The sequence below is a fragment of the Pan paniscus genome, chromosome 8 (genome assembly GCF_029289425.2).
Source record: "Pan paniscus chromosome 8, NHGRI_mPanPan1-v2.0_pri, whole genome shotgun sequence".
NCBI classification, from domain to species: domain Eukaryota; kingdom Metazoa; phylum Chordata; class Mammalia; order Primates; family Hominidae; genus Pan; species Pan paniscus.
In genome coordinates, this window is record NC_073257.2 from 81,364,694 (window position 1) to 81,598,821 (window position 234,128).

Genomic DNA, 234,128 nt, shown 5'->3' on the forward strand with positions numbered 1-234,128 from the left:
GGCAATGGGTAGAGAGCACTGAATTCCAGCTACTCAGGAGGCTGAGGCAGGAGAATTGCTTTAACCCAGGAGGTGGAGGTTGCAGTGAGTTGAGATTGAGCCACTGTACTCCAGCCTGGGCAACAGAGCGAGACTGTCTCAAAAAAAAGAAAAAGAAAAACAAATTCTTAACAACCCAACAGAATGCTGCTACTAATAGTTATCAATTGCGTATCTATTGAGTATCTATTGCGTGGAGAAAGCAGGGCTGGAGAGCCAATGTCATGTATTATAGCTGGGCCCTGGAATCAAACTTCCAGGATTGACCCCTTGCTGTCCTGTTTACGGCTTTGTGATCACGTAACCTTTCTGGGCCTCAATTTTTTCATCTATAAAATAAGAGTGGGCCGGGAGCAGTGGCTCATGCCTGTAATTCCAACACTTTGGGAGGCTGAGGTGGGTAAATCGCTTGAGCCCAGGAATTCAAGACCAGCCAGGGCAACATGGCAAAACCCCATCTCTACAAAAATACAAAAATTAGCTGGGCATGGTGCCACGTGCCTGTAGCCCCAGCTACCCTGGGGATTGAGATGGGAGGATCACCTGAGCCCAGAAGGCTGATGTTGCAGCGAGTCATGATTCCACGACTGCATTCCAGCCTGGGGGATGAATGAAACCCTGTCTAAAAAATAATAATAACAAGAGTAATAAAAACAAAATGGGATTGGTAAATGCTCCATCCATGTTAGCCGCTGTTGTTAACGCTGTTGTTATTGGTTTCATTAGCCAGCCAATGACTGTGGGAAGAGTGCAAGGTTGATTGTACCCGCGTATTGGGTGCTTTCTGGGTCCTTCTCATGTCAAGTATGATGAGTGAGAAGTGAGTGAATAAAACATCTCAGTGGCCTGAGACATTTCTCTTTTTTTTCTTTTTTTGAGATGGAGTTTTGCTCTTGTCACCCAGGCTGGAGTGCAATGGCGCGATCTCGGCTCACTGCAACCTCTGCCTCCCAGGTTCAAGTGATTCTCCTGCCTCAGCCTCCCAAGTAGCTGGGATTACAGGCACCTGCCACCACTCCTGGCTAAGTTTTTTGTATTTTTAGTAGAGATGGGGTTTCACCATGTTGGCCAGGCTGGTCTCGAACTCCTGACCTCGTGATCTGCCTGCCTCGGCCTCCCCAAGTGCTGCGATTGTTACAGGCGTGAGTCACTGCACCCGGCTGGACTGAGACATTTCTTATCTGTGACTTCCTTCTCTCCAGCAGTGATTCCCAGTGAGCACTGGTGACTTCAGTTCACTCTTTCTCAGGAATATTTTTTCCTGGGTCACTACCTGTGAACTAAGGATTTTCTGGCTTAACACTGTGAATAGGTAAACATTTATTGATCATTTTCTGTTAACCATGGGCTATTAGTTAAGAGATCTGATCTGTCACAAATGGAAGAATCTGCCCCAACATTCTTGAAATCCCGTTGACCAGGACAATGTTTAGTTTTAGTTAGTTCAGTGCTTCTGAGGAGCAGGGGGTCACAGAGTTATGCCACCGGCATAAAAAACTAAAGAGAAAAGCCTGGGACTGGAAATTTGCAGAGCAGCTCCACCAGTTGAAAGTTGGCTTTGTTTAGTGCCCAAATTCGCAGAAGATTTTCCTCGGCTGAGTGGGCTTGGTGGAGCCCCGGCTTGAGAGGGTTGCTTAGCAATGAGATTTGGTGGCACCCAATTCTCAAGTAGTCAAGCAACCCATCAATTCCCTGCTTCCCCCTCCACTAAACCTCAGCTACCATCCAGAGCCTCCTATTAGACAATCAAGTGTGTGCCAGAGGGAGGGACCAAAGGGGTGGGGTGGGGGGGAGTTTAATCATTGAACCAAGCAGGCTGGAGGTATTTAGTCCGCAGCACCTCGCTCCCCAGGAGGTCTGCCAGCCTGGACTGGAAGCGTGCAACACTCCAGAGTCGTGGGAGTGAACACTGCACAGGAATCTCTGCCCATCTCAGGAGAAACCAAACTTGGGGAAAATGTTTGCGGTCCACTTGATGGCATTTTACTTCAGCAAGCTGAAGGAGGATCAGATCAAGAAGGTAAGGAGGACCCACGAAGCTGAGAGATGCCCAGCTCCTTCTTCACGGACAAAACTGATTCCCTTAAAAAAAAAATCAGAAGGGAATGAAGAGAGCTTATTAGAAAAGATACTGGGAGCATATGACCAGTAAAAGACTCACTGAGGGAAGAGGGAGTAATTCTCCCACACTCCTGGGCATTGCATTACCGTCCTGAACCTTACATTTCACTCGGAACTTCCTGGCAGGTATTGGATGCGGAAGCGGGTGAGGAGGGTCTTTGGAAAGCTTGAAGAGGATTGTGTTTGCTGTAAGGGATGTTTGCTCGGAAAGGCCACAAAGGCGAGGAGAATCATTTTCAAAGAAGTTTTAAGAACTGTTGGAGCAGAAGGCTGGGCGCAGTGGCTAACGCCTGTAATCCTAGCACTTTAGGAGGCTGAGGCGGGTGGATTACCTGAGGTCAGGAGTTCGAGACCAGCCTGGCCAACATGGTGAAACCCCGTCTCAACTAAAAATACAAAAATTAGCCGGGCGTGGTGGCGGGCACCTGTAATCCCATCTACTCGGGAGGCTGAGGCAGGAGAATCGCTTGAACCCGGGTGGTGGAGGTTGCAGTGAGCCGAGATCGCGCCATTGCACTCCAGCCTAGGGAACAAGAGTGAGACTTCATCTAACAAAAAAGAACTGTTGGGGCAGATCTGTTTATTCATGTATTTGAAAGCATATAAATGTGGGCAGCAAGAGGGTGTGAGTTGTAATAGACAGTAATTGAAATATCTATTATTGGCACCTGCTATTTGCCAATGGTACACTATTCATGGTGTGCATTATTTTGTCACTTTGCTCAGGGAACTTGTCTACAAAATTCATTCCAAAGTGGGCTGGTTAAAGGTTGCCAAGGGTCAACAGGAGGGAACCAGGGTTCTTTCCAGGCAGCTAAAATGAGCCCAGTCTGCTACTCTGGCCACACCGGCTGGCTGTCACGGCCCTGGGCAAAAAGCATCTCTCAAAGTGCAGATGACAGAAGTCCTCCTAGCAGGAGGACTTAGCCAAGGTCACCAAGTATTTAGGATGGAATGAGGATTAAACCCAAGTTGGCTGACTCTTCCTGCTGTGCCATGTGCTCTTTCTGCTGTGCCATGACTCCCTCCTGCTTTTCAAAATGAACAAGGAGGCCAGGCACTGTGGCTCACGGCTGTAATCTCCATACACTGGGAGGCTGAGGTGAGCAGATCTCATCTCAAACTTGAGGCCAGGAGTTTGAGACCAGCCTGGGCAACATGGAGCAACCCCATCTCTACAAAACATGTAAAAATTAGCCGGTCATGGTGGTGTGTGCCTACAGTCCCAACTACTCGGGAGGCTGCGGTGGCAGGATGGCTTGAGCCCGGGAGACTGCGCTACTGCACTCCAGCCTGGGTGACAGAGTGAGACTCTGTCTGAAAAAAAAAGGAAAGAAAAGAAAAAAAAAAGGCCAAGCATGGTGGCTCATAGCTATAATCTCAGCACTTTGGGAGGCCGAGGTGGGTGGATCACCTGAGGTCAGGAGGTCGAGACCACCCTGGCCAACATGGTGAAACCCCATCTCTACTAAAAATTTAAAAATTAGCTGGGCGTGGTAGAGTGCGCCTGTAATCCCAGCTACTCAGAAGGCTGAGGCAGGAGAATCGCTTGAACCCGGGAGGCAGAGGTTGCAGTGAGCTGAGATCATGCCATTGCACTCCAGCCTGGGCAACAGAATGAGACTCCGTCTCAAAACAAAACAAAGAAAGAGAGAGAGGAAGTGTGGCCCCTTATAGCCCTCAGGTACTTGGTGGGATAAACTCCCACTAAATTCTATTCATTAGAGAGTTGAGTTAGAGGTTGTAGCAAATTAAAAAACATTATAAAACAATCACTTGTTGATTAGATTCACAGAGCCCTCTACTGGCTACTTAAGGAGGCGCTGCCTAGGAATCCACTTTCTTTTGTTATCTGCTTAGTAAAGGCACAACTTGCACCATGTCTCTCCCACCCCCAAGGGGGAGCCTTTGGAACCCTGAAACCTTTGATTCTGCAAACTTATTTCATTTCCTTGGGCCCCTTTGTGTTGGTTAACCTTTTGTACCCTAGGATCAGGCGGGACATGTTTGTCCAACAGCCCAGGTGCAGGCTCAGGAGCACCCTGTGATGGGAAATGCAGCCTCTGCTGATGGGCTCCAGGTCCTTCTGGAAGGACAGTCAGCCTTTTTCAATGCCTGGAGCTGACCTCCCTCTCCCTGTGGGAGGTGAGAAAGTTGGAAGCACTTTTATAGCCACCTTAAGCAAGTGCCCCAGGAAGTCTCTGGGGTAGTGTGGGAGGCTGGTTTATGGCTGCTGGGCTGAGTCATGGTTCTGAGAACACTCGTCTCAACACGTGGTGGAAACACACCTGGTCAAAAGGCACAGCTCTTTTCTCTGCGGTCAGGCAGTGAGTCCCCTTCTTTGTCTCTGTGCTTCCTGCCTCTAGAATTGTCCAGATCCTGGGCCAGCGGTGCCTGCAAGGGTTACTACTGAGACCCTGGAACAATTTCTAAAAATCTTCCCATACCAGCATGGAAACAAAAATAAAACAAAATGAAAAAAACGAAAATAGAAACCACTCTGACAGATTCTTTTCCAATTCAATATATTGACATTATTTGACCTATTGATAGCAACAGGCCAGACCTGGTCACTGACCTGCAGATTGTTCATCCATAGGAGAACTGGGAGGTTTTCAGTGTGTATTTTTCACGGCTCTGTATGTCAACATTACAAAAAAGTGGAAATGTTACTTGTAATTCCACCTTTAATTTACTTTTAATCTCAAACACTTTCATATTTGCTGGGTGGAAGCCTTCCTAGTTTTTCTTCATCCTGTATGTTTTTAGTTATGTTTATAAGGTACATACAGTTCTGAACTGCTTCCCTCACTTACTGTTACAGTGTAACCACTTATATAGATTTCTTCATTATCATCATAATTATCATTACAATGTCTTCTTAATATCCAATCAAGTGGATATGCCATAATGTAGTTAACCTTTTCCTCTTGTTGGACATTTGGATACTTTTGAATATCCAGAGTTGTGTAACCATTACCACAATCTAATTTTTCTTTTTTTTTTTTGAGACGAAGTCTTGCTCTGTCTCCCAGGCTGGAGTGCAGTGGCGCGATCTCGGCTCACTGCAACCTCCGCCTCCAGGGCTCAAGCGATTCTCCTGCCTCAGCCTCCTGAGTAGCTGGGATCACAGGCCGCACCACCACGCCCAGCTAATTTTTGTATTTTTAGTAGAGACAGGGTTTCGCTGTGTTGGTCAGGCTGGTCTCGAACTCCTGACCTCGGGATCCACCCACCTCGGCCTCCCAAAGTGCTGGGATTACAGGCATGAGCCACCGTGCCTGGCCTCATTTGGATACTTTCAAAAACATTTTTAATAATTAAAATATTAGGCTGGATGAAGTGGCTCATGCCTGTAATCCCAGCACTTTGGGAGGCTGAGGCGGGATGATCACTTGCCTCCAGGAGCTCGAGACCAGCCTGGATAACATAGAGAGATCTGTCTCTACAAAAAATGCAAAAATTAGCCTGGCATGGTGGCACATGCCTGTAGTCCCAGGTACTTGGGAGGCTGAGGTGGCAGGATCACTTGAGCCCGGGAGGTTGAGGTTGCAGTGAGCTGTGATTGCACCATTGCACTCCAGCCTGGGCAATAGAGCAAGACCCTGTCTCAAAAATAAAATAAATAAAATAAAAGTATTGTTATGTTAAACCTTGGTAGAGTTATAGTTTTATTTTTATTTATTTATTTTTTATTATTATTTTTAAGATGGAATCTCGCTCTGTCACCCAGGCTGGAGTGCAGTGGCGCGATCTCGGCTCACTGCCAGCTCTGCCTCCTGGGTTCATGCCATTCTCCTGCCTCAGCCTCCGAAGTAGCTGGGACTACAGGCGCCTGCCACCACGCCCGGCTAATTTTTGTATTTTTAGTAGAGACATGGTTTCACCAGCTTGGCCAGGCTGGTCTCGAACTCTGACCTCAGGTGATCCACCTGCCTCGGCCTCCCAAAGTGCTGGGATTACAGGCGTGAGCCACTGCGCCTGGCCTTGGTAGAGATTTATGGTTCTCCATAGTCAGGATTATTTCCTGAGAATAGGTTCTGGAAATGAAAGCCCTGGGTCAAAGAGCGGAATTTTTTATGACTCTCATTCCTAATGTGAGACCTTTGGACTAGACGAACTCTAAGGCCCCTCCAGCTCCCACCTTCTGCAATTCAGTCTTGAGTCTTGAATGTTGGATTTGCTCTTTCTAAGTGAAACGGGCTGCTGGTTGGCTTTCTTGCTTAGACGATATCTCCCATGATGGTTTGTGTGTCTCTCCAAAAGTGGGCTTGGTTTTCTGCAGCACCAGTACTCTCCCTTAGTGCCTGGGACGTGTGTCCCTGGTTACACACACCCCACATGACTTGTTTGGATTGAAAATAGGTGCTTTTTGTCCCAACATATGTCTCACTTTTCCCTTCTAACAGCTGTTTCTGGTGCTGTGGCAGATACAGAAGATCAAAAGGAAACTGTTGCTGAGTTGACATTCTTTCGTCATAACCTCAACTTATTGAAAGAGCAGCAGCAAACCAAGTGCTCAATGACCCCATTAAACCCCAGTCGCAAATGACCCCAACTGGGTCTCAAAAAACAGGACTTACATGGCAGGGATAACATTGTGTGGATGCCTGGAGTTTTTTATACTCTCAGGCTAAGCAAAAATGATCAGTAGGTTCAGGGGCACTGTCTGAGGGCCCTTTGGGTAGGAAAGAATCAAGTTTGGTTCCCACATACAGCATCCCACCCTTCCCCAACCCCAATTACTTGGGTCACGTCCTTTGCATCCAGTTTTCTCGGTTTGTGTGTGGCTGTGCCAACCAATTAGTCATAAACAGCCTTGGGGGAACAGGAAGCCCTTAATGAAGCCTGACCTGGTTCCATCCTGTTTCTCAAATATGCTGAAAGCTCAATTGTCCTTTTTTGCTAATGGCTCTCTGATGATTTTCTGGTCTTTCTCTGGCCCCCGAGTCCCCGGAGCCATGGTACCATTTCAGTGTCTTGGGTCTGTTCGTTGTCACGGGACTGAGCTGGGTCCTGGCCTCTGAGGCCTGGCTGATGACCAGGCCCCTGTCCTAGCGCAAAGGTAATGTGAGCCCTGTGCATTTGGTATAATTTGTCTGTTGGGCTTATGCATCCCCGACAGAGCTGTGAGCCAAAGCCAGGCCATGGGGGTGAGCGATCTAGAGCCTATGTTACAGTCCCACGTAGCCGCAGCTCTGCAGCCCTCTCACCTCACCTCTCACTTGGGGACAAGAACTTTGGCCTTACGTGGCTGCCTCAAAGGGATGCTGTGGCGATGAGAAGAGGTGACGTACATGGACGCACTCTGTAGACAGTAGCACGTGTTCTTCACCCTGGATAAAATGCCCTTTCACCGGGAATGTGCCTGGGATGGAGCCTCCTCTCACCTGGAGGGTGGAGAGTGCTCAGTATAAAAACAGGGCTGGAAAAGACAGGGTGCATATGCCCCTGTCTCTCCTCCTGCCCCCATCAATAATCCATCCCAGTGAGCCCGGGCTCCAGACTGCCAGCACCAATTGATTAGTGTTAATTAGTGTGAGGGAGGAAGCTTTGCTGCCATCCCTGATGTGACATATTACCAACAAGAGGACTGATTTTAGCCATAGTGATTTGTATAACTTCCCTCCTTTGGGTATGGTCCTCTGTCCCCATTTCCTGGTTACATGAGTGACATCCACTCATTTTCAATAGCAATCTGAGCTGACTTTAAAAATTCAGCTTTGTCTTAACTAGAACAACTCGGTTAAACCAAAATGGACATTTATGGCTGGGTGAGGTGGCTCACGCCTGTAATCCCAGCACTTTGGGAGGCCGAGGCGTGTGGATCACTTGAGGTCTGGAGTTCAAGAACAGCCTGGCCAACATGGCGAAACCCCATCTCTACTAAAAATACAAAAAAAAAAAAAAAAAAAAATTAGTCAGGCATGGTGGCACCTGCCTGTAATACTAGCTACTCAGAAGGCTGAGGCAGGAGGATGGCTTGAACCTGGGAGGTGGAGGCTGCAGTGAGCCGAGATCTCACCACTGCACTCCAGCCTGGGCGACAGAGTGAGACTCTGTCTCAAAAAAAAAAAGGAGGGGAATTTAAAGGGCTAGATTTAGGCATTGCTTTTGGAAATGAAATTTAGCTCTGAGCTTCCTAGCAGCCAGTAAACAAAGAGAAACCTGTCTAGCTATATCTGTGGTCATCATTGGATGAAAGAAAGCTTCCATGTTTAGAAATCTACGATTCAAGCTCTAGCTGGCCTTTTTTGGTGGAGAGGAATGGGACACTGGTGAGGGCCCTGAACTGGGAATCGGAAACCCTGAATCCTTCTTAGTTTCTGCCTCTCCCTTGTCTCATCAGAATAATGGGAGAATCATTTTCTCCTCAGAGTCTGCCCTTCAGAGAAGTAACTCCACACCTTCTCAGCCCTCCATTCCATTCTGCTTTCCTAACTCGCTTCCCTGTCCTCTGCCTGAGGAGGGGTCAAATAGGGAGGCTTTGGGAATCTACATCTCAATGCTGTCCCCAGAGTCAGGAATGCAGCTTGCTGAGGGATGTCGGGGGTTACAGCCTCGACTGGAGGGTGAGGGCCCCTAGCAGCACCCCTTGGTGGCCGGTGTCTGTTCCAGGTGGACAGGTTCCTGTATCACATGCGGCTCTCCGATGACACCCTTTTGGACATCACGAGGCGGTTCCGGGCTGAGATGGAGAAGGGCCTGGCAAAGGACACCAACCCCACGGCTGCAGTGAAGATGCTGCCCACCTTCGTCAGGGCCATTCCCGATGGTTCCGGTGAGTGCAGTTGTCCGCTGCCAGGGTCCCTGGCTCCTCTTGGCTGATGGGTGTCTAAAGTACCTAAGGTTTGCCCCTGTACCTTGGCTTCTCTCTCTAGCCCTCTCTCTGCCCTCCCACCCTCCCTGCCCCTCTCTGCTTCAGTCCTGCTGAATCCCTCTTGCAGTTCTGCAGTTCTGCAGCCCCAGGCACCTTGGCTTCTCTGCCCATCGTGGCCTCACACATTTGCTCCCTCTCCTCCTGGAGCATCTCCATGTTCTTCCCTGGTGAGCATCAACGTGGCTTTTCCGTCTCAGCGTAGTGGTCCCTGCCTCCATCTAGGAAGTATCCCTGTGCTGGGCTGGGTGCTTGTCAGGGCACTTGTCACTTTGCTGTGTCCCCACTCTGAGTCTCCACCAAATTAACCACTCACTCCGTGGGTCCAAGGTCTTACCACAGTGTTCCCAGCACCTAGTGTAGCACTGGGAATGAGTAATGGGAGCAAGAATGATGTAGTGGAAATCATATTCAATGATAATTCAACAAACCTGGGTCTGAGGCCCCGCTCTGTCACTCTCAGTGACCTGAGGCAAGTGTTTAGCCTCAGTTTGCCCATCTGTAGAATGAGAAATGGCCTATGTATCTGTTTCCTATGGCTGCTGTGATGTATTACCACAATCACAGTGGCTGAAAACAATCGAATATATTCTCTGACAGTTCTGGTGGACGGAAGTTTGCAGTGGGTCTCACTGGGCTAAAATTCAGGTGTCGGCAGGGCTGCGTTCCTTCTGGAAGCTTGAGGGGAGAATCTGTTTCCTTGACTTTTCCAGTTTCGAGAGGCCACCTGCATCCTTGAGGCATGCCCCTTTCTGTTCTCAAAGCCAGCAGTGTAGCCTGTTCAGGTCCCTCTCTGACCTGACCTTCTGCCTCCCTTCAACATTTAAAGATCCTGTGATCACGTTAGTCATGCTTAGATAATCCAGGATAATGTCCCAACTTCAAGGTCAGCTGATGAGCAATTTTGATCCCATCTGCAACCTTAATTCCCCTTTGCCTTGCACCCTCAGATATTCACAGGATCTGGGGATTAGGATGTGAGCATCTTTGTTGGGGGTGGGGGACATTATTTTGCCTACAATGGCCTAGAAATCTCTAGATAGGATCTATGAGGTCCCATCCAACTCTTCCATTCTCAGCCTCTGAATGAAGCTGTAAGAGGGAAAAGGGCTGCTACTGGCCTGGAGTGGTGGCTCACGCCTGTAATCCCAGAACTTTGGGAGGCCGAGGGGGGCAGATCACTTGAGGTCAGATGCTCGAGGCCAGCCTGGCCAACATGGTGAAACTCCACCTCTACTAAAAATACAACAATTAGCCAGGTGTGATGGCATGCACCTGTAATCCCAGCTACTCGGGAGGCTGAGGCAGGAGAATCACTTGAACCTGGAAGGCAGAGGTTGCAGTGAGCCGAGATTGCACCACTGCACTCCAGCCTGGGTGACAGAGCGAGACGCCATCAAAAAAGAAAGAAAGAAAGGAAGAAGAAAGAAAGAAAGAAAGAGAGAGAAAGAAGAAAGAAAGGAAAGAAGAAAGAGAAAGAAAGAAAGAGAAAGAAGAAAGAAAGAAAGCAAAGAAAGAAGAAATAAAGAAAAAGAAAGAAAGAAAGAGAGAAAGCTGCCATTTACTGAGCAACCACTGTGGTCATGGGGTGCTGGGGACTCGCTGAGCCACATATTTCCTGTGACAACCCTGTGGTGTGGCTGTTCAGACAGAACCACCAAGGACCAAGGGGTTTCTCCCGTGTCAGGGTCCCAGTGCCCAAACCGAGCTCGTGAAAGAGCACTGGGGCTCTCGCAGGAGCAGGGTCTGAGGTTTGGGAGCTCTCAGGGGGCTTTGATGGGATTAGTCGTGTTCTGGACCTCTCTGGAGCAATGCCTGGATCAAGGTAGCTTGGCTCTGCTGGTTGAGAGGCCCTGGGACACTGCACTGGGAAAGGCCCTGTGCCCTCACTTGTGGGTAGGTGCTTGGGATGGACAGTGCCCTGTCCTGGAAGGACGTTGAGCTTCGGAGAGAGACAGCCCTACTTTGAAATCTTGGCTCTGTCCTTGCCACAGCTTGATGAGAGTACTGGGACGTGTCCTTGACAGGGCATCTGGGGCCCCTGGGAGGAAGCAGCTGAGTCATGTGGGGAGCACCAGGGCTAAGTCCGCCTGGCTTCCTGGACTGCAGCCTCTCCTCCTGATACAGACAAGGTGTGTCCCCAGAAGCAAGGGAAGGTGGCCTTTGATGGTCTGGAGGCTCTGGGACAGGCAGTGTCCTCCTGGTCCTGGCTGCTTCTGAAGGTTCAGAAGTGAAACTAACTAAGTCATAGAAACTCTCTCCTCCTTAGCCGAGAAGACACCCAGCTCCCCATCCCCGTCTCCGCAGAGCCTCTCACCACACAAAGCATCTCACCAGTGATTCTGTTGTGCTGAGGTCCCTGGGCCCAGAGTCCCTAATAAGCCAGGTGTTCTTGGTAAATCCCGGCACCATACATGATTGTCAGGATTTAATGAGATCATGTGGATGGCATGCTTTAACATCTCTAAAATCTTGTCCCAAGTCCTCCTAGCTCTTGTGAGCTGGTGGTATAATTTCATGATTACCGACAAAAAACAAACAAAACTCTCCTAATTCCTTATGGTGTCCGTTTCAGAAATGTATGCAGCTTCCAGAGAAGTCCTGAGTTTGCCTACTCCCATCAGGACCTATCTGCGAGGGAGTCACCTGTTTGAGCCTTAGTTACCACCCAGCCTTTTGGTCAGGGGGCTGCAGTGGTCTGTTCTGACAGGATCAAGTGCCTTAAAAGTGCTGTGTTAATACTGGAGCCTTCTCTGCCAGTCATGGAAGGGGCATGGGAAGCATGAGGGTGGCTGTGATTCTTTGGCTTGACCCCTGCTGGCTCTGTTCCAGGCCTTAGCCTCCAGTCAGCCTCCAAGGCCAAATAGGCCTTGGGGGTGAGCCCGGGAGCCCTGAGGTCGTCAGCCTGGAGCCTCGAGTGTTTCCTAATACACACTTTCCCAGCCCCTCCCCCTGGGGACTCTGAATCTCCAGGAATCTCCGCATTCAGCCACTGTGCACCTTTGGGAGACTCTGCACTGGGTAGAAGGAGGGAGTGAAGGCACCAGCACCAGCAGTGACTTACGAGAAGGGAACCATTGGGTCCAAGGCAGTTCATGGAGGGTCCTCTGGAGCAGGCAGATTGGCCAAAGCAATTTACCCCGCTTAGGACACTGTTTTCTTTTTTCTTTCTTTTTAGAAACAAGGTCTCCCTCTGTTGCCCAACCTGCAGTGCAATGGAGCCATCATAGATCACTGCAGCCTTGACCTTCTAGGCTCAAGTGATCCTCCTGCTTCAGCCTCCCAAGTAGCTGGGACTACAGGTGCATGCCACTACACCCAACTGACTTTTTTGTCTTTTGTTTTGTAGAGACAGGGTTTTACCATATTGACCAGGCTGGTGTTGAACTCTTGGCCTCAAGGGATTAATTCTCCTGCCTGGGCCTCCCAAAGTGCTGGCACCACAGGTGTGAGCCACCGTGCCTGGCTGGGGCTGTTTTCTTGATGTCTGTGAAGACTCTGAGGCCCCACAGACCGCTGTTGCCTGGGCAAGTCCTCCCTCTCCCAGGGTCCACCGGTTCCTTTTTTCTGCGGTCAGAGACAGAAGGGATCACACCATGTGGCATCCATGAAATGGCACCTCGAGCCACTGGTGGAGTGAGGTGTTTGATAGTGATTGCGATGCGGGCCAGGAGTGGGATGCCTCCACACCGACACTGGCCAGGTCTCAGCACATCCCCTCCCGTCCGATGGCAGTGCAGCAGCCTCTTCTTTTGTTAAACCCTCAGTCTATTCTGGTTGGTGTCAGAGGCATTTGTCCCCAAAATCTCAGATCTTGGCACTCCCTAGCTTAAAATCTTTCTGCAGCTCCCTCTCACCTTCCAGATAAAGCCCAAGCTCCTTGGGGTGGATAGCTTTTCCAAATCCTTCCAAATTTAACCTGAGAGCCATCTTCCAACCTCATTTCTGTGACAGCTGCCCTCCTTTGGCAAAAGCACACTCACTCCTATCGGATGCTTTCTCATTCCTTTGCCCGTGGTTCCTCTCCCTGGGACCCCCGCTCCTGGCAGCCTGGCAGCCTGACTCCTGCTCACCCTTCAACACTCAGCTCTGTGTCCCCTCCCTGCAAAGCCAGCTGCCTTTGTCTCCCAGCTTTGACCTGGATATCTCTCCCTGTGCCTCTCACAATCTGAGCACTGGTCCTACTATATGGAAATAGCTGATTTATGCGCCTGTATTTCGGATCAATTTCCCAGGGAGCACACCGTCTTTCATCTGTGCATCCCTAGCACCTAACACATGTTACTCAGCACAGAGTAGATGCTCAGTAAATGTGTGGACATAGATTGTGGGATCTACCCTACCTCCTACACAGCAAGACAGCATCTGGGAGAACCCTCTTACTTGGTGCATAATATATACTAATAAAAGTTGCATAGGATTAACTCCCTGAATTCCCTCACCAAATAATAAATGACTCCATCAGCTCCTTTGCGGCTGATCTGTGAAGGTAAGAATTTCTGGATGTCTACACAAAAACAAAAAATCGAGCTGGCTGCACCTTTGCTACTCTAACTATGGTCTACAGACCAGCAACAGCAGCAACATCACCAAGTTGACCAGGCTGTTCTTGAACTGCTGACCTCAGGTGATCTGCCCGCCTCGGCCTCCCAAAATGCTGGGATTACAGGCATGAGCCACTGTGCCCAGCCCCCACCTTTCAATTAATGGCATCTGTCTTGGGCTGGGCTGGGTTGTGTTCCAATGTCTCCTTTTGGAGTGGCTCTGGCCTAAAAAAATCAGCATCCTTGGCACCTCAAGGGCCATTGTTTGGTCCCTGTCTCCTCTCCCCTCCAGGAGTGTTTTCCCTCTGCCCATAGGATCATCGGCTGCAGGAGGCTGGCTGCTCCTCGCCGCACACCCTGTCTTCCCCCTCATATCTTTATCCGAGTTTCCCCAGGCTGGGAGTACCAGCTCTCTCTTCCCGGTGATGGCATCCCAGGATGGGCTCCACCGTCGAGGCCACCTCTCATACCACCGCAAGGGCTGTGCTCACATTTGCCTTCTCCAGTTGACATGCACATTCCTACAGCATGAGCCAGTGGGTTGGGCTCAGGCTGCAGAGTCAGGCCGACTTAGTTCACATCTCAGCTCTGCGCCTTACCTCGAGGGCTCTGAGAAATGGCCAGAGTCCTCAGCCTTGGCAAATGGGCATAATGATACCTAGTGGCTGTGATGTGAAGACGTTGATTATATGTCCAACCTCTAATGCAGAGCTTGCCATATCTGTAGTAGACCCTCAATAAATGGAAACTGAATTTGTTTCTTAATAGAAAATGGGGAGTTCCTTTCCCTGGATCTCGGAGGGTCCAAGTTCCGAGTGCTGAAGGTGCAAGTCGCTGAAGAGGGGAAGCGACACGTGCAGATGGAGAGTCAGTTCTACCCAACGCCCAATGAAATCATCCGCGGGAACGGCACAGAGGTACCTGGCAGGTGGCTCCTGTGACCGCAGGGAAGGCGGTGGCATCCGTGTGTGGGGAAACCACACCTTAGCCCATGTACTTTGCTTTCTCTTCTCTGCAGCTGTTTGAATATGTAGCTGACTGTCTGGCAGATTTCATGAAGACCAAAGATTTAAAGCATAAGAAATTGCCCCTTGGCCTAACTTTTTCTTTCCCCTGTCGACAGACTAAACTGGAAGAGGTAAGGCGCGGAGGGAAGCAGCTGTGCAGGAATTGGGGCCTGGGGAATGTGGGCACGGGTGGGAGTCAGGCTGCACGCAGGAGAGAACAGCAGGAGCTTTCTTGTTTGTCTTTTTCTTTTCTTTTTGTTCATGATGAGGTGGCAGTGTGAGGCAGAGAACTTGTTAACGCAACGGCCTTGATTTTATGGTTAACGTGGGCACAGCTCGGGGGAGTAGAATGCTTTTCAGTAGCTCTCAAACCTTGGTGTGAGGAATTCCTTGGAGGGCTTGTTTTAAGCACAGATTGCTGGGCCTACTGGAATCAGTGGTTCTGCAAGGAGGCCCTAAATTCGCCTCCCTGACAGGTTCCCGGCAGATGTGATGCTGCCTGAGGCCTGCACTTAGGACCACTGACATAGCCAACTAGAAGAAGCATGGGAAGGCTGGGGAGTCTCTCCCTGTAGTGAGCCCTCAGGAGGAGGATTAGAATGGTGGCACTGGAGGGCCAGGCGTGGTGGCTCACGCCTGTAATCCCAGCACTTTGGGAGGCCGAGGCGGGCGGATCATGAGGTCAGGAGATCGAGACCATCCTGGCTAACATGGTGAAACCCCGTCTCTACTAAAAATGCAAAAAATTAGCTGGGTGTGGTGCCGGGCGCCTGTAGTCCCAGCCACTTGGGAGGCTGAGGCAGGAGAATGGCGTGAACCCGGGAGGCGGAGCTTGCAGTGAGCCGAGATTGCGCCACTGCACTCCAGCCTGGGTGACAGAGCAAGACTCCGTCTCAAAAAAAAAAAAAAAAAAAAAAGAATGGGGGCACTGGAGGAGTGAGAATGTCCTGGAGCAGACACAGAGCCTGGGATACACAGTCTCAACTGTGTCACCAGCTAGGCCGGGGTTCCTGGTAACTCATCTCTGTGTGTCTCAGTTTTCAATCTGTAAGCAGGAGGAAGCTAACCCGATCTTATGTGAATAAAGACAGCAAATAAGGGGACGTTCTGGGGCCAGGTTGGGGGAGTTACTGTCAAGAGTCTAGTCTCCCCGGGCCACTCCTGTCTGGGTTGGGGACCCTGATCAATCTCCTCCTCCTGGCCCTCCTGGTTATGATGCCCAGTTGACAGTCACATGGACCTCCTTGGGATGTGCTTGATATTGTTGGCTTGAGTCACTTATTGGTGTGGAATAGTGAAAAGGAATGAGCTTTCATGTTCCACACACATGGCTTTGAATCATGGTTCAGGACAAATTGTGTCCCCTTGGACCAGTTCCTTAATTTCATGAGCCTCTTGTTTTCTCTTTGAGAAAATTTTATTTATTTTTATTTTTTTCTTTGTAGAGATGAGGTCTCACTATATTGCCCAAGCTGGTCTCAAACTCCTGGGTTTAAGTAATCTGCCTGCCTCCGCCTCCCAAAGCGTTGGGATTACAGGCATGGGCCATTGTGTCCCACCTTGTTTTCTCATTTGTAAAGCAGGGATAATAACATCTGCTTGTTGGGCTGAGGTGAAGCTTAGGCAAAGCATTTGTAAAGCATCCAACACTGTGGTTGGGCCTTACACAGTAGCTGCTAGGCTGTGGTGACTGTCCCTGGATTACTTGTCTCTTTGTGCTTTTGTATCTTATCCCTAAATTCAACAGAGGTTTTTGGAGGGCAAGCAGTGCCCGCCAAGGGCACAGACCTTCCCTGCCAAGGTCTCTGACAATGTGTTGTATTTAAGAGGTGCTTGATAACTATCTCACAGTTGAAAGGTGTCAATCATTTATTTGATTCCATCGTGGGAATTTGCCATCATCTATACAGGGGACAGGCTGAGTTTTACTTTTTCATTCTTTTATAAAGAAAGGACTGAGAAAAATAATATAAAGAAGGTTCCAGGGGCCCGGCGTGGTGGCTTATGCCTATAATCCCAGCACCCTGGGAGGCTGAGGCGGGAGGATTGCTTGAGCCCGGGAGTCCAGGCTGCAGTGGGCTGTGATCACACCACTGCACTCCAGCAGCGCAGGCCACAAAGCGAGACTCCATCTCTAAAACAAGCAGCCAGATGCGGTGGTTCATGCCTGTAATCCCAGCACTTTGGGAGGCCGAGGGGGGCAGATCACCTGACATCAGGAGTTCAAGACCAGCCTGGCCAACATGGTGAAACCCCATCTCTATTAAAAATACAAAAATTAGCTGGGCCTGGTGGCGGGCACCTGTAATCCCAGCTACTCGGGAGGCTGAGGCAGGAGAATCACTTGAACCCAGAAGGTGGAGGTTGTGGTGAGCTGAGATCATGCCACTGCATTCCAGCCTGGGTGACAGCGCGAGACTCTGTCAGAAACAAACAAACAAACAAACAGCAAACAAAAAACAAACAAAAAAGTTTCCAGGGAATGTTTGGGTGAGACCAAGTGGAGCTGGCTGGCAGAGAAAGGTCCCAGGAGTGAGTAGATGTGTGTGTCAGGGGGTTGGGAATCAGGGCCCTGGCTGGATCCTGTAGTGCAGGTGGTGGAGTGAGAGTGTGCCAGCTGCTCTTATTAGAGAGCTCTGGAACAGAGACTCCAGGAAGAAGGAAGAAAATTCTCAAGCTCTGTGAGAATTCATTCAACTTTAAGAATTAAATGCACATGCTTTCTTGATAGCTTGGCAGCGGAGGGTGTGAACGGATGGTTTATCCATCCAGGATTTTGTCATTTATCTATGTTGAATACCCACCAACATCTTTCTCAATAATAATGATAAAAGCACGTGCCTCTGGTTTTGACACTGTACCTCGCACTGTGCCAAATGCTTTATGCGCATTATCTTGTTAAATCCCCCAAACAATTCTAAGAGGTAGATATGATTATCTTCATTCTATATTTGAGAAACACTGCAGCTCAGCGAGGTTAAGAGACTTGCACAAAGCCACACAACCAAGAGTAGCCCACCCCAAGTTCATAAGCTCCCCAACTACAGTGCCTTTCCAGAAAGACACCACTTTAGAACTTCATTTAAAATGGCAGCGGGTGCCTGAAAGCATTTTGATTTTTTTTTTTTTTTTTGAGCTCTGTCGCCCAGGCTGGAGTGCAGTGGTGTGATCTCGGCTCACCACAATCTCCGTCTCCCAGGTTCAGGCAATTCTCCTGTCTCAGCCTCCCGAATGGTGGTATTACAGGTGCCCGCCACCACACCCAACTAATTTTTGTATTTTCAGTAGAGACGGAGTTTCACCATGTTGGCCAGGCTGGTCTTGAATGCCTAACTTCAGGTGATCCTCCCGCCTCAGCCTCCCAAAGTGCTGGGATTGCAGGCATGGTGAGCCACTGTGCCCGGCCCATTTTGACCCATTTAGTGTCATATCACAATAAAGATTTTTCAGGTAAAATTTAAACTAAGGAAGGGCATTTAATTATATCAAGGAGAGGCCGGGCACAGTGGCTCATGCCTGTAATCCCAGCACTTTGGGAGGCCGAGGAGGGTGGATCACCTTAGGTCGGGAGTTCAAGACCAGCCTGACCAACATGGAGAAACCCCATCTCTACTAAAAATACAAAATTAGTCGGGCGTGGTGGCACATGCCTGTAATCCCAGCTACTGGGGAGGCTGAGGCAGGAGAATTGCTTGAACCTGGGAGGTGGAGGTTGCAGTGAGCTGAGATGGCGCCACTGCACTCCAGCCTGGGCAACAAGAGTGAAACTTTGTTTCAAAAAAAAAAAATTGTATCAAGGAAGGGAAAAATGCTTTTTTTCTCATCACAGTCTAGTCAAATATACTTATATTTTATAAAATTTCCTCGCAAACTGCCTTTCAATAAAATCTAAAGTTAAGTAGTAAAGTTCCAACCACAAGAAAACTCATTCCTGATAATATTTGAATGTGGCCTCATCTGGCAAAGCTATTTAAGCAGGGCTCTGCTGCAGGAGTGGGTTCGGTAACACTAGAATAAAGCCTCCTGGGGAAGATGGGCTCTGTTCAGCTCCATGACTGCAGAGGGATGGAAAGGGGAAGGCTGTGTGAGGAGGTATGATTAGGGGGCTTCTTTGAGAAACTGAAAATGATTAAAGAAGGTAGGAGCGTGAGAATTCTTATTATGTTTAACCCATAGCCAACATCATGAGCATAAGAATTAAAGGAAGTCACTTGTTTTTTTATTCTTGTTTTTGAGGGAACAGAAAGTCTTAACCAAAGAGAAATTTCTTTGTGTGTGTGTGTGTGTGTGTGTTTTCTGATAATAAAATAAATGGTAATACTTTTTTCAAGGTTTAAAAAAAAAAGAGAGAAGGAATGGAAAAGTTTAAAGAAGAAAATAGAAATCACCACTCATCTCAATATCCAAATATTCCCACCACTAGAACTGTGGGTTTTTCTTTTACTCATACCTATATTAAATACAAGTGTTATCCTGTATCTACAATTTAGCAAATCTATGGTTGATTCTAGTCACCAAATATTTGAGACAAAAAGAAAATGTACAGTTGTATGTAATTGCCTTTTTAATTTAACATTCTATCACAAGCATTTATCCCTCACTTCCCCCATCCACCTTCCCTGCAACAGGGATTTTTGAAGAAAGCCAACCTGTGCATCTCTCCCCGCTCCCCGCTCTGTCCCTGGAGACAGGGATGTTGTCATAGCCTATGAGAGCAGAAGTTAGGGAGAGCTGCCACACGGCGGCGCTGTGGTGCAGGAAAAAAGCCCGAGGGCTGGTCCAGAGTCAGAGACCCGCATTCGGCTTGGGCTCTATCCTTCACTCGCGGTGAAATTCAGAGCAATTTCCTCCCTCTCTCAATCCCAGCGTTTTTAAATCCATAAATTGAGGGAAATGGAGGAGGTGCGGTCAGGAAGTTTGTGAGCCTGGGTCAGCTGCTCTTGACTGAGACGACTTGGGCGATTCTCTTTTAACTTCCAAGTTCTCTTCCAGTCTGAAACATTCTATGATTATTTGCGATTTCAGACACGAAACTCAGGAAACACCATTTGTAAGCAATGATTGATAATGCAAATTGAGAACCATTTTTCTTTCTTTCTGTTTTTATTAAGAGACGAGGTCTCGCTATGTTGCCCAGGCAGGCCTGGAAGTCCTGGCCTCAAGTGATCCACCTGCCTCAGGCTCCCAAGTAGCTGGGACTACAGGTGCGGGCCACTCTGCCTGGTTGAGAATCATTTTTCTAAGTTGAAATGAAGTTCCTGAGACAATCCTGCAAGGTTACACCATGTTAGTTCTGTTTTGTGGACCTGGCAAACCATGCATTCTGCATGTATAATACACCAGGTATTTTCATTAGAGCATTCCTTTGAGAGAGGTAGGGAGGTGACATTTCCATTTTGCAGAGGAGTAGACTGAGGCTCAGAGAGGTTAAACGACTTGTCTAATGTCTCATGAATCCAAGAGCTCTAACTTTTCAATAATTACTCCTTCTGCTACCATATATTTCAAACCACTCAGATGAGAAGTAATAGTCCTTTAAATGATTAGAAAAGCCTGCAGAAGCAATGTTTTAAAAAAATTGGGGTGATTCAGCTTAGAGAAGAGAAGGCCGTGGGGGATGCACGTAGGCATGAAGTTTCTGCAGCTCAGTTGCACATCTCAGCACGTCTTTCATTCAAACTGGACCTGAAATCTTCTCCCAGGGTGTCCTACTTTCATGGACAAAAAAGTTTAAGGCACGAGGAGTTCAGGACACGGATGTGGTGAGCCGTCTGACCAAAGCCATGAGAAGACACAAGGTGAGGAATTCACCTCGGTGTGGGAGGCTCTCCCAGCCCTAGCTCCTTTCTCTTGGGTTGGTGGGGCTGGGGGTGAGGTGAGGGGGTCACATATGGTGCCTGCATGGAGGGAGAATCAGAGAAGGAATTGATCTTAGAAAAGGTCCCACTGTAGTACAGATGTGGCCAACTTGGATGAACCCACAGAGCCTTGGTAGGCGGGGCTTGCACCAATCCCTATTGAAAGGTGGCCAGCTCATCCCTGGGCCTCCCCAGCAGCCACAGCCCTCTCCGGAGGTCTTGGTTAGATCTGATGCTGTGTGTAGGCCCCACACGCCCTCCTCTCTGAGGCCGAAAAGATCATATACTTTCCGGGCTGTTTCCATATTCTTTCTGGGCTGGTTCTCTATTTCACTGTCCACTCCCTGTCCATTAAATATCCCTATTTGTTGAACGTATTTTATAATAATTTAAACTACTGCGAAAGCAAGACTCGCTCCTTGCTGAGCTGGAAAGTACACAAACCCAAATTGCTTGTTGCCCTGACAGCAAGAGGCATGTTTGCTGCATAGCCTTCCAGCCTTTTTTCTTTAAAGCTGGGATCTTATTGTTTTATAGCCTGCATTTTCCCTTATTGTTTTCATTTTACTTTTTTTTTTTTTTTTTTTTTAGAGATGAGGTCCTGCTGTGTTGCCCAGGCTGGCAGTGCCTGGCACTCCATCCTCGAATTCCTAGGCTCAAATGATCCTCCCACCTCAGCCTCCTGCATAGCTGGGACTATAGACATAAGCCACATGCCTGGCTCTCATTTTACTTTAAAATGTTCTTCCAAACTTTGGGGGATGTTGGTGCAATAACCTAAGCTGACTTGGCAGAACAGGAAATCCAGACAGGAAGTCACCATGCCATACATGGGGAAGACTTGGCAGAGTCTGTGCCTGCTGGCTGAGTTGTCCCCGTGGGTGAGGACTTTGGTGTTTTCTCCTGGAAATGTCACTGGATAAACATGCTTTCCTCGATATCTTCCCAGGATCTCACAAACAAAGGCTGAAACCTGGGTGTGATGTGTGCCTGTAGTCTCAGCTACTCGGGAGGCTGAGGCAGGAGGATCACGTGAGCCCAGGAGTTTGAGGCTGTGGTGTGCTATGTTTGTACCTGTGAACAGCCATCACACTCTAGCCTGGGCAACATAGTGAGACCCTATCTGTAGATTAAAACATAAAATTTTTTTAATTAAAAAAAACATCAACAACAAAAAGCAAGGGCTGGAGTCCTGGTGGCCTGTCCCTCATATTTCCATTGCAGAGGCCTTCACCCACAAAGCAAGAGGATGGGCTCCCCTCTTCAGCTCCTGTCGGCTCTTTCTCTCCCCTAGACCCTGAACCTTGATGAGGCCTTGCTCCTTCAGACAGGCCCAGCAGGCAGGATCTAGGGATGTCTCAGCAGCCACCTTCACTACCTGCTGCCTCTGTGGGGAAGGAGGGAGGGAAACACCTCCTTCCCACCCGCTGATTCCCTCTGGCCTTGTGTTCGGCAGGACATGGACGTGGACATCCTGGCCCTGGTCAATGACACCGTGGGGACCATGATGACCTGTGCCTATGACGACCCCTACTGCGAAGTTGGTGTCATCATCGGTAACTCAATTGGACTGGTTTTTTGAGGGTAGGGGAGAAGGGACTGTTTGGGAGTTTCATTTCAGCGAGCTCTGAGTGAATTCGGCGGGAAGGGCACTGACACTATTTAGGAGAAGCAACATAGGGACATGAAAAATTCATTCATTCATCCATTCGACAAGTGTTTACTGAGCACCCATTGTGTGCCGGGCCCTGGGCTTGGCACTGGGTTCGGAGTGGGGAGTTCCTGTGCTCCTGGAACTTTCAGTGGGGAGGTGGGTGAGAGGCCCAGAAGGCCTAGGCTATTAAGATAATTTCAGGTGGTGGTTAGCGTGATAAAAAACAAACAAACAAACAAAGAGAGTGATGTGACTGTGAGTGGGATGAGGCGTCAGGGAAGCCTCTCTGAGGGGTGGCATTTGAGCCGGGACCTCAGTGATGCAAACCAGGGAGCAAGGTGGAGGCCCGAGGGTAGGGAGTCCCTGCCAAAGGAAAGAGGGCACCTACAGGCATGGAGATGGGAAGGGGTCCAGGGAGGGGGCACTGGGGGAACCCTATAGCCGAGTGGTGTCCGGATGAGGTGAGTGAAGGCTGAGAGTCGGAGGCCATTCAAGTGAGAGGGAGAGGACAGACTGGGCAGATTGCACAGGATGTGCACACAGTCACTGTAAGGTCACCGGCTTATCCCCTGAGGGAGACTGGAAGGCACTGGGGGACTCTGGGTGGGCGACGGATAAATGGATGCGCATTTTATTTTATTTTTTTATTTGAGACGGAGTCTTGCTCTGTCGTCCAGGCTGGAGTGCGGTGGCACAATCTTGGCTTACTGCAACCTCTGCCTCCCGGGCTCAAGCAATTCTCCTGCCTCAGCCTCCTGAGTAGCTGGGATTACAGGTGCCCACCACCACGGCTGGCTAATTTTTTGTATTTTTAGTACAGATGGGGTTTCACAGTGTTTGCCAGGCTGCTCTCAAGCTCCTGACCTCAAGTGATTCACCCGCCTTGGTCTCCCAAAGTGCTGGGATTACAGCCATGAGCCACCACGCCCAGCCGGATGTGCATTTTTTAAAAGCCCATTTTGGCTGCTGTGTGGATAATAGATTACTGGGGACAAGAGTGGAAGCAGGGTGACCATCCAAGAGACCACTGGACTGTCAGGCAAGGTGCACTGCAGCTGTGGACCAGAGAGGTCGTGGTGCAATGGGGGTTTCCAGTGGGTGGTCTCCACACCAGAGCTAGGGGGTCAGCTGGAGGAATGTGTGGGAAGGCAGTTTGGGGTACAGTAAAGCTGAATGGCTCTGACTTATAGGTTGTTCTTGAATATCCCCTTCTCCTTTTCCCATTCCTTTACCACTCCTGGGGAAAGTTCTTCTGAATTGCTTTTTCTTAATGTCCCTCAAGACCCTCCTCAGCCTGGCTTTCCCAAAGGGCAGGTTTTTAAAGCTGAGGGGCTCCCTCCACCCTTCTGTTTCCAGGAGCCTCAGAATGGTTCAGGCCCTTGCCAGTCATGGCACCCGCCTGTCACTGTGGCTGCGTCTGGTAACCACAGATTGGGGGGCCACGCCTAAACAGTGTCCGTTCATTTCTGAGAAAAGCTTTTTCCAAATATTACATTCTGCTTTTCTACATTTCTCATTTTCCATGTTGGCATTTAAAATACTCACACCAGAGTATCAGCCAAGGGAAGATACTGAAAAAAAAAAACCCCGAAAATTCAAACAGCTTTATTGAGGCATAAAAGTCCTCCGATTTTAGGTGTACGATTCAATGATTTGTAGTAAACGTATAGTTTTGTAACCATCACCACAATCCGATTTTAGAACATTTCTGTCCTCCCAAAAGAGTCCAAAAAGATGGTGCCCACTTGCAGTCATTCCCCAGTGCTCAAGTGTTTGAGGCATTTCCTTGGAGCGATTTTGTGTTTGCATAACAGAATGTTGCTTTCTTAGGTGGTAGCTAATCACAGTCTAAGATAAGGATGCAGCTTATGCTAGAAGCAATTTGTGGCAGGCCATAAGTAAAGAATATTTTTAGTATCAAATAGAGAGGAAGCTAAGTAGCTTAAGGAAAGAATTTTCAAAATTACCCTGGGTTGGTGATTTTTTGAAAAAAATATTTACAAGATTATCTTCATTTATCATCCTCTTGTGAGAGCGCTTCGTCAGCTTTCATCCATATTCATCAGCGGACTTCTTCACAATTGACTCCATTCAGAACAGCAAACCCTGAGCACCCTGAGAAGTGCAGACTTGACATGTCAGCTGTTTTCCCCATGTGCTTGGGGCTTGCCCAAGCTGCTTCCCTCAGCGAGAGCCAGCCCCCAGGGAATGAAAAGCACTTTGTGGTACATTGAGGAGGACTCCCCAGCAGTCAAGAGATCTCTGTCTGTGCCCAGCTGGGAGCCCTCTCTCTGCATATTCTCTCTGATCCCTGGTTCAGGAACTGGCACCAATGCGTGTTACATGGAGGACATGAGCAACATTGACCTGGTGGAGGGCGACGAGGGCAGGATGTGCATCAACACAGAGTGGGGGGCCTTCGGGGACGACGGGGCCCTGGAGGACATTCGCACTGAGTTCGACAGGGAGCTGGACCTCGGCTCTCTCAACCCAGGAAAGCAACTGTGAGTTCCCTTCTGGTGTTATCTGGGCATCGGCACCAGGCAGTGCCTAATCACTCAGGTCCCCTGGCTACCTGGGAGGCTTTCCAGTTGTGACTAGCTATCCATCACAACTTTCTTTCTTTTTTTCTTTTTCTTTTTCTTTTTCTTTTTTTTTTTTTTTTGAGATGGAGTCTCACTCTCTAGCCCAGGCTGAAGTGCGGTGGCACGATCTTGGCTCGCTGCAACCTCCACCTTCCAGGCTCAAGCAATCCTCCCACCTCAGTCTCCAGAGGAGTTGGGACTACAGGCATGGGCCACCATGCCTGGCTAATTTTTGTATTTTTTGTAGTCAGGGTTTTGCCATGTTGGCTAGGCTGGTTTTGCACTCCCGAGCTCAGGCAATCCTCCCGCCTCAGCCTCCCAAAGTGCTGGGATTACAGGCATGAGCCACCATGCATGGCCCCATTACAACAAATTTCTAAGGCACTGCTTGTATTTCAGTTTCATCTGACAAATGAGGAAATAGAAGCCAAGGACATTGAAAGATTTCCCTAAGTCATAACCCTAATAACCCTAATTCTAATTCAGTCAGTATTTGTGGGTTACGTATGTGCATGATAGGCACCGAAGATAAGAGCACTCGGACGCTTGGCCGCAAAACACACCTGGGCAGTGAGGAGAAGGCAGGCGCAGCCGAACTCGTCGTGTTCGCATGTCCCCCAGCCGCCTTGCTTTCTCGGAGGCCTAATCACTCAGCAAGTGGTGACTCTGGCAGGACCTTCCCTCTGTGTTTGCTGTCCACAATTTTTATTTTGATGCTCAAATTGTTTCAGATTTGGCCAAAGGAAGCCTCTGAAGCTGCCTCCTGTGTCCTTTTGACATGTTCCATCACTCTTTAAGTACTTCCTTATTTCCTGGCACCATAAGACGTTCCCGGCTCATGTCACACTTTCCTAGCCCCAGCCCTGGAATCAGCCATTTTGTCAAGACATGCTGGTGAATTTCAAGCACCTTCTAGGAGCGATTCAAACACTAGAACTGTGCACCCGGGAAGCACATTCCACTTTGGTGGCACCTACTCCAGGCACATGCCTGTGCTCCAGTGACCCATTGCAGTCATGTCCCAAGGACGTGGTGTCCATTTTTTGAATTTTATCATCTTCACCCATTTCCATTTTACTTAAAATAAATTCTGTTCCTTCCAGGCCTGGTGGCTCATGCGTGTAATCCCAGCACTTTGGGAGGCTGAGGTGGGAGGACTGCTTTAGTCCTGGAATTTGAGACCAGCTTGGGCAACATAGTGAGACCAGTCTCTATAAAAATAAAAATTAAAAAAAAATTAGTCAGGTGTGATGGCAGATGCCTGTAGTTCCAACCACTCAGGAGACTGAGGTGGGAGGATCACTTGAGCCAGGGAGGTCCAGGGTGCAGTAAGCTGTGGTCATACCATTGCACTCCAGCCTGGGCAACAGAGCAAGACCCTGTCTCAAAAAATATATATATATATATTATATTCCCTGACATCCACCCTAAATTTCCTTTGATTGTCTTCTGTTTCTTCAATGCTCAAAGACTTTTTTTTTTGAGATGGAGTCTCACTCTGTCGCCAAGGCTGGAGTGCAGTGGTGCAATCTTGGCTCACTGAAACCTCTGCCTTCTGGGTTCAAGCAATTCCCCTGCCTCAGCCTCCTGAGTAGCTGGGATTACAGGCATGCGCCACCATGCCCGGCTAATTTTTTTGTATTTTTAGTAGAGACAGGGTTTCACCATATTGGGCAGGCTGGTCTCAAACTCTTGATCTTGTGATCCACCCGCCTTGGCCTCCCAAAGTGCTGGGATTACAGGCGTGAGTCACTGTACCTGGCCTGTTCTAAGACTTTTTATAGTGAACTATATAAAGTAGATTGTGACATAGATTGTTCTTGATTTTGTGTCTTATTGTGTTTGGAAAATAAGCATTATATTTAGGCCTGATGCGGTGGCTCTTATCTGTAATTCCAGTGCTTCGGGAGGCCAGGGCAGGAGAAATACTGGAGGCCAGGAGTTTATGATAAGCCTAGGCAACATAATTAGATCCTGTCTCTACAAAAATAAAAAAATTATCCAGGTGTGATGATGCACACCTATGGGAGGCTGAGGCAGGAGGATCACTTGAGGCCAGGAGTTCGAGGCTGCAGTGAGCTATGATTGCACCACTGCACTTTAGCCTGGGTGACAGAACGAGATCCTGTCTCCAATAATAATAATAATAATAATAATAATGTTCAATAGTCTGCCTGGGAAACAATTAGGAATTGTTGGTGTGCAGACTTGGAGTAAAGCTGTAGGTAGCCATGGCGATGTTAAATCCACATTGTTGTAGAGCCTGTCTGGGGCTGTCCAAGCCCATCTCACAAGCACAGCATCTTTCTGTCTTGGACAGAAGCTTGATGTAGGAGTGGGAAGCATCTGAGTGTGAAATTTGACTTGTCGCATCATGTTTGAGTGATTTTGGGAAAATACCCAAAGTCTGTGAAATTGAGAGTCCCTATGCGCGATGTGAGAATGGTACCCATGGCCAGGGTGATTTGAGACAAAAGTTCTTGCCATCCAGCACTTTGTGAGAAGGAGGGAATCTTAGCTCAGCCCTCTCCCATGTGCTCCTTCCTGTGGGCAGTGGCTCCTGGTCTTCGGGAAATGATGCAGCTTAATCAAAGGGGCTGCGTCCACGGATCTGTTCACCAACCTGCAGGTTCGAGAAGATGATCAGTGGCCTGTACCTGGGGGAGCTTGTCAGGCTTATCTTGCTGAAGATGGCCAAGGCTGGCCTCCTGTTCGGTGGTGAGAAATCTTCTGCTCTCCACACTAAGGGCAAGATTGAAACACGGCACGTGGCTGCCATGGAGAAGTAAGCAAGTCCCTCTGCCTTGGCTCTGTGGAGGGCTGGGATGGGAGGCCCAGGTGTGGGGTGCTCCATGTGGTAGGACAGCAGGAGGGACTAGATCCTCCTCCTTCACCAGGAAGATTTCAGACCTGGGCATGGCTTCAGATGGGTTAGCAATTTCTGCCATGACTCAGATGAGAGGTTCTTGTTGGTTTCATCAGTGAGGGACTCTGCTGTCAGAGGGCCACCCTCTTCCCATGTTCTGTTGCCTTCTTGTTAAAGTGGTAACTTGTAGCATTTTTAGGATCACAGATCCTTTTGAGAACTTTATTCAGGTTCTAGACCCTCAGCCCCGAAAATGTACATTCACACACAAGTTTGCTTACAATATCAGGGCATCCTTGGACACTAAGCTCATGTGTGGAATCCAAGTCCAGAACTCCTGTGATAGCAGAGCGTTCTCCACCTGCTCCCATCAGGAACTGGCTTTGAATGTGGTGATGTGAGGCCTTACACACAGGTCCCTCGCATGGAGCTGGCTGGTGAAGGCCGCAGGTGAAGGCGGCTGGCCCCGGCGTGACTGCATTGCCGTCCAGCACATCTGAGGGTCCTGCTCCTCAGGCTTAGAAACCCTGGCATTGCCTTGACTTTGTGATTAGTTTAGATTTTGAGCTCAGCCGCATGGTGCTGACCTGCAGCATCTATGTCTATGCAAAACTTGGCAGAGACAGAATTTCCATGAAAGTCAGCATAGCACAGGGTGATTAAAAATATGGGTGCTAGAATCTAACTGCTGAGTTCAAATCTCAGCTCTAGCCCTTACTAGCTGTGCAGCCATGGAAAAGTTTCTCACCCTTTCTGCACTCACATCTCTCATCTGTACAATAGGGTAATGACGGTGCCTCCTGCAGGATTTTTGTGGGCGTTGAAGGAGTTAATATGTGTAAAATCCTTAGACAAGTACCTGGCTCATGGTGACTGCTCAGTTAGTGGCAGCTGCTACTATCAATGTTGATATTGTTATTTTTATTCTATACCATGGGCCTGCCTATTAATTTTCACAATCCTGAGAGGTGGGGAAGCTTGTTCCCCCAGGAGGATACCAATGGGATGGAGAAGTGTGGTTCACTCATTCCTGTCCCCTGGCCAGGTATAAAGAAGGCCTTGCTAATACAAGAGAGATCCTGGTGGACCTGGGTCTGGAACCGTCTGAGGCTGACTGCATTGCCGTCCAGCATGTCTGTACCATCGTCTCCTTCCGCTCGGCCAATCTCTGTGCAGCAGCCCTGGCGGCCATCCTGACACGCCTCCGAGAGAACAAGAAGGTGGAACGGCTCCGGACCACGGTGGGCATGGATGGCACCCTCTACAAGATACACCCTCAGTGAGTGCTGCCTGCCAGCCACGCCCCCACAAACGAGTTTCCCTGGAGCAGGGCCCCAGTGTCTTCTGGACTATCCTGCCTATCTGGGGTCTGGAACCATCAGCCCCTCTTGTTGGTTCTGAGATTATAAGGGAAAGGGTGAATCCAGGGCCCGCATTCATCTAGCTGGCTGGGTTGCTTTTGGGGATTACTCTTAAAGAAATATTCTGCTAAAGCCAATTGCCTAATTAGGAATGCTGTCCATCCATGTATCTATGTCCACCCATCCATCACCCACCCATTCATCTCTCCATTCATTCTTCCATCTAGCCATTATTTACTGAACACCTACTATGTGGTTAAGACTGGGAAGTAAGATACACCTAGTCATAGATGGGGAAAAATAGACATGGCACAGGTTGCCAAGATTATGGGAAGGGTCCTGGTAGGAAAACACAGGGAAATGGGAATTTTCCAGAAGGAAGGAGAGTGAAAGCCCCTTTGGCTACCGGGGTGGACTTGGAAGTCAAGTGGTTACATCCTGGAAAGAGCTGAGAAAGAAAATCCTTCTCTTTGGACAGAAATGATGTTCAGCCAATACATTATGCACAGACTGGTTGAAATGTTCGTTGACAGAATAAGCACTTCCCCGAGCCTCCCAAGTGCCTTCCACTGCCCCAGCTTCTTAGTCCCTCCCTCCTCTCATCCCGTCCCCTCCCTACCATCAGCAAATAAAGGGCTGAGCCCCGCCCCACAGGGCCCTCCGGGACTGGGTTCACTGCTGCCCCTGGGTCTGTGCCTGAGCCTGGCCTTTACGATTGCTAAATATTTTGCCATCACCCCTGCTTCAGGTACCCAAAACGCCTGCACAAGGTGGTGAGGAAACTGGTCCCAAGCTGTGATGTCCGCTTCCTCCTGTCAGAGAGTGGCAGCACCAAGGGGGCCGCCATGGTGACCGCGGTGGCCTCCCGCGTGCAGGCCCAGCGGAAGCAGATCGACAGGGTGCTGGCTTTGTTCCAGCTGACCCGAGAGCAGCTCGTGGACGTGCAGGCCAAGATGCGGGCTGAGCTGGAGTATGGGCTGAAGAAGAAGAGCCACGGGCTGGCCACGGTCAGGATGCTGCCCACCTACGTCTGCGGGCTGCCGGACGGCACAGGTGGGCCAGCACAGCCTCCCTCTCTGAACAGCCATCCAGGGCTCCCGTCAAAACTCCTTAAAGCCAGTGAGGTTCTTGGTTTTTAGAAACTTGGGTTCACATCTCTAATGGAGGGCAGGAGTAAGAAGAAGGCTAGTATTCTTGCTAAATCTGTTGGCCTTTGTTAACCCAAGGCATTTGCAGTAAAAACAAAACAAACAAACAAACAAACAAAAACACAAAAAACCTACATTAGGTTATGTGTGTGCACTTGTGTGTGTGTAGATGAGAACATGAGTGTACCCCCCCGACCCCCAGATCCTGACCCCAGGAACTTTGTTTTAGATGCCTGAGATTGCCTGGGCTTGTCTTCCTGCTGCTTCTCTCGCTCTGTTCTCTTCTGCAGCTTGGCTCACTTCCCTTTCCCTCTCATTGCTTCTGCCCCCAACTTCTCCAACCCTTGATCCTTCTGGTCCTCGGTGCTCAGCCAAAAGAAGCCACTAAGTAGTGAAATCAGTTCTTCAGACAAATTATTTTACCTCTTTGAATCTCACGAGACTCTTCCGGAAATAATGACCTCAGTAAAATGCTTTACATCTTATAATTTGCTTTTGAACCTTTCATTTCATTTCATCCTCACAACCACTTGGAACGTTACCAAAGAGGAAATGGTTCCCATTTTATGGATGCCATACCTGAGACTTACAGAGGCTAGATGACCTACTCAAGGTCCAACAGCTGTACTTGGGATCTCTTAACTCAGAGCAGTAAAAGACACTGTTTATTTTATTTTTATTTTTATTTTTTTTGAGACGGAGTCTCGCTCTGTCACCCAGGCTGGAGTGCAGTAGCGTGATCTCCGCTCACTGCAAGCTCCGCCTCCCAGGTTCACACCATTCTCCTGCCTCAGCCTCCCGAGTAGCTGGGACTACAGGCGCCCAGCACCACACCCGGATAATTAATTTTTTGTATTTTTAGTAGAGATGGGGTTTCACTGTGTTAGCCAGGATGGTGTCGATCTCCTGACTTCGTGATCCACCCGCCTCGGCCTCCCAAAGTGCTGGGATTACAGGCGTGAGCCACCGCGCCAGACCGGAGGTCCCTTGAGTATAAGAATCATGCATTTCCTTGACTGGATGCCCTGTACCGTTCCTTGGGGCTCCCGAGAAGGCTGTCAGTCAGTGAAGCTGAAAGAGCCTTCAGGGGTTCAGTCTCCTGATTTTGCAGATGTGGAAGGATGGGACCTTGCCTCTCTTGCTCAAGATAAAAAGCCATTTCTCAGAAGCCCCAGGTCCCTTGACTCCAGGCCAGGGCTCTTTTCACGGCACCTCACTGGCGATAGTGTAGGTGGTGCCTGGGACTTTACCACAGAAGTGGAGGCCAAGGAAAGCAGCCTGGCCTCACGCAGGCTCAAGATGCCTGCCCGGGGCCCGGGCACTGTGCAGGGTGGCCCCCACGACCCTCTGGTCTGTGAGGCCCAGGAGTGCAGGCCCTGGGTCCGCTCTGCTCCGACGTATCCTCTTCCTCCCAATGCCCCGACACAAGTCCCTGTCATGGAATGCAGCCGCCGCTTTCTCCATCACAGAGAAAGGAAAGTTTCTCGCCCTGGATCTTGGGGGAACCAACTTCCGGGTCCTCCTGGTGAAGATCAGAAGTGGACGGAGGTCAGTGCGAATGTACAACAAGATCTTCGCCATCCCCCTGGAGATCATGCAGGGCACTGGTGAGGAGGTAAGTGCCAGGCAAGGCCTTTGGGCTCCGAGGTGCCAGCCTGCCACCCTGCATCGATGTCCGCCTGGTGTGAATGCCGCTCTCTCTCTCTCTCTGCAGCTCTTTGATCACATTGTGCAGTGCATCGCCGACTTCCTGGACTACATGGGCCTCAAGGGAGCCTCCCTACCTTTGGGCTTCACATTCTCATTTCCCTGCAGGCAGATGAGCATTGACAAGGTAAGATAGCCCCACCAGGCTCACGGCCAGCCCAGTGGGCTTCCTTCCTCTTCTGGGACCATCTCCCGGTAACTCCCAGCCTGCCTTCATTTTTACAGGGATCTTGGGTTCAGGGCAGCTGGGAACACATGATAGAGAATTTCAACAATTTAATTTTTAATCAATTTATCACGATTTTTTAGACTGACCATTCACAAGAGAATTTAGAGTAGTATGCAATAAAGGGACACGTGCATAATATTCCTACTAAAAGAGAGGTCGAATCATATTATGGAGAGAGGGAGAAAGAGGTAATGTCCAGTGAAGGCCAGTTATAACAACTGGGCAGTAATACGATCTGTGTCTTTCTGGACAGCCATGTAAACAGGGAATTACAATGGGTTTTTATCGTCTGATGAAAGAAATCTTGCCAGCACATCACAAGAAATACATTTCTTTTCTTTTTTTTTTTTTTTTGAGACAGAGTTTTGCTCTTGTCACCCAGGCTGGAGTGCAATGGCGTGATCTCGGCTCACTGCAACCTCTGCCTCCTGGGTTCAAGCAATTCTCCTGCCTCAGCCTCCCAAGTAGCTGGGATTACAGGCACCTACCTCCACGCCTGGCTAATTTTTTGTATTTTTAGTAGAGATGGGGTTTCACCATGTTGGCAAGGCTGGTCATGAACTCCTGACCTCAGGTGATCCACCTGTCTCGGCCTCCCAAAGTGCTAGGATTACAGGTGTGAGCCACCACACCCGGCCTGCTTTATAAGTTTTGAAATCAGGAAATGTGAGTTCTCTTTCTTCTTATTCAAGATTGTTTTGGCTATTCGGCACCCCTTCCATTTTCATATGAATTTTAGAAGCAGCTTGTCAATTTCTGCAAAGAAGCCAGCTGAGATTTTCATAGGAATTGAGTTGAACCTATATATTAATTTGGGGAGTTTGCCACCTTAAAAATAGCGAGTTCCAATCCATGAACATGGGGTATCTTTCCATTAATTTAGATCTTCTTTATTTTCTTTCAACAGTCCTTTGTAGTTTTCAGAGTAAAAGTCTATACTTCTCTTGTTTATTCCTAAGTAATTTGTGCTTTTTGATGCTATTATAAATGGAATTGTTTTCTTTTCTTTTTTTTTTTTTTTTGAGACAGAGTCTCACTCTGTTACTCAGGCTGGAGTACACTGATGTGATCTCAGCTCACTGCAACCTCTGCCTCCTGGGTTCAAGTAATTCCCCTGCCTCAGTCTCCCGAGTAGCTTGGATTACAGGTGTGTGCCACCACAACTGGCTAATTTTTGTATTTTTAGTAGAGATGGGGTTTCACCATGTTGGCCAGGCTGGTCTTGAACTTCTGACCTCAGGTAATTCACCTACCTCAGCCTCTCATAGTGCTGGGATTACAGGTGTGAGACACTGTGCCTGGCAAGAAATGCATTTCTTTTCTAATATTAGTATCTCAGAAGCAATTGATCACATGGCCACTTTAGCTGACATTGAAGAACATCATAGTTTATCATTTAATAGATAATTCATAAATATGGAGACATTTATTACAAAATCTTTCTTGTAATTCTAGGGTAAAAACACCCAGGGTTGTCCAGGTGTGGTGGCTCATCTCTGTAATCCTAGCACTTTGGGAGGCCGACATGGAAGGATTGCTTGAGGCCAGGAGTTCAAGACCAGCCTGGGCAACATAGTGAGACCCTGTGTCTTAAAAAACAAACAGGCCGGGAGCGGTGGCTCATGCCTATAATCCTAGCACTTTGGGAGGCCAAGACGGGTGGATCACGAGGTCAGGAGATGGAGATCATCCTGGCTAACATGGTGAAACCCCGTCTCTACTAAAAATACAAAAAAATTAGCCCAGCATGGTGGCAGGTGCCTGTAGTCCCAGCACTTGGGAGGCTGAGGCAGGAGAATGGCGTGAACCCAGGAGGCGGAGCTTGCAGTGAGCTGAGATCGTGCCACTGCACTCCAGCCTGGGTGACAGAGCGAGACTCTGTCTCAAAAAAAAAACAAAAAAAACTGTAGCCAGGCATGGTGGCACATGCTTGTGGTCCCAGCTACTGGAGAGTATGAGGTGGGAGGATCACTTGAACCCAGGAGATTGAGGTTCCAGGGAGCTATGATCACACCACTGCACTCCAGTTTGGGCAACAGAGACTCCATCTCTATTAAAAACAAAAACAAAAACACACACAACAAGCAAGCCAAGTACAGTGACTCATGTCTGTAATCCTAGCACCGTGGGAGGCCAAGATGGGAGGATCACTTGAGTCCAGGAGTTTGAGACTAGCCTGGACAATATAGCAAGACCCCATCTCTAAACGTGTGTGTGTGTGTCTGTGTGTGTGTTTTTCTGTGTGTAAAAACAAAAAATCACCCAGGCTTAACTTTATGTGTAATGAATAAAGATTTTTAATTGGGAAGCTAAGACACAGGAAGGTCAGTATTGTGTGTTTTTTGCATGGTTTTTTTGGTAAACTAGCTTGACCAAGAGGTAGAGCTTAGAAGTGGGGACTAGACACTGGGCTAAGCTCTTAGACTCCCCAGAGCTCCAGTGGGTCATGGGGCCTCGGCCTGGAGCTGACAGTGGGTGAGTGAGGCTGGGCCTTTGCATGAGGCTGGGGCAGAGCTGTCTGTTCTGCAGATGGAGGGAGACAGTTTGCAGCCTCTGCCAGTGCCCACACAGAAAGCCTCCGGGCAGGGACATGTCCTTCTGCAGGGGCTTGGGAGCAGGCCCAGATGTGGCCACACAGAGAGGCCCAGTGTCCTTCCTAAGGTCAGAAAACAGTGTTCAAGAGCACAGGCTCTGGGGTTATGGGCTCCTGTTTTGCAAACCTGTCTCTACTGTTTCCCATATGAATAACCTTGAGCAGATTATTTAACTTCTCTGAGGCATGGTTTCCCCATTGGTGAAAATGGAGGAACATGGTGAGGACTAAATGAGCTCGTGTGTGTAAAATGCATAGCGTGGGTCCAGCACCTGGCAGGCACTCAAATCCTAGTATCATCCTTCACTTTCGAGGCAGCATAGGATTGAAATTCAGCCTGGAAAAGGCCAAGAGGAATCCAGTGCTGGTAATGGTGGTGAGGAAGGGGTGCACTGTCGCCAGGGCCTGACATCATAGCGGTGAATTCTCTGCAATCCCTGGCCTCAGCTTCACAGACAGACTCACCAGCTTGTGGAGAGGAGCTCTGTCTTTCTGACAGACTCTCATCAGCCAAGCTTCCAAGACTGGCATAAAGCAGAATACAGCTTCCTAAATTTATGGTAGAACTCTGGTCAGCTCAGCAGGTCAACCAGAGAGCTCAGGACAATAATAAGGGTAGCACCAAAGATGCACTAAGATTTTGTCCAGGGCCAGGAGCAGTGGCTCACTCCTGTCATCCCAGAACTTTGGGAGGCTGAGGCAGGCAGATCACTTGAGGTCAGGAGTTTGAGACCAGCCTGGCCAACATGGCGAAACCCCATCTCTACTAAAAATACAAAAATTAGCTGGGTATGGTGGCAGGTGCCTGTAATCTCAGCTATTTGGATGGCTGAGGCAGGAGAATCACTAGAACTCAGGAGGCGGAGGTTGCAGTGAGCTGAGATTACACCACTGCACTCCAGCCTGAGCGACAGAGAAGACTCAGTCTCAAAAAGAGAAAAAAAATTTTTTTTTTTTTACCATTTTCTTATTGTGGTAAAATACACATAACATAAATTTCCCACTGTAACTATTTTTTAAATGCACACTTCTATGACATGAAATACACCCACATTTTTATGCAGCCATCACCACCATCCATCTCTTAAACTTTTTCTTTTCCATCTGAATTTCTGTACTCATTGAGCGCTGATTCCCTAGTCCCCCTTCCCCCAGACCCTTGGCTTCTCTACTTATTGGCTGTGTGACCTTGGGCAAGTCATTTAATCTCCCTGTTCCTTGGTTTCCTCATCTGAAAATGATTACAAAAATAGAATTCATTTTATAGGTGTGTTTTGTGGTTTTATTTTCGTGCAATTATATTCAAGGAATATTTTGCTCAGTGAAGGAATGTGGCACATCCATATAAATGGCCTGGAAGGGTCTGGAAGATACATTATTGAATTAGAAAAAAAAATTGCAATAGTTCACACACAGCGTGAATTTACTTACTTAAAAATATGTGTAATTTCACCCCTGAAAGAAGAAATGGTGGGAAAAAGAAAAAAATACTAATAAGTGGAGAGGAAAAGGTCTGGAAGGATTAATATCAGACTAATGGCAGAGGTTACCTCTCAGATTGGGAGGATGGGAGTTGAAGGGAACTCTATCCTTATCAGTAACATTTTAATTTTTTACACTACTAATGCATTCCTGCATTGCTGCTGCCATTAAAAATTAATACACCATCCGGGAGGGTGCCGTGTGCAGCTGTCTGCGGTCCTGACGGGGCACCAGGACACAGCTACTGCTCCTGACTCAGGACACTGGGCCTTTGGGCCTCTCTCCCAGCAGCTCTGAAGGTGTCGTGAAGACACAGTGAAGAAGGAGGGGAGACCCGTGGGCAGCTAAAAGTAAAGATACCCATGGTTGGGGAGAAAAAAGAGAGACATCAAAAAATAGATTAGTTTTGTGTAATTGCAATCAGTAAGAGAGGTTTCCCAGTTGGGAGTGTCTCTCTAATGTTCTACACATACCAACCAGGAAAGGAGCCAGTCAGGGGTCCAGTTTCCCAAGAACTATGGAGGGAAGGAGGGAGACTGGGGCTTGTGGGCTAACGGCCTCAGGGTGAGGTGGCATCCAGCCACGGGGCTGACCACACTGCCATCAGATTTTCTCACTGCCTTTCCTGTCCCAGAGCTTCTCCTGGCCTAGACACCCTAGCTCTGCCTGCCTTCACCCCCCTGGCTTTCTAGATGATGGAGTGCGAGGCTAGACTAACTCCTGCCTCAGGCTAACAATGTAACTTTGGGCTTCCTTTTGAGAATTAAAAATACTGCTTTTGGGCTGGGCGCATCGGCTCACCCCTGTAATCTCAGCAATTTGGGAGGCCGAGGAGGGTGGATCACTTGAGGTCAGGAGTTCGAGACCAGCCTGGCCAACATGATGAAACCTCGTCTCTACTAAAAATACAAAAATTAGCTGGGCGTGGTGGTGTGTGCTTGTAGTCCCAGCTACTCAGGAGGCTGAGGCACGAGAATCACTTCAACCTGGGAGGCAGAGGTTGCGGTGAGTTGAGATCACGCCATTACACTCCAGCCTAGGCAACAGAGTAAGAATCTGTGTCAAAAAAAAAAAAAAAAAAAACCTACTTTCTCAGTATTATAAAAATCATATATGTTAATTTTAATTTCAGAAAAATTAGAAAATATAGACAAACAAAAAGGAGAGAGGAAAAGTGATGCATAATTTTGCACCCAGAGAGAGCCACTGTTAACCCTTTTGGTGTATATATTATTCCAGTCCTTTCTCCAAGTGCGAGTGTATATGTGTGTATGAGTGTAATTTTAAAAATAAAAATAGAATAATTCACTATCTGTATTTGTTTGACGTGCTTTCACTTAACAGTGTGTGGAAAACATCTTTCTCTCACATCAAATGTTCTCTTACAGTGTAATTCTTTATGGGTGTATATCATGTCCCATATCGAGGTACAGGATGATAAATCCATACTGTTGGAGTTTTAGGATACCTCTAGTTTTTCACTGTGAAACATGCTTTGATAAACATTTGGTAGCTTTGCCTTTGATCACATCATAATCTGTCCTTGACTAAGTTAGAAGTAGGATCATGGCCAGATGCGGTGACTCATGCCTGTAATTCCAGCACTTTTGGAGGCCAAGTCAGGCGGATCACCTGAGGCCAGAGGTTTGAGACCAGCCTGGCCAACTTGGTGAAACCCCATCTCTACTAAAAAATACAAAAGTTAGCTGGGCGTGGTGGCACACGCCTGTAATCCCAGCTACTCGGGAGGCTGAGGCAGGAGAATTGCTTGAACCCGGGAGGTGGAGGTTGTAGTGAGCCGAAATCACGCCACTGCACTCCAGGCTGGGAGACAAGAGTGAAACTCTATCTCAAAAAAAAAAAGAAAGAAAGAAAGAAAAAGAAGTAGGATCACTATGATCCTAGGCCTTTATTCCGCGTAATCATGGCCAGGGAACATGATTTGACCCTTGAGGAGTATGATTTGCTGCAATGATTCCACTCAGTGGTAGACCTTGTCTGAGTGTTGTGCTCTGTGATGCTGCTGTGCCCAGGGTTAGGGTTGTGGAGGTGGAGGCATAGTCAAAAGCACACGTACTTGACAAGCAGCCAGCTATAGTGCCTTGCATCTGTTGGATGTTGAGGTTGTGCAGTGGCCCTAGCAAACTATTGCTCAAATGAATTTCCCCTCCTTTCTTTCAGGGAACACTCATAGGGTGGACCAAAGGTTTCAAGGCCACTGACTGTGAAGGGGAGGACGTGGTGGACATGCTCAGGGAAGCCATCAAGAGGAGAAATGTAGGATGTGGTGTTGAGGCTCATGCCTGCTCTTGCTGCCTTCCCCAGGCCCCTCTGCTCTGTCATCCTCTGCCCAGTTCCTATGACTCTGGCCTCTGCCTGCCTTGGGATAGCATGCCCCTCCTAAACCTGTTTGGCTTGCACATTCAACTCATAGTAAAGCTGGGGTTTTTTTGTTTTTGTTTTTGTTTTTAGGAGTTTGACCTGGACATTGTTGCAGTCGTGAATGATACAGTGGGGACCATGATGACCTGTGGCTATGAAGATCCTAATTGTGAGATTGGCCTGATTGCAGGTAAGTGGTCAGGCATGGCCCATTGGCCTAATCCCACTGTATCCATTGATGGTTTCCTTTTAACATAGTGAGAGGGCGGGCATTGTTCCATTATACAGAGGCTCTGCCCAAGGCAGAGATGAAGTTACAATTGGGATTCCAGGTCACCAAGTTCTTTCTGCATTAAGAGTCCTAAGCCAAGGTCATCCTTTCTATTGAGGAAGGATAATGACACAGGAAGAAGAGATTTTTAAATTAGGACCTTGGGGCCAATTGTCATGGTGGGGGGAGGGGGAAGGAGACTACAGTTGGATCATCTTGGCCTGGGGCTGAGGGAGCTATTATAAATTTTCACTCTGGCTCCAATGTGTGCCTCTTCTGTTCTCTGAATTCTTCTGGTTCTCAGGGTGCACAGGAAGGAGAGGAGCTGGAAAGAAACTTAGAAGAGGGGAAATGAGTGGCCTGATACAGGCATTTTAGGGGTCTTTGGGAGAAGTCTGTCAGTGATTAAGGCCAAGGGTAGATTCTAGGGGGATGTTCTCTCTAAGAGGGGTAGAATGGGTAGGACTGGAACAGGTGGAGATGGGGACAAAAGGCATTCCAGGTGATAGGCACAGGCTAAGTAATGATAGAACCTAGAAAAGTTGTTCCATTTGATCATCTGGGCTTTCTGGATATAAGCAGCAGGTGGAACAAGGAGATGGGGATGTACTGAGTTACTTCCCATGCCAGGTAAGAGGTTTCCTCTCACTCTAACTCTTACCCACTTTGTGAGCTTGGGCAGGTGGCTTATTCTGTCTGACTTGAGTTTCTTAATCTGTGGGAGGGATTAGGCTAGATCTAGGAGGGCAGAGAGGTAAGACCTGTTGATTGACTAAAATACTTGCCCGGACTGCTGGGCTGAGAATAGTTCTGAGGCCAAGTCATGGGCAAGGAAGAAGAGGGTGGCTCACAGATGCCAAGCATTTGCTTGTCCAAGACTAGATGATTCCTCATGGTCCCTTCCAGCTCTGACTGCTAATTTTACGACTGCTTGGAAGCTTTGTGTGCCTATGGCTTAACAATGATAATGATGATGATGATGATGAAGTCGGCAGGTACCGTTTATTGAATGCTTACCATGTGAAGGAAACTTAAAGATATCACTTCATAACAAACCCATAGGCAGGTATTATTTCCTCCTCAGAAATGAAGAAACTGAGCCTCTGAAAGATGAGATGCTTGCCCAAGGTTAGCCAGCTATGACTGTAAAGCTGGAATCGCATCCAGTCGTATCTGACTCCAAGCTTAAATTCTTATTTGCTGCACTCTGCTGCCTTTCTAAAACCTGGTGATGTCTTTGAAGACTAAAGTTCCTTCACAATTCCTTCTAGGAACAGGCAGCAACATGTGCTACATGGAGGACATGAGGAACATCGAGATGGTGGAGGGGGGTGAAGGGAAGATGTGCATCAATACAGAGTGGGGAGGATTTGGAGACAATGGCTGCATAGATGACATCCGGACCCGATACGACACGGAGGTGGATGAGGGGTCCTTGAATCCTGGCAAGCAGAGGTGAAGAGGGTGGATGTGTGCATTTATGTGGGTTGTGTAGTGAGCAACACTACCAGACCTAAGGGGGTATCATAGACAGCATAGCTTTGTGTGCTTATTACAGCTGTCGAATGTCAGTGAAATATCCTATTGGAACAAAAGAAAAATATTATGACAAGTTTGCAACAGGTAAAAGGGAAAAGTCCCTTTTTCTAATTACCATAAGGCCCTATAAGGTCTAGTGGTGGTTCTGGAAGTGAGGCAGAGGCTGCCAGCATGTTCATTCGCCAAGGGCATGGTGACTCAGTGAGCCTTCTTGAGATGGGCTTTTAATAAGCCTCTTTCAGAGGCCAACATCTTCAGGCCTTCAAGAGCTGGCTACTATGTTGGTGACCTTTTCTGGGAGTGGGGAAGTGGCCACCTGTGATGGATGAGAGTGCTGGTTCTTGACCATGATGTCATGTCCCACCACGGGTCACAATCACTTGTGAGGTGTATTCCAATGACTAACCACATGAAAAATACTGAAAATAATGAATGGCCTAAAAAATAAATTAGAGTAGATTTCACTTGCATTATGATATTACGAGAGAAAGGGGTAGCAGAGCTAGAGCTGGCATGTGATATTAGTCCATTCTCCCGTTGCTGTAAAGAACTACCTGAGACTGGGTAATTTATGAAGAAAAGAGGTTTAATTGGCTCACAGTTCCACAGGCTGTGCAGGAAGCATGGCTGGGAGGCCTCAGGAAACTTACCATAATGGCAGAAGGTGAAGGGGAAGCAGGCACGTCTTACATGGCTGGAGAAGGAGGAGGAAAGAGTGAAGGGGAGGCGTTACACACTATTAAAATAACCAGATCTTGTGAGAACCCACTCACTATCACCAGAACAACAGGGGGAAATCCACCCCCATGATCCAGTCACCTCCCAGCAGGCCCCTCCTCCAATACTGGGGATTGTAATTCAACATGAGATTTTGGTGGGGGCATAAATCCAAATCATATCACATGCTAAAATTTGATTATTAACCCAGGCCCATCCACTAGAAGAGGAGTTGGCACACGTATTCTGTAAAAGAACAGATAGTAAATGTTTTAGGTTTTGCAGGCCATATGGTCTTTATCAAAACTAAGCTCAGTGTCTTAATATAGAAAATAATGGGAAACATAGATTTATTGTTATGGGTGCTATCCAAGTTGAGAGCTTGAGCAGATGGGAAATGTGAGGGGATGCTTAGGCCATGGACACCTTGGGAGCTGTTGAACTGAGAATGTTGTCTAGGAAGAGGCTCAGACAAGACCAAGACTGGCCCTGGTGGTTTCTTTCCTCTTTGGCACCAATCTTGTAACTGGAAGGCAGGTGAGTTGTAGTAAGCCCAGCTGAAGCAGGGATTGCTCCAAAAAGAAGGGACCTTCCCTTTGAATCCCAAGTTGGGGCACCTGAGTGTCATGCCTCTTCCCAAGGGGCAGTTCATTCTAGTTAGCTTTGTGTCTGTAGCCACTGAAGGCTCACATTTTTGGATTGAGGTTTTAAGGGGGCAGCACCTTTGAACTTGCCTTGAAATCACCATTTTTTGTTCTGGTGTTAATTCCCTTAGGCTGATGAGGTCTTGAGTAGTTAAGAGAACCCAAGCCCAGCACATAAATGCTTCCCATTTGACTCTGCAAGCAGTGGCAGTCTGGCTCTGTGTCACTGTTGTTAATGATGATGTGTGTCACCATTACACACCCTGTGCAGAGTGCCTGGTCAGTACAAGGCCCCTTTTCTCTCTTGCTCTCTTGACCCTCATGGAGCTCGCGGTCTGGTAGAAAGGAGGAAGGGAATTAATGCTTTTGAGCACCCCTGGTGCATGCAGACAGTTTCAGTGTGTTAACTCACAGAGCAGAATTTGCAGAGTGGAACAGATTTGTAACACAAAGCCAAGGAGAATTGGCTTTGGGGCCAAGACCAGGGACTAAATTTTGCTTAGTGCCCACTGTACCCAGATGCTTGCCTCCTAACAGTCTTGTAGGGGCGCTGCTCTTCTCCCTGTTTTGTAGATGATAGCTTGCAGTGCTTGCTCACATCAAGCAGCTAGTATGTGGCAGAGCTAGGATCTGGATCTTGCTCCACGCGTAGCTCCAAAGCCTGGCCTTCTCACATCATGTGGTCTTCCGCATTGCATGTCTGCCCCAACCTTATCCTTCTTCTCCAAACAGATACGAGAAAATGACCAGTGGGATGTACTTGGGGGAGATTGTGCGGCAGATCCTGATCGACCTGACCAAGCAGGGTCTCCTCTTCCGAGGGCAGATTTCAGAGCGTCTCCGGACCAGGGGCATCTTTGAAACCAAGTTCCTGTCCCAGATCGAAAGGTGACCTGTGATCAAGTTCATTGTGAGGCTCTGACTGTCATATGCTGCCACCACGCTGGGGTTGGGCCAATTTGAGGTTTAAAAATAAAAACGGAAAGGCCCTGGCTGGGTAAGGGATTGCCTCCTGGGGCTGCTCTTCTCTTTCCAACTGATTCAGGATCACTTTCAACAATAATAAACTCATGGCCAAACTGGGCTCATCTATAAAGTCCTGCTGTCCCCATCCTCAGGCTGGGCTAATTTGAAACAAACCCCACATCTTACATCAGTTCATCTATAAATATTTCATAATGTATTTCTGAAATATAAGGGTTCTTAATAAAATATAACTACAGTACCATTATCACACTTAAAAAGCTAATGATAAACCTCAATCTCACAAAATATCCTGTTAGTGTTCTTATTTCCTGAATTGCCAAAAATTAATGGTTTTTACAGTTCTTTTGTTTGCATCAGTATCCAGACAAAGTTTATAAACTGCATTTGGTTGATATGCTTAAAGAATCTCTTTTAATCTATGGGTTTCCTCTCCCTCTCTTACTTTCCCTTGCAATGTATTTGTTGAAGAAACTGTTGTCTTATCTATGAGTTTCCTGTATTCTAGATTTTGTGGATTGCAGCATTTAGCATTTTCCTCTGTCTTCTTGTATTTCCCAAAAACTCATAGTTAGACCCAGATGCTTAATTAGATTCAGTAGTGAATTCTGGACAAGAATATTTTCTAGGTGGCATTGAGTTGTCTGTCTGTCTCTCTTTCTTTTAGGATGTTATCAGTCATTGATGCATATTGCCTGGATCTATTATTTCACTAGACATCGTAAATGGTGATGATTCCTGCAGTTATTAGCTGGAATACTTCTAGAAAGAGGAACTTTCCCCTATCAACTCTTTGGTGTAATTATCATTTTGAATGGCTGCATATTATACTATGTTACTGTACTATAATTTACTAAACTTTCCCTTTAATATAGGATGTCTAGTTTGTAATTTATAAATTCCTGTTATTCTGAGTAACACCATAGTTTTTCTTTTAGTACACATAGTCATTTGAATACAGTAAATCATTTCCTTAGTAGTAGAAACATTTGGTTAAAAGAGTATTTCACCATGGGCGCAGTGTTTTTTTTTTTAAAGTAGTTTCAATTTCCATCACCATCAGTTATGTACAAATGTGTCAGTTTCACTGCTTTTTGTGCTAGCACTGGATGTTATCTGATGCTTTGTGTTTGGATTTTCTCTCCATTTGTGTTCATTCATTTAATTCTCTTGGTCTTTATGGTCAGATGCCCACAAGTGAAAAATCACTTTTCAGCGGGGAAAAAAGAAACACATTATACATGAAAGTGGTTTACTTAATGAGGCAAATCAGATGGGCTGTTTAAGGGGAGTTCTTATTGTTTAAGGAGAGGATGGTGGAATCAGTAACAGCAGCAGCGATTATGTATTTTTGGGGTGTAAATTAGCAAGTGTTCAGCATCCTTCTCCTGTCTAGTCTTCAACCCATCCAATCTGAACAGATGGGTTAAAAATCATCACGCTTGGTGACCAAAGGGATCCTGTTTTGCTGTGTAAAACAGCTTCTCCCTCATAAGCAATAGACCGACAAGTTTACTTATCCTTGCCTTGCTTTTTTTTTCCCCGTAATAAAAGAATAGTTGTTCCTAGACAAGCACAAGGTGGTAACACTCTTATGCCCCCAGAAAGATTTGCTTCTGCTGCACAAGAGGTGTCTGTTTTGGATGTTTTGATTTCTACAGGTTTCTGTTGTTGTTTTGTTTTTGTTTTCTGAGACAGGGTCTCACTCTGTTGCCTGGGCTGGAGTGCTGTGGTGCAATCACAGCTCAGTGCATCCTCAACCTCCCGGGTTCAAGTGATCCTCCCACCTCAGCTGCCACCACTGCTCCTCTCCCCTGCTCCCATTCCCTGTCAAGTAGCTGGGACTACAGGCACACACCACCACACCTAGCTAATTTTTGTATTTTTTATAGAGATGGAGTTTCACCATGTTGCCCAGGTTGATCTTGAATTCCTGGGCTCAAGCCATCCATCTGCCTAGAACTCCCAAAGTGGTAGGATTACAGGCATGAGCCACCGCACCCGGCCAGGTTTTGTTTTTTAAAAGCTTCATGGAATAAAAAAAAATCATATCCACCTAGTGCCAGTGGGAATTGGTAGGTGCTGTGCTGACTGCAGCCCATTTCAAAGCAGTTTGTCAAATGGATGGGACAGTGTTCTTAGGGGGAAGTGCCCTGAATCTACAGTCTTAGAGCTTGAGTTTTAAGATTTATCTCCACTACTTAACCAGTTTATGCTGCGTGACCTGGGGCAGGTTGTTTCACCTCTTTGAACCTCAGTTTCCTGCTTCATAACAGAAATAATTGCCCTGTTGCTTAACCCCCAGGATTGCTCTGAGGATCAGGAAGGGAATGTACTTGAACTGGGTGAGCTGTGAAAGGCTGGGCCCAGGAAGGAATTGCAGGCTTTCTCTTTAGACACACCAGTTTAAAAACCTCTTTTTCTTACTATACAAATGTTATTCATTCATTTTAGAGAATCTGAAAAATACAAATAAACAAAGGAAGAAAAATAAGAATTAAACTACGTGTGGTGGCTCATGCCTGTAATCCCAGGACTTTGGGAGGCCAAGGCAGGCAGATCACCTGAGGTCAGGTAGCCAACATGGTGAAACTCTGTCTCTACTAAAAATACAAATATTAACTGGGCATGGTGGTGGGCCTATAATCCCAGCTACTTGGGAGGCTGAGGCAGGAGAATCGCTTGAACCCAGGAAGCGGGTGAGCCGACATCATTGCACTCCAACCTGGGCAACAAGTGTGAAACTCCGCCTCAAAAAGAAGAGAATTACCTGTAATCCTCGCAATGTCTGAATAGATTTCCTTCTGTGTGTGTGTGTGTGTGTGTGTGTGTGTGTGTGTGTGTCTTTTTTTAATCTGGGCAAGGGCAAACATTAAAACAAAAAGCCAGCAGCATAGAGTGCATAGTATTTTATAATCTATTTTTTCACTATGTCATGAAGATTTTCCATGGCATGAAATATTCTCACGCAAACTCATCTTTTTTTTTTTAAGACAAGATCTTACACTATTACCCAGGCTGGAGTACAGTGGTATGATCATGGCTCACTGCAACCTCAAACTCCTGAGCTCAAGCAATCCTCATGCCTCAGCCTCCAAATAGGGACTATAGGCATACACAATCATGTCTGGCAAATTTAAAATCTTTTAGAGATGGGGTCTTGTTATGTAGCCCAGGCTGGTCTCAAATTCCTGGCTTAAAGTGATTCTCCTGCCTCAGCCTCTTAAAGTGCTGGGATTACAGGTGTAAGCCACTGTGCTGGCCACAAACTCATCTTTAAGATCTACGAAGAATTCTATTGTTTGGCTGCACCACCATTTACCTGCTGAATCCTCTGTATGGTCATATAGGTTGTTTCTCAATTGTCTTTCTTGATAACACTCTTCTTCTCTAAGTATTACCTGAGACAGTCAAGGATACAACTTCACATTGCTTGGTGTGGGAGTCAGGGCTCCGTTTAAGTACCATTAGTTCACTGTGAGATGACCAGGGTCTAGACTTGAAGCCAGCCTGCCCCTATGATGGGTGTTTCTCTGCATGTGTTTACAGTCCTACCAGGTTCCCCTTCTCTAAGGTTCTGATTGTATTTTGTATATTCATTTATTCACTTGCTCATTGAATATACCCTGCTGGCTACTACTGAAGATACAGTGTTACCGTCAAAGAGCAGAGAAATGAGAAAAAGGGAAGAAAGTGCAGAGAATCAGAAAAAGTTAAATAGACGGAAAGTTGGCCTCCAATTGAAGGGGGCCAGAGTGTGGGAGCTGGCACGATTTGTGGGAAAGTGCGAGAGGTGGTGTGAAAAGGCTTGAATTTGAGCCCCTGCTCTCTAACGAGAGGGCACAGCTCTAGCAGGCTGAGCCACAGCCTCCTCTTCTGAAAAATGGGTACCTGGTGTGTTGGTTGCTGCAGCTCATATGGCTTCTAGTGAGATCACAGATATGAACATGCTGAACACCAGAGGTATTCACACTTTATTTTTTAAAGTTGATGGAACTTCCAGGGGTGGTGGACCTTCTTGAGTCTCGGCTTCTAAGGGTTTCTGCTCCAGCCGAGCCATTGCCTGGGCCAATTTCTCCTCCCTCCTGTAAGGGCATCTAAGAATGGGGAGGCTGTGGGTCACACGGGGCACATCCTGGGGTCCTGGGAAGCAGGTCCTGACTCCCTGCTCTATTGCCTGCAGCGATCGGTTGGCCCTTCTCCAGGTCAGGAGGATTCTGCAGCAGCTGGGCCTGGACAGTACATGTGAGGACAGCATTGTGGTGAAGGAGGTGTGCGGAGCTGTGTCCCGGCGGGCGGCCCAGCTCTGCGGTGCTGGCCTGGCTGCTATAGTGGAAAAAAGGAGAGAAGACCAGGGGCTAGAGCACCTGAGGATCACTGTGGGTGTGGACGGCACCCTGTACAAGCTGCACCCTCAGTGAGTGCCCATGAGAGGCGTGGCGGGTGGGGCTGGGGAGGTGCTGGCGGCCAAGTGTGGACTTGGCATAGCTTCCTCAACTGCGGCATGGGAAGATGCATCCCCGTCCTTTTATGGGAAAGGAGTGCTGTGTGGTCAAGTCACCTATTCAATCTGACAGACAAGGTGTGAGCCCTGGTGCCTCTGCTACCTGGTAATACGATGTGGGAATGTTAGCCGGCCTCTCTAAACCCCAGGTTCCTCATCCACAAAAGGCCAGCACTAATAATCCCTACCACATAGGGCTAAATGTGTGAGGTTGAAATGAGTTAGCACATGTAAAGTGCTTCACACAGGGCTCAAGAAATGTAAGTTGGCTGAGTGCAGTGGCTCATGCCTGTAATGGCAGAGACGGGAGGATCACTTGAGCCCAGGAGTTTGAGACCAGCCTGGGCAACACAGGGAGGCTCCATTTCCACAAACATAAATAAATAAAATACAAAATGAACAAAAATTACAAATATTAGCTGGGCGTGATAGTGCATACCTGTGGTCCCAGCTACATGGGAGGCTGAGCTGGGGGGCTTGAGCCTGGGAACTCGAGGCTGCAGTGGGCTGTGATTGCACAACTGCAGTCTACACCCTGGGCAACAGAGTGAGACCATGTCTAAAAAAAAAAAAAATTAGAAGAAGAAGCTGTTTAGAGCCTTGAAAAGCAAACCAAAGGGAAGAAGCTAAAGCAATTAGATTATGATCATTTATAAATGTTCTGATTCTACATGGAAGGGCTGATGATGTTTCTTTCTCTTTTTCATAGCTTTTCTAGAATATTGCAGGAAACTGTGAAGAAACTAGCCCCTCGATGTGATGTGACATTCATGCTGTCAGAAGATGGCAGTGGAAAAGGGGCAGCACTGATCACTGCTGTGGCCAAGAGGTTACAGCAGGCACAGAAGGAGAACTAGGAACCCCTGGGATTGGACCTGATGCATCTTGGATACTGAACAGCTTTTCCTCTGGCAGATCAGTTGGTCAGAGACCAATGGGCACCCTCCTGGCTGACCTCACCTTCTGGATGGCCGAAAGAGAACCCCAGGTTCTCGGGTACTCTTAGTATCTTGTACTGGATTTGCAGTGACATTACATGACATCTCTATTTGGTATATTTGGGCCAAAATGGGCCAACTTATGAAATCAAAGTGTCTGTCCTGAGAGATCCCCTTTCAACACATTGTTCAGTTGAGGCTTGAGCTGTCAATTCTCTATGGCTTTCAGTCCTGTGGCTGCTGGACTTGGAAATATATAGAATCTGCCCATGTGGCTGGCAGGCTGTTTCCCCATTGGGATGCTTAAGCCATCTCTTATAGGGGATTGGACCCTGTACTTGTGGATGAACATTGGAGAGCAAGAGGAACTCACGTTATGAACTAGGGGGATCTCATCTAACTTGTCCTTAACTTGCCATGTTGACTTCAAACCTGATAAGAGAACAAAGACTTTGAAGTATCCAGCCCCAGGGTGCAGAGAGGTTGATTGCCAGGGAGCACTGCAGGAATCATTGCATGCTTAAAGCGAGTTATGTCAGCACCCTGTAGGATTTTGTTCCTTATTAAGTGTGTGCCATGTGGTGGGGTGCTGTCTGGGGCATCTGTTTTTCATTTTGCATGTGGTTTGTGTTGCAGCTGTTGATAGTTGTTTTAAGGATTGTTAGGTATAGGAAATCCAGTAAATTAATTAAAAAATTTTGATTTTCCAATAAACTTTGCATGAGGTGCTGATATTTCTTCTGGGAGGCTCACTTGGTAATACCATGCTTTGTTGATGGAATAAGGGATGCAGAGTCAGAAGGAGCTTGAGCATTTTTCTCGAGTCCAAACTTCCTACCAACAGGGGTAATATATGGAATATCTTCTGCAATATCCTTAACAGATTATCCAGATGTCTTCAGAATACTTCCAGTAACTGAGCATTTCCCACATGATCTTACAGCTCTTGCTTTTGAACGGCTGGAGTTGACTGGAAGTCCTGACTTCTGAGCTCGGTTCCTCCCATACACCCCACTGATCTCCATTCTACCCTGCAGAACTATGTGTAATTGGCCTGTCCCTGACCATTTCTCCAGTGGACTTCCTCTCTCTCTCCTCTCTTCCCCACTTTACCTGAACTGCCTGTGCCTTTCTGTTTTGCCACATAGTTATCTGTATGAGTTTCACATCTGGCCAGATAGATTGTAAACTCTTTGTCAAACACATTCTTGTATTGCTCTAGTGAACCTAGCACTGTGCCATTCCTATCAAATACTTACTTGTGGGAGGCATGATTGAAAAAATAGAACTTTTCAAGAAATTTTCTTCAGATAAAGTATAGACTGGGTATGGTGGCTCACACCTATAATCTCAGCACTTTGGGAGGCCAAGTCAGGAAGATTGCTTGAGGCCAGGAGTTCAAGATCAGCTTGGGCAACATATCAAGACCCCCATGTGTACAAAACATTTTTTTAAATTAGTTGAATGTGGTGGTGCACACCTGCAGTCCCAGCCACTCAGGAGGCTGAGGTGGGGGGTATCTCTCGAGTCTAGGTTTGAGGTTACAATGAGCTATGACTGCACCACTGCACTGCAGCCTGGGCAACGGAATGAGACCCTGCTTCTTAAAAAAAAAACAGAGAGAAAGAGAAAGAAATGAAAGAAAGAAAGAAAGAAAAAAGAAAGAAAAAGAAAGAGAAAGAAAGAAAGAAGGAAGGAAGGAAGGAAGGAAGGAAGGAAGGAGTCAGCTATTGTCATGGGAAACAAACTGAAAAGAATAATCCACAGTGATTTTATTTTTATTTATGTGCTTAATTACATACTTAAGTATGACAACTCCACAGAGTGCTCTTGCTGTCTCTTCAAAAGATTATGGCTTTGGCCAGGCGTGGTGGCTCATGCCTGTAATCCTAGCACTTTGGGTGGCTGAAGCAGGCAGATCACTTGAGTTCAGGAGTTTGAGACCAGCCTGGCCAGCATGGTGAAACCCCGTCTCTACTAAAAAAAAAAAAAAAAAAAAAAAAAAAAGCCAGGTGTGGTGGAGTATCCTTGTGATCCCAGATACTTGGGAGGCTGAGTCAGGAGAATCACTTGAACCTGGGAGGTGGAGGTTGCAGTGAGCCGAGATTGAGCTACTGCACTCCAGTCTGGGTGACAGAGCGAGACTCTGTCTCAAAAAAAAAAGTTTTTGGATTCCAGCTCTAAGTGTCACCATTTGCTGAAGCGGGATGTCCAGATGGAGTGAAGGGGGCTGAGTCTAAAGACCGAGAGAGAGAGAGGCCAGCTAGGGCTGGGGATAATGAGGGAGCTGAGGGTTCCCCAGGACATATTTTTTACACTTTCTTTTCTGTTGTTTTTTGAGACAAGGTCTCATTCTGTCACTCAGGTTGGAGCATGGTGGCGCAATCACGAATCACTGCAACCTTGACCTCCCGGGCTCAAGGCATTCTCCCATCTCAGCCTCCCGAGCAGCTGGGACTGCAGGCGCGTGCCACCATGCCAGCTGATTTTTAAATTTTTTGTAGAGACAGGGGTCTCACTATGTTGCCCTGACTTGTCTCAAACTCCTGGCCTCAAGTGATCCTCCCGCCTTGGCCTTCCAAAGTGCTGAGATTTATAGTCGTGAGCCACTGTGCCTGGTCCATACTTTCAATACAAATGTATGGTGATACTACTGTGAACAGGTCCTAGATTTACCAAAATTATCTTTGTGTGTGTGTGTGTATTTTAAGGTTATATCTCTTCAGAGAAATGTCGTATGAATTTATTAAATGTATCTTTTTATATTTTGAAGTTATGCCTCTTTGGAGAGAGGTTTCACCTTATCAGGTTTCATCTTAATCAGTTGAAAGCCTTGCTGTCCTTATTCTCTTTCCCCAGGTCTCCTATTTCATGGTAAGACATCCTCAGCTTCCAGTCCCTCTTTCCCCTGGTTCTGCTAGGGGTCTTTCTCTTTGCTGTCTTTCCTAGACAAATGATCTGACCCATAGATTCAGGTTGTTGTGCCACTAAGTTCTCCCATGACCTGGTCTCTCAGCACATGTTTGGCAGGTTAGGGAGGTCACCCAGTCCCTTCTCACCCAGCTGTGGTCTCTTACAAGAAAAAGGAGACACAAGGTATCTAGGCAAGCTTGCACATTCTGACTAATTGATCGCATCATAGAATCTTTGAACAAGAACCAGAACTCCAGAGAGGGAAGACATCTATCTTGCTGTGTTTGGACAGGCCAGCCCCTGAAACATCTTGGGCAATGGAGGGTTAACTTCTCAAAGTTTAATAGGCAAGACCAGCAACCACGCAACAAGGTAAATTGTCCTCACGAGAACTCCAAAGACTATTTTTCTCTCTCTTTTTTTGAGGCAGGGTCTCGCTATGTTACCCAGGCTGTTCTCGAACTCTTGGGCTCAAGCAATCCCCCCATCTTAACCTCCCCAGCAGCTGGGACTACAGGCATGCGCCACTGCACCCAGCTGACTTTTCCTTCTAAGCATCTTTGGCTGGGTGTGGTGGCTCATGCCTGTAATCCCTGCACTTTGGGAGGCCAAGGTGGGTAGATCACTGGAGGTCAGGAGTTCTAGACCAGCCTGGCCAACATGGTGAAACCTCATCTCTACTAAAAATACAAAAAAATTACCTGGGCATGGTGGCAGGTGCCTGTAATCCTAGCTACTCGGGAGGCTGAAGCAGGAGAATTGCTTGAACCCAGGAGGTAGAGGTTGCAGTGACCCAAGATTGTGCCACTGCACTCCAGCCTGGGTGCACAGCGAGTCTGTCTAAAAAAGAAAAAAAAAAAAAAGGAAGAGAGAGCATCTTTATCTTCATTTTCTAGCCTTAAGTGTTACTTTCTCCCAGTAACATTTTTCCCAGAAAGAGGTGATGAATATAGATTTAAGAATAAGATTTTCCCCATGTTGCTGCCTTTCCAGAACAAGTGAGTTCATTCTCATTTGTCTTTCTTCAGAAATCTTTTATCTGTCTTTCTCCCATTAGCTGGAATGGGTGCTCCATGAGAATAAAGACTTGGGTTTCATTCTTCCTATTGTCCCCAGAGCCTACCATACTGGCTGGCATTGAGTAGCAATTGAACAGTTTTCTGAATGAATGAATGAATGCTCAAATAAGCACATGAATTAATTATCACTTTCCTTTGAATCTCTCCATTCTTCTTCCTCACCCAATGGGGCTCGATCCTTATACACAGAAGATATTCTATAAATGATGATTCAATGAATGCCAAGCCCTGTTCTAGGCACTGAAGACCAAAAGAAATAAAAGACATCATTCCTGCTCTGTAAGAATTCATAGGCTAATAAGGAAAGAAAGATATATAAATATCTGTAATACAACATGGTAAACAGGAACAAGGTGACGACTGTTCCTGACCATTTCCTGTATCCTTTAGATCAGGAACTCTCAACCTTTGTGCACGTGTATGTGTGTGTGCATGTACCATGTACCCCTTGGACAATCAAGAATACAAGAAAGCTTGTATTCTCAGAATAATGTTTTTATTTTGTTTCTTTCTCTTTTTTTTTTTGAGAGAGAGACATGGAGGGAGAGAGACAGACAGACAGACAGACAGAGAAGCAGGCAGAGAAAGAGAGTAAGACAGAAGACCGACACAGTGAGAGAGAAAGGCAGAGAGAGAGAGAGAGAGAGAGACAGAGAGAAAGAAAGAGAGAGAAAGAGAAAGAGACAGACAGAAATGGACAGAGAGAGAAACAGACAGACAGGGAGGGAGGGACGGAGACAGGCAGAGAGAGAGACAGGCAGACAGCCAGAGAAAGAGAGTAAGACAGAAGATAGGCACAGACAGAGAGACAGGGAGACAGAGAAAAAGAAAGAGAGAGACAGACAGACAGAGAAAGAGACAGACAGAGAAAGACAGAGACAGACAGAGAGAGAAAGAGAGAAACAGACAGAGAGAGAGAGAGAGAGAAACAGAAAGAGAGGGAGAGACAGACAGACGGACAGGCAGAGAAGGAGAGTAAGACAGAAGACACACACAGTGAGAGAGACAGACAGAGAGAGAGAGAGAGAGGCAGAGACAGAGACAGAGAGAAAGAGAGAGACAGACAGAGAAAGACAGAGATGGACAGAGAGACAGAGAGAAACAGACAGAAAGAGAGAGAGACAGAGAGAGAGAGAGAGACAGACAGGCAGGCAGAGAAACAGAGTAAGACAGAAGATAGGCACAGAGAGAGAGACAGAGAGACGCAGAAAAAGAAAGAGAGAGGCAGACAGACAGAGAAAGACGGAGACAGACAGAGAAAGACGGAGACAGACAGAAAGAGAGAGAGAGAAAGAGACAGGAAGGGAGAGAGAGAGACAGACAGACAGACAGAGAAAGAGAATAAGACAGAAGACAGACAGTGAGACAGGCAGAGAGAGAGAGACAGAGAGAGACAGAGACAGACAGAAAGAGACAGACAGAGAAAGACAGAGACAGACAGAGAGAGAAAGAGAGAAACAGGCAGAGAGAGAGAGAGAGAGAAACAGAAAGGGAGGGAGAGACAGAGAGACAGACAGACAGACGGACAGGCAGAGAAGGAGAGTAAGACAGAAGACAGACACAGTGAGAGAGACAAGCAGAGAGAGAGAGAGACAGAGACAGACAGAAAGAAAGAGAGAGAGAGAAGACAGAAAAAGACAGAGACAGACAGAGAGAGACAGAGAGAAAGAGAGAAAGACAGAGAGAGCGAGAGAGGGAGAGAGAGAGGGAGAGAGAGAGAGAAACAGAAAGGCAGGGAGAGAGACAGAGAGAGACAGACAGACAGACAGACAGGCAGGCAGAGAAAGAGAGTAAGACAGAAGATAGGCACAGAGAGAGAGACAGAGAGACACAGAAAGAGAAAGAGAGAGGCAGACAGACAAAGACAGAGAGAATAATGTTTTTAAATGCATAAAATACACAGGATTATAAGGGAAATTAATGGTGTGAATTACAGTTATTAAAATGTTAAAGTGGCACCATGGTAATACATGCATGTATTTATTAATGCATTATGCAGCAAGATCCAGCAGGAACCTAATAACAATGACAATTTTGAAGTCTTTTTTTTTTTTTTTGAGATGGAGTCTCGCTCTGTTGCCCAGGCTGAAGTGCAGTGGCGCAATCTCGGCTCACCACAAGCTCTGCCTCCTGGGTTCATGCCATTCTCCTGCCTCCCACCACACCCGGCTAATTTTTTGCATTTTTAGTAGAGATGGGGTTTCACCATGTTAGCCAGGATAGTCTCGATCTCCTGACCTCGTGATCCACCCGCCTCAGCCTCCCAAAATGCTGGGATTACAGGCATGAGCCACTGCACCCGGCCTGACAATTTTGAAGTCCTGATGGGTGTAAACACTACTTTGAGACATTTGCAACAACAGCATAGATATGAATATATCTGTGATTTCTCTTTTTTTTTCTTTTTTTTGAGATGGAGTCTTGCTCTGTTGCCCAGGCTGGAGTGTAGTGGCACAATCTCAGCTCACTGAAACCTCCACCCCCTGGGTTCAATCAATTCTCCTGCCTCAGCCTCCCGAGTAGCTGGGATTACAGGCACCTGCCACCATGCCCAGCTAATTTTTGTATTTTTGGTAGAGACGGGGTTTTGCCATGTTGGCCAAGCTGGTCTCAAACTCCTGGCCTCAGGTGATCCGCCTGCCTTGGCCTCCAAAAGTGCTGGGATTATAGGCGTGAACCACTGCGCCTGACCCAATATATTTGTGATTTCCACTGGAGACAAAGTCACAGATGCTGCTAGCACTAGTGGGTTTGTTGTCCACATTCAGAATTAAAGGAAATGCTAAATTTCAGTTACAGACTATCAGAAATTAATTTGTATTTTTTTCCCACAGAAGCTTACAGATATCAACTTCTACCTGAAGGGTCTCTGGTGCCCAGGTTATTAATCTCTGATCAGACTGTTCTAATGGAGCTGGCACTTATTTAGAGACAGATCTTAGATGGCAGATCTAAGCAATTTTAGCATTCCTTGTAGTACAGCACTGATGGTAGTAAATTCACGCAACTTTTGTTTGTCTGAAAATGTCTTTTTACCCTTTGTTTTTTAAGAATACACAATACACAGTTCTAGTTTGGTAGTTTTTTCCTCCAGTATTTTAAGAATGTCATTTCATTTTCTTCTGGCTTCCATAATTTATTTTGGGAAGTCAGTTATAATTCTTATTACTGTTTTTCTGCAAGTTTTTTTTCCCCCTATCTAGCTGTTTGTAAGGGTTTCTCTTTCTCTTTAGTTTCCAACAGTCATTTAACTATAATGTGCTTGGATGTGTTTTTGTTTTAGTGCATGTGTTCTTTTTTTCTCTTTTTTTAAATTTATCTTGCTTGGGCTTTGCTAAGATCTTCTTGAATCTGTGGGTTAATATCTTTCATTTTTTTTTGAAAATTCTTGTTTTATGACTCATTATTTCTCCTCTTTACTTCTGAAATTCCAATATGCAAACATTAGAGCATTTCATCCTGTCTTACATCTCTTTCAAGTTCTGTTCCAGTTTTTTTGCCATTTTTTTTCTCTGTGCTTCCGTTTGCATAATTCCTTTTCTTTCTTTTTTACCTTTTTTTTTTTTTTGAGATGGAGTCTCACTCTGTCAGCCAGGCTGGAGTGCAGTAGTGCAATCTCAGCTCACTGAAATTTCTGCCTCTTGGGTTCAAGCAATTCTCCTACCTCAGCCTCCCAAGCAGCTGGGTTACAGGTGCCCGCCACCATGCCCAGCTAACTTTTGTATTTTTATTTATTTATTCATTTATTTATTTGAGATGGAGTCTCACTCTGTAACACAGGCAGGAGTGCAGTGGTGTGATCTTGGCTCACTGCAAGCTCCACCTCCGGAATTCACGCCATTCTCCTGCCTCAGACTCCCAAGTAGCTGGGACTACAGGCGCCCGTCACCACACCCAGCTAATTTTTTTGTATTTTTAGTAGAGATGGAGTTTCACCGTGTCAGCCAGGATGGTCTCCATCTCCTGACCTCATGATCCGCCCACCTCGGCCTCCCAAAGTGCTGGGATTACAGGCATGAGCCACCGCTCCCAGCCTAACTTTTGTATTTTTAGTAGAGATGGGGTTTCACCATGTTGGCCAGGCTGGTGTCGAACTCCTGACCTCAGGTGATCCCCCTGCCTTGGCCTCCCAAAGTGCTGGGATTACAGGCATGAGTCACTGCGCCCAGCCAGTTTGCATAATCTCCAATAACTAGTCTTCAAGTTCAGTGACAGATTTTTTTTCTGCTGTGGCCAACCTGCTCTTAAGCCTAGCCAATGAATTCTTAATTTAAAACATTATATTTTTCAATTGTAGAATATCCATGTTCTTTTTTAGAGATTTAATTTCTCTATTGACATTATTTATCTTTTCATCCATTTTGTCTAACTTTTCTTTTATTTTTCTTTAACATAATTACAAAAATCATCTTAAAGTCCTTGTCTGCTAATTCCAACATCTGGGTTACCTGTAGGACTGTTTCTGTTGTCTATTTTTTCTCTTGCTTACAGGCCACATTTTTCTACTTCTTTGCATTTTTTTTAATATTATGCATAAATAGCCATAGAGTCTGATGTAGATATTATTTTTCACCAGAGAGAGAACACTCTTTCTTCTCTCAGGCAGCTAAGGTGATGGACTGATCACTTTGATCCAGTCTGATATTGAGCTGGATCAGTTCACTTTTCGTTTCAAATATCAGCTGAGCATAGTGGCTCATACCTGTCATTCTAGCACTTTGGTAGGCTGAGGCAGGATGATCACTTGAGCTCAGGAGTTCAAGACCAGCCTGGGCAACATAGATCTCATCTGTATTTTTTTAATTTTTCAAATTTTAATTTAAAAAATACTTTTGCCCAGGCGCAGTGGCTCACATTTCTAATCCCAGCACTTTGGGAGGGCAAAGCAGGTAGATCACCTGAGGTCAGGAGTTTGAGACCAGCCTGGCCAACATGGTGAAACCTTGTCTCTACCAAAAATACAAAAAGTAGCTGGGCATGGTGTCACACACATGTAATCCCAGCTACTTGGGAGGCTGAGACAGGAGAATTGCTTGAACTCAGGAGGCAGAGGTTGCTGTGAGCAGAGATGGCACCACTGCACTCCAGCCTGGGTGACAGAGCAAAACTCTGTCTCAAAAAAAAAAAAACAGTTTCAAATATCTTAGAGTCATGCCTGTCTTGTGTTTATTACAGGCCCTTTTTTCAAGCAGCCTTCTCTTTCTCAAATACAACAATATTATAGGGTATCTTTCTCTGAATTTCAATCTAGCCTTCTTTACTCCCCAGAACTTAGCAAAAATCCTATGGGGAGAACTGGCAGGTGGGGAAAACCAGCTATGCATTTGAAGCTTCTCCAGATTCTACTCTGTCTAGCCAGCTCACATGACCATAAAAGCTGGCTGGTTTCTCATTCTCTCTGAGTAGTCTTGCCTCTATTCTGGCAAGTCTAATCTCCCCCAACCCATGCCGAGACTCAACAAATGCCCTCATAGAGGAAAGCAGTCATGAATCTCCACTCACTTTGGGAGGGTCCCTTCTGCTCTGGAATTTAATTCCATTAGATTTCCAGCCTCCAGTGTCTCTAAAAAGAAATATATATGATTTTTAGTTTATCCATATATATTATTTCTAATTGCTATAGTGGACACAATGGTCTACTGCTCCCCTCTTACATCCTATATCCTAACCTCCAATTCTAAATATTTTAAATTCCCATTACAATGTCTTATTTTACTCATGAGTTATTAAAAACAAAAAACAAAAAACAAAAAAACCTTTTAAGGCCGGGCGCGGTGGCTCATGCCTGTAATCTCAGTACTTTGGGAGGCCAAGGCGGGAGGATAGCTTGAGGCCAGGAATTTGAGACCAGCCTGAGCAACATGGCGAGACCCCGTCTCTACTACATTAAAAAATACATAAAAAATAAAATTTTTAAAAAGAAAAAAAGCTTGAATTTGTACATTTGTAATTTCCAAGTATATTGTTTTAAATTTGATCATTTTGTTAATTTTAACTTAATTATGTGTTGATTTATGGCCTATATCAGGGATTGACTAATTACTTCTGTAAAGGGCCAGGCAGTCACAATTGTAGGCTCTGTGGGCCATATGATCTGTGCTGTTGTAACAAAAAAGGAGCCATAGACAACATGTAAATGAACGGGTATGGCTTGGTTCTAATAAAACTTTATTTACAAAAATAAGTGACAGGTTGGATTTGTCCTGCAATTCAGTTTGTCAATCCCTGGTCTAAATTATCTTAATTATTTACAAATTTATTAAGACTTGCTTTATAAATATGTTTGCTTTGAAATTTCAGTGCTTTTCATGTGCACTTAAAATATATTCTGTATTAGCTGGGCACAGTGGCTCATGCCTGTAATCCCAGCACTTTGGGAGGCCGAGGCAGGTGGATCGCCTGAGGTCAGGAGTTGAGACCAGCCTGGCCAACATAGTGAAATCCTGCCTCTACTAAAAATACAAAAAATTAGCTGGGTGTGGTGCCAGGTGCCTGTAATCCCAGCTACTCGGGAGGTTGAGGAAGGAGAATCGCTTGAATCCAGGAGGCAGAGGTTGCAGTGAGCCAAGATTGCGTCATTGCACTCCAGCCTGGGCAGCAAGAGCAAAACTCCTTTTCAAAAAAAAAAAAAAAAATATATATATATATATATATATATATACATATATATATATACACATATATATATTCTATATTAAATAAGTAATTCTATATATTTATTAGATTAAACTTGTTTTGTTGTTCAAATCTTTTATAACTTTGTTGATTTTGTTTGCTTGCTTGATCTAATGGCAGAGAAAAATACATTTAAATTTATTCTTGTAATGTGGATTTGTCAGAATATTTCTGTAGGTCTAACAATTCTTGCTTTAATATTTAGAGGTTAATTTATTAGAATATTAACATCTGGCCAGGCACAGTGGTTCATGCCTGTAATCCCAGCACTTTGGGAGGCCGAGGCGGGTGGATCACCTGAGGTTGTGAGTTTGAGACCAGCCTGGTTAACGTGGTGAAATCCTGTCTCTACTAAAAATACAAAAATTAGCCGGGTGTGGTAGTGCACTCCTGTAAGCCCAGCTACTCGGGAGGCTGAGCCATGAGAATTGCTCCAACCCGGGAGGCGGAGGTTGCAGTGAGCTGAGGTCGTGCCACTGCCCTCCAGCCTGGGTGACATAGTAAGACTCTGTCTTAAAAAAAAATTAATATCTTAATTTTAAGATATTAATTTTAAATGATTAAAATTATTTAATTATTAACATAATAATTAAACATCAAATCATTCAATCATTTAATTAATAATAATTATAACTATAACTATTATGTTTATATATAATTACATATAATAGGATATTTTATATATCTGTATATATCCTACATATACGTAGGATGGAAGCGAAGGATCGATAAATGTATCTTCTCCCAAAGAAGACAAGTATTTCAGCATGCTTTTATGTATTTTGGTCTCTCTTACCCCTATAGCCCATCATACTGAAATGGTCTAGAATTTTAGTTATGTGTTATTATTCATAAACCTTCACTTATTTGGCTTCCTCTAAGTGTTTTGACGGAGAGATATTATGTGGCAAGCTGAGGGTTTAAATCACTGAGAATATTTTTATTATGCCATCATATTTGAATGCTAATTTCGCTGGATATAAAATTCTAGATTCAAAGATCCCTTTCTTCTGTTCTTTAAATCTATTACCTTATTCTTTTCTTGCATCATTGGTTGCAAGTCTAATGCCAATCTGGTTCTTGTTCCTTTTTGAGTAATCTGTTTTGTGTCTCTGAAAGCATTTAAAATTTTCTTTTTGGCTGGGTGCAGTGGCTCATGCCTATAATCCTGGCACTTTGGGAGGCTGAGGCACGAGGATTGCTTGAGGCCAGGAGCTCGAGACCAGCCTGGGCAAAATGTTGAAACCCCGCCTCTATTAAAAAATACAAAAATTAGCCAGGCATGGTGGTGTCCCACCTGTTGTCCCAGCTACTCAGAGGCTGAGGCAGGAGGATCACCTGAGCCTTGGGAGGTTGAGGCTGCAGTGAGCTATGATCATGCCACTGCACTCCAGCCTGGGCGACAGAGTAAGACCCCATGTCTAAATAAAGAAAGAAATAAATAGGATTCTACTTTAGAAATTTTATCTAGCTTTTTTCATTTATTATTATATATTACAAAAAGGCTTTCCCACTCTCCATCTTTTGTATTTTTGTAGCTCCTTATAAGCCTAAATAAAATACTATTTACCACACAACTGAGTGCTGATAAAAGTGGTTTGTTTTAGGCCAGGCACAGGGCTCACGCCTGTAATCCCAGCACTTTGGGAGGCCGACACAGGCAGATCACCTGAGGTCAGGAGTTCGAGACCAGCCTGGCCAACATGACGAAACCCCGTCTCTACTAAAAATACAAAACTTAGCTGGGCGTGGTGGCGGGTGCCTGTAATCCCAGCTACTCAGGAGGCTGAGGAAGGAGAATTGCTTGAACCTGGGAGGCGAAGGTTGCAGTGAGCCGAGATTGTGCCATTGCACTCCAGCTTGGGCAACAACAGCGAGACTCCGTCTCAAAAAAAAAAAAAGGTTTGTTTTATAGTGAACTGTGGAGGGATAAGGGACAAAGCTGGGCACAAAAATAGATCTGATGGTAGGGTTAGGACTGAGGGGGCAGAGGAAATGAGACTGACATTTCCTAGGGAAACTGACAGGTTAGCCAATGTTCCTATTCCAATCCATCTTCTTGGAACCTCCCTGCCATTTCCTCTGACATCTGAAGCACTTGCTGTAAAGCACTCACTGCTTACACTATGGCTGCCTGGCTGGCTTTCCTTGAGAATATGTATGTTTAATCTGTATTTTGTCTATGAAGCTTTTTGAGGGCTCTGTAGTTCTACTCCACACACTGCCCACTCACCCATCCCATTTTCCTCTGGTAGCTGCTACATGGAAAGTACTATGGATCAAATTGGAAATCCATCTCTCCTCTCAAAGGCAGCTAAAGCTATGTGGTCAGGCTCTGGGCCCCAGATTCTGGTCCTGATTTCTGAGTCTGCTTTCCAGGTCAGGGAATGCACTGGGGCTGACGACAAGGCTGGAACGTCCCGGGATTGAAGCTTGGATCCGAACTGTTGGACAGCGTCTGGAGTTTTGCACAAAAGAGAATTGAATTGTAGATCAGCTGGGAAGTTACTGTGGTAGTCCTGGTGCCCTGCGGCCTCCAGCGACTGGAACCCTGTGGGAGCACATAGCTGGCATTTTTTGCTAGAGATTAGGAAGTCTTTTGCTTCCTCTGTGAAAAGGCTTGAATTCAATGGACTGTGTGGTAAGATGAAGTTGTTTTTTTTTTCCCTTATTGATAAAAATAAAACAGAGATTTGGCTTGGGTTATTACGCAGTGGTGGGCACATGAGCTTGCTCTCCAGTGTTTGGCGGGAAGCCAGTTGAAGAGCATGTGGTTACATTTTTGTCCGGCATCATCAAGAGTGTAGAGAAGCTGTGATTCTAGCCTCAGAGGAGCGAGTTTTTATTGTGGTGTGACTCTTCAAAGACCATCTTTATGCAAGAAATGTCAGAGGCCCATTTCATAGTAAGTTTCTTTGGAAGTTTTGTTTTGGTCGATGCTATATTATCACTCATGGGCTGATGTCGTCTCCTTATGATGGTGTCCCTAAGAGCCTTCACAGGCCTAGGGAGCACTGGTTGGTGGTGGGAGGCCCAGGCTGAGAGGCAGGCCTCTGTGTTGTATTTCTTCCTGGGCTTTAGTCTGTCTCTTTCTAAAATGGGCTAATCCTCTCTCTGCCCTCTTCCTCATGTGGTGAAGGGCGTTGGGACAACATGCAAATATGGTTCAAAGGAGAAGTGAAGCTGCTCTTTTGTACTCTGTCACATTTGCTTGCTCTGAATTGGGTCTTTTGTTAGCACATTCTTTGAAGTAGAACTTGTCCATGGTTGACTTTGGTGTCTTGATTTGGAGAAGAAATTGAGTAGTGCCCAATTGCAGGTAGACTGAGGAGGCTGAACTGGGTTTGCATGGGGTTTGCAGGATGTGCAGAATGGTTAAATGAATGTATGAATGAACATATGTAGATCGAATGTTTGATGGGGAACCTCAGAATGACCCAAGAAACATGTTTCTCCAGAAACTAAGTAGATCTTGGGCTGTGAAGTATTTAGTACCCATAACAAGCAATGATAGTTTAAATATGTAGTCCAAAAATTTCTTCCTCATCAGTCAAGTCATAAATGCAGGACTTAAAGGAAACCACATGTGAGAGGTGTCTGTGACCTAGGATATTGGAGGCCTGGGTCACAGTTAGGAATCAGGACCTCGCAAAATTTACTTAACATTCTCCAGAATGTGGCCCAATCTACAAAGCCACCCTCATGTCAGCTGCTCAGCTGGAGAGCACATGTGCTTGAAGTTTCTTTCACCTTCACTCTTGCTTTAATAAAAGCATGTATAAGTCCAGGAGCTTATTTTATACTTTGGTTGATCAGCGATTGTGTCTTCACTAAGAACCACCCATATTGTCATCCTTGGGCAGACACGAGGAAGGATGAAAGGATTGACCTGCAAGAATCTAGAGAACTAAGGCCAAGGGAAGCAGGTCAGATGGAGGTAGATTGCATCTCAGATTTAACTGGCCAGTGATGAAAAAAGGTTTTGTTTTTTTTTTTAGACAGAGTCTCGCACTGTCGCCCAGGCTGGAGAGATCTCGGCTCACTGTAAGCTCCGCCTCCTGGGCTCACGCCATTCTCCTGCCTCAGCCTCCCAAGTAGCTGGGACTACAGGTGCCTGCTACCATGCCCAGCTAATTTTTTTGTTTTGTATTTTTAGTAGAGACAGGGTTTCACTGTGTTAGCCAGGATGGTCTCGACCTCCTGACCTTGTGATTTGCCCACCTCGGCCTCCCAAAGTGCTGGGATTACAGGCGTGAGCCACCACACCCAACCTGGAAAAGGTTTTTTAAAGAGTGAGGTAGCACCTACCTGGATCTTGTCTTGGGTGGGTGCTATGGTCTGCATGTTTATGGCCCCCCAAATTCATAATTGAAACCTAATCTCCGATATGATAATATTAGAAGGTGGGGTCTTTGGAGGTTATTAAGTCATGAGGGTGGAGCCCTCACGAATGTGATTCATCCCCTTATAAAGGAGACCCTAGAGAGCTTGTCTGCCCCTTCTACCAGTAAGGACGGAGTAAGAAGGCTGTCTTTGAGAAATGAGCCTTCACCAGGCAGGCACCAAATCTGCTGGTGACTTAATCTTGGATTTCCCAGCCTCCAGAACTGTGAAACATACATTTCCATCATTTGTAAGTTACCTAGCCAATGGTAATTTGTTGTAGCAGCCTGAATGGACCAAGACAGTGAGGGTGGGAGTGGAATATGATGTGCTAGGTTCTTTCCAGTTTTCAAATAATATGCTTTTACCTTCTGGAGTTTCATCTCCTGTGCCACTAATCTCTGAATTGCTAAAATCTTTGCATTTTTGTCTCCTACTCTCCACTTTATCAAACAACCTGTCCTATGTCTCTGTATAGCTGCAGACTCTTATCAGACCTCTCAAAATATCGTTTATGACTTCCTCTTCCATGTGGAGGACATGAGAGAGTGAGAGAGAACTGGGATCTTCTGTACTTTTAATGAGTGAATCCACATGATTGTAGGCATCTAGAATAGGGCTCTCAAACTTTAGCAGGTCACAGAATCACCAGGAGGGCTTGTTAAAACACAGATTCATGGTTCCACCCCAATGTTTTCCATTCAGTAGGTCTGTGGAAGGGCCCAAGAATGTGCATTTCTAACAAGTTCCCACCTAATGCTGTTGTTACTGGTGCAGGGACCACACTTTGAGAACCGCCACCCTAGAGGACGGGGACCAAGCCAGCCCACTCTCAGTAAAATCCCAAATGCAGAGGGGGCAGATTAATAAGTACCAGGGTGTGCTGTCCTCTTCCTCCTCTTTCTCTTCCTCATCCTCCTCCCTTATCGAGGCTTACCTGATCCCTGCCTCAGGGGCCTCCAAAGAAAACTCTGACTTAGACCAATGTGTCCCAGATTCAATGTCACTTTCTACAGGAAGCCGTTCATGAACCCCAGGATTAGATGTTGTGGCTTCCTATACTTTTTCTTGATAGCTATCATGATTCACAATTTGCAACTGTGATTTGTGTGATTTCTTAATCTCTGTTTCCTCCAGAGACTGTAAGCTCCATGAAGACAGGATATACGAATAGTAGGAAAAAAGGAAGGGTTTGGGTGGGGAATGGTGGTGAGTCACCCTTAGGATTGTGCACAATAAAAGAGAGTGAAACAACAGATTTTGTCCCCAAAGAATAAAGGAAGGGGAGGGAGGAGGAAGGAAAAAGGTGGCCTGGAATATCCATTAGAACTTTGGCTGCCAAGTCTAGCCCTGCTCTCTCTGGTGCCAACCAGAGGTTTGCCTGCTCTATTTTGGCCACAGAGTGGGCATTTCATCTCTCCACGCATTTTAAAACCCAAGTTGTTTTTTTTTTTTTTTAGCTCTGAGCTACTTACCCACTCTAAGCCTCATCTAGAGCACCCATAAAACAAAGAATTAAGGCTCCAGGGCTGAAGAGACCTAAGTACAACACCCAGCTCTGCTACTGTTGCATTTCCATGAGTGCCTGAATTAACTCCCGTAAGCGTCGGCTTCCCTCCTGAAAAGGGTTTCTACTCCTAATCTTGTTGGGACACTTCCAGGAATCAGGGCACATGAAGTCCTTAGCACAATCCCTGGCTCAATGCACACGAGTGGCCACTGTCATCACCATCTTCAATATCACTGTCCTCCTCACCATTGTCACCATTTCTGTCCCCACACCCAAGGTTTCTGAGGTCTCAATGGGATAAAAGAACTTCATAACCATGAAGCACTGTCTGAATGTCAAGGGCATCCAAGTGCCCCATCCCCTGCCTACAAGTCCTGGAGTAACATCCAAGGATGCCTTCCTTCCCAAGGACGCTGGCGCAGGCTCTACCCCTTGCAAGCCTTTGGTGATTTTACAACAAATACATCTTTTGTCTCTTCTGTTTTCAGGACTTCAACTAACCAACTAAAGAACTGTTCCCCGGAGCATTGTTCCTGAGAAGGAAAAGAGTCCAAACACCCACCCACACCTGCTTTGTGCCAAGAATCCACAGTTGGATTGCAAGGACAGTGTATGTTGTCCTTTTGGAAGAATGAGAGTGAGACCAAATGAAGAACAAGCAAAGGTGTCTCAAGTCATCCCAAGGCAAGTGGGAGGTAGCCTGGGCTGTGACGGCCTCACTCCTGCATGAGACTCTCTCTCTGGCTTTTCGCATTAAGTAGCTTCCTGTCCTTCTCTGTAAAACAAAATGAATGAGCTGGGTGCGGTGGCTCATGCCTATAATCCCAGCACTTTGGGAGGCCGAGGTGGGTGGATCACCTGAGGTCAGGAGTTTGAGACCAGCCTGGCCAACATGGTAAAACCCCATCTCTACTAAAAATACAAAAAAAAAAAAAAAAAATTAGCTGGGTATGGTGGCAGGCGCCTGTAATCCCAGCTACTTCGGAGGCTGAGGCAGGAGAATCTCTTGAACCCAGGAGGCAGTTTGCGGTGAGCCAAGATTGCGCCATTGCACTCCAGCCTGGGTGACAAGAGCGAAACTCAGTTTCAAAAAAAATAAAAAATGAATGAAGGGATAATCTGGCAGGGTGCGGTGGCTCACACGTGTAATCCCAGCACTTTGAGAGGCCAAGGCGGGAGGATCACTTGAGACCAGGAGTTCGAGACCAGCCTGGGCAAAATAGAGAGATCCCATCTCTACCAAAATTAAAAAAAAAAAAATTAGCCTGATGTGGTGGTGCATGCCTGTGGTCCCAGCTACTCTGGAGGCTGAAGTGGAAGGATCACTTGGGCGCAGGAGGTCAAGGCTGTAGTGAGCCCATGATCGCACCACTGCACTCCAGCCTGGGTGACCGAGTGAGACCCTGTCTCAATAATAATAATAATAATAATAATATAAATAAAAATAAAGAGCTGGCTGGGTGTGGTGGCTCATGCCTGTAATCCTAGCATTTTGGAAGGCCAAGGTGGGCAGATTACTTGAGGTCAGGAGTTCGAGACCAGCCTGGCCAACATGGTGAAACCCCATCTCTACTAAAAATACAAAAATTAGCCAGGCATGGTGGCAGGTAACTGTAGTCCCAGCTACTCAGGAGACTGAGGGATGAGAATCGCTTGAACACAGGAGGCAGAGGCTGCAACAAGAGGTTGCAATGAGCCAAGTTCACACCACTGCACTGCATTCCACCCTGGGTAACAGTGAGACTCTGTCTCAAAAAAAAAACAAAAAAAAAAAAAAAAAAAAGAAAAGGAAAAAAGAAAAAGAAAATAAAGAGCTATCCAAGTCTCAGGATCTTAAAAGGTAGATCCTGGGGTTTAAGCCCACTTATTTTACAGATGAGGCCCAGAGAGAGGCAAACACTTTCCCAAGGATACACAGTAATTTGTAACTGGGCCAAAGCTCACTATAGTTAAGTCTTTTTGTTTGAGGTGACTGAGATAATGCCATCTATGATTTTTTTTTTTTTAAGGCAAATGCTGTGCTGATATTCCTCACAGTTTGAAACTTGTAAAATGCCTCTCTTCCCTGAGTACCCATCTGTCTTCTACTACCCTCAGGGTTTGGGACTGATGCTCTGCAGTTGAGGGACAGTGTGCGAGATTGGTTAAGAATGGAGGAGCCTGATTTCAAATCTCAGCTTGGTTAACTTACAGCCATATGACCTTGGGAAGCTACTTGACTGCTGTGAGCCTCAGTTTCCTCATGTGTAAAACTAGGAAAATAGAATTTATGAGGAGTTCTTGTGAACTAATGCCTGTGAGGTATTATATTTATAGCAGTGCCTCGCAGACAGGAAGTATTCAATAAATGCTAATTTATTGAATTTAATGACCTCCAAGAGAGTTGCTTAAGGGCAAAGTGGAAGTCAATTGAATAGTGGGTACATCCTCTCTGAAAGCAAGGCTAAAACTATGTAAAAAAAAGCATTACTGGAAAGGAAGAAGGAATTCAGCTGCTAAGCCAAGTGGAGTGGCTCACTCGTGTAATCCCAGCACTTCGGGAAGCTGAGGGAGGAGGATCACTGGAGCCCAGCAGTTTGAGACCAGCCTGGGCAACATAGTGAGATCCCATTTCCCTTTTTCTGAGACAGAATCTTGCCCTGTCGCCCAGGCTGGAGTGCAGTGGCACAACCTCGGCTTACTGCAACCTCCGCCTCCAGGGTTCAAGTGATTCTCCTGCCTCAGCCTCCAGAGTAGCTGGGATTACAGGCACTCACCACTACACTCAGTAATTTTTTTAGTTTTTCTTTTTTCTTTTTTTTAAGACGGAGTCTCTCTTTCTCACCCAGGCTGGAGTGCAGTGACATGATCTCGGCTCACTGCAAGCTCTGCCTCCCGGGTTCACGCCATTCTCTTGCCTCAGCCTCCTGAATAGCTGGGACTACAGGTGCCAGCCACCACGCCCGGCTAATTTTTTTGTATTTTTAGTAGAGACAGGGTTTCACCATGTTGGCCATGCTGGTCTCGAACTCCTGACCTCAGGTGTTCTGCCCACCTTGGCCTCCCCAAATGCTGGGATTACAGGCATGAGCCACCGCACCCAGCCTTGAGATTCTATTCCTTAAAAAACAAACAGGCCGGGCGCGGTGGCTCATGCCTGTAATCCCAACACTTTGGGAGGCCGAGGCGGGTGGATGGCAAGGTCAGGAGATCGAGACCATCCTGGCTAACACGGTCTCTACTAAAAATACAAAAAATTAGCCGGGCGAGGTGGCGGGCGCCTGTAGTCCCAGCTACTCAGGAGGCTGAGGCAGGAGAATGGCGTGAACTCGGGAGGTGGAGCTTGCAGTGAGCCGAGATTGCGCCACTGCACTCCAGCCTGGGCGACAGAGAGAGATTCCATCTCAAAACAACAACAAAAAACAAACAAACAAACAAAAAACAGAAAGGAATCCAGCTATTAGCAAAATTCAAATGAATTGTGGATTTTTCTGTTATTAAAATGTAGAGATATCAGGATCCCTAAACTCAAGTAAATGACACAATAAACGAAGCATCAAATTTGAAGCTGTGTTATGATGGTGCCTGTGCCAGATTTGGGGGAAGGGCAATACTTGGCTTACACAGATGCTCTAGATCTTGAAGAGGGAGAGAGGGGCACAGTTCTGCGGCGACATGTGCGAGTACCAGAGAGAGGGCCAGTTACTTCGGGGTGGAGAGTATATGGAGAATGGAATGACTAGCTATAAACCAGCTTGCATGGTGGGCTGGTGGAAACGCCAGTTTCTACATGACCTCTAGACCAAACACTCTCTAGACAAAAAGCAACTCTGCTTTGAATGACCTTCAAAGCGAATGCCCTGGGCCAGTCCCAAGGGTTCCTTCCCCTCCTCCTACTCCGTCTCCTGGGTAACAACATTGTAAGCCTGAGAAGAAAGGGGGTGATAGCATAATCTTCTCTGTCATGTTACAGACCCAGGGAGCTTTTAAGAAATAAATACCAATGGGAAAGAGGTAACATGCATTCTCTGCAAGTACTTTGGTAACTCATAGCAGTGTTTTAACTAGACTCGGGAAGTTGCCTGGGGATCAGAAAGGAAGGCAAAAATGTGTGTGGAAGTTGTCAAAATTTGTTAAGCCCATATAGCATAATAAGGAGAACATCTTTTTATAAAAACAAAGTTAAATCATAAATTATAGCTGAGTACAGTGGCTGACACCTGTAATCCCAGCACTTTGGGAGGCTGAGGGAGGAGAATCGCTTGAGCCCAGGGGTTTAAGACCAGCCTGGGCAACATAGTGAGATCCCGTCTCTACAAAAAATTAAAAAATTAGCCAGCTGTGGTAGTTTGAGCCTGTAGTCCCAGCTGCAGAGGCTGAGGTGGGAGGATCACTTGAGCTCTGAAGATGGAGGCTGCAGTTAGTGTGATTGCACTACTGCACTCCAGCCCAGGTGACAGAGCAGGACGCTGTCTCAAAAACAAGCAAACAAATAATTGCAAGGCATATATTTTATTTTTAGATCATGCTTTACTTTTTTTTTTTTTTGAGATGGAGTTTCGCTCTTGTTGTCCTGGCTGGAGTGCAATGGTGCAATCTCGGCTCACTGCAACCTCCGCCTCCCAGGTTCAAGGGATTCTCCTGGCTCAGCCTCCCAAGTAGCTGGGATTACAGGCATGTGCTACCATGCCCGGCTAATTTTTTGTATTTAGTAGAGAGGGGGTTTCACCTCGTTGGTCAGGCTGGTCTCGAACTCCTGACCTCAGGTGATCCACCCACCTCGGCCTCCCAACGTGCTGGGATTACAGGCATGGGCCACCTCATGAGGCGCCTGGCCTCATGCTTTGCTTTGAACTAGGGGAACCATCAGTGCCTCTGTCGAGGAAGCTCATAGAGAAACCAGGGACAAATCCTAGAAGGCTTTACGCTTTCAGCCAGGGCTCTCCAGATCATTTTGGTTATGCACTCCATCAGTAAAATATTTTTGTAGACACATTGTATTAGTCTGTTTTCGCACTGCTATAAAGAAATGGCCCTCAATTATGTCATAATAACATCACACAAGTATTTCAGTTGAAAAAAAAGAAAAGAAAGAAAAAGAAATGCCTGAGACTGGGTAATTTAAAAAGGAAAGAGGTTTAATTGACTTACAGTTCAGCATGGCTAGAGAGGCCTCAGGAAACTTGTAATCATGGCGGGAAGGCAAAGGGGAAGCAAGGCACCTTCTTCATACGGCTGCAGGAAGGAGAGGTGCAGGGTGAAGGGGGAAGAGCCTCTTATAAAACCATCAGATCTCATGAGAACCCACTCACTATCACAAGAACAGCAGGGGGGGAACCGCCCCCATGATCCAACTACTTCCACCTGGTCTCTCCCTTGACATGTGGGGATTATGGGGACTATGGGGATTATAATTCAAAATGAGATTTGGGTTGGGACACAAAGCCTAACCATATCGCACATTCCTCAGTACATATATTTTAATTATTTTGAGATTATATATCTTTATGAGTCCACTTATGCGAAATGGCCAGAAGGCAAATTCACAGACACAGAAAGTAGATTAGTGGTTGCCAGGGGCTGGGGGAAGGATCGAATGAGAATGGCTGGTAATGGGTATGGGTTTCCTTATAGGGTGATGAAAATTTTCTGGAATTAGTGATGATGGTTGCACAACCTTATGAATATACAGAAAACCACTGAATTATACACTTTAAAGGGTGAGTCTTTTGGTATGTGAGTTATAGCTCATTTTTTTAAAAATCACATATACATAATGTGTACATTATAAAGAATAGCCTTAAAAAGTTATAGGGTGAGATTTTTAAAAGTCGTAAGTAGACTGAATGCAGTGGCTTACACCTGTAATCCCAGCACTTTGGGAGGCTGAGGCAGGGTAATCACTTGAGACCAGGGGTTCAAGACCAGCTTGGGCAACATACCAAGACACTGTGTCTACAAAAAAAAAAAAAAAAAAAAAAAAATTAAAAATTAGGCTGGCATGGTGGCCCATGCCTGTGGTTGCAGCTACTCAGCAGGCTGAGGCAGGAGGATTGCTTGTGTCCAAGAGTTCAAGTTTGAGGCTGCAGTGTGCTACGATGGCACCACTGCACTCCAACCTGGTCAACGGACTGAGACTCTGACTTGGCCTTTTGGAGATGTCTTTGCTAATTTCCACTTCTATTGGATTTCCTCTCCAAAGCATGACTCTTTCTTTGGACATAGTCATAAGCAGAGAAGGTTGTAGTTGGTGATGAGGTACCACTTCCAGACCAGGCTCCAGGGAATTTCTTCTAGAATGACAGGCTGCCAGAAACCTTGACTGGGTGCAGTAGCTCAGGCCTGTAACCCAGCACTTTAGGAGGCTGAAGTGGGAGGTTTGCTTGAGCCCAGGAGTTTGAAACCAGCCTGAGCAACAGAAGCTGCAGTGAGCTATGATGGCGCCACTGCATTCTAGTCTGGGCAACAGAGCAATACTCTGCCTCAAACAAACAAAAGGAGAAACTTTATGACATTTTACCTGGGTTTATGAATACTCTAGAAATGTGTCTGCACTACGTCTTGGTTCTCAGTATTAGGGTGTTTAGCTTCCTAATTGGTGAGGACAAAAATGAGACCGACAATCCTCTGACCCTGCCTTCTTTGAACTTGGCCTTTCTCTAGGCGTTCAAGACCCAGCTGTTGAGAGTAGAAAAGCAGAAGAAAGGACCCGAGGTCAGCAAGTGCCCTCCCCACAATGGGGCAGGTCTGCCAGGGAGAATCGGTAAGCTCTGGTGTTTCTTTCTTTCTTTCTTTTTTTGAGACGTTTTTGTTCCATCGCCCAGGCTGGAGTGTAGTGGCGCGATCTCGGCTCACTATAACCTCTGCCTCCCGGGTTCAAGTGATTCTCCTGCCTCAGCCTCCCAAGTAGCTGGGATTACAGGCATGGGCCACCACACCTGGCTAATTTTGTATTTTTTTGTAGAGATGGGGTTTCTCCATGTTGGTCAGGCTGGTCTCAAACTCCTGACCTCAGGTGATCCGCCCACCTCGGCCTCCCAAAGTGCTGGGATTACAAGCCGCTCTGGTGTTTCTTTAGCTTCTCAGAGGGGTCACATGTACCATAGCCTGCTCAACCTGCTCTCCCTGGCAGAGGGGTGTGTTGGGGTCCATCTTAGAGGAGGGAAAACTCTGACCAAGAGCACAGCAGGAAAGCGTCATGAGGCAAGGCAGGAGCCCCCTCAGACCCAGCCTCTAAGTCTTGGTGCAGCAGGGGCCACTTGTGTTCTGACCAAGGGAAGCCCAGAGGATCGTTCTGTATCCCCCTGGTTAATTGCTTTTTAGACAGTTATGCTGCGAAGTCATCAGTGTGTGCTGGAAATAGGAGTTTGGCTTTTTCTTCTCTAAGAGAAGCCCCCTCTGGCTGAATTTTATATTGCCATGTAAAAATGGGCTTCTGCCCATTAAAAAAAAAATTTTTTTTTTTTTTTTTTTTTTTTTTTTTTTTTTTTTTTTGAGATAGAGTCTCATTCTGTTGCCCAGGCTGGAGTGCAATGGCATGATCTCGGCTCACTGTAACCTCTGCCTCCTGGGTTAAAGTGATTCTTGTGCCTCAGCCTCCCTAGTAGCTGAAATTACAGGCGTGCGCCACCATGCCTGGCTAATTTTGCATTTTTTTGTAGAGATGGGGTTTTGTCATGTTGCCCAGGCTGGTCTCGAAACTCTGGCTTCATATGATCCGCCCACCTCAGCCTCCCGAAGTGCTGGGATTATAGACGTGAGCTACTGCACCCGGCCAATTTTTTTTTTTTTTTTTTTTTTTTTTAATTTTAACAGAGACAAGGTCTTACTATGCTTCCCAGGCTGGTGTTGAACTCCTGGCTTCAAGTGATCCTCCCACCTCATCCTCCCAAAGTGTTGGGATTACAGTGTGAGCCACTGTGCCCAGCCCAGAAGCCCATTCTTACATCTTAAAGAGCTTTGATTCTCCCCCTGGATGTTGAAATAAACCCTGGAAAATGTTTATAGGATAAATTATGTTCTGAGTAGCGGGCTCATTTCAAATTAATCTATGCTGTAGATGGGTCCCTCTGAAGCAAGGACTACAGCTGTTCCACCCCGCCCCCCACCAACAGAACAATCTGGGAAATTGAGACACAGTGGGCTTGATCTCAAAGACAAACACAGTGCTCATACTAACTGAGTGCCCTGAGCCCAGAACACTCTCAGAGCCCCATTTAAATCACTGCAGTGGCCTGGCCTGTTTGCTTTATGAAGACTTTCCCCTGGTCAGCCCTTGGGTGGCAAATTAATTCCTGATTAGTATCTGAAAGTGGACAATACAAGCTCAAGGAGTTGCTTCCACCTCGAGGCAAGAGGTGAGGGTCTTGGGAACGCCTGGGGTGGTTATCTTTCCCTCAGTCCTACAAGAGTAGCTTACAATGCCCTCTTCAGCTTCTTTGAGAAGGGCTTTGCAAAGTCCAGCTCAGGTGCATCCCTCCTGCCTCCCAGGGTTTTTCGTTTGTTTGTTTGTTGTTGTTGTTTTTGAAACAGAGTTTCACTCTTGTTGCCCAGGCTGGAATGCAATGGTGCAATCTTGGCTCACTACAACCTCTGCCTCCCAGGTTCAAGCAGTTTTCCTGCCTCAGCCTCCCCAGTAGCCGGGATTACAGGCTCCCGCCACCACGCCTGGCTAATTTTTTGTATTTTTAGTAGAGACGGGGTTTCACCAAGTTGGCCAGGCTGGTCTCGAACTCCTGACCTCAGGTGATACACCCGCCTCAGCCTCTCAAAGTGCTGTGATTACAGGCGTGAACCTCCGTGCTCAGCCCCTCTCAGGCTTTTGAGAGGATTGAATTCTGTCCTGTTCCTAATGCCCAACTGGAAGCTCTCAGCCTCATTCTCCTTTGTGGAATCCAAGGCTCCTGCGTGGTTGTCAGTGGGGAGTGGAGGCCACTAAATACAGAAAATCAAAATTCCTCTTAGCCGTTGGGTCTCTTAGGCCTCTTCCATTTCTCCTCCTTCACCCCCCAACCAGAGTGAGAAAAGTTTTGCCTGCTCTGGGAAAGAAGGAGCCCTTCTAAACCTGGAAGCTTGTTTGGGATGTCATTGCCACCTCTCATGGCCCCCTTCTTGTGCCCCTGCCTGGCTTTGCCAGTCCCAGGCAGAATGCCACCAGGAATTTAAAGCAGGCCAGGCCAGCCTTGGAGAGGTGGCACAAAGCAGCCAGTGTCACAGGCGCCATGTGGCAGTCAGCAGGTTTGGACTCCTGCACCCAGAGTTCAGTGTCAATCTGACGACAGGCCCTCTTTGGTGCTTGGAGGTCCAGGGAGAGGAGCACAGGCTCTGGGACCTCAGACACAGATGGAAATCCAGCAGCTGGACGTTGATTTGGTCCCATCAATTAGCCCAGAGCAGTTGTAGTTCTTATTGCCTGGAGCCTCTGTCAATCCATGATCTTTATTGTAGCTGCTGCCATTTACCAAGCAAGTCCTCTATGCCCACCACTCCCAAAGGCCCAGTGAAGAAGGTGTCATTCCCACTTTACAGATGGGGAAACTGAGGCTTAGAGAGGTTAAATTCCTTTCCCAAGCTTGTACAGCTGGTCCTGGCAGATCCAGGACATAAACTCAGGTCTCTCTCACTCCAGGACTGTGCTCTTTCTACCCACCATCAAGCTCAAGGCTGAAAGTGAGGTGTGTGACTCCAACCCTATCTTCCTAAGGATAGATATATTTTGAGTTGTTCCAAGCTTAGAAACTCATGCTTGGGATATTGAAATTTCCACTGTTAGTCTAAGGAAGGGCCAAAAATTGCATGGTCCATTTGGTTTCTTTCTCATAGGTTTCCTGACAATTCCAAGCCCCAGAGAGTATTTTTCACTGTTGCCTTACTATTAATTCTCATGTAGGCTTGGAAGTATCTGCAAGGCTTCATTAGAGCCATTTCAGCAGGGAGTTGGCTATCATGGGGGTGTCAGTGTAAGGCCTAGGCAGTTTTGGCTTTGGGCATGTGGAAAACTTGCCTGGATTGTTCTGGAAGCTCAGACTGTCTATGGGATGCTATTTTTTGCTTCCGTAGTTTTCCTAGGACCATAATTTTTTTTAATTTTATTTTTTATAGATGGGATATTGCCCTGTCACCCAGGTTGGAGTACAGTGGCACAATCATGGATCACTGCAGCCTTGAACTCCTGAGCTCAACTGATCCTCTTGCCTCAGCCTCCCAAGTAGCTGGGACCAGAGGCGTGTGCCCCCACAACCAGCCAGTTTTTAATTTTTTTTGTAGAGACGGGGTCTTGCTATGTTGCCCAGGCTGTTCTTAAATCCCTGGCATCAAGTGATCCTCCTGCCTCAGCCTCCTAAAGTGCTGGGATTACAGGTATGAGCCACTGCACCCAGCCTAGGACCTTGATTATGTGAGGTAGGACAAGAAGTGCTGAAAAGATCATCCCTGCCCTCCAGGGGAGATACATACATGGATTACCCCTGATTCTTACAGGGACTACCTGCATGTCCATGTCCAAGCTGCTATGCAAGCTTCCAGGAACTTCAGTCTCCTTCCTTATAGAGTGGGATTGCCCCTTGTGCTCTGTCACTCTGGGTTCCATCCCTTCTCACCCACTAATAGTGGGGAGGAACAAGAAGAACTAATATTTATGCTGTGCTTTCTGGGTCTGGGCACTAAGATAGGAGGCACTTTACAGGTTGTTATTACAGATAAAGGGCTGAGGAGGGCCTCAGTATTCGTATTTGTATTTTTTCCCCCAGTTTTCCCCCAACCTCTAATGCTGCAGAGATACCTGCAGGGGTGAGTGGAGATTGACAATCAGAATCCTATGAGATCTCCAAGTTGAGAGCAGAGTCCTTTGAAGTCCCTAGGCATCACCAATATACTTGAGTTTGGGCTACATCTGTTCTGACTTGGGGCTCCCCAGAAAGTTTGTCTCTAGCAGCCCTGAGATTGGTTGGGACCAGGACCCACCCTATCCCCTGCTAGTGGTAGGTGGAAAGGTGGGGCGAGGCTCTAATCCATCTGATTCATCTCCCCTTTCACTGGACAAGACTGATTTGGCCTCCACTGGCTCCAGAGCAGGCATGCTGGCTACACTCCCGACACTCATTTCTGGAGGTGTGACTTGAGCCCATTACCAAGCATTTTTACTCATCCCCCCGCTCCCTATCTGGCGTCTTCTGTATGTGGGGACGTTTATCAACTCTGTGCTCCTTGGGTAGCCTTCTTCTGTGCCCAGTGACACAGGACAGCTCAGTTCCCAGCCTCAGCCAGATGCCCTGGGCATGTTAGGCAGGTGGGCTGGTACTCACATGTGCCTGAGGTTCCCAGCCTCAGTTCACCTCCAATAGGCCTAGGTTTCCTTTTCCATGAAGTATTCCAGCAACCAGAAAGTCAAGCATCTAAACAGGCCAGCTTGCACATGATTTTTGGAGATACTGGAGGAGGAAGGAAGATATCTCCAAGATATGTATGCACTGTCATTTCTGCCTCCAACCTTGAAACCCTTCTCTGTATCAGCCAGCTTTTGCTATGTGTGTGGTGTAATAAATCACCTTAATACTTAGTGGCTTAAAACAATAATCTCTTATTTACCGGCAATCCTGTGAGTTGGTAATTTGGACTGAGCTCACCTGGAACGGCTCTTCTCTGTCCCATTTACTGTCAGACTGGCTCCCTCAGAGGTCTGCAGGCAGCTTGAGGTCTGTGGCTTCTCTTCCACATCTGAAAGTTGACTGGCTATAGGCAAGGGTGGTAACTGGGCCTTGTGCCACACATGTTCAGCAGACTAACTGGGGCTCATTCACATAGTGGTGGTTGCAAGGGTTCCAAGAGCAGCATGAGAAGTCAAGCCCCGAAGCACAAGCATATTTCTTTTTCTTTTTTTTTTTTTTTTTTTTGAGACAGAGTCTCGCACTTTGGCTCAGGCTGGAGTGCAGTGGCGTGATCTCGGCTCACTGCAAGCTCCGCCTCCCGGGTTCACACCATTCTCCTGCCTCAGCCTCCCGAGTAGCTGGGACTACAGGCGCCCACCACCACGCCTGGCTAATTTTGTGTATTTTTAGTAGAGACAGGGTTTCACCATGTTAGCCAGGATGGTCTCGATCTCCTGACCTTGTGATCCACCCGCCTTGGCCTCCCAAAGTGCTGGGATTACAGGCGTGAGCCACTGCGCCCGGCCCTGCACAAGCATATTTCAAGTGTCTGTTTGCATGGCATTGCTATTGTCCTATGAGCCCAAGCAAGTCACATGGCCAGTTCTGGAGTTGCTGTGAGTGGAGACTATGTAAAAGCATGGGTACAGGGAGGAGAATTAGTGTGGCTGTTTTTTGAAAACAATTTACTACACCCTCCCTATCCATTCAGCTATCATCATGAAAAAATTCATATGAGCTTTTCTCTTGATTGGCAGCGGCTTCCAAAATTTGTGAGGCAAAAGAAGTTATAAAAAAGCAGAATCTGCCAGGGGCAGTGGCTCACATCTGTGATCCCAGCACTTTGGGAAGTTGAGGCAGGTGGATCACTTGAGCCCAGGAGTTTGAGACCAGCCTGGTCAACACAGAGGGACTCCATCTGTACAAAAACTAAAAAATGTGGCCAGGCACGGTGCCTCACACTTGTAATCCCAGCACTTGGGAAGCTGAGGCAGGCAGATCACTCAAGGTCAGGAGTTCAAGACCAGCTGGGCCAACATAGAGAAATCCCATCTCTACTAAAAATACAAAAAAATAATTAGCCGGGTGTGGTGGCAGATGCCTGTAATCCCAACTACTCAGAAGGCTGAGGCAAGAGAATCGCTTGAACCTGGGAGGCAGAGGTTGCAGTGAGCAGAGATCATGCCACTGCACTCCAGCCTGGGCGACAGAGCGAGACTCCATCTCAATAAATAAATAAATAAATAAGCCAGGTGTGGTGTTGCACACCTGTAGTCCCAACTACTTGGGAGGGTGAGGTGGGAGGATTGCTTGAGCCCAGGAGGTCGAGGCTGCAATGAGCCTTAATCATGCCACTGCACTCCAAGCCTGGGCAACAGAGAGAGAGAGAGAGAGAAAGAGACCCTGTCTCAAAAAAAAAAAAAAAAAAAATAGCGAGGGGAGGGCAGAATGCTAACTCATCTTTCGCAGACCCTGCCAAGAGCTGGTCACTGCTTGATGGCCATGCTGCCTCCTTGCTCATCAGGGAAGCATTGCATCTTCAGGGTGGGAGACACAGCGGGGCCTGCGGTTCAGTAGGGATTAGATGCCTGTGCTCCCACAGCTCCTCTCCAGGCCTCTGCCGCAGCTCCGGTGCTGCTGCGCTTCCATTACTGACCGGCACATCTGTCTTTCTTAGTGGATTGTGGGCTCCTTGAGGGCCGAACCACGGTTGTCTTTCATCTTGGACTCTCCAGCTTCCAACACAGTGCCTGGTATATTTGTAAGAACCTAGTGTTTGTGTGAATAAATTCATGAATTGCACATGACTAAGCTCTGCTGCATTTCATCCAGAGAATTGGTAATCATGATAGAATTTGCTTAGACATTCCAAGGTTACTTGTAATTACTTTTGTTTTCTGAGCGTGATTGATTAGTTATAAGCATCAATATGTTGTGAATGCAAGTTGCTAAAATGCATTTGTAACACTTTACTTGTCCTGTCTTTCTCTAAGGCTACAGCAGCTGAAAAACCAAAACTTCATCTACTTACTGAAAGTGAGGTAAGAAAGCTATTTTTTTTTTCATTTCCTTCTGTAACATTTTCTGTAAAAGATAGTGCATGGCAATCCCCTTTGGGATAATGATTTTCAGCCAGCCAAGCAGCTGTGCAGTGGCTTCTCCAGGGTGTGGAGCAGTATTGACCTCCAACTTGCTCCCTGCTGGACTCAGTACACCTGAACAGGGAAGGTGCTTTCCAAGGGTGCCTAGTAACAGAGGCCCCCTTCTTAGCCCTTTCTTGGAAGCAGAATGCTAATTGTCAGAGCCAAACACAAGGCCTTCCTGCCTTGGGGATGCGTGGTGTCCTGATTGTGAGAGACCCTGGGAGGGGAAATGGAAGGGTCTCTCCCCTCCTGTCTTTTCCATTTTACAGTCAGGCATGCCAGAAACTTGGCACCCATCTGCTCTGCACTTCAATATGGACAAGTTTCAGATCTTTCCTGTTGACATATCCCATTTAGCCCCAAATCAAAGAGTTTCCTGCGCTGTTTGTGCTGACCTGCCCTCTTCCCTCCCATTCCCCAAGCACACAGCTTACTATCTCTTTAAAGTGGCAACAGAGTGGATCTGAGATGGGTTGCTTCATGCGAAGGTGGTGAGGTGTACACTTTATGAATCAGCTTGGGAGAAAAGCACAGAAACTCTCGATTTCCCCTGTGTCCGGGGCCATTACCTAGTCCCAGGTGAGGGCCAAAGCTGGGTGTGGATTCAACCTGGAGCCCCAGAGCTCTGCCCTGCTCCTCATTCCACTGATTGCGTAGCTATATTCTTGTTCTTTTGAAAATAAATAAGACTCGGTCTCCAGCCTCAAAAGACTTAATGACTGAGAAGTGAAGCTCAATATTTTTTCAAAAGAGAAAGTTACAACATAGGTGAAACGTGCTTTAAGAGCCAGGTGAGGGAGTGGTCAACCCTGTCTTGGGTCCAGATAACAAAGGCTGGATAGAGGTGATGAGATTTGCAGAGAGTCTTGAAGAAGAGGAAAGCATGTGTCAGGCGAGGAAGGGCATTTCAAGCAGAGAGAGCAGCATGTGCCAAAACAGAGCCTGCAAAAATGGGAAAAAGCTGGGGAGACTGAGGAGGTTGGATGGGACTGGGATTGGTTGTCCAGTTGAGAAACTCTGACAGCACGGCCCGAAGGATCCTCTAGGCTGAGGAGTCCTGTGATTACATTGTTTTCTGTCTGGCAGTAGCAAGGAGCTTGAGCTGGAGGAAGCCTTGGGCATCCAGGAAACCAGAGAGGGGGTAGGGGGCATAAATGTAGCGAGACCTCCAGGATGTGTGCTGTGCAAGATGATCTACTTCCCAGTGGGAAGAAAGTACAGTTGACCCTGAAGCAATGAGCGGGTTATGGACACTGACCACCCCCACATCATGCAGTAGAAAATCCATATATAACTTTCTACTCCCCCAAAACCAAACTGCTAAAACTACTGTTGACCAAAAGCCTTACCGATAACATAAAGTCAATTAACAAATATTTTGTATGTTTTATATACTATATTCTGTATTCTTACAATAAAGTAAGCTAGAGAAAAGAAAATGTTATTAAGAAAATCATAAGGAAGAGAAATAGATTTACTATTCTTTAAGTGGGAGTGTATCACCATGAAGGTCTTCATCCTTGTAGTCTTCACTTTGTGTAGGCTGAGGAGGAGGTAGAAGAGGGCTTAGTCTTGCTGTCTCAGGGGTGGCAGAGGCAGAAGAAGATCCAGGTGTAAGCAAACTCCTGCAGTGCAAACCGGTGTTGTTCGAGGGTCAACTGTACTACAATTCCATTGTCACCAACTTTTTAAAGACAAATCAACGTTGGTGGCCTTGCAGGTACCCAGGACTCTCACAATGAGGAGGGGTCGATAGTGGCCCCGTCCTTTATTTCCTAGACCATCTTTAGCATATTCTGAAGCATAGCAGCTTTAGAATTGCTTGGTTGAGGCCGGGTGTGGTGGTTTACTCCTGTAATCCCAGCACTTTGGAAGGCCGGGGTGGGCGTATCACCTGAGGTCGGGTGTTTAAGACCAGCCTGGCCAACACGGTAAAACCCCATCTCTACTAAAAATACAAAAATTTAGCCAGGCGTGGTGGTGTGCACCTGTAATCCCAACTACTTGGGAGGCTGAGGCACGAAAATCGCTTGAACCTGGGAGGCGGAGGTTGCAGTGAGCTGAGATCCTGCCACTGCACTCCAGCTTGGGCCACAGAGTGAAACTCTGTCTCAAAAAAAAAAGAAAAAAAAGTGCTTGGTCGGGCCAGGTGCGGTGGCTCACGCCTGTAATCCCAGCACTTTGGGAGGCCGAGGCAGATGTATCACCTGAGGTCAGGAGTTCCAGACCAGCCTGGCCAACATGGTGAAACCCCGTCTCTACTAAAAATACAAAAATTAGCCAGGCGTGGTGGCAGGCACCTGTAATCCCAGCTACTCGGGAGGCTGAGGCAGGAGAAATGCTTGAACCCAGGAGGCGGAGGTTACAGTGAGCTGAGATCATGCCATTGCACTCCAGCCTGGGCAAGAAGACAGAAACTCCATCTCAAGGAAAAAAAGAAAAAAAAAGAATTGCTTGGTTGAAGTAGTCTTATGTATCATGCTATTTGGGTTTAATTAGACTGATCCTCACAAAATAGGCAAGTGGTTTTAAAAGATTTCTGCATAAAAAATGTGGGTTGAGACAGGTGTAGTGACTCATACCTGTAATACCAGTGCTTTAAAAGACCAAGGAGAGGATCACTTGAGGCCAGGGTCTTGAGAACATCCTGGGCAACATAGCAAGACCTCATCTCTAAAAAAAATTGTAAAAATTAGCTGAGCATGGTGACGTGTACCTACAGTCCCAGCTACTTGAGAGGCTGAGGCAGGAGAATTGCTTGAGTCCAAGAGTTTGAGGCTGCAGTGAGCTATGATTTGTGCCCCTGCACCCCAGCGTGGGTGACAGTGAGACCCTGTCTCTTAAAAGGAAAAAAAAAAGTAGAAGAAACTGGGTTGAAGCTAACACAAATGAACAATGAGAAAATAAGACGGCTGATAATTTTCCTACACCTGGTACAGACTATTCAGCTACATCATGGGGTTGAAAGAAGATAAAGATCTTATTAGATATAATGCCAAGTCAGTCAAAAAATTAAAAATTAGCAGGCTATTTAAATTCTGGCTTTACATATGATATTGTTAATGATGAACTAATCACTATGTGTACAGAGTGCCTTGAGAGAATTAGCTAATGACACTACTAGGCCACCACATTTTAAAATAGTTCATCTTTATCTCTTTATTTATTTATTATTATTTTTTGGAAACAGAATCTCGCTCTGTTGCCCAGGCTAGAGTGCAGTGGCATGATCTCAGCTCACTGCAACCTCTCCCTCCTGGGTTCAAGTGATTCTTCTGCCTCAGCCTCCCAAGTACCTGGGATTACAGGCGTGCGCCACCACACCCAACCTATATTTTTATTTTTTTTAAATGAAAGTATAATTTACTACCAGTCAAATACACAAATTCTGTAAGCTTAATAAGTGTGTTGTTGTTGAAACAGGGTCTCGCTCTGTCACGCAGGCTGGAGTGCAGTGGTGCGATCTTGGCTCACTGCAGCCTCCACCCCGTGGGCTCAAGTGACCCTCCCACCTGGTCTCCCAAGTAGCTGGGACTACAGCCATGTACCAGCCTGCCCATTTTTTTGTTTGTTTGTTTGTGGTTTTTTTTTTTTGTTTGTTTGTTTTTTTGAGACGGAGTCTCTCTCTGTTGCCCAGGCTGGAGTGCAATGGCGTGATCTCGGCTCCTGCAACCTTCGCCTCCTGGGTTCAAGCGATTCTCCTGTCTCAGCCTCCTGAGTAGTTGGGATTACAGGTGTGCGCCACCAGGCCCAGATAATTTTTGTATTTTTAGTAGAGATGGGGTTTCACCATGTTGGTTAGGCTGGTCTCGAACTCCTGACCTCGTGATTGCCCAGCTCGGCCTCCCAAAGTGCTGAGATTACAGGCGTGAGCCACCGCGTCCAGCTTTGTTTGTGTTTTTTTGAGATGGAGTCTCACTCTGTTGCCTGGGCTGGAGTGCAGTGGCGCGATCTCAGCTCACTGCAACCTCTGGCTCCTGGGTTCAAGCAATTCTCCTGCCTCAGCCTCCCAAGTAGCTGGGATTACAGGTGCCTGCCACTACACCCAGTAATTTTTTGTATTTTTGGTAGAGATGGGGTTTTACCATGTTGGCCAGGCTGGTCTCGAACTCCTGACCTCATGATTCGCCTGCCTTGGCCTCCCAAAGTGCTGGGATTACAGGCCTCAGCCACCGTACCCGGCCTATTTTTAATTTTTTTTTTTAGTAGAAACAGGGTCTTGCCATGTTGCCCCAGCTGGTCTTGAACTCCTGAGCTCAAGCAATCCACCTGCCTCAGCCTCCCAAAGTGCTTGGATTACAGATGTGAGCTACCATGCCCGGCTGTTTAAGAAGTTTTAACATACGTATACACCTATGTAACCGTTGCCCAGTTCAAGATATAGAACATTTTCATCACCCCCCAAAATCCCTTCACGCTCTTTTCCAGTCAATACTTCCCATTTCCTCTCCTGACAGTATCACTATTCTGACTTCTATCACCAGAGCTTTTCCATTCTTGAACCTCATATAAATGTAATCATACATATGTACTCTCTTGTGCCTGGTTTTAATATTTTAATGTTGCTGCATATATCAAAAGGTTATTCTTATGTAATTTTGTTTTTTGCTTTTTTTTCATGAGGCATTTTATTTGTAAATATGTATAACATCTCTAGAAAAAGAATCCCAGGATTTTCCTTCCTGTGTGTTTTCATCTTGCTTCTTCATGGCCCATGATGCCAGCTGAGACCGTCAGTACAATGAAACCAAACTGGCCAGATGGAAGCAGATTGTTCTGCATTTCTCTAGATCTTTGAGTTGCACATCAAATCTGGGGCTGATCATGCCACACTTGTTTAGACTGCCTGTGAGGTTCACAACAATTTGCCTAGCTCTGTGATCATCAGTGATTTCAAATTCGCCAATATAACCATGCTTCATCATCACAGTGAGAAACCAGACGATGACTTTGGAGCATGGCCTAAGAACCTGGTGTTTGTCTCTCTTTTCAGCATTGTTGATGCTCTTGAGAGCATCAGCCAGGACATTCATGTGCACCACTGTGGTGGCGTGGAAAGATGGCAAAAAGAGCCCTACGTGATTTTGTATGTAGAAAATCCTAGAATACCCACAAAAACCTATTAGAACTAATAAACAAGTTCAGCAAGGTTATAGGATACAAGATTAATATACAAAAATCAATTGTAGCCAGGCACGGTGGCTCACGCCTGTAATCCCAGCACTTTGGGAGGCTGAGGCAGGTGGATCACAAGGTCAGGAGTTCAAGACCAGCCTTGGTTTCAGACTGGTGAAACCCAGTCTCTACTAAAAATACAAAAATTAGCCGGGTGTAGTGTTGGGTGCCTGTAATCCCAGCTACTCGGGAGGCTGAGGCAGATAATTGCTTGAACCTGGGAGATGGAGGTTGCAGTGAGCCGAGATCACGCCACTGCACTCCAGCCTGGGTGACAGAGCTAGACTCCAACTCAAAAAAAAAAAAAAAATTAAATTGTACTTCTTCTATAAAATTGCAATGAACAATATAAAAATGAAATTAAGAAAACAATTCCTGGCTGGGTGTGGTGGCTCATGCCTGTAATCCCAGAACTTTGGGAGGCCAAGGCGAGTGGGTCACCTGAGGTCAGAAGTTTGCAACCAGCCTGGCCAACATGGTGAAACCCCATCTCTACTAAAAATACAAAAATTAGCTGGTTGTGGTGGCACACACCTGTAATCCCAGCTACTCGGGAGGCTGAGGCAGGAGAATTGCTTGAACCTGGGAGGCGGAGGTTGCAGTGAGCTGAGATCACACCAGTGTACTCTAGCCTGGGTAACAGAGTGAGACTGTCTCAAAAAAAAAAAAAAAAAAAAAAAGAAAACAATTCCATTTATAATAGCATCAAAAAGAACAAATTACTTAGGAATAAACAAGAGAAGTATAGACTTTTACTCTGAAAACTACAAAGGACTGTTGAAAGAAAATAAAGAAGATCTAAATTAATGGAAAGACATCCCATGTTCATGGATTGGAAGACACTATTGTTAAGGTGGCAAACTCCCCAAATTAATATATAGATTCAGCTCAATTCCTATGAAAATCTCAGCTGGCTTCTTTGCAGAAATTGACAAGCTGCTTCTAAAATTCATATGAAAATGGAAGGGGTACCGAATAGCCAAAACAATCTTGAATAAGAAGAAAGAGAACTCACATTTCCTGATTTCAAAACTTATAAAGCAGGCCGGGTGTGGTGGCTCACACCTGTAATCCTAACACTTTGGGAGGCTGAAACAGGTGGATCACCTGAGGTCAGGAGTTCGTGACCAGCCTTGCCAACATGGTGAAACCCCATCTCTACCAAAAATACAAAAAATTAGCCAGGCGTGGAGGTAGGTGCCTGTAATCCCAGCTACTCGGGAGGCTGAGTCAGGAGAATCACTTGAACCTGGGAGGCAGAAGTTGCGGTGAGCTGAGATCACACCATTGCACTCCAGCCTAGGCAACAAGAGCGAAACTCCATCTCAAAAAAAAAAAAAAAAAACTTATAAAGCTACAGTAATCAAGACAATGTGATACTAACATTAGGATAATTATATAGCTGCATGAACTGAAATTGAGAGTTCAGAAATAAACCCTTACATTTATGGTATAATGATTTTTTTTTTTTGAGACGGAGTCTCGCTCTGTCGCCCAGGCTGGAGTGCAGTGGTGAGATCTCAGCTCACTGCAATCTCTGCCTCTCGGGTTCACGCCATTCTCCTGCCTCAGCCTCCTGGGTATAATAATTTTTGACAAAGATGTGAAAACAATTCAATGGGGAAATAAAAGCCTTTCAACAGATGGTGCTAAGACTCTGTCTCTACAAAAAGTAATTTTAAAATTTCCTGAGAGTGGTGCGGTGCATCTGTAGTCCCAGCTACTTGGGAGGCTGAGGTGGGAGGATCACTTGGGCCCTGGAAGGTCAAGGCTGCAGTGAGCTGTGACTGATCCACTGCACTCCAGCCTGGGCAAAAGAATGGGACCCTGTCTCAAAAAAAAAAAAAAAAAAAGTTTGTAGGTTTGATTTGTTTGCTTTGTTTGTTTGTTCTGAGATACATTTACAGGTAGAATTCTTAGGGTTTGGTAACAGGTTACATGTGGAGCCCATGGGAGTGGAAGGAGGTCAAGGATGATGGCAGATTTTCAGCAGAGGTGATGAGGGGCAAGTTCTGCCTGGAACACTCTTTTCCTAGACACTGGCATAGTGTCCCTCATCTTATTCTGGTTTCTGCTCAAATGCCACATCTTCAGAGGGCCTTCCCTGTCCATCCTGTCTAAAATGAAATCCCTACCCTTTATTTGTTCAATCTATGTATCAGTTAGGATTAGATTTGGCTGGCAGTAACAGAAAACTCCAAAATAGCATTTGGATAAACACATTGGAATTTTGTTTTTCTCTCAAATTTTAGAAATATGGAGGTAATGTGGTGGGGGGAGGGGGGAGGGCTGATATGGGGCAGCTTGATGACAAGGATGCAGGTTCTGTTCTATTTTGTTGCTTTGTTTTGTATGGGCATCATTCCCAGAGTTATCTCTTTTTTTTTTAAATTAGAATAACACACATGTATTATCTACGATTTTTGTAACCACCCAGCGGGTTCACTTTGCCCACTGCCTAGACAGAGCTGATTTATCAAGATAGAGAATTGCAATAGAGAAAGAGTAACTCATGCAGAGCTGGCTGTGTGGGAGACCAGAGTTTTATCATTACTCAAATCAGTTTCCCCAGGACTATTTCTCTATTGCAATTAAATCCATGCACCATGGGTCAGCAGTGCCCGGCCTGTAGAGACAGTAGCAGAGTCAACCCCCAGTCCAAGAGAAGTAGGCGGCCACTTGGACTGGCCTCTGGATCCATCACCAGAGGGAGGCTACCGAACCAGGATTACCCTTATGGCAGGTAGTCGTAAGGGCAATCCTGGACAAGCTCCCAAACTTGTAACCGTCCAACAGGTTCACCTTGCCCACTGCCTAGACAGAGCTGATTCATCAACAGGGGAATTGCAATAAAGAAGGAGTAATTCACTCAGAGTCACCTTTGCGGGAGACTGGGGTTTTACTATTACTCAAATCAGTCTCCTTGAGCATTTGGGGATTGGAGTTTTAAGGATAATTTGGTGGGTGGGAAGCAGCCAGTGAGTTAGGAGTGCTGATTGGTTGGGTCACAGATGAAATCATAGGGAGTTGAAGCTGTCTTGCACTGAGTCAGTTTCTGGCTGGGGGCCACAAGATCAGGTGATCCAGTTTATCAATCTGGGGGGTGCCAACTGATCCATCAAGTGCAGGGTCTGCAAAATATCTCAAGCACTATCTTAGGCTTTACAATAGTGATGTAATCCCCAGGAGCAATTTGGGAGGGTCAGAATCTTGTAGCCTCCAGCTGCATGACTCCTAAACCATACTTTCTAATCTTTTTGCTAATTTGTTAGTCCATCAAAGGCAGTCTGATCTCCAGACAAGAAGAGGGTTTGTTTTGGAAAAGGGCTGTTATCATCTTGTTTTATTTTTATTTTTATTATTTATTTATTTATTTGTTTTTTGGGGACAGAGTCTCGCTCTGTCGCCCAGAATGGAGAGCAGTGGCCCAATCTTGGCTCACTGCAACCTCTGCCTCCTGGATTCAAGCGATTCTCCTGCCTCAGCCTCCCAAGTAGCTGGGATTACTGGCGCCCGCCACCACACCCAGCTAATTTTTGTATTTTTCATAGAAACAGCGTTTCACCATGTTGGCCAAGCTGGTGTCGAACTCCTGATCTCAAGTGATCCGCTCGCCTTGGCCTCCCAAAGCGCTAGGATTACAGGCGTGAGCCACTGCGCTCAGCCTCATCTTTGTTTTAAACTATAAACTAAGTTCCTCCCGAAGTTAGTTCAGCCTATGCCCGGGAATGAACAAAGACAGCTTGGAGGTTAAAAGCAAGATGGAGTTGGATAGGTCAGATCTTTCACTGTCTCAGTAATATTTTGCCATGGGGGTTTCATGTTTGTGGGGCAGGAGTTGGGATGAGCTGAGCTAGGTGTCCTGCCTTCCGTCATGCTTTCCTGCTCATGTTGTTGTTTGCGGCGTTCAGTTCCTTGTAGCTGTAGGATTCACATCTTGCTCCTTCTAAGAGGCCCGGAGGCTAGAAGTCCAAATTCAAGGTGTTGGCAGGCTCATGCTCCCTCTGAATCTTGGAGAAGAAGACCCTCCCTTGCCTCTTCCAGCTTCCAGTGGCCCCAAGCGTTCCTTGGCTTGTGGCAGCATCACTCCCATCCCTGCCTACATCTTCGTATGGTCATCTTCTTTCTGTGTGTGTCCCTTCACATGGCGTTCTCCCTGTGTGTCCCAATCTCATAATCCAAGATGATTGCAGGATCTCCAGCCACTCTGCCTGTCCTCCAGTCAGCAGGAAGGAGGAATGGCAAAGAAGCAGGAAAGCCACAGAATAGCTGTGTCTCTTAAGGGAGGCTCCAGAAGCTACTGAGACACTCTCACTTTCATCTCTGGCCAGAGCTTGGTCACATGCCTGCATCCGACTATAGGGGAGGCTGGAAATGGAATCTTTATTCTGGGGGGCCTGAGTTCACCTAAAAATTGGAGCATTGATTAGTTTATTAGGACAAAGGGGAAATGGATATTGTGGGATACAGCTGTGTCAGCTGCGCCTGCCTTTTCTCCTAGTGCCTGGCCTAATGTATATTTAATTAGCCATTTGCTTACCATCTGTCTCTCCCGACCAGAATGTGGGCTGTGTAAAACCAAAGAAGAAAACTGAGGTACAAGTTTAAAAAAAAGAAAAAGAAGAAGGCTGGGTGCGGTGGTTCACACCTGTAATCCCAACACTTTGGGAGGCCAAGGTGGGCAGATCATCCGCCTTGACATCAGGAGTTCGAGACCAGCCTGGCCAACATGGTGAAACCCTGTCTCTATTTAAAATACAAAAAATTAGCCAGGTGTGGTGGCACGCACTGTAATCCCAGCTACTCGGGAGGCTGAGGGAGGAGAATTGTTTGAACCCGGGAGGCAGAGTTTGCAGTGAGCCGAGATGATGCCACTGCACTCCAGCCTGGGCGACAGAGTGAGACTCTGTCTCAAAAAAAAAAAGAAAAAAAAAAAAAAGAAAAAGAAAAAAAGAAGAAGAAAATGACTGAGGTGAGTCTCAATCAATTTAGAGTTAATTTTGCCAAGGATGAGAATATGCCCAGAAAAAAGAGACATAAGCCACAGTAGGATCTGTGACCCACACTTTTTCCAAAGAGGGTTTGAGGACTTCAATATTTAAAGAGGAAAGGGTGGGGCTGGGCGCGGTGGCTCATGCCTGTAATCCCAGCACTTTGGGAGGCCAAGGTGGGCGGATCATGAGGTCAGGAGATTGAGACCATCCTGGCTAACAGTGAAACCCCGTCTCTACTAAAAATACAAAAAAAATTAGCCACGCATGGTGGCGGGCACCTGTAGTCCCAGCTACTCAGGAGGCTGAGGCAGGAGAATGACGTGAACCCGGGAGGCGGAGCTTGCAGTGAGCTGAGATCGCACCAGTGCACTGCAGCCCGGGCGACAGAGCGAAACTCTGTCTCAAAAAAAAAATAAATAAATAAAATAAAAAAATAAATAAAATAAAAAATAAAGAGGAAAGGGTGAGCAGTGTAGGAAAGAGGAAAGGGAAAAAAGGGAAGGGTAGATAAAAGAGGCAAGGGGTTGCATTCTTTTGAGACTTTGATTAGCTTAGTGTTCCCTGAACCCACAGTTCACATGTGAAATGAGGAGGGTGGAGGAACAGTCAGCTATGCATTCATACTCAGTGAATGTGCATTTTTACATAAGTAAAGTAAGCATAGAATAAAGGAAGCAGTCAAATATGCGTTTGGCGCAGGTGAGGGAAGGGATAACTTCTAGTCCAGTCCTTGTCCTGTACCTGTGATGGTAAGCTGTCAGTGTACATTGTTTGGGTGAAATTCAACAGAATTCTGTTTTAGGGTAAAGGAATTTCCTCGTGAGCAAATTGTGAGGGAAGCCCCCTGGGAAGATATGTGGCCTACCTTTGCAGCTACCTATGTAGGGACAAAATGGGAAGTGTTTTGGGTGACACAATTCCCAAGCTAAACACTTCCCTTTGGCATAGGGAGTTTGTTGGATTTTTGGGTTGTTCACCACATTTCCAGTGACTAGGAAAGTGCAAAGCAGATTAGGTGTTTCACAAATATGTGTTGGGTGAATAAATGACAAGGAGGGGAATTGAGAAGAGTAAGTTTAAGGAGAAAAACATGACTGCGTTGGAAGATACTGAGTTTCGGGTGCCCGTGGGACATATAAGACTTGATTCTCATAGGCAGCTGGAAATATAATCACGAACTTGGGAGGGAGATGTGGCTGAAGCCCTTGACAACAGTGATTCTTTGGGAAGGGCACAGCGAGACAGATCTACAGAAAACAGCGAGAGAGGAGACATACTCAGCCCACTCAGTGGAATCAACCCAAGCCAGAAGTCTCCACCCCCACCCCCCAGGGGAGGGCAACTTCTTCCATAACCCACTTACAGCCCCTCTGGCCTTGCAGATCTGCCTCTCTGTTTGGTTTGAGGATTCCCCTTATAAAGGAACTCTGCAGGGCCCAGATCCACTTGCCACGCTTTAGGAATCTAACCAAGCCATGACTCAGTCTCCTCGGTGCAGGTTCTTGGACCCCTTCACTGGACCTGAGTGAAATAAGAGAAATAAGGACAATATAGTAAAATAAATATTGCATTTTGTCGGAATGACAAGGTGGGCTGGAGACACACTGCCTTGGCTTGGATCCCAGCTTTTCCATTCAGTTGCTGTGTGACCTTGAGAAAGTCACTTAATCGCCCCGTGATTCAGTTTCCTCCTCTATAAAATGGGGATATTACAAGTATCCACCTCGTTGTGTTGTTTTAAGGATCAATCAGTCAATAAATAAGTAAATAATTTAGAACAATGGTGTATAGTAAGTTCTACCTAAGTGCTAGCTATTAATATAAAGCCAAATGTATTTAGCTTACAAAGCAACCATTATTTTTACTTCTCTGTTTTAAAATATATTTTCTTTTCTTTTTTTTTGAGATGGAGTCTCACTCTGTCAGCCAGGCTGGAGTGTGGTGGCACGATCTCGGCTCATGGCAACCTCTGCCTCCCCGGTTCAAGCGATTCTCCTGCCCCAGCCTCTGGAGTAGCAGGGATTATAGGTGCACACCACACGCCCAGCTAATTTTTTGTATTTTTAATAGAGACGGGGTTTCATCATGATTGCCAAGCTGGTTTTGAACTCCTGACCTCAAGTGATCGACCCACCTCAGCCTCCCAAAGTGCTAGGATTACAGGTGTGAGCCACCATGCCCAGCCTAAAATATATTTTCTTTTAGGAAAGCGGTCCCCAACCTTTATGGCACTAGGCACTGGTTTCGGGCAAGACAATTTTTCCACAGACCCGTGTGTGTGTGGGGATGGTTTCAGGGTGAAACTGTTCCACCTCAGATCATTATGCAGCAGGACAAGCCACAGACAAAACTCCTCAGACACCGAGTTAAAGAAGGAAGCGGTTTATTCGGCCAGGAGCATCGGCAAGACTCCTGTCTCAAGAGCCGAGCTCCCCGAGTGAACAATTCCTGTCCTTTTTAAGGGCTCACAACTCTAAGGGGGTCCTTGGGAGAGGGTCGTGATTGATTGAGCAAGCAGGGGTATGTGACTGGGGGCTGCATGCACTGGTAATCAGAACGAAACAGAACAGGACAGGGATTTTTATAATGCCTTTCCATACAATGCCTGGAATCTATAGATAACATAACCGGTTAGGTCAGGGGTCGATCTTTAACTACCAGGCTTAGGTCAGGCAGGGCCAGGCCTGGTTTCGGGTCTGGTTCCTTGGTTTCAGGTCTGGTTCCTGGGCGCCGGGCTACCTGCCTTTAGTTTTGCTTCTCTTTCTTTTTCTGAGTATAAAACAATATGAGAGGGTCTGTCTCTCTTCTCTCAATTAGGCACTAGATTCTCATAAAAAGTGCACAATCCAGATCCTTTGGATGCGCAGTTCACAATAGGGTTTGTACTCCTACAAGAATCTAATTGCACTGCTGATCTGACAGGAGACAGAGCTGAGGCGGTAATGCTCGCTCACCTGCTGCTCACCTCCTGCTGTGAAGCTCAGTCCCTAACAGGCCACAGACCAGTTGGGGACCCTACTTTAGGAAATTATGATTATAGGATATGAAAATCATACACCTAAAAAAGATCCTGGTCTGGCATGGTGGCTCATGACTGCTAATTCCAGCACTTTGGAAGGCCAAGTCAGGAGGATTGCTTGAGCCCAGGAGTTCGAGATTGCAGTGAGCTATGATCATACCACTGCACTTTAGCCTAGGTGACAGCAAGACTTTGTCTCTTTTCTTTCTTTCTTTTTTTTTTTTTTGAGACAGAGTCTCGCTCTGTCACCCAGGCTGAAGTGCAATGGCATGATCTCGGCTCACTGCAAGCTCCGCCTCCTGGGTTCACGCCATTCTCCTGCCTCAGCCTCCCCAGTAGCTGGAACTACAGGCACCCGCCACCACACCTGGCTAATTTTTTGTATTTTTAGTGGAGATGGGGTTTCACCGTGCTAGCCAGGATGGTCTCGATCTCCTGACCTTGTGATCCACCTGCCTCGGCCTCCCAAAGTGCTGGGATTACAGGTGTGAGCCACCGCGCCTGGCAAGACTTTGTCTCATTAAAAAAAAAAAAAAAAAAAAGCCGGGCACGGTGGCTCACGCCTGTAATCCCAGCGCTTTGGGAGGCTGAGGTGGGCAGATCATGAGGTCAGGAGATCGAGACCATCCTGGCTAGCACGGTGAAACCCCATCTCTACTAAAAATACAAAAAATTAGCCGGGCGTGGTGGTGTGCACCTGTAGTCCCAGCTCCTCGGGAGGCTGAGGCAGGAGAATCACCTGAACCCGGGAGGCGGAAGTTGCAGTGAGTTCAGATTGCACCACTCGGCCAGGCGAGGTGGCTCACTCCTGTAATCCTAGCACTTTGGGAGGCCGAGGCAGGCAGATCACCTGAGGTCAGGAGTTCGAGACCAGCCTGACCAACATGGTGAAACCCTGTCTCTACTAAAAATACAAAAAAAATTAGCCGGGTGTTGTGGCGCATGCCTGTAATCCCAGCTACTTGGGAGGCTGAGGCAGGAGAATTGCTTGAACCCGGGAGGCGGAGGTTGCAGTGAGCCGGGATCACGCCACTGCACTCCAGCCTAGGCAACAAGAGCGAAACTCCATCTCAAAAAAAAAAAAAAAAAAAAAAAAAAAAGAGCTTGTACCACTGAACTCCAGCCTGGGTGACAGAGTGAAACTCCATCTAAAAAAAAAAAAAAAAAAAATCTGGCCAGGCATGGTGGCTCATGCCTGTAATCCCAGTACTTTGGGAGGCCAAGGCAGGCAGATCACTTGAGGTCAGGAATTCGAGACCAGGCTGGCCAACATGGCAAAACTCCCTCTCTATTAAAAACACAAAAATTAGCCGGGTGTGGTGGTGGATGCCTCTAATCCCAGCTGCTTGGGAGACTGAGGCATGAGAATCGCCTGAACCCATCAGGCAGAGGTTACAGTGAGCCGAGATCGTGCCACTGAACTGCAAGCCGGGTGACAGAGCCAGACTTTGTGTCAAAAAAAAAAAAAAAAAAAAATCCTTTCTAAGCCATATAAAAACTCAGAATCTAATTTTTGTTTATATGTTTAACTTGCTGACCCATGTCATCTTAGAGCCTAGGAACCCTGCCTAGGTGTTGACATGGACTCTGTGTGAGCATTTTCCAGTATATCTTGGTGCTGTTGATAAAGAGTCAGTCTGTAAAATATTTGAAGAGATTATTCTGAGCCAAATATGAGCAGCCAGTAGCCCATGACACAGCCCTCAGGAGATCCTGAGAACATGTACTCCAAGCAGTCAAACTACAAGTTTATACATTTCAGGAAGACAATAAAATATCAGTCAATACATGTAAGAGGTACATTGGTTGGCTGGGCCTGGTGGCTCATGCCTGTAATCTCAGCACTTTGGGAGGCTGTGGCAGGCGGATCACCTGAGGTCAGGAGTTCGAGACCAGCCTGGTCAAAATGGTGAAACCCTGTCTCTACTAAAAATACAAAATTTAGCCGGGCATAGTGGCAGGCACCTGTAATCCCAGCTACTCAGGGGGCTGAGGCAGGAGAATCACTTGAACCTGGGAGGCGGAGGTTGCAGTGAGCTGAGACTGCACCACTGCACTTCAGCCTGGGCAACAGAGTGAGACTCCGTCTCAAAAAAAAAAAAAAAAGTGATAAGGGGTTGTGGAGACCAAGGTTTTATACAGATGAAGCCTCCAGATAGCAGGCTTCAGAGAAAAGATTGTAAATGTTTCTTATTAGACTTAGAGAGTCTGTTCTATTCTATCCGTCTGTTGATGTTAATGCTGGTCGGATGGGACTGAATTCCAAAAGGGATGAAGGTATAATGAAGTATGTCTGACACCCCCATTCCATCATGACCTGAGCTAGTTTTTCAGGTTAACTTTTGAATGCCCTGGCTGAGAGGAGAGGTTGAGTCAGATGATGAGGAGGATGGTGGGTTAGAATTTTATTTGTGGTTTACAATGCTAACTCGAAGGAAAGGATTGAGGACTTTTTCCTGGCCTTGTGAAGGTGGTTGTGTGTGGGTGCTGGGAGAACTATCCCAGGAAACTCAGGGTAACTGGCAAGGTGATTTGAGATTGCTCTGGTCCAAAAGATAACGATTTCATTTGGGGAAACCATTTCCTTTGGAGAGCTGGCTGAGATAAGGAGCTAGTCTGAAGCCTGGGAAGGCCGCAACAATCTGGTCAACCCTTCCTCCTCCAGGATACAATTCTTTTTTTTTTTTTGAGATGGAGTCTTCCTCTATTGCCCAGGCTGGAGTGTAGTGGCACAGTCTTGGCTCACTGCAACCTCCACCTCCCCGGTTCAAGCAGTTTTCCTGCCTCAGCCTCCCGAGTAGCTGGGACTATAGGTGCATGCCACCACGTGCAGCTAATTTTTGTGTTTTTAGTAGAGATGGGGTTTCATCATATTGGCCAGGCTGGTCTAGAACTCCTGACCTCATGATCCGCCTGCCTCGGCCTCCCAAAGTGCTGGGATTATAGGCGTGAGCCACCGCGCTCGGCCCAGGCTACAGTTCTTTACGCCTGTGACTTTTGTCAGGCTCAGAGGCAATTTAATGAGGATGGGATGTCTAGAAAGGGACAGGGTGGGACTCGGATTTCCTTGGCTCTTCTGAGGAACTTTTACCTTCAAAGGGGAGTAGAAGCCACTGCAGGGTGGAAGGAAAACTTCCGCTTCCCCCTCTGTGAATTTGCTGAAAAGTCAACAGACAAAAGACGATTAAGAGAAAAGGTATACACATTTTCTAATATGCCTACAAGAAAATACAGTGATTACCCTAACCCTTCAAAGGAGTACAGAAGCTTATATAGCCTTTTATTTCTGAGACAGAGGCTCACTCTGTCACCCAGGCTGGAGGGCAGTGGCATGAGCTTGGCTCACTGAAATCTCTGCCTCCCAGGTTCAAGTGATTCTCCTGTCTAAGCCTCCTGAGTAGCTGGGATTACAGGCTTGCGCCACCATGCCCAGCTAATGTTCGTATTTTTAGGAGAGAGACGGAGTTTCACCATGTTGGCCAGCCTGGTCTGGAACTCCTGACCTCAATTGATCCACCCGCCTCGGCCTCCCAAAGTGCTGGGATTACAGGCGTGAGCCACCATGCCTGGCCATATAGCCTTTTTTTTTTTCTGAAGCTGGTAAGGAGATGGGGAATATGCTAATTCTGTAATTCTGCATGATTTCTCAGGAGAAAGAAGGGATCAGAGAATTGAGATTAACTTGTAAATGGCTCTCTTTGGAAACTGAATAAGCCCGAGAGACAGACAGGCATTTTATCCCTCTAGGGGTGGTGACATTCTTCAGTCTTCTTTTCTGCAATAGAGAATCAGATAACGGGAAGGGGAAGGGAAAAAATTGTTCCCCCAGGGGCATCCTTCTGGTCTTTTGGTCTTTCCCCTTTGGAGGTGGGGCAGTCTTTTCCAGTGTCTGTTGATCTTTTAGGGCCTTTCATTCAAAATACTCTTTACACAAGGGAGCCGTATTTTGGGGTGAATTATGTTGGTTTCCTTCACCTCCTTGGGACAGAAGGTGGGAAATGTGTCCCTGAAAGGTCAGGGCCTCTCTGAGTGGAGATGAACAGGTCAGGGTTGAGTAAGGAGGAGGCTGGCAGGGGCCTTTATGATACTTGAGAGGACTGGGGCTTGGATGGAGCAAGAGAGGCACCGATGGAGCAAGATTCAGGTACAAGACTTAAGTCTTGCATCCTAGGCACGGCTCTTGCCTCATCCTCATCCCAGCCCTAATAATGGGAGGCTTTTTGCCGGTAAATTCCAATTATTAGGAGCTGAAAATGTCAATGCCTTACAGGCGCCAGTCAGCAGTGTCAAGCAGTGGGCTGGGTGGGGCCTGGGCTGGCTGGAGCTCCCCTACCCTGTCTAAAGGGGGCAGTGGCTGCTCAGCTCCAGCATATGCGGGGAAGGCGCTGGCTAAGATAAGGAGCTAGTGCCATGATGATCACGTTGCCACAGGATCAAGTGGGTCCTGTGTGGTGTCACCTTTAGGTGCCTGAAATCTAGATTTTATTTTATTTATTTTATTACTATACATATTTTTTGAGACGGAATTTCGCTTTTGTTGCCCAGACTGGAGGGCAATGGCGCAATCTCGGCTCACCACAACCTCTGCCTCCCGGGTTCAAGCGATTCTCCTGCCTCAGCCTCCCAAGTAGCTGGGATTACAGGCGTACACCACCATGCTGAGTAGCTGGGATTACAGGCATATGCCACCATGCCTGGCTAATTGTGTATTTTTAGTAGAGACGGGGTTTCTCCATGTTGGTCAGTCTGGTCTCGAACTCCCGACCAGATAATCCGTCTGCCTCAGCCTCCCAAAGTGCTGGAATTACAGGCGTGAGGCACTGGCCTGAAATCTAGATTTTAAAGTGAAATTTCTTAATTTTTTTTTAAGGGCAGGCACAAATTTATAAAACATCAGGTGGGCCAAATAAGATGTTACAGGCCACAGTTTTAGCTTGGCGGTTGCTGGTTTACTGACCCTGTTATAATATTGGAGGTCAGGACTTTGGGCAAATGAAGGAGAAAAGGAGGCAGACTGAGAATGTGATTTTACAACTCCAGCCTCTCCAGGGGCTGGGTGGCCAGTGTCTCCTCAGCAGCCTTCTCCCGCAGGAAGCAGAACTGTCTGCAACGCTGATGGAGTCACAGTTACCTTCACCCCACTGAGCTCAGGATCTGCAGAGCCACTGAGACCCTGGAGCAACTGCCTTCAGCATCCAAGAGAAGCTGCTGAAAGGATTATGGGTCAATTCATTTTAGACATTTCTTCCAGATGTTCCCATGGAAAGTTAGGGTCTAAATCAGTGGTCCTCATTCCTGGCAGCACCTGAGTTTCACCTGGGGAACTTTTAGAAAGTGAAACTTGGACGGCATTCACGTTAGTTCAGTCTCTGGGTGGGGCTTGGACATCAACATTTGTAGAAGCTCCCTAGGTAGCTTTGGTGCAGCCAGGTTGGAAACCACTGATCCAACTAATAGAAATGCTAGGTTGGGATCTCTTCCGAGGCATCTCTTTAGGACAGGCTGTGCATGACAGTCCCATAGTGTCAGGGTTCTAAGATGCTCCAATGGTTTAGGCACTGGTTTTAATTTTCGTTTTTTCGCTCTCTTTGAGACCTTAACAAACTCTATAGGGCTGGGCACAATGGCTCACGTCTATAATCCCAGCATTTTTTTCTTTTCTTTCCTTTTCTTTTCTCTTCTCTTCTCTTCTCTCTTTTCTTTTCTTTCTTTTTTTCTGAGACTGTCTCACTCTGTTGCCCAGGCTGGAGTGCAGTGGCACAATCTTGGCTCACCACAACCTCCACCTCCCAGGTTCAAGCGATTCTCTTGCCTAAGCCTCCCAAGTAGCTGGGACTACAGGCTCTTGCCACTATGCCCAGCTAATTTTTGTATTTTTAGTAGAGACAGGGTTTCGCTATGTTGGCCAGGCTGGTCTCGAACTCCTGACTGCATGATCCTCCCACCTCGCCCTCCCAAAGTGTTGGGATTACAGGCGTGAGCCACTGTGCCTGGCCAATTCCAGCAGTTTTAGAGGTCAAGGCAAGAGGATCCCTTGAGTCCAGGAGTTCGAGACCAGCCTGGGCAACATGGCAAGACCTCATTTCAATTTAAGAAAAAAACCAAAACACCCAAGCTCTATAACCTTCATATCCTCATTGACTGATTAAGTGCAGATAATGATATTTGCCCTTCTAACCTCACCAGGCTGTTATCAGGAGAAATGAAGCAATAAATGAGAAATTGCTCTGCAAACTGTCAACGTTATGTAAACATTGTTATTCAGAGTGTGCTCCCAGGTGCGGGAGGTACAGCTGTTATCTGTTGGAGATCACTCCTGAAGTAACATTCCTAGTGCCATGGGTCAGATGGGAATTGGTACAGACATTCCAACTTAGAAGGCAGCCTTTATTGTCTTATAGGCAGGTGCGTTTCCTGGGGTGGCAGCCTGGCACTGGTCCCTCCAACCCCAACTTGTGTAGGAGGTACCACAGTAAATGAGTTGAGAGAGTTCACGGGACTTGAAGGGAAGTGGAGGGCCATCTGGAGGGGGAGGGAACTAAGGACTCCCTGTGGGTTGGGGTCTTCCTGAGGATCCAGGGAGTAACTGTCAAGGAGCCTTAGCAGGGATCTAAGAGCTATGCAAGAGCAAAAAGAGGCAAATTATTAAGGAAATTAGTGAAGTCAGTGCTGGAACAACAGAGAGGGGACACAGCAGTGCCGCATGGGCCCTGGCCTCAGGAAGCTGTCTGATTGGGGCAGATAGGACCAGCCCCCTAGAAGACAGTCACCCATATCAGTTAGGCAGTCATGACTCAGTGTTACTTATCTGAGGCCCAGGTTGCATGAGGGGTTGGGGGTGGGATGGACAGAGCACTGGCTGGGCATCAGGACTAGGCTGGAGTCCTGGCTCAAAACTCTACCACAACCTGACACTGGGCAAGATGGCCCACCTGTGGCATCCCAGGTTCCTGCCCTGTAAAGAGGAGTCTGGGTGTATATCCAGATGGACTGTGAGCACAGCCTGAGTTTGCCCTGTCGAGGTGCTGAGGCCTGGGAGATTGGGGTGAGTAGCTGTGGTCCAGGGAAGGTTGGCAAGCTGGGCCTTAGATGAGAGGGGATGCTTGGTCAGGCAGAGGTGAGTGGAGAAGGCAGGGCAAGGAAGGGAATATGAGCGGCGAACAAATGGAGTGGACGTGGTGGGGGCAGAGGACGGTGGGAAGTGGCCTTGGTGCGGCCAGAGTAGAGGAAGAGAAAAGTGGGAAAGAGTGGAGTCGATTACAGAAGGCCTCGGAAACCAGGCAGAGATGTTTAAATTGGCTCTCTCAGGAAGGAGGGGGCCATGAAGGGATTTAGGGAAGGGTCATGACATGATTATGCTGCATTTTAGCAGGATTAATGTGACCTGGTGCTCAGAATGACTTGGATGGCATGAGGCCAGGAGCTGAGGAGGACAGTTAGAAGACTCTTGTAATATTTCTGGCACAGGGAGATGGACTGGGAGTTGGGAGGTGGCAGTAGGTCAGGCCTAGAGACATTTCTCAGGAAATATTGACAGGCCTTGGGGCCTGGTTGCATTCATGGAGTGGGGAGGAATGAGTCACCTTGAGAAGCAGTTTCCCTCTCAAAGGCCAGGGAAGACAAAGCAGAGGCAGCTTTCCTGCCTGCAAACAGGACATTTCAGGGTAACCTGGCTCTTCCAAGCATCAGCTTCTCCCTGGATCCAGCTCAGATAGGAGTTGTAACAACGGGTTGGGCATGGGTGATGGCACCGGCTGGTGGCTGGGTTAAGGGCCATGTTTTTGATTATGCATTAGGCTTATTCAGCCTGCCAAGTGCCAGGCCCTGGGCTTGCGTGGGAGACAGAGCAATTAGCAAAACATAGTCCTCCATCCTCAAGGAGTTTCCAGCCCGGTGAGCTTGGCAGATCTGCAGAACTCAAATGAAATGGCAGTTGAGAACAACCATCTTGTTCTCATTCACTCCATTTTGCTTAATGGCCATGGAGGTAGTTCCAAATGTTTGATGTGTACCAGAAAATCTCTCTCTTCCTGGTTTATAATTATGATCCAGGGCAAATCCAGGTTTTGTTGGGCTTGAAAATTAAATAAATTGGCACTCTCTATGGAAAATAATTCAAATATAAATATACAAATATCACACTGCTAGGCCCTCCCAGGGCCTAGAAGGGTAGGAATGAAAGTGAGAGTCCCTGAAGCTTTAACCGCATTAACTTCTCAGTCAGTTCTATGATACCTGCCATTCCTTAAGTGTGTATTATGTGCACGTATTTTGCGTACAGTGTTACACAACAATCAAGGGGAGGTGAGGTGGGCATTAGTGTCTTCATCTTATGGATGAAGACACAGTCTCAGAGGTGATTCGAGATGCCCCTCTGCATAGGCCCTAAGGCAGGGGGTGGGGACTGTGACCTGGACAGGAAGCTGGGGCCTCAGGACTGCATCTAAGCTCCTCCTTTTCTGTGGGTGATGGTGGCTGTCAGGCCCCTGAACCTACGTCATCCCTCCCTCTGATTTGACTGTACTTTTGCTAGGCCTGGTCAAGGGCTAGGGACTCCTAAAGTCAAGAGCTAGGGTAGAGGTTGGGGGTTGGATCTCAGGGCACCATATGGTGCAGACTTGGTTGCAGGAAAGTGACCTATTCAGGCAGAGGGGCTCTATACAACTGGGACCACAGCAAACCCTAGAGGTGAGCACCTGCTTCAAAGACTCACAGATCCAAGCTGTAATCCTAGATCTACAACTTCCTGGCTGTATAAAGTCCAGCAAGACTGAGGCCTCACTGAGCTTCAATTTCCTTACCTGTCCAACCAGAATAGCAACAACTTGTTTGTATATTTGAGCTCATTACATGTCATTTTGTAAGGCACTAAAGCTCCTGGAGGCTTCCGGAACACAGAAATAATTAATCTAAGAATCCTAAAGTTGCTGTCCTGGTAGCACCTCTAGGGATTCCTCCCATCCTACCTAACTTCCTCTGGGAAAGTAGAAAACACGGCACCTGGGAAGGGGCGCTGAACCGTGCCCCAAGTCCCAGTGGGCCTGGATGCCCAAGAGCAAGAGGAGGCCCAGAGGATGGGGACAGGCCACGACCTGTGGCCCAAGTCCCGCCCAGAGGGAGTGCGCCCTGAGGGAGAGCCACCGGAGCTGGTGACTCGGGGGCGGGTGCTCTGGGGTGTCGCTTTGGGTTCAGCAATACAAATCTGCCAGCTGGAGATTAGGCGGGGCAGGCCGGGGAGGGGTGATGCACTGCCGCTGAAGACCCAGGTAGGCCGGTGCGTTCGGCCTGGGCGAGGAAGGCGCGGGACCCGGGTGCGAGGACTGCGTAGCGTCCCGGGCTCCCGCTTCCGCCCGCTTTCCACGCCCACTTCTGCAAGTCCCCTCCGGCACCTCGGCGTCCACCGGACTCCTAGGGGCGAGCCCTCATTTCCGAGGAATGGGACCGCCTTCGTGCCCCCGGGGCTGCCAGTCCCTAGACTAGCCCTAGGGGCTTCTCGTCCCGGCGGAGCCGGGCGGTGCCTCCTGCCTGCGCCTCGCACCTCCCCGCCTGGCACGGCCCACCCGGGCACGGCGCCGCCACGCGTGAAGGCCCGCATCGGCTCCCTACGTGGGGGACGTGCAGGATGATGCGGGGTCGGGGGGGATTTCGCTGCGTCGCCCGCCCCCTTTCCGGCGCGGGAGGGAGCGGCCGCCGCGTCCCCGCTCCCCGGCCGGGACGCCACCGCCGGGCGTTGCAGAGGCGCGCCGCAACCAATGGGCGTGGAGGAGGTGGGCCGGCTGGCGGCTGTCACCCTCCAGGGGACGGGAGCGCGGAGACCGGGAGCGCGCGAGCTGTCGCCGCGCCCCGGGCCGAGGGGGAGGAGCCGGGGGAGGAGGAGGAGGAGGAGCCGCCGAGCAGCCGCCGGAGGACCACAGCTCGCCAGGGCTGCGGAGGACCGACCGTCCCCACGCCTGCCGCCCCGCGACCCCGACCGCCAGCATGATCGCCGCGCAGCTCCTGGCCTATTACTTCACGGAGCTGAAGGATGACCAGGTCAAAAAGGTGAGCCCCCGCCCGCGCCGCCGCTGGTCCTGGCCGCAGCCTTGCGTTCCGGCATCCGCTCGCCGCCTCCGCTGCCTCCATCCTCCGGCGCCCGGCCTTCTCCGGGCCAGCATCGAGTTGGACTGCAGGGCGCAAGGAAAGCCTTCGCCTTCGATTCTACCGGCATTGTCAGTGTCTCTGTGTGTGTGCGTTTTTGGGAGGGGGGCAATCGGGCGGAAGACCCCCGAGACCAGGCTGCCTGCTGCAGTGTCCTTGAAACGGGCCCTGGATGTCAGATAGGCCCCCGGGCTGTGCGGGGAGGTGGCCGGTGGGCCCTTCCGCAGGGCCTGTTCGGGAGGGTCCGAGCGCCGTGGGAGGAGGTGTGATCATGGAGATGCTGGGGAGGTGATCGAGCAGCAGGCGGGGGTGCTGGCTGGAGGCCAGGCCTCCCATATTTGGGGTTCCTGGCGGAGGGTGTCGGGTGCCCCGGAGAAGCTGTCGCCAGACTCTCCCAGTTGTTTGAGCTGCTCGTTAATCTGAGGACGAGGTGACCCGCCCGGCTTCCCGGAACGGGGAGGGGCGGCGAGGCCACCGGAAACTTTGCTCATAGGCCTCGTGTCTGGAGCGGCACGTCTGAATGGAATTTTTTATTCCTCTTAAGCTGTAATTTCTAGCCAGCACAGGAGCTCAAATAAGCGACTGGTCATTTGAGTTGGGTGGACGCCTGTGGCATGCTTGTTCTAGCACTTGGACGCATGCATCCTCCTGTCCTGAGGTGTTGTTGCCTTTGACATCTTAGTGTAAAATACTGTCCGCTGGCAGGTCTTAAAGGTGTATTTGTCTCTTCTGCCAGCTGTGCTACCATATTTTAAAGAAACAGCCTAAGCTGTAGGGAAAGACGCCCGTTTTATCAGTGCCAGGTCTGGTCCAGCCTCCAGGCCCACCTACCCTGAACGTGGTGACGTTATTGCTGGGGTTAGCTGGGATGGACTGGCAAAGTCATCTTGACTTTGGCGTTCAGACAGGTGGAGTTCTACAGGTGAAAGGCAGGAGTGACAGGCCTTGATTTTCTGCCTGGCAAGCCATAGGGTGTTCCATCCTCTTCCTGTGCATCTAAGACGACTCCCTCATCTGGCACCATAGGAAACAGGCCTACTGAGGGCAGCGACCTTATCAAGGTCACCCAGTGAGTTAGAGGCAGAGCCAGTCAGGGGGATCCAGGTCTCCCAGTGCCTCCACCCAGGAACTTCACCAGGGTCCTCCTGGAGGTCAGCTTCCAGGAGGGAGTGGGTACTGAGAGACAAAGCCGCTGGGGACCCTGCCGTGATCTTGGATCCCATGGTGGGTGGGGACCGGGAGTGAGGTAGGTAGGAGATAGGCTTGGGAATGCCATCTGCCATTGCTCTTTATGGCTTTAAGCACTCTGGGGTTGTCAAACCGTGGCACTTGAAACACTTGCTCCTATGGAGCACCCTGGAGCTTCCCTCTGGCCACTGACCTGGGAGCTGTGCGTGCGGGTGTGTGCATTTCATGAGTTTTCTCTAGTGGTGTTGTGCATCACTGATGTTCTTCCCATTGGACCAGGGAGACAGTTCTCCCGGCATGGCAAGAAGTGCCCAGAACAGGCCTCCTGAAGCCAAGAGTTCACTGTCCTCCTGCACGTGGTGTCCTTTATAGCTCAAGACAGTGGGCTGCTGGGCTGAGGGGTGCCTGGGTGACCTTGTAAACCTCCAGTGTCCACACCCACCACCACCCACAACAGACTGCTGGCTGTTGGCTGCCGGTGGCCTCCAGCAGCTGAGCTGGGCTGAGGTTTGGACTCCATTCAGTGGGACATGTTTTCTCAGACATACAGTGTCTAGGGTGGGCCCAGAGCTCTCCACTCCTGTGGGTGGCTCAATTCACATCTATGGATGCACAGTCTATCTCCTAGGCCCCTGTAGGTACCTGAGTGTGTGATTCAGTTGACCCTTCCATCCCTCCTCACTCCGAGTTTGGGATTCTGATGTTCTTCCCTTCTCTTCCCCGAGAACCTTGCTGGAGGAAGGTCTTAAGGCCAAGGTTTCCACCAGATATTATTTGTCAAGGAGATTCTTAAAAACAAGATGTTTGCTTGCATTTCACCACGGACTTCCTATGCTGCTTTCTATAGGGGAGTACGTGGATTCCTGCCAGGGGGTCCACTCATTTTGCATAGTGGACTGTGTGGCACAGCCATCTGTGGGTGTGGTCCTGGTTATGATTGCGCCACCGCACTCCAGCCTGGGCCTTCTAAGGACAGTGACATAGTGGGTACTTGCTCCAGTGACCTACTCAGTTTTGCCCAAGTGTGCAGATGCTGGGGACCACATCTGCTCTTCTGGGGCCCAGGACTTCTTAGAGACCAGCTCTTTCCACGTACCACTCACCATAGGAAAGGCTAGGTGAAGGTGCGGGACCCCCTGTTCTTCCTGTGGGGCTGGACTCTGCCTGCCTCCCAGCGGGGACCTGCTGAGGATGGTTCCCCCCCAACGTGGGCAGCCATGATGATTCAGCCCTCCAGCTGTAGGCAGCCTCCGGGGCTCTGGAGACAGACCTGGCATCCCTCAGTAACTCTCATCTATCTTCTTGCCCTCAGAGCCAGAGGTAGGAGAAGGGAAGCTGGGGACCATGCTGGGGAAGTTTTTGGGATTGCTTAGAATCCAAACATGATCATGAAAATGGTGTCATTTCTTTCTTCATTGCCTATGAAGCACATCAATAATTCAACTCCATAAAAATATATCCTGGGTTGAAACAGTTCAGGTGTCTGACTTCCCAGCTTGGAACCCCATTATCCAGACGGCATCTGCATAAATTGGTTAATGGGTGCTGTTGAAGAGGGTGTACTGGCATTAGGCTGAGCTAAGCACAAAACACATATATTCCTTTCACTCTTCTAGTGCCTGTAGGAGGAAAGGGAGGCATATGTGTGCTTGAAGGATTCCATTCATCAGAATCCCAGACATCTGCCAGTTCTGCAGCTAGAGGCTGGGTTCTTTGACCTCTAAGTAACTTTAAACACGCATCTCATCTTGCCAGCTTCTTCCACTCGGTTTAGCCATTAGGAGCTTGGAGCAGGGTGAAGGATTGCATAGTGCTCTGTTTGTTTAGAAAGGGAAGATGGGTCCAGGAAGGTCAGAACTTGGCTTCTAAAGAAAGATTAGAGTTCCTTTCCTCCAGGCTTGTCAGAATGGTGAGCAAATGCCAGTGGATTTTCTCTGGGTGAGATCCCCATAACGCTAAGTGATTTCCACTAGTAGGTGATCATGAAAAGGGTGTCATTTCTTTCTTCATTGCCTATGAGGCACATCAATAATTCAACTCCATAAAAATATATCCTGGGTTGAAACAGTTCAGGTGTCTGACTTCCCAGTTTGGAACCCCATTATCCAGACGGCATCTGCATAAATTGGTTAATGGGTGCTGTTGAAGAGAGTGTGATTTGTCCAATGGCCGAACTCAGGAGTCCTTGAGTACTTGACCCAGGAAGACAGGGGAGAGTAGGCTTAGCAATTAAAGGGCTGCCCAAGGTACATTCCTTAGAGCCCATGTGTTCCAGCTGCAAAAGCAAGCATTAAAAATAAATAAATAAATAAAAGGCCGATGCAGTGGCTCACACCTGTAAATCTCAGCACTTTGGGAGGCTGAGGCGGGTGGATCACCTGAGGTCGGGAGTTCGAGACCAGCCTGACCAACATGGAGAAACCCCGTCTCTACTAAAAATACAAAATTAGCTGGATGTGGTGGCGCATGCCTGTAATCCCAGCTACTTGGGAGGCTGAGGCCAGAGAATCACTTGAACCTGGAAGGCAGAGGTTGCGGTGAGCCGAGATCACGCCATTGCACTCCAGCCTAGGCAACGAGAGCGAAACTCCGTCTCAAAAAAAAAAAAAAATGCCCATTCATTATTGCTCAGGGGTGAGAGAGGTGATAGTTAGAAAATTGTGAAAAACCTGGCCGGGCACAGTGGCTCATGCCTGTAATCCCAGCACTTTGGGAGGCTGAGGCAGGTGAATCACGAAGTCAGGAGTTCAAGACCAGCCTGACCAATATGGTGAAATCCCGTCTCTACTAAAAATACAAAAATTAGCTGGATGTGGTAGCATGCACCTGAAGTTCCAGCTACTCGGGAGGCTGAGGCAGGAGAATTGCTTGAACCGGGGAGGCGGAGGTTGCATGAGCCAGGATCATGCCACTGCACTCCAGCCTGGGCAATAGAGCGAAACTCTGTCTCAAAAAAAAAAAAAAAAGAAAATTATGAAAAATCTGTGGGTTCTTGCAGTGGCAAAGAAAAAAAAGAAAAAATTATGAAAAGTCAGCCTGGGCAACAAAATTAAACCTCATCTTAAAAAAAAATTTTTTTTAGCCTGCTTTGGTGGCATGCACACACCTGTAGTCACAGCTACTCAGGAGGCTGATTGAGCCCAAAAGATTGATCCCAAAACAGTGAGCTGTGATGCTATGATTGTGTTACCGTACTCCAGGCTGGATGATAGAGCGAGACTCTGCCTCAAAAAAAAAAAAAGAAGAAGAAGAAGAAAGAAAATTATGAGAAGTGTCTCGTAACCTCTCAATTCTGATGTTGTACAAATATTCAGTGAGAGCTTCTTGGTGAATCTTGACTTTATAATCCCTGCCTCTCCTACCTTAGATACTCCTAGGGTTTCTCCCAAGAGAAGCCCCATCACTTTATCTGGTTGGATAGTTTGGGAATGTCATGAAGGAATAAACTGGCAGGCAGGGTGTCTGTGAGGTGCTTTCACATCTGGCCAAGCTGTGCCATGCTCCCACGCTCCTACTGTTCTCCGGAGAAGACATAGGCAGCTTTCCCCTTACAAGACTGATGTGGCATGACTGGGACTGTCTGTGTGTGTCTGCAGTCAGGGATTCCTGGCAGACAGATTTAGCCACTGGAATCAGCTCTGAGCATGCCTGAGAAAGTCCAGGGAAGACATGGATAAAGACAGGGAGCTGTATACCTCTGCATCCAGGACTCAGTTGTGGTCAGACTGCTGGCACCTGCGTATTGATTTGTTTTTATTTTTTTATAGAGACAGGGTCTCACCATATTGCCCAGGCTGGTCTTGAACTCCTGGGCTCAGGCAGTCCTCCCGCCTTGGCCTCCCTAAGTATGCTTATTGATTTGAAAACCCTGAAGATCAAATCTGATCACAGGAGCTCAATCATTTCTTTAAAAAATGTTTGATTTTTTTATTATGTGCAGAGGACTGTGCTAGGCTGGGGTGACAACTATAAACAAGGCAGAAATGGTCCCAGTTCTCATGGAGCATAAAATATTTGCTGGCCGGGCGTGGTGGCTCATGCCTATAATCCCAGCACTTTGGGAGGCCAAGGCAGGCTGATCATTTGAGGTCAGGAGGTCGAGACCAGCCTGACCAACATGGTGAAACCCCATCTCTACTAAAAATACAAAAAAGGTGCCAGATGTGGTGGCTCATGCCTGTAGTCCCAGCTTCTCGGGAGGCTGAGGCAGAAGAATCACTTGAACCTGGGAGGCGGAGGTTGCAGTGAGCTGACACTCCAGTCTGGGTGACAGAATGAGACTCCATCTAAACAAAAATAATAATTAAAAAAAAATAAAGTATTTGCTGTGTTATATGTGCAAAGCATATGGGCTATGAGGGCCCACAGCGTGGTGTGGTCATACCTTGGGTGGGAAATCCCTAGGCTAGGAACTGCTTACAGCTAGGCTGCAGATGTTAGCTCCTTAAGTGCTTCAGGAAGCTGCTCCCATCCCCAGTTCTGGGGATGTGTTAGTCTGTTTGGAGTAGCAGGACAGGTGCCCACTGCCTTCTGGCCTAATAAACCTTAACAACGGGATCTTTTGCAACCACTTAATATACACTGGGTTGTGTTCATTGTATTTGATCTTAAAGAAAAATAGGTAAAAATTTTACAGTTTGATAGGTCTTGATTTCTGGAAATAACATTGACTTCTGGTAAACAGTACACATCAGGGATATTATACTTAGAAACTTTGTAAGGTGGAGTCAAAATTAATTGTCACAAAAATGTGTATTTTCTTTTCTTTTTTTTTTTTTGAGATGGAGTCTTCGCTCTGTCGCCCAGGCTGGAGTGCAGTGGCACGATCTCAGCTCACTGCAAGCTCCGCCTCCTGGGTTCTCGCCATTCTCCTGCTTCAGCCTCCTGAGTAGCTGGGACTACAGGCGCCTGCCACCACTCCCGGCTAATTTTTTGTATTTTTAGGAGAGACGGGGTTTCACCGTATTAGCCAGGATGGTCTCGATCTCCTGATCTTGTGATCTGCCCGCCTCGACCTCCCAAAGTGCTGGGATTACAGGTGTGAGCCACCACGCCCGGCCATGTATTTTCTTATTCTTTTTTTTTGAGGTGGAGTTCTGCTCTGTTGCCCAGGCTGGAATGCAGTGATGTGATCTCGGCTCATTGCAACCTCTGTCTCCTGGGTTCAAGCGATTCTCCTGCCTCAGCCTCCTGAGTAGCTGGGATTACAGGCACCAGCCAATGCCCCTGGCCTGCATTTTTTTTTTTTTTTTTTTTTGAGATGGGGTCTCACTCTGTAGCCTGGGTTGGAGTGCAGTGGTGTGATCTCAGCTCACTGAAACCTCCATCTCGCGGGTTCAAGTGATACTTCTGCCTCAGTGCCCCCCCTGCCCCCCAGTAGCTGGGATTACAGTCGCCTGCCACCATGCCCGGCTAATTTTTGTATTTTTAATAGAGACTGGGTTTCACCATGTTGGCCAGGCTGGTTTCAAACTCCTGACCGCAAGTGATCTGCCCGCCTTGGCTTCCCGAAATGCTGGGATTACAGGTGCCAGCTACTGCCTCTGGACTGCTTTTTTTTTTTTTTTTTTGAGACGGAGTCTTACTCTGTCGCCTGGGTTGTAGTACAGTGGCATGATCTCACCTCCCTGCAACCTCTGCCTGCCAGGTTCAAGCGATTCTTCTGCCTCAGCCTCCCTAGTAGCTGGGATTACAGGTGCCTGCCACTACACCCAGCTAATTTTTTGTATTTTTTGTAGAGACGGGGTTTCACCGTGTTGGCCAGGCTGGTCTTGAATTCCTGACCTCGTGATTCACCCGCCTCGGCCTCCCAAAGTGTTGGGATTACAGACGTGAGCCACCGCGCCTGGCCACTTTTTTTTTTTTAATGGCTTGTCGTCTCTGGGCATCCTGGAACACTTCGTGAGTGTCATGTCGGGTATGAATTATATATATATGTAATTGAGATTACACTATAAATGTTTCTGCACACAACTATACTAACATATGTGTAGGTGTGTGTATGCTTTCATATGCTCTTTCAAAAGCCTCAGCGAGGTTGTCAGTACAGGAAGTATTATTCCCGGGCTTCCCAGCACGGCTCCCTCCCCAGGGCATCCTGCTGCCTGCCTTGTGTGTTGCAGACAGAAGGCAAGCAATTTATTCCCCATTTAGAAACAGAGACTGAAGGCCCATCCAGAGGAGATAAAACATTTTTCTAAGGTCGAAAGAAAATCAGGAATAGGATTCAGAGGGCTCTTCTTGCTTCCTCTGTTTCCTTCTTTTAGGAGAAAAACCTGTCCTTGTTGATTTTAATGTTTTACCTTGGAACCTGTATTTTAATACTGTCCCCTCACAAATCAATACATTTGAGTTAATTTTTTATTATGAAATATTTGAGGCACATAAAAGAAGATTGAGGTTCACATAAACACCTCTGAGTCTGCTACTCAGCTTGAGAAGTTATAGACACAATTACAATTACATTACAGACACAGTTGAAGCCCTTTCTATGCCATCTCTGAGACAGTTTGCTGCTTCTCCCTTCGGAGGTGACCTCTGTCCTGAATTTGGTGTTTATCTTTTCATGCATGTTTTTACGCTTTTATTACATATGCATGTGTCTATAAACAGTATATGGTATTGCTTTATAGATATATGGTTTTGACCTTTTGTAAATGGTGCTATACTGACTATGTGTTTAAGCAGTATATGGTATTACTTTGTGTGGTTTTAAACTTTTTTTTTTTTTTTTTTTTGAGATGGAATCTCATTTTGTTGCCCAGGCTGGAGTGCAGTGGCGCGGTCTCAGCTCACAGCAACCTCTGCCTCCTGGGTTCAAGCAATCCTCCTGCCTCAGCCGCCTGAGTAGCTGAGATCATACCTGGCTAATTTTTTTGTATTTTTAGTAGAGACGGGGTTTCACCATGTTGGTCAGGCTGGTCTCAAACTCCTGACCTCAAGTGATCCACCTGCCTAGGCCTCTTTCCAAAGTTCTGGGATTATAGGCCTGAGCCCCCACACCCAGCCAGTTTTAAACTCTTATAAATGGTGCTATACTGTATGTATCCTTCCGCCATTTACTTTCTTTTAGCTCAACATTGTATTTTTGAGATTTTAAAAATGTTGATCTACGTAACTGTTTCATTAAACTGCTCTGGTTTCTTACAGAGTATAAAATCTCCCTAGTTAATTCATCTATTCTGCTTTTGATGGGCATTTGTGTTTCTAATGTTTCAAGTGACAAACAATGCCTTGGTGAACTTTCTCTAGAACAACTCATTCAGCGCATGCACAAGTTTCTCTAGGCTCTAAGCTGTGTACCTAGGGCTGAGATCACCAGGCGGAGAGATGTGTGCGTTTTCCCATATACGAGATTCTGCCAAGTTGCCATCCGTGGTCATGCCAGTTCACACTCCCATCGGAAGTATGTGCAGGTTGCCTTTGTTCCACACCAACCCTTGTTATGGTCAAACCTTTGCAAATTTGTAATAGATGAGTTTTAGTCTGTTTCCTTCCTCAGTTGTTTCCATTCACATCACAGTATTCGAGCTGTGTTTAAAATTAGCCCATTTCCTGAGTTACCTTATCAGAGTCCTTGCTTCAGAGTCCCACGGACTGAAGTTGACAGCTCCATGGACTGCTGCTGCTGAGATATCTGCACTGGGGAGGGATAGTTGATGCAGGGAAAGGCTTAGGATGGCTCTCCATGGCCCCTGGTGCTGTGGGGTGACTCCGTTAAGCTTTTCTGGGAGTTGAAACACATTTGTGAGCTCTCACTTGCACACACTTTCTCTCTTCCTGGGTGGATCCGACCCGGGTAGGGCAGGCTTATCTGTTGCGTAAATGTGCCCAGCTCTGCTCAGAGAAAACTCAAGCCAGCAGCCTCTCAGACCGTCTTCCGTAAAAGGAGAGGGTGGCTGTACCCACGTGGCAGGGAAAACTGAACCGTGAAGTCGGCGGCTCAGCCCTTTGCACACAGAAGCTGAGCTGTCCCTGTGCGAGGCAGAAAATGTCGGCTCATGTTCATCTTGAGTCTATGTCTGATTACAGGCTCCAGACTCGGAGACCTCGAGGGTGCCTTACAGGGAAGGGGGCATTCAGTGCCTACTAGGCGCCCGGCTTTTCTTTTTCTTAGCAGGGGTCTTATTTAATCATTTCTAGTACTCATATGAACCAAAGCCAACATTCATTGTTGTATTCATTGCCATGTACTGTGCTAAAGGCATCGTGAGCCTTTGCTTAGTTCATCCCCACAACGCCCTTGTGAGGTGGGTGTGATTTCAGACGGTGAGGCCCAGATAGTGAACGATAGAGCCAGCATTCAGCCTCATCAAGGCTGATGGCAGAGCTCCTGCTTTTATTATTTTCTCAACTGAGTTATAATTCACCTACCATGAAACGCATCATTGTACAGTGTACAATTCAGTGGTTTCTAATAGATTTACAAGGTTGTCCGAGCACCACCACCATCTAATTCCAGAATATTTTCATCACCCTCCGAAAAAAACTACCCGTTATCAGTCACTTCCCATTTCTTCCTCCACCTAGCTTCTGGCAACCACTATCTACTTTTTTTTTCTTTTTTTTAAATGGATTTGCCTCTTATGGACATTTCATATAAATGGAATAATATAAAATGAGGCCTTTTGTGTCTAGCCTCTTTTACTTAGCATAATGTCTTCAAGGTTCATCCATGTAGTAGCATGTGTTAGCACTTCATTCCTTTTTATTGCTGAATGCTATTCCATTGTATTTATATACTACATTTTGTTTGTCCATTTGTCAGTTGACGGGCATTTGGACTGCTTCCACTCTTTTCGGCTGTTATGAATGATGCTGCTCTGAACATTTGTGTGTGAATTTTTTTGTATAGACATTCTTTCTTTCTTCTTCTTCTTCTTCTTCTTTTTTTTTTTTTTCAGATGGAGTCTTGCTCTGTCACCAGGCTGGAGTGCAGTGGTGCAATCTTGGCTCACTGCAACCTCTGCCTCCCGGGTTCAAGTGATTCTCCTGCCTCAGCCTCCCAAGTAGCTGGGACTATAGGCGCATGCCACCATGCCCAGCTAATTTTTGTATTTTCAGTAGAGACGGAGTTTCAACATGTTGGCCAGGATGTTCTTGATTTCTTGACCTTGTGATCCACCCACCTTACCCTCCCAAAGTGCTGGGATTACAGGCGTGAGCCACCGCGCCCGGCCAGACATGCTTTCATGTCTCTTGGGTGTATATGTAGGAATGGAATTTCTTGGAAAACCCCTGCTTTTAATCGATTTAAGGAGGAAGGCATCAACTCCATTCAGAAATGAGCAAACGAAGGCCCCCCAGGTGGTGAATTGACTTTCTGATGACCACACAACTCATGAATGACAGGGATAGGAACACTACTGCTGGTCCCCTGATTCAGAAATCCATGTTCTTTCCACCATTACACCCAACTCTCATTGTGCAGTTTAGGGAAACAGATGCAAGGAGGGAAAGACTGGGGTGGGAGAGGGGTGGAATTGGCTTGGGATCCTCCAGGTTCCCTGCCCCCCATCTCCTGCCCCTCCCCAGCACCAGCACGGTGTCTCCTGCCTGTGCCTGCTGCCCCACCCCCAGCCCCATTTGCTTAGTGTTGATGAGCCCCTTCCACTTGGGAAGGAAATGGATCCGATAAGGTCATTAACAGTGAAATGTTAGGGATTTGCCCTGTTTTTCAAATCTCCCTTTTCATTTGTCTCCCTCTCCCACTCTTGTCTGCATTTAAAAGAGGACCCCCAGGAGGGCAATGCTTAACCTGCATGAAAACCCCCTCAATGCTCCTTGCGATGCCCACTCCTGGCCTCTGCCTGGGGGTACTGTAAGCAGCTGTCGATTCCATCAATTGATTGACACATGGGGCTTGTCTTCAGCCATGCTATTCACCCAGACCTCATGTCCCTGATGTCTCCTGGTGCCTTCTAGGACCCTGTCTGGGTGGGTGTGGTGAGTGAAGTAGGAGACCCAGGCTACTGCTGTGATAAAGACACTGCCTCACCTTTACAAAGAAATACTTGATTTAATCAGATGCTTACTTTAGTTGGATCTTTCCATCAAGCTTGGATGTAGGAATTTCTTCCTGCATCTTACATATGGGGCAGGTGAGTCCCAGGAAGTGGAATTCATGTGATCTCGGTGGCCAGAAAGCAGAAGAGCTAGGATGGGTACACAGACCTCCCTAACGCCAGTGGGCAATTCTTGCAGTACCTGCAGAACCAGAACAGTGGTCCAGGGCTCCAGACTCCAAAGCCATTGATGGGGTTCAGGACATACTATCCCCAAATAGTAATATGGCATTTGAGAAAACAGCAGAAGCAGGAAGGTCTCTCACCTTTCCCCTCCCTTCTTCCCTGATGCAGACTCTCATTCAAGAAGGTGTCTACCTTATACCCAGAAGAAAGGGACATCCTTATCTCTGGAGATACAGGGACACAGAGAAGAACAAACAGGGCCTGCTAAGTTCTCTTCAGTTTATCACTATTAGATCATATCCCCTTTCTCCAGTCACACTTCTTCACGATCATCCACTTCTTCATCAAACCTGACATAGAGAAATATGCAGACTTACCTGTTTCTTTTCTTTTTTTCTTTTTTTTTTTTTGAGACAGTTCTCGCTGTGTCGCCCAGGCTGGAGTGCAGTGGTGCAGTCTCGGCTCACTGCAGCCTCCACCTTCCTGGTTCAAGCAATTCTCCCACCTCGGTCTCCTGAGTAGCTGGGATTACAGGCATGCGCCCCCATACCTGGCTAATTTTTGTATTTTTGGTAGAGATGGGGTTTCACCATGTTGACTAGACTGGTCTCGAACTCCTGGCCTCAAGTGATCTGCCCGCCTCGGCCTCCCAAAGTGCTGGGATCACAGGCATGAGCCGCCACGCCGGGCCAGAGTTACCTGTTTCTTTGGACCTTCATTTCCTTATGAAGGCTTCTGCGTCACCTAAAAACTTAGATTAATTTGTATGCATTGTTCTTGTTACTCTGTCTTTTGTTATAGGGGCCTCAGCCATAAACCTAAGATGGGAAGGAAGGATATTTCTTTTCGGCTACTGTGTGTTCTACATTGCAGTGGCCTTCTTCATAGAAACTGTCACCCAGGGATCTGATAATGGAGATATGTCAGAAATGCTGGGGCTGTGTGTCCAGAATAGTAGGCGCCAGCCATAGGTGGCTGTTGAGCTCTTAAAATGTAGCAAGTCTGATTTGAGATGTGCTGTGGCATATAAACTCCACACAGGTTTTCAAAAATTTCATGTGACACAAAGAATATGAAATAGCCCGTTAATAGTTTTCTAATATTGGCTGGGCATGGTGGCTCACACCTGTAATCCTGGCACTTTAGAAGGCCGAGGCCAGAGGATCACTTGAGCCCAGGAGCTTGAGATCAGCCTGGGCAATATAGCGAGACCTCATCTCTGCAAATAATTAAAAACGTTAGCTGGGCATGGTGGCACACATCTATGGTCCCAGCCACTTGGGAGTCTGAGGTGAGAGGATTGCTTGAGCCCAGGAGGTCAAGGCTGCAGTGAGCCATGATTGACCCACTGCACTCCAGCCTAGGTGATGGAGCAAGATCCTGTCTCAAAAAAAAAAACAGTTTTTTTTCTGATATTGATTAGACGTAGAAACAACATTTTGGATATACTGGGTTAAATAAAATACATTATTTCATTTGGGAGTCTGAGGCAGAAGGATTGCTTTGATTGTCTGAGGCTGCAGTGAGCCTTGATTGCACCACTGCACTCCATTCTGGGTGACAGAGTGAGATTATCTAAAAAACAAAATTAATTTCATCTGTTCTTTTTAAATGTGGCTAGTAGAAGACTTAAAATTGCATATGTGGCTCATATTATCTTCCTGTTGGACAGTGCTCTGCTAGATGGTAAATTCCATGGCTCAGGAGTTTGCACTCTGCATTTAAAGCAGTGGGTTTCTGGGCATCCTTGGGCCTCAGTTTCCTCATATGTAAGCCGCAGTTTCCTCATCTGGAATCCATTATCTCGAAAGGACCCATCCAGCTTGAGCAGTATTGTGAGGTGACCATCAAGTTCCCTAGGCCTCATTTTCTTTCTTTCTTTCTTTCTTTCTTTCTTGTTTTCTTTTTTTGAGACAGTCTTGCTCTGTCATCCAGGCTGGAGTGCACTGGTGCAATCTTGACTCACCGCAATCTCTGCCTCCCTGGTTCAAGCGGTTCTCATGCCTCAGCCTCTCTAGTAGCTGGGATTACAGGAGCGCCGCACCACACCCAGCTAACTTTTTTTTATAGTTTTAGTAGAGACGGGTTTTGCCATGTTGGCCAGGCTGGTCTTGAACTGGCCAAGTGATCCACCCACCTCAGCCTCCCAAAGTGCTGGGATTACAGGTGTCAGCCATTGTACCTGGCCTGGCCTCTGTTTCATCTGTCAGATAAGGTAAATGATTCCTGCCTTGTTCTCTGCCCCCACTTTTCAAATGAGAGAATGGACGAGGAAATACTTGGAAAGTGTACAGAACTGTACAAATGCCAGGTGTTATCATTGTCAGTCACCCAGCTCACACCTGTAGACACCTTGAGTAGCCAGGTGGAGGACGGCAGCTTCCTGGCTAACAGAGTAGGCAGACAACAGGGCCCTGAGCCTGGGCAGGGGTCCTGAGTGCCATTCTGCCTTTGCCTTGGATTGTGTGAGAGCTCCTGGACCATCTGCATGTCTGTGTGCCCTGGCCAAATGGACAGATGAAAATGACACCATGGGCTGCTGAAATGCCATGTTCTGAGGACTCTAAAGTGTCATGGAGCTCCTGTGTATGGTATGTGAGGCCAGAAGGCAGATTTCATGATTGCTGTTTTACTGATGGAAATACACAAGAGATCGAAGTGACTTGCTCAAGGTCATAGAGGGAGGCAGCCCATGGCCGAGGCCTGAGGTCTTTCGATTTCTAGCTCAGTCCAGTCCCACCACTGCAGTATCTCCAAGCCACGGCATTGGGGTTTGGTTGTCTCACAGTGAAAGTAAACCTGTCTGCACTCAGATCCTTTTCTCCCTGTTGTCAGGAGGTGCTGGGACAGTGGGAACTGTGAGACTGGAGGTCCAGAGGCTGGCTGTTTGCTAAGCCATCCACCAGGAGGCTGAGAAGTAAGCCTGTTGTGCCTGCCCTGCCACATTCCAGGGCTGTTCTGTTCTCCCCGAGGGAATGGGGGCCTGCTTTATTTTTAGCTAGTTCAGTGTGACAGCCTTGTTCTCTTTCTGGGCAAGGACTTGGCCACTTTTACCAGTCAGGAAGCTCCTTTTAGAACCTCCAGGCCCTAATCAGGTTCTCCTAGGAAGAGGGGGCCAAGGGAAGGGGAGCTGAAGTTGGAGTGCCGCTCTGCTTGCTGGGGGCCTGGGGCATTTGGCTTAACTGCACAGCCCTAGGTTCCACCTACCTCATGTGGGGTTCATAACAGCTACCTTACACATTGTGCAGATTTGGATGGAGGAGCTTACAGCACCCAGCGTGGGCCCTGTCCACATTCACGTTGCTAGAACCTCAGTTTCTTCATCAAGAATGGGGATCCTGGCTGGGCGCAGTGGCTCACGCCTGTAATCCCAGCACTTTGGGAGGCCGAGGTGGGCAGATCACAAGGTCAAGAGATCAAGACCATCCTGGCCAACATGGTGAAACCCTGTCTCTACTAAAAATACAAAAATTAGCTGGACGTGGTGGTGCGCGCCTGTAGTCCCAGCTACTCAGGAGGTTGAGGCAGGAGAATCGCTTGAATCCGGGAGGTGGAGGTTGCAGTGAGCTGAGATTGCGCCACTGTACTCCAGCCTGGTGACAGAGCGAGACTCTGTCTCAAAAAAGAAAAAAATGGGGATCCCATTTTCCTCATGATTTGTTGTGCGTAAACAGAGTTCATTGAAACAGAACCAACAGTTTACACATGCTGAGAGACACGTATGAACCTGGAAGAAGAGACCGGGCAAGGCTGTGTCCCCAGGACGGGGTTTTTGAGTGCCTGAGGGATGGTTTTGGCTTTGGTGATGATCTCACACAGACCTGTCACTGAGGAGCCCTGCGGTGGAATTGATTATCCCAGACACAGTTCCTCTGGTAGCTTGCAGGTGACTCAGCTTGAATAAGGGAGTGGGAATCCCGATTATCTTTAGGCCCCTCTGTCCCTCTGGGCCTCAGCCATGCAGTGGTGAAGTGGTGAGGGGAAGGCAGGGGTTAGAAGTGCCTGGAACTCTGTACCTTAAAGTGAGAGGCCGCTGCCGGGGGAGAAGGGTTGGGCCATTCAGGGAAGTCTCCGGGCCTTATCTGAGCCAGCAAACCCTCTGAGACCTCCCTAGGCTAGTCATTACTGGAGGCCTCCCGCCCAGCACAGGAGCCACCCAGCCTGGCCCAGGAGCCACCACGTGGTGCCTCCTAGGGCTCCTGGGCACACAAAGGGCCCAGAGGGCATGGCTCCTGTACCCCTGGCACTCACGGTCTAGCTGGCGGTGTGGACCATGCATGTGTCCCTGCAACGCCCAGGAAAGACACACACCACGAAGTGTCTCCCAGGCAGATCGACTCCTACATAGTGAACACCTAAGGCCGAGGGGATGCTGAGGAGAGGAGTGGACGGTGTGGGGTGGGGCGGATCATGGCATGTGCTCCTGAGAAGGTGAGTTGGGAGGTGAGCTTTGGGAGGAAGAAGGAACTGGGGACGGAGAGGCCCAGGAGGCAGACTGGACGGGGCTTGCGAGGAAGGACCTTTGAGGTGATGAGCCACCATCAGGGTGCTGGGGGTTAGTGGTTGCTTTAGGGACCCCACTAGATCAGGGCTGCCTCCCCTCGTGGCCATTTCCCTCCCTGCTCAGAGACCGGCTGCCGAGAGCAGGACAGAAACTAGGTTCCCGGCTGCCACCCACGCTACTGAGGTGGGGCTGGGCAGCCGCAGAAGCCATGTGCAGTCAGGAAGAGGAGTCCGGGGCTGCTGGGCGGGCACAGACCACGGTGCGGGCCCAGGCTCTCAGCTTGCTATGGCTGTTGAACTTCCTTCCCAGACTGTGTGAAAGGGGAAGGAGCAGATTGGACAGCTTGTTGTGGCTCTGATCCCAGCTGGAGGGGAGAAGAGGCCTCCTGGAGGTCACACTGGAGTGGCGTGCTTTTGGCAAGGCCAGGCAGCCATGCTGTTCTGGGGTGGCTGGAGCTGTGGCGGTGATAGCCCCTGTAGTACTGCATCTCCCTCTCCAGGAAGCCCCTGGCCCTGGCTCTCCCTGGACTGAGAGGATAGAGCACAGGACCAGGAATCAGGGAGCTTGCTGTCCACCCCAGTCTCTGCAAGTATGTCGCCCTGGCCAGTTGAGGAACCTCCTGGCCCCTCATTCTTGCCCAGGGTGTTGGAAGTGATGGTACCTGCTCTGCTTCTGCAGACAGGATGCTGTAAGGACCAACAGGTAAACGCGCTGTGCCAATTAGAGAGGCCTTTATAGGTCAAAGTCATAGGAACGCACCCACGTGACAGATGGGAAGACTGAGGTGCCCACAGGATGGCAGAGCCAGAAGTCAAATGCAGGTGTCTACATGGCCCCGACTGTGCCCTGTCATCAGACCGGGAGGGGTCCTGAGGAAGTCTTTAGTACGGCTTTGCTAGTTTGAGTCTTAGAGAGTGTCTGCAGGAAATAGGAAGCGGGAAGTAGGTTTTTAAAGAAAAAAGTGTTTATGATATAATTCCATTTTTGTGAAACAAAAAGAACCATCCATCTCTGTATGTATGAGTGTTTGTTTAGGGAGGAAGATAGTCCTAGTACATAGAGCTCTAAAGTCCTTGTACATAAAGCAGGGATATCTCTGGGGAGAGTGGGGGAAGAATTAATAATTTTTACTTTTATGCATTTTTATGATGTTGGAATATATTTTACAATAAGTATATATTACTGTTATTGCTTCTTTTTTGTTGTTTTTTTGAGATGGAGTTTCGCTCTTGTTGCCCAGGCTGGAGTGCAATGGCGTGATCTCGGCTCACTGCAACCTCCGCCTCCTGGGTTCAAGTGATTCTTCTGCCTCACCCTCCCAAGTAGCTGGGATTACAGGCATGTGCCACCATGCCCGGCTCATTTTGTATTTTTGGTAGAGACGGGGTTTCTCCATGTTGGTCAGGCTGGTCTTGAACTCCCGATCTCAGGTGATCCACCAGCCTCGGCCTCCCAAAGTGCTGGGATTATAGGCACGAGCCACCATGCCTGGCCTATTATTGCTTCTTTAAAAAAAAAAAAATGAAACAGTGTAAATGTTTCGAGTAGTTTTGTTAGAATCTTTCATTTGCCATTTTTTCAGGCATATTGCCTCCCAGCTTTAGTTTTCTACCAATGGGTCAATAGCATTTTGGTAGATGCCTTTTTTTTTTTTTTTTTTTTTTTTGAGATGGAGTCTCGCCTTGTTGCCCAGGCTGGAGTGCAGTGGTGCAATCTCAGCTCACCGCAACCTCTGCCTCCTGGGTTCAAGTGATTCTCCTGCCTCAGCTTCCCAAGTAGCTGGGATTACAGGCATCTGCCACCACACCTGGCTAATTTTTTTTGTATTTTTAGTAGAGTTGGGGTTTCACCATGTTGGCCAGGCTGGTCTTGAACTCCTGACCTCTCAAGTGATTCACCCGCCTCGGCCTCCCAAAGTGCTGGGATTACAAGCGTGAGCCACCGCGCCTGGCCGGTAGATGCATTTTTCAGGCATTGAGATGAAAGGAGTTAGGGGTACATGATTATGTCACTTAGGGATGGGAGGGAGGGAAATGACACTTGATGCTTACTTTGTTTCCGCACATTAAAATCCTCCCCATAACCCTCTGAAGTGGAGGATTTATTATCTCCATCTTAAAAGTGAGACTCAGAGAGATTAAGTAACTTGTCCAAAGTCACACAGCTAATAAATAGGATTTGAACCCAGCTCATTGTCCACAGCCCTGTGTACTTTCCACCATGTGAGGAAAATGGAAATGCTTAAGGTGAAGCCCCAAATGGGAGGTTACGAGCCCTGGAATCTAGACCCAGCTGCCATTTCTAAACTCCTCAACTTAGCTTGAATCATGGGTCTGTTTCCTCTCCTAGATAATGGAGATAATGATGTCTTTCCTGCCTACTTCACTGGGCTGCAGTGACAGGAGAAAGGGAACTAGCATTAAAGCACCTGCTTCCTGCGTGGCACTTGGCATCCATAAGCTCATTTCACTTCTTTCTACACAGTTCAAATGGGATAATGTATGTGAAGGTTCTGTGTCTGAAGGGCCAGTGCACATGTGAGCCATTGCTAATTGTGATGTTAATAAGCACCCAGAACCCGTTCTCTCTGAGTCAGTGTCCTTAGCAAAGGGAAGTGAATTCTGATGTTGAAATCTCTGTCCTCCCCTAAGCTAACATCTTTCTTAACCCTTCAGAGTGCACGCCACAATTTCCTTTTGTAAGTGGAGCGCCTCACTTGGAAAGTTCATTTTAAAGGCCTGCGTCAGCAGCTTCAGTCACGCCTGCTGTTCTGCAGCATTCTCGATCCTCACGGGAGGGTGGATGAGAGAGGGAGTGAAATTTTCCATGGCTGTGCCCCCTTCCACGGGGTGGGGTGAAAATGGCTGGGATGGTTACCAGTGGTTACTGGTGCCTCCTGCTGCGACCGGCCTGTTCACTTGGGCATGTCCAATCTTGCGTTTGTTTTTTGTGCATGTTCTGTTGGGAGCAGGAGGTGGGGCTGGGGTCGGGCACAGAAATGTTTGTGAGTTGATTGCAGTGCTAGGCCATTGAGTTCTTTCCTTGGCTGGAGGGCTCTAAGCCAGGGAAGCTTGGCGAGGCTGTGTGTTCTCTGCTGATGACATGTCCTCCTGCTCTGCGGGGGTCCAACTTTGGGAGCCGCTGAGAGCTTCAAGGCCCCCTTGGTCCACAAGAAGGAGAATCCAGGACAAGTGTCTGGAAAGTGTTTGAGCAAGAGCGCCCGCCCTGTGCAGCCAGTCTGGCTACCCTCATAGGAAGGGCTCTTCACTCTGGGCAGCGGTGGACAGAGGCCCTGGAGGCTGGATGCGGGTTCTCAGGCAAGAGTCTGAGGGACCCAGCTCGGTGTCTGATGTCTGGTGTCTGGGACCAGGCGCTTTCCCATTTCCATCCCAGCCTGACCAGAGTCCCACATATTCGTCTCAGACACTGGTTTGAGAGTGAGCATTTGAGGGCCTGGGTTTCTGTCATGACTCCTGGGAACCTCTGTCTTCTGATAGATGGTCCACAGACCAAGGCTTGCAGTGGAAGCAGCTGGAAGAGGTGCTGTGCGGTGTCCTCCCCAACTCCCAAATGGAGTGTGGGGAGGGATTCTTCGGGCACCGATGTTTGGCTGGAGCAGTAAAGCAGCAGTGATGTGGAGGCAGCACCTAAGAGAAGGGGACAGGATTATGGAGATGTGAGTGTGTGTGTGTGTGTAAGTACTTGTGTATGTGTGTGAGTGTGTGAGAGTGTGTGTGTGAGAGAGTGTGTATGTGAGAGTGTGTGTGTGTAGAGAGAGAGGGAAGAGGGGAAAAGGAAGGAGGAGAGTAAAGATCTGGAGATGCTGTGGAGAGGAGGACAGAAATAGAAAAGTTGAAAGGCCACAGATTTTGGCCAAATCCCCAAAGACCAAGAGTCAGCCTTTCTTCCTGGGTTTCTGGCAGAGATCTGGAGCAACTGGGCAGGAGAGATTTCTCCAATGCCCTTTCTTCCTCCCTCTCTCCTTCAACCCACTGCCCATTCCCAGCCTCTTTCCCAGGGAGACAGGCGTGGTCCAGTGGAGTGCCAGGAGGGGCTGGTCTGAACGAGGAAGATGCGTTTTGCTCAGTGAGGTGCTGGGTTCTCTGGGCCCCTGGAAGTTTTCTGCAGGTGTCTCTCGCCATGTGCTTTTCTCCAGTGCCTCCGGGCCACTTAAAGGCCCACAGTCCAGAGGGGCATGTCTGCTGAGTCCTGCACCAGGTGCGTGCCTGGCTGGGCAGTGTGGCAGGTACCAGGGAGCTGACTTCTCCCCTGGCAGCCCAGCCCCAGGCCTAGGGTCTTTGCTGGTTCAGTGGCCCCTTCTGATCTCCCGAGGACCAGTGGAAAGAAAGGGCCTCCCTTCATTGTCCTCATTCATGTAAAATCCAGGAGGCCCCAGTTTCAGTTCCGGCCTTGCCTCAATTGAGCCCCCCTTTTGGCCCCAGTATTCATGTCTCTTCTGAGAGGGGTTGTACCTCATGACGACTCATGAACCTGAACAAAAGGAGGAAAACCCTCCCTCCATAGCAGCTTGAGGACCAGGCCGTTCTCTGTGTCTGCAGCCTGCTTTTTGATTTGAGCTTCTAAGCTTTATTTGGGTTTAGCTTGGTTGTCCTGAAACGTTGGGGTTTTTGGATCAATGTCTGTGTGCTGAGCTGCACCTTGACTTAGAAGGCAGGATAGCTGTGGAGTTATGGAGAGCTGCCTTTTCTAGAAGCTTCTCCTGTCCAGCGGGAAAACCCCAACAGCTCTACTTGGATCTGCCTTCTGCAGAGCAGGGGACCAGTCTTTGTTAAGGGGCAGGGATGATTGTATGGAGGAGCCTTAGACTTGCAGGTATAAAACCTCACTCCCCCAGCTGTGTGCTTTGAACTAATCACTTAGCTTCTTGGACCATCAGTTTCTGTGTCTGTAAAATGGGGATTAAGAACATCTCCCAGACAGTTTTGAAGGTTAAATGACATACTGGATCTTGATATACTGATATACTGTAAACCACAAGAGAATTATATAGTATTGTTCCAGGATCCAGCATTGTTTGAATTCCTCCTTTGTGTCAAGCAACTGGGTGAGTTTCAAAGGTCTATTCAATATGTTTTCTTTCCCTGGGGAACTCACGCAGTATCATAGGAGATGGACAGCTCGGTAAAAGGATAATCATGATGTGTGAGGAGTGTGGTCGTTGGGGCGTGTCCAAAATGCTGGAGTAGCAATGTGCCTTTTTTAAAATTAAAATTAAAAAAATTTTTTTGAGATGGAGTCTTGCTGCATTGCCCAGGCTGGAGTGCGATGTCGCGATCTTGGCTCACTGCAATCTTCTCTACCTCCTGGGTTCACGCGATTCTCGTATCTCAGTCTCCTGAGTGGCTGGGATTACAGGCATGCACCACCATGCCCAGCTAATTTTTGTATTTTTAGTAGAGACCGGGTTTTACCATGTTGGCCAGGCTGGTCTTGAACTCCTGACCTCAGGTAATCCACTCGCCTCGGCCTCTCAAAGTTCTGGGGTTACAGGCATGAGCCATTGCTCCCGGCCTTAAAATTAAAATTAAAAAATATTTTAGAGGTGCGATATCACTATGTTGCTCAGGCTGGTCTTGAACTTTTGGGCCTAAGCAATCCTCCTGCCTTGGCCTCCCAAAGTGCCAGGATTACAGGCATGAGCCACTGTGCCAGCTAGCAATGTAGCTTTTATTGTATGATCTTGCGCTTGCTCCTCCATTCTCCATGCAGCAGACACACAGCTCTCATCATGGTTGTAATCAGTAAAGCCGTCCCAAGGCTCGCTGTGCTGTGGGATCCCGCTTGTATTTGTTTATGTGGCTCATCAGGCCCTGTGTGGTTGAGCTCTGGACAGTCTTTCCAGGCACACCGTCTGCTTGTTCATCACAAAAACCACCCTCCCTCCCCTTCGGACTTCACACATACCCTTGCTTGTGCCTGGGCATGCTCTCCAACTTCGCCTCTCCAGGAAGCCTTCTCTCCCACGCTTGCAACGTGGCTTTCTCTCCCCGCAGACCCAGGGCACTATGATGGCAAGGGCTGCTGATGAATGCCACCAGCCAGAATAGGGCATGGCTTGTCTCTCCTCCCAGGGCCATGTTTTTGGCAATTTTATTTCCTTTAAAAAATATATATACATATTTCTTTCTTTTTTTTTTTTTTTTTTTGAGACTGGATCTAACTCTGTCACCCAGGCTGGGGTGCAGTGGCAGTTTCATAGCACCCTGCAACCTCTGCTTCCCCAGCTCAGGCAATCCTCCCGCCTCAGTCTCCCGAGTAGCTGGGACTACAGGGGCGTATCACCACGCCTGGCTAATTTTTGTATGTTTTTAGAGACGAGGTTTTGCCAAGTTTCCCAGGCTGCTCTCGAACTCCTGGCCCCAAGCAATCTGCCTGCCTTAGCCTCCCAAAGTGTTGGGACTACAGGTGTGGGCCACTGCTCCTGGCCAATTGTTAATTTTCTTTTTTTTTTAGAGACAGTCTCACTCTGTCACTTAGGCTGGAGTACAGTGGTTCAATCATGGCTCAATGCAGCCTCAACCTCTTGGGCCCAAGTGATCCTCTTGCCTCAGCCTCCCGAGTAGCTGAGACTACAGGTGTGCATCACCATGCTGGGCTAATTTTTATTTTTTGTAGAGACAGGGTTGTTGCCCAGGCTAATCTCGAACTCCTGGGCTCAAATGATCCTGCTGCCTTGGCCTTGCAAAGTTCTAGAATTACAGGTGTCAGCCACCATGCCTGGCCTCTTCTGGCAATTTCTATTCTGGCTCTTGGTGGTTCCTGATTGCCCTTCTTTGAGCTGCTTTATTGTAAAGGGAAAAAGGTGGTAGGGCTAGTGGTTAGGAGTGGGGGCAAGGATCATCCTTGGGCGCAGAGAGTGTTGGCAGACATTTTGGGAGGCCTAGGTGGGTGGATCACTTGAGGTCAGGAGTTTGAGACCAGCCTGGCCAACATGGTGAAACCCTGTCTCTACTAAAAATACAAAAATTAGCAGGGCGTGGTGGCGCACGCCTGTAATCCCAGCCACTCAGGAGGCTGAGGCAGGAGAATTGCTTGAACCTGGGAGGTGGAGGTTGCAGTGAGCCAAGATTGTGCCACTGCATTCCAGCCTGGGTGACAGAGACAGACTATGAAAAAAAACCAACCCCAAAAACAAACAAACAAGCAAACAAAGGAAAAAACACCAGTGTTAAGGTCTTTTCAGCCTTGTGGGGCTGTAAATCTGTCTGTCTATCCAGTGGGAGCCTTCTGTGTGCAAGGCTCCATGTGAGGCACTGGGGAGGTCAGGGTGACACGCATGGAAAGCTGGGATCCAGACCAGACCCTGCCTAGGGGTCAGTGCTGAAGGAGTGGTGATATCCAGCCTGAAGGACTTGGACATCTTCAGGAGGAAGTGACAGTTGATTTGAACCTTGAAGGTTAGGTGAGCTGGGAAGAAAAGAAAGGGCATTTCAGGTAGAGGTGACAGCAGAAGGAGGAGAGCCTGGAGCACCTACTAGGAATGGTAGAGGTGGTTTGGCCGGAGTTCAGAGAGCACAGAGCCACACCTGCAGAGGGTAGGTGCCTTGCCAGTGGGGAGGCATTGCAAGGCTTTGGGCAGAGGCATGACTTGATTAGGGTTGCACTTTAAGAGGCTGATGCTGCAGTGGTGTAGAAGATGGGTTGGAAGGAAGAGATTGAAGATAAACTGTTACAGTGGATCATCAGCAATCCAGGCACACAGAGCAGCAGAAAGAGTGGATGGTGAAACAAAAGAACCTTCCTCGGTGGACTCTACAGGGATAGTGCCATCAGGACAGGTGTCTAGCTCAATTCTAGGCACCTAGCTGGTGCCCAGTGAATCCTTTTTTGGGAGAATAAATGCGAAGATGCCATGAAGGACAAACAATTAGTGATAGCCAGTGACAACCCAGGGTGCCTAAGGTTAGGAGCCTGGGCAGCTTGAGGAGAACGGGGAACTCAGGAAGAGGAGCAGGTTGGGTCAGGCCTGGTGAAGGGTGGGAGTAGTTTGACTCGGAGGTACAGGGCCCATGGCCTGGCACACAGGCCCGGCACATGGGTATGGGAGCCCAGGGGCTGTCTCCATTCATTGAGGCTGGGTTTAAGGTTTCTGTGCTCTGGGCCTGCCACCCTGTGTTCTCAGAAGGGTCCTAGCCCTTTGGCCGCCATTTCTGTCTTTCTAGAAGTCTTGCCCATGGACACCTGCCAGTACTACTGTCTCATGTTAATAATAATAGCTGATGTTTATTGAGCAGTTACTGTGTTCTAAGTGCTTGTGTCTCATTTGAACTTGTCCTATATGTTAGGTCCTATCTATCATCTCAGTTTTTCAGTTGAGGAAACTGAAATTCACACAGCTGTTAAGCTCTGGGGCTAGGATTGAACCCAGTTGGCTGGCTCCAGAGCCCTTGTTCATAGCCTCTCTGTCATTCCCATCCCAGTGAGAGTGAGCCAGCCAATTCTCAGAGAGAGAAGGAGGCTTGAGGTGTTCCTGATACTGGAGGAAACCTGCCTCCATCAAGTACTTGGGGGTTGAAGAGCAGCTTCCATGTCATATTTGAGGGTTGGAAAGGATCTTAGAGATATCGGGTTCATTTTACAGGCCAGGAACTAGGGCTCAGAGCATTTGCAAGCCTCTTCTGGGTGACATGGTTGACAGCAGTTGAATGACCTTCCGCCATGCAATGTGCCAGCGTGCGTGTTCCTGTGCCTGTGGGAGCTGGCTATCTTGGCGGGTGGGTGCCTCACCTTGCCCTGTCCTCCCCCTCGACCTCACTCTCCTTCCTTCTCATCCCCCTCCAGATTGACAAGTATCTCTATGCCATGCGGCTCTCCGATGAAACTCTCATAGATATCATGACTCGCTTCAGGAAGGAGATGAAGAATGGCCTCTCCCGGGATTTTAATCCAACAGCCACAGTCAAGATGTTGCCAACATTCGTAAGGTCCATTCCTGATGGCTCTGGTAAGTCTGTCACCCAGAGATTGAACCCTGAGGGCTAAATGTTCTGTGAAATCTTCCTTCTAACTTCATTTGTTCATACATTTGCTCATTCATTCATTCACCATTCCATCAATCTGCTCTCCCATCCATCCATCCATCCATCCATCCGCTGATCCATCTGCTGATCCATCCATCCATCCATCCGCTGATCCATCCATCCAATATGTGTCTACTGAGACCTTATGCCAGTCACTAGGGATACCATGGTTGGGCAAGGCTGACCTGCTGTCATTGACTTTACTGTCTAGTGGCTTGTGATACTTTAGAAAGTGTAGTGTTTATGGGTCTCGCAGATACTGTGTGGGTTGCTCTTATGTCTTCAGAACATGAAGAACTCCAGAACAAATGAGGGGTTCATTTTAGGGAAATCTCTCCATCAGGGAATCAAAGGTTCCCTCTCTTCTTATCCCAGATAATAGCAATCCTAATGGACAGGTGGGTCTCAGACTTAGAGGCAGAGATTCCAGACCCCCTTTGGACAGATTTCAGACGCAGAATTGAGGCAGCCCCCAAAACAAAGAAATACAGAGGGGAGGTAGAATTGAAAGAAAAATTGTATCCTTTCACTCTGCATCCTGTGACTCATACCCTGCAGTGGGGCGTTGGGGGAGGGCCCCCTGAGGATTGTCTGTTTCTCCTCCCCAGAGGAGTGGCATCAGCCCCTGCACCTGGCTGAGCGGAGACTGAGAGGTCGCAGTCTGGCCTGCTCAGTGGAAGCTGTTCTTCCCAGCAGACCCGCAGTTACTAGTTTGTGGAGGTGAATGCTGTGCTTGCTCCAGCGTGGCGCCCTCACAGGAATCCCCTGTTAGCTGTGTTCTGTGCTCTAGGGTGGGGCTCACCTGCTGTAGGCAGCAGAGGGAGGGAGAGCAGGAGGAAGTCAGGTTTCCCTTGGGGTTGTGAGTACACGACCAGTGAGTACAGCTTTCACACACCCCTGCGATTTCTTCCCTGCTCTCGAGGCTCTTATTTAAAGGAGTGATTTGGGGCATCTTGTATGCAGCCTGCAAAATGGACGCCAGGAAACTGCAGCTGTTGCAACTGATGTTCTTGAAAGATGGGCAAGTGGGAGTAGACTGGTTGCAGCAGGAAAAGACCTCTGCTCTCTGCCTGCAGTCATCCTGAATGAGATTTGGATGCTGATAAAGAGGCCGTGTGCTGTTCACTGTGGCCATGGGTGGGGTCTACTTCATGCTCACATATTAGCATGTATATCTCTGATGTAAGCCTACTCCACCTCCACCCTTTTGTTTAGGTGTTGATTACTAGCACCTACTTCTAGCTTTTTAAGAACTACTGAAGAGATTCTGGCCATCAGAGTGAATAGACTGTGGTCTACCCTGGGTGTGTTCTCTTGTCTCTGCCTGGAGAAGAAAGAACTTTATATATAGTTCACTCTTGCTTTTTCCCAGCCATGGATGTCACCTACAGCCAGGAGCACTGGAACGTTTCCAGGATGAGGAGAGCTATGTAGCAGAGGCATGGCTCTGACTGCTTCCAGCTGAGAGAAGAGGAAGGAGGGGGGAGGGGAGGGGGTATGGGCAGCGCCCAGGAGAGCACCTGCTTTGGCTTTGCTTGGGAGAGCTCAGAAGGCTACCTGATCCCTGCGAGGCACCTGGCCCTGTGTGACTGGCTCAGGGCAGACACAGGGGAGGAGACACTTTGCCTCCTACCCACTGGGTCCTGCTCTCAAGCCAGCTGTGTCCCAGGGACCTATGTCAGCAGGGGTGCTCTCCCTCTCCTTCACAAACCGTTTCCAGGATTGAGAGTCTCAAGGTGTGATCCAAGTGCAGTAGAAATCCAGCCATTTGCCATATTGGCTACTCCTCCAAACAAGGCTTAGAACTCATACTCATTTGTGAAATGTATTCTTCACCCCCTTTTAGAGATTCATAGAAACGGCACCCCCCCATTCCAAATATTTATGGGTGGGTTCAGTTCATGTGCCCCAGAGCCCACACTTCGCTTGGAATGGTCCCTACAGCCCCGCAAAGACATTGCTGTTGATGCTAAGGACTTGGATACCCAACCCCCAGTCCGCTTCCTGCCCCTTCGTGTTGTGCCGGGCTTCTGTCTTCACCTCCCCCTGCCTCTTGGCTCCTTTATCATCCAAGAATCAGGAGATCCCTGCAGTAATCAGAATCTGGGTCTCTTAATAGTAAATCCATAGTGCTGTTCCCTTTTTGAAATGTTAATCACTGCTTCAACTGTAGTAATTAGTGACAGAATTAGTGGTAATCCCAAACCACGGAGGGATAAATTGGCGCTCACCATGGTGGAGAAATGCCTAAGTGGTGATGTGATTTCCAAGGCAAAGGAAGGAAACAAGCCTTTCCTTTCTTGCTGACCTTGACCCTGGTCGACTAGACACAGAGTTTTGGAACTCAACTGACTTTCCAGAAGCATTTCTGAAAACATATCTGATACATACATTCTGATACCTATCAGCCCATTTTTAATTAGTTTCTTTCTTTTTTGGTCTTTTTTTTTTTAATGGGCAGTGAGGTTTTTGTTTTTGATATTTTGTAGAGATAGGGTTTTGCCATGTTGCCCAGACTGGTCTCGAACTCCTAGGCTCAGGCGATCCTCCCACCTCCCAAAGTGCTGGGATTACAGGCGTGAGCCACCACACCTGGCCTGTTTTTATTTTTATTTTTTAGTTGTTCTTCAGTAATCTGTATATCATTAAAAAAACCCCAAAAACCTAAAGTGGCTTTTCGCTGCTGCATATCATTTTTGAGGTAGTGGATGAATGAATAATAAAGAAGGAAAATATTGAAGCCTTTTAACACTGGTGATTTGGCTAAATAGAATTCCCTCTTCAAAGCTACTGTAGGGAGCAAGGGAAAACATCCCCTTTGCCCTCTGAATGTTGGCTGAAAAATCAGCTCACAAAAGGCAGATTAATAGGAGAAAGTGCATACACATTTATTAACATGCATGTGGGAGAATCACAGACTGATTACTCAAGTATCCCGGTGGGGCCCAGATACTTACATTTCCTCTTTTCTTTTCCTTTTTTTTTTTGAGATGGAGTCTTGCTCTGTTGCCCAGGCTGGAGTGCAGTGGCACGATGGTTCAAGCGATCCTCCTGCCTCAGCACCCCCTACGTAGCTGGGATTATAGGCACCTGCCACCATGCCCAGCTAATTTTTGTATTTTTAGTAGAGACGGGGTTTTGCCATGTTGGCCAAGCTGGTCTCGAGCTCCTGATCTCAGGTGATCCACCCGCCTCAGCCTCCCAAAGTGCTGGGATTACAAGTGTGAGCTACTGCACCCGGCCACACATTTCCTCTTTTCAGAGGGGAGGCAGGAGACAGGGAACAGTAAATGATTACTAGGGAGAATGAAGATATCAGGGAACAGAGATTAACCAGTACCGGTTCTCTTTGGAAATTGAATAGGAGACAGATTTTTTTTTTTTTTTTTAAGACAGAGTCTCGCTCTCTCACCCAGGTTGCAGTGCAGTGGCATGATCTCGGCTCACTGCAACCTCCGCCTCCCGGGTTCAAGCAATTCTCCGGCTTCAACTTCCTGAGTAGCTGGGATTACAAGTGCGCACCACCACGCTGGGCTAATTTTTGTATTTTTAGTAGAGACGAGGTTTCACCATGTTGGCCAGACTGGTCTCGAACTCCTGACCTTGTGATCTGCCCGCCTTGGCCCCTCAAAGTGCTGGGATTACAGGTGTGAGCCACCACGCCCGGTTTAGGAACAGACATCTTTAAAAAGGTCCATTCAGGTGTGGTCAGATTCTTCAGTCTTCTTTTCTGCAATAGATAATGAGATAACAGGGAGGGTAAGGATAAAGTTCTCCTTGGAGGGTCTGCGTGGTTTTTATGTAGATAGGAGAAAAGCATTTTCCAGCATCTGTTGATCTTTAAGGGCCTTTAGTTCAAAATACTCATTATACCAGGGAGCCATATTTTGGGGTGAAATATTTTGGGTTTCCCTCACTACCCAGTCTCTTGGGAATTGCTGTCCCTCTGTGCCCAGCCTCCCGCATTCACGAAGTGTCCCTTTTTTCTCCTTTTCTCATTTATCCCTAAGGATATTGTAAGCACTAATTAGAGTATAAGCTTTTGGAGGCTAAATAGGAATCGATATTTCTTGGTTTCCCATTTGCGAAGTGTCCCTTTTTTCTCCTTTTCTCATTTATCCCTAAGGTTATTGTAAGCACTAATTAGAGTGTAAGTTTTGGAGGCTAAATAGGAATCGATACTTCTTGGTTTAGGCTTCATTGTTCCCACACAGTCTTTACCCAAAAGAGAAGTTTTTACCCAAAGGAGAAGTAAAAAAAAAAAATTTGCTAGAAGCTTGGATGTGCCATTATCTTTTTTCATGCAAAGCAGAGCCATTTACAGCGTAGTCACGGTTATTTTGGGGCCCTAAATATTCATACTACTGTTTTCCAGTCAACGGAAGGAAAATATTTACCTTCTCTTCTTGCAGCATTTGGGTGGTCTCAGTTTTCTTATATGGAAAGATAGTTGGGTTATCTCAAGTATTCTCTCTATCTGTGAAACCTCCTGAGTTGAAGGCGTGGAGTTCCCATCATGCAGCTGGATTGTAGATGGGCAGGAATGCCTGTGTATCTCATGTACAGAATTAATTCATTGAGGCTGGGCACGGTGGCTCATGCCTGTAATCCCAGCACTTTGGGAGGCCGAGGCAGGCGGATCACCTGAGGTCAGGAGTTGGAGACCGGCCTAGCCAATGTGGCGAAACCCCGTCTCTACTAAAAATAAAAAAATTAGCTGGGCATGGTAGCCGGTGCCTGTAATCCCAGCTACCTGGGAGGCTGAGGCACGAGAATCACTTGAACCTGGGAGGCAGAGTTGCAGTGAGCTGAGATCACGCCACTGCACTCCAGCCTGGGCAACAGAAACTCTGTCTCAAAAAAAAAAAAAAAAAAAGAAGAATCAATTCATTGAGCTGGACTCAGGCAGGCATTTCCTGCAGGCAGAGTTTTTGCTTGCCCTGTATTCCAGCACAGGCTGGTACTCGAGACACATCTGTCCTGTGTTTGTTTTCCATTATTTGCTGGTAATAATGGCTGTCATTAGAAAGTGGAGAATTGCCAGTAGCCCTTCGGATGTGTTGTTTAATGAGCTTTCTCTTGAGCGGTTCTCCCAGCTTCAGTGGAAATGAGAAATGTGAGGAAAGGTCACAAGCAGGAGGCCCCAGTAGCAGGAAGCAAGGTTTGAGACCAAAGATTGAAAGAGGAAGTTGGGAGGAAACCTATTACTGCAGAAAGAGGCTGAGCTTGTAGCCAAAGAGAAAAGGAAATAAAAATCTAGAACACTGAATCGGTCTCTGGGTTTGCCACTCCCAACCTGTGTGACCTTGGGGAAGCCACTTAACTTCTGAGCCTCCATTTCCTCATGGGTAAAATGGCCATGGTAATCCCTGCCCCACCTGCCTCACCAGGCTATCATCAGGATCAAATGAGAGTCTTTGGAAACTGCAAACCACCGTGAGTTATGGTGCGTCATCGTCATCCTCATCAGTCTTATGATATAATAACTGGCTTTGGAAGAATTCCTTGGGAAAGTCTTTCCTAACCAATGGAGCCAGTCCAAGGACCGCACCCAGCAGGCCTGAATGTGTAAGCCGAGCCCCTGCAGGAAGGATGCAGAGTTTTTCAGGATTCGCTGGCATCTCTGTGATGTTACAGGGGAAGGAGGCAGAGAAAAGGGGCAAGCCAAGGCAGGCTGTCTCACCCCCAACCCCTGAGCTAGCCACACAAAATGTGGGTGAGACCGCAGGCTACAGCTCCAGTACCTCTGCAAGGGGGTGACTGGACACGACAGCTCTGAATCAGGGAGCCAACCCGAGGTAAAAGGGACTGATAGGTCCCTTTTGTTATGGAGGGCAAGTGGGTATTTGGGGGATTCATTTCCTGACAAAGAATATTGAACTTGGAAACCTTCTGGTTGTAGCTGAAATAAATCTGACTCAAATTTGTTTAAGAAAAAAAGAGAATTCTAGTTTCCTATAACTGGGAAGTCTCGCTGTGAGTTGACTTCTGTATCTAGGGATTCATCTGTCTCTTACTAGTTCAGTCAGCTCCTTTCCTGTGTGTTGGCTTCATTCATAGGCCATCTCTCCTCTTACAGTGGCGGGGACGGCCCCTGCAGCCCTAGGCTGACCCCTCCCCTTATAGCCAGCGATCTCTGTGCAAAGAGCAGGCCTTGCTCCCCATGGACCTGTGATGGTCTTGGAGAGGGCTGTGATTGGCTTACTTGGGTCATGTGCCCATCCTGAACCAATCACGATGGACAAGATGGGTGACTTGGGACGCCCGTGGATCCCATGCCTGGATTACGCATTGGTACCCCTGTAGCTGGAGTGGGGATTCAGCCCCACTTCCAACCTCATAGGTGAAAAATGGGAGGGTAGTTATCTAAAGAGATGCTGGACATCCAGGAAAGTTTATCAGTTATCTTGTTGTCCTTAACAGACATCATTCCTCAGTGTCTTTTGCTCAGCAGAGTATAGGACCAGCACTTTGGGAGGCCGAGGTGGGCGGATCACAAGGTCAAGAGATCGAGACCATCCTGGCCAAAATGGTGAAACTCCGTCTCTACTAAAAAATACAAAAATTAGTTGGGTGTGGTGGTGCACGCCTGTAGACCCAGCTACTTGGGAGGCTGAGGCAGGAGAATCGCTTGAACCCGGGAGTTGGAGGTTGCAATGAACCAAGATTGCGCCATTGCACTCCAGCCCAGGCAACAGTGTGAGACTCCATCTCAAAAAAAAAACAAACAAAAAACATGAAATAAATAAATGTTTAGGTGAACATTAAAACAGCAAATTAATTAAGTAAAATATTAAAATAAAAAGTACCGATCATTTCATTTCAGTGTAGTATTTGCTTTTGTGCCCCCTTTCCCCCTATGCACAAGTGGTTTATAGTTGTTTATCAGACTGAGCTTTCACTGTCTTCATTAGAGAATGAAGCAAAATAAAACCAAAGCTGGCCGGGCGCAGTGGCTCACACCTGTAATCCCAGCACTTTGGGAGGCCGAGGCAGGCGGATCACGAGGTCAGGAGATCGAGACCATCCTGGCTAACACAGTGAAACCCCGTCTCTACTAAAAAAAAAAAAAAAAAAAAAAAAAAAAAAAAAAAAAAAAAAATTAGCTGGGCGTGGTGGCGGGCGCCTGTAGTCCCAGCTACTTGGGAGGCTGAGGCAGGAGAATGATGTGAACCTGGGAGGTGGAGCTTGCAGTGAGCCAAGATCACGCCACTGCACTACAGCCTGGGCGACAGTGCGAGACTCCGTCTCAAAATTAAATAAATAAATAAATAAATAAATAAAACCAAAGCTAGGCCAGGCACGGTGGCTCACGCCTGTAATCCCAGCACTTTGGGAGGCCAGGACAGTCGGATCATCTGAGGTCAGGAGTTTGAGACCAGCCTGGCCAAGGTGGTGAAACCTCGTCTCTACTAAAAATACAAAAAATGAGCTGGGCGTGGTGGTGGGCGGCTGTAATCCCAGCTACTGGGGAGGCTGAGGCAAGAGAATCGCTTGAACCCTGGAGGCGGAGGTTGCAGTGAGCCGAGATCGCGCCATTGCCGTCCAGCCTGGGCAACAAGAGTGAGACTCCGTCTCAAAAACAAAAACAAAAAAACAAAACAAAACAAAAAAACCCAAAGCTATAAGGAATCATGGAAGTTAAAGAGCCCCAGAAAAGAAGTGTAGCCATTCCTGATGTGCTGAAGTCTGTCTCTGGCCCCCACTTTCCTTGGGGATCCTTGTCCCTGAGTTCTGTCCAGGAGGCAGTTTTCATGGTTATACATTATGGCTTCGGATTCAAATGCTGACTCTGCCACTTACTGGTTGTGCGTTTGGGCAAGTTATCTAACCTCTCTTTACCTTTACTTGCTCATCTGTAGAATGGGCATCATGACAGTACTGACTTCATAGGGTTGTGAAGATTGAAAATAAAATGATACGTATAAGCACTTAGTGATTGGTACAGAAAGACACAGTGAATGTTAGCTGATGGATGGTCAAATAAAATGTTTCTGATATTCTAGTGACTCACCTGCGAGGAGCCACTTCATACTGAATTCAATTTTTTCAGTTATTTCAATTTTTTTTTTTTTTGAGACAGAGTCTTGCTCTGTTGCCCAGGCTGGAGTGCAGTGGCATGATCTCGGCTCACTACAACCTCCGCCTCCTGGGTTCAAGCGATTCTCCTGCCTCAGCCTCATGAGTAGCTGGGATTACAGGTGCCTACCACTACACCCAGCTAATTTTTGTATTTTTAGTAGAGACAGGGTTTCTCCATGTTGGCCAGGCTGGTCTCGAACTCCTGACCTCAAGTGATCCACCCGCCTCAGCCTCCCAAAGTTCTGGGATTACAAGCATGAGCCACTGCGCCCGGCTGAATTCAATTTTTTAACCTAGTGGTGGTGTAAAGTACTGTTGGAGTTAGGACTCTAATGGGAGCCCAAAGAAAATTCTGTATTGATTTGAACAATGCCACAAAGTCGGGGTCAGAATTTCCACCAAATCTATGACACCTGCTTCCCAGCATTCTCCCTTGTTCTCTCTCTTTCCTTTGGACCACAAATAATTTAAAACCAGTGGCTTCATGCGATATATACATATAATGGAATATAATCGGTTCATAAAAAGGAATGAGGTACTGATCCAGGCTACAGCATGGATGAGCCTTGAAAACCTTATGCCGGGTGAAAGAAGCCAGACACAAAGGACCTAATATTATATGATTCCACTTATATGAAATGTCTGGAATAGGGGCATCTGTAGAGCAGAAAGTACATTAGTGGTTGCTGGGAGATAGGGAGGTTGGGAGGAAATGGTGAATGGTTGTTAATGGGTATGGAATTTCTTTTGGGGTGATGAAAATTTTCTAAAATTAGGTAGTGGTGATGGTTGCACAACTCTGTAAATATGCTGAAAACCACTGAATTTTTCACTTTAAAATGGGTAAAAATTGTATGCTATATTATTATATCTCAATAAAACTGTTATTAAAAAAACAACCAACCAATATTTGAAATAATAAGAAATATACATGTTGGTCTCTGCCCCTAGTCTCTAGCATTTAGCTTCTAAAACCCTTGTAATTTCTTGAGCAATACAGGTGCTAGGAGAATCTTTGATCCTGGTCCTGACGCAGAGCTCCTAAATCCCTTGGAATTTCTTGGGTGATAGGAGAGTCTCTTTTGTTCCTTGGTGGGACCCTGGATAGCCTCAGGATGGGGGGCTGGTTGCCAGGGGGAACCAACCATGTGATCAGAGGGTTGCTGTCAGCCCCAACCCCCATGCCGCCTCCAGGGAGGGAGAGAGCCTGAAAATAGAGCGAATAAACCAATGGTCGATGATTTAATCAATCGCAACTGTGTAATGGTGCTTCCACAAAAACCTAAAACAGGCCAGGTATGATGGCTCACGCCTGTAATCCCAGCATTTTGGGAGGCCCAGGTGGGTGGATCGCTTGAGCCTAAGAGTTTGAGACTAGCTTGGGCAACATGGTAAAACCCTGTCACTACACAAAATACAAAAAAAAGTTAGCCAGATGTGGTGGCACATGCCGGTAGTTCCAGCTACTCGAGAGGTTGAGGTGGGAGGATCGCTTGGGCTCTGGAGGTTGAGGCTGCAGTTGAAAAGAGCCGGGCACATTCCTCAGCGCCGGGCTCAAAACAAACAAGCCCAGTACAAACACCACCAGGAAAGTCTCCGATAAGGGGACAGATGAGGGGACAGCCGTTCAAAGTTTTACTGAAAGAGCGGGAACCAAAAGAATTCCTTTGTTCCCCTGTAACTTTCAGGCTAGCAAACACTCGCATTGTTCGGGGCCCTCTTGTATGCGGTGGAATGGAGGGACCAGGTTCGAACTTGTAGTAAAGATCCTTGCCGCTTGGCTTTGACTCTGGACTCTGGTGGTCTTCTTTGGGGAACAAACGGTCTGGGCATAACACAGTAAGCTGTGATCATGCAACTGCACTGCACTCCAGCCTGGGTGACAGAGTGTGACCCTGACTCAAAGAACAAACAAACAAAACCAAAAAAAAAAAAAAGCAAAAAGAAGAAAACCTAGAATGACTGAGTTCTGGTAGCTTCTGTCTAGCTGAACACATGGAGATTCCCAGGTGGCACATCTGGAGGGGGCATGGAAACTCCTGCCCTTTCTCCCATGCCCCTCCCTGTGCATCTCTTCCATCCAGTTCTTTATCTGTATTTATTGTAATATCCTTTATAGTAAATATGTAAATGTAAGTGAAGTGTTTTTCTGGGTCTGTGAGCTGCGGTAGCAAACTAATGCAACGCAAGGAGGGGGTTGTAGGAACCCCGATTTATAGTGATCAGCCAGAAGCACAGGCCACAACCTGTGCTTGTGACTGGTGTCTGAAGTTGGAGGGAGGGCAGCCTCGTGTGAACGAGCCCTTGACCTGTGGGATATGATGCTATCTCCAGGTAGCTAGTGAAATAATTGAATTGAATTAGAGAGCATGGAGCTGGTGTTCACTGGAGAATTCACTGCAGAATTACTTGCTTGGTGTGTGGGGAAAAACCCACATGCATCCAGGGTCACAGGTTTGTTCTGTGTTGTGGTGAGTAGAGAAAAGGAAAAACATACTCTGGTTTTCCTCTGTGTGTGTCTCACATGATGGCGTAACTGCTTTGTGCTTAATAAACAGCAAGCAGGGGTGCTGTATTAGTCCGTTTTCATACTGTTAAAAAGAACTGCCTAAGACTGGGTAATTTATAAAGGAAAGAAGTTTAATTGACTCACAGTTCAGCATGGCTGGGGAGGCCTCAGGAAACTTACAGTCATGGTGGAAGGAGAAAATGCATCTTCCTCACAAGCGGCAGGAAGGAGAAGTGCTGAGCAAAGGGGGAAGAGCTCCTTATAAAACCATAAGGTCTCATGAGAACCCACTCACTATCACGAGAACAGCATGGGGGGAACCACCTCCATGATTCAGTTACCTCCACCTGGTCTCTTTCTTGATGTGTGGGCATTGTGGGGGTTACAACTCAAGATGAGATTTGGGTGGGGACACAAAGCCTAACCATATCAGGTGCCTTGAATGAATGAATGAATGGACCACCAGTCCCTGTGACCAGGCAGCTACTGAGTATTTGCTGAGCTGTCCTGGGTGCCAAGGACAGAGAATCCCAAGTTGTGGTCTTTCCCTCAAGGAACTTGAGAAAGAAGATAGGAACAGGCTGGGTGCAGTGGCTCACGCCTGTAATCCCAGCACTTTGGGAGGCCAAGGCAGGTGGATCACCTGCGGTCAGGAGTTTGAGACCAGCCTGACCAACATGGTGAAAACCCATCTCTACTACAAAATACAAAAATTAGCCAGGCATGGTGGTGGGCACCTGTAATCCTAGGTACTCAGGAGGCTGAGGCAGGAGAATCACTTGAACCTGGGAGGCAGAGGTTGCAATGAGCCAAGATCACGCCATTGCACTCCAGCCTGGGCAACGGAGCAAGACTCCCTCTCAAACAAACAAACAAACAAACAAAAAAGATAGGAACAGTGACATTCAATGTGAGAATTCCGTGGTTTGTTGTTTATTTCTTTATACCTTCATTAATTCCACAAGTATTTGCTCAGTTTTTACCTACATTCCAAACACCATTGTAAGTTCCAGAAATATAGCAATGTGTCAGGGCTTATAGCTTGGTAGAATCAAATACAAAGATAAGTCAGCTTTATTGTTAAAAACAGAAAGCAAACCTTATTTTGTGTTGAAAATTAAAAGCTCGAGGGACCCAGAATAACCAAAGCAATCATGAAAAAGAAGAACAAAGCTGAAGGAATTTCACTGCCAATTTCAAAATTTTCAGCAAAGCAACAGTAATCAAGACATGTGGTACTGGCATGAAGGTAGACATGTAGACTAATGGAACAGAATAGAGAGTTCAGAAATAAATGCATACAGGCTGAGTGTGGTGGCTCATGCCTGTAATCCTAGCACTTTGGGAGGCCGAGGCTGGTGGATCACCTGAGGTCAGGAGTTTGAGACCAGCGTGGCCAACATGGTGAAACCCCGTCTCTACTAAAAATACAAAAAAATTAGCCAGTTGTGGTGGCACACGCCTGTAATCCTAGCTACTTGGGAGGCTGAGACATGAGAATCGCCTGAACCCGGGAGGTGGAGGTTGCAGTGAGCTGAGATCATGCCACTGCATTCCAGCCTGGGTAGCATTCCAGCCTGGGTAACAGAGTGAGACTTCGTCTCAAAAAAAAAAAAATGCATACATTACGGTCAATTGACTTTTGACAAGAATGCTAGGACTATTCAATGAAGGAAAGAATAGTCTTTTCAGCAAATGGTGCTGGGACACTGGATATCCACATGCAAAAGAATGAAGTTTGACCTACACCTCATACCATGTATAAAATTAACTTGAAATGGATCAAATACCTAAATGTGGGAGCTAAAACTAATAAAACTCTTAGAACGAAATACAGGTTTGAATGTTTGTGACCTTGGATTTGGCAATAGAGTCTTAGCTACAACTCCAAAAGCACAAACAATAAAAGAAAGAACGTAAAACTGGACTTCATCAAAATTTAAAACTTGGCCATGCTTGGTGGCTCATGCCTGTAATCCCAGCACTTTGGGAGGCCAAGCAAGAGGATCACTTGAGCGAAGGCATTTGAGACAGCCTGGGCAACATAGTGAGACCTTGTCTCTAAAAAAAAAAAAAATTAGCCAGGTGTGGTCGTATGCCTGTAGTTCCAGCTACTTGGGAGGCTGAGGCTGGAGGATTTCTTGAGTCCAGGAGGTCAACGGTGCAGTGAGCCATGATTGCACCATTGTACTCCAGCCTGGGCAACAGAGCAAGACCCTGTCTCAAACACAACAACAACAAACATAAAAATGTTTCTGCATCAAAGGATACCATAAAAAAAAGAAAAGACAATCCACTGAATGGGAGAAAATATTTGCCAGTCGTATGTCTGATAAAGGATTTGTATCTAGAACATAAAAAGAACTTTTACAACTCAACATATAAAAGACAAATGAGGCCGGGTGCGGTGGCTCACGCCTGTGATCCCAACACTTTGGGAGGCCGAGGCAGGCGGATCACGAGGTCAGGAGTTCGAGACCAGCCTGGCCAACATAGTGAAACCCCGTCTCTACTAAAAATACAAAAATTAGCCAGGCGTGGTGGTGCGCGCCTATAATCCCAGCTACTCAGGAGGCTAAGGCAGGAGAATTGCTTGAACCCGGGAAGCAGAGGTTGCAGTGAGTCGAGATTGAGCCACTGCCCTCCAAGCTGGGCAACAGAGCGAAACTCCATCTCAAAAAAAAAAAAAAAAAAAAAAAAAGAAAAGATAAGCCAAGTGTTTAAAATGAGCAAAGGATCTGAATAGACATTTCTCCAAGTGGCCAGTAAGCACATAGAAATGTACTCAACACCATTAGTCATCAGAGAAATGCAAATTGATAAAGAAGTCAGACTGTAATAATAAGTGTCGATGAAGACATGGAGAACTGAAAACTTCATGCATTACTGGTAGGAATGTAAAACGGTGCAGCTGCTTTGAAGAATGGTGGTAATTCCTTGAAAAGTTAAACATGGGTTACTATTTGACAGCGATTCTTGTCCTAGGTATATATACCCAAGATAAATGAAAACGTGTCCACACAAAAACTTGGGCACAAATATTCATAGTAGTGTTATTCATAGTAGCCAAAAGGTAGAAACAAACCAAATGTCTGTCAGTAACAAATGAATAAATAAAATGTGTTATATCTATAGAGTGTAACAGCCATTAAAAGGGATAAAGTCTCATATGCACTATAACATGATGAACCTTAAAAACATTTTGCTTAGTGAAATGAGCCAGTCATACAAGGTCATATACCGTATGATTTCTTTTCTTCTTTTTTTGAGACAGGGCCTCACTCTGTTGCCCAGGCTGGAGTGCAGTGGCGTGATCTCAGCTCACTGCAACCTCTGTCTCTTGGGCTCAAGAGATTCTCCTACCTCAGTCTCCAAGTAGCTGGGATTACAGGCTCACACCACCATGCCCATCTAATCTTTTTTGTGTTTTTGGTAGAGACAGGGGCTCGCCATGTTGCCCAGGTTGGTCTCAAACTCCTGAGCTCAAGCGATCCACCTGCCTCAGCCTCCCAAAGTGCTGGGATTACAGGCATGAGCCACCGCACCTGGCCACTGTATGATTTCATTGATATGAAATGTCCAGAAGAGGTAAATCTATAGCAACAGAAAATAGATTAGTGGTTGCCTAGGGCTGGAGAAGGATGAGGGGCTTGGGAGGTGATAGTTAAAGGGTATAGGGTTTCTTTTTGAAATAATGAAAATGTTATAAAATTGGCTGTGCTGATAGTTGCATAACTCTGAATATACTAAAAACCATTGAATTGTATACTTTAAATGGGTGAATTATATGGTATGTGAATTAAATTTCAATAATGCTGTTACATAAGATATAATGATAAAAATCTTTCCCTGCCTAGGAAAATGATATGCCCCAAAGCAGTCTAGTATTTACTGCCATAGGATTGAGAGCTTGGTGGATCATGTGCTGTGGAAGGCAGGGGTGGCCGTCACCCCTGGCGTGGTAGATATTAGGACAGTGGGGATGTCACCTTAGCATCACGAGTGAAACATATCTTAACTGATTTTTCTGGGAGCATCGTGAGGGTAACTAATGAGATGAAGGGTAGAGAATGGCTGTAGCTTAATGGTTGGAACTTTGCCCATGGCTGCCTGCCTTTGCTGTCCGATGGACTCAGCCTACAGTCCTGCTCTGCCCCCTGAGGCCCACCCCAGTGCTGCACATGTCACTCCCGAGGGAGGTAACCATAGCAGACCAGTACTTTGGCCACTGGTACTTTTATGTGACCAAGAGGGACTTCTGTTAAAAGCATCCTCTGGGTGGAAACAACCCAAGGGTCCATCAACAGATGAAAGGATAAACAAAATGTAGTGGATCCATACAATGGAATATTATTCAGTCTTAAAAAGGAATGAGGCCGGGCACGGTGACTCACGCCTGTAATCCCAGCACCCTGGGAGGCCAAAGCCGGTAGATCACCTGAGGTCAGGAGTTTGAGACCAGCCTGGCCAACATAGTGAAGCCCTGTCTCTACTAAAAATAAAAAAAAGTAGCCAGGCATGCTGGCGGATGCCTGTAATCCCAGCTACTCGGGAAGCTGAGGCAGGAGAATCACTTGAACCTGGAAGGCGGAGGTTGCAGTGAGCTGAGATTATGCCTCTGCACTCCAGCCTGGGGAACAAGAGCGAAGCTCTGTCTCAAAAAAAAAAAAAAAAAAAAAAGGGTGAAATTCTATTGGGGGCAGGGTGGCTCATACCTGCCTATAGTCCCAGTTACTTGAGAGGCTGAAGTGAGAGGATCTTGGGAGCCCAGGAGCTTGAGACTGCAGTGAGCTTTGATCACACCACTGTACTCTAGCCCAGGTGACAGAGCAAGACCCTGTCTCTATTAATTAAAAAAAAAAAAGAGTAAAATTCTGAAAATATGGATGAACCTTGAAAATGTTATGCTAAGAGGAATAAGCCGGTCACAAAAGGACAAATAACTGTGTGATTCTTCTTGTATGAAATATCCAGAATAGGCAAGTTCATAGAGACAGAGAGTAGAATCGTGGATGCTGGGGACTGAGGGTGAGGGGAAATGGAAGTTATTGCTTAATGGTTATAGAGTTTGTGTTGGGGTGATGAAAAAGTTTTGAAAATAGTGGTGATGGTTGCACAACATTGTGAATGTACTTAATGCTACTGAATTGTACACCTGAAAATGGTTGCAGTGGTAAATTTTATGCGATGTGTATTTTACCACAATAATAAAACACAACCCTGAGGAGTAAGCAGAACCCTGGAATAATCGATGTCAGAGCTGACATGCAGAGACCCAGGGCAGGCACTGGGTGGACCTCAGATGTAGGGCTTTGTCTGAGTTGAAATGCGGTGTGATTTTTTATTTCTGCATAGCAGTGCTGTTTTTGAAATAGGTTAAGAAACTAGAGAAACATGGGGTGGGAATTTGTACTTAATTCAGTACTTCCATTCCCCTATAGTCAGAAGTAAGAGACCGGGATTGCTTGAAGCTATTTCTGTCTAAGGACTCTGGGGTAGGATAGGGTTTCTTTTGCCTACTCTGCGTATATGGCAGTGGTTGGATGAAGTTTGCATGATTGCTGCTTTCTGGCTGATAACAGCATGTGGCAGGGGGAGGCAGACAGGGCCTACGCCCTGCCAGGAAGCGGGCATGGTATGTGGCTTCCCCTTAACATTTGAATCTCATGTGATACCTGTTGTCTCCCTAAACAGAAAAGGGAGATTTCATTGCCCTGGATCTTGGTGGGTCTTCCTTTCGAATTCTGCGGGTGCAAGTGAATCATGAGAAAAACCAGAATGTTCACATGGAGTCCGAGGTTTATGACACCCCAGAGAACATCGTGCACGGCAGTGGAAGCCAGGTGGGTCCCTGCTCCCTCCGGGTCACCCTGTCGGGCCAGCATCCCCTCGGTTACCTCCAGGAACCAGGCCTCAAAGCACTGGCATCCCAAGCCCCTGGAAGAGGGTTGCTGGAAAGAGTCCCTCATAGATGCATATGTAAAAGGACTCCTGGGCAGAGGATGTGACAGCCTGCATGGGGGCTCTGCTTAAACAGAGGCCCTCCGTCTGGGCAAACTGGTGTAGTGGAAGTGGGCTGTTGGACTAGCAGAGTCTGGGTTTGAGGAGGGAGGCTCCGCAGCTCTGTTGGGTAAATGCACTCATTCCCTGTGGATCCTGGGGTCGGTTCCCCAGTGCAGGTTTAGCAGAGCCCTGGGTGAAAATGCCCCTTTCTCCTGGTCATTGGCCTCACCCACTTACTGGAGGCCCCGGCCTTGTAGGGTATGGCTGTGGCCTTGTCGGGCAGGAATGAGGGCTCACAGCTCTGGGCTATTCGGGGGCTTCTTGTTACCTGATTTAGAATACCATTGCACAAGCCCTTGGCACAGAAAGCAGAGGAAGCAGGGAAATCACGGTCCCCTCCTTTCACACTCCTGTTGGGGCTCCCCACGCTGGGCCCCCAGGAAGGGCTGCCCTTCCTCCCTGCCCAAGGGGCTGTGGGCATGCCTAGGAAGGGCCTGTCCACCTGCCCCCTCCTCTCTGGGTGCGGGGAGTGGTGGGTCTGTAGCTCACTGAGGACCCTGTGATCAGGGCTCAGGCAGCCCACTGCAGGTTTTCAGTCATTTCTGGGTCCCTAAGCCCGTTGTGGGGCAAGGTGCACTCCTCCTCTCTCCTGTAGACATTCTGGCTCCTCCAGTCTGGCTCGCCTCCTGAGTTGTGGCTGCTGTCCAGCATATGTACTCAGAGCTGGCCAAATGTTTGCTTTAAGGAGGGTGTGCTCACCGCAAGGTTCATGACTAAGATTTCCAGGGAACTCTGGTTCTGGGGTGGACTTCGAGATGAGACCCAGGAGCCTTCTCCTCTTGACTCTACTGTGCTCTTAAGTTCTTGTGGGTGGGACCTGGAGCAAGCCACCAAGCCTTTTCTTTGTCCAAGAGACAAGGGCTAATCCTGGCTAACCTGCTCCCTGGGATTTGGGTTCAGAGCCCTTCAGATTATGTCACAGTGAGTGTCACAGGTGACACTGTCACTAGAGCAGGTGAGCCACTTTATAGTAGGCCACCAAAGCTGGGTGCATCACTACTGGATGGCCCTGCCCAGGGGCTCCCCTGCTACTCCCCTTACTGGGCTGCAGAGACTGGCCCATCCATCTGGCGCCTGCACAAAGGCTGCCAGCTGGTAGGTCTCTTGACCATGCCCAGTTGGCTGCTGCGTTGCTTCTCCTTGCAGGTGGCCAGCAGCCCATGGTTTGGCATCCTGCACTTTCTGTTTGGAACACACACTGGCCTATCACTCTGTTTCCCAAGGTCCTTGGGTTGAGCTACCTAAGCCTGGCGCATTCAACACTGAGACTCACCCTGTGCTGCAAACATTCCCTGTGTGTTTTACAAACATTCCCTGTGTGTTTTGGCTTGACCTTTTAGGAGCAAGGTTTGTTAATTAAGGGAGTACCCTCACCTTCTTACCACTGCCCTCTTCGTCTCTCCCAGCCTCTATCCCCATCGTCCCCTCTTCTCAGTCCTAGAATCACTTTATTTCCTACTGTCTCTGTTTCTTCCTCTCCTCCTTTTAAGCAGCCTGAAAAGAGGATGATGATGATAATCATGATAATGTAGTACCATTATAGCAAATTCTTTTTTTTCTTCTTTTTTTTAAGACGGAGTTTTACTCTTGTTGCCCAGGCTGGAGTGCAGTGGCGCGATCTCAGCTCACCACAACCTCCGCCTCCCGGGTTCAAGTGATTCTCCTGCCTCAGCCTCCCAAATAGCTGAATTACAGGCATGCGCCACCACACCTGGCTAATTTTGTACTGTTCGTAGAGATGGGGTTTCTCCATGTTGGTCAGGCTGGTCTGGAACTGCCTGTTCAGGTGTGAGCCACCACACCCAGCCCAGAGCACTTTTAAGCTTTAATAAATTCAGAAGCACAAATGGAACATTCTTAAAATATCACTTACTTAGTTGTGGGAATTTTGAATAGTAAATGTTTTAAGTTTTCGTATTAGCCATCATTTGCCATCTTTAATAAGAGTGACTGAGTCTTTATTTTTATTTTAAATTATTAAAAAAAATTTTTTTTAAAGATGGGATCTTGCCAGGTTGCCCAGTCAGATCTCAAACTCCTGGACTCAAGCGATCCTCCCACTTTAGCCTCCCAAAGTGCTGGATTATAGATGTGAGCCACTATGCCTGGCCATAGTGTGTGTATTTCTCAAATAAAGAGTGTGTTGTCAGGCAAGAAGAGAAAATAATGTTTTTTTTTTTTTAAGACACTAAAGCTTTGAGTTCAGAGTGGTTAGGTGACTTTTTTTCCTGGTTGATCGCAGACATAGTCTAGCCTGGGGTGGGTCACTTCCTGCCTCTTTGGGCAGGCTTGTCACCCTGGATCACCAGCACTCCAGAAACGGCCTTTCCTTCTCAATGGAGCACTCTGGGGAGTTGTGTTTGGCCTGGATCCGGGAACTGGCGACAGGTCCCATTCATGGGAATCCATTTCTACAGGCTGAGTTCTCCCAGGTGCCTCCCTGCCCCTTCCTGAGGCAGCCTTGCCTTCACCCGGCCTTCTCTCGTGAGGCTGCAGGAGAGTCTGGAGCCTCCGAGTGCAGATGGCGTGGGGCGCGAGGACCAACTTAGTAATGAGTTTATATCAGTCTGCAATGTAGGTCGCAGGAAGCTTAGCCGGCTTCTCTGGGGAGGGTCATGTGTCAACTCAGCCTAAGATGCCAGCTGCTCTGAAGCCTGAGTAATAGTGACTCAGGGATAGAAGGTCCTACATTAAAATTGACCAGGTGTTCTTTTACTCTGGCAACAAAGTCCGACTTTAGAGCTGGCTTGGGGGGGATCTGGGGAAAGATGGGAACAGCAGTAATGACTTCTGGCCCCCTCATGAGGCCCTGCAAGTAAAGCCTTCAGGCAGCTGGCCTTGTCTGGGAGTTCGGGCTGGGGCCACTTCATGTGACTATGGTTTGGCTCTTCTAAGACAACCTTCTTCTGGGTTCCAAAAAGCTCCATGGCTGTGTCACTGCCATGTGTAAGGGAGGTCTAGTGTCATGAGAGTCATGTGAAAGAGACAAGGGGTTAGCTAGGCTGTGGCATGGCTGCCAAAAGTGTATATATATACGCTCAGGTTGGATTACTAGAGGCAGAGAGATAAAGAAGGGAGGTTCTTAGTTCTACTAACCACTCTTCTGGTTAGAACTCACACAGAATATTATCTTCTGTTCTGATTATATTTTGAGACAGGGTCTCACTCTGCTGCCCAGGCTGGAGTGCAGTGGTATGATCATGGCTAACTGTAGCCTTGACCTTCTGGCCTCAGGGGATCATGTCATCTCAGCCTCCCAAGTAGCTAGGACTACAGGCATGTGCCAGCATGCCTGGCTAATTTTTAAGCTTTTTGTAGAGAGGAGGTCTCACTTTGTTGCCCAGGCTGGTGTCAAACTCCTGGGCTCAAGTGATCCTCCTGCCTTGGCCTCCCAAAGTATTGGGATTACAGACGTGAGCCACCATGCCTGGCCCTGGTTATATTTTAGAGATGAAGGGAATTATTAGAGAGATCCAAAAAGATTACCTTAGAGGTGTCGAGCCTCTCCTCATGGGCAGTATTCATGTAGAAGCTAGGGACCCAGTGTTCCAGGCTCTTTCTAGCAGATTCCTAAGATATGTATGTACCTGATAAGTCATAGATAACATGTTATAGCACAGGCAAGCTTAAGCTACAATGCGGTAGATAAATTGTGGTATATTCATACCAAGGAATACTGTGTGGCAATGAGAATGAACAGTTGTCAAAGACAACTCCGTGGATGACTGTCATCCACATGGTGTCGAGTGAAAGAACACAGACACCAAAGAGCACACACGGTCTCATTTCCCTTTAGACACACCAAACAAACAGGCAGATGTAACTGAGGGTGATAGACGTCGGGGCGGCTGGCAGTTGCCCTTGGGCTGGGTGGTAGCGGTAGTGACTGTAGGGGCAGAAGGGGGCATATTACAGGTGTTTCTCCATCTCGTGTTTCTCCATCTGGGTGCTGGTTACATGGATAGCTGCAGCTTGTGAGAATCCAGTGAACTCTGCACTTAGGATGTGTGTACTTTTTGGGGTATGCATAAGACACTTCAGTAAAAAGTAACATTATGACGGTCTGAATTGTTAAGTCACTCCAGTGGGCTAGAGGCTGTGGAATTGCCCTCAGAGTTTCTGAAATTTTCAGAGAGCGTGGCGTCGGGCGGGGCGGGAAGGCCACTCCACCTGGTGGCTGGTGGAGATCCGTGACCTGTGTGTTATGAAGGCATAGCTGGTTTTCTGTTATTTTTCCATTTTTCTCAGTACCCAGATGTTGCATATTAGTGACCACTGAGAGGCCAGTTCTGTTTGAAGGCTTTGAATTGCTTCCTAAGAGCTGTACTTGCCCACAGGGTAGCTTTTGAAAAGTGACTCTTCTCTGCATTCACACACAGCATGGCTTTTCAGACAGGGCCACCAGGTCCCAGGAGTACGAGCACTTTTTGTTTGGGTAGATGTATTCCTTTCTGTGTGTGTGGGAGGGAATGGTTTATATTTTTCTATGAAATGCTAAGCCTGCTTTGGGGCCCCCTGACTGCTCTCATGTTTCCTTCAGCTTTTTGATCATGTTGCTGAGTGCCTGGGAGATTTCATGGAGAAAAGGAAGATCAAGGACAAGAAGTTACCTGTGGGATTCACGTTTTCTTTTCCTTGCCAACAATCCAAAATAGATGAGGTAAGGATGTTCTGGGATTATCGGGCTCTGCAGATGCCCCGGGATGGAAAAGCTAACAAGCCCTTTTCTCCACAACTTTTCCCCTTTGTTGGCAGAATGGTTTGCATGTCTGGTATTTTTAAAGAAACATTTGCAGAAGTTAGTGTGGTATCATGATATAGTGTTTACTTTTTCACTTAAACTTTAGTTATTTATGTATTTTTGGAGACAAATCATGGTATTTTTGGCCACCAGGTAGACAGAAGCATTTATTAATCTTAAGCAAGCAAAGGAAAATAAAGTAGGTTTAATGGTGGTGGAGAGAGGTGGGAAAGCTCTTTGCCAGAATTGCATGGTGTGATGTTTACCTGGAAACTGCCCTGGTTACTGCGAATATGCTCAGGGCCCTGTCCCTCAGGTGCCAGGGCTGCCTCTCCATAGTGGAGCTGATCAGTGGCTCCAGCCCCAGGGATGCCCTTGGCGACCTCCGAGGTGACTTGTTATACCCACCTTCCTGTTTGTCATCTATTTGTTTTTTCATTCATTCATTCATTCAGCAAGGATGGACTGTGATGATAACACTGAACCTCAGCACTGCAGGAATACAAAATAAATACATACAGCCTTGTTCTTTTTTTACATGGAAAGACAGAAACCACACACACCACAAACACAAACCACCCATGAATAAACTTCTAATAATATGAATTCTGGGGTTGGGTGCAGTGGTTCATGCCTGTAATCCCAGCACTTTGGGAGGCCGAAGCAGAAGGATCACTTAAGCCCAGGAGTTCAAGACCAGCCTGGGCAATCTGTGCAAAAAGTTAGCTGTGTGCGTTAACATGTGCCTGTAGTCCCAGTGATGTGGGAGAAGCTTGGGAGATCGAGGCTGCTGTGAGCCATGATTGTGCCACTGCACCCCAACCTGGGGGACAGAGTGAGACCTTATCTTTTTTTGTTTTTTTTGAGACAGTCTCCCTCTGTCGCCCAGGCTGGAGTGCAATGGCACGATCTCGGCTCACTGCAACCTCCACCTCCCAGGTTCAAGCAATTCTCCTGCCTTAGCCCCCCTAGTGCTGGGATTACAGGTGCCCACCACCATGTCCAGCTAATTTTTGTATTTTGGGCAGATATGGGGTTTCCCCATCTTGGCCAGGCTGGTCTCAAACTCCTGACCTTAGGTGATCCGCCTGCCTCGGCCCCTCAAAGTGCTGGGATTACAGACGTGAGCCACTGCACCTGGCCAGGCTCTGTTTTAATACATACTTCACAGGTAGTGCACATAATCTTCAAGCATCTCTATGAGTTAAGTGCTTATGATTCCCACTTTACAGATGAGGAAACTGAGTCTCAGGGGCTAAGAACCTGTCCAAGGTCACCTAGCCAGGAAGATCCCATGCTCGTAACTGGTCTACTTTGCTGCAAATTAGTAGCATTTGGGCTCAGGGCACCTTCCACACTTGCAGGGAGCACCCCTGGGTCCCTTTATGCCATTAGGGTAAGCGCCCTTTCCTGGGCACTGCTTCCTGTGGCTGGAACCCTTACATCTGTAAAATTTGTGGAATCAGCAAGAAGGGGCTTGAGAGCACAGCAGGCCAAGATGAGCGCAGAGGCCTCCCCAGGGTCACAGGGCTTATTAATGGCAGGCCTTGGACCAGGGTCCCAGGCCCCACCTCCCATCCAGTGCTCCACCCACCTCCAACAATGTCTAAATGCCTCCGAGATGTTCTGTCTGACCTGTTATGCTTTCAGGAAGCTGTGGCCATATGTAGACTCTTGCTCTGGTTCTGGTATCTGAGAACGCCCCTCCAAGGTGTTCAGATCAGTTTGGCCTCCACTGTGTCCTTCCAAACCCTTTGGCAAGGCCTGTTGTCAGTACAAGTTTCCCTTGGCTTTTGAGAACTGAGACATGACAGTCACTCCCCCTTCCCCTTCCCTTGTGAGAGGTGGGCCTGGAATGAAGAGACTTTGGTGGACTGCGTTTCACCGTTGTTCACATGTGCTCTCTGCAGCTATTGACTGAGTGCCATCCCTGTGCCAGGCATGGGCTAGGCCCTAGGAGAGAATGGCCAGAGTGTATTTATTTTGTATTCCTGCAGTGCTGAGGTTTAATGTTACCGTACAGTAGGTCCCGTAACAGCAGATGTAGCCTGTTCCCCATGAAGGTGCAGCCTTCTAGGGACAGAAGTGTTGCAGGAGGTGGGAGGGAATGACTTCCTGGGCACGAGAGCCTGCAGGGTGGAGCAGACATGCCCAAGAAGGGGCATTGTGAACAGAGAAGGAGCCAGAGGTGGGGGGCGTCCACCTGCCAGCCTTCACCCCTTCTGGAGAATGCTTCTTAGGCTGGGCCAGGGTACTTGCTGTGGCGCCAGTGGAGCACAGACCCTCAATTTCCCATCCAGAGGCCTGTGCATGTTACCCCTTAGGGCTGGCTGAGACCTTCAAGATTGTCCACTTCTAGATCAGCTCCCTGTTTCTAGAGGAGCACAGTGAACCTCAGGGGAGTGAAGGGAACTGCCCAGCAGGAAATGGGCAGACAGTATGAAGTGGGACCAGGTCTCCAGATTGCCAGCCCCACCTTTGTCCCACAACACCTGGTTCTCTGAGGCTTTGGAGGAGGAAGAGGGCTGCTTGAGAGGAGGCAGACAGTGTCCAGGGCTTTTGCAGTTCCTGACTTAGCTTAGTTGCTACTGAGCAAAGAACCACCAGTTCTCATCAAGGGCTGCCCTCCCTGGTGCATACTCCAGTCTGTGTGGCTCCCACCGTGAGCTGGGGCGGGGCCCATGTGCTCAGAATCCTATCCCTGAGCTACCTCTGCAGGCCTGCGGGGCCTGGACCGTGAATCTTCCAACCCTGCTGCATTTATAGTGACTTGCCCCATTCAGAGTAAAACAGCCAAGTATAACAATTATTTTTCTGTTCTCATATCTTTTTAGTTTTTTTTTAAGAAAGCAAAAGCAATATGTAAAACTATCAAAGTAAGATAAAATTATAGAATGTTTACCATTGGATGTCTATCCTTGATGTTTCTCTGCTAATATGCAAAGTGAAATAGGATCATACTGTGTAAATAGGGGAGTCACCACTTACAAATGGAGGTTAAGTCCCAAAGCTGGTGAAGAGGCACAAATCATGTATAGTCCACATCATTCCCTAAATGTCTGGGACCTGGCTCTTAAAAGCTCAGCAGCCAAGAATTATCTTAGCATTTTGTTTCTTTTTCCAATTTGGCTCTGGCTTTCTTTTCCCAGGGCTTTGGAAGCCGGGGTCTGGTTGGGAAGTGGGGAAGGGGGCCAGGGATTTCTCTTGCTCCCTTTTAAAATAGGTCTGGCTGCGCAGTTGGCATCCAGTTAGATTGGCAAGCCATGTGGCATTACTGTCCCCACATCCACTTGCTTTCTTCTGGAGTGAACTGGATATTGTGAGCAGGTTTCTCCCCACCCTATCTTTGCCCCCAGAGAAGCCCATTGTGTGGATGATTGGGAGATGGAAATGAGTCTGGGCCCCTCCCCAAGCCCAGTGTGATCTGGGAGGAGCCACTTGGCCCCTATGGGCTTCTGCTTCATCCCTGTCCTGGAGCAATGCCCAGGGCCTTGGGGTGCTGGAGGCCTCCCAGCCCTCATCCAGCCCCATCCATTCTTCTTTGCAGGCCATCCTGATCACCTGGACAAAGCGATTTAAAGCGAGCGGAGTGGAAGGAGCAGATGTGGTCAAGCTGCTTAACAAAGCCATCAAAAAGCGAGGGGTAATTTCTCCTGGGCCCTCTGCCTCAGCCATGCAGGGGTGTGGGGAGCAGGGCTGCATTCTAAAACAGACCAGTGCCCTTCCTGGGGGGCAGTAGTGCCAAAGCCTGAAGACCCAGGCAGGGGAGAGTTGAGGGTTCACAGTGTGGAATGGTGGGGATGGGGATGGTGCAAAGCCCAGCTCTCGGAGGTGCTGCCTGGAGGACCCAGGTCTGGAGCAGGGGGTCACCTCCTGACAGGAGTGCTGGGCTATTCAGGGAGTGGGTGTGACGGATGCAGCCTGCTGTGCTTAGAACAAGGGCAGAGGAGCCCGCCTTATCGGGGACGTGGACCCCCTGTGGAGGTTTGCAGAGGAATGTAGCTCCATGAGTAAAATCCCCACTACCCAAAGACTCTTAAGCCAGGTAATTAAGGGAACTGTGAGGTTTTCATAATTTAATCACCATGCTCTGATCTAGTTAATTTGAGTACCAGCTGTAATGAAACCAGCACCACTCACAAAAGCAGGGGTTCTGAAAACGGGAGCACTTCTGCCAAGCGCTGTTAAGGTGTGTGATCTCTGCTCCCATGTGTGAGTGGACAATGACACCCCGTTATCTGTCCCCAGGACTATGATGCCAACATCGTAGCTGTGGTGAATGACACAGTGGGCACCATGATGACCTGTGGCTATGACGACCAGCACTGTGAAGTCGGCCTGATCATCGGTAATGTATTCCCCTTTGCCCATCCATTTGTTCGGCCCATCTTTCCAGGTGGCTCTGCACCCTCCCTGTTGTGTGGTCATAGCTTCTGATCTTGTCCTGCCCAGGCACTGGCACCAATGCTTGCTACATGGAGGAACTGAGGCACATTGATCTGGTGGAAGGAGACGAGGGGAGGATGTGTATCAATACAGAATGGGGAGCCTTTGGAGACGATGGATCATTAGAAGACATCCGGACAGAGTTTGACAGGGAGATAGACCGGGGATCCCTCAACCCTGGAAAACAGCTGTGAGTCCTTGACTTTTGCTTCTAACCACATATGTGAGTTAGGGGACATTTAATGAAAGATTTGGGATGGGAGATGAAAAGGGCATAAAGCCAAGTGATCACAAACAGAAAAGCCTGTCACATTTTTTTTTTTGAGGCGGAGTCTTGCTCTGTCACCCAGGCTGGAGTGCAGTGGCTCAATCTCAGCTCACTGCAACCTCCACCTCCTGGGTTCAAGCAATTCTCCTGCCTTAGCCTCCAAGTAGCTGGGATTACAGGCATGCATCACCATGCCCAGCTAATTTTTGTATTTTTAGTAGAGACAGAGTTTCACCATGTTGGCCAGGCTGGTCTCAAACTCCTGACTTCAAGCGATCTGCCTGCCTCAGCCTCCCAAAATGGTGGGGTTACAGGCGTGAGCCACCTAGCGCGGCCTAAAGCCCATCAGATTTGCATTATTTGTTGCTCCTTGTTTGGTGAGATGCACAGCTGTAGAGTCTGTAGCTGAAAAGCACCTTTAAAATAATCTTCTCTTTGTTTAATTACACTATGATTGTGTCCTTGTAAAACATCATGAAAACGAAAAGCACAGAAGCATTGATGCATCTTGGTGTGGGGCTCACAATGAACCCATCTGATGGGGAATGGGGCCAGAGTTGAGCAGGTACTGGTGGTCAGGGGAGGAGATCAAGAGGTGAATGGGAGCCCAGGAGCTCAGTAGCCCCTGAAAAAAAAAAATCCTCAAATTATCCCCTGCTGCACAAAAATTAATAAATATGAATGGTTCAAAAATGCTTCCCCAACAAAGCACAGGAAAGTTAGTGTAAATGTAAGGTTTAAAAAATATCTCTATGCTGTAGTCACAAGTGTTGCTGTTCATGGTAAGAGAGGCCAACATGGTATGTGGGGCATCTAAGGGAGATGAGTGTCCATTCATTCATCACATATTTATTGAGCACTTACTATGTGCTGAGCTCTGTGCTAGGCTCTGAGGATCCAAAACAGCACCTTCCCTCCCAAGACTTACAATCTAGATGGGGAAGTAGGGCAGACATGCAAATATCTGTTGTGCAGAGGAGTTGGGGTAAGAAGAGTATAAGTCATGTAGACGTTAGGGAGAATGGAGAAGCAACCTCCATTCTCCCTATGGCAACCTCCGTATCTCCAATGTCAAGCATAAATAGACACACCAGAGTTGATAAAGAACAGAAGTAAGAGTGATATTATTCAGGTTAGAGTGGGTATTGCTTTCTCTGAGCCACTTATTTCCTGAAGTGCCTGCTCACATTTCTCTGTGATGCTGGCATGCTGCTAGCTCTCTCTGATCTATTCAGCCTCCCAGTAGCCTTATCCCAGAGTTGGATACTGTCAACCTACAGAGAGATGTTCACTGACTCTGTAGACCTAATAACCCTTATCCTGATGCTAGAGGGAAACAGGAATTTACTAGCCATATTGAAATGCATGACCCAAAAGATCTCAATACTGCAGGCTGGACAGTTGGCCTTTCCACCTGAATTAATGGATTTTCATCAATGGCGAGCTCCCCACCAGTGGAGGTGGCAGCAGTGAATAAACTAGGTTTCTCAGTGAGGGAATTCCCAAGTTCTTACACCCAGAGTTGAGCATCACCATTGCAGGCTGAGACTGTGGTACCAGCTTGGTGACAAGGGACCCCAGTTCCAAAGCTCTGACAGTCAAAGGTTTTTTACCATACCTCCCCCCCCACCCCGCCCAATCCATTGACCCCACTGGCATGACATGAACTTATTACTGTGCCTATTTGTATGTTTCACTGAATAGCCCTGAATGTGCTTGATGGCAGTGCTGCCTCAGGCACCTCTGGATACGGTATTCTGTGACACATGGCATGTATACCCTGTTGCATCTCTAAAATTCTCAAATCTCCACATTCCCAAGCACATGTGACCCCAAAGGGTTTCAGATAAGAGGTTATGTACCTGTAGTTACTATCAGTCACTTAATGAGAAGTCTCTTTTCTTAGAAGTGCATGTGGGGCATGCCACTTGTGGTAACTCGACAGGTAATGCCCAGGCCCTTATCCTTGGCCTTAGTTTGGGAACCCTGCATGGCTTGGGTGTAAACTTGGATCTCTCTGCTGTCCATTGATGTTTGCCTGAAATTTTCCAAAGAGATGAACTGTATCCCAAGGCTAAACTATAAACTGTGTTTACAGTTGGCTTGCAATAAATATTTTTGGGATGGATGGATGGATGGGTGGCTGATGATGGATGAGAGATGAGTGGGTGGCTAAATGGGGGTACAGATGAGAAAGTGAAAGGTTGGGGCAAAATCTCTTTTCTCGAATATGTTTCTCAGTTGTATTAGTCTGTTTTCACACTGCCTATAAAGACATACCCGTAACTGGGCAATTTACAAAAGAAAGAGGTTTAATAAACTTACAGTTCCATGTAGCTGGGGAAGCCTCATAATCATGGCACAAGTCATGTCTTACATGGATGGCAGCAGGCAAAGAGAAATTGTGCAGGGGAACTCCTCTTTATAAAACCATCAGATCTTGTGAGACTTATTCAATATCACGAGAATTGCGTGGGAAAGACTTGCTTCCACGTTCAGTTATCTCCCACTGGGTCCCTCCCACTACAACATGGGAATTCAAGAAGAGATTTGGGTGGGGACACAGCCAAACCATATCACTAGTTTACTGCATACTGTAGGCCAGGTCTCATTGAGAACAATTCCAAGGAAATGACAAATTCCCAAGTTGCATCACATATTCCTGGAAATAGGCTGTAGGCTAAAGAGTTTTTTTGCCTAAGCAAATTTTTGCTGTGCCCCCAGGCTTCTATCTGAATCTTTGGATCTTCCCTATGTCGTTTTTCCATGGAATGCCTAGTTCTTGAAAGCCATTTTATCCTCTTTGTGGCAGGGAAAGACGTTTGCTCCATTTGACTGATGGGAAAATTATGGCCCTAGAATAGGACAGAGGTGACCCAAGACTCATTGTTGAGGTGTGGTCTGGTGTAGGTTTGGAGATTTTTGCCCTGTTTGAAGGTTTGAGGTTTTCAGAGTGAGCTTCCAGAATCTTTTCTCATTGGTAATCAGGGAGGATCTAGGGAAGTGATTTTTCATCTCTGAGTACACATTAGAGTTACATAGCGGTCTTTTAAAAAAAATACTGATGTCCAGGCATCCTCTCACTAATGATTCAGTTGGCCTGGGTTGCCCAGTCCTCTGTATTGTAAAAGCTCCCTGGGCGATTCCAATTTTTAACCAGGGTTTTTTTTTTGTTGTTGTTGTTTTGTTTTTTGAGACAGTCTTGCTCTGTCACCCAGGCTGGAGTGCAATGGCGCAATCTCAGCTTACTGCAACCTTTGCCTCCCAGGTTCTACGTGATTCTCCTGCCTCAGCCTACCGAGTAGCTGGGATTACAGGCGTCTGCTGCCACGCCCAGCTAATTTCGTATTTTTAGTAGAGATGGGGTTTCACCATGTTAGCCAGGCTGGTCTCGAACTCCTGACCTCAGGTGATCCACCCGCCTCGGCCTCTCAAAGTTCTGGGATTACAGACGTGAGCCCCCGTGCCCAGCCATTAACCAGGTTTTAAAATCTCAGTGTGTTAGATTTGTGCAAAGGCTCTCAGTGCCCAAGTGGGCTCTAGACTACCAACAGCTACTCATTCCATTTGCTTTGATTGGAGTTAGCATTTAACTGAGTACCTACTGTATACAGTGGACAGGGAGGACATTGTCATAATAGCTATGTGGCTCCTGCCTTCATTGGTAGTTACTGCATTTGGGAGGCAGCAGAGGAACCTGCTTTGAGTGTTCAGGCCCCACCTTGCCCCAGAGCCAGAAGGTCTGTTTCTAAAAGGGATCAGTCTTTTGGTTTCCTTGTCTCGCCCTTATATTCCAGGCCTTTGATATTCTTGCCACATGCTTGTCTTATACTGTGGAGTTAGCCCCACCTTTTATATCATTTTTAATTCTCCTTCCCTTTTGTTTCCTTGAGGGTTTTTTTTTTTTTTTTTTTTTTTTGAGACAGGGTATCACTCTGTTGCCCAGGCTGGAGTGCAGTGATGTGATCTCAGCTCACTGCAGCCTTAAACTCCCAGGCTTAGGTGATCCTCCTGCCTCAGCCTCCTGAGTAGCTGGGACCACAGGCAGCAGTACCATGCCTGGCTAATTTTAAAATTTTTTTATAGAGACTGGGTCTCCCTATGTTGCCCAGCTGGTCTCGAACTCCCGGGCTCAGGTGATCCTCCTGCCTCAACCTCCCAGAGTGCTGGCATTACAGGTGCGAGCTACTGCACCCGGCCTGCTTGGGCTTCTTGCTCTTCTGCTCTTGCTCTGTGTTCTGCCTGGAATCTCTGGGATCTTGAATCCTTTTTCCCTGTGATTCCTTATCACATCCTTCAAAATGCAGAGCCCCCACCCCACACAACAACACAGCAACAGCAGTGACTGCAACAGCAAACGCTGGTGGTTGGTGTTCAGGAGAGCTCTTTGGCCTGGATGGTGGTTGAGTAACTGTGCGCCTTCAAGTCAGCACCCAGATGCCTTTTCTTTCTGTGGTTCTGCTGCTCCATGGAATCTCTCGGCAGCTCTGGTCCTGGTTTGCTTGGCCATGGGCCTCTGTCTCTTTTCTTTCCTTGGGCTTCTAGCTGAAGCAGACCCAGGGTGCTGAGGGCTCCTCTTTGGTGTGCAGGTCCTTGCCCATGACTTCTCGTGGTTGATGATGCTCCCCTCCCCCATCTCAGCCCTTCCTGGGCCCACCAGCAGGCCGATTGGTTGGAACGCTGCCGCGCCGCCTCTCACTGCCTGTCTGTGGTCGTAGGTGTCTGACTGCTGAGACACCTGGGCATTACCTGTTCAGTTATCACAAGGAAAAGGGCCCGGGCATTACCCGTTCAGTTATCACAGGTGGCATGCCCTGAGAGGCAGATCATGACTTGCTCGATTTCATTAATTTCACTTGAGCAGATGGGAAGCATGCTGTTGGAACAGGAGCCAGTCTCCATGAGCTTTGGTTTGAACAGAGAGAAGCTCGTGAGAGGTGCTATTTGCTTGTTCTGCTGCTCTAACAGGGCCTTTAGGGACTGGGAAAGGACAGACCCTGGCCGTGGGCCTCTATCTGGAAAAGGGGGTATCAGTATCCATGTGTGTAATAGGCCATGTAGAAAAGGGAGCAGATTGTTCTGGGCGTTTTTAGAAGGCAGAGTGAAAAGCAGCGGGCAGAGGGTGCCAGGAGGCTGATGTTAGCCCATCCTATGGGGAATGCCCTTTCTCTTGTCACACTGCCCAACAGGGAAGGCTGCCTAGGGAGGAGAACAGGCAGAGAAGCTGGGGTAGGGTGGTCCTAGGTGGCTGCTAGCATGATAGTGACAGCTAACATTGAGTGACACGGTCCATGAGACAGGCAGGAATGCACAGTGGTTAGGAGTACAACTTCTGGTGTTAGATCTAACTGGATTCAAAATGTGGATTTGCCACTTGTTAGCCCTGTCCATGGGCAAGTTATATAACCTTTCTGTGCCTCTGTTTCCTCATCCGTGAAATGGGGATAATGCTAATGTCTCCCTCCTAGGGTTGTAATGAGGATGAAATAAATTAATACAGGTAAAGTGCTGGGAAAAGTGTCAGACACATAGGAAGGGCCACAGGCACTCATTGTTAGCCAGATATTGTAGCACTATCTGACCTATATTAACCCATATCCTCCATATAACCTTACAGGAAAGCAGTCAGTATCTCATTGCACAGGTAGGGAGGCCAGGGTGAGTAGCTCAGTAGTGGCTCTGCCAGGCCTCCACCAGTGCTGAGATTCCTGTTCAGGGCTACACAGAGGCTGTTCCCACAGGAGCCTGGGGTGGCACCAGACTTAGAAGGGCACTGTCCTGCCAGGGATCCTCTGCCTGGCTGCAGCCAGGCGGTCATGTCTGGTTCTGTCAGGAGCAGGAACAATGAGGACTGTGTTTTTAAGGAGGCTCTGTGCCCTGTGCTGATGGTTGAGGGCCGGGTGCTCAGGTCTCGGCAGCATCCTTGGCTTCTGGGCGGCTCTGGTTGGAACAGATTGTTTTGCTGTGTCACAGCCAGCTGTGGGTGTGCCAGCTGGGCTCCCGCAGAGGAGCGGCGGGCTGCTCTGATGTGCGCCCACCTCTTCAATCTGCCCTGCTCAGGGGTTCCTCCTGGCCCCTCGTCAGCCAGGATGCGGGGGCTGAATCTGGCTCACATATGGCATCGAGCCCTGGTTCTTGCCAGCTCCCGGCTGGGCCTTCAGCAATGCGTGTTGGCTTCTATCTCTACACCTGGCTGCCTCTCCCCTGCAGCATTGGGCTCATTCTGTGATTGGTCGGTGCTTGACCGGGGCTGGAGCTGTGCGGTGAGCCGATTGGCTGTCAGTATGCAGAGCCCAGCCCTGGAGTTTAGGGTAACATCAGTGGGGGAGGAGTGAGTTCCTCAAAGCAAATTCTTGATCCTTTTGGCCGGAGAAGGAGAAAATCATGCCAGGGAGGTGCCTAACAAATGTCCTGACAGCGGCCCCAGGGGGAGTGGCTGCCTTTCCCTCGGAGAAGCTGTTTACCCTTTCTGAGCTGGGAAATGGGGAGAATACTTCCTGGCCACCTCCTATCCACAGGGCTTGGGGTCTCCCATAGGAGTGGAGGTGAAAGTTCTTTGAAAAGTATAGCATACAAGCCAGGTGCTGTAGCTTGCATCTGGGAGGGTCGCTTGGGCCCATGAGTTCGAAACCAGCCTAGGCAGCATAAGGAGACTCCCCCTCTACAAAATTTTTTAAGAATTAGCTGGGCGTGGTGGTCTAGCTACTCAGGAGGCTGATGTGGGAGGATGGCTTGAGCCCAGGAGGTTGAGGCTGCAGAGAGTCGAGATTGTGTCACTGCGCTCTAGCCTGGGCGACAGTGAGACCCTGTCTCAAAAAATAAATAAATAAGTAAATACATACATACGTACATACATAAAGATAAAAAATAAAAAGTATAGCATACAGTTTAGGAGGAGATTATCATATTTTGCACATTTCTATCTGGGGCCTTCTTGACATCTGCAATCTAAATCCGAACGCTCCCCCTGCCTTCAGGCAGCCTTCCCTGCCTGCTCCTGCCCATGGTGTTCTCCTAGTCACAGGCATGGGGTCTGGATGACTCCTGCCCTCTCCACAGTCGGCTTGGCTTCTGATCCCTCTCCCTCTGCTGTTCAGTCACTCAAGCACATGGTTTTGCCTGCCAGCGAGGCTGGGGGCTGGTGAGGGGTGAGTCGGGGCTTCCCATTCCTTTTATGTCTGTCCCAGCCCTCGTGTGTGGGGCGCAGAGGAAGGCTGACAAGTGCCGGTGTGCCTTTCTCCACAGGTTTGAGAAGATGGTCAGTGGCATGTACTTGGGAGAGCTGGTTCGACTGATCCTAGTCAAGATGGCCAAGGAGGGCCTCTTATTTGAAGGGCGGATCACCCCGGAGCTGCTCACCCGAGGGAAGTTTAACACCAGTGATGTGTCAGCCATCGAAAAGTAGGTACCATCCCCTCGAGGCTTTCTTGGGGTGTTGGGGCAGAGAAGAGCAATTGGTCCCTTGTTACTTCTTGAGTCCAAGTTTGGTGGCTTTTCCTTCAAGAGTGTCATGGCTTTCTGGGTCCGTGTCCTCTCACTCTTAGTTGACCCATTCTGGGCCGGACTCCCTGAAGGCACTTGTGGCGGTTCATTAAAGAATGACATAGTTAGCCTCAAGTGCACAGGTGATTTTCCTGTCTAGCTACAAGAGCAGCCTCCTCTCCCACCCCCATCAGCCCATCACCCCCACCCTCCACACACACTCAGGGTAAGATTAGCGTCCAGGAAGCAGACTATTCGAGCAAGGAGCAAGGAGCTGGTAAAGCCCGGAGCCTGGGTTTTTGGAATTCCACCTTCCACTTCCAGTCCGGAGACCTCCAGACTGTGTTGAGGGCACTGAGGGCACTAAGGGCACCTTAGTAACCTCAAGATGTTAATTAGGTGCTCCCTGAAAAAAGACTTCCTTGACCAATAGGATTGGGAATATGGCACATTTATCTTCCATTTTACAATATTATGGTAAAATAAATACAGACTCACAGTAAAAAAGAATAAGAAGTATAAAGTATAAAAATACAGATTTATAGTATCATCAACACATTAAAGAAAACCCAGTTTGCTTTGACTTGTCATTTCCCAAACTTCTTTTGTGCTTGAAACCACCCCTTCCCTGCCACACACACATTCTTTCAGAGGAAACCTGTTAACAGCCAGAAATGTGCCCTGACGTGCAAGTTTGAGAAACACCAGTTAACAGATGAGACAGGACAGTTAGAAGGAAGGACAGAGCCAGCCAGCAACTAACTGCAGCCCCTTGGCATCACACAAGAAACCCGGGATTCTCTGTCTCCTTATGAAGATTTGCATCAGCTCTCTTTGAGGTTAGAGAAGGCAGCTGCTGGAAGAGGAAAGGGGTTTATCTGGACCAACTCTTCTGCCAAATCCATGTGCTGGAGTTTGTTGTATGATCACTCTCCTGAGTTTCTAGCCATCCCTTTTCATGAGTCTCCTGGTCAGTGGCTGGGAAGGAAGGGGAGCGGGAGACTCGTGGATTGTCTTGAAAATCACTGGCCAAGTCAGGAAATGCATGCCTTCCTCTTGGCCTGTTTCTGGTATTGACTCTTTGGTTACCAAGAAACACAAACCCAGCTAGCTCAAGAAAGCATGTATATTATAATAAAGGCTATCTCAAAAAAAAAAAAAACTATAAAAACATCCTACAAGAGCAGATGTTAGAGGCATTCTCTAAAATCAGGAGCGAGACAGTATCACCAGTTTCTATTTGGCATTGTACTGGAGTCTTAGCCAGTGGGTTTTCGTTTTTGTTTTTGTTTTTAAAGAAAAGATGAGAGATAAATTAAAGGTATGAGAATCAAAAAAGAAGTGAAACTGTCATTATTTGCAAATGGTAAAAGTCTATATGGAATACCCCCAAAATATCTACAGACAAATGAATAGAATGACGGGAGAGGTTAAAAAGATGTCTGGATGGGGTTTCACCTTGTTGGCCAGGCTGGTCTCAAACTCCTGACCTCAGGTGATCCTCCCACCCTGGCCTCCCAAAGTGCTGGGATTACAGGTGTGAGCCACTGTGCCCAGCCCCCATCCTCTTCTATCATTTTTTAAATCTCTTCTCCCATCATAAAATTAATTTCTCTCATATTTTTTGGTCAGGTAGAATTGGGAAAGTCCCACACTCTCCTATTCTCGTATTACCTTAACATCCCAAGCTTCCTTTCCTTTTTTGGTCTTTATGAATATATTTATATGGACAGAATTAAGATAAACAAAATTGATTTCCCCATTCTCTCACTTCCCCATCTTGTCTTCCTAGACCCCACAGAGTTAAAACTTGGGACTCCCCCGACCCTCCCAGAACACTTGTATATTGTTTGTTTGAGGTTCGTGCCGCAGTAACAGACACAGTATTTGATTGCACATACAGATGTTTGCTGGATACCCAAATGTACCAAATGTATATTCACTGTACATTTTATTTAATCTGGTTTTTTGTTTGGGGGTTATTTGGGGCGAGGTTGGTTTTGTTTTTAAATATTTAAAAAAAACTGTCAAAAAAAGATGTCTGGAGATAAGACACAGAAGTCAACTGTATTTCTATCAGCAATAATAAAAATATGTACATATTTTAAAACACATTTTTAAGAATAATTTTAGATTTACAGGAAAGCTGCAAAGATAGAGTGTATGTATATGTGTTTGTGTGTATGTGTGTGTGTATATGTATACCTGTGTGTATACATATATATTTTAAAGGCACCATTTGCAGCAATAACAAAACTATAAAGTACTTCAGAATGAATCCAACAAAAGATACACAAAACACGTGTACAGAAAATTACAATTTGACTGAGAGACATCAAGGAAGGATGTGTAAGCATCCAGGGGCAACTCACAGACCCCACGAGTGGGAGGTTCTCCTGAGCCTCATGAGCCCTGGGTGGTGGCAGCCATTTCGCCACCTGTTCAGAGGCCACATAGTCTTGCCTCTCCACTTCTCTTCATGGTCCTGGCTTGGCATAGTGCAACCTGGTACAGTTTTTCCTATCACTACCTGGCATTTCTTATGGAGGAGAACCCTTCCTGGGCTCTTCTCAGGCATTTGACAGTCTTCATCCCATACCATCCCATACCATCCCATACCATCCCACACATGGTAAGTGGGGCTGTCCCTTTCCAGCACCTTTGAGCCTCAGTGCTTTGCACTGCCTCATGTGGTCCTCAGTGCATCAGTATTGGCTTCTAACTTCACAGGAATAAGGAAGGCCTCCACAATGCCAAAGAAATCCTGACCCGCCTGGGAGTGGAGCCGTCCGATGATGACTGTGTCTCAGTCCAGCACGTTTGCACCATTGTCTCATTTCGCTCAGCCAACTTGGTGGCTGCCACACTGGGCGCCATCTTGAACCGCCTGCGTGATAACAAGGGCACACCCAGGCTGCGGACCACGGTTGGTGTCGACGGATCTCTTTACAAGACGCACCCACAGTGAGTCTGCCCTTTGCTGTCATTGGCACTCTGTACCCATTGTGGGTAGGGACCTCCTCCAGAGATCAGACTTTTGTACCCGGTAAACGTTTTTCGGCAGACAAGACAATGGTGGTCAGGGGCTGTGGCTCATGCCTGTAATCTTAGCACTTTGAGAGGCCGAGGCAGGAGGAAGGAGTTTGAGAACAGCCTGGGCAACATAGTAAGACCTCATCTTTACGAAAAATTGAAAATAAATAAATAGATAAATAACATGCTTAGTTCTGGGCATAAGGTCAGCGTCGCCCCCTTGGGAAGTATCGCCCTTAGTCGATTCTTGCTGGTATTGCTTCTGCACTCTGTCGTTACCTCGCCCTGTCAAAAGTCGAGATGGAGATTTCTGTAGCTGTTGGCTCCTCTGGGTGGAATGTGTCTGTCTCTCGTCCGCATTTCATCAGGAGGACCTTGGGTCATAGATGTGGTACCCACATTCTTGTTTCAGAAGCTCCTGTTAAAACCCCGCAAACCCTCAGACTTTACTTTTTTAAATGGGCAGCTTGTCTGTGCTTGGCCTCCGAGAGCTGGAGCTGCAGGAGCTGTAAGTTGTCCCCATTGGCAAGGAGGTGCTTTGTTCCCCACACAGCCTTCTGGTCTGTCAGTGGCCCCAGCCAGTCCTCATGCCATCTCACCTTAGTTTTAGAAGCCACGTTGTCCTGTGAGAACGTGGCTTGTACTTTTTTTAAAAGGCTAAAGGGAAATTCTAAGTCATTATTTAATAAGTTTTAATGCTAGCCTGTGACATGATTTTTTTGCACAGGACTTCAGAATTGTTTCCCACTGTACATATAAATACAATGTGCATGTGAAGCACCCATGTCAGTACTGCACCTTCACACCCAGTTCTGTTGATGGCTCAAAGAATGTCGACTTCAATTGAAATAGTTCTGGCCTGGCATGGCAGCTCACACTTGTAATCCCAGCACTTTGGGAGGCTGAGGCAGGTGGATTGCTTGAGCCCAGGAGTTCGAGACCAGCCTGGGCAATGTGGCTCTACAAAAAATCATACAAATTATTAGCTGGGTGTGGTGGTGTGCCTATAATCCCAGTTACTTGGGAGGCTGAGGTGGGAGGATCACTTGAGCATGGGGGTGCAGAGGTTGCAGTGACCTGAGATTGTGCCTCTACACTCCAGCCTGGGGGACAGAATGAGCTCCTGTCTCAAAAAAAAAAAGAGAGAGAAATAGTTTTGTGTTGCTGAGGGGATAGGGTTTGAGCCAAGGACGTAATTGTATTTTTAAAATATTTTTAAAGTATTTGCAAAATTCTTGATAATGAAACTTTTATTAGCCATTTCTTTCTCTTTTCTTTGTAATTTCTTGGCTAATTTTTTGGACAAGAAAGCCTAGGGATTTGCAGCATGACATTAGAATTTTTTTAGATTGTGGTAAAATACACATAACATGAAGTATATCATCTTAACCTTTTTTTTTTTGAAGGCAGGGTCTTGCCCTGTTGCCCAGGCTGGAGTGGAGCGGAGTGGTGTGCTCTCAGCTCACTGCAACCTCTGCCTCCCAGGTTCCAGCAATTCTCCTGCCTCAGCCTCCCGAGTAGCTGGAATTACAGGCATCTGCCACCATGCCCAGCTGATTTTTATATTTTTAGTAGAGACGGGGTTTCACCATGTTGGCCAGACTGGTCTTGAACTCCTGACCTCAGGTGATTCACCTGCCTTGGCCTCCCAAAGTACTGGGATTACAGGCATGAGCCACCTCGCACTTGGCCCCATCTGACTTTTGAACACTGTGCTTTTGACCACTGTGCTGTATTATCTTCCTGTCATGGTGGAGGGCAAAATCTTTTTAGACCTGGAATTTTTTGTATGTGATACTCATGTAATAATGAGAGTCTTCTCTTTTTATGTGTGATTATGAACGATTTCATTTTTCCTTTTTACCTCTCTGCATTTGCTAACTTTTCTACAGTGGATGTATGTGATTTGTGTAATGAAAAAAGCAGGTGCAGAAAATGGAATTAGGCTGGGCACAGTGGCCCATGCCTGTAATCCCAGCACTTGGGAAGCTGAGGCGGGTGGATAGCTTGAACCCAGAAGTTTGAGACCAGCCTGGGCAACATGGCGAAACCCTGTCTCTACTAAAAATACAAAAAAGTTAGCCGGGCGTGGCCCCAGCTACTCGGGAGGCTAAGGTGGGAGGATCACCTGAACCTGGGAGGTTGAGGCAGCAGTGAGCTGTGATTGTGCCACTGCATTCCAGCCTGGGTGACAGAGCAAGACCCTGTCTCAAAAAAAAGGAAAAGAAAAAAGAGTTAAAGAGTGGAGAAAGAAAGGGTGGCCAGAGGTCCCCAATAAATGCTCAGTCCAGCTGTTGTGGAATGTCCCCCCTGCCCCCACAAGGTATTCCCGGCGTTTCCACAAGACTCTAAGGCGCTTGGTGCCAGACTCCGATGTGCGCTTCCTCCTCTCGGAGAGTGGCAGCGGCAAGGGGGCTGCCATGGTAACGGCGGTGGCCTACCGCTTGGCCGAGCAGCACCGGCAGATAGAGGAGACCCTGGCTCATTTCCACCTCACCAAGGACATGCTGCTGGAGGTGAAGAAGAGGATGCGGGCCGAGATGGAGCTGGGGCTGAGGAAGCAGACGCACAACAATGCCGCGGTTAAGATGCTGCCCTCCTTCGTCCGGAGAACTCCCGACGGGACCGGTGAGGGCCTGCTGGGGGCTGACATGCCTGTCCTGCTCCTGCCAGGGACTGAGCCGCAGTGGGGGAGGTTGGATTCGCCAGTGGATGCCTTCACACTGGTGATGCACGATTTTGCCAGAGCTAGAAACTCCCTCACATCTCTGTTTTCCATTTTTATTAACTGATTTGTCATGTGTGTGACTCAGGGCAGTTTAATTTTCCTGGTCAGACCTCCCAGGCAAGTGCTATCTCTAAAACCACAGCCCTGCTCAGAACAGTGCTCTTAGCTGGGCAAGGTGACACACGCCTGTCATCCAGCTACTTAAGAGGCTGAGGTGGGAGGACTGCTTGAGCCCAGGAGTTCAAGACCAGTCTGGGCAACATAGCAAGACCCTGTCTCAAAAAAAATTAAATGAATAAAAAAGAAGTGTTCTTAAAAGCTGGGCAAATCCCACAGCACTGATTAGGTTTTCCCAAAGCCAAGGAAAGCCAGCAGAAGGATAAACACTCAGTGTACCCTTCTTAAATCTTGATAGAGTATGCATGAGGCATTCAGGGCCTGGGGAGTTTCGCATTCAGGCAAATTGTAGAACAAAATCCAACCCTTTATGCTAACCTTGGTAGTTTTCACTGGAGCTGATCATTATGGGGAATCTGAAGAGCTTTTCAGGTGGGTCCTTGGAGTAATGAATGTTTGTGACAGGAATGTGTCCTATGTGTAAGTTACCTAATACCACATTATAAGCCACCCTCACACTTAGTGGCTTAAAACAACCACGCTTTATTATTGTTCATGCATCTGTGGGTCAGTTGGACAGTTCTGCTCATCAGGGCCAGGCTTGGCTGACCTCTGCCGGCCTCATTCCTGCATCTGCAGTCAGCTGTTGAGTCAGCTGGGAGGCAGATCTCAGACGCCCTTCCCCACATGTCCAGCAGTTGGCTGTCAGCTGGGGTGCAGGGGCCCCTGGCCCTGTGTCTCATCCTTCAGTGGGCCACCTGGCTGTTCAAGTGGTGGCAGCAAGGGCTGCAAGGGAGAGGGGAAGACTTCAAAGCCTCCTGGAAGCCCAGGCTGGGGATAGGTTCAGCTTTGCCTCTGCCACACTCTGTTGGCCTGAACAATCCTAGGGCTGGGCTAGATCCCAGGGGAGGAGAAATTGACTCCATGTTTCAGTGGGAGGAACTGCAGTCATGTTGCAAAGAAGGATTTTGCACATGCAGGGAAGGGAATGATGCAGCTGTTTTTGCAAATACCCCACACCTTGACATAAATTATTATTTTTTGTAGGAGATTTTCATTGTTGCAGCCCTGGTGAAGTCTGTGTATTGTGACAGGTGGTTTACTCACATGCTCTCCTCCCAGTGTGGCTCCAAGTCTGTGGTGGTCAGAGATGTGGTGCCCACTCTTCCTCTGAGTCTGTGCTGTGTCCTAAAGGGAGGAGTTGCAGCTTCTCCTCTATGTTTGCTATGGGGTTCTCCCCTTGAAAGTCTGGAATCTTGGGGTTACTGGCTGCCAAGAGGCACTTAGCTGTTTTTGACATTCTTTACGCTTTTGACTGCAACAGAGAATGGTGACTTCTTGGCCCTGGATCTTGGAGGAACCAATTTCCGTGTGCTGCTGGTGAAAATCCGTAGTGGGAAAAAGAGAACGGTGGAAATGCACAACAAGATCTACGCCATTCCTATTGAAATCATGCAGGGCACTGGGGAAGAGGTGAGATTACAAAACCATAGTGCATGTGCACTGCACACACGGCCAGTGGCACCGGCAGTCACGTGATGACCAAAATCCGCCACGGGATGCCCACATGGATTTGTGTCTTTGTGGCCCAGAAGCACCAGATGCTTTTTGCCATGCCTGGCTTGTGACACTCTGGTGGCTGAGAAGATTCTGGAAAAGGAGGCTCACTCTGCATGTGTGTGGGGTGTGTTTTCCTACGTGTGTGTGTATACACACTTTGGTCCATGTGCACTGATAAAATTAAAACCACAGAGAGCACGGGCGATCCTTTCTTTTCCCCTGCAGCTGTTTGATCACATTGTCTCCTGCATCTCTGACTTCTTGGACTACATGGGGATCAAAGGCCCCAGGATGCCTCTGGGCTTCACGTTCTCATTTCCCTGCCAGCAGACGAGTCTGGACGCGGTGAGTCTCTGTTCTGAGGGCTCAGTGATCGGGCAGCACTGAGTCCCCTGTGGCCTGGGTGGGCTGGCCCTTGAGGCCTTCTCCAGCCTCAGTGTCATTCCTAGATGACAGTCACAGTCACAGTGGGTTGAGCCAGGCTTTATTTCACAGGCTGCAGGGCATACTGAGACTCTTCTCTCTTCTTTTCTCTTTGAAAGCGTCACCTTTTCTGGGAAACCTTCTGGTCCTCCAAGCAAAAAAAGAACCTCATCCTCTTCTGTGCCCCCTGTTCATTTGATTGTTGCCTTGCTTATAACACTTCTTACACAGTTAGTTCTTAGTGTCTTTTGTTTCTGCTAGTGGTAGACTCCGTGAGCAAGGACCTGTATCCCTGCACGCCCTAGCACAGTGTCCAGTCAGAGGAGATAATAAATGTTTGTTCAATATATGGGATGAATCAGGGTCCAGGATCAGAGCTTGAGCACCTGCTGACTACTGATTGGCTGGGCTCAGAGCTGAAGGTTACAGCTCCTGTCCTTTGGAAGGCCACAGTCTAGTGGGGGAGCCGAGTCCCTAACACCAGCGGCTCCAGCTCCATGCTGTCAGGGTTGGGGAGTGGATTCTGGGCAGAAGGAACCAATGGTGCAGAGTCACGGAGGCAAGACCCAGCCTATCACGCTGGAAGAGCTGTAGGTAGCTCTGGGTGTCACAGGTGGAGACGTGACCAGGCAGGAGTTCTGGAGGTGGGTCTTAGGCCGGGTTTAAGGCTTAATGAGCAGCCCTAGGAGAGTTAGGTAGGGTCACCTACCTCTGTAAACCAGTTAATCCAGTTATGTCGCTGACTTGGGACTTTTTTCTTCTGAAACCCTTTTAGAGCTCAGGAGTTAGATCTGTTTGTTTGTTTTTAAAGCATTTCACTTATACCTTCACCTTGGATTCATCATAGTCAACACACACCCAGTGTACTTTCTTCCCCAGGAAGTGTTTTAACTTCAATCCAGTGAAAGCTAAAATGTACTTTAGGTAGGCACAGTATTACTAAACTCTTAGGATCCTTCAGTTATAGTGTCAGTAGACTCTTCTGTACAGCTGGTTATGCCAGTGGCAGCACCAGGCTTGGAATCGGGTGATCTGGGCTCTTGTCCAGTATTGAGTGCCGTCTTTGCCATCTGCTGAGTGAACTTAGACATTGCTATTTACCTAATGTGCTTCATTTGCTCCATCTGTGAAGTGGGATTATTTCAGACCCCTATGAGGATGGTGAGGAGGGTCTATTCATATTTTATTGGTTTGTCCTCAGATGTTTGAACTCTGTCTCCGATGTTGTAAGCCCTCAGCAGTTGTTGACTCAGGAGGGAGGGTTGGAATTTTGTGTTCTCCCCTTCCAGGTTAATTACACAGGACTCTCCTGGTGCTTTTTATGTTTTATTTTATTTTATTTATGTTTATTTTAGGGAATCTTGATCACGTGGACAAAGGGTTTTAAGGCAACAGACTGCGTGGGCCACGATGTAGTCACCTTACTAAGGGATGCGATAAAAAGGAGAGAGGTAACTATTAAAAGAATGTTTTTAAAAATCTTTACTGTTTTAGGGGCTTCTAAAAAGTGTATTTGCCTGTTGTAAAGAATTCAGGCCAGGCGTGGTGGCTCATGCCTGTAATCCCAGCACTTTGGGAGGCCGAGGCGGGTGGATCATGAGGTCAGGAGTTCTAGACCAGCCCGGGCAATATGGTGAAACCCCGTCTCTACTAAAGTTACACAAATTAGCCAGGCATGGTGGTGCGCACCTGTAGTCCCAGCTACTTGGGAGACTGAGGCAGAAGAATTGCTTCAACCCAGGAGGAGGTTGCAGTGAGCTGAGATCCCGCCACTGCACTACAGCCTGGGCGACAGAGCAAGACTCCATCTCAAAATAAATAAATAAATAAATACATAAAAAAGAATTCTAACAATACAGAAGTATGTGACCTGGCCAAGAAAAGCTCCCTATTTCCTGACTCCACTGCCCGCAATAAAATAAGGGCTCATAGGTTTGTGTTGTTAAAAGATTATTATTATTATTTTTTTAGAAAGGTAAATCATGACTCTCATACAAATTGAAAAAGAGAGAAGCAGCCCCTGACAGGTAGGCACAGCCTGGCACTCTCAGTTAGGCCTTGGTGTTCTCCTGTGGAACACAAACAATTTCACAGAGTCCACAAACAATTGCAGAGCAGAAACATCAGACACAGCCACTCCGTCCGGGACCATGATGGATTTAGACAAGAATAAGACCAGTCTGTAACCATAGAATTGCCCCTGGTTCCTGACAATATCCAATCCAGAGCAAAGCCCCACTTCTTTAAACCTTCCCCCAAACCACAACACAGATACAGATCCAAATTAAACTTTTTTAAAAAAAATTTTTAGAATTTTAAAGTTTCCTTTTTTGAGACAGGGTCTTACTCTGTCACCCAGGCTGGAGTGCAGTGGAGCAGTCTTGGCTCACTGCAACCTCTGCCTCCCAGGCTCAAGCGATCCTCCCGCTTCAGCCTCCCTAGTAGCTGGGATTACAGGTGGGCATCTACATCTGGCTAATTTTTGTGTTTTTGGTAAAGATGGTGTTTTGCCATGCTGCTCAGGCTGGTCTCCAACTCCTGGGCTCAAGCAATCTGCTCGCCTTGGCCTCCCAAAGTGTTGGGGTTTTTAAATAGAGGTGGGGTCTTGCTATGTTACCCATGCTGGTCTTGAACTCCTGGGCTCCAGTGATCCTCCTGCCTCACCCTCCCAAAGTGTTAGGATTCCAAGCATGGGCCACCACACCAAGCCACTTTCCAAGATGCCCCCGGGGTGTGTTCTCCAGTGTTGCAATGAGTCAGTAAAGCCCAACTTTGTTAGATTACAGGTGTGTTTCTCGTGGTCTTTGGCTGGAGGACATTGAAAAAATATAAAATGAAAAATTCCCAAGATTTAATTTAACTCATTAATTAATGAGGGAGTCAGTAAGAGACTGTTTTAAATTTTTTTCTTTTGACTTTTTTTCAAATCCCATTACACTGAGCAAAGTAAGAACTTTAAAAAACAAAACAAAACAAAACAGAACACTTCAAATAACAGTCTAAAGAGCAGACAGATACCTAGGCACTAGGCTGTCAGGGAAGCTGAAATGAGTGTCTGAAAGAGGGCTGATTTGTCTGCTGTCTTTTGCAGTTAAATAGAAAAAAAAAGAAAAAGGGCTGAGTTGCATCTGGAAGGGTATGCTACACAACTTACAATATTTCATTGAAAATATAGCTGCGGGTTGGGTGCAGTGACTCACACCTGTAGCCAAGGCAGGAGGAACTTTGGGAGGCCAAGGCAGGAGGAACGCTTGAGCCCAGGAGTTGGAGACCAGCCTGGGTAACGTAGTAAGACCCCGTCTCTATAAGAAATTAAAAAATAAAAAATTAGCCGTCATAGTGGTGCACAACCTGTGGTCCCACCTACTGAGGAGGCTGAGGTGGGCGGATTACTTGAGCTTAGGAGGTTGAGTCTGCAGTGAGCCGTGGTTGCGGTAGTACACTCCAGCCTGGGTGACAGAGCAAGACTCTGTCTCTTAAATAAGAAAGGATACCTGCTGATCTATTTTTGCCTGCTTCACAACTATTAGTGTTAATTCTTCTAGCTTGCTTTCCATGCATATACCAACACACACACACACACTCACTTAAAAATAGGAATTATACCATATATACAACATGACAAATTGCTTTTTTGATTTAATATGAAACAGGTATCCTTCCTCATCATTGCATTTAGATCAACCTCATTCTTTTTCCTGGCTGCGTAGGATTCCAGCATGTGTCTGAATTGCCTTGTACATAGCCCATTTGATCTTCACTTGGATTGTTTCCTCTTTCTGACTATTGCATGTCATGCAGTAAATATCCTTGTATGTGTGCGTTTGTGCACCTGCAGACTATTTCTCAAGGACAGAATCTGAGCAGTGAGTTTAATATTTTCCATTTTGCCCTCTGAAAGGCCATAATGCTTTAAACTCCAAAGGGAAGACGCTATTTGACCATTGCCCCTTGTCTCTCCTATTCTATGATTCCTCTAATAGTATCATCATCTGTAAAATGGGTAGAATACTTTCCCTTCCTTAGATCTCATGTTTCAGATATATCCTTAATAGCAGGGGTTTAGTCTGTGAAGGAACATTCATTACCTTTTTGTAGGCTGGTAAGAAAACCATCTTAGGTGATGACCAGTGGCTCTCTGACTGCAGTGCAACAGACAGAACCAGCAGCATTCAAGCCAGGCATAGTGATCCTATTCCTAAAGCTGTGTCCCTTTCTTTGCAAAGGAATTTGACCTGGACGTGGTAGCTGTGGTCAACGACACAGTGGGCACCATGATGACCTGTGCTTATGAGGAGCCCACCTGTGAGGTTGGACTCATTGTTGGTGAGTGTCCTGGAAGGTCTCTTTCCCTGCAGAAGGGAAGGCTGGGGTTTCCCCGTTTTGTGGGGCCTTGGCCCAGCAGCTTGGTCCTCTGTATGGGGTAGTCTTATCTGTCAGTATCATTTCTTGACCAGCTCCAGAGTTCAGGGCTGGACGAAGGCAGCAGAGTCTCTGGCGGGGGGAGGTGGGGGGGCCTTTCTTAAGACACCCATAATGCTACACATTGCTTATGATCAGACTGTCAAGAACTGAACTCTTCAGGAATGAGGCCCCAAAAGGCTCACTTGGCTTGAGTGGAGACAGGTACCTGGAGCGGGCCTGGCAAACATGGCAGCTCTATGGGCCTTGTATGGAGGGGCTCTGGTCAGGTATTGCAGGGGGATGGGGTGGGGAGGGAGTCTGGGGCTGGAAAGGAAGTAGAGAGCACCTCCCATGCTGACCACACTTAGAGCATGGAAAGGGGCAGGATGGTCTTGGGCACCATTTTGCCTTTAGCAGCCACTGTGTGCGCATGGTCCCAGCCACTGAAGGGGGTTGCAGAGGGGTTGTCTCTGCAGCTTGTTGCCTTGTAATCCAAAACACATTAGGGGTCTGGGCCTCGAGCACGTAATTCCTGAAGCATATTGATTTGGGCTATGAGGAAACCATTTGTCCTGCTGGCCCTGCTCCTCGCGTCAGGGGATGCTGGGAAAGACCCCAGGGAGTTTCTTAGCCAACATCTGCGGACTCTGCCTGTGAGTGAGCAGTGGCACCCCTGCTACTGGATCACTTGGTGAGTGTCTAGAGCTTGGGAAGAGGCCCCAGCAGGCTGCCTTCCAGGTGCCAGGAAGAACTTTTCATTCATTGTTAAGCCACTTTTCGCTTCTGTTGAAATTTTAAAAAACCTAGGGAGCAGCTGCTGGTGGAAAGGTTGTTTGGGGTCTGGCTTTCTCCACCCAGCCCCTCCCTTTCTTTCTATGAATGGGCTTGGGTATGAAATGCAAAGCTAGAGTGACACAGCAGGTCTCCTCCTCCTGCAGGCCCCACCTTCCCTCCTGGGAGGTCAGGCCCGCCCGTTTCCTGGCACCAGGCTCCAGCTACATTTCATAGCTACTTTTTCTTTCCTCCATCAATTGATCTCTTTGCTCAGGATTTCCATAGGCAAGATGTATGGTTTCCATGTTTTGGCTTTCTTTGCATCTCCCACTCCCATCATCTTCCGTTTCTGGAGCTCCTCTTCTCTCAGTTTTAACCTTGGGTGAAAAGGGGGCTGAGAAAACAAAGAACAAAAATCATCCAACTGTACAGTCTTTGAACTCTACTTAAGTTTCTTCAAAGGGGATGAAAACTACCAAAGCCCTTTTGGTCTGGCCAGGGGGTGTGTCTTGTGCCCTCCCGATGAAAGTTCACCTACATCCCACCCTGGATGGGTGGATGGTGCTCCCGGGTGCATCATTAGCATCATCCTGGGAGCTTGTTAGAGATGCAGGCTCTCAGGTCCTGGCCCTAGCCTCTTGAATCTGGATCTGCTTCTTAGGGTCCCCAGGTGATCCAGGTGCATATTAAAGTATGTGTGTGAAGCACTCTTCCTGGGTTAGTTGATTGGTTTTTAAATGTCCAGTCTATTCAGTGAGGCAAGTTCAGTGACCACAAGCTTGGATATCATGGCAATTAAAATTGCTGTGAAAGTTGCAGGATGCTTGCCTTCAGTTTCTTAGCTCCTCATGGGCTGGAACAGCAAACGGTCGGTGGTCCTTCTATTTTGAGTGACTCTGCTCTAGGGAGTTCAGGAATGGAAGTCAGAGATTCCTGAGCCCCTGGCAAACATATGCCAGGTTGCATGTGTGCGGTGTGTGGGTCCACCCAGAGAAAGGTGCCTTTTTCACAGAAGAATCCTCTGATCTTCAAAGGTCTGATACAAAAATGATGAAAAACCATTGCTTTTGAAAGCCCCCCTTGAAATGCTGAAGACACTGTCCTGCCCTGAACTGTGGGCTTCATCCCAAGGTATGTAGGAAAGCTTATTGAGCAGGCATAGTCCACAACCAACCATCCTTGTTGAGAAAAGATAAGTGGGGCTGGGCGTGGTGCCCACGCCTGTAATCCCAGCACTTTGTGAGGCTGAGGCGAGAGGGTAGCTCGAGCCCAGGAATTTGAGATGAACCTAGGCAACATGGCAAAACCCTGTCTCTACTAAAAATTTTAAAAAATTAGCCAGGCATGATGGTGGTGCCTGTAGTCCAGCCACTTGGAAGGCTGAGGTGGGAAAATCACTTGAGCCCTGGAGGCGGAGGTTGCAGTGAGCCAAGATTGCGCCACTGCACTCCAGCCTGGGTGACAGAGCCAGACCCTGTCTTGAAGAAAAGAAAAAGAAAATAAGTGAATATCCATGGTATGATAGAAGATAATCCCCTAATATTTTATACGCATATATATAGGCATGTATATATTGTATATTCATGTGTGCATGATGTTGTGTGTGTACGTATATATTTCTTCTTCTGGTCTGAATGTTGCCTAAACCTCTACCATTGATGCTCCATCTCTTTGCTATAAAGCCATCTTCTATTAAAATAAACATAAACCTGCCTGGACGGGTGAACACATTGGCTCTTGGTTGAAAGTCAGCTAAGCAGGTGCCCTCTGGGTGATGTGGCTCAGACTCTCCATTTACATTTCAAAATTTTCCATTTCAAAATTGGGAAAGAAAAACTATTACTTTGTTCATCACAAAAAACGTGCCCCCTGCCTGTGGAACCTCAGGCCCCAGACCCCAGGCCCAGTTGCAAGACCCCCAAATGCAAGGCCACCGCTCCTCATTGCCCCCTCGTGTGTTCCAGGGACCGGCAGCAATGCCTGCTACATGGAGGAGATGAAGAACGTGGAGACGGTGGAGGGGGACCAGGGGCAGATGTGCATCAACATGGAGTGGGGGGCCTTTGGGGACAACGGGTGTCTGGATGATATCAGGACACACTACGACAGACTGGTGGACGAATATTCCCTAAATGCTGGGAAACAAAGGTAACCCTGCCTGGTGGAGAGGACACCCACAGTCAGGGTGGGGGCAGCACTTGGCTGCATTCTGCCACTTGCAGTGGAAGAAGTTTCTAGGAGGAGAGGTCTGAACAGAGGTTTCAAGACTGGACCCCCTGGCTCACTCCTGACCTTTGTCTTTTGGACAGCAGAGAACCAGGGAGGACAGACCCCCAACATGGTACAAGATGGCCCAGGGTTGATGCCTGTCTAGGGGCTGCCTGTGACTGTTTTTTAGCCTGGAGGATTCTGGCCTTCCGGTCCCCTTGCTGTGTTCCTTTCCCATCAGAATAACAAGGGGGTGGGTGAGGGTGGCTGGGCGGCAGGTTGGTGTGAAGCAGAGGCCCTGTCGCAATCGTCCTTTCCTCCGTGAGCCTCCTGCACCACCTAGTGGCCATGTGGAGCTTTGCAGCTCAGGTCTCAGGTACCATGTCTGAAATGGCAGTGTCTGCCCTTTGTCTCAAGCCCCCAGGAATCAGGCCATCCTCTCTGCCACGGCCAGGATGAATTGGTCCAAGTTGTCTCCCTAGGAGCAGAAAGAAGGGCTGGATCAGCACCCAGCATGAGTCACTCCCTAGCCCCCTCAAGGTTTTTGCCTTTTCTAAATACCACCCATGCTGTTATTTACTTAGTGCTTTTCTTCGAATCAGCTTACAGTTTTTTGTTTTTCTTTTTGTTTGAGGTGGAGTTTTGCTCTTGTTGCCCAGGCTGGAGTGCAATGGCGTGATCTCGGCTCACCACAACCTCCACCTCCCGGGTTCAAGCAGTTCTCCTGCCTCAGCCTCCCCAGTAGCTGGGATTACAGGCATACACAACCACGCCCAGCTAATTTTGTATTTTTAGTAGAGACAGGGTTTCTCCATGTTGGTCAGGCTGGTCTTGAACTCCCGACCTCAGGTGATCCGCCTGTCTAGGTCTCCTAAAGTGCTGGGATTACAGGTGTGAGCCACCGCAACCAGCCCTTATAGTCTTTTTCTTTTCTTTTTTTTTTTTTGAGACAGAGTCTCACCCTGTTGTCCAGGCTAGAGTGCAGTGGTGCGAGCTCAGCTCACTGCCACCTCCTGGGTTCAAGTGATTCTCCTGCCTCAGCCTCCCAGGTAGCTGGGATTACAGGTGCACGGCACCACGCCCAGCTAGTTTTTGTATTTTTAGTAGAGACCAGGTTTCACCATGTTGGTCAGACTGGTCTCGAACTCCTGACCTCAGGTGATTGGCCCGCCTCAGCCTCCCGAAGTGCTGGGATTACAGGCGTGAGCCACCGTGCCCAGTGGCCTTTAAGGTCTTTACTGACATTTAATGAAGGAGGAAAAAGAGGGAGAACCAATAGTACCATAAAGAGATGGTAACTAAAAAATGAGTATAGTGAAGAACCGTGCTATTCAAGTCTAGCTGATGCTGTCGCCTACCAAATGACCTGAACTAAGACCCCCTTTGGGCTGAGTGCAGTCTATCATCAAAGTAATCCCAGCACTTTGGGAGGCCAAGGTGGGAGGATTGCTTGAGCTCAGGAGGTTGAGACCACCCTGGGCAACATAGGGTTGAGACCCTGTCTCTACTAAAAATTAATAACAATAATAACAACAATAATAGTAAGACCCCCTTGGTTAAAAAGCGGGGGGATCAGCAAGTGTTGGAAGGGGTTAAGGACATGTCAGCACCAAACTGGGGTGGTCTTTGTGGTGGAATGAGAAGGACTGGGTGGGACTTCGTAGTGGTGGCCCACCCCTCTGTGATTCCATTCTGTTTCATGTTCTTCCATGGACCACATGAAATAGGAGGAATCCTGGAGTTCCAAATTCCAGGGGACTCTTCTCAGCTTTGGGACACTGGGCTTGGGCATGTGCCATGGAAATGAATCAATCCTTTGTTATTTCTTGAGATCCTTGAGCATGGAGAGGGCAGGAAATTCGAAGTCCCAAGAACAGGTTGACCTCCAGTGTGTTGTGGTCACTGAATTCTCCCTCCTGTGTGGCCTCATCACTCTGCTGTGGGCTTGACCAGTACTCTGGGTATTTGCAAAACCTTTAGAAAAATCTAGAAACTTTCCTTTTTTTTGTCTTCTTGTTCCTTTAAGACTTAGCCCAGTCATTTGCTTATTCTGCAGATAGTTTTTGGGCACTTTCCTGAGGGCCCAGTGCTATGCTATGCTGTGCTGTGCCCTGGGGGCTCAGAGCTGAAAAAGACACACATGCCCTGTCCTCTTGGGGCTGTCACTACAGCAGTGGTGGTGGGAGGCAGTGAGCTCAGGTGTGTTGTGAAGGAGGAGAATGGTGAGGTGTGTGGGAACCTGAAACAGGCAGGTAGAACCCAGGATCAGGAGGAGGACAGGCTCTCGGGGAAGTGACCTTGGGGCTGAGAGCTAGCAGGCAGCTGAGGAGGGAGACCAGTCTAGTGGGTAGACATGAATGCTGGTGGTTTTGTTTCTGATGTGAGAGAGTGGAGGACTCCCTGGTCCTTCCTGGTCCTCCCACTCTGCCTCTGCAGCAGAGCACAGGGCTGAGCACATGGCTGTTGATGATGCGCTTGAGGGGCAGTAAGAGACGCGGAGTGACCGTGAGACCGAGGGGTGACAGTCCTCCTGGCCACTTCCCATAGACACCCCAGGCCCCTCCTCCTGTCTCAGGTATGAGAAGATGATCAGTGGTATGTACCTGGGTGAAATCGTCCGCAACATCTTAATCGACTTCACCAAGAAGGGATTCCTCTTCCGAGGGCAGATCTCTGAGACGCTGAAGACCCGGGGCATCTTTGAGACCAAGTTTCTCTCTCAGATCGAGAGGTGAGTGGGCAGTGTCTTCCCTGCCAGCGCCCACCCTTCAGAGGTCGCCTGGCTGGTGGATTGTGATGGGGGTGGTAGGGACCCTAGGGGACATTTTGGCCATTTTTGAGGATTTTTTTTCCTGTGGAATAGCAGACCCTGGGCATTTGCATGGTGAAATCTTATAATTTTATTATAAATTACTTTCCTTGGCCTGGTGTGGTGGCTCATGCCTGTAATCACAGCACTTTGGGAGGCCGAGGCAGGCGGATCATGAGGTCAGGAGATTTGAGACCATCCTGGCTAACATGGTGAAACCCGATCTCTACTAAAAATACAAAAAATTAGCCAGGTGTGGTGGCATGTGCCTGTAATCCCAGCTACTTGGGAGGCTGAGGCAGGAGACTCACTTGAACCCAGGAGGCGGAGGTTGCAGTGAGCTGAGATCGCGCCACTGCACTCCAGCCTGGCCTGGCAACAGAGCGAGACTGCATCTCAATAAATAAGTAAATTACTTATTTTCCTTTTATCCATCCTTTATGTTGGGGCATTATATTGATTTATTTGAAATTATGTGTGTAAGAAGGTCATATGGATTCCATTTCAGATGGTAAAGATGCACTACACATACTTGTATTGGGGGTACATAGGGCCCACCTGGATTTATCTGAAAGGCAGCCTGGGGTTCAGTGCCAGGCCACCCAGGAGCTGATGCCCCTCAGCAAGTTGTTCCACCTTCTTTCTACTTTTCTCCTGTCCAGGGAACATTTCTTCCTTGCCTTTGCTGTCTTCCAAGGCATGCTGTGTGAGAAGGAGGAAAAATGGTCAGAAAAAACAAAAGCAATTGTGCAAATACTGTGTTCTTCCTAGAATGGTCATAATAACCTAACGTAGGCTCTGTGTAGGCTGGGCACAGTGGCTCATGCCTGTAATCTCAACACTTTAGGAGGCCGAGGCAGGTGAATCACTTGAGTTCAGGTGTTCGAGACCAGCCTGGGTAACATGGCAAGACCCCATTTCTACAAAAAGCGCAAAAACTAGCCGGGCGTGGTGGCACATTCCTGTGGTCCCAGCTATTTGGGAGGCTGAGGTGGGAGGATGGCTTGAGCCCGGTGGCGGAGGTTGCAATGAGCTGAGGTTGCACCACTGCACTCCAGCCTGGGCGACAGAGACAGACTCTGTCTCAAAAAAAAAAAAAAAAGAGAAAGAAAAGAAAAAAAAGTATTAAACCTTAAACAAAAAAAACCTAACAAGCCTATACATTGCTCTTACCCAGGCAAAATGGTTTTTAAGTATACAGTTCGGTGACATTAAGTACATTCACATAGTCGCACAGCTATTACCACCATCCATTTCCGGAACTCTTTCCATCTTCTCAGCTGAAACTCTGTACGCAGCAAACACTAACTCCTCATTCCTCCCTCCCCCCACCCCAGCAACCACCATTCTACTCTCTGTCTCTATGGATTTGACAACTCTGGATACTTCATATAAATAGAATCATACAGCATTTGTCCTTTGTGACTGGCTTAATTCACTTAGTATAATGTCTTAAGGTTCATCCGTATTGTGGCATGTGTTAGAATTTCCTTATTTTTTTATTTTTATTTTTTGAGACGGAGTTTCACTCTTGTTGGCCAGGCTGGGGTGCAATGGTGCAACCTCGGCTCGCCATAACCTCTGCCTCCTGGGTTCAAGCGATTCTCCTGCCTCAGTTTCCTGAGTAGCTGGGATTACAGGCGTGCGTCACCATGCATGCCCGGCTAATTTTGTATTTTTAGTAGAGATGGGGTTTCCCCATGTTGATCAGGGTGGTCTCAAACTCCCGACCTCAGGTAATCTGCCCGCCTTGGCCTCCCAGAGTGCTGGGATTACAGGCATGAGCCACCACGCCCGGCCATAATTTCCTTATTTTTAAGGCTGAGTGATATTCCATTGCACGCACACACTGCATTTTGTTTATTCATTCATCCATCCATGGACACTTGGCTTGCTTCCACCTTTTGGATATTGTGACAAATGCTGCTGTGAACACGGGTGGCCAGTATCTCCTTTCAGTTTGTGTGTGTGTACGCACCCCAAGTGGACTTGTGGGATCATATGGTAATTCCCTGTTCAGTTGTTTGTGGAACCACCATGTTGTTTTCCACAGTGGCTGTAACATTTTACATTCCCACCAGCAGCCCGTGAAAGTTCTAGTTTCTCCACATCCTCGCCAACACTTGTTATTTTCTGAGTTGAGAATAGCCATCCTAATGGGTATGAAGTGGTATGGAAAGTCTTTTTCAAGCATAATAGCAAAGAAAGAAATCATAAAGAAAAATGGCCAAATATAGCTACATAGTGTCTGCAAGTAAAAAAAAAAGTAATCAAACTTAAAAGGCAACGGTAAACTGAGGAAGACATTTGTACTGTGTATGACAAGATGCCTAGCAGGGCATGGTGGGCTTTGGCAGGTCTGGTCTACACCTGCTCTTCTCCACCAGCTGTGTGCTTTGCAATACTCAATTTCTCCCAGCCTCAGTTGCCTTATCTTTAAAATGGGAATAATCATACATTCATTGGTTGGTTGAGGAGTAAGTAAGGTAATGTATGTAAAATATATGTTACATGGTAAGTCCTCCAAGAAGCCTGGCTGGTCTTCATTGTACCATCCCAGTTATCGTCTCTTTCAATTTAATATAAATAAGACAAATATATCAGGAGAAAAGTCTTGAGACATAAGAAGTAGTTTATATGGCCAAAAAACAAATGGAAAAAAAAAAGATCATCCTCACTAATAGAGAATAATATAAATTGAACTACAGTCTTGTTATGCCTTCTTATAAAACTGTCAAAAGTTGTAAAAAAATGGTCTTTTCCAGTGAGGGTAAGTGTGGCCAAATACTCTGCTGAAGACAGAGTAAATGGATACAATTTTCTGTAAGGCATCTGGCAATGTGTAGCAAAAGCTCTTTGACCCAGAAATTTATCCTAAGGAAAAACATCAGAATTGCACACAAAGATTTATAAACAAACTTTATCAAAATGTTTCTTTATAATAGCAGAAAATTGCAATTAACTTGAATTTCTCCAAGCTGGCTAAAGAAATCATGGTGCATCCCTAGAGGGAATACTGCAGCAGCTGTTTCCAATCCTGTTCTCAGATAAGGCTGTGGGAAATTGCTCAATGCATGAAACAGGAAAGAGAAGGAAAATCACATATCAAGGATAATCCCATTTTGCATATCATGAGAAGCATACCAGCCAGGAAAAATAAACTGGAAGGAAATATATTAAAATGTTAATAGCATTTTGCTAGATGTTGAGATAGTGAATGGTTTAGATTTTCCAATTTTTATTTTGCTAGATTTGCCAGATTCTCCACAATTTAACATGTAACACTTGCCCTTGACTCTGTTTGTGGATGAGTACAGTGATTGGGGGCGGGGGGCGTCCTTTGGACGTGGTCTCCAGGCTGCTCTTGTGGGTCCTGCTTCCTCCAGCCCTCTGGCTTTTGTCCCCCACAGTGACCGATTAGCACTGCTCCAGGTCCGGGCTATCCTCCAGCAGCTGGGTCTGAATAGCACCTGCGATGACAGTATCCTCGTCAAGACGGTGTGCGGGGTGGTGTCCAGGAGGGCCGCACAGCTGTGTGGCGCAGGCATGGCTGCGGTTGTGGATAAGATCCGCGAGAACAGAGGACTGGACCGTCTGAATGTGACTGTGGGAGTGGACGGGACACTCTACAAGCTTCATCCACAGTGAGTGGGCCTTCCAGTTGGGATGCGCAGAGCTTGCTGGGATCCCTTCGGGTTAGGGGGTATCAGGGTGTGGTTTATGCCGGAGAAATGCCCTGCGGGAGCCCAGCCAGGCTGAAGGCTGTGCATTCAGGAGCCAGGGATTGTCTAGGACAAGGTAATGAACAGTTTGTAGGGTTTGACTGGGATCCTTAGGGAGACAGAGAAGTGGCTTCACTTGGCCAGCTCACACCAGTGGCATGACGTGACCCTCACCCCACTCCTCCTGGTCCCCCTTAGGTAGGGGCTGGGCAGTGGGAGAGGAGGTGAGGGTGGGCGTGGGCTCACTCATAAGCCTGGTGAGCTGTAGCCAGGCCAGAGGCTGTGTTGGGTAAGTGGGGAGAGGATATTAAGAAAGGGGAGGAGCTGGGTGCAGTGGTTCACACCTGTAATCCAGCACTTTGGGAGGCCTAGGTGGGAGGACTGCTTGAGTCCAGGAGTCGAGACCAGCCTAGGCAACATAGTGAGACCTTGTCTGTACAAAAAAATTTTGAAAATTAGCCGGGGATGGTGGTGAACACCCATAGTCCCAGCTACTCGGGAGGCTGAGGCAAGAGGATTGCTTGAGCCTGGGAGGTGGAGGTTGAGCCCAGATCACGCCACTGTACTCCAGCCTGGGCAACAGAGTGAGACCCTATTTCAAAAAATAAAGTAGGAAAGGAGGAGAGCCACTCTCTTGTTCATCTGCTGAATCAGTTTGCTAAGACTTGGAAGGGCAGGAGCGGTTTGGGCCCTGGGCTTCATGGCAGGGAGGGGTAGGGAGTGGCCTCTCTCTGGTCAGGCGTCTGACCCCCCATGCCAGAGAAGGACATGTGATTGCACTTGCTGTGTGATTGTGATCCACCGCACGTCTCAAACCTTGGCTTTTATGAATAGGGTGACCATATTATTTATTTATTGTCTACACTAGGGTACTCTTGCCAGTCAAGAGTGCTAATGATTATTACTCTGGGACTGTAGGCAAACTAGGACCATCCCAGATAAATGAGGCCATAGTGTCACCCTACTTATAAGCAACCTCACCCGACTCAGTGTAGACATTACCTGCTTACCTCATGGCTGTGGCTTGGGGTGGAACCATCTGTCTTGCTCCATCCTCACCTCTGTCTCTCCCCCTTAATAGCTGTCCTTGCCATCAGCTGAGGCAGCACACAGGCGTGGTTTAGAGCTAGGCTTTGGAGCCACATACTCTTGGATTTAACCCTGGCACCGTCACTTAGAATCTGTGTGCAATTGCTTAATCCCTGCAAAATCTCATCTTCCTCATGAGGTGGCAGCCACTGGCAGGACTAGAAATTAGAGCTGTAAAGTATGGGGCACCTAGTAGGTCCTCAAACTCCTTGGCTCAAGTGATCCTCCCACCTTGGCCTCCCAAAGTGCTGGCATGAGCCACCGCACTCCGCCCACCTAATAGGTCCCCAACCAAGGACAGTGACTACTTTTGAGAGCCCCTCACCCCAAGCATCTTCAGCCTGGCCCTGCCCTTCATTTTGAGCCCAAATTACAAGCATGTAGATTCAGCCTTTGTTCAGATACTATCTTCACTGGAGGGCATTCCTGTCTTTGGGGGCCAGGCTGTTGACGGTGGGGTGCTGGGGATCTCAGGGTTGCAGCTGGAGATGGGTGATATTCATTCCTGCATAGCCTCTTGAACCGATCCAGTGCTTGGCTGGCTTGCATCTGCCTTAATGATCCATGTCAGCCCCTAACATCCTCCTTGGTTTTGAGGTCCCCCTGGAGCCTCAGGCTCTGATGTGGGTGTGTGTATTCATGTCCTAGCCTTCATAAGCCATACAGAGCAGTTGTGTTTGGATTCGCAGTTGGGCCTCCCTGCTGAAAACTGTGACAATGGGATTGACCGTGGGCCCATTTTCCTCCCAGCCATTCTCAACTGGCCACAGCTGCTTCTAAGCAGCCTGCCTCCCAACTGTGTTCACCCTCCTTGTTGTTGGGTTCAGAGTCTCTTTGACTTCCGATGCTTATGTCCTGATAAACCCATCACAAAGTCAAAGAATCCTAAGTCGAATCATCACCAGTCAGGGGGCTGTCTGTGCTTTGGTGTTTTCGGGTAGGCCCAGCGTCTCTCATCTTCCTCCAACTACCTTCTCCTGTTTTCTCGTCCTTTTTAGCTTCTCCAGAATCATGCACCAGACGGTGAAGGAACTGTCACCAAAATGTAACGTGTCCTTCCTCCTGTCTGAGGATGGCAGCGGCAAGGGGGCCGCCCTCATCACGGCCGTGGGCGTGCGGTTACGCACAGAGGCAAGCAGCTAAGAGTCCGGGATCCCAGCCTACTGCCTCTCCAGCACTTCTCTCTTTGAGCGGCGACCCCCTACCCTCCCAGCGAGTTGTGCTGGGAGACGCTGGCGCCGGGGCCTGCCGGCGCGGGGAGGAAAGCAAAATCCAACTAATGGTATATATTGTAGGGTACAGAATAGAGCGTGTGCTGTTGATAATATCTCTCACCCGGATCCCTCCTCACTTGCCCTGCCACTCTGCATGGTTTGATTTCGACCTGGTCCCCCACGTGTGAAGTGTAGTGGCATCCATTTCTAATGTATGCATTCATCCAACAGAGTTATTTATTGGCTGGAGATGGAAAATCACACCACCTGACAGGCCTTCTGGGCCTCCAAAGCCCATCCTTGGGGTTCCCCCTCCCCGTGTGAAATGTATTATCACCAGCAGACACTGCCGGGCCTCCCTCTCGGGGGCACTGCCTGAAGGAGAGTGTGGGCATAGCATTAGCTGCTTCCTCCCCTCCTGGCACCCACTGTGGCCTGGCATCGCATCGTGGTGTGTCAATGCCACAAAATCGTGTGTCCGTGGAACCAGTCCTAGCCGCGCGTGACAGTCTTGCATTCTGTTAGTCTCGTGGGGGGAGGTGGACAGTCCTGCGGAAATGTGTCTTGTCTCCATTTGGATAAAAGGAACCAACCAACAAACAATGCCATCACTGGAATTTCCCACCGCTTTGTGAGCCGTGTCGTATGACCTAGTAAACTTTGTACCAATTCAAAGACCCGAGTGATGCTTAATGGCTGGGGACGGGGGGACAGGCAGAGGGGGGCGCAGTTTCTTGGGATGTGGCAAAGACCAAACACTGGGGAGTTTTGTGGCCTTCTCGGCAGAGGAGTTTTTTTTTTGAGATGGAGTCTTGCCCTGTCACCCAGGCTGGAGTGCAGTGGCACAATCTCAGCTCAGTGCAACCTCTGCCTCCCGAGTTCAAGTGATTCTCCTGCCTCAGCCTCCTGAGTAGTTGGGACTACAGGTGTGCATCCCCACACCCAGCTAATTTTTGTATTTTTAGTAGAGAAGGGGTTTCACCATATTGGCCAGGCTGGTCTCCAACTCCTGACCTCAAGTGATCTGCCTGCCTCGACCTCTAAAGTGCTGGGATTATAGAACAAGGCCACTTGGCTTCCAAGCTGCTTGAGTTCAGTGAGAGGACTGCAACACTGGTCCCCTCTCTGCCATCCCCACCCGGATCCTGCCCTTCATCTTCCTCTCTGCCAACCCCAAGACAAAGGATGAAATGTGCTCTGCCCCACCCCTCTCCTCCCTCTCTACCCAAACACAGATGAAATCTTGAAGCAGCCCAGGGTGGCTGCACGCTCCCGCTCCTGGATCTTTTTTCTTTATTTTTTATTTTTATTTTCTGTAGACAGGGTCTCACTGTGTTGCCAGGGCTGGTCTCCAACTCCTGAGCTCAAGCAATCTGCCCGCCTCAGCCTCCAATAGTGCTGGGATTATAGGCGTGAGCCATCGCTCCCGGCCCACCCCTTCTGGATCTTAGATTGACCTCATCCCTAGGAAATTAACCCTTGTCTGACCTTTTACTCTCCCTTCCCACCCCCACCTCAAGAGACTCCTGGTCTATCCCCAGGCTACCATTTTGGATTCTCCCCCAGCCTTGGTGGGTTCCATGTCACTCTGCACCCAAGCACCTTGTGATGTCCCAAGCCGCAACTGCGGCTCTAAGTGGCTTCCTACGAGACCGATTGCCAGACCACCTGGTTTGGTGAGATCAGAGTCCCTTTATTAGGGGCATGGTGCTGGTGTCTACGGAGCAGTGATTTTTTTGGAGAACACAGATAACATTACACCTTCCAGTGTGCATTGACAACGTTCCATGGCTCTTCTGCAGGGGAACCAGGGCGTGGAGGCTGAGTTGGCAAGCAGGAGGTGTGCCCCTGGGATGGGCTGGGCCAGACCGGGAGCTTTCTGGGAGTTGGGACAGTTGCTGCTTTCTGCCCTCTAGCTTCTTGCTGCAGAAGTGGGAGTGGGAGCTGTGCTGCTGCTTTGTAGGTGGCTTTTGTGTGAAATAGTTAAAAGTCATGGCTAACAGCCAGGTGTGGTGGCTCACATCTGTAATCCCACCACTTCAGGAGACAGGCAGGAGGAATGGTTGAGCCCAGGAGTTCAAGACCAGCCTGGGCAACATAGCAAGACCCCATATCTACAAAAAACTTAAAAACTAGCTGGGTGTGGTGGTATGTATCTGTGGTCCCAGCTACATGGGAGACTGAGGCAGGAGGATCCCCTGAGCCCAGGAGGTTGAGGCTGCACTGAATCATGATGGTGCCACTGCACTCCTGCCTGGGTCTCACAGAATGAGGTGAGACCCTGTCTCAAAAAAAAAAAAAAAAAAAAAAAGTCCTGGCTACCATGTATTCGGCACTTAATCTGGTCTGGCCTGCTAGTTTATAGGCATTACTCCCATTGTTCCTCACAGCATCCCTGTGAAGTAGTTTTGATACTGGGCAGAGGTCAAAGTGACTTGCCTGAGGAAGCACACCTGATTTTTTTGGCTCTTAATCACCATCTACGTGGGCTGTATCTGACTTCTTAAATACTGAGACAGAGAAGCCCTCAGCTGACTCAGTCACTGGGCTTTGTGAAATAAGAAGTTTCCTCCTTTGTATCTGCAGCCTGATGGCGAATCAGGGTCATGGTTGCATTGCCCACAGATACGTTTTGTTTAACTTATGCAAAGTTTATGAAAATTTGGGTCAAATTCAACAAATCTGGAAGACTCACATACAAATGTGGATTTATAGCTTCTCTTGAAAAATTTAGATCTAGCAACAGTGGGCTCCTATTATCATGTGGCAACGTTTGTCCAGAGCTGAGTAGTTCTTGTCCCCTTTGAATGCCTGTCCTCTCCAGGTTGCCATGGCCCCCACCATTCCCTATTAGCTCAAACTGAGGGTGGAAGTCAGTTGCCTTTTATCATCACATTTGCAGTTTTTCTTTTATACATATTCTTGTATGCCCCAGGAAGGCATTTGAGCTTGCATCTCTTAGATTAGATAAATATCAGCTTACACTGTCTTTTCTGACCCTTACTGGATCCTCTGAAGTGCTCTCTGAGATGGGTGGCTGAGTCCTCTTAAAGTCAGCATCCTTTCTGGAGTTCTGGCCCCATGTTGTCTTTGTATTGGTATACTGAAGGATGGGGCATGAGCTGAACTTTCAGAGCTAGTCTTCTCGATTGGCTACTTCTCAAAGGGTGCTACACCTCATTCTGCAGCCAGGCACAAGGCTTCAGGGTTCAATAGGCACCTATCTCAGTCCATTTGTATTGCTTTCATGGAATACCTGAGACTAGGTAATTTATAAAGAAAAGAGGTTTATTTGGCTCATGTTTCTGGTGGCTGGAATATCTAAGATTGGGCAGCTGCATCTGGTGAAGGCCTCAGGCTGCTTCTTGTCATGGTGGAAAGTGGAAGGGAAGTGTTGCGTGCACAGAGATCACATGGTGAGAGAGGAAGCAAGACAGGGAAACTGAGGACACCACACTCTTTCTAACAACTTGTTATCTTGGGAACTAGTCCATTCCCACAAGAGTGATGATTCACTTCAGCTGGAAGGCATTAATCTATTCATAAGGGATCCATCCCCAGTACCCAAACACCTCCCACTAACCCCTACCTCCCAACACTGCCACATTGGGATCAAATTTCAACATGAGTTTTGGTGGGGGCAAGCAAACCATACCCAAACCATAGCCCTGATCCATCCTGGGGACACCCCGCCTCCCCACTGGTAGCCTCGGAGGGGGCTGCGTCCCCAGCCATGAACAAAGTCTCCTTAGTGTGACACCTGTTGACTCTTGTGGAGAGGGAGGTCGTGGGAGTCAGCTCGAGCTTATCTTCCTTGGTGGGTGTGGCCCATGGGCAGCAGCGGAAGGCAAGCCGGAATCCAGAGCGAAACCTGGGGGAGCGAGGGGCACCTTGAGCCAGGGAGTTAGGGGCTCAGGAGCTGTGATGTGACTGCCCCCACCCCCAGGAAACTGACTCCCTTCCAGAGGAAAGTCACTGTCTCTCTCCAAGAGCCTCCCATGGCTCAGGGGCTCTTGAGAGATGCCTTCGTGGGTGAGTTTGATTTTTGGAAACTGCCAGAGTGTTCTGGAGCTGGGTCTAGTGAATGAAGTGGGTGACTAAGCTGATTTAGGTCATCTGTTATTACGAACAAAAAACCACCCCAGCATAATTACTAAAAAAACCAACCAACCAACCAACAAACAAAAAAACCAGCAGATGTTCTTGTCTGACTTGTTAACTGGCTTCTAAGGGAGGAGTCAGAGAAGAACCTGCTAAAACACAATGGAGGCTTTGGCAACTTGGGAGAACAAGGATGCTTTTCCCAAGGGGACTACATTGAAAAACCCACACTCGGAGCCACCAAGTTCTGATGCATTTGCTTGAAAACAAACAGCTCTCCCCGTGGCAGCACTGAACGGGAGTTCAGAGGAAGCACACACGGTGAGTGGAAGAAATCAGACGGCAGAAAGGGAACGCTGGCCGCTCAGAGAAGGGAATGATCCAGAAGTGATGTCAGGATCTTGTAGAACCTGGGGTGTTGTTTAGACTCCCAGGGACTATATCTCCCTTGGGTAGCAGGAGAGTGATCAACCCACAGACACAGTGGGCTGGTGGCCCCTCCCAGATGTCAGAGTCCCTGTCTCCAGGTTTTCAATCCCACAAGTCTTTAAAAGAGAAATGCGTGGTGTGGGGATAAGATGACAGGCCTTGGAGACACATGGAGTCCTGGCTTTACTGTTTGTTGTATGAATTTGGGAGCATCTTACTTTCTGAAGCTCAGTTTCCCCATCTGTAGAGTGGGGGTGACACCTGCTTCTCTCCTATTATCTACTTCCCTCTCAGGAGATAGAGAGTTCTGGCCTCCTGCAAAAAATCATAGCTCCTTATTTCCTTTTGGCCTGCCCCAGGCGGGTGAAATGTCTGAGCAACAAAGATCCCAATGGCATTATGAGTAGCCTGGCTACCTGGCCAGGGAGGTGACAAAAAACATGAACAAAGAGGTCCAAGGCCAACTTCGCCCACATCATTGTCTCACTGAGGTGAGACTGTGTCCACCTCTTGCCGCCCCTTACTTGCCCCACCTTCAGGGTTTCCTGCCACTGAAAGGCCTGCTCTGCAGAACTGGGGCTGGGTTCCTGCCTGACTCACCACCCCCCACCTCTCCAGTGCAGGCCCGTCTCTGGGACTCATTTCCTCAGAATCACAAGGGCTAGGGAAACTGGATGATGCCACGAGAGTGAGATTCTGGCCCCCTCCTTCCTGGCTGTCTCTGACAGGGTCACTTCCCAGCTGCCCTGAAAGTCCCTGGAGGACAGGGCATGCACTGTGAGCTTTCCAGGGAGCAGCCTGCCCCACCCCTGTGCTGGCCCCAGCCCCCATCCACTGCTTCCACTGCCGGATGGGTGCCATTCACTCGGCTCCAGGAAAGCCCTCAGTAGGAAGCTGGTGAAAATACTAGAACAGAAGTCAGTCCCTCCCTCCCGCTACTTAGCTTTTCTTTCCTTTGTCTGTCTGTCCCGCCCCCTCTCTGTGACTCTCCCCTCCCCTTCATCTCTCTGGCCCTCCCTTCTCTCTTCTCTTGCCCCAGACACAGAACCCAGAAGAGCCAGCAGGAACAGACAGACAGTGAGAGCTACAGCCTGGGAGACGGCGAGGATTTGGGGAGGAAGGGGGCTCAAGCTAGGCCCAGGCCAGAGGGATTATTGTGCTGGGGGCTGAGTATGAGGACGGCTTTCTCATGTAGGCTGGGGGCACAGGGCCACAGGTTCCGGCAGGAATGAGGATGGATGCTTGAGCTGTGCAGGGGAGCCCACCTGGGGCTGGGCAGTAGGGCCCTGAGGGCAGAGGGTGGGGCTGGAGTAGGGGCTCACCTGTGGTTGAGGCAGCAGTAGATGATGGGATTGTACATGGTAGAGCTCATGGCCAACCAGAAGAGTGCCAGGTAGACTTGCTGGATGAACTTGTGGCAGTAGATGTCCTCCTGGAAGCTGCCCAGGATGAAGTAGAGGTGGTAGGGCAGCCAGCAGATGGCAAACGTCACCACCACCAGCACCATGGTCTTCACAAACTGGTCCAGGAGAGGCTCAAGTTACTTCTTAGTGCCCAAACCCCAGCCCCAGCCCTCCGAGGGCAGACGGAGAGGACCCCTTGCACCCACCTGGGAATTGCTCCACACTCAGACCCCGTTAGCTCTATTACTCAGGCCTCTGAGCATGTTTTGCCCAGACCTTCCTGAGCCCCCAACCTCAGAGGCCTGTGCTCAGGCCGGTCCCTCTGCCCATACTGCCATCCTTCCTTTGAAGTCCTCACTCCTTGAAGCCCAGCTCAATGGCCACTTCCTACAAAAGGTGTCTGGGACCCCTTCATTCACTGCAGCTCCCCCTCCCTGGAGAGTGGCTGAGCTCTCTCTCCTAACCCCATCCCTAGGGGAGCCCCTGTGTCAGCTATGCGTTCCCAGGCCGCCACCTCTCTGGGATCCGTATCGGCACAGCCCTTCTCTCTGTGGGCTGTAAGGTTCCAACCAGGGACCCCTGCCTCTGCCCACGGGTCAACTCGGGGACCTCCCCCTCCTCAGAGCCTGGCCCCTGCAGGCACACTCCTGCTCCGTTCGGCAGCCCAGCATGCCAATTACAAAAAGTCTGGGGGCTCCTGGGCACCCTGATCCTCACGTAGGATCTGGGTTGAGACCGCTAGTGTGGAGCAGATGGAGGCCAGCGCTCCATGAGGGGCACCAGATGGCGCCCATGCGCAGCTATCTCCCCGAACCACCCGTGAAAGATGCCTACTTTTGGGTGAGAAGCATGGCTTTGACCTGGCTACATGATGTGGTTAACCCATTACCTTCCCTGTTGCCTGGCAGGAAGGGGGCAAGGACAAGCTTGGACTGAAGGAGGGTGAAGGGGGTCTGGGGCACAGAGGGCTACATCAGGACCTTCGGGGGACCCTGGATGGCAGGGAGTAGGGGGACACTGCCACTTCCGGAAGAAACTGGAGACAGATTTGATGAAGCTGGACGACAATCTGGTCTCCACGACCTCTGGGGTCCGCAGTTCCAGCCTTTGAGGGCTCCCCTGTGACTGTCAGGCACCTTCTATAGTTCTGTGGGGCTTCTCAATTTCAACATTCTGATTATTCAAAAAGTCTAAGATTTTAATATTTTATCATTCTAAGATTCTTGGGGGTATCTGAATTCTATGGGGCTTTAGGAGTCCCTGACTCCCCTAACATTCTGGGAAGTTTCTTTAATTTTTTTTGGTCTTTTTTTTTTTCTTCCTTTTTGTGGAGAACGGGGTTTCGCTATATTGCCCAGGCAGGTCTCGAACTCCTGGGCTCAAGCTATCCTCCCGCCTCTGCCTCCCTGAGAACTGGGATTACAGGCGTGAGCCGCCGCGCCCGGCAAGTTTCTTTAATTTTGTATTTGGCCAAAGACCAAAAGCAAATCCGCCCGGCTGGGAGGAACGCGGTCAGGCTCTGGCCCCAGACTTCGCGCGAAGGCAGTTTCCGCAAGCTTCTCCCGGGCGCCCTCTTGCGGACCGGCCTTGAGACCGTAAGGGCGGCTCCCCAGGGCGGGGCCAGGCCCCGTCCCGCCCCCGTCCCGCCCCCGTCCGGCCCCGCCCCCATGAGGCCTCGCCCCCGCCAGGCCCCCGCCCCCGCCAGGCCCCCGCCCCAGCCAGGCCCCGCCCCCGCCAGGCCCCCCGCCCCCGCGCCCACCTTCTTCTTGGCCTGCAGGTGGCGCAGGTTGGCACCGTGCGCCTGATGTCCGGGCACTGCGCGCCTCCAGAGCGTGAGGCCGATGACGCTGTAGGCGACGAACATCACCGCGAGCGGCAGGAAGTAGATGAGGGCGATCACCACGAGGTGGTACCTGCAGGGACAGCCGGGGCCTGGGCAGCGGAGGGCCCGGGGGCGACTCCGAAGTCTGCCAGCGCCTGGTCCTGGGACCCCGCGGGCACTGTGGAGCCGCCCCTGCGGGCCCACCCTGGGCGCCTCCCAGGGACTTGGTTTGATTTAAACAAAAATAAAGGTGGCATTGGGTAGCCTGTGTGCCAGGAGACGGCTTCCCTGCAAAAGGGACGCCAGCAGTAGCCCTGCGTCCTTCCATATCACGTCCTTCCACGTGATAGACACGTGTCAAAAAAAGGAAAAGTGAACGAAACAAATTAAAAAATAATTTGTTTGCAATTTAAAATACCATTAAGCACAAAGGAGGCAGTAAAATTATCCCACTCCCACCACTATTAACATTAACTATTAATATCTGGCATATTTTTTCCAGAATCATATGTATGAATAGTAGTCACCCCTGATGGGAGTTTCACTTTCCCGGGTTTCAGTTACCCCTCCCAACTGCGGATCCAAAATAGGGGAGGAGAGTACAACAAGATATTTTGAGAGGGAGAGACCTCATTCACAGAAGTATAATTACAGTATATTGTTATACTTGTTCTGTTTTATTACTAGTTACTGTTAATCTCTTACTGTGCCTAATTTATAAATTAAACTTTATCATAGGTATGTTGAGGAAAAAAACAGTATATATCTATAGAGAGAGAATTCAGTACTATCTGAAGTTTCAAGCATCCACCGGGGGTCTTGGAGTGTATCCTACAGTATAGCCATATATGTATATGTATATGTATATGTATATGTACATATATATATATATATATATATATATATAATCTGTATCTGTCTGGATGGATAGAATGACTGGTGTTAATAAGGCTCCATCTGCACCAACATCGCTATGGAGGCATGGGACAGTGGAAAAGCGCCATATATCACATGCTGCTGTGTCATCTGCTTACGGTTTATCAGCATTTGGCTGGGAACCTCGTTTGTGTCAGCAAATGCTCTTTCATACCACCTTTGAGGAAGTGATGCAGAGTACCATTGCGTGGCTTCCTACCCCGTCCCCAGGGAGGACACTGGGTTGTGTTGAGGCTTTTAATTTCCTTTTGGAAACAGTGTAGGCCAGGCGTGGTGGCTCATGCCTGTAATCCCTAAACTTTGGGAGACCAGGATGGGAGGACTGCTTGAGCCCAGGAATTTGAGACCAGCCTGGGCAAGATAGTGAGACCCTATCTCTATAAAAAAAAATTAAAAAAATTAGCCAGGCGTAGTGGGGCACACCTGTAATTCCAGCTACTCAGGAGGCTGAGGCAAGAGGTTCACTTGAGCCCAGGAGATCGAGGCTGTAATGAGCTATGATTGGGCCACTGCACCCTAGCCTGGGCGATAGAGTGAGACCCTGTCAAAAAAAAAAAAGACAGTGTCCCCAGTTCTCAGATCTCTGGTTTATGAGTGACGCTGCAGCCTCTCTCTGATGAGCTGCAGGCTGGGGACTGACTCCCCGGCAGGTCTGCAGTGGGAACCTGTGGAGACAAAAGTGACTCCATCTTGGATGCCACTCCCCTGTGTTGACTTCCGATTCGCCCCAGTCTTGTGAATGCCTTCTGATTTCTACTTTATTTACTGCCCCTAGTGTAAGAACATGTCAACCTTGATGTTACTCCACAAATTGTAGGCTGTGACGCACGTAGCGTTCTTGCCTGTTCTGGAGGGCTGCCTTTGGTTGTCTTGCTGGAGCACGAATATCCTTTCCCTATGGTATCTAAGCCTTACATCTGGGGTGTGAGAATGCAGAGCTCCACCTGTCTTGTGGCCACCCAAGATCCCACTTCGGTCTGTAAATTCCCTCAATAAATCACCCAATATTGACAAACTGGATTTGTTCTGCCTCCTTCTTTGGGTCTGGGCTTCTTTGGCATTTGGGGGTCCCTTTCATGGAACAGAGTCCTTAGAGCATTCCACCAATGGGCCTGAGACCCCTGGTCTCGTCATTTGACTTTTTCTTTCTTATGGGAGGACTGAGGTGTTCCCAAACCTCCTGCTTCTACCTGCCACATGCTAGGCTTGCTGCGCCCCTTTCTAGAGGTGCTGCCACCCCAAGGGAAGGGGACCCATGGTGAAACCACCTTTGCAAAAATAACGAGGAAATTATGACAATGAAAGAAATCAGACCTAACCGACTCTATCTTGCTTCTAATCCTTAAGCTGTCCTTGTTCATGCCTGGGTGTAGGCCGAGCTACCTTTGGGAAGGAATTCAGTTCATGATTTTACGCTGAAGCAAAATTGATAACAGCCTTTTCCTGAAAAGACCCCCTTCTTGCCTGGGATCCAATCTGCCTTTCCAGGACTAACAACTTAGCTACAAGGATAGAAATTATTTAGGGGTCATGCAGCCTCTGGCTCCAAGAGTTTGAACCTCCCCAAATTCCTTGGGGGTAACATCACTATTGTAAAACCTAAGATCAGTGCTTGAGATATTTTGCAGACCCTGCACTCAGTGGATCAGCTGACACCACCCAGACCGGGTAATCTGACTCAACCAGTTCTGCTATCGCACCCAGGAACAGAAGACAGCGAGAAAACCTCATTTCGACCCCCTGTGATTCCATCTCCAACCCGACCAATCAGCATTCCCCATTTGCCAAGGCCCTAGCTGCCAAATTATCTTTAAAGACTCTGATTCCTGAATGCTAAGGGAGACTGATTTGATTTTGTTTTTTTTGAGATGGAGCTTTGTTCTTGTTGCCCAGGCTGGAGTGCAATGGTGGGGTCTTGGCTCACCACAACCTCTACCTCCCAGGTTCAAGTGATCCTCCTGCCTCAGCCTCCCAAGTAGCTGAGATTACAGGTGCCTGCCACCACGCCCTACTAATTTTTGTGTTTTTAGTAGAGACAGGGTTTTACCATGTTGGCCAGGCTAGTCTTGAACTCCTGACCACTGCCTTGGCCTCCCAAAGTGCTGGGATTACAGGCGTGAGCCACCGCGCCTGGCCTGATTTGAGTAATTATAAAACTCTGGTCTCCTGCACAGTAGGCTCTGCATTAATTACTTTTTCTCCATTGCAGTTCCCCTGTCTTGATAAATCATTTCTGTCTAGGCAGCAGGCAAGGTGAACCCACTGGGTGATTATAATGGCTCCAGTAAATCTCTCTCCTAAAGTCTTGTGTTTAGAATTCTGCTTGGGTTCTTTTGGCAAGCATGCCAATTACAAGAGGTTCAGGCGCTCCTAGACTCCCTGATCCTCAAGTAGGCTTTGGGTTGAGAACCCCAGTGTGGAGCAGATAAGAGGGGAGGAGGGGCAACGAGGGCCAGGGCCCATCACCTTACAGAGTGAGGATCTACAGGGCCACCTATCTCAGTGTCCAGATAGGAAACTGAGGCCCAGAGAGGCACAGGAAGTCTGTGTCATACCCGTCTACAGATTTAATCATGACCAAATTTCCCCTTTTCTGAGGGTCAGCACTGTGGGAGTCAGTACAGGGCTCTTGTCCAGCCTCTTGTTTAAAGCATGATCTTAGGCAAGTCAGGGCTTTCCCTCAGCCTCAGTTTCCCCATCTGTAAAAGGAGGAGGCCATCTCTAAGTCCTTCCTTAGCAGGAGCCACACTCCTCTGTTGCTTGCTCCTAGGATGTTGTGCAGGACAGGAATTCACCCTGGGCTAGGTCTCCATGCAGAAGGCAGAGGGGAAGAGTTCCAGGGACCGCCTTTGTTTGTTTTGTTTTGAGACGGAGTTTCACTCTTGTCGCCCAGGCTGGTGGCAATGGTGTGATCTTGGCTCACTGCAACCTCCACCTCCCAGGTTCAAGCGATTCTCCTGCCTCAGCCTCCCAAGTAGCTGGGATTACAGGCACCCACCATCACGCCTAGCTAATTTTTATATTTTTAATAGAGACAGGGTTTCATCACGTTGGCCAGGCTGGTCTTGAACCCCTGACCTCAGGTGATCTGCCCACCTTGGCCTCCCAAAGGTAGTCTTTTTGTATTTTGATTTTGGGGGGGTGTGCACATGTTCCTGAAGAGGGCATCTTTAATTTCATCAGATTCCTAATTACACACAGTTACATGAGCCTGTGTGGATGGAGCCCTCATCCTAAATTAGGCTCTCCCCCAAGAAAAACAATAACACATTCTCACACTTAAAACCAGGCTTTCCCCAAATCCTTTCGGAATTTTAAGCAACACCAAAGTATGGCTTTCCTAGCCCACCCCTGCCCGCCTGTTTTTCCCAGTCGCCTGAATCTGGGATGGAACTCGCTGTTCTCAGAGAGCTGGCACGCACAGTGGTCCTGTATGAAGATGGAGAAATACTGACCCCAAGTGGCCGGTCTCAATATGTTCTGCTCTCCACCCTTTGCTGAGCCAGAAAGCCAGGCATTCCCCATATATGGATATCGCCCTCCGTGAGAGGGTGGGGTGCAGGGAGGGGGCAGAGACCCTGGGCAGGGCCTGCCCTCGAGACTCGCCAGTCCCCAGGAATGGCTTCTCAGAAGAATGGCACCTTCCCTATCCCTGAAGCCCACAAGAGCAGCCTTCTCCTGGCAGGTGCTCAGGACAGATGGAGACCAGGCAGGGAGGATGTTGGAGGAGAGGTGTGTTGCCATGGCTACCTGGCAGCCCTCACCTCAGACCATGCACACCCTCATGCCTGGGGCAGCTGGGACTTTGTGGGAAGGATCTGCCACCCCCAGGTGTGTTTTCATGTGTCCCCTATTTAAGCTGCCACATACTGGGTACCAGTTCTGTGCCAGGCATGGTGCTAAGGGCTTCAGGTACACTATCTCATTTATGCTCACAGAGCAAGGTACTATTATGAATTCTCATTTTAGAGAGAGAAAGCCAGAGGTTCAGAGGTTACGTGAGTGTGAGGCATCCTCCGGCCACGTGGGACCAGGCCACGACTTGGGCCTGACTGAGCCCAGAACCCCAGTCAGTTCTTTAGCCTCTACCAAGCAATGGCTCAGTGCCTGGGGACCACAAAGACACATCGTGAGATCCTCGGAAACTGAGACCGGAATGGAGAAAGGACTCACCCAGGGTCACACAGCAGCTGGGCCATGCCTGAATTCCTCTAACCCTGCCCTCCCTGCCTCCAGCCCGTGATGCCCACCTCAGCAGCCTGAAAATGTCCCAGGCTCCATCATGGACTCTTTCTGCCTCAGTCTCCTGCCGCTTTGTGGCCTGAGCATATAGACAGTCTCCCCCAAACACACGCCTACACATGTCCCTAACACGTGCCTGTGTGCAAACACATCTACAAACACACCCACACACTTGCACGTGTACACACAGGCAGAAATGGGTGCTGCATGTTCATGTGACATGTACAGTCACATACACGTGTGCATGCGTGCATATCCTTATCTAAGGATGCAAGGGTGCATATTTGAGTAGCAGAGTGGTGAGGAGATTGGGTCCTGGGCAGGATTGCTTAGATTTGAATCCATAGCTGGATTCAAATGACTAGCTGGATTTGAATTACTAGCTGTGTGGTTTTGGGCATGTTACTTAGTTTTTCAGTGCCTCAGTTTCTTCATCTAAAAAATGGTAAGAATAATAATATAATATGTATCCCACATAGTTAGGAGAATTAAATGGGTCAATATATGTAAAGTGTGAAGAACAGATCGGCTACATCGTGTGTGTTGCTTACTAAGCATATAGGTATATTCACACAATCCTGTGTACACTCACTCATGTGTACACCCATGCATGCACACCACACATGCATGGACATGGATGCATGCACGCGTGTGTACACACACACACACACAGACTCACACACACACACTGTTGCCCTCCACAATCCCCCAGAGGCCTTACAGGAGGAGCGTCTTGCCCCCGCTGTCTTCAGGCCAGGCCACCACGCACTTGGTGGCACCCTGGTCCATGGTGACGGTGGAGTAGAAGCACTGGGGGGAGGCCAGGGCGAGAGCCACCAGCCAGATGCCAGCAATAACCGCCTTGGTGCCGGGGGCTGAAAGCCGAGGCTGGAAGGGGTGGACGATGGCCATGTACCTGTGAGCAGAGGGCAGCTTGAGCGGCAGGGTCCCTCCTGTTAGCCCAGCTCCCTTTCCCCTGTCTCCCTCTCTCCCAACCCAGGCCCACACCCTCTAGCCATTGCCCACACTGCTGCCATCTGCTGATATCATAGTATCAGCCGACCTGCAGACAGCCCGCTGGGCTGGTGACTCTCCCACAGCCACACAGCACACTGACGCCTTGGAACCCCGGCCCAGGCACCTCAGCCCACCATTTCCCTCTGGGCATGGACATGCCCGTGGACGGCCACAAGAAAGCCACACTGGAAGCCCATCTCAGGGCAAGATCAAGCATCCAACATTAGCCTGAAGCTCAGCCCTGAGCGGCGTTGGGAAAATAATTGGCCCTATTAGATTGTAATTGCAAGCAAACTTAACATTTTCCCCTCGTGTAATCTATCTGGAATAATAAAAAAAAAAACTGTATAAGACATATCTTTGGAGTGAAAGAAAGACAACAAAACAAAGATCAACTCCAGGAAAGAACACTTCAGAAGGTTGCTAAAACATTGCCCACTTCCCCTACAGACTTGAACAACCTGTCTAGTGCATCTAGTGCAAAGTCTTTCTTTGTGTCTAACCCTTAGTCTACCTTCTTCAGCTCCACAGTCCCCCTGCCTTCCAGATTCATAGTTTTGGACCATGACCAGATTTGGGAGGCCATTCCCATGGTTCTACCCAAACTTGCTGTGTAACCACAGGCATGTCACCACCCTTGTCTGAGCCCCGGCTCAGTGGGGAGGCGCCCCCCAGCTTCCCCAAGGACCCTCTTGCCTGTCGGCAGCAATGGCGGTCATGGAGTAGATGCTGACAAACATGGCTGTGATGGGGAAGAGGTTCTGGAAGTAGCAGAAGGCACGGCCAAAGTACCAGATGTTGTGGCTGGCATAGACAAAGTTGAAGGCGGCATTGAAGGCAGCCATGCAGAGGTCAGCCAGCGCCAGATTGACGATGAAGTAGTTGGTGACTGTGCGCATCCTCCGATGGGCCAGGATGATCCAGATGACGATGGCATTACCCGTCACGGCCACCAGCACCAGGGCCAGGTAGGCTGTGGCCCACAGTGCCAGTTGCCAGCTGGGCATGGAGAAGGCTGTGGTGCCCGTGGTGTTGCTCTCAGGGCCAGATGAGATATTGGCTTCAGTCACAATGTCACAGGTCCCCATGGCTGCTTCTGGGTCTGGAACAAAGGGCCTGGCTCCTCGGCTCCTCCCGGATTTGCTATGGAAGAGAACTCCCCTTCAGAGCATGGGAATATGGGTGCAGGGAGAGGAGCAGATGTCAAGCGTGGTGGCACATCAGGAGAGCCTGGGGCCACTCCTAGATCTCAGGCAAAGATGAGCTGGGCTGAGCACAAAGCCCAGTCCAGAACCATTGTCATTTCAGATTCCATCCTTCCGGCCAGACTTCTCGAATGTCATGTGGAAACACAGAATTCAAATCACAGTGTCAGAGCAGAAAACACCCTTATAAATCAACCCCTTCGCTGAAGAGATGGAAGACAGAGATTCCAAGAGGGGACGGGACCAGCCCAGGTCACTCAGGAAGTTGGTGACAAGTTAGGACTCGAACCCAGGTTTCTCGTCAAGTAATTCAGGAAGCCTTCCAGATCAGAGGAATGCACAGCGGGAGCCTCTGGAGTCCACAGGTCAATGGCGTAGCAGCCTCTCTCCAGGCTTTGGGGTGCAAGCCGGGCTGGGTGCTGGGTGCTCAGGACTCTGCCAGCTGCCAGCCCTCGCTGCAGCTTCCCTGCCGTTCTCTGGGGCAGGGCCGGTGGGGGCCTTGGCAGAGGTGCTGCCTGCTCACGAGGTGGGGCTTTGGCTCCCGCCCCTGGTCCCACCCCCTGCTTGGCCTTGTCTCTTGAAAGATTTAGGACTGGCTGCAGAGGCAGGGAGAGACTTGGGGGAGATGGGGCTGGTACAGAGGGCCCAGCTCTCGGCGGATGTTGACTTTCAGCCCAGGACAGGAGCTACGTCTGAAGAGTGATTCTGAATACAGAAGGAGTTCGAGCCTGGTTTGGTGACTCCAGGCAAGTCTCTTAACCTTTCTGAGCTCTGTCTACCCCATCTGAAAAATATAGAAAAATGGTGTGCATCTCACAGTACATTTGTGAATTTTAAATGGAGATAATGTGCACAAAGTCTACTTAGCACAGGGGTTGGTACATAAAAACTATGATTGGAGTTTCTGGCCCGAAGGGAGGACCCCACAGCTCTGGGTGCTCTAGGAGGAGAAGCCAGAACCCGGAGCGTTTCCAGCGAGTTCCCAGGTGATACTGATGCTGCTGGAGCCAGCACTTCACTTTGAGAACCACTGTCTTAGGACAAAGTCAGGGCTTTTCTGGGAACCACAGCAAAGCTGGAGTTTTAACTCCTGAGAAGCTGCTCTAGGTTTGCCCCAAGATCCCTGCTCCTGGTCATTGACTGTGTGCACGTGTGTGAAGCAGTGAAGATGTTTCTGAGCAACTGTATGTGCGGCTGACGTGTTAAGCTCACACACACGCACGAACCTGTGCACACCTGTGGTGTGTGGACCATGAAGGCAGGGCAGGATTAGCGGGAGTAGGGGGGCCATGTTCTTCATTAAAGCAGAGGAGGCCTCTCATTCACCAGCAACCCACGGCACAGCAGCCTCTGTGCTCCCAGGGCTCTGCCTTGCACCGCCTGGGTTTCTCGTGGCTGGGCCTCGGCCCCCACACTCCCAGTCCATTTTCTGCTTCTCCCTGTGTGTCACTTTCCTGACACCCAGCCCTTGTCTCCCGGGGTGAGCTGAGAAAGACCTTTAAAGGTCTCTAGTGCTGAAAAGATTATGCCACCCATGGAATCCAATATAAAAACAACACTAAACCATAAGTCATGAAACTTAAACATGCTGAAATTGAAAGAGCTTCTTTACGGATTTTTCTGATTATGAACTTCTGGGTAAGTTCATCAACAATCAACACTGAAATTGTATCTATTGTTTGGTCTCCCTGCTGTGCAGATGTGAGGAGCATGTGCTGGGTGGAATGGGAACCCCATCCTTGCCCTTGGGGAGGGAGTGCTTCCTGGGCCCCTACTCCTCCCGTGGGTGTGTGCCTGTGTGCCTGTTTCCTCTCTGGAGTGGCCTGTTTGGACTTTGGACCCTAGCAGAAGGGTCTCTGCCTTTGATCTCTGTTGGTGGCGGCAACAGTAGCAGTACTTTAGGGTTTGCTTCTGTCTCATGCCCATCTGGCCAGGGTCCTAAAGAGCAGAATGTGTAGAAATAAGAATGGAAGCCCAAGACAGCCTGCTCTTTTTGCTGTCCTCCTGCTCCCAGGCAGCGGGAATTTGTTGAGCTTCAGGTGCAAACCCAGTGCAGGGCCGGGATGCCTGAGTGCCTGTCACCAGTCACAGAAGCTCAGCACAGTTCAAGTTCCTTCCTCCCCACAACATCCCGCCACCTCCACTGTTTATGTAAAGGGGATTATGTTTTGGAGCTTGTACATCTGAGTTTTTATTTTCCCCTTAAATTATCTGCTCTTGCAGCCTTCCAACTATGTGCTATGGTTTGAAGCCTCGTGAAAGGGGAAGATGCGGGCCACCCAGGATGAAGGGGTTCCTGATCAGCTTTGCTGCTTGGCACTGGCCTTCTGAGTCCATAGCTAGACAGCGATCCCGAAGGCCAGTCCTTATTTTATTTATTTTTTTTAGATGGAGTCTCACACTGTTGCCCAGGCTGGAGTGCAATGGCACTATCTTGGCTCACTGCAACCTCCGCCTCCTGGGTTCAAGCGATTCTCCTGCCTCAGCCTCCTAAGTAGCTGGGATTATGGGTGTATGCCACCACACCTGGCTAATTTTTGTATTTTTTTAGTAGACAGGGTTTCACCATGTTGGTCAGGGTGGTCTCGAACTCCTGACCTCAGGTGATCCACCTGCCTCAGCCTCCCAAAGTGCTGGGATTACAGGCGTGAGCCACTGCGCCTGGAAGGCCAGTCCTTTTAAAGGAGAAAAAAAAATGCCGGGCACGGTGGCTCACGCCTGTAATCGCACACCTGAGCTGATGGTGCCAGTTGCGTGCATCCAGGAAGCAGACCCTGCTGTGTAAGAAACACACCAGCTGTTTCTCAGGGAGCTACCGCTGGGGTCAACACTCGGGGCAGCAGACAAGGCAGGAAGCAAGTGTGGCTGAAGCACGGCATCGTGCTGTGGTCTAGGCCTACAATAGCCTTGGTAGCCCCATGGGTAATTGGAACTGGGATAGCTTCAGAGTTGCCCCGTGTGGGGCAAAGTTAACCAGGCCTTTATATTTCCACATTGGTCACTGGACGTGGGCCACCCCAAGAAAGCATGTGATTGTTGTCAAGGCAGTTGAGGCGAGGCCTGCAGTCAGGGATGCTAAACATGGTGCTGGTACTATATGCCTGCCCGGCAGCTTGAAGGGGGCCTGGGAAGCGCAGGGCAACGTCCACACAGCTAGACAGCAGCCACTCCTTCAGACGGGCGTGCGCTGGCAACTGTGCCTTGCTGGTTGGTGTAATTGTGACCTCTGGGCTAGAGGCTTAAAGACCAGAGTTGGGAGAGGAATGATCTTCCAGGGAGTTTGAGGAAGAAAAGGTGGGAGAGCTGTGGTGTGTGAGAGAAGTGGGTGGGAGAGGAAAGGGGGCTCCAGGAAGCACTGTGGATGAGGCGTTGCTATCAGCGCCTGGGGGATGCTCTTGAGAGTGGCCTATCTCTGTTCGGGAGGCTGCTCTGGGCCCTAGCTTCAGAGGTCATAGACAGCATCGCGGGACACTAGCGCTGAGGGTCTCCCTGTCACCAGGGCAATGCTGGGGGTGCCAGGAGGTGGCCGAAGTGAGAGGAGGACGTGGGGTTGGCAAAGGGTCAGCCCCTCTGCTGAAAGGCTCCAGTCCTGTGCCCGGTGGTGGGTCTGACCCTGAGCCGCTGCTCCAATGATCATCCCAGAGACAGGAGGAAGGATCACATCTGTATTTGCAGGAGCTCCTGGTGGGGCCAAATGAGGACAAGAAGAAGAACACTTTTCATTCTGCTAGATGAATCTGGTTCCATGGACTGTCCTTCATTCCGAGACCATGCCCTTCCTGCTGTTTGAGTTCTTTCATGAAATAATGGTGATGGCGGATGGTAGTTGTTGACCTGGTTTTGCTTTTTCTTTAAAATTCCTTACTTGGTGGAATAAAAAGTCAGTGACCGGTATGGTTCCCTCAATAGGGTTTTTGTTGTTGTTGTTTTTGTTTTGTTTGTTTGTTTTTGAGACAGAGTCTCACTGTGTTGCCCAGGCTGGAGTGCAGTGGCACAATCTTGGCTCACTGTACCCTCCACCTCCCAGGTTCAAGCGATTCTCCTGCCTCAGCCTCCCGAGTAGCTGGGATTACAGGCGCCCGCCACCATGCCCGGCTAATTTTTATATTTTCAGTAGAGACGAGGTTTCACCATGTTGGCCAGGCTGGTCTTGAACTCCTGACTTCAGGTGATCTGCCTGCTTCAGTCTCCCAGAGTGCTGGGATTACAGGCGTAAGCCACCACGCCCGGCCCCCTCAATAGGTTTTTAATATTATATTGGCCCATGAAATTCAAAGACCCAGGAGCCCCTATCTATTTCCTCATTTAGAGAAGAGGAGTGAGGCTGGGCATGGTGGCTCACACCTGTAATCCCAGCACTTTGGGAGGCCGAGGTGGGTGGATCACCTGAAGTCAGGAGTTCGAGACCAGCCTGGCCAACATGGTGAAACCCTGTCTCTACTAAAAATACAAAAATTAGCTAGGTACAGTGGCAGGTGCCTGTAATCCCAGCTACTCGGGAGGCTGAGGCAGGAGAATCACTTGAATGCGGGAGGCGGAGGTTGCAGGGAGCCGAGATGCAGCCACTGCACTCCAGCCTGGGTGACAGATTGAGATTCCATCTCAAAAAAAAAAAAAAGAGGTGCGGGAGCTCCCAAGAGGGGCAGGGCGAGGCCTGGTTTCATCACCAGTGAGGTGGGGCTCACGTCCCCTTGTCTTGTTTTTACTGTTCTGTCGGCCTCCACATCCCGGAGGCCCATCGAAACCACTTCCTTGATCACCTCCTTGTCACACTGATGGCGGGCAAGGCTTCTCAGGTCTTGGATTGCGTCTTGTTTGTTTCCAGTGTCTAGGAGTGGCCAGAACATTGTCAGTGTCCTATAAAGGTTGGTTGAATAAAAATGATGAATAAAATGTAAAATAATACTCCAGTGAGGGATGGGGAATCTTATGTATACATTATTTATTCATTTATATCTATGTCTTTGTGATACAGATATGAAAGTTCTAAGTTAATGGTGGGATTTCAAGTGGGCAGGGCCGTATAATGCCTGGCACACTGGTACATGGTAGATGCTCAATAAACATCAAATGAATAAATGAATAACAAATGATGAGTAAAGTCTAAATTATCACCTTGTTAGGGGTGAATGGGTAGCATTTTTATTTTTACAGGCCCTAAAGCTTAAAGTAAGAGAATATTTCTCCATACGTCCTGCAGGGATTTTGTAGCAGGATATCAGAGTCTATAGCACTCCTGGATTTATTTCTCATAGATAGTCCCCTCTTAGTCTATAAACCAGAGGGCCCCAGGCCGGCCCCTTTAGAAGGTGCGCTCTGTGCCCCCTGCCCCTTGGCCTGGGCATCAGTGGCCCAGAATTTGGGACTTCAGCTGGGAGAGGGAGAGTCGGCCTCTGCCAAAACACGGGCTGCAGCTGACATCTTCTTTAAACACTGAGAGTGTGCTGGGGGCAGCGCCTTGCCCTGAAAGCCTGAAGTTTATCTAGCTGGAGAAGAGAGGCTGGAGTGTTTACATCTGCTGTGGTCCTGGTGTACACAGAGCTCTTAACACAAAACGTGCTCATTTCTCAACATCGGGCTCCAGCAGAATCTGTCCATCTATGGCAGGTGGAGGAGGAAGTGGGTGAGGCTTGTCTTAGGAGAGGACTCCCTGACACCCACTGGCTGGTTGGGTCACGGGGGAGTCATCCCAGAGCCAGCCTGGATATTGCAGACAGAAGGAACTTGGTGTCTGCTCTGGGTGCTGGCGGATGTGGCAACACGTGCTGTGGCATGGCTGAGGTGAGGACAGGAGTTGGCAAAGGGCCTGCCTGCTGAAAGGCTCCAGTCCTGTGTGTTGTGGTTGGGTCTGTCACTGAGCAGCTGCTCCGAGGCTCAGCCCAGAATTAGAAGAAAGGGTCACATCTCCTCCTTCAGGAGGCTCCTGGACAAGCTGGGTAGCCAAGACCCAGCCTTGCAGAGAGAACTCACCATACCCTTCTGTCAAATGGGTGATGCGTGAGCTTCAAGCTTCAGAGGAGGGAGGAAGAGGTCTTTAGGGGTGGCGGAGAGTGAGCTTGAGTGGCTCTGGGAGGTCATGAGGGAGGGGACATGGGAATGAGCCCCAATCCTGAGAGAAAGGTCAGAGTAGCCTGGGGGAGCCAAGGGTTCCTTCAGGAGGGTAATGAGAGATGCAGCAAGTATAAATCTTGTCACAACCCCAGGAGTGCAAGAAACGTCCTCTTTCTTTATACCCTGAAAAGCAACTTGATCTTGACTCTGAGTCCTCATCTCGTCCACTGGCAGGGAAATCCAACTTATTACTCCTGGGCTCCCACTATCCCCCTCCTGGTGCCGTCCATAGTGCCAGGGCATCTGGGGTGTGCCTTTACTGGTCATTAATCTACACAGATCACTTTGGAGATGCCTGCTGTCCATTTCTGCAGGGTTCTTGAGGAAGGGGGTGGTGGCTGTTATTTCTGAGACAATCCTGGGCCCTGGGAGTTTGGCGCTTAGCTGGGCATTGGGTCCTGGAGGCCCAACTTCCCAGAGCTCCTCTCCTTCTCCCATCTTGGCCATTCCTCTCAGGGCATTGCTAGGGGGAGGAACTGAACACCCACTTCTCCTGGCCCCACGGTCCTCTCTTCTCCCAGCCCTCTCTGGAAGTCCTGCTTCGTTAAAAATTCAGCTTCTTCCCCCAAATCCCACCATCCTTCATGCTCTTTCATGATGTCTTTGATAAGACCCAGAATACTGGCAACCAAAAAAACCATTCTGCTTTCCTCCAGGACATGCAGACCTTTCATCTTCAGACCTTACTAAGAAGGGAGAAAAATATTTGCCTTCCATCCCTGGAGCATGGCAAAGAAAGGCAGGAAAAACTAAAGCTAGGTTTCCATATTAAAGCTTTGGAATATCCATTTCCTGCCCAGAGATGAGCCTGGAGAGGGAGAGTGAAGTCTGATGGAGAGAACCTTGAATGCCCTTTCTGGGGCCCCTTGTCTGAGGCCATCTTACCAGTCCTTCAAGGACCCCTCAGATGCTACCTCCTCGAGGATGCATGTGACCTTTGGGTCAAACGACTTTCTTTTTTTAATTATTATTATTATTATAAAATTAGATACAGGGTCTCCCTGTGTTGCCCAGGCTGATCTTGTACTCCTGGGCTCAAGGTCCTCCTGCCTCGGCCTCCCAAAGTGCTAGGATTACAAGTGTGACCCACTGCGCCAGTCCCCAGATGGCCTACTTGACCACTGATGTTGCCCCTGGGGTGGTACACTTGGGGTAATTTGCAAAATATTTTTTCCCTGCCCATATCATAGTAGGGGAGCTGACATGAGCCCATCCCAGGCTTGGCTGTGTTTGAAATTACAGTTGACTAGTTCTCATGATATCAATTTAGGTTGCTCCAGTTCAATTCCAGTAAAATGACATCATAAAGCTGGGGGATTTGGAAGACTCCCTGACCAATGGAATACAGCAATAAAGTAAGGTGTTACATGCCTTCAATTCATGTTGGAATACCACCTAGTCTTTGCCATAGTTTGTATAAAATTTTTTCACTCAGCCAAAAATGTGTCTGGACACATATAGGCTTTTCCTTCTATCCCCACTGGTCCAGGTCACCATTATAACCAGATTTGCTGCAATAGCCTCCTCACTACCTTTTGCATTCACTTGCTCTCCTCTACTCCATTCTCCACGTCTGCTCACAGTGATCTCTCCAAAAACACAACCTGACCAGGTACTTCCTGCTTTGAGCTCTTCAAAGACTCATTGTTCTCATGGTTAAGAGGAAATAGCCCCGCTCCTTCACCAGCTGGGACGGCTCACGCTCCCTCAGGAACCACTTCCCCTTCTTTCCTTTAGAAACAGAACCTCCCTGCCTGTTAGCTGTCACCTGGCTGACCAGCTAAAGTCTGCATTTCCAAGACTCCCTTCCAAGCTACATGTGGTCACATGATTAAGATCTGGCCAATGAGATGTGGGCAGAAGTGACACACACACACACACACACACACACACACACACACACACACACAAAAAAAAAACTTCACAGTCTCATCTTTAAAGAGGGAGCTGCTGACTCCCCACTTCCTACTGGCGGGCAGTGGCAACAACAGGGGCTTCCATCTTAAATCCACAGAGGGAAGCTATATCGAGGATGGCAGAGCCTGGGGAGGTCTCAGGGCTCTTATGTGAAAAAGAAAAAGGAAACAGGTTGGGCATGGTGGCTCATACCTGTAATCCCAGAGTTTTGGGAGGCCGAGGCAGGTGGATCACCTGAGGTCGGGAGTTCAAAACCAGCCTGACCAACATGGAGAAATCCCATCTCTAATAACAATACAAAAAATTAGCCAGGCGTGGTGGTGGGCACCTGTAATCCCAGCTACTTGGGAGACTCAGGCAGGAGAATCGCTTGAACCCGGGAGGTGGTGGTTGCAGTGAGCTGAGATTGCACTCCAGCCTGGGCAACACAGGGAGACCCTGTCTTGCCTGTTTTTCGAAACTCCGTCTAGAAAAAAAAAATAATAAAGGAAACAAAACAAAACAAACTTCTCTCTTGTTTGAGGCACTGCATTTTACATCTTGGGGACCCTTTATGATGGCATGTAACTCTAAATAAACACTAGCCTTCAAGAACTTCTTTGATGTTTCCACAGGTTAACTATTTTTGTTCTACATTCTAATAGCATTCCTGTGCTTTTTTTCTTGTTAACATCCTGATCCATCACATGTATTCAAAGGGTGTTTTCCCTACCATACTAGGAAATCCACAAAGCCAGGAATGATGTCTCCCTTGATGACAGCCATATCCTCCCTGTCCTCCACTGTGATTGGCTCAATGATAACTTCTAATTAAATAAATGAATGGTGCGCCAATGAATGAACACACTGGAACAACTTGGATATGATACCATGCATACTTTTTGCTGTAAGTAACAGTAACTTAAACAAATATCTTTCTCACATAACCAGGCATCTGGAAATAGGTGATTCTGTGAGAAACAGCTCAGTGATGTCAAAAGCTCTTTGGGAACTTTGATTTTTCTTGGCCTTCCCCTCATAGCTGCAAGAGGGCTGCAACAGCTCCAACAATCTTGTCTTTATCTAACTGCACTCTCATCCCAGGAAAGGAGCAGGAAGGAAAATAAGTCTCCTTCTAGGCTTCTCTCTTTTGGTCAGGGAGGAAAGCCTTCCCCAGGATTCCCCCCAGCAGATGCCCCTCACATCTAATTGGCCAGAACTAGGTCACATGACCACCCCAGGCCACATGGGAAGCTGAGAAAGGGAACTTCTTCCTTCTTCAGGACCCAGTGGGAATAAACCAGTTCTAACAGCCCTTGCCCCTCCTTGCCCAGGTGGTCCCATGTGGGAAGCCCTAGGGACAATGGGGTATCACGATGTGGTCACAAATAAAAAGCCATGCCTTGTGCTTGATGCTTGCTGGAGGGTATCACATTCTGTCTCTTGAAATTCTCTCCCTTGACACTGGCCCACCCAGCCTTTCCCTTGACTCTGCCCATAAGCTCACCTGTTTCAGTGCAATCAGTGATTGTTATCTCTGTGGTTACAGCGTCGCTACTATTTACTGAGCACCAGCCACGTGCCTGGTGACTGAACAAGTTGCATAACCTCTTTGTGCTTCCTTTTCCTCACCTGTAAAATTTGTACTACCTCATGGGATTGTTATGAGATTAAATTAGTTAATACAGACAAAGTGCTTACAACAGTACCTGACACAAAGGGCTAAATAAGCATTTGCTGTTGTGAATTGTTTATATCCTCATTTCACAGATGGAATAAATAACATGTCCAAGGTCACACAGTCGGGGGAACCAACAGTGAAAGCCTGGTTTCTCCGACTCTAGAGCCCACAGCCTTTCTTCTCTTGCTGCCAGGCCTTGCTGTGTTTGCAAGTTTCTCCTCGGTGTCTCAAAGGTGGGATGTCTTGCCACAGACACTATTTACTAATTCATTAATCCACCTCCTCCTGGAAGCCTTCCAGGGCACTTGCTCTCTGCCCCTTGCTGGCTCTGGGAAGGCCCTTCTGGAGAACATGAGAAGCTTCCTCTTGTCTCTTCTGGAGGGCTGGGAAATGTAGGTCCTGCCCGCTATTGTGGTCAGCTGCAAAGACACAACGTCATCCTCCAGAGATGCCCACTCCTGATGAGGACACTGAAGTCCAGGAAAGGCACTCCCTCCAGGTCAGACAGTCAAGTACTAGGGGAGCCGCAACTGGATCTCAGGCCTCCAGGCTGACTGCCCAGCACCCATTCCCTGCTCTGGGCTTCCTCCGTGTGAGCATTTTGCAGAGACAGCGACTCATCCAAAGGAGACCCTTACTCACAGTAGGGCCAAGAATGGGGCTTGCCTGGGAGATCCTGGCCTGAGCATTACAGGGGAGACCATGCCTTACTCATCCCTGACCCTCCACTCCCACTCTGGCTCCTACGTGGGCCCAGCCTCATCCCCTGCAGAGATATGCAGGCTGTAGCCTAAGTGCAGGAGTGCCTGTCATACACAGATTATGACACTAGAGGCCGGGCGCGGTGGCTCAGGCCTGTAATCCCAGCACTTTGGGAGGCTGAGATGGGTGGATCACGAGGTCAGGAGATCGAGACCATCCTGGCTAACACGGTGAAACCCTGTCTCTACTAAAAATACAAAAAATTAGCCAGGCGTGGTGGCGGGCGCCTGTAGTCCCAGCTACCTGGGAGGCTGAGACAGGAGAATGGCGTGAACCTGGGAGGCAGAGCTTGCAGTGAGCCGAGATCGTGCCACTACACTCCAGCCTGGGCCACGGGGTGAGACTCCGTCTCAAAAAAAAAAAAAAAAGAAAGAAAAACAAACGACACTAGAGGGCAGCCTCACTGCTTTAATCCTAGTGACCACAAAGGCTTTTAAGAAGCCTCCACCAGATTGATGATGATGATGATGATGATGATAATGATGGTGGTGGTGGTGGTGGCGGCGGTGGCGGTTGAGGCTACTATGTATTGAGCCAAGATGATATATCATCTCTAACCAGCAGGTCTTCTGTGCATACCATGTTCTGCTGTGTTCTGAATTGCAGAAAATGTACCACCTCCATCCAGTTACCCAAGCCTGAAACCTGGGCATCACCATCAGCTTCTTCCTCCTTCCCTCTCTCCACTCTACCACCTACTCCCATCCATTCTATATCCTAAATCTTGTCCCATCCCCATCTCTCCAGGCCCACAGTTTGTCCTTCTCCACCAACTTTCCATTCGATTTACAGAAAGCCCCAGTCTCCTGCCTCAGGCCCTCATGCAGGCCAGCGGCTCCTGAACTTTGCTGCACATTGGAATTTCCTAGAGCTTCCAAAACTCCAGCTGCCCACGCCACACATCAGACCAATTAAGTCAGGATGTCTGGGGGTGGGAACCAGGTATCAGTACTTTTTTTTTTTTTTTTTTGAGTCAGAGTTTTGCTCTTGTTGCCCAGGCTGGAGTGCAATGGTGTGATCTCGGCTCACTGCAACCTCTGCCTCCCGGGTTCAAGCGATTCTCCTGCCTCAGCCTCCCGAGTAGCTGGGATTCCAGGTGCACACCACCACCCCGGCTAATTTTGTATTTTTAGTAGAGATGGGGTTTCTCCATGTTGGTCAGGCTGGTCTCGAACTCCTGACCTTAGGTGATCCGCCTGCCTTGGCCTCCCAAAGTGCTGGGATTACAGGCACGAGCCACCATGCCCGGCCATGCATCAGTACTTTTTAAAGCTCCCCGGGTTGTTCCAGTTTGCAGCCATGTTTAGGCATCACTGTGCTCTCTCTCTGAGACCCTCTTCCACGTCCTTTTAGCTGGGCAACTCGATAATCAGGCAGGTCTCTAACATTGCTGCCGAGCCTGAACAGCACAGAGCCATCGACTGCTCCTCCCCACAGCCACACTTAGTACGCTGCATTGTGACTGCTTCTTCAAACACCCGCCTCCCTACCCGTCACCACCAACTGCCCTCCCTCCACTGAGAGAAAGGATTGGGCTCCCTGATGCATGTGTGTGCAAACACGGGAATGGAACAAATCTTTATAAGAACACAAGAAGTGAGTTTTATTATTCTTAGCAATTTTGAATTTTGCCCCAGGTTTTTGTTTTTGCAGTGATCTGTTTACAGTGTTTAAAGCATAAAGAGATACATTTTCTTTTCAAATACAGATGTAGATATAAAAACACCTGTACTTAATACTCTCAAAGCCATTTTGTTCTATTTTCTACTTGAAATTTCCAAGCTGTGGCTAATCCTTACCCACGGACCTTGACACTGTGGAAAATACCCCCCAATGCTTATGATGTATGGAAAACCAAAACCAAAACAACAATTTTAACCAGGAGGTGAAAGCAGGGGCAGATGGGCTGAGTTAACCCACAAGTGTCTGTGGCTGGGGGTCCTGCCTGTGCTGGGGTAGGGGTGGGCAGTGGATACAGGGTTTATCTCAAGGGGCTGGAGCCCAGTATTGTCTCTCCTATAGGGGCTGTACAGGTCAGTGTCCCATTTTACAAAGGAAGAAACCCAGACAAAAGGCTAAATGAATTGTCCAAGATCCTATTACTAATAAGTAAGAGAGGGAAAATTCAAACTTGGCTTTAACTGACTATCCATATTCTTTCTACTATATCAGGATGGATCAAAGTTCCAGAGCTGGCTGGGTGCGGTGGCTCACGCCTGTAATCCTAGCAGTTTGGGAGGCCGAGGTGCCTGGATCACTTGAGGTCAGGAGTTCAAGACAAGCCTGGCCAACCTGGTGAAACCCTGTCTGTGCTAAAAATACAAATATTAGACAGACATGGTGGTGTGCACCTGTAGTCCCAGCTACACGAGAGGCTGAGGCAGGAGAATCCCTTGAACCTGGGAGGTGGAGGGTGCAGTGAGCCGAGATGGTGCCACTATACTCCACCCTGGGTGGCAGAGCAAAACCCTGTCTTCAAAAAAAAAAAGAAAGAAACGGCTGGGTGCAGTGGCTCATGTCTGTAATCCCAGCACTTTGGGAGGCCGAGACAGGTGGATCACTTGAGGTCAGGAGTTTGAGACCAGCCTGACCAACATGGTGAAACCCCCTCTCTACTAAAAATACAAAATTAGCTGGGCGTGGTAGCAGGTGCTTGTAATCCCAGCTACTTGGGAGGCTGAGGCAGGAGAATTGCTTGAACCTGGGAGGCAGAGGTTGCGGTAAGCCGAGATGGCGCCACTGCACTCCAGCGTGGGCAACAGGAGCGAAACTGTCTCAAAAAAAAAAAAAAAGTAAAAAGTTCCAGAGCTGCTTTCACTTCACTCTTTAATTTTGCTTAATTTAATCTTTATCAAATTGATATATTTATATAGTTTAAGAAGTCAAATAATACCATAAGACTAATAGCAATAGAAAGTTTTCTCCTCTAATACTTCCCTAATCTTGATTCCTGTCCCCAGAGGCAATTGATTTCAATTCTTTTAGTCATTTTTTCTGGAATTTATATCTATATGTCTTAACATAATAACATTATTATTTAATTTTTCTTTAATAGTTAAAAATGTTTTTTTTTTTTAAACAGAGTCTCCCTCTGTCACCCAGGCTGGAATGCAGTGACGCGATTATAGCTCACTGCGGCCTTGAACTCCTAGGCTCAAGCAATTCTTCTGCCTCAGCCACCTGAGTACCTGAGACTACAGGCATCTGCCACTGCACCCAGCTAATTTTTTTTTTTCTTTCTCTTTTTTTTTTTTTTGAGACAGAGTGTCGCTCTGTCCCCCAGGGTGGAGTGCAGTGGCGCGATCTTAGCTCACTTCAAGCTCCGCCTCCCGGGTTCACGCCATTCTCCTGCCTCAGCCTCCCTAGTAGCTGGGACTACAGGCACCCGCCACCACGCCCGGCTATTTTTTTTTTTTTTTGTATTTTTAGTAGAGACGAGGTTTCACCGTGTTAGCCAGAATGGTCTCGATCTCCTGACCTCGTGATCCACTCGTCTCGGCCTCCCAAAGTGCTAGGATTACAGGCGTGAGCCACCGCGCCCGGTCATTTTAAAAAATGTTTCGAAGAGATGAGGTCTCAGTATGTTGCCCAGGCTGGTCTCAAACTTGTGGGCTCAAGTGATCCTCCCACCTCAGCCCCCTAAAGTGCTGGGATTATAGGTGACGCCACCATGCCTGGCCTTACTTTTTTCTAGTTTTAATGGCTTTGATCAGCATATCCTTCATTTGAAGTCTCTACTTTTCAGAATTTATTAAAATTTCCACAAGTACATGACTACTTTTGGTAAACTTTCCATGGGCATATGAAAAGGATATATATTTTGTATTCGTGGCGTTAAAAATTATTATTATTATTTTAATGAGATGGAGTCTCGCTCTGTTGCTGAGGCTGGAGTGTGGTGGTGCGTTCTCAGCTCACTGCAACCTCCACCTCCCAGGTTCAAGTGATTCTCCTGCCTCAGCCTCTTGAATAGCGTGGGCTACAGGCATGCACCCTCATGCCTGGCTAATTTTTGTATTTTTTTAGTAGAGACGGGGTTTCACCATGTTGTCCAGGCTGATCTTGAACTCCTGACCTCTCAAACTCCGACCTCGAGCCATCCGCTCACCTTGGCCTCCCAAAGTGCTGGGATTACGGGTGTGAGCCACTGCACCTGGCCAAAAATTCTAAATGTACCTATTAAACTGAGTTTATTGATTTTATTGCTCAATCCTCTATACATGATTATTGTTTGCTTACTTGATATATCAAGTTTTGAACATGTATATTAAAATGTCCAACTATATTGCTTTATTAATTTTGTCTGCATTTCTAGGAATGTTTACCTTATATATTTGGCTGCTACGTTATTTGGTACATAAAGATTTCTAGCTTTTCCAAAGGTTTTTCTTTTCTTTTTTTCTTTCTTGCTTTTTTTTTTCTTTTTCTTTTCTTTTTCTTTTTTTCTAGACAGGGCCTGGCTCTGTAACCCAGGCTGGAGTGCAGTGGTGCCATCTTGGCTCACTGCAACTTCCGCCTCCTGGACTATAGATGCATGCTGCCACTCCCGGCTAATTTTTGTATTTTTTGTAGAGACACAGTTTTGCTATGTTGCCAGCCTGATCTCAAACTCCTGAGCTCAAGCAATCCACCCATCTCGGCCTCCCAAATTGCTGGGATTACAGGCTTCAGCCACGGCTGCTTTTCCAAAGGTTTTTAAGTTACATAATATACTTCGTCCAGTTTCATGCTTTTGTTTTTCTTCTTCTTTTTTTTTCTTTTTTCTTTTTTTTTGAGACAGGGTCTCACTCTTCACTTAGGCTGGAGTGCAGTGGCGCGATCACAGCTCACTGCAACCTCCACCTCCTGGGCTCAAGCGATTCTCCTGCTTCAGCTTCCTGAGTAGCTAGGACTACAGGCTCCACCATGCCTGGCTACCTTTTGTATTTTTGGTAGAGATGGGTTTCACCATGTTGCCCAGATGGTCTCAAACTCCTGGACTCAAGCAATCCTTCTGCTTTGACCTTGAAATATGCTAGGATTACAGACCTGAGCCACCATGCATGGCCTTTTCATGCATTTTATCTTGTCACATTGATACTAATGTTGTGATTCTGATTTTTTTTCGTAGGCTGCTTTTGCTTGGTATCTCTTTGCCTATTCCTTTATTTTCAACTTTCCTTTTTCACTTTGTTTTTGGTACATCTTACATTAACCACATATAGCTAGATTATTTTTCAATGCAACTGACAATCTCTTGAATAGGTGCATAAACCCATTCATATTTGTTGTAGTAACTGAAATACTTTTCTTCCTTTCATCATGTTTTACATTTATGCTTTATTTTGTGCAACATGGTTCTTTTCTCTTTATCTCATTCTTTCCTTTTTTTTTTTCTTGGTCAAATTCTAGAATACCTGCTTTGGAGTTTCTAACCACCTTAAAGTTTTAGTTCTCTAATAATACATAAAATTTAAATAGCTACATTTTCCCCAATAAGATATTTTACTTACTTTTTATTTTTCTAGGTAAGTAAAACTTTTAGAAAGTTTTGTGTTCCCTATTCTCTCCTCTTCTCCACTTAAGGTCCTGGGTTTCATTGATATCATTTAACTTCTTTAGTCTCGGAGTATTTTTTTGTTTTGTTTGTTTTTATTTTTATTTTTTGAGATGGTGTCTCATTCTGTTGCCCAGGCTGGAGTGCAGTGGCATGATCTCGTCTCACTGCAGCCTCTACCTCCTGAGTTCAAGCAATTCTCCTACCTCAGCCTCCTTAGTAGCTGAGATTACAGGTGTGCACCACCATGCTTGGCTAATTTTGTGTGTGTGTGTGTGTGTTTTTAGTAGAGATAGGGTTTCCCCTTGTTGGTCAGGTTGGCCTTGAACTCTTGCCTCAAATGATCCACCCGCCTCAGCCTCCCAAAGTGCTGGGATTACAGGTGTGAGCCACCTCGCCAGGCCTGTTCATTTGTTTTTAGGGAAACATTGTGTTTAATGGTAAAGCTTAGCACACCCCAGCACCAGGAATGGCATGGAGTCGCAGCAGCAGGGACAGGCAGGTGATCCCCACAGAGCCTCACATGGCGAAGAGGATGAGGAAGGTAACCATCAAACGGAACAGCCCCGTGGCCTCAGACAAGGCAAAGCCCAGAATGGCATAGGAGAAGAGCTGCTGCTTGAGAGGTGGGTTCCTAGCATAGCCAATGATCTAGCTGCCAAACACAGTTCCAATGTCAGCCCCTGAACCAGCCACACCAACTGTGGCTGCCCCAGCACCAATCAACTTGGCTGCTGTGTCAATGTCCCCAGAGACAACACTGGTCTGGAACTTCTGTCTGGCCCCTGGAGTAGGGAGTTGCTGTAGGAAGCTGTTTAGATGAATTCTCTGGGCTATTCAAGAAGGAGGCAGACACAGGCCCGATTAGACCCCTGGTACAACAGCAGATCAGAGCTGGAGAAATGAGTAGTGCCCTGGTGGTCTATATTTTTTCAGTCTCCCAGCTTTAGCCCTTGGTCTCAGCTGTCTTGGAGTATTTTTAAATATGGATTATTTATTCCAAGAGTTCTCACTTAAAAACATATCTATATCTACACACACACACATACATCTCATACCCAGTCATGTTATCATAATCCATTTAGGTTTTGTGTGTGTGTGTGTGTGTGTGTGTGTGTGTGTGTGTGTGTGTGTGTAGAGACGAGGTCTTGGTATGTTGCTCAGGCTGGTCTTGAACTCCTGGGCTCAAGAGATCTTCCCACCTTGGTCTCCCAAAGTGCTGGGATTACAGGCATGAGCCACCATGCCCAGCCCTAGATTTAAAAAAAAAAATAAATTTTATTGTGTATATTTAAGGTATACAAGGTGATATTATGGGATACATGTAGATAATAAAAAGGTTACTATTATGGAGCAAGTTAATATATCCATCATCTCAGTTACCTTTTTTTTTGTTTTTATGGCAAGAACAGCTACATCTACTCATTTAGCATGAATCTCATTGACTGTACAATTTTATTACCTAGAGCTCTAAGTAATAAAATTAGATCTACATTTTATTAGATCTACCTACATTTGATCTCTAGACTTCTTCATCCCTCAAGTCTAGTACTTTGTATTCTCTACCTATGTCTTTCCATTTCTTTCTCCCTCACTCCCAGCTCCTGGTAACCACTGTCTGGTTCTCTATCTTTGTATATTTCAGTTTTTAAAATGACTCCATATATAAGTGAGTTCATGTAATATTTTTCTTTGTTTGGCTTATTTCACTTAGTGTAATATTCTCCAGGTTCATCCATGTTGCGGCTAATGGCAAGATCTTGTTCCTTTTTAGGGCTGAATATATGTGTATATATATATGTTGTATACATGTACCAGTTTCTTTCTTCATTCATCTGTGGACAGACACTTGGGTTGTTTCCATATCTTGGCTATGGTGAATAATGACACAATGAACATGGGAGTGCAGTTATCTTTATGAGGTGGTGATTTCACTTCCTTTGTGTATATGCCCAGAAGAGGGATTGCTGAGTCCTATGGTAGCTGTATTAGTCCATTTTCACATTGCTATAAAGAACTTCCAGAGACTCAGTAATTTATAAAGAAAAGACGTTTAGCTGACCCACAGTTCCACAGGCTGTACAGGAAGCATGGCTGGGGAGGCCTCAGGAAACTTACAATCATGGCAGAAGGCAAAGGGAAAGCAAGCACGTCCTACATGTCTGGAGAAGGAGGAAGAGAATGAAGGGGAGGTAGTAGACACTTCTAAACAACCAGATCTCATGAGAACTCACTCAGTATCACACGAACAGCAAGGGGAAAACCCTCCCCCCATAATCCAATCACCTTCCACCAGGCCCCTCCTCCAATGCTGGGGATTACAATTTGACATGAGATTTGGGGAGGGACACAAATCCAAACCATATCGGTAGCATTCATTTAGATTTAACTATATCTATTGCTCACTACTGTTTTCTCTTTGTCTTCCCCCATCTTGAAATTTCTGCTCTGATTTAAATTGCCATTTGGGGCCAGACACAGTGGCTCATGTTACAGGATCCTTGAAGGTGCCGCTTCGCCAACCAGAAACCTCTGTGGCCGGTGGCGCCTTTGCCTGAGTTTTGCTTGGGCACAATGGGCTCCTTCCATGTACTTGGCCTGGCAGGCTGCGCTTGACTTGCGCTACTGGCCTGGATCCCATGCCTACCAAGGGCAAGCCAGGCACAGAGCGGTAAAGGGTGCGTGAGTGAGTGAGCATGGGGTCTGGCCATGGCACACAGCCAGGCATGCCAGCGCTGGTGGGGTGGGCAGCTCCAGGCGCCAGCATGGGTGCTGGCTCCCTGCAAGGCTGCAGCTGGACCAGGCATACCACAAGTGGCCTCCAGTGTGGGCACCTGGGAATGCAGTGGTGCCCGGAAGCTTGGGGAATGCCAGGAACCACAGAGCCCCAAACAGGGTGTCACAGCCCTGGCTTGGGGAGCTCCTAGGTCTGAGCTCCCCAAAGGGCTGCAGCTCTTCTCTCCTTCTCGTGGTCCACAATGTGGCAATCCAGGGGGTGGTTGTGTTTCAGCCCTGTTTGTGTTACAGCTCTTTCAGTCCTGCCATTTGGCCGGGTCCCGAGTTCTTGTCCTGTGTCCAGGAAGAATGAGGCACATGGATAATTGGAGGGTGAGCAAGGTGAAGAGGTGCTTTATTGAGCAATAGTGCAGCTCTCAGGAGACCTAAAGTGGGTAACTCCTTTCTGCAGGCAGGTTGTCCCGACGAGTGCAGCTCTCAGCAGAGAGGAGACCTGGAGTGGGTAGTTCCTATCCATAGGCAGGTTGTCCCGATGTCTCTGTGAGTCTGGTTGAGTCCAGGGTTTTTACAGGCTTCAGAAGGGAGGAAGTGTGTGCTGATTGTTTCATGGGCGGCCATGGGTGGGCCTGGAAAAAACACCATTAAGTTCTCGCTCTGGGCTGTCGACTCTACCCAGAACTGACAGCCTGGCCCTATGCTTTAGGCCGTCCATGGCTTGAATGTGGGGCTTCACCAGGGACCTGCCCCTTTCCACCCAGGAGTCTATCTGCCTCCTGCCACCATCTACATGTCATCCATGGCACCCAGGCTGTTCCAGCCGAGGCCTGGCAGGCCAGCAGGCCCAGGCTGAGCCACACTCAGCCCCACCTCAGCCTCCCTCCCAGGCTTGTTTGTGCCCAGAGTCCGGAGGGGGCTGAGGCGGCAGGGGGCTGGCATATCAGCACCATCCAAGCATGCGCACACCTAGCCGGGTCACGAGAGTACCCGGGCTTGGCCACAACTTTGCTCCGTAATTGGAGCAGGCACTGGGAGCAGGAAGACGCCAGGCAGTGGGAGCAGGCACTTCAGAGCCTGCAGGGCAGGGGGCTTCCCGGGCCTCTGAGAGTGCAGGGATGCTTGGGTCTGCAGCTGTGGCTGGGCAGCTGCAGCTGTGCCTGGGAGGGCAGGGCTCCCACCCCGCCAACTCGGAAGGAGGTGGGGCTCCCATCTGTTTTTGGCTCCCACCAGCTCTGTGGAGCACGTAGCCCTGGCTGAGCTACGGAGACGGAGTCTTTCTCTCTGTAGGCCAGGCTGGAGTGCAGTGGTACAATCTCAGCTCACTGCAACCTCCACCTCTCAGGTTCAAGCGATTCTCATGCCTCTGCCTCCTGAGTAGCTGGGATTACAGGCGCATGCCACCACACCTGGCTAATTTTTGTATTTTTAGTAGAGACAGGGTTTCATCATGTTGGTCAGGCTGGTCTTGAACTCCTGACCTCATGATCTGCCTGCCATGGCCTCCCAAAGTGCTGCAGGTTATAGGCGTGAGCCACTGTGCCTGGTCGCATTTTATATTTTTTAAAAACCCAGAAAATCTTATTGGAAGCTTATGTCCCATTGGCCAGAACTGTGTCATCCAGCAAGGGGAGCTGATAATGAGTACATTTTACTCTTCCAGTCTCCATAGTGGAGTCAGAGAAGGGAATGGATGGAAATGGGGCTGAGTAGCCAGCCAACAGCAGCTGCTACATTTCTTCGTCTTGGATTTCGCCTCCACGTCTCTTCTCTTTCCTTTCAGATTCCCACTTCTTTGTGTTTTTGCTCTATACTGCAAGATGTCTCTCTCACAATATCTTCCAGACCACTGATTCAATTCCCAGCATTTACTGTCTTCTAATGAATCGCTATATTTGAAAGTCATGTATGTTAGTTTGCAAGAATCTTTTTGAGTGTGCTGTGATCACATCTTGAGAGTTCCCATACCCTTTTCCCTCCTTTTTCTTTGAGGTTCTTTTCTGCCTTTCCTACTAGTTCACCTGGGGCTTCCTCCTCCATGTTACCGAGTCTTCTTAAACAGGTGCGATTTTTCTTTACTTGCTCATGTTTTTTTCCTCTTGGTTCCCACAGGGACAAGGCTGTTGATATTTCTAGAGTAGGGCAAAACCAGTAAGTGCTGGAAGATCATTTACTTTGTGTTCTCCTGGGCCCATGGCGAGGGAAGGGTCTGGCAAACTGTCACTTCTTCACTCTCTCCATCTCACTTGTCCTCAGAGTCTCACAGCCAGCTAGGATCCATCAGTCAGCAAGTGCCGTTTCCCCTGCTCCACAGACGTCAGGTGGGTAGGGCAGGCCCCCAAGGATCACGCACAGTCTGCAGCAGAAGCAGCCCCTCCCCGAGAAGAGTTCTGCTGGTGGGGTCATCTCCAGGCACCAGAAATTCCGTGCCAACTGATGCCTTCTCTCTGCTGGCCTTTCAGCTCTCGCTCAGGAGACAGAAGCCCCAAACCTGTTCTTGTCCTTGGAGAGGTAGGGGCTCTCCTGGTCTTCAGGTGCACCTCAGGGCTTCCTGATTATGTTACCCAAAGAGTGAGTGAACTGACAGGGTAAGGGAGGTGAGGAACACTGGCATTTAATGCTTCATCATGGGACTTTCAGGATCACTGGAGCCATATTTATATAGGTTTGACTGTTGCTTAAGCCTCCATATTTGCTGTACAAACAGATGTTGTAAATCCAAGTGCATCTTTCCTGTTTCCCAAAACAGGCCTAGCAAGGCTTCTCTGGAGGCATTCTGTCAGTAGTTTGATTGAATTAGATGAGTAGGTTGTGAATAGAGTTCAAACAAAAGGATGGTATAGGAAATAAAAGAATGCATCACATGGTAAGGGCGAGTTTGTTTCAGGCTCAGTTGCGTGATTCGTATGCACATTGTGCTATAGTATATCATACATTTCCGGGTAATGTTAAAAACATATGAGCAATGCTAAGTTAGAGGACGTTCTGGGGGCAGTTGACGTGGCTTCCCGAGAGAGTGAAATTGGAGGGAGTTTAGATCCTTTACTAAAAGAAGTCTATGACCCCTCTAGCTCCAGCTGACTTTAATTACAAGGTACCCTCACAGCAGTTACACTGCGCTATAACTAACCACTAAATAGTAGGTGAAACTGTGCACCCACAGTGAATTTTTCAGCAGCCCCCAGCAGTGGTCTTTACCCAGCCCCCTTACTTCTATCCCCCAGGAATTCAAGGCTGACTTGGTTTCTCTGCAGTCGTTGTGAAATGCTCAGGGCTGTTTGCTCTGGCAGAGTGAGAAACTTTGGGCAAAAAATCTGAGACTGTCTCCTCCTGGGTAAACCTGGGAGAATCCTTCCTGTCTTTTTCTCCACACAGAGTGATTATGATGACCCATGAGAAAGAAAAACAACGGTTTAGTCGACACATGTTGTAACAGAAGATTATATTTTGTTAATGAAGCGCCTTCTGTTTTTTTCTGAACAAGGCTAAGAGGGATTTGGGTGTGTAAGATAGAAAGTAGGTGCTGCCGCTGAGCTGAGCTCAGTAAACAGGAACAAGGAAGTTAAAATGCCCTGAGGGAAAATATAGGAAGTAGGAGAAAGCCAGAAAGTCTGGGAGCAGAGAACTGATGCCTCCCGGAGACCCAACAAGATTGTCATCAAATGGTGACTGAATTTCAGGGGAAGCCTGGGGAAGGACAGAATTCTGCTGAATTCTGCAGAAGTCTTCAGCTGTCAGAAGTCTGAGGTGTGACTGCCAGAGAGTCAGCCCTCATGGCTGAGGGGACAGCTGGCTTCCATGTTTAATGAGCACCTACCTGTGTCCAGCACCCCTAGGCACCCAGACACTGGGGTGGCATCTGGAAGTAAGACGGTTCTTTCCACCCACAGTGCTGACAATCCAGCAAGGAAGGGGGCACTCTCCGAGTAAATCTGCACTTGGAAAGTGCTCTAATATATGAGGTGGAGGTGCTTTGTCAACTGCAAACTGTGAAATCCACCTTTAAGGGCTGCTGGCGTCCCATAGCAACCAGCACATGGCCAGACGCTGTGGTTCGTTTACTGCTGCTCATGAACCAGCAGATCCATGTGTGTTTTTGAATGTAAAAGCCTTCCAGCCCTTCTTTTGCCCACCTTCCTCTATAGCCACAGGCTCAAATCCAGACCCCATTTCAGTGTCCCCTAGTACTCTATCCTTGGTACCCTCAGACTGCCCTGGGAGCACAGCTAACTTCCCTGAGGCTCCCCTCCCCCAGCAGCACCCAACCTTTCCCAGAGCAGCTGCCCTGCCCTCCCGAATGACAGATGGAGCTGCTCGGGGCATGATGCCCGGGCACCGGGGCATCCAACCTCTTCCAGTGTGAGTCAGGCAGGTCTGGTCCAACATCCCATCAGCCAGTGCTCCCCAGCTGCTTCCCCGGAATGCCTGGCTGAACCCCAACAAGGCCAGCCCCTGCAGGCAGATGGCTCTGAGACTCTTCCTCTGTCAAAGCTCTGCAAGATGTCCCAGCACAGTGGCTCATGCCTGTAATCTCAGAACTTTGGGAGTCCAAGGCAGGTGGATCACCTGAGGTCAGGAGTTTGAGACCAGCCTGGCCAACATGGCGAAACCCCGTCTCTACTAAAAATACAAAAGTTAGCCAGGTGTAGTGGTGGGTGCCTGTAATCCCAGCTACTTGGAAGGCTGAAGCAGGAGGATCGCTTGAGCCTGGGAGGCGGAGTTTGTGGTGAGGTGAGATTGCACCACTACTGCACTGCAGCCTGGGTGACAGACAAGAGACTCTGTCCACATCACCCCCCGCCCACAAAAAAAAAAAAAAAAAAAAAAAAAAAAGCCCTGCAAGACCAGCCTGGAGTCTCCTCATCTGGAAGGGCCCCTCTCCTGTGGAGATAAGAGGTGTGAATGGCATTTTCTCAGCCTGCCAGCCACCTGGCATTGGCTACTTACAAGAATCTCTCAACTGGAAAACGTGCAAAGGATAAAAACAGGAAATTTTCAGAACTGTATATCCTCAACCTCACTAATCATCATAGACATGAAAATTAAACAGGATATTTTTCATTTAGAAAACATTTTATTGTGCAATACAGCCCATAAATAGAAGAGGACACAAACTTAAATATATAGCCGTGAGCAACACACCACCGTTTTAGCTTGAGTTTCTCTATCCACTCATGTGGATGTTGGACACAATTATGTCTAAAGATCCTCCCAGCTCTGGGACCTCTTGAATCATCACTACTGTCAGTCTTGGTTTACTGCTAATTCCCTCAATGACCTGGGGAAATAGTCTAACCTGTTTTCTCATTTGTAATTGGACATACAAACAGCTACACACCCTGCCTCACAGCACTGATTTAGGTGGGTCCAAAAAGATTAAAAGCTTTTTTTTAGGTATAATAAACTATCAAGCAATCCAAAAAATTTTGACAGAGAAAGCCAGCCAGAAGACAGATACCTTACAAGGGCGGATGCCAAGTACAGGGCCAGCCCTGCAATGTCAGGAAGGGAAGTGGCCCTGGGGGTCTCTGAGGCTTTCCGTCTGAGGGTGAGGGAAGATTTTGCCTCTACTCTCTGAGGGTTTCATACACACACACACACACACACACACACACACACAGCCGAAAAATGAACAAGTCCCAAAAGATGCGCAGTTGCACCTGGGGTCCAGGCTGGGAAACTAGTCATATGGGAGAAGAATGAACATCTGCATTTTTTTTTTTTTTTTTTTTTTATTTTTTTAGACAGAGTCTTCCACTGTTGCCCAGGCTGGAGTGCAGTGGTGTGATCTTGACCCACTGCAACCTCTGCCTCCCAGGTACAAGTGATTCTTGTGCCTCAGCCTCCAGAGTGAGATTACAGGCACCCACCACCATGCCTGGCTAATTTTTATATTTTCAGCAGAGACGGGGTTTCATCAGGTTGGCCAGGCTGGTCTTGAGCTCCTGACCTCAAATTATCTGCCCGCCTCGGCCTCCCAAAGTGCTGGGATTACAGGCGTGAGCCACCGTACCTGGCCTGACATCTGCATGTTTCTATTTGAGGAGAACTCCCTTCCACCATGTTCTTTTATAGAGGTGTGACCTCATCCTTACAAATGGAGGTACAATATGTTTTGGGAAATAGTTATTATTATATTGAACTTAATGTTGTGTGTGCTGCCCCACATACCCGCCCCACTGGGAGGGTACATCATATTACATCATGAAATGGCCCAGCACCCCTATGCTTAGTGACCCGCTAGCCTTCCCCAACTCATGCACCCAGCCATTACCCAGGGGCAGTGCACAATCAGAGCCTGTTGCCTCAAAAAGGCTCACTGGACACAGTAGAACTCTAGCAGGCTCTGCCAGCTCCTGATCGCATTCCCAGCCCTGGGACCCCAGCCTGGAGTGACCATCTCCTGTAGCATATACCCACTTGCCAGATTCAAGACCCTCTAGTTTGGTTCTGTCATCTGGCCTGGGCCATTGTCCCCAGGACTCCCCAGATGTCCCCTTCTAAAGGCTGAAGATAGTTCCTCTGTGGGTTCCATAGGCTTCATACACCTGCTGGTATCACCTCTCTGCTCCCCCGACCACTGATGGGGATAAAGGCCCAGAAAGCCTGCTGAAGTCTCAGAACTTAAAGAACCTGACTTATGTCCCACTTCCACCCCCAAACACACAGACAGAGCCTCAGGGTATGAAGAGCAGTTCCCAGCACACTCAATACCTTTCTACATCACCTTCAATGACTGCACAGGGCTCACAGCATGGTTGTGCCAATCACCCAGTAATAGACACCATGGTTGGTCAGTTAGGTCATCATGAGGCCATCCACTCTCCCCAGCTGGTAGTCAGGAGCAGCCTTTCAGCAGGGAGAGCAGGGGACAGGAGGAAGGACAGGAGTCCCGGGGTGGGGGCTGCAAGGACGGCTGTTCAGTAACCAAAGGTAGGAATGGGCCTAGGGATGCATGGAAGAGGATCTGGGCAGTCGGCCTTCTGTGGGGGCAGTGGTGGGGGCTGCAGAAAGGAAGCCAGAAGGAGCAGGGCTTTTAGAGGCAGCTCTCTGGGGGATTTCCAAAACAAGAAGCTGCTGGGGTGACCCAGACCCTTCTGAGTAATGAGCATTTTGCATGTCCTTGGAGGCTGTTGTCCCAAATCCCCTTGGGCCCAAAGTCACTAAAGTGTGCCCATCACCCCATGCAGGACCCTAAGAGGTGTGATCATAGCCTAGTCTGGTTGTTTGACAATCATTGCAGAATAAGTTGTGTAATTTGCAAAGTCAAGCACAAAACATAAATCATCACTGTTGTCTTTAATTTTCCTCTTAAGTATAGAGCATAAAACTTTGAGGAGGTTGCTTTCAACTTCAAAAGAATTAGGAACTAGTGCCATGGGATAGCATTTCCCGAAGTACATTTCCAGATATGCTAGTTCCTTGAGATGTTAATAGCTGGTGTCTGGGGAAAATGTTGTGTCCTCAAATACAGTTGAGAGAGGCTACACATCCTTCTTTCCTCTTAGAGACACACAATACTGCATCCGTTCTCATTAAAGGCTATGAAGAAGTCCTGCAGTATTTCCCAGACTTATTTAATGGATCCTTTTTTTAAAAACAAACAAACAAACACTTAAAATCTCTTGGAACTACTATTTTGCAGTAACCTGCCTCTCCATGTAAAGTTTCAACTCCAACCAGTATTGAACTGCCAATATTTGAGCTGAGTGTATTGTTCCAATTTGCTTTTTAACCACTTAGTTAAATGATTTTATTCTAACATAGCTGGGGTACAACTGCATTGGAGTAAAAAGCACATTGCTTGCTGGGTCAGGGGGCACTTTAACTTCTTTTTTTTTTTTTTTTTTTTTTGAGATGGAGTCTCGCTCTGTTGCCCAGGCTGGAGTGCAGTGGAGCGATCTTAGCTCACTGCAACCTCTGCTTCCTGGGTTCAAGCGATTCTCCTGCCTCAGCCTCCCGAGTAGTTGGGACTATAGGCACCCACCACCATGCCCAGCTAATTTTTTGTATTTTTAGTAGAGACGGGGTTTCACTGTGTTATCCAGGATGGTCTCAATCTCCTGATCCGCCTGCCTCGGCCTCCCAAAGTGCCGGGATTACAGACATGAGCCACCGTGCCCGGCCCACTTTAACTTCTTAATGGAGAAAAATCAGTTTACTTCTCTGAACTTCAGTTTCCTCACTTGCCAAATTCCATGAGTTGTGAGATTTAAGAGGTAATTAATTATGTGAAAGCCCCCAGCTCAATGCCTGATGCTAAAGAAATAACTGGTAGAGAATGAATATAGAGCCTTGGGAGTTGAAAGACAGGAGTCATGGAAAACTTGGACAACGGTAGTCCTTTTTCTTTTTCTCCTTTCCCTTTTCCTTTCCTTTCCTTTCCTTTTTCTTTTATCTCCTCTGCTCTCTTCTCCTTTTCTTTCCTCCCTTCTTTCTCTTTCTTCTTTAGAGATGAGGTCTCACTATGTTGCCCAGGCTGGTGTCAAACTCCTGGCCTCAAGCAATCCTCCTGCCTCAGCCTCTCAAAGTGCTGGAATTACAGGCTTGAGCCACTGTGCCCAGTGAAGTCTCTTTTCTTTCTTTCTTTTTTTTTGGGGGGGGGTTTTTTTTTTTTTCACTCATCACTCTACTAATGAGGACGAAGTCCCATTTCAAGAATAAATATATAGATTGAAACTGCAGTATTTGCGGGGAAGAACTAGAGGAAGAGGAAAAGAAGGGGATGGGTATTTGAGTTCCTTTTTTTTTTTTTTTTAAAGGATCTATGATGCTGGGCGTGACTCACGCCTGTAATCCCAGCACTTTGGGAGGCCGAGGTGGGTGGATCACGAGGTCAGGAGCTCAAGACCAGCCTGGCCAAGATGGGAAAATGCTGTCTGCACTAAACATACAAAAATTAGCCGGGCACGATGGCAGATGCCTGTAATCCCAGCGACTCAGGAGGCTGAGGCAGGAGAATCACTTGAACCCAGATAGCCGAGGTTGCAGTGAGCTGAGATCGCGCCACTGCACTCCAGCCTCAGTGACAGAGCAAGACCCCATCTCAAAAAAAAAAAAAAATCTATGAATATAACAGTTAGCTTTTGCTGTAAAACAAATTACCCCAGAATTTAGTGCCTTAACCCAACAATCATGTATTAGTTCGTAATTCTGTGGGTTGACAAATTTGGGCTGGGCTCAGCTGGGTGGTTCTGCTGGTCTTGCCTGGATCCACTCACATGGATATAGTTAGCGGTTGGGCTGATGGGCTGGATGGGCTAAGATGGTTTCACTCACATGTCAGGCAGTTGGTGGCTGTCAGCAAGGAGCCATGGCTCTACTTCCTGTGGTCTCTCCAGCAGGCTAGCTCAGAACTGTTCTCATGACAAGTCAAGGCATTTGATTCCTAGGGTTAGAACTCAAACCTCACTTCCATCACGTTCTATTGGTGAAAACAAGTCAGAAGTGCAGCATAGATTCAGAAGGTGGAGAAATAGATTCTACCTCTTGATAGAAGCTGTAAGGAGTTCATGGTCATTTAAAATCTCCCAAATAGGCTGGGCGCAGTGGCTCATGCCTGTAATCCCAGCACTTTGGGAGGCTGAGGTGGGTGGATCATGAGGTCAGGAGATTGAGACAATCCTGGCTAACATGGTGAAACCCAGTCTGTACTAAAAATACCAAAAAAAAGAAAAAAAAAAAAATAAGCTGGGCGTGGTGGCAGGCACCTGTAGTCCCAGCTACTTGGGAGGCTGAGGCAGGAGAATGGCGTGAACCCAGGAGGCGGAGCTTGCAGTGAGCCAAGATCGCGCCACTGCACTCCACGCTGGGCGACAGAGCGAGACTCCATCTCAAAAAAAAAAAAATCTGCCAAATAGAGGTTACTCTTGTGTATTTGGTGTTTTGGGAAGAAGTCTATGTGCAAACTCCCTTGTGAATGGTTTCACAACTGCTTGAAAGAGTGTCTTCTTCCCTGTGTTTCCCGTACTTACTTCCTTTACTTCTTGCCCTTCCTCTCCTTTATCGATTCTAATAAGGCTTTCACCCCCACACTCTGTGGAAAGAGCTCTCATCAGGTCATTGTGACTCACACCTTGCAAAGCCAATGGATGATTTTCTGTGCTGCCTCCACTTGACCTCTCTGGGCATAGTAGAAGCCTTGGCGCAGGTTGGAAGGGGAGTTCCCAGGACACTTAGTCCTTTCCCACATCTCTTTCTCCTTCTCCAAGCATCCCTGTCCCCTCACTGGCCTTGTTTTCCTTCTTCCTTACTGACTGTACCTTCTCTGTTTTCTTTGCTGCCTCTCTCCTTCTCAGTGTAGGAGGTCCCAGGGTCGGCCTTTGTCTCTCTTTTCTCTTCTTGCTGTACTTTCTCCCTAGATTACCTCATATAGGCCAAAGTTTAAATGGATCAAATGACTCTCAAATCTGTATCATCCAACCCAAACCTCACCTCTGAGCCCCCCAGACAACTGCACCTGGATTTTGAAAAGACATCTCAAAAGATAAAATGGCCAAACAAAGAAATTGAATTTTTTTTTAAAGTATATGTGCTGCTGAAACAAGCACAACAGTAATTTGAGTTTTGGCCTAACCTCCCCTGCCACTCTTCTTTATCTCTCTTGCCTTTGTAAATGACAGCAACATCTACCAAGGGATCATCCTTGGTTTCTCTTTTTCTCACACTCCACACCCAAAGCATCAGTAAGCCCTGCTGGCTCTACCTGTAATATATATCCCCAACGCAACTGCTTGTCACTATTTCCAATGCTGTCCTCCTAGTCCAAGTCAAAACCTTCTTGCACTAGGACTGCTGCAACGGCCTCCTAACCAGTCTTTCTCCTCCCTCCCCTTCTGTAGGTTCCCCCAACTCCTGTCCATCCTCCATACAGGAGCCTGCCAAAGCACAAATCAGATTCTGTATCACCTTCCTGCTTCAAACCTACCAATGGCCCTCAGTGAAACTAGAAATAAATCTAAACCATTTTCTAAAGCCAAAGGCTCTTTCGTATGTCTCTGACCTTGCCTCCTTGCACTCTCCCAGGAACCCCTTGCATGAGCCACACAGATCTCTCCAAGGCCTTTCCTGTCCCCTGCCTTTGCACTTGCTGTTTCTTCCACTTAAAAGCTCTGCTCTCAGATCTTTAGCAGGGATCCATATCTGAAATTATACTTTTCTGTTTTTTTTTTTTTTTTTTCCAGGCAGGGTCTTGCTCTGTTGCCCAGGCTGGAAATGTAATGTTGCAATCATAGCTCATTGAAGTCTCAAACTCCTGGGCTCAAGCAATCTTCCTGCCAGTGACTCCTGAGTAGCTGGAACTGCAGGCATGCACCACTGTGCCCAGATGGTTTAAAACATTTGCTTTTGTAGAGACAGGGTCTCACTTTGTTGCCCAGGCTGGTCTCCAACTCCTTGCCTTAAGCCATCCTCCCACCTCAGCCTCCCAAAGTGCTGGGATTACCAGCGAGCCACTTTGCAGGCTGAAATGATACTTTTCATGTGTCTGTTTTCATGTGTTGCATGTTCCTACAATCCCTCACTCTCCAACAGAATAGAACAGAAGCTCTTGTTTACCTTGTGTATCTTGTTTGCAGTTGTATCCTCAGAGCCTGGGCAGGACTTGACTCATAGGAGAAGCTAGTTGTGCATTTGCTGACTCATCTATTGACTGTGAGAATTATAGCTAAGATTGTTAGAGCTGGAAGAGAAACAGGCCAACCTCATTGTTTCACAGGTGGGGAAACAGAGGCACAGACAGAGACCTTTGCCCAGTGGCATGAATACAGACATACCCAAGTCAAATTGGTCATGCATAATTGTTAGCTTACTTTTCACAAACTGTAATAGCCATTAAAGGCAAGGGTTAGTCATTTCCCCCTAAATCTCACTGTCAAGTTATCACGAAAACAGATCTCAGGACGGATTCTGCTGCCCATACGAATGTCTATAAAACAAACATTTATTAGCTAGTAGCCACAAAATTGGTTCATACAACCTTTCTGTGAAACTCAAAAAGGCCCAGCTTTCTGTCCTTTTAGGAGCTCTTCCACCTTGCAAGAAGGGTCTGCTGGAGGAAAATACAATATTCTAAAGGCAGGACTCAGTTTGACTGATGGCTGCATTGGAATACTTTGAGACAGAAGCACTCTCAAGCCTTTAGCTCAGTGTATTATCCATAAGTGAGAATTAGCAGCTTCTCAAGATTCTTTGACACTGTTTGAACAAGGAATGGGTGGTGCCAAAACTATTTTAGCCAATCTAAATATCTTTAATACTGTTAATTTCTCCAAAGGAGACTCATTTCTAATACCTGTTATGCTAATTAATAAGCCCAGAATTTTACCAATCCATTCATTATGCTAATTAGAAAAGCCTTGGGGTGGATTGAGATATGGACATTTGCATGGGATACTGAGCGATTGTTCCAGACTCTGCATGCCTCTGAACTCCCAAGTTCATTGAAGTGAAGTTGGTAACTTAAAATCAGACATGGTGGCAGTATTTACTTTATGGAAATTGGAATCCCCCACACCAGCTAGTTTTTAAATATTTACCAGTATATCAGTGGATAGCTGAGTAAGTGACTTCTGGAATGTGGCTTTCTGATAAGATGTTGGCTGACAACCTTACCCTCATGACTACCTCTGTACCAGTGATGCTTAATTCTGGTTGCACTTTAGAAATTACCTGGGGGAGTCCAGACACAATGGCTCATGTCTGTAATCCTAGCACTTAGGGAGGCGGAGGTGGGCTGATGATTTGAGGTCAGGAGTTCAAGACCAGCCTGACCAACATGGTGAAACTTGTCTCTACTAAAATACAAAAATTAGCTGGGTGTGGTGGCGGGGGCCTGTAATGTCAGCTACTTGGTAGGCTGAGGCAGGAGAATCACTTGAACCTGTACAGCAGAGGTTGCAGTGAGTCAAGATCACGCCACTGCACTCCAGCCTGGGTGACAGAGCAAGACTGCCTCTCAAAAAAATAAAAATAAAAATGAGAAATTACCTGGGGAGTTTAAAAATAATACTGATTACCACGTTCCTGTTGGTGGGGATTTTGACTTGACTGCAGTGGGGCTTGAATATCAGGATACATTTAAAGCTTACCAGGTGCTTTTAATCTGCAGCTAGGGTTGCATTCACACCTGTATGTCACACTATGCCACACATTCTAACAGTCCTACAAAAAAGTAATGGCAAAACCAGGATTTGCACCAGGCCTGCTGGCCCCTAGGCCAGAGTTCCTGGCTAAAGGAGGAAAAGTGGGAAACAGATGGCCATTTCTTCTGAGGTCTCAGTGTTTGCAAATGTGGTTCAGGAGGAGCCCTAGTGCTTGGGGTCAGGGTCAGGATTGCAGGTGGGGAGGCACAGTGAAGAAGCCCAGCAGCCAGGGAAAGGCTGTGCCAGCCCCAAAGAGCTCCAAGGCTCTTTGTAGGGATGGCTCACCTCAAGGGCTTAGGGAGAGCTGAGAGGGCTTGCTAAGAAGCTTGTGTGTCACCAGGGAATATTTGAAAGATGAGAGAAAATGCAGCTGGCTGGAGAGGCCAGAAGGGAAGAATAGAAGTCCAGGGGCAACTGGGAAGGAAACCTGATGGAGGAGGTGTGTGGCAGTTTCGACTGTAGTTTAAATATGGAGAGTGAAAGGGAACTAGGAGGCTAAACTAGCCTTCCAGGGTATGACGAGGGTTCCAAGCTTCTATGGGTGGGGAAGAGACTAGCACCTCAAATAATGGGTGTGGACTTAGCTCTGCAGGGCTGGGTGGAGGCTCTAGCCCTCAAAGAGGAATAAAAAGTTAGTCTTCCTCCTCAAAGGACAGAAAGGACAACTTTTTTTGGGGGGGGGGGACCGAGTCTCGCTCTGTCATCCAGGCTGGAGTGCAGTGGCACGATCTTGACTCATTGCAACCTCTGCTATCCAGGTTCAAGTGATTCTCCTGCCTCAGCCTCCCGAGTAGCTGGGATTACAGGCACCTATCACCATGCCCGGCTAATTTTTGTATTTTTAGTAGAGCCAGGGTTTCACCATGTTGGCCAGGCTGGTCTTGAGCTCCTGACCTCGAGTGATCCCCCTGCCTTGGCCTCCCAAAGTGTTGGGATTACAGGTGTGAGCCACCGCGCCCGGCCAGAATGGACAACTTTTAACACTATGGTAAGATGCCTTCTTGGCCCTCAGATAATCATTTGAGGGCAGCTTGCATTACTCTCTGGTTCTCTTTCCACCTTTTCTTTTCCCTGTTGTTTTTTTTTTGAGACAGGGTCTTGCTTTGTTGTCCAGGCTGGAGTGCCGCAGCACAATCATAGCTCACTGCAGCCTTGATCTTTTGGGCTCGAGAAGCGATACCCCCACCTCACCCTCCCAAGTAGCTGGGACTACAGGCACGAGACACCATGCTTGGCTAATTTTTTTGATTTTCAGTGGAGACGAGGTCTTGCTACGTTGCCCAGACTGGTCTGAAACTCCTGGACTCAAGCAAACCTCTCACCTTGGCCTCCCAAAGTGCCGGGATTACAGGCATGAGCCACTGTGCCTGGCTCTGGTTCTATTTCTCTACCCCATACAAACATCCTCCCAAGGTTTGTTTGTTTTGTACCAGGAAATTGGTTTCCTTTTACCCTTCCAGGCATGGCACTGCCTCCCTCCCCACCCCCCAATCTTGCTTTCTTCCTCCTAGGGCAGAGCTCTAGGGGCTAGAGCCAGCCTGGACTAAGTCTCTGAGTCTGTCCTTCTCTGTTGAGTTTGTGTATGCAGGAGCCCTGGGAACCCAGGACTGGGGACTTGTATAAGAGTGTCGTTCCTGAAATCACCACCAGGGACCCCACCCAGCACTGCTAGAGCTCATGACCTCTGCCATGGATTTAATTACTGAAGGCCACAGCAGGGATTGTCTGGCTCCCAAGTCCCAGGCTGAGCTAGGCTTGGGAGACAGGAAACAACAGTGAGTAAAGCTGGGACCATCTAGCATGAGAGACAGGCTCACAGCCACCTCTGGTCCCAGGCTGAGAAAAGGCCAGGTGGGAGGAGGCTGGGTTAGTGGCTGGCTATGTGCAAGAGAGGGAGCTGCCTCCCTCACCTATAGTTTCTGTTTGTTTGTTTTTTGTTTTTTTGAGATGGAGTCTCCCTTTGTCACCCAGGCTGGAGTGCAGTGGCGGGATCTCGGTTCACTGTAACTTCCGCCTCCCGGGTTCAAGCGATTCTCCTGCTTCAGCCTCCCCAGTAGCTGGGACTACAGGCGCACCACCCTGCACGGCTAATTTTTTTTGTATTTCTTAGTAGAGACAGGGTTTCACCACGTTGTCCAGGCTAGTCTCGAACTCCTGACCTCAAGTGATCCGCACGCCTTGGCCTCCCAAAGTGTTGGTATTACAGGCGTGAGCCACCGTGCCCGGCCTTGTTTTTGTTTTTGTTTTGGAGAGAGGGTCTCACTCTGTCTCCCAGGCTGGAGTGCACTGGCACAATCACGGCTCACTGCAGCCTTGACTTCCCTGACTCAAGCGATTCTCCCACCTGTCTCTCAAGTAGCTGGGACAACAGGCGCGCCACCGTGCCTGGCTTTTTATTTTTTTTAATTATAGAGTCGGCGTTTTGCCATGTTGCCCAGGCTGGTCTTGAACTCCTGGGGCTCAAGCCATTCGCCCTCCTCAGCCTCCCAAAGTGCTGGGATTACAGGCGTGAGTCACCGCGCCAGGCCTTCAACCTAGTTTGAAGATGGGGTTTCCCGGGAGGAACCCTTCCCAAGGCTGGGTTATCACCTGGCAAAAGAAGGGGACTTCCGAGGTCGTTTGGTGAAGGCCTTCAGCAGATCTGTTTCACGAGCAAACTTCAGACTCCAGCTCCATGGGGGCCTATTAGCCCCACCCTGGTCTGCCTCTCTGAGCCTTCCTGAGCCGAGCAACTCCACTTCCTTATTCCATTCACGTTTAGCACACTCATTTGCACTTTCAACACCTGGGCGATTAATTCTTGCCCTTTTCCCATAG

General features: G+C 48.0%; 3 protein-coding genes and 2 pseudogenes across 8 annotated transcripts; 2 read left to right on the forward strand and 3 right to left on the reverse strand.

The window, feature by feature from the left end:
- Window positions 1-1,892: 1,892 nt before the first annotated feature.
- Window positions 1,893-48,863, forward strand: HKDC1 (hexokinase domain containing 1). Its single transcript, XM_003815922.6, has 18 exons — window positions 1,893-2,059; window positions 8,779-8,941; window positions 14,350-14,498; window positions 14,600-14,719; window positions 20,291-20,386; window positions 21,903-22,002; window positions 24,421-24,604; window positions 27,315-27,470; window positions 28,597-28,830; window positions 29,661-29,965; window positions 31,530-31,675; window positions 31,775-31,894; window positions 38,253-38,348; window positions 38,544-38,643; window positions 39,996-40,179; window positions 42,357-42,512; window positions 46,792-47,025; window positions 47,822-48,863. The coding sequence occupies exons 1-18, from the start codon at window positions 1,997-1,999 to the stop codon at window positions 47,967-47,969; spliced, it is 2,754 nt and encodes a 917-aa protein (XP_003815970.2). The 5' UTR covers window positions 1,893-1,996; the 3' UTR covers window positions 47,970-48,863.
- A 2,247-nt stretch (window positions 48,864-51,110) lies between these two features.
- Window positions 51,111-184,973, forward strand: HK1 (hexokinase 1). Of its 6 annotated transcripts, XM_055092927.1 has the most exons (23): window positions 51,205-51,335; window positions 52,232-52,321; window positions 65,099-65,294; window positions 70,224-70,309; window positions 71,253-71,352; window positions 78,229-78,276; window positions 126,388-126,550; window positions 142,912-143,060; window positions 147,821-147,940; window positions 151,569-151,664; window positions 152,270-152,369; window positions 152,474-152,657; window positions 159,981-160,136; window positions 162,948-163,181; window positions 165,574-165,878; window positions 167,420-167,568; window positions 167,881-168,000; window positions 169,434-169,529; window positions 172,305-172,404; window positions 175,221-175,404; window positions 178,040-178,195; window positions 181,684-181,917; window positions 184,083-184,973. In XM_055092927.1, the coding sequence occupies exons 5-23, from the start codon at window positions 71,326-71,328 to the stop codon at window positions 184,225-184,227; spliced, it is 2,766 nt and encodes a 921-aa protein (XP_054948902.1). In that variant the 5' UTR covers window positions 51,205-51,335; window positions 52,232-52,321; window positions 65,099-65,294; window positions 70,224-70,309; window positions 71,253-71,325; the 3' UTR covers window positions 184,228-184,973. The 6 variants fall into 6 exon arrangements, with proteins under 6 accessions (XP_054948903.1, XP_054948901.1, XP_054948900.1 ...); XM_055092926.1 differs by lacking the exon at window positions 70,224-70,309 and having other exon boundaries at window positions 51,191-51,335; XM_055092925.1 differs by lacking the exon at window positions 52,232-52,321 and having other exon boundaries at window positions 51,198-51,335.
- LOC117974623 (small ribosomal subunit protein uS8-like) lies at window positions 80,095-83,480 on the reverse strand (annotated as a pseudogene).
- A 2,592-nt stretch (window positions 184,974-187,565) lies between the features above and the next one.
- Window positions 187,566-200,237, reverse strand: TACR2 (tachykinin receptor 2). Its single transcript, XM_003815925.6, has 5 exons — window positions 198,945-200,237; window positions 197,953-198,147; window positions 191,991-192,144; window positions 190,151-190,347; window positions 187,566-188,169 (listed from the first exon to the last, which is right to left on the reverse strand). Exons 1-5 carry the CDS (start codon window positions 199,334-199,336, stop codon window positions 187,911-187,913), a joined length of 1,197 nt encoding a protein of 398 aa, XP_003815973.1. The 5' UTR covers window positions 199,337-200,237; the 3' UTR covers window positions 187,566-187,910.
- A 12,590-nt stretch (window positions 200,238-212,827) lies between these two features.
- LOC100971687 (ATP synthase F(0) complex subunit C1, mitochondrial-like) lies at window positions 212,828-220,209 on the reverse strand (annotated as a pseudogene).
- Window positions 220,210-234,128: the final 13,919 nt, after the last annotated feature.

Excerpts from the sequence above, each read along its gene's own strand:
- HKDC1 (XM_003815922.6), top strand. The coding sequence starts at position 1,997 with ATGTTTGCGGTCCACTTGATGGCATTTTACTTCAGCAAGCTGAAGGAG. Across the intron at positions 40,180-42,356 it reads TTGAATCCTGGCAAGCAGAG|ATACGAGAAAATGACCAGTG; the intron begins GTGAAGAGGGTG and ends TTCTCCAAACAG. Across the intron at positions 42,513-46,791 it reads TTCCTGTCCCAGATCGAAAG|CGATCGGTTGGCCCTTCTCC; the intron begins GTGACCTGTGAT and ends TATTGCCTGCAG.
- HK1 (XM_055092928.1), top strand. The coding sequence starts at position 71,326 with ATGGGGCAGGTCTGCCAGGGAGAATCG. Across the intron at positions 165,879-167,419 it reads GAGAACTCCCGACGGGACCG|AGAATGGTGACTTCTTGGCC; the intron begins GTGAGGGCCTGC and ends TGACTGCAACAG. Across the intron at positions 181,918-184,082 it reads CTCTACAAGCTTCATCCACA|CTTCTCCAGAATCATGCACC; the intron begins GTGAGTGGGCCT and ends CGTCCTTTTTAG.
- TACR2 (XM_003815925.6), bottom strand. The coding sequence starts at position 199,336 with ATGGGGACCTGTGACATTGTGACTGAAGCCAATATCTCATCTGGCCCT. Across the intron at positions 198,148-198,944 it reads ACCGCCATTGCTGCCGACAG|GTACATGGCCATCGTCCACC; the intron begins GCAAGAGGGTCC and ends CTCTGCTCACAG. Across the intron at positions 192,145-197,952 it reads GGGGGCAAGACGCTCCTCCT|GTACCACCTCGTGGTGATCG; the intron begins GTAAGGCCTCTG and ends CTGTCCCTGCAG.